General features: G+C 45.5%; 3 protein-coding genes and 1 pseudogene across 10 annotated transcripts in view; 2 read left to right on the top strand and 2 right to left on the bottom strand.

Annotated features, from left to right (window-relative positions):
• Positions 1–34120, bottom strand: part of ACSL5 (acyl-CoA synthetase long chain family member 5) — a 45494-nt gene extending 11374 nt beyond the window's left edge. Inside the window, exons 1-12 of one of the 3 annotated variants that reach the window (XM_059398576.1) lie at positions 33987–34120; positions 15521–15705; positions 12685–12793; positions 8388–8452; positions 8175–8276; positions 6218–6317; positions 5063–5241; positions 4247–4279; positions 4104–4155; positions 3249–3322; positions 2546–2623; positions 1105–1239 (exon numbers count right to left, since the gene is read on the bottom strand). In XM_059398576.1, the coding sequence (XP_059254559.1) occupies positions 1105–1239; positions 2546–2623; positions 3249–3322; positions 4104–4155; positions 4247–4279; positions 5063–5241; positions 6218–6317; positions 8175–8276; positions 8388–8452; positions 12685–12793; positions 15521–15676 (1083 nt within the window). In that variant the 5' untranslated portion in view covers positions 15677–15705; positions 33987–34120. Of the gene's footprint in view, positions 1–1104; positions 1240–2545; positions 2624–3248; positions 3323–4103; positions 4156–4246; positions 4280–5062; positions 5242–6217; positions 6318–8174; positions 8277–8387; positions 8453–12684; positions 12794–15520; positions 15706–31594; positions 32005–33986 lie in introns of those variants that run through there. The other 2 variants (XM_059398574.1, XM_059398577.1) reach the window with 2 other exon arrangements.
• A 10351-nt stretch (positions 34121–44471) lies between these two features.
• On the top strand, positions 44472–79849 carry LOC132016481 (guanylate cyclase 2G-like; annotated as a pseudogene).
• Positions 79850–85476: 5627 nt separating this feature from the next.
• Positions 85477–103883, bottom strand: TECTB (tectorin beta). Its single transcript, XM_059398573.1, has 10 exons — positions 103722–103883; positions 102589–102779; positions 101190–101332; positions 101012–101084; positions 95190–95293; positions 94967–95050; positions 91215–91377; positions 89533–89605; positions 88332–88364; positions 85477–87225 (listed from the first exon to the last, which is right to left on the bottom strand). The coding sequence occupies exons 1-10, from the start codon at positions 103795–103797 to the stop codon at positions 87176–87178; spliced, it is 990 nt and encodes a 329-aa protein (XP_059254556.1). The 5' UTR covers positions 103798–103883; the 3' UTR covers positions 85477–87175.
• GPAM (glycerol-3-phosphate acyltransferase, mitochondrial) lies at positions 99392–202702 on the top strand. 6 transcript variants are annotated; one of them, XM_059398572.1, is made up of 21 exons: positions 99392–99457; positions 170411–170541; positions 171694–171816; positions 175423–175496; positions 177751–177864; positions 179605–179751; positions 180894–180990; positions 181615–181751; positions 184333–184432; positions 184779–184991; positions 186865–186978; positions 188252–188337; positions 189063–189178; positions 190975–191045; positions 192082–192346; positions 192909–193051; positions 194427–194504; positions 195123–195263; positions 196501–196690; positions 198107–198165; positions 198836–202702. In XM_059398572.1, exons 2-21 carry the CDS (start codon positions 170440–170442, stop codon positions 198950–198952), a joined length of 2487 nt encoding a protein of 828 aa, XP_059254555.1. In that variant the 5' UTR covers positions 99392–99457; positions 170411–170439; the 3' UTR covers positions 198953–202702. The 6 variants fall into 6 exon arrangements, with proteins under 6 accessions (XP_059254555.1, XP_059254554.1, XP_059254552.1 ...); XM_059398571.1 differs by lacking the exon at positions 99392–99457 and adding an exon at positions 144273–144574; XM_059398569.1 differs by lacking the exon at positions 99392–99457 and adding an exon at positions 144273–144583.
• Positions 202703–252190: the final 49488 nt, after the last annotated feature.

The raw sequence follows: 252190 nt of genomic DNA, 5'->3' as shown, positions 1-252190 counted from the left end.
ACTCAGTGGGTTAAAGCCTCTGCCTTCTGCTCAGGTCATGATCCCAGGGTCCTGGGATCGAGCCCCTCATGGGGCTCTCTGCGCGGCAGGGAGCCTGCTTCCCTTCCTCTCTCTCTGCCTGCCTCTCTGCCTACTTGTAGTCTCTGTCTGTCAAATAAATAAATAAAATCTTAAAAAAAGAAAAAAAGATAACCTGGGGACATGTTATATCACAAAGCAGGGAAGCTGTAAGAAACTACTGGGGTTAGGTCAACAGCTTGATGGGGCTCCCAGCTTCCACGGTGGGCCAATTTGGACATCAGGAAGAACGAAGTGCATTAAGTGTACAACTATGCAAATCACGAGTTCATAATATTATAAAGCAAAAAATCTGGGTCATTTCCGAAGACCACTGAGGCACCAGTTCATTATTCTGAAGACTGATAAGTAAAGGGAAAGAATATTTGATGTCGTTATGGAAAAATCTCAGCTAAGGAACACAAGGGAAGCAACTGAATTAATCGAATTAGAAAAATCACTACGTTGTAAACTCTTTAAAGAAAAACAGAGCAGGGATCAATGGCAAGGAACGACTTTGTGACAATAGGATTGTGGCCCAACCCCTCATTGGATAGACTCTGGTTAAGCTTTTTGTTTGTTTGTTTGTTTGTTTAACCTCTGAGGCTCAGTCTCCTCAGCTGTAATTTGGAAATGGTAAGTCTAGATGTGATTTCCTGTGATTTTATGAGGTTTGGATAATGGAATGCATTTGAAATGTTGACTGCGGGACCCGTGCCTCAGCAGGAAGCTCCGTAGCAACAGGTGTTAACAAATGAGAGTGACAACTCCTTAGTAAGTCAGCTTAAATTTGAGGGGCTCCCCAAGTCTCTGAATTGAGCTCTTTCTCCAGATCTGGTCTACGTTATCCTATCCAGATGAAGGGGTTTCATTTATTAGGGTGTTTCACAGTCGCCTATGTGGCCATAGGCGGGTGCTTGTAGGCAGGAGAAAGTGAACGTGGAAAAAAATGTCTTAGCAACACAGAGTCCCTGACAGCTCAGTCAGACCTCAGCCACAGACATGTCCTTCACCTCAGGGCCAGCCCAGCAGAAGCGAGGTTAGTACCTTATCATAGATCCTGTTGAGTAGTCGAGGCACGACGGGAAACACTGTGGGCTTCAGAGTTTTCATGTCATCAGGCAGCAACCGGATATCTCCTTGGAAGAAACCAACTCTGGCACCACAGGAGTACACAACAGCCTAAAAGCAAAACCAGAGATCGGGGCTCAGAGCCAAAGGCCCCCTTTGGGTAGGGACTGTCTTAGACAGAATCGGGGAACCAAGGTGACAGCCATGGACACTGTCCACTGTATAGCCCCCTCCCCACACGTTTCAGATACCCAGAATTCTGCGAGCCTGCCCCCAGGACAGGTTGGAAACTCTTTGCTGCTGAGGTGGCAGCAGAGGTGAGACAGACCGTGAGACTGAGGGCCCACCCTGTTCCACCCAGAGCTCTGAGGGACAGTCTGAGACACTGTCCTTTGTCAGAGACTGTTCGTTCACTCCATAGCACTAAGGAAAACACTGCCACTTAGGCCAGAACATGCTTATAGCTGCAAGACATTCTCAGTTTCAGAGACATTAAAACGTGAAAAAGTATCCTTATTAAAATTGATATTGTATTAATCAGATGTCAATACCTCAGCCCAAGGAGATGAACTGTTCATTTTGGCACTTCACCCATCAACAGATAAGCTGGCTGAAGAGGGATTTATGCAGGAAGCAGAGAGGGGATTTTCTGTCCAACCAAACGGGTTTTGGGAAGCCAGCACTGCTTTCAGTTCTCAAATCCACCCCAGAATTTCCTGAAAAGCCTGCAGTCCGCTCACAGAAAGGCAGCTCTCTGGCACACACACACGCTGAACATCTCACTGGATCAAATGCTCTTTCTCTGCCCTTCCAGGAGCTAACTTTCCTCTTGCTAACCTGAGATTTTTTTTTTTTTTTTAAGATTTATTTATTTGACAGGGAGAGACAGTGAGAGGGGGAACACTAGTAGGGGGAATGTGAGAGGGAGAAGCAGACTCCTTGCTGAGCAGAGAGCCTGATGCAGGGCTCCATCCCAGGACTCTGGGATCATGACCTAAGCCGAAGGCAGGCGCTTAACAACAGAGCCACGCAGGCGCCCTGGTCTAACCCAAGATTAAAAAAAAAAAAAAAATTCTAACCAACACAAAATGTAAAAGAGCAACTAATGTTTCCTCTCCCAGCTCAGAGTCAAGAGCAGATAGTCAGCTCCTGGCTTGGACTTCAGGACTCACAGGCACACTGTGTGAAGGCAGAAGCGACCATCAGCCCCACTGGACAGACCCAGACCCTGCTAGAAAGGCTTCGCAGCAAGTGAGGAGTAAGGCCGGGCTCAGGGCTCAGCTGCACCTGCTCCCTCCCTGTACGTTCCCATCAGAGAAAGGACTGGAAACGCTGTGTAGCTGCCTTTGGGAAAAACACAGAACTAGCAAGTCAGGACTGTCTTTTCACATATCTGCTGGGAATACAGGACACTCACCTGTACAACCCTCTCAAACATATGAGCCAAGGGGAGGTAGGATATGGTCACATCATCAGGGGTGGGCTTGAAAACATGCTATCGTTCAGAACAAGAAGGAGACATTAGGTTAATGCCAGCTTTCTCTTCCAAAGGAGATTTAAAACAAGCTATTATTAGTTATAGTTAATAATTTATAATACTGTATTGTATATCTGAAAATTGTTAACTAGATCTTAATAGTTCTCAAGAAAAAAAACTAACTGCGTGTGGTGATGGATGTTAGATTTATTGTGGGGACCATTTTGTAACATATATACGTATATACATACACACACACACATGAATCATTATGTTGTACATCTGGAATTAACACAATGTTATATCAATTATATCTCAATAAAATTTTTTTCTTTGATTTTAAAGAACACTCCTTCCTAGGACTGTCACACACAGTTGTACAGGTAGTACACTGTATAAGTCTGAGAGGTTGTCCCTTAATTTCACTGAGTGTAGAGATGTACAGTCTTAAAAGACCAAGGCTTGAAAATGCACAGACCTCTGGACCAAAATGCACCATTATTTGTCCACATTCAGGCCTGTAACATGATTTTTGTTTGTTTCTGGTTTGTTTTGTTTGTCTCTGCCTCCTCTGCCATCAAGATTAAAATCTTAAGACAGATTTACATTTTAATGAGGATCTCTTTTTCAATGGACCACTGACCTCCATACACTTGAGGAAAGAAGAAACATTTGAAACAATATTTTGATGGGTCAACATGGCTCCTTTAGGGTCACCTATAGGAAACAGGACATGGAGAGAAAAAACCTTTAAATAACTAATAGGCAGCCTTTGGCTATGAAAGAAGTTGCATTCACTTGGTTCTGTTCCAGAGAGCCAAGAGCTTCTCCTGTCACTGTGTCCTCTTATGAACGGTATGGGACACCATCTATGAACAATTAATGCACCCAGAGACACCACCACTGACAATACTGTTAGCCTTCTACTACCACAGAGGGTACAGTCACAATTTCAGATTGTAACCGTCAAAAGCAAAAATCCAAGTAACCCCACCTTGTGCTGTTTTTATATTTAGGGACCTAACTTTATTACTTAACACATTACAAACTGGCTCAGTGGACAGGAGAATATGACTATAGGTCATCATGGGCCATATCAAAAGCTATTAGGAGTTCTAATAGGATAAGTCACTGTAGGGGTGGGGGAAGACACATGCTGATCTGCATGGAACTCTCTCTGGGTCACCTTGATTGAGCAAAACTATTCTGACGATGTCAAGTTGAGAGAGTGGCGGTTGGGGAAGAAAGTTGACTTTGTGATGCCATCTGAAAGGCTCCTGAAATCCATAGCATGGAAACCCTTCCCAGTGTGTTCAATGAAATGTATTTGCTTATACCTGTTTTTCCACTGGGGCATACATATTCAAAAGCTTCGGGGTATAAGACCCTAAGGATAGTCCTCATTATAGGGAATATTTACCAGCCCACCCATGCTCAGTGACTCAAGCCATGTTTTTGGCCAACCAGGGGCCTCTGGGATAGCTTCATGCACACTGACCTGTGGTCCCACTAGTGAAGCAGATGATACTCAGGTCTTCTGGTTTAGGCGGCTAGAGGGGGAAGCACAAGAGATTAACCTACCAAGAACTTTGGGAATTGAACTTTTGGGCAAGACTCAAATTTGAACAGAAGAAAACTTACCACAGGTTTTCTGAAGTTCTCTTTGCCTAGATTCTACATGAACAGAAAGCCAAGAAAGGAAGTCTAGTTAGTTAAGATGGGACTAATGACAAATACAACCCTCTCTTTCTCTTTTCCATGCAAACACGCCCCTTTTCTGTGAGAGTAGAACCAAAATTGTAACCCAAATCAGGCCCAGAAGCCAACATTCAGGCACAGTGAAAGGCCCAGGGATAGAGCATAGCGTTTCTCTAGGACTCCAGCCTCCAGAGGGCAGATTCCAGATGTCCAAATTTCCCATTCTACTCTTGAGGTCCAGTCATCTAGGACCATTACTAAACCTTTTTGAGTAACAGGAATCCCTGACATTCAGGGCTTACTACATCGCAGGCACTGTTCCGAACACTTTCTATAGATTAACTCAGGCAACTCTTTACAATCGCTCTGTGAGGTGGGAACTATGTCAGCCTCATCTTACAGAGGGGAGAAGGGAGATGCGAAGAATCTTACTAAGATCACCCAACTCATGGATGTGGCGCTGGAACGTGAATCCTGCCATTGGACTCCAGGACCCCTATATTTAGCTACCACTGAACTCCGTATTGATAAGTCCTCTACTTAGAAGTCTGTGCCTACTGGCCACAGACCATTCTCCTCTGACACAGTCCCTGAGTTGTTCAAGGGAAATTCTCCCCAAAGCCTCACAGCAGGAGTCTCATGGACTCCTCCCCTTCCACTGCTGGCTGACAGCAGCCTGTGCTCTCCTGTCGATATCCTCCTCATCGTGCCTGGTGGCAGAGCAGGCTTCGAGCTATTAGTTCAATTTAAGGCACATACCTCAGCATCAAACAGGGATAAGAGCTCAATTCCACTTTTCTCTGCTCTTTGCTTCATGTCATCCTCAAAGGGATCCATGAGAATGATCACTTTCAGACCCGGGGTGAGGCCCTTCTCCACATTCTCTATCAGCATCGATGCCTTTTGGGGCGTATCACAGATCACTGTAGTGATATCAGCTGAAAGCAGAAACAGAGCCGGAGGTCACCTTCCTGCTCTGCCCGGTACCTGATTGCTTTGCAAGGAGGAAGACGTTTCTGAAAATTTCAAAGCTAGTGGGTACCCGGATGAGATTACATCTGCAAATCAGATTTAGAGTGCATAAAACCTGAAGCATTCCATCAATAATAAATGAGCATAATGGAAACAGAAGCACATAATTTTCATGCAAGTTGCCCAGACAGTTTACAGTTTCTAGAGTCACAAAACTCCTTCTGCTTAAGAATACAGACAACAAACATGGATCCCTCAGGTGTGGTTCTGTCAGTGTGTTTTATTTTGGGGAGGGGAGTAGGGAATAGAAGGGAAAAGAAGGGACAAATGGCATTTTAGCAGATAAACAGTTTATGATTCTACATGTTAGCATTACATGTTAGTTGCATACACAACGTGCAATTGTGTCTATAGTCCAAACGGGTCTAGTCACTTAACTACCTAGTTCTGGGACAGAAAGTTAGATCTTAGATATGTGAATGGGTTGTTAGTGAGCCACTGAACTTGTACTTACTTCTCGAATAATGATAATTTTTTCTACAAATGGATGTACCATTGGTACATGCTGACTAACTGTACTGACTTGGATTTACGACGATAGGAAATGAAATCAGTGGTTTCATAGTGATTTAGTCAATTAAGTGACTTAGTGACTCACTCTATGACCTTTTATCCAGAAGGGCCAACGTAAGTAGTCTTATCTCTAAACTCTATTGTTACACTCTGCCACCTGGAACATTTCCTTGAACCTTCTATGTAGAAGCCAACACCTGCTTGGGCTCTTTGTAATTTCCTTGTAAATTATATCCTCCGTATTACAGAACAGGAAAAGCTTCCCCAAATTCTGGCCATAGCATTCCAAGTTGGCTAACAAAAGCAGATATTGAGGAATTACTCAGCATTAAGATAGGATCAAGTTATAATTTAATAGCAAACTCTTACCCCTGTTGACAATGTATACGATGGCTTCTGCTCCCAAGGTATCATACAGAGGAACGGCTACCATGGAGTACGTGTAGCAAGCCAACTCAGAGATGATCCACTATATGGAAAAAAGCTGAAGTAAGAACTAGAGAACACTTTGAAGAGGAAGAGTATGAAAATAAATAAAAAATAAATTTAAAAAAAAGAAAAGGAAGAGTATTACTTCAGTCATTCAGCCAATCAATGCTTATTTGATGCCTTTGTGTTAAAATAAATCACCTGGGGGCCCTACAGACTTCCAATGCTAATGCTATAAAGTTAAAGAAGAGATAAGCTAGCACAGACAACTACAATACAAGAGGACCAAAATACAGAGGTAGAGTATGGTAAGCTCCATTGATAAAGGGTACAGAAACCACTGGTTTTAAGGGATATATATATATTTTTAGGTGGGAGGTAGGAGGGGGTAGCCCAGGGAGAGGTAATTCCAAGCAGACTTCCCACTGAGCGTGGAGTCTGACGTGGGACTTGATCTCAAGACCCTGAGATCATGGACTGAGCTGAAACCAAGAGTTAGATGCTCAGTTGACCAAGCCTCCCAGGTGCCCCAGTTTTAAGGAGCTTTAAGGAGGGAGAAATCACTTTAGGGTTGGGGTAAAGGCCATCTGGAACTGCTTTGGGGAAAGTGATGGAAATTGGGCAGGGTTTTGAAAAACTGGTAAGATTTAGTTATGGAGCTGGAATCAGGGCAGGCATTCAGGGAAGAAGGAAGTGGATGTGCAAAGATAAGATAGCACAATATCTCTGTGTGTACATCAAACAGCATGAAGAACAATACGAAATGAATTAGAAAGGTGGGTCAGAATCTGCTAATGGTGGGCTTTGAACACCAGTCTAGGTGCTATGTACTGAATTGTGTCCCCCCCCCCCACCCTAAATTCATGTTGAAACCCTAACCCCCATTGGGACTGCGTTTGGAGATAGAGGCTTTAAAGAGGTAATTAAGGCTAAATAAGGTCATAAGGGTAGGGTCCTGAGCCCATATGACTGGTGTCCTTGTAAGAAGAGGAAAAGGTACTGGGGATGACAGAGGGAGGACCGTGTGAGGACTGACTTTGAAGGCGGCCACCTGCAAGCCAAGAACAGAGCCCTCAGTAGAAACCAAACCTGCTGACACCTTGATCTTGGACTTCCAGGCTCCAGAGCCATGAGAAAGGAAATTTCTATTGTCTAAGCTCCTCCTGTCTGCGGTATTTTGTTATGACAGCCCAAGCCATCGAATATACGTGGCTGGGCACTAAGTTCCTAAATAAAGACTCAAGGACATCTCTTCTTATTGAGGCTGATTGAGAGTGTCACCAAGGTGGATTATGTAGAATCACCTCAACGTGCAGCCAGTGCCCTCCCAGGGTTTTGGTTAAGCAGCCGGCTCTAGGGAGCATAGGACATCCAACCATTCTGCAGCAGAAAAAGGCTTTCTCTGAGGATATTGGTCTAAGACTTAACTAAAGCTTAATTCCAATCATCTTAACATCTACCATCTGCTTTCAATCACTGAGGAAATATGGGTACAGTCTCTCTCGGTAGCACTGGGTACCTTATTTGACAAGTTCAAGTATAACATGCAAGTTCCAATTCTAATAAAATACCTCCCCCTTTCTACAATGTCCCCAAGCTCTTACTTGCCAGCCCCACATAGCTTCCTTATATTCTTCATACAACAAAGAGATGGACTTAAAGTGAATCATCATGAGCTACTAAATAAGAGAAATCCAGGTACTAACTTAGATCCCTAGGCATTCAACCAGGAATTAAGGGAGCACTGAACTGTAACTCTTTACTGGGGGGGGGGAACAAGTTTTATAGAATAAGAGAGCTTTAAAAAATTTTGGTAAATCATCAGCAAGTGTCAGAGTGCTGGTTTGGGGCCAGGTTTTAAGTCTTTAGTTTCTGAAGTTAACTTGAGCATGGTTACCTCTGGCCTATTTTGAGCAAAGATGCCAATAAATTGGTCTTGTGATGGCTTATGTCCTTTATGCAAGAGACAGGAACCCAGGTACTCTGCACGATCAGACACCTACAAGAGAGATGGGGAGCAGAGGGAGGGGACAAGACCCCAAAGAGAGAAAATTAGCTAGAATGCCACATTAACAAAAGAGTCTACCCCAAAACAATGGGCAAGACTTACCTGCTTGTAGGATAGCCATCTGTAGGGCTGGTTTGGTTTTCTATATCCCAAGCAAGGCCCATTGTCTAAAAACATGACATTTAAAGAAAATCAGCACCACCTGCAAATCCTTTGGATCATAGAAGGTAAAAGAGGATTAGGGAGAGATAAGACACAAAGGAGGAGAAATCCAGTAAGGACATGAGCTTCTGTGTCAAGGAAAGTCAAAGGCAGTAAGTACTCAAAGTTCTCAAAGGCAGAGACAGTCTTACAAACTACATCTGAAACATTTAGGAAATGTATTGAAACATTCAGCATGGTTTGGTTTGGTGTTGGAATATGTGACCTCTGTGGTAACAGGCATTTGGAGAAAATGTTCACATGATGTGAACAAGTAAAAGCCCATAAGTAAACACAAACAGCCCACCTCTATCAGACAGTCTTGGATTGAGCTTCCTTATCATAAAAGAAATGCTCACAAAAATATAGAAAAAAAAACAAAATATGAACTGTCAATGATTTCACCACCTATAACACTGATACTGATTTTCAAAGTTCCTTTGTATAGGTTTACAGGGTTATTTTCAATCCACAGATATGTTTTGGATCCTACTTCCATCCCCCATCTGATGTGAAAATTCCTGTTATTATTTCTTCTTTGCAGAGATTTCAGTGGACTTTTATGGCCAACTGAGGAAGGGCTCTGTGGCAGTGACTTTTTCTCATGGGGGGGGGGTGTTTGGGTCATTTCCAAGTTTGACACCTGAAATAATGCTCTGATAAATATTTCCAAATTGCTAATGTCAAATTCAGAACATTTCGTAGAATAGAGTCTCTGAAATGAAACAACGTGGTTGGTGTGTGTGTGTTGGGGGAGATCTCGGGGGTTGTGGTGGACAAACAGCTCATGTTTTTGATCCCCTGAACCACATTGCTTAGCAGAGAAGTTGTAGGAAAGGATTTTTCTCCCACCAGTGACACACCAAGTTGTAGACCCCCAATAGTATCTCTTCCATATCCTTCTGGTTTGCTAGGTTTAAAAAGTTAGCACTTTAACAGCTCTTAAAGTGCGACCTTGTGCTTTGTTTCATTTACTCTCTCAAATCATCTGTTAATGTACTTTTCCCATTTCTATGAGAACGTCTCCTGAGATACCAAGGCTCATAGGAACTACAGGAACACATACACACCTGCACGCACACAGGTACACACTTGTCTGTACACATGTACATCTGCCTTCAATATCTTTACAATTGTGTTGTACACTTGACCGTAGAAGAATGAAACGTCTGAAGAGCTCAAGAACTCTGCTTACTAGAATAACCAGTCCTGTCAGCCATGCGAGCCATGGCACAGTGCTGTTGGGTGAGAAAGCCACGCTAACTAACCAAGACGTCCTGACATCTAAGCCAGAGGGAGAGAGAGTTACTGAGAAAAAAGTAGAAGGTGGGAAATTTTACCTAGAGGTTCTAGTCAGATTGCTGAGAGGCACTCAGTTCTTGCCAAAAGGAAGTGGTCAGAGACAGAGTGACTAAGAATTCAGAGACAAAGCAGTGACCCTGCAATCTAAGTGACAGAAGGAAAGGGAAAGAAACCTGGAAAGACAGAACCGTTCTGATGAAAGAGATATTTAAGGAATGAACAAGGAGCCTGTCCACAGGAAACATGAGGACTTTTTCTCTCCACTAGAAGAGCTGCACGACAGCTCAAGATGTAAGGGCTCATGCTATTGCTTTCCCAGAGGCAAGGCAAGTCCCAGTCCTGAGGTGTTCACAGCCACCACATCCCAGAGAATGTGCCTCAGACAGTCTACTGTCTTAATATTCCATATCCCATATTCCATGTTCTCTGTGCACATTACCTAACTATTGTTATCCCTAAAGTATGAAGCATCATGGAGGACTGGGGCAGTGTCTTCAAGCTCACCCAGTAAGAAATGGCAGCAAATGTGGGAAAACCATACGTCACTTCCCTAATGATGAAAATTCTAGCAGAGACCCATGGCCAAGGAGTACGTCAAATAATTGGCCCTTAGGGCACCAACTGAAGTCTCATTAAACTCTGGCCCCAATCAACTTCAGCCTATTTAGCTAAAGTCCCGACCAGGCAACAGCTTAGCCTTTGATTCACATATTCAACCCAGACATCCATCTGTTCTAATGGTAGGGTCATCTACAAAGACCCCACCAGTTAACTTCTTGGCCAAGTTGCCGCCCTCAGCTGGGCAGAGTTGAAACTGTGGCATGCAGAACCCCTGAGAAGCTTTGTTCAAGATTCAGATTCTTAGGTCTTCCTGTGTGGAAATCTGGTCCTCTGCAACAAGGTGGTGCTAGGGGAGCTGTATTTGAGCAGATTCTCAATATAGACCATCTACTGGATAGGAATTAGAAGTGTAGGTCAGGGCAGGGGCGACTGGGTGGCTCAGTTGGTTAAGCATCTGACTCTTGATTTTGGCTCAGGTCATGATCTCAGCATCTTGAGATCAAGCCCTACATCAGGCTCCACACTCAGCCTGAATTCTGGAGAGTCTCTGTCTCCCTCTCCCTCTGCCCCACCGCCTCTGTCACCCTCTCTGAAAGAGAGAAAAAAAGACAGACAGAAAGAAAGAGTGTATGTTAAAGCTGATGTATTCATCTCCACTTGGGACCAGACATCATGTTTCTATTTCTCATAACTGCTTAAAGGAGAAGCCATTTTAACTTTATCTGTTACGTTTTGATTCAGTATTGAAGAAGATATTCTAAATAAAGGATCTTATATGCCACATAACATGTGGATTGTTTCTAAATGGATTGTTTCTAGTTATAGTAACGACACAAGAAAGAAAACTCAATGAAGGAAATTTTGAAAAATAGAAAATTCCAAAGGCAAGTTTGTTATATTAGCCATATAGTGTCTTAGGTTGCCGAACAGGAAAGAAACTAATGGATGGTTTGGGTATTGCTTGTAATTTGTATGGAAGTCTAAATAAGCACTGATTTAGAGTCAGAAATACCAAGTATGGTCCCACTTGGAGCCTTCATATAGAAGTTTTCTTTACAATAAACCTTTCTTTGTCTGGAGGAACAAATACTTTTATAAAACACTTCAGAGCTGACTGAAAATAGAACAATCTAGTTAGATAGATTTCAATATCAACTACAACATTTTCTAGTTCTGTTGCCTTTGGAATGTTCCTGAACCTCTGAGTGTCTGTTTCCTCATTTTTTAAAAGTAGAGGCAATAACAGCTAATCCTTAAGGTTTAGGGGAGGCTAAGCAGCTGGGATGTGTGTAGTGCTTGATGCATTGGTACTTGACAGGAGTTGGCTGGTAAATATCGTCAGAGTGAAAAGCAGAAGGCAACAAGGGAGAAATCACACAGGCAAAAGCACCTGGGTGGCTGAGTTTGTTAAGCATCTGCCCTCAGCTCAGGTCATGATCCCAGGGTCCTAGGATGGAGTCCTACATCAGGTTCCTTGCTCTGCAGGGAGCCTGCTTCTCCCTCTCCCTCTGCCCCTCCCCCCTGGCTCATGCTCTCTCTCACTTACTCTCAAATAAGTAAATAAAATCTTTTTTAAAAAGTCACACAGGCAAACCTATGTTTGGACAGAATATATATGTGTGTATACACACACACACACACACACACACACATACATACATAGATATAGATATATAAAGAAGGTACAGGGAGAAGTATAAGCTGGTTGATTTTGAAAGGAAACTAGCGCACCTCACGTTGTGTTCAGTAATACAGGTATAAGTATTGAGCCTTGATAAGTTCCAAATGAACTTTCCAAAGTCCACATAGTCACCTTTCTAAGGAAGTCCAAAACATCATTGCTTTCTGCGGTCCTAAAGAGTATGGGCATGGACCAGCATTAGTGTCAAGGACAAGGTAAGAAGTCAGGAGCCCTGAGTGCTAATTCTGGCTTGGATTCTACATCTATAAATGTAAGGAACTGCATTTATATTAAGCCCTGTTTCTGAACAAATATAAGGTACCAGTGAGTTAATCAAAACACCTTCCTCCACATTATTATCAGATCTTTACCAATGTGACAGGGAAGTCTTCCTTGTATTAAGGGACAGATCCAGAGGGGCAAAGTGATTTTGCACCAGGTCACACACCTGGAAATGGAAGAGCTGGGGTTCTAATGCAAGTCTGTTCTACACTGTTTCCGACACCCGTGCTGATACTCTGCTACATCCCCTACCTTTCATACATCAGCCTTCAGACTACCACTGGGGTTTAAGAAGTGAGACAGGAGAGAAGTGTAAGCTATGAGATCCCCACCTCCGTCTTCTTGCAGTCGAGGTTAGACTGCCAGGCTTACCAGACACAGCAAGTCCTCTTTGGAAAACTTCATACATTGTCTTGACATCTGAGTAGTAGTAAGATAGTGGTTCATTGCTCTTCTGGCTAGCGGCCTTCCGTGCCCCACCCTAGGATACAAGACCAAGTTGAGGCCAAGCCTGACTCTCTTCCACCCTTTCCAAACCCTTATATTGAATTGAAGAGATCATAAATCCTGAACATTGAGCTCTTTATTATTCAATTAATTTTTAAATCCCCAAATTGTAGTATCCTTACATTGTAGAAACCCAGTGACTGTCACAGTTATGTTTTTGGCAATCTCCCCCAACCCCTAGAGGCAAACATACATACACATGTGGAGAGAGGAGAGATAATAGTATGGTTTTACGTTGTAAAGATCATACCCAGTTTAAACATCTACCAAGCACATACTATGTGCCAACACAGTGCAACAAATACTATAGACACAAAGTGAGTTATGACCAAATCTTTGTCCATCAACATCTCATGAGTGAGAGACTTTGGAATGGAGGTGGGGTGAAAAGGACAAACACACAACTAAAATATTGTGATGTACATGCTGTAATGAAGGCGTACATTCTGGGAGCTGGTCATGCTACCCATTCTGTATTAAGTACAAAGGTGGCAAAGAAATAATACTTCATGGGGACTTAGAAGATAACTAAGCATTTACTGGAAAGTTATGGTTTGGTAGAGGGGAGGGAAAGAAGAACAATTCAGAATGAAGGAGCAACCTGAATAAAGACACAGAGACGAAAAGACACATTGCAGAGTCTGGTGGGTGGCCTCTGACAGTCCTGTAGAGAGCAGGGTATCAGAGGAAGAGGCAGTAGTTACAGATGTGCCTAGATAAATCAGCTGGAACTACAGGATCGGGCCCTGATGAGGATCCTGGGGAAGCAAGATGAGCTACAACATGGTCTAACCCTCGTGCAAGTTAGTCTAGAGAGAACTAGGCATCCGTGAAATAAATATTCAAAAATGTAACTTACTACTGAGATCCTTATCTAAAGAAGGACAGGGTAACATAACACAGTGAGAGCTTCGTCTAGCGCATCAGGGAAGATTTCTAGATGTCACATTAAGTCAAGGTGTCAACAATGGAGTTCCCTATCTAGTAAAGGAAGATAGCGTCTTACTGTTTGTTTACGTAGATGGGCTGAGGAAGAAAGAAGGAAAGATGATTCAGACTCAATGAGAAGAGATGCATTTAACTGAGATAGAGCAGGAGGGGAAATAGGAAAGGTGTGTGTGTGTGTGTGTAAGACATCCAATAAAGAGACTTGTTGAGCTTGAGTGCCACTGAGATAGTCTGGTACTGGAGAGAGATCAGAACTAGAAATTCAGATTTGGGTGCTGTAACATTTTAGGTACAATTCTAAGCCATGAGAGAGGAGGGATTTTTTTCAGCTCGGAGGAGTTCACAGGGATTGGCAGACTATCATCTAGGGCCAGAGCTTCCTTGTCACCTGCTTTTACAAATAAAGATTTATCAGAACACAGTGTGCTCATTCATTTATGTATTGTCTGCTGCTTTCAACAGCATGGAACATACTGTCTTCATGTTACAACAATAGAGTTGAGTAGTTGCAAGAGAGTCCACATGGTCTGCAAAACCTGAATAATTCACTGTCTGGTCAGCACAGGTTTGCCAAACCCTGCCTCAGGGAATTGAGAAAGTGAGAATGAAACTCTAGATGAGGGGAGAAAAGAAGCTGAGTGACAAAGACCACTTTGGAATTAGGAAGAAACCTCATTGAAAGATAGTTTGAAAGGAGTTTTAAGAGAAGAATTCTCAAGTCAAGTAAGAAGGCTGAAGGAGAAATCATTGAAATTCAAAGTTAGGTCATGAGTGACCCAGAGGAGTTTGGGGGGATGGTCAGAGTAAAGGTCAGATCTCAGTGGGCTGAAGTTCAGGAAAGGAAATCAACAGGTTACTCTTAAAGAAAAAAGGAAGATTGAAAGGAGGTGGTACTGAAGGAGCAGGATCAACGCAAAGGAAGAGGCCAACCAAAACCATGAAAACCACCTCCCAAAAAAGTGTTGGTGGTGGAGAGTGGATACAACTTGGAGTAAGATTCCGGGGTAGAGGAAGGAACTTCCTGAAAAGATCAGAAGAGGTGAGCCTTATAAAGGAACAGAAATGCTCTCTTCTCTGCAAAGGACTGGACATGAAAGATGATAAAAGAACGTTCTGGAAGCTTTCCCTTTGCTTGAAGTTGTAGGAAGCTGATTTCCTGAAAGTCAGGGAATTGAGGGGGAAAATACCACTTCAACTTCCACCAGTTTTAAGACTGGATATTAACTCAAAGCCAGAATTTAACTCAAGGAAATAACTTCTTTATCCTCCTCAGATATTGGGTATTTTAATGAAAACGTTCTCCTACCCCCAAAGCACTGGCTCTATCATCTAGATCATGGGTCAGCAAAATTTCTCTGTAAAGGGCTAGACAGGAAAAACTTCGGGCTCTGTGGAACACACATAAACTGCTTTTCTTTTTTGTTTTTGTTTTTTTTTTTTAATGTATCTTTATAAAAATGTGAAAACCATTCTTCGTTGGCTAGTTGCTCATAAAAAGGTGGATTTTGCCCATGGGCTATAGTTTACCAACCTTGATCTTGATTATTGGCTTCATAAAACCTACCTGTGCTTTCATTTTTATTACAAAGCAAAGTACGCCAGTAACTGAAGTCCAAATTCGTAGATCTTCTGGTGATTGCTAACCTAAATGGCTTACTTTCTCACCCTAGATCCCTTCCTCTTCCCAAGTTATCCCAAGGTCTTGAATTACACTTCGTGCTTGAGCAAACTCAAAAGAAGATTGGCAAGTTACCTCAATTCCCACTGACTGGTTGTTCAAATCCACAAGAGGCAAGACTGGCTGAGGTCTACTGACCAGCCACAGGAAGATGGCAACTCCGAAGGTGAGAATGCAGACCAGTGCCGGGGTTGGAAGTGGGGAAAACAAGAAGTTAAAGATAAAAAGCATCTTTGTGGATAGCAGCAGGAAGTTCAAGCCTTAAAAAAAAGAAAAAAAAAAAAAAGAGGAAAGAAAGTTAGAGGAAATGGCTGAAATTTTTACTCGATAGCTGTGTTTATAAAGGGGACCCCCCCCCCCACACACACACAGACACATACACAGACCTCTAACCCTCCAAGAAAACAGGGCTGGCCTTCTCTAGCAAAAGAATTTCTATTACTGTTTGCTTTAGCAATGTTGGAAATCATAGAATGCATTCTCTACTCCTGTGACTTGACTGACCTCCCACAAGGACAAAGGAAGGATCAAAGGAAACAAGTTAATCGTTTGCTCAACAATTTTATGAAATGACTGCCCTTCTGGGGCACGTGGGTGGTTCCGTCATCAAGCGTCTACCTTTGGCTCAGGTCATGATCCCAAGGTCCTGGGATCATGTCCTAGGTCAGACTCTTTTCTCAGGGGGAAGCCTGCTTCTCCCTCTCCCACTCACCTTACTCGTGTTCTCTCTCTGTCTCTCTTTCTCTGTCAAATAAACAAAATCTTACAAAAAGAGAGAGAGAGAAGAAATTACTGCCCTTTTATTTTTGGCCCATGGGGCCTAGAAGAAACCCTTCTGGATCCAGGCTAAGCTGGTAGTCAGATCTAGGCTAAGCTAGGCACTCTAGAGACCCTCCCCTGCCCAGGCCAACTGAGCATCAGGAAGGACTGTTCCGCCTGGATTTCTCTAGTATAAAGCAGAAAAGGGAACATCTGTAGAGGTGACTCAACAGAGTTTAAAAATCAAGCGTTCTGCATGAAGGACATTTCCTGCTGCTCAGATGTGCCTTGCTCATTGCTTTCTTTTTTGAAGCACTGGGAGAGTCTCAGTGAGGAACATCCTGTCAGCTTGCTTTGTTTGTCCAATGTCATCTCCTCCAGAGAAACCATTTTTACTGGAGGCAACGTTGGCCAGGTTCACAGGAAGAGTATTGGAGAATGGACCTGACCCATGGTAGCAAGTGAACATTGAAGGTATAGGCCAGGAAGAGAGGTCAAGGAACTGACACCACAAAGGTTTTCCCCAACCCAGATTTTCTTGTAGTTTCCAGCAAAGTTCAGCTTCAAACTGCTCTAGTAGCAGGAACTAGTATCCGGGCAGGTCCTAGGAACTTCCTCTGGCGGAGGCCATCTCTTCCAACTCTTGCTCCAAACTGCTTTCAGAGTGGGCTGTGTGCATGGATCATGGAATTTAAATCCAACCAATGTCACGAAGTAGAATTTTAGAGATGAGAAAAATTGAAGCTCCCAGGGGTAATGCAACTTGTCCGTTTTCCCACTGTTGCTTCCCCCACTGAAAGCTACAAAAATCACAGCTCCTCTTTCCTCACGAGGCTAGCTACAGAGTTCAAGGAGACTGAACCTGTCTGGAACCTTATAGATAACAGCAAAGGAAATTCAGAAGTTGTGTTTTTCAAAGTTCATCACAGTGCCCTATAGAAAAATATCTCAGAGAGGAGGCCAAACATTCCTACTTAAAACCTAGAGAGCAAAGCATGCCTGATAAAGAGCTTGATAAGAACAAGATCATAGCTGCCTGAGAACTTTGGGGCAACTGCCATTAGCCGGCATCTCGAACTTTCTCCATGAAGACACCTACTTCCCTCTACCCTAACAAAGGCTAGTGGGGGGACCTGGGAAATGTGTGTGGGAACTGGAACGGGTCTGTCAGTCATCTTAGCATTCTTCCGCTCCGTGACAGGTTATTACCTGAACTTGGAGCCGTCCCTTTCCATTTTATGGAGGAAAGCTGAACTTCCACAGACTGGGATGACTGTCCCCCATTCCTTGGTTTCTTCCACATTGTGTTTAGGAGAAGAAAAAGAAGACACAACAAAAACAAAAGCGAGGCCCCATAAGGGCTAGGTTACCTAATAATAGGAGCTACTGTGACCACCTGCCAGGATTCTGAACTGGGAATTTTGGAATCCAGCCTCACCTGGATTAGTGTGGTGAAGTGGCACGTCCAGGAGACAGAATGTGTTCAAGAGCCAGCCGTGTAGGACTTTGTTGTTCGCCAGGTGGGGAACAGGGCGGCCCCAGGGGAAATTGTGAAATTGAGAGTGGGTAGCAGGCGCTCAAAGGAGGAGAAAGCTGCTTGGCACTGCCCACCCTACACACCCAGCCCTTTCCCTCCGCCTGGCAGTATCTTCTGATCTGGGAGTCTCTCCTCTGTCCTAATCACACCTTCAAATTAAGAGATTCTTACCTTCACTACCCTTCTGGTCTGTGGGAACAAATTGTCACACTAAGGACTTTTGCTGTCTTCTTGCAGATTTACATTTTAATAAAGGACTTTGTGGGTGCCTGGGTGGCTCAATGGGTTAAGCCTCTGCCTTTGGCTCAGGTCATGATCTCAGGGTCCTGCGATCAAGCCTCACATCATGCTCTCTGCTCAGCAGGAAGCCTGCTTCCCTTCCTCTCTCTCTGCCTGCCTCTCTGCCTGCCTCTCTGTCTGTCTGTCAGATAAATAAATCTGTCAATAAATAAATAAAATAAATAAATAAATGAAATATCTTTCAAATAAATAAATAATAATAAAAAATAAGGGACTTTGCAAACAATGTCTTCCAAAGAAGGTCTCAAGGTGAAACTGGTGTTTGAGGGGGGCCGTAAGGAGGAGAGGGGTTGAGGAGCCCAGCAGGGAGCAGGAAGGGAAGGGAAGCCGGGGAGAGAACCCATGACCAGTCTAAAGGCAGCACCTGCTATCACCCCCACTGACTGTTACCGCTCGGTAATGGGAGCCCAGGATCACCAGACCATCAGATTTTTTTCTTCCTGGAAAATCTAGAACACTGAATTTTTGTGAAACCTCAGTTTTAACTATTGGCTCAGTTAGTAAGTCTGGTATGAGACAGACAGAAAGACATCCGGCTTACTCTGGACCATGGTCTGTCAGTTCTTGTGCCCTCCCTTTTAGACCTGTTACAGTACACTACCCACAAGAGTGATGAGAGGGCCTACTCTGTAACAGACAAGGGAGATACTTACAAATGTCAGGTGGGCAGTTTCAGGAGAATGAAATACCTTGCTTACACTGGCAAGGGGATTTTATTAGCAGAAGACTCTGAAGGATGTGTCTACTTGACAACTAAAATAGCAATTTGCAATGGCAAATTAAGTAGTCAGTTCAAATACGATCATGTACAGAATTTCAGATGGTTCCTTTCTGCTTCCCCATATTTTTTTTTTTAATTGAGGTGAAATCCACAGAGGTAGAATTAACCATTTTTAAAATGTACAATTCCGTAGCATTTAGTACATTCATGATGTTGTACAACCATTGCCTCTAGTTAGGTCCCAAACAGTTTCATCCCGAAAAGGAAACCAAGGACCAATTAAGTAATTGCTCTCTCCTCCCTACAGCCCCTGGCAACCATGAGCTTTGTTTCTATCTGAATAATTTCTGACAAATTCTTAATATTTCATATACATGGCATCATGCAATATGTGACTTTCTGGGTCTGACTTTTCTCACTAAGCATAACATTTTCAAGGTTTATCCATGTTATAGCATATGTCAGTGCTTCATTTCTTAGGGCTGAGTGAACATTCCGCTGTGTGGAAAGACATTTTACTGATTTGTTCATTGACTGATAGATATTGGGGGTGTTTTCCCCTTTTGGCTATGGTGACCAGTGCAATGAACATTTGTGTGCAGATTTTGTTCTGAATACCTATTATCAGTTCCTTAAGGTAAATATATAGGTATGGAATTACTGGGTCACATGGTAATTTTACATTGAACCTTTTGAAGAACCACCAAACTGTTTTCCACAGCGGTTGTACCTTTTTACATTCCCAAGAAAAACACAGAGGATTCTGGTTTCTTAGTACCCCACATCAAAACCTGCTATTTTCTGGGGTTTTGCTACTATTATTACTAGCAATAGCTATCCTAGTAAGTATGAAATGGCATCTTGCTGTGGTTTTGATTTGTATTTCCCTAATGACTAATGATGTCAAGCAACTTTTCATGGGCTTGTTGATCATTTTTATTTCTTCTGTGAAGAAAGGTCTGTTACAGCCCTTTGCTCATGTTTAAGTTGGGAGGTTTGTCTTTTGGTCTCTTTATATATTCTGAATACTAGTCCCTTATCAGATACATAATCTGCAAATATTTTCTCCCATTCTATAGTGATTTTTTTACTACCTTGATAGGCTTTTTAACACATACATATATTTTGAACCTTTTGATGCAAGAGTCAGAAAGGGTTTGCAACCAGGCATCAGGTCACTCTCTCACTGCTCAGTTGGGAGAAGCTGAGGGCCCAAGAGTTGGTACAACCTTTGGGCTCCACCACGACTGGATTTAGGAAGCTCTGGTTAGCATTCTAAACTCTAGACTCTATTAACACTTCTGGATGCACTCAAGTAAATGAGAAGAAAAGCCACCATCTCTTTTGTCACGTGTCTTATGAACCTCAGCTACAGTTCTGGTTTGGGCATTTCACAGAGCCTCCAGAAAACAATTGATGTGGTGGCTTTTCCTCCTCCCGCCATGTTGTTATTTGGGAAAGAATGGGGTAGGGGAAAGTGCAATGGTGGTAAAGCTGTGTTACACTGTACATGGGAGCTCCTGTTCCAGGTCATCTAAGGATGGCTGTACAGGCCACACTGCACATCACGATGGCCCCAGGTGGAAAACCTCCTCTGCTTTTGAATATGATGATAGAGACATGCCATTGCCCCTATACACCAGGATGTCCCTTTGTCCCAGTCCTTCCCGTGGAAGGATGCAGTCAGTCATCTCCTAGGCCCCAACACATTTAATTCCCAAGCTGGCTGAAGGATACCTTCTGCCTTAACCCCTGCTTGCCGGCTCCCAGGACCAGCCTCAGTGTCTAGGTTTGGATCACTCCATATTCAGCTCTGAGGATCTGGGCCACCATTTCTTCATTAAGTCTCATTTTCTTTGAATGAAGTCCTTACATGGACCCTTCTACTACTCTAGTTTTTGGTCAACTATGTTTATTGCTCTGAAGCTTTCAGGCTATCCCTTTAGCCTGCAAAAAATGCTTGTCTTGTAGTCACTTTCCTTAGAAAGATTTTATTTCTCCTACATGTATTCAGCTCTCTAACCATAAGTCAATTCCCTTTGAGCCTCTGTGTTTGCTCTTCCCTTTGTCTGAAACTCTGTTCCCAGATCTGAAATGGTTGTGTGTTACAGGTTGGGTCTCAACTGAAATGTCACTTCTTCAGAGACTCTCTCAGATCACCTTATTTGATATGGCCCTTTCCACTCCAATCACTATCACAGAATCTTCTTTTCTCTTGTCCACGACACTGTTCGCTCTCTGAAATACACCAGCTCCCTTATCATCTGTTGCCTCTACTGAACCGATGTTCTAATCAGAACAGGGATTTTGTTTTGTTCACCTGTGTCTCCAATGCCTACACCATGCCAGGCACATAGTTTGCTTTCAATCAGCAATTGTTGAAGAAAAATCACCAGTTTTCTGATTCAGAATTGTCTGTCTTAAATACTCTGTTCATCTCTTAGTTATTCCCTTAGTAAAGCTCCCATTCCTAAGCTCCCAAACCTTATATCATCCAAAGTCACTCTAGCCAATCTTGAGATGGGCACTCCCAAATCGATATTTACCACAGCACTGGGTTAGGGAAGGAAGAGGGTGAAAAGGATGTATTTCTAACACAGATCAAGGACTACTCAGGAGGAGGATAATCCTCTGAGCTTGAAAGAAAATACAGGATCAATCTTATCGAATGAAGCCATTTACAATAGTGAGCGGGAAATCCAGCCTAGAAATAAATAATTATGGTTACCCTAGGCTTCTGGAATTCAAAGAACCATAAGGCAAATTATCTTCATTTTTAGGCCTGAAGCATTCATTGTTTTCTGTGCAAAAATGAGATATAAATTTCGTTTATGAGCTTTCGGAGGGAAAAAAATCTACCTTCTAGTTATCCTAATTTGGATTTAATTGGTTTCTTTGTTCCCTTGCATGTATGGGCTCAGTCTGTGGTGATAGAGAGCTCATTAAAAGAGAGATTAGAGTCCCCAGGTTCTTATACTCAGCTGGCTAACACGTTCTTCTGTACCGAATGATGTGCTTTCTCTTAGAGACTAGCTTTCAAGGCTTCATAACTCATAATGACTCCAAAGGGGCCTGTGTGTGATTTAGAAGGCTGTATATGAAAGTCTGGCCTTCTTAATTGGGTCCTAAATCACCAACCCAGCCCCCTAAATTCCTGCTGCCCTCAACTTAGGAAGCCTCCATTTCAGATCTTAACCACATCACCAATATCTCTAGAAAAATTCCAAAGTAATGGGAAAAGATCCAAAGAACATTACAAACTGGCAGCCTTATGAAAATAGCCTTTTCCTTAATGAGTGCAACAAACATGAAACAGATAGACCTTCCATTGTAAGACCCTTCACCCAATTTCCTCAGACCCTGGGACTAAGGACTTTTGACTTTTTCTTGCACCAGTTTACTCTTCTGCATCAAATATAGTTTCCTTCTATTAAGAAATAAAAGATAACATAATTTGAAATGATTATCCATTTCACAAAGCTTTAACAGAGAAAACCTGGATATGGAAAAGCATCGACTCCTAAAAAAAAAAAAAAAAAAAAAAAAGGCAAGTCTTAACTCCTCGTGCCATTTAAAATGATGCAGCCACTCTGGAAAACAGTATAGAAGTTTCTTAAAAAGTTGAAGATAGAGCAACCCTATGACCCAGGAATTGAACTACTGGGTATTTACCCTAAAGATACAAATGTAGTTATCTGAAGGGGCATGTGTACCCAAATGTTCATAGCAGCAATGTCTACAGTAGCCAAACTATGGAAAGTACCTAGATGTCCATCAACATGGACAAGGAAGGTGTGGTATACATATGCAATGGAATACTATGCAGCCATCAAAAAACCAAAATCTTGTTATTTGCAGTGACTGTGGTTGGAACTAGAGGGTATTATGCTGAGTGAAATAAGCCAATCAGAGAAAGATGATCTCTCTGATATGAGGAATTTGAGAGGCGGGGCAGGGGTGGGGGGAAGGGAAGGAAAAAATGAAACAAGATGGGACTGGGGAGGAAGACAAACCATAAGAGACTCTTAATCTCAGGAAATAAACTGAGGTTTGGTGGGGTTCAAGGGGGAGGGATAGGGTGGTTGGGTGATAGACACTGGGGAGAGTATGTGCTATGGTGAGTGCTGTAAATTGTGTAAGACTGATGATTCACAGACTTGTACCCTTGAAGCAAAAATACATTATGTGTTAATAAAAAATAAATAAAATAAAATAAAATTATCCAAAGTTCAAAAGGGTCAGCAGTTAGTTCTATCCAAAATAAAATATGTTGTCATATTTCCAATTTAAAAAAAACAGCTGAGAGGGAAATCCTAAAAACCCTCTAAGGAAAGAAGAGGCAATTAGAAGCCATGAAATAACCAGTAAGGTGACCAGTTAACAAATCAGTAGCCACAAAGTCAATAGCTTTCCTTGATTTCATGCAAATAATGAATTCAAAAATAATGGGGGAAATGCCATTCACAGTAGCATATTAATAAATGTGTAGAGTTGTTTTAAAAAGTTCAGATCTAAGGGACATAATAAGCTTTGAAAATTGCAAATCATGCTCCAAATAGTCAAGGGGACCCCATATTCCTAAATATACCCAAACATTTAATACAACTTTAATAAGACCAAAGGGAATGATTTAGGATTTAAAAAGTTAATTCTAAGGTTCACCCAGAAAAACAAAGCTCATTATAAAGAGTCAGAAAATTTTTGAAAAATAATAGGAATTGGAGGACAGAGTTAAACATTACCAAATTTGCTTCCATAGAGCTAGAGAAGTTTTCCATTGGTTGTGATAGACAAAACTATGTAACAAAATAAACCTGAAACTCCCAGTGGATATATTATCATATACTAGATTGCATTTCCAATAAGGACAGATTTTTTTTTTTCACTTAAATAAAAGTGTCAAGACAACTGGCTAGCCATTCAGAGAGAAGACATAAAGCCGATTACTACCGTCTTATTCCTACAATAAAAATAAGTTCGGGATGGATCAAAGACTTAAATATAAAACAAGGACAACCCTAAGAGTATTTGGGGAAATTTTTTTTATAATCCTGACGTGAGGAAGATTCAAGACAGGCACAAAACCTAGGAGCAATAAATGGAAACCCTGGCAAGTTTGAGCCATAAAATTTTTAAAAAAATATTTGCCCTGCAGGAAAAATACCAAAGATAAACTGGGGCAAGTATCAAATCCTTTGCCTGTCTAAAGAGCTCATTTCCTCAATAGGGAAAACTCCGAAGTCAATGAAAACCAAAACACAACACAATAAAAAAAAACCAAAGGTCATGACTAGAGCATTCACAGCGAAAACAGATTGTGGCTGGAGACGCTCTCGGTGGTGACCGGAAGGACAAGAGGAGGCAGAGGAAAGCTACACTCCTCCCCCCATTTCTTTCTTGAGTGCCTTTCAAGGGCTGCTCTGGCATATGGAGGTGGCCCTTGGAGCCCCACAGCAGGATTTCAGCCTGTGTCAAAGTCCCATTCCCTCATCTTTGCGAGTAGTTTTAAAAGTTGCAAATTTAAAGAAAAGGTCTTCTCCCCACCCAATGAGAAAATCGTGTAAAATGCACTCTTAATCAGGGAAACGTAAATTTGGTGCAGCCCATTAGACATGCGCCCATTGCCTTCTACCACTATTTAAAATGTGTGCCCTTTGGCTTAATGACCTTTGAGTAACTTTTCCTGTAGAAAAACATCAGTTCAGGGGTGCCTGGGTGGCTCAGTCAGTTAAGCAGCTGCCTTCACCTTAGGTCATGGTCCCAGGGTCCTGGGATCGAGTCCTGCATCGGGCTCCCTGCTCAGTGGAGAGAGCCTGAGTCTCTCTCTCCCTCTGCCTGCTGCCCTGCCTATTTGTGCTCTCTCTCTCTGTCAAATAAAAAAATAAATAAATACATCTTAAAAAACAAAAATCAAAACAAACAAACAAAAAAATCAGTGAATATTTTAGTATTCAGTAAAATACATCCCAAATGGCTGTGTAAGATATTGGTTCAGGGTGGGGCTCTGAGTCAGAGTACTTGGGTTCATACCCTGTGTGATCAGCTTCTTTGTGACCTGGGTTAGATGACCTCTATGTGGTTTCTTGTTTGCAGACTCACAATAATAATATCTTCCTCAGGACTAAATGAGTTAATGTGCCTGTAAAGTACTTAGAAGAGCGCCTGGTGTATAGGCCCAGACAATTGGTCTTACGTTCATCGTCATTACCTCTATAGGATTGCTTATAATGCCGGAGACCAGGAAAGCCTCCCTTCGTAGACTAGCCATAAATTATAGCATGTCTACATGGTAGCACTCTTGGCAGGCAGTAAGAATAAAGCAGACCTGCTTTATTATCAGTGTGTACCGATGTGGAAAGAGCTCTATGATAAATCTCCAAATAGAAAGAAAACAAAAAAACCACTTGGACAAATGTGTATGTTTTTGTATTTCTGGAAGTATATTCCTCATAGGAAAAGACAGATGGAAGAGGAGAAATCATTAATGGATTTTCTAGAAAGTTTTGAATATTCAATAATTCACCCAAAGATATTTAAGGGCTTGACTGTATATTGGCATCATTCCAGGTGCTGGGGATCTCCCAATGAAACCCACCTCCCCTTGGGTGTCTGTATTTTATTGGCGAGTTTGATAACAAGTCTGAACAATTATGAGCTTATATAGTATACGGAAGTTTAAAAAAATAGAATCAGGAAAGAGGATTGTGGCTAGCAGGGGGATAAGGTTTCAAGTAGGTCTCATTGAGAAGATAACTTAAGAGTATACACGGTTTAATCTGAAATATGCATGCTTCAAAAAAAAATGAACATAAAAACCAACTCCAAATCACCCTACCTCTGACCGAGGCAGCTGACTTAGAAAGTTTCGTCACCTTGGTTGGCAGCATTTCGTGTGAATGCACCCAAGAACACAGCCTCAGCTCCATTTCTGCAAGTGCAGCCTTCCCACCACCAAAGCCACACTCAACACATGTGGCCTTTTCAAGTGCTCACATTGTGTGCAATGCTTTCAGCCACAGAGCAAGCTGGTTTGGACAGCAGCTCTGGCGGTAGGTTTTCATTCATTTCTTCAGCAGTTAAAGAGCTAGAGCAAAGGTAAATGTTGGCTCACCGGGGCAAACAGGGCCTCAAAGGTCATCTTTCGACACTTACTGCAAGGAACCGAGAAGAGAGGCTGTCATAAGAGGGCACCCTAGGTGCTCAGACAGGCCACTGCCTATAATAGCCTTCTCCAGCAAAGCAGTGTTAAGCTACTGGGCACAGCACCATCTCTGTCCATCTGGGGACTGGCACCCAGGACACTCTGTGGTATACACACTAGGCAATGTCCCCAGGCAGATCAGAAAGGACCCCTTTATCTCCACAGGATCATGCAGGACAGGGCAGGAAGATGGCATTACCGAAGGAGATCTCTTAAAACCCAGAGGGTTCCATGAGTGCTTAATAAAACAAGAAAGCATTCTCAAGATCACACATCTTGCTCTCCCAGCCCAACGGCTAGGCCATACCCCAAAACTCCAATTTGTAAGGCAGCTGGCAGGGAAACGGGAAAGGGCTAGGCTTGAAACAGGATTCCTGGCCCGCAGGCAAGCATACCATAAAACATGAGGTCTTTGGTGCATACGCATCAGTAAGATCTTTGTTGCTGAACCCCATGGGGAAATCTCCAGGAACCGGAGTTCAGGAGGGCTGTATAAATCAGAGCAGGATCAGTTCTATCCTTGGGTTTGGGAAGCTTCCTGTGACTCCATGGACACCTTGGCCATGGGGGTTCCCAGGCAGAGGCTGCCTCTTAGCCTTCAAATTCTACTGCACCCAACATGGTGCCTGAGGTACAGTGGGAAATCCACTGGGTGCCAGTGAGTCACTTTCCCTGTTCATTCACCAGTGGCACAAGCTCAGAGAAGGGAAGTGGAGAGAGGTATCTGTTGAAGGAAACAGGCTGCGGAATTCAGTCTAGTGGTGACATGATGTGCTCCTATCCACAGGGGGGGCATAGGTGGCTGACCCCTCCACAGAAATGCCACTGCCAGAAGCTTCGTGCCCTGGCATGGGCAACACTATATAGCTCGACCTGAATGAGCTCAAGGGCCACCGATTCTGCAAGCATTAGCAATATACTACGTACCAGGCTCATATACCACACTCAGACTTCATAGTCTACTAAAGAGCTAAAGCCAATTCCCCAGCTAGTAAACAAATGCACCATGTCATATACCCCAGACTTGGGAGCATCTGGTGGACCGGAGAAGTATGTGTGACAAGAGATATATTGACTCTCTGTACTTTATTTATAATTTTACATATTTTAATAAGGCAAACAAAGGTCTTAGACCATCTGTGTGCCCAGCATTCTGCCATGTACAGAGGGACAAACACTTAGAAGATATTCCTCTTGTTCTCTGGGGACTTATGGGTCTGTTGAACACTGAGAACAATTCTAGAAGGATTCAGCAACTGGGGCTAGCTAATAAATCTGAAGGAGGGAGAGCCTAGAGTCGACTGGAGTAGATGAAGGGGGCTGTATGGAACACTAGACTCTCAAGGATGTGTGGGTTTTGATCCTGACTTTATTGCCAACAGTTTCATTTCCAAGGTCAGTTAAGGAGGGTGACCCCACCAATTAAACCAATGGCTGTTAAGTCTCCAACTCTGATTCTAACCAGAGTCTCTGTCACCAAACCTTCTTTTTCAACTGTTGCCTGCAACTCTCCATCCTTTTTTTTTTTTTTTTTTAATGGAGAGACAAGTTACCACAGTAGGCCAGATAAACTTAAGTGGAAGGTGGGGGGGAGGGCAACCACGAGATATGGGGGGAGAGGTAGAGTGTGCCTTGAGTCACTAACATGAGACAATCATCCTATTTGGGAAAGGGAAACAGTGAAGGGCTGTTTCTGATGGAGGTTGAGAATCCATCTCTGGTTGAAAGGGTGTGGGGGAGGAAAAGCCTCCAAGAAGGCTGGGGGAGACAGTACCCAGGGCTGGTGGAGACACTCTTTGATGGAAGTCATTTCAGCTCACCAAAACCAGCAAGGCTTGTGGTGCCAGGCCTTGCAGTTGAGCTAAGTGGTATTTAAGAAAAAACCCTTATTACATCAAATATGGAAAGCCTCTTAACTCAGTTTGTGAAGATAGCATAGGACAGCTGAGCCACCCATAGCCTGGTGGCTGGCAGTGACAAATCCCACCAGATCTCAGATCGACACAGTCCCCCTGGATCTACCATGGGGCTTCCAGAAAACCACAGCCCAGCAGCCCTACTCTAAGGAAAACTTTGACTCAGGAAGCACCCCAAAGGTTTCCCAAGCTTGTTGCTGAGGGAGTAGATGATGGGACAAGTGGGGTCAGGAGAATCAGTCCCAGAAGTCCACTGGACTTGATAAGAGAGCTTGTAAAGAGATAGTGTGGACAAAGTGCTAGGCCCCTGTCACCCACGCAGGCTAAAAGCCCTGATGTGCAATGTTGTGAGAGAAGCCTTCCTGCTTCGGCTACTGCAGAGTCAGCCCTCCTGCCACCTGGTCTGCCAGTGGTCAGGGGTCACTGGAGTCAAAGTGCAAACAATTAGCTTTATTGCCAACGGTCTCATTTCCAGCAGCCAACTTTCAAGGCCATTGCCTGTTCTGGCGCTGGAACAATGTTCCACCACTCATGTGGCGCAGGGAATAGTTACATAATGTCACTGAGCGCCCATTTCCCTCAACTGTACACAAGAAGAGACAGGTGACAGTTCCTACTTAAAAGGAATGCTGTACACTCTCCCCTCGAGTGCACTGCTGGGTACATGGGATGTCCTCGGGAAGACTGGTTCCCTCCGCCCCCACTTTCCCCAGTATCTGACTCCTTGTTAAGTATCAGATGTTTCATCCTGAGGCTTCCTGAAAGAGAAGTGATGATCATGACCTTCATTCTGTAACTGCCCTCCAGCTTACAAGCAAAGGTCTTAACAACTTCTCATTTCTATTTAAACAGAGGATGTCTTGTTGGAGAGGGCACCGCATAGCCCTTAATTCTGACCCAGCTCTCTCCTCCAACCCTAGCCCACCCCTGTATCCTGTCCTGCAGGGACTCACAAACTTGCACCTCATAGGGCAGACTGACCCACGGAGACCCCAAGATCAGCTACCAGCTCCCCCGAAGAGGGACAAAACCATGACCTGGTCTCAGCTGTACAAGGCTGCTTGACTTTCCAAACTCCAAGACTCATGGATTTATTCAAAAGACATGAATTAAGAGCTTAAGACATGTCAGGCCCTAGGTTTCCAGGGGAAGAGTGAGTGAGAGAGTCCTCTTTTGACTCAGATGCCTGGTTGCCCTGGGGAGAGAAAGCCCTTCATGCATTTACAGCAGAGTGGGACAAGAACAATGCTGGCTGACTCGGGGCTGCTGGGGACAGGTCATCATGCCTGAAAATCACCTCGGGTTGCACACCCAGTGAGGGTCAGTGCACCTGCTGGCCAACAATAGGAGACCGGCGGGAGCACAACCCTCATTCCTGGTTTCTCACTGGCTGCCGGGTCCTGGCCCAAGATCACCTGCCTGGAGGTAGGAAGATTTTGCCCCCGCAGGTGCGATTCATATAACATCATTTAAAGTGAACAATTCCGTGGCATTTAGTATATTCACACTGTTGTGCAACCACCACTTCTGTCTAGTCCCCAAACACTTCAGTCACCCCCAAAGGAAAGCCTGTGCCCATTAAGCACTCACTCTGCATTCCTCTCCCGACCCTGGCACCACCCGTCTGCTTGCTTTCTCTAAGGATTTGAAATGGGAGGGTTCTTAAAAAAGGTTTCTTCCGGTTTCTAGTTCTTTCGTCAAGGCACGAAACTAGACTCACCTGGATATTTTTTTCTTTTCTTTTTTCTTTTTTTAGGATTTATTTATTTATTTGTATGTGTGTCAGTGAGAGAGAGAGAGCACAAGCTGGGGGAGGGGAAGGGGAGGAGCAGACTGGACGCAGGGCTCCAGCCCACAACCTTGAGATCATGACCTGAGCTGAAACAAGAGCGGGACCCTCAGGTGACCGAGCCACCCAGGCACCTCTAGACTCATCTGGAATGGAGACAAATTTGCCTCCGTCACCACAGAAGCCAAAGTTCAAATCCCAGTTTCAACCTTTTCAGAGCATGTCCAGTTTCTTTACAGCTAAGACTCAGTTTTCCCATCTGTGAAACAACGAACCCGCTTTGCAGGACTGTTTAGAAGATTCAAAGATAAACTCAACCCCCCAACCCCCACCTCCAAAAAAGTCCTAGCACTGCCCCACAGAAAATAGTGAATGAATGTAAGGGGTCAAATTTGCAGCTCTAGAAAAATGTCCCCATCTGTAAGTACTAATACGAAAGTGAACTCAGTATCTTCCCAGGTCCCCACGTAGGAAAATCTTTGTCCAAATACGATTTTCTAGGAAATCTGAAGAAAGACTAACTCCTCACAGGAGTGGATGCAGCCTGGTTTCCAGTAGCACATGGACTACACCTTGGATCTCTGTCTGACCTTGGAAAGGTCCTTCGCTTCTCTGAGCCTCCTCAGCTGTTAACATGGTGAAACCATCCACGTCATAAGCTTGTCTTAAGGAAATGTTAAGAGCAGCTCTTAGGAGCTGGTGCTGACCATGGCTCCATCTTCCATCTTTTCTTTCCTTCTCGGACCCCGAGCCTCCCTATAGAATCTGTGGCCCCCACTGTGTGTTTAGCACTTAAGCATTCGATGATACTCTGATGCTCTAGTCAGTGCTTTTGCCCTCGAGGAGTTAGAATATAGCCTGGGGGAGAAGACTACTTTAGGTCAGGACCTAGAGAAATACCTGGCGGAAACATTCTGTTTGGACTGGAGTGTGTGTGTGTGTGTGTGTGTGTGTGTGTTTAAATTAACTTGGAATGTGTTTACCTGGGGGTACACCTACCTTGCATTTTGCTAGAACCCCCACCTTGCACCTTATTGCATATCATCTATTTAACTCTTTAATCTGCCTGTTTTATAAGCATTTGTGGCCTTTGTTTTTTGTTCTCTTCATGGTGCCAAGCACACAAATGATGCCTACAAGAATTTTTACCCTGCCTCTTCCAAGACTATTCTGTGTTCATCTCAAATACTTATCCATTGGAGGGGACCCCGACAGAGTTACTCTCATGCTGGAATAGAAAGGGAGGGGTCAAGTGAAATCAATTATTCCATTAATTTTTTTTTTTTTTTACTAAATCAATCTTTTTCAAAATTAAATGTCACTACTTTTAAGACTCTGTGGCTGATGGAAAGGACGAGTCACCTACATGTTAGAGCTCCAGATTCAATCTGCCTTTTCAAACCACGCAGCAGATTAATACCCACCCAAGGTAATAAGCCCCAACCAGGGAGGTCCTTCCTCCAGCTCACTCTTTGAGGGTCCTTGAAGTCCGTCTGAGATTCAACTTGTGGCTCTACCCATGAAACAGAGCTAAGTTCATCCAGAAACTGTCTATCCTCCACTCATTCATTACCTCTCTCCATAGAAGGAGCCAATGTTCACAATGAAAATTGAAGAGGTCTCTCGTGTAGTCCTCCTCCCCCAAGAGAGGCAGGAGAAGGAAAAAAATCCAATCCACCCCCCCCCCCCCCACTTCTTCCTTCCCTTTGTGCCTTCTGGTAAAGAAGGTTTAAAGGTGTCCCTTAGAGATCTGAGAGAAAGAGAGGGAGAGAGACACAGAGAGAGAGAGAGGGAGCACTGACACGTGCCAGGGACCCGGCAGGCTCTAGATGGGCTGAAGCTGGGGGTGAGGGTGCCCCTTCAGCCTCTGCCCCATGCTCACCAGACCCCTTGCTAAATACCCCCCGCCCCCGACATTCCCCTTACCCTGTGAGAGGGGTGCATTTCTCAGAGCTTCCTCCGAACGGAGTTTCCTGGCTCCGGGTTCTTCCTGGCACAGAATCTCTGGCCCTCTTCCCTCAGCCCCGGTTCCTCCAGGGACCGGCTGGCTTCAGAGCATCCCGGCAGGCAGGTGGTCACGGCTCCGAGTGTCCCCCACAGTGCCCTGCCTGAGCTGTCCCGAGTCAGGCCATGGCCGGGCTTTCTAACGTGCTCAGGGACCTCACTTCCTGGTTTTTCTCTCACAACTGAAAGTGGAAGCTGTTCTGGCCAGGAGGAGAACAGCCGCCCAGGCTGCCCTGGCTCCTTTTCAAAGCCTTAACCCCTAGCCCTAGGGCTGAAACAAGAGCCTGCCGGGAGCCCACAATCACCTTTTGCCTCCAGGGTCTGACTACCGTGAAACCAAGACAGAGCAAGCAAACAAACTGCAGGAGCCCCAAGCAGAGGGCCTGTGCCAGGAAGGGGACACCACCACCCCCCTCAACTCCCAGGGCAGGGAGTTCAGCCCTCGCATCCCTCCCGATGCTGGGGCACCTGGCACGGGGTCACCCTCCTCCAACCCCTGTGCCTCCCCACCCCCACCTGCCTCTGTCCCCAGGCACTTCCAATAAAGTCAACAAAACAAGCAAGTCAGGAAACACCAGACACAGACCCAGAGGCTGTGTTCTTTTCCTCAGACCTATAAGCTCATCCCTCTCATACCTTAAAACATAAACCACAAATCTAGTCTGCTGCCTCTCTCACCTCCCCAAATTAAAAACTGGGACCTTCTGAAAGGAAGGCGACAAGCATGTACACCATGCCCTGTCTGATTGGTCCCGTGTCTTGCAGCTTCTGGAAAACCCACTGTACCCGCGTGAGCCGGTAACAGAAAAAGGCAAATCGCTTCTTAGTGTTATTGTGAAAATTGTTCTGAATGTGTAGACCCCCTGGAAGTGTTCTGGAGATTCGTCTGCAGGAGATCAGGACCTGCAGGAGTCTCACTGGACTTGCCTAAGGCTGGGACCACAGAAGGGCACGAGAGCTTCCTAAATTTGGAGGCCGAAATCATGAGTTCTCTTGCTCCCACCTGCCCCCACAACCAACACCCCAGAATGAAGCAACTTTCTCCAGCCTTAGTCACTTCAAAAAGGCTTATGTTAAGTCCTGGCCCTTTAGCAGAGCTAGGTTAGGACTCGTACTCTCTACAGGTAGGAAGTCCTAAACACCTCCAAACTAGGGGAGGAAAAAAAAGCCAGGGTGAGCTATGTTGCAATCTCAGAGATGGCAGCTGATCCCTTGGCCTCACAGGAGCCCACTTTAGACATGGAAGAGAGACCAAGTGTGGGAAGAGGTGGTTAGCCCACCTTGCCAATCTATATCTCCTGGGTCATCTCACAGCTGGAGGAACCTTGGCTTTGTTTAGTTTCAGGAGCTCATTCCTTTAAGAAGCAGCTCCCTCCAGCCAGAGCGGACTAGGTGTCAAGTTTCAGCTATTCTAACACCCAGAGTGCTGGCTTCTTTTACCAGCTAAATGAAGAGCTTGGAGTGAGAGGAACTTTTCTGTTTGTTTGTTTGGGTTTTTTTTCCTGTCTTCCTTCAGGACTGGATGCCCAAGTTCAGAAGTACCTCGGTCATTTAAAAAGTCCAGCTGGAGTCGCATTCCTTTTCTATCCTAGGTGCACATAAGTGACACTCCCAAGATTTCAGGAGATAATGGAAGATTTTGGAAACAGACGAGAATTCCGCATCAGGCGGCAGCAGCCTAGAGGGACAGACTGATGGGACTCTAATCTCAGCCATATCGCCTCCTAGGTAGGTAGCCCTGGGCGTGCTGTGAACAGCCCCAAAGCCCCTTATTCACCTGTGATAAGGGAACAATACCACCTGCCTCACAGAAGGTGGCAGGTAGATGAGGAAACGCAGATCACACAGTCACACACCTAATATAGACTCCAGCACTCAAGACAGTGTCCACTAAGGGTTCTCTTCCCCTAGTCCCTTCCAAATGCGATTTGCTGCCATCAGCAGCTGGCAGATAGCCTTTGTAACCATTCTGACAGATAAAGTTTTGAATGAAAGATGTAGACAGGCAGCTTGGTTCAGTCTCTAACCCTTAGTTAAGGCTTTTAACTCTGTGTTAGTTTCCATTTAGTGAAATTAACAACTTTCTCTCCCAGACCTACCCCCTGCCAGCTTTCACATTTCCAACCACTTTACAACTGGTTTCTCCTTTGCCTCCACGCAGGTCAGCGGAGGTTACTACTTAACCAAGGGTAATCTCTCGTTGGAAAAGAGCCCTTAGACGGAGAAGAGACCTGCGTCTCACCTTCCCACTCCCCATCCTTAGCTGTCCCATAAATGTATAAACTTTAGAGTAGGGAGCATTACTGCAGCTTACCTTGTAAGAATACACTCACTTGCCGCGTCCAGATAATGCCCCCTCACGGCTGGTTGTACCGGTTCATTCAGACACCTCTGCCCCTTCCACAGCTCCTGCAACAAGGCCACATCTGAAGCCAATGCGTCCTGTCCCAAGAGTGACCCACAAGCTTCCCTGGAACCTTTGAACCTATTGCGATAGAAGTTCAAAGGTAGAAGTTACCTGTTCAAACACATTGGAGTAACCTCCAACAGCGACAAGCACAGAATTTGGTAAAAGGTTAAAACCGAGATCGTTATGCAAGGGTTGAGGAGGAAGAAGAAGAAAGACAGTCCTCTGCCCCGAAAGCTGATGTTTAACAAGCAAAACCTTTATAAAGCCCATGAGTTGAGGTTGAGAAGGACATGGGAAGGCACTTTGATTGATTCAAACTATAACTTTAAGAATTGGATAAGCAGAGGTCTGCATTTCAAGACCAGACTCCGGCTAGAAGGGGCCAGTGGCCCCTGCATAATTAGAACATTTCCAAGACAACGAAATAAGGTGAATCATTCTAACATCTAGACTGAGGGACAAGCCTACCTGGGCTGTATTTAGAATGCAGAATCTCGGGAAGAATTCACCTCCCACAGTTTAGCAAGGCGCTTGAAGAAGCACATTGCTAGTATATCAGGGTTCCACCTCTGCTCTCGCTTTCCATTTTTTTAAAAAGGTATTATTATTATTATTATTTTTATTTTAGAGAGAGAAAGTGAGTGGGAGGAGGAGCTGAGGAAGGGGGAAAGAATCTCCAACTGATTCCATGCTGAGCGCAGATCTGAACGCGGGGTTCCAGCTCATGACCCCGAGATCACGACCTGAGCCAAAACTGAGAGTCAGACGCTTAGCCAACTGAGCCATCCAGGTGTCCCTCACTCTTTGCATGCTGAGGTCACTAGTCACCATTTCTGGTTCTAAAATCTTCAAGACTGCAGGGCACCACTACTCAAAAGAAAGTTTTGAGTTTCTGTGTTATAGGTGAGGGCCAAGGCCCTTCAGGTGAAGGAAATCACCCAGAATTATACAACTAGTTCGTTATGAAAGCGACACCTGATCTTGGCCCCACACAGTCACCCCAGTGCCTTTGCCTGGCTAGGATTCTGCTTCATTGACCCGTGTTCATTTAACCACCAGCAGACTTCAGACACTCGACCGCTTTCTGGATCCTGGGCTGCCAGAAATAGGTGGTCATACTGCACTGGGTTTCTTCAACTGTGTTCAGTCAGTCAACCAATGACATCAAAGTCAGAAGCCAATATCTCATCTTGCAGACTCCTGTGTGAAGGAGGGGTTGTCAGTCGGCCAGATTCTCATCCGGGTCTGAGGTGCATTAACCCTTTAAAGTCATTTCATGGCACACAGCCCTAGTCCAGCCTCAGCACCTGAAGAAAGAGGGCTTTGTGAGTGGTAACCGAAGAACATGTTCCATGAGAACCGGGGACGCCAGCTGGACTCATCTGGCTGGACCCCTGCCCAGCTGTGTTCATTAGCAACCTACTAATGCCAGACCTGGTAGAGGAAGACGCTCCAAACCAGGAGTTTGTAGACTTTAGCGAACAACACGGGCCCCTGGAGAGCTTATTACAATACCAACTTATGGGCTGGTGCCCGAGCTTAGGATTCCCTAGGCCTGGGTGAGGGCCTGAGAATATGAATTTCTAACAATTCCAGGTGACAGACACGCTGCTGGTCTGGGAAACCCATTAGGAGCAACGCTGTACCAAGCCACCCCTGGCCTCTCGCGAGCCCCACTATTGGAACGCCACAAGGGACTGTGGGTAGCCCCACAGTGCATTTCTACAGCTTCTCCCAGTTTAGAAGACGTTTCCACTATTATCTAACAAACCTGTGAGGTATATGTGGGGACAGCACCTTCAGCACCCAAACCTTGGGTATCTGTTGGGGCCTGAGACAAGAACATCTTTTGGCCCTCGAAGTAGACCTGCCAGATGGTTATGATTTGTGGTATGGGGAACACTTCCTTAGGCAGGATTTTAGCCAGTTTTGACTGCTAATTCAAGTCTTTAGAAGTAGGGCAATGTGACGGAAGGAGAAAGAGCAGAGCCCTGGGGCTATAGGCGGAGTCTACTCAGGTTAACAGGACTACAGGCGGAGCCTACTCAGGTTAACATATTCACGGTGGCTTGGAGAGGATGGGTGCGAGACGCCCCACCCTAGAAGGGCTGTATGGCAGGACAGACATCGTGATGGCACGTGGACACAAATAAGTCTGCAGGGGACTGACCTTTAGCTTCCCACATGGCAGAGCTGACTTTGAAGTTTAACCTTCTACTGAAATATGAAAAGGAAAGGGCAAAGTTCCTTAAACTCTTAACAAGCGTGCCTTAATTGGCCATTCCAATTATCAGGATTCCAAACCCACCCTTCCCTTGGTTATCTGACATTTCAAAAGCCTTATGGCACTCAAAGTACACCTTTTCAGGTAGCAAGCTATGGTTCTCATGGCAGCTCCTTTCTGAAGGCCTTCAAGGGGGTCAGGAACATTACTGAGCATGTCCCACATGACGGCGCTGTTCTGAGAGCTTCGTCTGCAGTATCTCATTTAATCTCACCACGCGGAAGTTATTATTCCGCAGAAGAAAGTCTAAGAGAGGCCAATTAACTTGCCCAAGGCATGGGGCTTATAGCTGGTGGAGTCTCAGAGTCAGATTTTGAGTTGAAGGACCTTTGAGCCCAGTGCTTACGTGTGTACCTGGGACTATAATCCATTCTACGAACCCCTTGCCAGCATGCATATATATACATATATACGTATACATACATATATGTATATGTACATGTATATATGTATGTATACGTATATATGTATGTATACGTGTGTATGTATACGTGCATATGTATGTATATATATGTATATATACATATACGCATGTATACATACATATATACACACACATACATATACATTCATGTATATATGCATTTATCTTGGGATCTTTCACTGGCCTCTCAAAGAAAATGAAGAATTGTTGTCTTAGAGGAAGCAGGACCCAATGCCAGCCATAAGCGTCTGATGCCAAGGGTGGAATGACAGCTACTTTTCCTCCTCATAAGGGCTTTCCATTTGCCTCGATATCCTTCCTGCCGCTGAGATCATTTCCCACACGGAGCCTCACTTCACTCATCTAGAAGGGGCCACCGCACCCTAGATCCAGCTGTGTGACCCTCAGGGGGTCTGCTCGGTGGTGTGCTGTGCTGCGAGTGCCCACGGCTCCATGCTGGGCCCCGCTGTCCATCCTGCCCCACAGGACGTCACCACACGCCTGCAGGAAGCTGGCCCCCAGCTCCGGGCTAGAGCAGCTCACTTTTCCTTAGCTTAGGTCGTGGACAGTCACGGCTTGGGGCACCCAGGCTCTTGAGGCCACTTGGTCATTCTCTGTGGGAAGGAAGTGTTACTCAAGTACGAGCACTTGGGGAACCATAAAAGTGTTTGTACAGATTTGCAATACGAAGTTTTCCTTCTCTCCTGATATGCCAGCTTCCTCGTGCCCCCACTCCCATACACACACAGCAACTGCCTAGTAGACTTAGATCAGAGCGGTAAGCCACAGCACACGGATGGGCCACGACGTACTGACCCTCAGCCTTCGCCGTGGCTGGGTCCCAAGCTTGTGACCAGCCTCGATGTGGGCATTGGTGGGTACACCTGCTCTCAGGTGTCTCATGACGTCTCATGACGTCAGCAAGGCTGTCACACAGTGACACAGACAACTTGCTTCTTTGTCAGCAAGTGGTTTCCTAGAGTGTTTAAGAATCAGATGGAAGGTGGAAAGATCCCTGACAGAGGTGTCGGCTCTAAATTCCCAGAGCCCTCAACAACCCCATAAATATCATCACTATTTCCCAGCAGGTTAGACAGGGCGTTCAGAGAGAAGCTTAAGGTCTGTGCTGCCTGCTTCTCTCACCAGGAGCGGCGTACGGCTCCTGAGCACTGGAAGGGGGGATAAGTCCACATTTAGATGTGTGCAAAACACACACCAAAGTCTGGAGACTTAGCATGAAGAAAACTGTGTCACACCTCCATTTTTTTAGCATACTGATCACACGGTGAAGTGATAAAATCCAGCATACGCTAGATAAGTAATTCTCCTTGCTTCTTTTCCTCTTACAACGAAGTCTGCTGAGGATTTTTAAGCTACGTGTTTCACTTGCATTGTATCTTTCTCGGGCAACACCGATTTAGACCAAAGGTCCTCGGCCTTAATGCCTTTAGAATAGAAACACAAGTGGTGTCTCCCAGTGGCAGCCACGAACATGTCACAGAGGCTCCGGAGGAACTTGAAGACAGCAAGGTCTTTTACCTGAACCTCTCCTTTCTGTAGCCCCCATTCGACAGAGGTCATGACCTTGACTGAGGCAACAGTCCCGTATTACAAACCTGCTGTCACTCCCTGGCTGGTTCCACGCCAGGCACCACCCTCTGTGTCCTGCGTCCCTCTGTTGCTTCATCTAATCCTCACGTGAGCTCATTAGGGTATTTAAAAATAAGGAAACCTGTGGCTTAGACAATCCCTGACGTGTCCAAGGCAGTTTAAATCTCCTTCGAGACCAGTGGTCCCAGCCATCTTCCTGCACGACCTCCTCCAGGACAGCGAGTCAGGAACCACACACAGTCCTCACTGCCCAGGAATCAACACAATGGGGGCGTCAATTCCTTGGGGGGAGGGGGAGAAGGTAGGTCAACACCTCCTCCCTCACCGAGCCTTTAAGGATATAGTCCTCTGCCCTGCAGTCTTGGCCCCCTGGGCTCACAGCACAGAGAGCATAGCCCTGAGTGCCTGGCTAAAGAGTTATTTGGGAACTTTTCACACGAGGAGTGGAGCGGAAATACCAGGAAGTGGGAGGGGTTCTGGTCTCTCCTGACAAGAAGCTGAAGAGGGTGGAGGAGGCAGAAGGGACATCCTGCCTGGCTTTCGATAGCTACAGGCTGGAGAGGAGCTGCTCAGACGACAAGCCTAGGGCCACACAGGCCCCTGATCGGATGGAGAAGCAGATCATGCTTATGGGTTCAAAGTGTACCCTCGCCAGAGAAAGACGTATTAAGTCAAGGACACTTTGTTTGCTCAGTGTTTGAGACACTGTAGCCATGAGGGTGTTCTTGGAAAACATAGAACATTATTGGGTGCCTGGGTGGCTCAGTGGGTTAAGCTTCTGCCTTCAGCTCAGGTCATGATCCCAGGGTCCTGGGATCGAGCCCCGCATCGGGCTCTCTGCTCAGCAGGGAGCCAGCTTCTCCCTCTCTCTGGCTGCCTCTCTGCCTACTTGTGATCTTTCTCTCTCTCGGTCAAATAATAAATAAAATATTAAAAAAAAAAAAAAAGAAAACGTAGAACATTCTTGAAATTGGCTTGGGAAGTAAACCTCACTGTTACTCATCTAGTATCTTTGATTAGTGGGCAGACAGCTGCCCCTCCCCACCCTCCACTTTCTGGATGTTTTTGTTCTTGCTAAGACTTTGTAGGGGGTTGGGAGTGGTAATCTGGGAGACAGGGTCAAAGACCACAAAATAAATATTCAAATCAGAAATACGGGGGTTCAGGCTCAACCAACCTGCTAGATTTGAGCTTATACGCAGCGCCAGAAGAAAACTTCAAAGTATGGTGAAGGATCCCTACACGGTGAGAGGCCCCATTCAGGGGGCAACGACTCATTCCTGGTGGAAACAGGTGTGAGAAAGAACAACACGTCAAAGCCAGCGGGGAGGAGTCTTTACCCTCCCAGGATAAATATCAGGTGCTGAAGAACATAAAAGGTCATGTCGCCGTGAAAGGAGATTGTTGGCCCCTCACGTAAACATTTTCAGAAACGAGCATCGTGTTATCGTCAGGAAGCCAAGGTCAGTGCCCCCTCCTTGGCTTCTAGGACTGGCGTCTGCATGATCACCTAAAGGAGTGGCTTTTGGATCCAAGGAACTTGCTTTGTTTCCGCTCTAGGAAACAGTCTCCCCCCTTTATACAAGTTCAACCTTTACTCCACTGTCCTGTGACTCTTCAAACATTTACTATCTTTTTGACTATGTATTCGCTGACAGCATCACCACTATTTGCAAGAGTGGAGAACACAGCAGGAAGTTTGCAGTGGACACCTGGACAGGTACTAGCTGACTTTTACTTGCTCATACTTGGGAGGGCTAGTACGAGGTGTGCTAGATCTTCAGGGACGCTCCCTTGGCAAACCTGTAAGCAGACCTGAAAGGAACATGCTACCATATCCCAGCATGGGATACTTGGTTAATTATAAGCCTACCAGAGCCCTAGGGTTTTAGAACAAGGAACAGGAAAGGTCAAAGGGCTCTTCCCCCGGCATTTTTCCACTTTGTCAGTAAGAAAACAGAGGCTCAAATCCAGTCTTATTTACTTGGCAAAACCTGAGGTTGGTTGATGCCTTTTCCCAAAACACCCAAGGAGATGTGAGAGAGCTTGTGAGGACAGGGGGAGGGTTGCCTCTCCCGCTCCGTCTTTCCGTCAGGGGGATTATGGGCTCATCTTGTACTTCCACGCCTTTATCTGCTTCTGGACAAGTTCAAATTCACACATTCCAAACCTTTACCTTTTCTCTAAACATGAGTAAGGCACAGATTTACAAGCTGAAGAGAGGCAGCTGGGGTGGAGGGAGCAGGAGGAAAGGGAAGGCAGCTAGAGAGAAGCCAGAGATCCCACTAAAACTCTCCCACCCTGGATCAGCTCATCCTATCTGATCGTGGATGTTGAGCAGCTGGCTTGTCTGGTTTACGGCACAGGCTGGCCAGGATTGAGGAAACCATAAACCAGGCAGAAAGAACCCTCCCTCCATAATAATCTCTTCAGAAAGCAGAGATGGGCTAAAGTTGCTGGCTCCATTTTGGCTCTGGTCATGATCTCAGGGTCATGAGATCAGAGCCCCGTGTTGAGTCTGAGCACCACCCCCACTGACATAAGAAACCAAACTCTGCACCTCTGCTGGGCGTGCAGCCACGTGGCCTCCCCCATCAACCACTCCAGCTCCTAGAAGGGAGGAGGCCTGGAGAAGCAGAGTGCGGAACAGTGTGGCCCCTCTCAGCGACCACAGTCCCTTCAGAAACTCCCCCACCCCCACCCCAAGCTGCTTTTAACCTCAGGATTTTCCACTCCAGCCAATCAAGCACTTCACACAAAGTAGGTGGGTCTGTAACTATGGCAACTGTTTTCCTGGTGGTGATCTTGCACCTCTGATGCTCTCCCCTTCTGAAGGCCATGGAGAATGGAAGGGACTGAGCTCAACAGGGAATACCTAGAGCCCACGGAGGGAAGCCAGGTGCCTAAGTGGTGTGAGGACCCAGACCTCTGTGAGGTTCTCCTGATCTGAGAATTCAGACAGCAGGAGTGAAAGCCCGTACTTTTACTCCACAAATGCAAGTCTATAGAGTGTACTATTATTTAAAACTTTCACTTTTCTTCTTCGTTGCAGACATTAGGACAAAACACATGAAAATTAAATGAGAAGAAACCACCCAATATGATTTCTATCATTCAGAGAGAACAACTTGGAGTGGTTTGGTGTATGTGATCTTTGCTATGCTGCCTGTGTGCCTTTTTAAGAAATAAAAATGGAATACTGTACATGTCTCTTAAAAAAAATATCTATGTATTTATTTGAGAGAGAGAGAGACAGAGAGAGTGGGGCTGGGGGACGGGGGACAGAGGGAGAGAGAATCTTAACTCTGTGCTTAGTGCAGAGTCCAACACGGGGCTCTGATCTCATGACCCTGAGATCATGACCAGAGCCAAAATTGAGTCAGATGCTTGGCTGACTGCGCCACCCAGGGACACCTGCACATGTCGTTTTTACAGTGTGCTTCCTTACTTAAAACATGGTGACTGTTTTTCCAAGTCAATAAATGTACATTTAAAATATCATTTTGAATGACTGTGTCATCCTCAATCGTATGGATTCATGCCAGGTTATTTATCCAGGCCCCTTCTGTTGGATAGAAAGTTTGTGTTTAATTTTTTTAATTAAGATTTTAATTCTAACTCCAGCATAGTTACCATAGAGGGTTATGTTCGTTTCAGGTATACAGTTTGTGTCTGATTTTTGACTGTAGTTAAATTTTATCATATGATCTTTATTCAGGTCAAATATCCCAAATTGGAATTTCTCAGTCAAAAATGTGTATATTCTAAGACTTGGATGCATATGGAAAAACTGCTATCAATTAACATTCCTATCAGCAGTGTATGTCTGTTGATTAAACAAACTCTCACCAACACCGAATCTCACTGTTATCTTCTTCTGATTTTGACCATATCAACGTGTAAGCACATTACAAAGAGTACTGGGGCACCTGGGTGGCTCACTTGGTTAAGTGGCTGCTCTTGGCTTAGGTCATGGTCTCATGGTCCTGGGATTGCAAATCTCGTTGGGGGTGGAGGGGGGGGGGTCCCTGCTCAGTGGGGAGTCTGTTTCTACCTCTCCTTCTCCCTCTGCCCCTTCCTCTGCTTGTGCTCTCTCTGTCTCTCAAATAAGTAAATAAAATCTTTTAAAAAATATAAGAATACAAAAATTACTCAAAATATAAATATATTAAAAAATATAAGAATACAAAAATTACTTTAAAAATTACTTTAAAGGCCCAACAGTGTGCTGGATCTGAGGATACAAGGAGGGACCCACACACTCACCTTGGCCTCAGAGTTTCTCAGAGAAAGACTATCTGTAAATGTAAAGAATCTAAAATTATCTAGAGTAGGGGTGTAAGTTTTAAGAAGTTTGTGTGGGAGGGGGAGAGGGGATGCAGAGCATGTAATAAGACATTGTTTCTAGAATCCTTGCTTTGACATTATGACCGGTTCAATGACATCGCCATCAAGGATGCTCCTATATTGAGTTCCTGCTAAATGGGAAGCAGCTTGCTAAGGAATTACATAATCTCACAATATCTTTACAACATCCTTCTGAGAGGGCTGTTGTCATGTCATTTTGAAATTGAGGAAATTAGGGCAGAGATGTAACTGACTTATTCAGGGCCACATATATCTGGTAACCATCTGAGTCAAAAAGGTCCATGGAACCCTAACTATGGTTAGAGCATGGGAGTCTAGACTCAGATGATTTGCCAGTTTGACCCTGAGCTGTCCTAGTAGAGGAGAAAGAGAATCTGTAGCTGGGTGAAGAACCAGTTTTGAGGAGTTTGGTTTGGAGAAAAGCTAACCCCTCTAGTCCACAGGTTTGGAAACAGCCCTATGAGGTTGGCAAGACCTAAGACTCAGTAATCCCATGGCAGGGAGGGAAGCTTGCTACTGAAGGAACATAACCAGAGGATGGATAGTCATTGGCTACCCCCCCCACTTCAAACTGTCTCAAAGTTTTTTAAGCCTTAGTGTACATAGGGATACATGAGGGCCTGTTAAATGCAGATTTCCAGGGTCAACTCAAGACAACCCTCTGGTTCAGAGGGTCTGCAGTGGGGCCCTTGAACCTATCCATCTGGTCATCAGGAGACACTGATGTAGGTGGTCCTTAGATCAAGCCCTGAGAACCATAGCAAGTCTACTAATCCTGAGGTGACTAGGAGATGCCAGCTCCTTCCCTGCCAGTGGAATATGGAAGAAAGCCCATGGTAGGAGGAAACTGAATCTTTTCTACTGATGAGCAATTGCCCAGCTGGTGGCTAGGCCGTCTCACCTGGGGATAGCGATGGCTTTCTAAGGGGCCTGCTATCCTATATTACTTCATGGGAAGTAATAGTTCATATGTAAATGATTACCTATGTAATACTTCATATGTAATTAATCAACAGAGAACTGATGATGTTGATATCATCAACATCATCAGTCATCACTATCATCATCGTTACCCCCACGGTCGTCTAATGTGTATGAAATAGTTCTTCGCCCAGCCACTGTCAGGCACTGGGTTGCTTTCAATCCTCACCACGTCATTTGGGTGAAGGTCCCTTTACAGTTTTACCCCCATTTTAGGGATCAGGAAATGAAGGCATAGAGAGGGGAAGTAATATGTCACAGGTCACACAATTTGTGGTGGAATTAGAACTCCAGCCTAGGCCATCTGCTTACATTAGAGTGGTTCTCTTGATTTTTCCCTTACTAGTGAGGAGAGATTTGGGTGTTAGGAGGATGGGGGGATGGGACTGTGACCCTCCCAGGACCATGAAGTTTGTCAGTGGTGTCACTTGGATCCATTTCCAGGGTTTTGCTGACTCCCTGCCCCAGCCTCTTTCTCCAAGATTGCAGCTTCTAGAGGTGTTAGGACAGACTCTGAAAAGGGAAGGTTTTGATTAACCAATGGCATTGAACATAAAGCAAGCTGTGGTTCTCAGGGAACTCTGCACTACCATTTAAGCTCCAGCCATGAGTGGTCAGGAGGCTGAACATCTGAGTTCGGCAGTGATACAGGTGTTAGATGCCATCCATGGCTCCCTGGTTAGGAGCTGAAGCTTCACTCAGGTCTGGGCTCTGTTTGGGGATGGAAGGTCATGCTCTCTACCCAACACTAGCTCTGACACTCTTCACCAGTATACTGGTGATGTGGCTTGAGGCTGCCAACCTCACTGTGGGCTTCCAGGCCCCCTGGAACATCTCCCGTTCATTCAGTGTGCAAAGGCTGGGTGCAGCCCTCTAGACTGCCATGGACAAGATTAACCTAGTGACAGTGGACCTCAGAAACTTCAGCTGGAAACTCACTTACACCAACTCAACTTGCAGCATTAAGGAGTCTGTTGCTATTCTCACCAATCAGGTCCAGAGACAACTGATTTCTGCCCTGTTTGGACCAGCATGTCCAGTAGCAACAGAAGTAGAGGATAGCCTTCTAAAAACTTTGGCTGTTTGTCTTTAGAAGGGATGGTTTTAAAGGTGATGGGATACACTTGAAGAATCTCTTGGCAGGGATGACATTATTATAGATAATAACTCTGTAGGGTTTGGGTACCATTTCTTTGATATGTAATTAGACCATGTAATTAGAATGGTTAACATTCTCTTGAAAGTAAGTTTGTCAAATCAGTACTCGTTAGGCAGAGGTTCGCTAACAAACTTGTCGATTATTTGGACATGGTGCTGTTGTGTATAGACTCGTACCATTCCCTCCAATGTTGTCAGCCACAGGGCTCAGGAAAATTAAGTAGAAAAATGAATGTTCTGTTTCAAGCAGAAAAACATCATTTGTTTCTGTAGGTTTCCCTTTCGTGTGTGTAGTAAACTATTCAGTGACGTTAACGGTCAGTGGGAAAGAGTGAAGTATGACAGATTGCAATAAGCTGGGACAAGCAGAGAAGACAAACAAATGACTTGTTTCTGTTTAGTAAATGGGATTAGCTTTGTGGAAGTCTTTGGTATCTTGCACTCAGAGAGGTGTGGATGCAAAGGCAGACTAGGAAGGAGCATCTTAGCCCTTACTCTCAAAAATACTGCAGAACCGTCATGAGTGGCGGGTGTCAGATGAAGTTCACGTTTGAACTTGGATCTTGGTCTCTTCTGAAATTTTTCTTTTGATACATTTCCAGCTGTCCAGAGCTTGCCCATTCTTCAAAGTCAAGTTCAAATGCCCTGGAATCTTTGTTCACTTCTCCACCCTCACCCTTCATACCCCTAATTCCCCAATCAGAAGGAACTTCTTAACCCCTATAAGTCTATAGCCTATGAATATTGAAAGGTATATTTAACTCTGAAACTATTTGTTTGTATCTTAGTTCCTCTAATAATTGATCATAAGCCCCTTTAAGAGCAAGGTCTCCAAAGTTGGTTGTAAATAATGGGCTCCTGATGAAAAGTATTGAAAAGTGAATAAGGAATGAATCAGTCAATAAATGCTTCTTGTGGTTATTCTTGTCCTTTGAGGTATTGCATCCTCAAGATGGATCCAAGACACTGTCATCAATATCCCAAAAGAGAGGGTCCAGTATGACCCATAGACTTACAGAAGCCAAAGATTATACAGATACCTTATCATGGGGTTTGAGTGTAGCATAAACTGAATTATGGAAAGACATCCTTTTGGTTCCTTTCAAGGTTATTGGCTTGCTGGGCTTAGAGTGGAATATCCCTGTGTTTGACCTTGTTAAACTGCAAAACTGGAGGACAACTACTTATATGACACCTGTGTGACACTTGTGCCACCCAGGCACAAAATTGGTGATGTGTTCTAGAGAAGGCTCTGGTATCTGGGATGGAAACATATTTGAATGTTGGAGGTCACTCTGGGACTTCCTCCTGGGATGGAGTGGATGAACTGGAAGGTTGTAGAGAATGGACTCAAATCCCAGTTCATTGTCACTGTCAGTGTGAAATATACCAACAATGACTGAGCCTTCCTTCAAGAGACTCTTAGAGGCTGTCCCTGGCTACCAGAAGTAAGTAGGAAAGAGTCTTCTGTTGCTTATGTTTAGAGAGACAAATGAGCAAAGCAGATTATTTGAGAAAAACAACAACAAAGAACTCTTCATCTTTCTATGGATGTAAGAAGCAGAAAGAAACAGGGTGTAAAATTAATGATGTATAAAAGCATCACCAACAACAAAGTCATTTTTTTTTTTCAAATCTAAAGTGAAATCGCGGATGTTATAGTGTTATGAGGCACAGAGAAGGTTCTGGAAGCATCTTCCAGGTGGGCTGGCTCCTTCGTTTGGGTTATTGTTTAGAGAATGGGCTCTGGAGATAGACAGCCCTGGGTTTGAAAGCAGCCTCTGACACTTTCTAGCGGTGTGCTCTTGAGCAAGTGCATTAACCTGTCTCTGCCTCAGGTACCTTCCCTGTGGAATGGAGACAGTCATAACATTGACATAACATATGACATCCACCTCATAGAATGGTGAGGATTAACTGAAGTCATGCCTGTAGAGTGCCAAACAACATAACGGGTCGGCGTAAGAGAGCAATCACTCTTACTGGGATACTTAAGAGGCTCTCCTTTCTAGCATGCATCAGTAACATGATTAGTAACTCCTTTCTGTACTTCAAATAAATTAAGCCCTTTACAGTCTTCATGGCCTTGGGACTTGGGGACTTGCTGATCCCTTGGCCTGGAGTGCTACCTGCCATTCCACAAGCCCCGCCCCCAGCACTCTTCCTGTGGCGAGCTCCCTCTTAGGCTTCCAGACTCAGCCCAGAGCCCACCTTGTCCGAGGGGCCTTTTCTGACTGCCTGATGGGGAGAAGCACCTCCCCACCCCCGAACACACATTAGTATCAGAGCATCCTTCCCCCTCACTAACTAGAATCTTACATGCTCTCTTTAATGTGTTTGCGTGTATGTTGTGTGACTGTCGGCTTCCCGAGGGCACGGGTCTTCTCTCTGGCCAGGCACTGTATCCTGTGCTTAGTGCCGTGCCTGACACACAATTGGGACCCAAATAAGCAGGCTCTCATTTACCGCATTTAGAAAACAAGTCACTGCTTCATTTGGGTGTCCTCAAAATGCATGCTGATGTGTTTTGAGGGGAGAAAAGCATGATGGCCTCTTCCTCCTCCCCACCCCCACCCAGACTCAGAAGGTCTGAACGCTCCTGATTCTGAGTCATCGGTGAACCCCTCCTAACTGCCCAGTGGCTGATGAGCCACAAGCCAGACCTGTTGCTCTGAGTGAGTTAAATGAAGAAACTGAGCACAAAAGCGGGAAACCAATTTTGCTGGCTCACACTGTGAGAGAGACCCATGGCGAGGATTTGGGGGTGCAGGGCCAAAGCTGCCTGTCTGGGGGTACCTGGGTGGCCCAGTGGGTTAAAGCCTCTGCCTTCAGCTCAGGTCATGATCCCAGGGTCCTTGGGATCGAGCCCTGCGTCAGGATCTCTGCTCAGTGGGAAGCCTGCTTCCTTCTCTCTCTCTGCCTGCCTCTCTGACTGCTTGTGATCTCTGTCTGTCAAATAAATAAATAAAATCTTAAAAAAGAAAAAAAAAAGCTGCCTGTCTGTGGGCTGCGGACGTGTCTCAGGAAGTGTCCACGCTGGGGATAGGTTAAGCATCCCAATTTCCTCAAGCATGCTCAAGGAAAGAGAAAGTACACATCTCATTTGCTCACTGAGAGCGGCTTTAGGCCACACTTTAAAAAGCGCGCGCGCGTGTGTGTGTGTATGTGTGTGAGCACGAGCATGTGTGATGGACTGATTTTGTTTTCTCTTCTCAGTTATCATCCTAACCTGAAGCTCAGAGGATACAAACTTTTTCTGCTGGCTGTGGAGAACCTGGGACCCAGGGCAGGAGAATCTGTCTCCATTATTTTGCGGTGGTCAGAGGTGGGTGCTGGTAAGCTCGCTGGGACCCCCACAGTAAGAAGTAACAAGTCGGGGTGCCTGAGTGGCTCGGTCAGTGGAGAGTATGACTCTTAGTTTTGGCTCAGGTCATGACTTGGGGTCATGGGATCGAGTCCCACACAGGGCTCTGTGCTCAGTGGGAAGTCTGCCTGAGACTCTCTCTCTCCCTCTGCCCCTCCCCCGCTTGCTATGTGTCAGGTGTATTAGCTCACTGAGTACTCATTACTACTCTTTGAGCCAGGTAACCCATGTCCTCGTTTTATGATTGGGACACTGAAATGGAGCAGAAAGAACTTACCCAGAGTTCTTCTGCACCGTGGGTGAGAGGTCTCTGTTGGAGCCCCAGCAAAGGCCTGGAGAGACCAGCATACTGGTCCCATACTGGTCTTAGGTGGTTTGGTTTATGTGGTGATGATCGGGACGGCTAAGTGTACCATGTCCTTCCTCTAAGTTCCTCTATGTGCATGTACTCCGTGTCCTATTGCGCTCAGTACCCCAAGAGCCCCGTGAGGCAGATATGCCAGCCCTGATTTGCACCATCGTGGCTCTCATTTCTGACAGGCTTGGAAGGTAGATGTTATTACGGTTCCAGACAAAGAACCCGGGGCTCAGATAACTGAAATACCTCACGCAAGAGCTCGGAGCTCCCAGGGGGCATAGCTGCTGCTCCAGACTGGGTCTTTTGGACCCTGGGACTGCGCCCTTTGCCCCAGGAACTCTGCCTTATGGAGTGTCGACTGGGTACCAGACCCCACCGTGAGCGCCTGATATATGGAAACCCATTTCAGCTCACACCACCCCATGGGGAGACACTTCTTATTGTCCTCATTTTAAAGATGAGGAAACTGAGTCCCTGAGGGCTGAAATGACTTGCCCAAGGCCACACGACTAGGAGCAGGGAGAGCTGGTATTCAAACCCGAGCAGGCTGGCCCCAGCGTCATCCCACTCGCAGGCTTCTAAAAAACACCGAGCACTTTTAGCTATGGACATGCTGTATTTTTTTTTTTTTTTACAGGAGTTTTACCCTTCTTAAAGTAAACTTGGTTTGTTTTACTTTATTTATTTTTTTTAAGATTTATTTATTTGGGAGAGAGAGAGCACGAGTGAGGAGAGGAGCAGCAGGAGAGACTCTTTAAGCAGATTCCCCACTGAGCGCGGCTTCATCCCACCACCCATGAGATGGTGACCTGGGCTGAAACCAAGAGTCTGATGCTTCACGCGAACTGAGCCACCCAGGTGCGCCATGAAGTAAGCTTGTTTTCTATAATCATGAGCCGAAACAGAGCAAGAGGGAGTAAAGAAAAATATATAACAATGGTCTGGAATTCTTTTATCTTTTTATCAAGAAGTATTTCTCTGGACAGCAATTGGAATTCTAAGCAAATGGCAGACTTCCCAGAACATTCCCCCTGCCTCCCCGTGTTACTGCTGGCCACTCCTTTCTCTTCACTTGTATCACTTCTGCCTGCGGCCACGGGAAGAGAGGCTGGGATGGGTCCTAGTACTGGTGGGGAAGCCTTCAGCCCCCTTGTTGCTTTCTCCCCAAGCCTTCCTGATCACAGTCCCACTGAATTGCAGTGGCAGAAGCTTATAGAAATAAAAATATACCACACAACGTCCATGCAATTGAACTCACCCAGCTTTAAAAAAAGAAAATTCTATATACAAACAAATATAAATTTAAATATATAAATATTCATATTTATATTTATATATTTATATATTTATATTTAAAATATAAATATAAATATAAATTCTATTTATATTCTATAAAATATCCCCAATATAGGCGTAGGTGGGGAAAAAATATCCAGGGCAGAACAGCATTTTAGTACGATGCTATTTATGTAAAATGTACATGCATGCACGCCCACACTCCTTTGTACAGGTCTAGAATGGTTGGATACATCTCGGAACAGACAGAAGGGGGCCGTAGGGAAATTGGGGAAGGCCGGCTGTACCTCACGTATGCATACATAGAGCGAGTGGACATTAATTTCATAATAGTAATAATACGGATAATAACGATCCTAGCAAACCACGGAAGCCACAAGCAGAAAATTGAGAATCAACAGCCCTCAATTTTTCAAGTTTTTGTCACCCATTGCTAGAATGTAAACTTTCTGCATCATAGCTGCTTGACACCCCAGCTAAGCCTTTATTTATTATTCTTTCTGGGCTTCCCTCCCACTGCTTATGGGCTGGCTCGAAAATATGGACCTGGGGTGGGGGCAGGTCTTCCAGAGCCATTGTTTTTCCGAGGATTATGATGAAGAGTTTCAAATTTAACATCATTTTTAGGCAGTTCCATGGAATGGGGGTGTTTCCTACAAATGGCGACATTGATTTCATTGTGTTTTAAGACAGCTTTTGGAAGGAAGTGTTGGCAAATAAGGTGACACACTTCCCCCGCGGTCTACGAGTCAGTGTTTCTCATAGCCCCGGACTCCTATGGAGAAAGCCCCGGAGATGAAGGCTTCTGGAAACAAGTCTACCGAAGGGTGAGGGGCCGCCCTCCTTCAGCTCCATCTCCACGGAGGAGTAGGACGGGTGTGGGGCTTTCCTGCATGGGCCCCCTGCCCCCTTCTTGGAGGATATTTGTGTTTGGCTCTGATAGTCTCCCTCTATTTCCCCTCAACAGCCCTAACACACACACACACACACACACACACACACACACACACACCTACATACATATGCAACACACTCATGCACTTTCTCATCTTCCAAAGTCTACAATAAATAATAGTCTGATGCTGTCTTGTAAAATCTGCACCCCAGCATTGCAAGGAAGGACCGAAGTTGCTAGGTGAAGTGTCAGTGACCTTTGGAGTTAGAGACCTGGGCTCCCATCCCAGTTCTGTTATTTACTAACTGTGGGCCTTGAGGGGGAATTGTTTAACCTCCGTGTACATCTGTTTCTTTACCTGAAAAATGAGACTCCTGAGAACATCTGCCTCTGAGCTGTGGTTTTGAGTATCTAGTAACCCAGTGCACGGAAGTAGCGGAAGAGATAGCATTGAGCTCGGACCACGCCAGTTCCCTTTCGCCAGTTCCCTTTCTTGGCAGGAGGCCAGAATCAGGCCCCAGAATGGAGGGATCAGAGATGTGGCACTAGGACAGGTCAAGGCCAGCAGATGGTCGGGCACAGGGGGAAGAGAGGAGAGAAACCATCAGCCCGTGGTGATCCCTGCCTGTAGGGGATGATGGGACACAGGGGTTCCCATAGAGAATTCTTTCTAAGGTTTTATTTATTTACTTGACACACAGAGAGAGCACAGGCAGGGGGAGCAGAAGGCAGAGGGAGAAGCAGGCTCCCCACTGAGCAAGGAGCCCAATGTGGGACTCGATCCCAGGACTCTTGAGATCATGACCTGAGCCAAAGGCAGATAATTAACCGACTGAGCCACCCAGGCACCCCTCCCACAGAAAACTTTTTACAGAGACACCATTGCCAGAGCTGGAGCTACTCCCAGCATGGGACTGAGCTGACTTGGAACATGACGTCAGGTCACTGATGACAAGGGTTCCGTTATGACCAAGGTGGCCCATTGTGGGTCCTTCTACCAGAAGGTCATTACTTTCTACCAGAAGGTAAGCGGGTACTGGGAAAGACAGTTCTCTGCATTTACATGGTGCTACAGGAAGGGACCCGGAAGGGGAGAGTGGTCTGGGGGTCCTGCTGTTAGCCTGGGTTGGGATCCAGCTTCTGGAACCCACCCACAACAAGGTTGTCTGGAGCTCTCTGAACTCATGAAGATCAACTTTGGGCCTTTAAAATAATCTTGACCTTGACGCTGGGTGTGGCTCAGCCACTTCCAGTTCCAGTTGAGAACATCGCAACCTTATCCTCCCCACCCCACCTGCCCCCAGCACCAAGTGCACCTCCAGTGGGACCTGGGCCTCCTCTCATGCAGCCAGGCAGGTCCCACTGGCCTGTGACCTCAGGGAGAGGCCCTGGCCTAGGGGTGATGGGACACAGTCCCCCCTGCAGTGTTGAGTCCCCAGCCAGCCAAACTTACTCCCAGGCACCCTGGTTCCCAAACCAAGAGCTTTGTGGATACCAAGACCTGCCTGCTGTCCTGGGTTCCTGAGCCCAGGAATCCCTAGAAAAATCCATTTTTTTCTCTCAGCTCTTAATCAATGAGAAAACTGAAAGGAAACTTAAAACTGAATTGAATTTCTACTTGCCCCCACCATCACCACCCCTAATCCAGATTTGATTTGACACTTTTTCCCTCCCTACTCTCATGGAATTTTAATGTGCCAAAGTAATTTAGCCCAGGAAATGCAATAACCATGGAAAATAGATCCTCAGCGTGGTAGGAATGGTCATTCTCCACGTGGGGGGAGATGTTTTGGTCTGTGAAATGGAAAGGTGCTCCGTAACAAGATTTGTCTCTATTAGACCTGGGAGAAAATGCCAGCAGCACCAAAGGGTTAGGACATTGTTTTTAAATCAAAAGTGACCAGATTTAAATCAAAAGCTTAAGTCAGCTCTTTGACCCAACAGAAAGCTATTGCCCTTCGATGAATTAGATTATCTGCAGGTGAATTTGAAGAGTCTAGGTGAGGTGCAGAAATTTGGACAGGGCACCCAATGTTTCGATTAAGAGACCAAGGTTAGCCTGTTGCAAATTTATTTTAAAGACATGCATGTATAAGTTGTTGCTCCTATGCCTAAGGTAGAGACAGAATAAATCAAGTGGGCCCTGCCTTTTAAATTTTTTTTTTAAGACCCATGAGGAATTTCTCCATGCTTTGTTGGCCCTGTGACTCCCTCCCTGAACACAGACCCCACTGCAGATTTTATAATGAGCCTGTGATCCCACACCTGCTTCTACAGGTCAGCGCAGGTTCTCAGAGAAGGGGGCTCTCCATAGGAGGGTGTCTCAATGGCAGTGGCATTATTGACATTTTGGGCAGGCTGCTTTTTGTGTGGGGACGCGTCCTGTGCACTGTACAATGCTTAGCAGCGGCCGGGGCCCCCCACCCCATACACGCCAGAAGCACCCTCTATTTGCAGCAAACCCCCTACATCTCCAACATCACCTGCCTCCCCTGTAGAGAACCATGGCTCTAGAGAAACCTGGCTCTAGAGGGATGTGAGTCTCAGGGACTTTGTTTCTAAGGTGTTAGAGAGAGTCTGAACAAGGGAGTGTGGTCCTGTGGTTCAGAGACCAGCCCTGAAGTTAGACAGATCGTAGCTAAGAATGACTCTAAGGAGAACACACAGTAAAGGTTCAGTAGAAGTGGTAGTCATCACCGTTGTCTACAATGGAAGTTTCTATACAATGGTGGGAGGGGAGTGTAGTTGCCACGGAAATCGGAGGGGAGGTCAGAAAAGAAACCTTGGAAGAGACAAGTCTCAGTGGACCCAGTTTATCCTAGTGGGGGCCCCTGCCTTTAAGGCATCTGCTTGGCAGGACCAGCCCGGACCCCGGATGTGCTCAGTGTGGTTCTCCAGCAGACTGTAGTAATGATAGGTCTCTGTCCCCCACGTGGGACTGCTGTGACCCTCCTGATTACTGTCTTGAGAATGGTGATCAAAGGTCTGATTTTAAGGATGCAGAGTGGAAAATTGCAAAAGCAAAATAAAGGCATTTGGTGGCAGATCAATTATAATGACGTCACCATTCTGGCCCAGAACAAGGTGAGGCCACACCTGACCCAGATATCTATTTCCTGCTCACTGCTAGTGATCTGTGGAAGGGACCTCATCTAGGAGTTTCTGAAAGCTGAGGGCAACTTTTTTTTATAAAGTGGGTGCTTAACAGAGTCTTGAGCCCCACATTTTGCTTCTGGGTCCCAGACTTCTTCCTTGATGAATATCTTTGGGGGGATATCATTTCTGGGCTTCAGTTTCTCAATACTTAAGAATGATCAGTTGGCCTTGAAGGTTCCCTTCAGTCCTCTTACCCTGTGGGCATAAGAACCCATACATCCTGTTCAAACACTAAAGCTGTCTCCTGGGCAGCATATAGATATTTTCAAAACCACATTAACTCCTTTGATCTATTGATGATGAAGACAGTTAGGATTCATTTACTCAACACACACACATGAGACAGGGACTGAAGGCCAAAGAGTGGGGGTGTAGCAACATGTCCCAAATGATGTCTTCTGAGGGAGGCAAGTGGTCCAAGAGGCGTTTGTCTACATGGAGAGATGAAAGCCCCACAAATGGGAATAAAGTTCTCAGCATCATGAAGGCTTCAGAAAGGAGGTGATATTTGGGAAGAGTGGTTTACTAGTGGTGAGCAGGAGAGAAGTAACACAGGGTTGCCCAGGTGTGGGGTACTCGAGGCTGAGAGGTTTGGCACACATTTAATAAGCATAACATTATTTGATAAGTATATAACATTTACATAATTTCAAAAATACCACTATGACCATCTCTTATGACTTAGCATATTTTCTCTTGGAATTCTGAAGTGTCTTTTCTTTCTTTCCTTTTTTCTTTTTCTCTTTGTTATTCATAGTCACCAGTGCAATCTTTGCAAGTGTATACTAATCACTCTGGAGCACGTATTGCCCTGTGGAAAATGTTAGTGAGAAATGATCTTTAGAGTAGAAAGATAGACTTGGGTTTCTGTAGTTTAAGAAGAGCGCCTTGTTCCTGGGAGGAGGGAGTAGAAAGGGGGTCAATTTTACCTTCATCTCAATTTATTAAAAACCTGCAAGTGCAATGAATTTTATTTTAAAAGATCAGTGAGTTTAGAATTTCAGATAGTACTTGCCCAGGGGCACATGCTACTCAAGGTAGTAAGAGAATACAAGAATCTATGTACTGGAACAGATGTATGACTCTTAAATGGTTAAAGCAAAAGAAAAGGTTCTCGAACCTTGTTGCTTGTTAAGAAACAAACGGCACTGAAAGTAGACAAAGTATACAGGTTTGTTCTAACAGACATTTAGGTTGGCTGTAAAGATGAGGAGTACATTATGGGTCAAAATCAGACTTTGCTGTGTTATGTATATGTCATTCCTGTTATATTGGTTTTATTTTCAAAACTGTCCTTTGTGGTAGTCATTTCTTCTTATTGGTATCCTTACATACACTAGTCATTCAATAAGTGAGTTAGGACTTTCCAAAAAAAGCTGACGTGGAGGAACCAAAGTCAAGGAGGCTCCAACATGGGAAGACCAGATCGGGATTCATTAGCAAGTCATTTTCAAAATGTCCCTGGGGATCCTGGGGCTCGCTGGTCTGGTCAGGGGGTGAACGACAGAGGGAGGGTGAAGGTGTGATGGAGAAGAGTCCTGAGCCTCCTCCTTTCCTCTTCAACCAAAACAGCTCTGCTCTGTCCCACCTGGTGTCTGCATTAGGGTTCCAGGTAAGAGTATCCCTGAAAAACAGGGTTCCTCTGTGTTAAACACATTCTCTAGGTGTTGGGGAGGCACTGGGAGTATGAAATAGAGGGGTCACGTGCTTAGATGCTCATAGAAAGAGGACTCTGGCCTCAGGTGACACAAGTGACACATCCTGATAAATGCCAGAGCCAGTATTTGGGCAGCACTGGCTTGAGCTCAGTGCCTGAGTCACGGCACTGTCTGGAGGTAGTGTGGACACAAGAGGGACATGTCACAGAGAAGCACTCACACTTTGGGTCAGAGGATCAGGATCCAAGCCCTGACTCTCCTAGTTATTAACGGTGTGACCTTGGCACTCATTTTCCTCACCTCTAAAATGCACCATCTCTTCAGGACTTGGTCATGGTGCTGAGAACAATGGAATTACTTCCTGTCTTACAACCATCCCAGAGAGGCAGACCTGTGTCAAGATGCAACAACAGTCATGCAACAACAGATTTCTGGGGATGCCAGTTCTTTTGTCAAGAGCCATCAGGGGGATGAGCTCTTTTATGCTCCAGTAGGACTTTGCCAGGTACTCCTGAGGGCACAGTGGCTGCCTGTAGGTCAGAGCATGTGTCTCTGTCCCATTCTCCGCATGTCCTTTCTGTCAGGCAGGATATTGGGACTAGGGGAACACTCCAGATAAAAGCCAGGGTAGTCCTGTTGCTCTAGACTAGTGCTTCTCAACCTTGAACTTCTAAAAAAGCCATAACGGTCTAGGGTGTGGGGGAGAGGCTGAGAAAGACAGGCAGGGGTTCTGCTGCAGGCTTCAGCAACTGCCAGTCCACATACCACAGCAACACCATTATCCATCCGATTCCTCAGCTTGGAAGTACCAAGGATGCAGTAATCCAAGCTCTAGGACATCAGTGTCCAATAAGGTAGCCGTTCGCCACACCAGGCTAAATAAATATAAATAAACTAAAATGATATAAAATTTAAAGTTAGTTTCCCAGCACCTTCATGTTTCATAGTCTTCACTTCTTTAGAAGTTCAAGTCCCCTCGGTGAAAAATATGATAGGAAAGAAAACCCGTGTATTTATTCTCCAAAATGGAAGTCCTGGAGAGTAGGGAACAAAAGCTCCAAGCAAGGGGAGACTTGTTCTTTGCCCTAAGCTGGATTTAGCAAAGATTGGAGCCAAAGCTTTCCTTATGCAACTGCACTTATCTTTCCAAATGTTTACTTGGGTTTTCCAACTACAAGAAACCATCTTGGTTATCATCACCCATCAAACCCTAAGGACCTTTATTCATACAAATCTGTATTTTTTGGAAGATTTTATTTCTTGATAGAGACAGAGAGAGAGAGAGAAAGAGAGCAAGCGCATGCATGCACAATGGGAAGTAGCAGAAGGAGAGGGAGAAACAGACATCCTGCTGAACAGGGAACCCAATGAAGGGCTCAATCCCAGGACCCTGGGATCATGACTGGAGCCAAAGGCAGATGCTTAACCAACTGAGCCACCCAGGTGCCCCACAAAACTGTATATTATGGTCAAGTAACCATTTAGAGATGGCAACCAACAATGCATAGCATATCTGTATTGGTGAAGCCTCCTGAAATGTTTGCCCTCGTCCCCCTCCAGTGCCGTCACTGGGCTCCCCACCTCTGTTGCCCGTACAGTAGTGTCCAAACTCTTCAACACAGGCTCAAGGCTCTCTACTGCCTAGTCCCAAGCTACTTTCAGAACAATTGTTTTTCTTGGCTTAAACCCTGTGCTCATCCAATGGGTCTTGGTGCTTATGCCATGTGTCTTTTACCCTCAGACAATGCCATGCCTGGTGTCCCTACACCACTCCATCTGGAACCTTCTTGCCCTTCGGGGTTCAGCTTAAGCTTTACCTCTTCCAAGGATCCTCTCCTCCATCCCACAGAGGTCCCTGCCTCCATGCAAGCCCCATCACATTCCTGAGTCTTTTGCAATTAACCCAATACTAAAAGTGGCAGGTCTTGGCTGACATTTAAATCATGCCAAGGCTTACCCATCTCTCATATCCAGATGCTCTGTCCTCTTCTACACCGATTTTTCCAGGTGGGCCTATGATTTGTGGTGAGTGATGGACTCTCTAAAAGCAAACTTGATAGATGATGACAGACAAAAGGACAGGCAAGTGACTGAAACCTTCACAGGTGCCCAGCTTCGAGTTAGCAGTGTTACATATTTTAACTGACTGAACCCCCATAAGAACAGTATAAGTAAGTTTTATTTTTAGTCTCCGTGGTACAGATGAGGAAATGGAAGCTTGGAGAAGCAAAATCCCTTGTCCAAGCTTATGTAGGCAGTAAAGAGTAGAAATGGGCTTGAACTAGGTTTTGGATTCCAGACTTACACTTAAGACCTCAGCTCACTATTCCTCTTAAAGAAAATGAGACATTACTGTATAACAGAAGGAGAGCAGTCTTCAAGTCAGATGTTCAACTTCTGGCTGTACTACCTACAAATGTGTGACCTTGGACAAGTCACTTAACCTCAGTGATCTCATCTGGAAACAGGCTAATCACAACCCCCTCCTCCCCCTGCCGGCAGGACGTGTTGTCTGTTAAATGAGATCTCAGGGGTTGATCAACTAGCTGAGAGCCCCTCTTCGAGTCAGATGTTCAACTTCTGGCTGTACTACCTACAAATGTGTAACCTTGGACAAGTCACTTAACCTCAGTGATCTCATCTGGAAACAGGCTAATCACAACCCCCCCCCCCCCGCCCCCGCAGGACTGTGTTGTCTGTTAAATGAGATCTCAGGGGTTGATCAACTAGCTGAGAGCCCGCGTGAAGCACAGCAGTGCCCTAGGGCTGATGTGGAAAGTGAGGAGCTTGGTGGTGTTCCCTTTCGTAGATGTTTCTTGCCAGTTTTCCTGCTTCCCTTCCTAGTCTTTTCTGAGTGGAGCTTTTTTTCTGGATCATCCTAGATTAAGAACATCCCACTTTGTCTCTGGTTCCAGGGAAACCATGTGGCTGTCTGCTGTGTTGGTGACCAAGCAAAAGCCCAGGTCAGGAAGCCATCTGTGCTGCAGGAAATCCGGCTGGTGAGGCCCCTCCCCTTGGAAGAGAGAAAGCAGTGTCGGTCTCTGGCTCTCTGCTGCCCACTCCTGGTTCCCATCTGGGAATGCTGCCATCCAAAGGATCAATGACGGGAAGCTGCTTCCCTTTCCTTGGCCCACTATCCCTATCCCCTGACAGCCCAGACCTTAGGCTTCAGATCCTTTAGCCTGGCCCAGACACTTGAAAGCTGGGACCCCTTCTAGCCTTGCTCTTTCTCCTTAATTCTATCTCCTTAATTCACCTCCCTTGAACCTAGTCCTTGGATGGAGTCAGATTCATGGGGTCTGGTTTTTTGCTCGAGATCTGTGAGCCAGCATGGCCTCCACACACTGGCATTTATATCCAAGAACATTTGAAAGCAGGGCCAGTTCCGTTTACTGTGATGTGGTTTTAGGTTAGACTTTGATCATTCCTCTGGTTTATTTGTTAGAGGCACACTGCTTGGATAAACCTCCCAGGTCCGCCACTAATAAGCTCTATGATCTTCAACACAATATTTTACTGTTTGAGCCTCAGTTTCTTTATCTGTAAAATGGGAGCAGTCATAGTTCTCTTCTCACTTTTCTCTGTGTGAGAATTAGCTGCAAGTATGCCAAGTGCAGAATGAGTTCCTAGAACAGAAAACATACTGTAATCATCAGGAACTACTGTTATTTTCAGGTATATGAATTAAGCCATGAAAGCATTGTCCCCTTCTATGGTATCTTCACAGAACCACCCAACATCTGCATTGTCGTCCAGTATGGCAAGAAAGGGAGTCTTAAGGTAAGCAAACTAGTACAGCTTATATCAGCTTTGATTAACAGCAGATAATAAAGAAACTTATCAATGTTTTGCCCTTCATCCAAGAACGGTTCCTCTCCAGTCTAATTCCAAGATATGAATTACCTTGTTGGGCCGCCTGCAGTGGCAATGATTAGCAGTGGAATTGCTAATAGTCTGGTTTCCTTTGCTCTGGGTGGAAATTATCTGAGCCTGTCATCAGCTCTCAAGACCTTAGAGCCACTTCCCAGTTATGTTTCTGGGCTTATCCTACCCATGGTATGTGACCATCGGCTATACATTAGGAACAAGGAAGTATTTAAAAGACTCCAGACTGGGTGACTTTCTCAACATTGAATCAACTTATATCTCCTGGGAAATTTCCAGTACTGGCTGTAGAGTACTCTGCCTTGGGTGGTAGTAGTTCTGGTCAAAGTGTTCCAGCGTATCAGAATCAAATCCATTCAACACACGAAGCTCCCTGGGCTTCCAGTGAAGCCGCTGGTGATAATTTGAATAACTGTTTTTTGAGGATGTTTTGAGAAACTCAGATAATGATATGGAATGGATATTCAAACTCTCCTTTGCATATGACATAGTCAATGTAAGTATCATTTAAACTTATTTAAAGAACAACTACCACTGTTTTTGAGTTGTTATGTGTCTTGAGTTAAACTGAACCGAAGACTTCATAATCTTTGTAACTGATTACAATTTTTTACATTGACTTTATTACAAAATTATACAAAATACAATTTTTATTACTAGAAAAGACTTTGTAATACTTTGTAGTCGTTCCTGAAAATTCTGATCTTCTGCAGATCTCAAACAAAATGATCCCACTTCTCATTTTTTAAAAAGTTTTATTTAGTTACTTGACAGAGAGAGAGAGAGAGAGAGAGAGAGAGTGCACAAGCTGGTGGAGTAGCAGGCAGAGGTAGAGGGAAGAAGCAGGCTCCCTCCTGAGTAAGGAGCCTGACATAGGGTTCAATCCCAGCACCCTGGGATTTTGACCTGAGCCAAAGGCAGTTGCTTAACCAACGGAGTCATCCAGGTGCCCCAAAATGATTCCACTTCTAAAATTCACTGCTTCAATCAGATTTTCCAACCTTTTCTCCCTCCCTGATCTCAGTAATTAGCGAGAACTGGGCCACCACTGTTGGTTAGTATTTCAGTAAGACTTCACTGAGCATCTCTTAAGGGTTTGCCTTACTCTGGGCATTTGCATAGGAAGACAAAGACTTTCTTTTATCTCTGAATGGATTAAAATCTAGCTACAGGGAAAAAAAGGTCAGGAAATACACATGTAAAATTAAGTGGTGGGATCGTTAAAAATTAGGAAGATCTGATCCGACATCTTCTCCCACCCTGGGCTGCTCCTTCCTTCCCTTCACTGACTTTCCCATCCCTCCCCACCACACCCAGGGAAGCACTTTAGACTCTGGAGATCAGTCTCCTGCCACTGATATCATCCATCTATCTATCTATCAATCACTTATCGGCTCTGGAGAGAAAACTAGTAAGATCTCCCCAGGTAAGGTAGGGATAGCTAACAGATATAGCTTTTTCTGTTAGCATTTGATTTTCAAGAGGTATTAACCCCAAAGTTTCTCTGAAGAAATTCTAGGGTGGGTGAGAATGGCACTCTGAAAGGGAAGTCTCCCTGGTGGTCTTCAGTCACCTCAGGTCACTGAGTCTATCCCCCGCCTCATGCCAGGGGAGCTGAAGATCACCTGACGCCTTGCTTTAGAAGGATTGGTGTCTTCTGAAATAGAGTATGTACATAATGGGATGGTGTAAGGAAGTCAGAGTGAGTTAGGTCAAGGCACATTTAGGCCCTTTAAGGCATTTCTCTGCCAGAATTCCTTCAAAGGGGACTAAGAATAACAAAAGTTCACTACAGCTTCTCAAGTCTTCCCCATTGGTGACTTTGACATGAACCCAAGCACTGGCCATGCTCTGTGGCTCACATTGTGCTTCTGGCCATCCCATAACAATCATAAAAACAGTTCTTCTCTGTTGGACCGGAACATTCTCTATACCAGGTACCAGAGAGATTCTGAGATGCCATAGACTTTTCAAGTAAACAAATGGATGTTGATTGAGCACCTCATTTGGCTCAGACCCAATTCTGGCATGGAGGGCACAGAGGAATAGGCTCATTACCCTGTCCCTAAAGAGTTCAGCCCAGTGGAGCCAGCCTGGGAAGGAGCTTTGGAGATTATAATATTCTTCTTGAGTGAGGGATGGACCTTCAGAGGAGTCATGATGCGTTAAGAGGAGGAAGGCAGTTATCATAGAAATTGTCTTGGGGTTTGAACCCTGGCTCTCCACTACTGGCCAGGTGCTCTTACCTACCCTGAGCCTCAGTTTCCCTGTGTATCATCTAAAGATGACAGCAGTGCCCACCCAATATAGTTGTTAGGAGAAGTAAGTATGTTTAGCACCATGCCCTCCTATAACAGGCGCCAGGAAATAAATGCTCATTGTTAGTAGGAGCGGTAGTATTACTATTATCAGAGATAACTTCATTACTAGGACTAACTAGTAATAAAAACATGTACATTTAAAAAGTTTCATTCCCATGGGACTCCTGGGTGGTTCAGTCCAGTTAAGTGTCCGACTTGATTTCGGCTCAGGTCATGATCTCAGGGTGATGGGATTGAGCCCCACCTTGGGCTCCCAGTTGGATGTGAAGAGTCTGCTCGAGATTCTCTCCCTCCTTCCTCTGCTCCCCAGCCCACTCACTCACGTTCTCTCTCTCTCTCAAATAAATAAATAAATCTTAAAAAAGAAATCTAATTCCTCCAACGATCCTCTGAGGTAAGCCAGCCCTATCCAAACAATACCAGCTGCATGGGACTATTGGCCAGAGGTAATGTGGGGAGCTTAAAGTGAAGTGTGCTCGAGTGTAAAATTCACACCAGATCCAAAGACTCAGAAAAACAAACAAACAAACAACCCCCCCCAAAAAAACCCAGAATGTAAAATAACTCATAATTTTTATGTCAAAATAAGATTTTCTAAATACATTGGGTTAAACAAAATATATTATTAAAGTTAATTTCACCTCTTTACCTGAAAAATTGAAAATTATACCTGTCCTTCTCTTGGACATTGCTCTTAATAACTAACAATTAACTCCATCTTTCTTTCTTTTTTTGTTTAAAGAGAGGTGAGGAGGGACAGAAAGAGAGGGAGAAAGAGAATCTTAAAGCAGGCTCCGCGCCCAGCAGGACTGGATCTCACAACCCTGATATCATGTCCTATTTGGTCTGTGACAATATACATGAAATCATACATTTCCACCAAGACAGGAAAAGAAAGCAAACCCTGAAGATATGTGTGCCATCTCTAGGTGGGGTCTACATTCCTAGGCTTTCGAGCATCCCTCAACATCTTCTTTATGTTCTAATGGAGTGAACTCTGCTAATAAACCTGGATATAAGGGTAATCAGTGATGACCGAACAAAATGTCTCTTGCCTGGGGTGGGCTTGGCACTAGCAGGGGCAGAGGAGTGGAGAGCTTCAGGGACAGCCCTGGTGCGTGGGGAGGTCTCCAAATAAGAGGGAATTCCGGATTGGATATAGGTCTCCCCAGATTTCGAGCCCAGACCTTGGCTCAGCCAGGCCTCTCCAGGTTTGTGTGAGTGGATTGCAGTTTCTAAAATGTAATTTAACTGTATTATCTCAAAAAACAAAAATTGCATTTTGGGGTGGGAGCAGGAGTAGTGTGTCCACAGTCCTGCTTTTGGCCTTAGCCTGCACTTCCAGTATTGACTTGGGGCTTTTGCTAAAGCAGGACGGTGATTCAGACCAAGATCCCTGCTGGAGCAGAGTGAGTCCCTGTACTGGTGATCATGAGGCCCAGGGCACCCTCCTTGGGGGCAGAGTCCATTCAGGGCCTCCTCGTATTCCTCCTCGCTGGAACACTGAGTGCCGTCACTGCCTCCTGCTACCACACCCATGGGTGACCTCACCCCCCTCCTCAGCTGGGCTTGGGAGACGTTCAAACCTGGCTGTTCCCGTACAGGTGTCAGGAGAATGGGTGTGTTTGATCCGCCCTCCTCCTCCAGTACAATCAATCATGAGGGCACCGGAAACAGGAAAATCTAATGATTTAGGAGCGGCTGTTTTGAAGGCAACCCAACCTGGGTTTATCTTCTAGCTCTGCCCTCGCTATCGGGGAGCAATTTAAAACTGTGAGTTTAATCAATGGAAAACAGAGAATGAGAATATTAACCTACCTTCCGGAAAGACAGAATGTGATCTTATGTATAAAGAAAGCAAAGTGCATAGTACCAAGTACGCAAAGAAAGCTTTGTTGTGATTTATTTGCTTATCAGGGATCCAGACCACCCTTGTGAATTTTCACGGACCCTTGTGGCTTCAATGCAATGCTCAGAGTCATCTCTCATCTTGGACCTTCAGAGCTTTCTTCCGTCAGCCACCGGGCATTTGGCATTTGGGCAACTGGTCAAGGGCGGGGATGTGGGAATGGGACTGCGGCCATCCCAGTCCTGCTCCACCCCAGGCCAGCCCTGTGGCCTGGCACAGGTGAAATTTTTTGTTTCTCCCTTTCTTTAGTTCCTTATTTGTAAGAGGAGGTTAGCGATAATACCACCTGTGTCATCTACAGGGTCGCTGGGGGACTTACACGAGTTGGTTCAAATAACGAACTTCGGTCGATACCACATAAGGCTAGCACTATAAACTTAAACCAGAAAAAGATCCAGTAAGACCCTTGAGAGTGACATGGTCAGGTTTGCTCTTGTCCAGAACCTCTGGGGTGAGGTGGGTGTGAGGAGGGGCCTGGGCTTCCCAGGCTGATGCAGGTAAAACGGCTCCACGACAGCTCCATACCTGCAGCATCCTGAGGCTGCTGCCTTTCTGCCAGCTCCCATGCTAGGTAGTTGGCAAATGGCTCAGAGATTTGGATCAAGGTATGGGGAGGCTTTATGTCTGTACTTTAAATCCAAGAAGCTGGAAATATTGAGTATACCTTATGGAAGGTCTTATGGTGACACCATCAAGGAAGGTAAGAAAATAAAGACCCCAGGATCACCCACAGTGGGGACCCCCTGTGTCCCTGCGCTACTGAGGTTACTTCTGAGATGCAGTCTGCCTTGTCCCCTTAGCCTTTGTTCCACTGCTGCTAGCCTGCCCTGGGAAATCTCAGTGAAATACCAGTATCCGTCCATCTAATCCTGCTTCAAATGTGACGGCTCTCCTTTTCGAATTTATCTCTTCTCTGTCCTCCTGCCATCATTGTTTCCTTCCTCATTCTAGGTCTTTCTGCAAGCCCTTCCCTGCCTATGGAAAGATCTGTATGCTCTGCCCTCCTCTCCCTTCCAAATGAGGCCGCACTCTGCCTTGGTGACTCACCCTGAGCTAGGTCTTCCCACTGGCACTCTTTTCCCCTTTTGGATCCTTCTCTTGATTTGGGCTTCTTAGCAGCAGTTGGTGGCATGTACCTCATGTGATCTGTAACTAATACAGGCTCTTGTGTTTAGGTCTAAGCATTGGCTTTTTCTTTCTAAGCTCACCAGGGGACTTTAATGGGCAGCCAAGGTGCGGACCAATAAAGGAGGGCAGGTGTTCTCAAGCTGTGGGCACACGAATCTCCTAGATCAGGTTAAAATACACAGTCTGATTAAGTACATCTGGGCAGGGCCCAAGACTCTGCATTTCTGCCAAGCTCCCAGGAGATGCTGGTGCTGCTGGTCCCTGGGCCATCTTTCAAGTAGTGGGGATCTAGGCCCATCTTAGAGATGGTCAAATAGGGGCCCAGTGGGATGGAGTGCCTTGCTTGAAGAGACTGAGTGGTCAAAAGAAGATGTGAATGCATGCCCTCGGAGTTTAGTGTTCTTCCTAGGCCTTTTCATAAGTAATGGTACTTTATTATTACATTATAACAATAGATATAAACCCTTAAGAACACAGGGGATGAAATGCGAATTTTTCAACATCCTTCATTTTAGTGCCTTTCTCTTGCAAAGTGCTCAAACAGGACCCTTAAGTGCATATAACAGAATGTAATAATCTATTATTATAGGATCATTATATGTAGGTAGGAATAGAATATAATATAGAATATAGAATATAATTTGGAACACGTAGGTAATAAGAGAATTGTCTTAATTATATGGTGTTGTTTCCATATTGTTGGTGTCCCTTAGCATATTTATTCATGTTTTTCATGACAATTTATGGTGGGGATGGGCTTCGTGTCACGCACCATGTCACATGTCTCATGAATATTATGCCATGAACCCGCCACGGCCATCTTGGGAGGTAGGGATTATTGTCACCTCCATTTTGTTGAGAAAAGTGAGGCTTACAGGGCAGAGTAACTTATTCTCTGTTAAGTGTTAGAGCTGGGGTTTCAATTAAGGAGACTGACCACTCAGTCAGACTCTATTGTATTTAGCTTATTATTATTATTAGCTTATTTGTTTTAGGCTGGCCTTGCCTTGTGGCTTCACACCAGGGGCCCAGAACTAGTCTTCCCCTACTTTAGGGTACCCCTACCCAGGTTGGCTCATGGGCAGGGGGCTATGTTAGTGGCTCTAGGACCAAATGAACTTAGAGATGGGCATGTCCCCCTCCCCTGAGTCTGTGTTTCTGTCCATCTGTTTCTGTCCATCTATTTCTTCCAGCAGGGGCCAGTGTTACCTACTCTAAAGCCTTTGCTTATTTTCACCCTTCCAGGGCATGCTGTTCTTCCATGGGAGCCCCCTGGGGTCCCACGGCAACCAGAAGCTTTCCACCTGCCTGGTGGACAGCTGGATGCAGGTGAAGATCATGGGTTTGGGGCGGGACCTACAGAACATCCATCGAGGGACCGACAAAGCAATTGGTAACCACTGGGAGATCTTGCACCCACTACTACTAGCACAGTGACCACAGGGCCCTTGACCACAACCTCTGCTTTCTGAAGCTCACTGGCTCAGGGACCCGCCCGGGACCTGCCTCTGGAGCTGACCATGTGTGGCTGTTCTAGCCACCCAAGGGTGGGAGAGAAAAATAACCTCCAGGGCAGTGAGTCTGTGGTGTGAGGTCCGAGGTAGGAGGCTGGGTCTCATCCTGGCCAAGCTGGGCAGCCGGAAGCAAATCACTGCCCTTCTCTTCAGGCCTCGGTATCCCACCGCGTCTTCATCCCACATCCTCAGAGGGCATCATCGGCAGGCACCCTAAACATGATCAGCTCCAGTGTCTCTTGAGAAGCTTGAAAAAATACACGTAGGTGGCCAGGTCCCATCCTACATCAACTGAACCAGACTATCTGAAGATGGAATCTGGGCCTGGGCATCCATGTGTTTTTTGTTTTTTGTTTTTTTTGAAGATTTTATTTATTTATTTGACAGAGATCACAAGTAGGCAGAGAGGCAGGCAGAGAGAGAGGGGGAAGCAGGCTCCCTGCTGAGCAGAGAGCCCAATGTGGGGCTCGATCCCAGAACTCTGGGATCATGACCTGAGCCGAAGGCAGAGGCTTTAACCCACTGAGCCACCCAGGCCCTCTCCCCCGCCCTGCGTGGTTTTTAAAAAAGCTCTCTAATGATTCTCGCGCACATCTCAGGACAAGACCTTCTGCCTGGAGCCCAAACCTCCCATCCCCTTTTGCACATGCGCAAACAGAGGCTCGGTTACCTGAGCCTACTCCTCCACCATAAACTGAGCACCCTTGAGTCTCACCTCCCGCGCGTGTCCGGGGCCCTGACCACCCCTTCCTGGAGCAGCACCTTGCCAGCAGCCTGGCTGTGTGCACGTGGGGAGTTTCTGTCATATGGGACAGCATGATGCCTTACAGAAAAAGACAAAGGGGGAAATTCTCTACACCTGCTAGTGGCCACTCTATTCCCCATCTCCATATATATACACACACATATATGGGTGCATGTGCCTGTATACACCACACACACACACACACACACACACACACACATATATATATATATATATACATACATACATATACATTTATTGATTGTAACCTACAGTGAAATAAACCTATAAAACTCACAGCAAACAGTAAATGTAGATTATACAAAATATCTGGAACACAGAGATCTTTAAAAACAGAATGCAGGTTGGTGGTTGCCCGGGGCCAGGGGTTGGAGGAGGGAGAAGCTGTTTGTTGGAACAAGATTTTACTTTGAGGTCATGGACATGTTTTGGGACTTCTTTGGGTCGTTGATTGTTTAATTCTGCAAAGGTACTACATGCCACTGAATTGTTTGCTTTCATGGTTAATTTTATGTTCTATGAATTGTACTTTAATAAATTAGTTTTTAAAATGTAGACAAGACAGAAAGGGGGAAGAAAAGGGAAGAGCCCTTCTAACCACACAGGCAGGTGTTGGGCACAGAAAAGATGTTAGTGCACGACCCTGATTTCTCTGTAGGCACATACCCACAGACTCTGATTTGCTCTTTAAGTCGGGCAACACTACAGCACATTTCTCAGGGACTGGCTCCCTTCAATTCTTCCGTGCTTCCCTGAGAAAGAGAGGTGGCTTTCGCCTTTCTGCCTGCCCCTTTCCCACTGCATGCTTCCCTCACCAAAACTACTGCTTTGCAGAGCTCTCTACTGGACAGTCCCCGAGCTGTTGGGGCTCCCAGAGGCGCCGTGGTCGGGCACCCCAAAGGGAGATGTTTACAGCTTTGCCTTCCTGATGATGGAGCTAATCCAACCTCCAGGACCACGGGCCTTTTGATGGCCTCGACAAGGTACCAGATGGTAAAGCTCAGAGTCTCTTTGTCAAGCGTTGGTCATGTGGGCTAGCTTTCAAATGTTTGCTTTTTAATTCAATGTTTATTAATTTAGGATTTATCTCATTGTTTTTCTTTTTTAAAGTTTATGTTCTTTTCTAAATTAAAAATCTAGTTACAGTTTGCCTATAAGAATAATCCAGGAACTCGGGATTACACACTTTATTCTATGATAGCAGCCAGGGCGATCCTGTTGGAAAGTGACTTTGGTCATGTCACTTCTGTTCACAGTGTCCTCCCCGGGCTTCCTATTTAGGGAATGAAAGCTAAGCCCTACCAGTGGTCTGCAAGATCACTAAAGCCCTCTCACCTGACCTTTGGGGCCTTCTTTATTAGTGTCCTGTGGCTACCATAATAAGTTAACCACAAACCTGCTAGAATTCAGTGACAGAAGTTTATTTACTTACAGTTCTAGAAGGCAGAAGTTCAAAATTAAGGTTCAGCAGGGCCGTGTTCTCCCTAGAAGCTTTAGGGAAGATTTATTCTTTGCCTTGTTTAGCATTTGGTGGCTGCCCGGGACTTCAAGGGCTTGTGGCCAAATCACTCCAATCTCTGCCCTCACCTTAACATTGCTTCCTCTTCTGTAGACCTCTCTTCCTTCAGTATCTTCTAAAGACACTTGTCATTGAATTAGAGCTTACCTGGAAATCTGAAATGATCCCCTCAACCCAAGATGCTTAAGTTTATCTGCAAAGAACTTTTCTTTAAATAAGGTCACATTCATAGGTTCTGGGGACTAACACATGGGCAAATCTTGTTGGGTACCACCATTCAGCTCTGTATACCTTCCTAATTCCATCCCTCATAGTTTGCTCCTTTCAGTCATGCTGGTCACCTCTTTGTGCCTCCCTCATGCCAGACACATTCCTACCCCAGGGCCTTTGCACACACTGTCACTTCTGCTTGGGCATCTCTCATCTCATATTTGTATATAAAAATTGGTTTTATTCTTTCTTAAGGACTACACAATTTTTCATTGTGAGGCTATGCCATGTATTATTGATGGATACACCTTCTGGTTGTTTTTATTTCTTGTTATTATAGTTGCTGCAGTGAGCATCCTTGTATCTTTGTGGACATAAAATTGAAGAGATAAATGTATTTTAAGCGTATTTAATTTTTTTGATAAATGCTGCCTAACTGTCTTTATAGGATTTATTCAAGCTTATTTTTTACTGAGTTGTTTCTTTTTTTTTTTAAAGATTTTATTTATTTATTTATTTATTTATTTTAATTTTTTATTTTTTATAAACATATATTTTTATCCCCAGGGGTACAGGTCTGTGAATCACCAGGTTTACACACTTCACAGCACATAAGATTTTATTTATTCATTTGACAGATAGAGATCACAAGTAGGCAGAGAGGCAGGCAGAGAGAGAGGAAGGGAAACAGACTCCCTGCTGAGCAGAGAGCCCAATGTGGGGCTCCATCCGAGGATCCTGGGATCATGACCTGAACTGAAGGCAGAGGCTTTAACCCACTGAGCCACCCAGGCACCCCCTAAGTTTTTCTTAACACACATCCTATCATGGAATTAAGGGCAGAAGTGGTGGGAGATAAAGCAAAATTTGATCCAGATTGATTTAAAAAAAAAAAAAAAGCATAGTGGGCGTAACCTCCAGCGCTGTTATTTTCTACTTTGACCGTGCACTAGAACTTCCCAAGGAACTTTAAAAACTGCTACTGCCTGGGTTTTAGCCAAGGAGACTCTAATGTCCTATACCATGATCTGGGCATCAGGGTTTGTGGGTGATTCCCACGTGCAGCCCAACCTGAGAGCCGCGATCTCAGAGCGAGCCCAGGGAGGTGTGCGTGTGTCAGTTTCTGAAGTTTCTCCTTTGATTTTTTTTTTTTTTAATCCCTTTGCTTACAATTACTAGCCCTTTCCCAGGGGTCAGCCTCAAGTCTCATCTCTAGATCATCATGCATTCCCTGGAGACCTTTTTTCAAGTCGGGAGCCTTTCTGAATATAAGTAGTTGCTTTAAAAGCAGATTCCTGGGGCACCTGGGTGGCTCAGTCAATTAAGCGTCTGCCTTCAGCTCAGGTATGATCCCAGATCCTGGAATCGAGGCCCACATCGGGCTCTCTGCTCAGTGGAGAGTCTTCCTATCCCTTTCTCTCTGCCCCTCCCTGCCAGCTCAGGCTCTCTCCTGCTTGCAATCTCTCTCAAATAAATAAATAAATAAATAAAATCTTTAAAAAATAAAGGTGGATTCCAGTTTCTAATCTATGGTCAGGAGAAATAGAGGGGAGACTCATTCAAAGAGGTTCATCCCAAATCCAAGTGCAACTGACCTTGGAACCGAGCAGCTACATAGGTCTTCCCAGATGGAGCCCAGGAAGGAGCCCATCTACATTCGCCAAGCTCAGCTACCACGGGATTGCACCAACTTTGGTGGAGGTAAGGGGGAGGAGGGAACAGTGGAGGTGGGGAGACTGTATACAGTTGGTATGTTTGCCCTTCACTGTAGTCCTATGCCCACAGGGTTAAATAAGAGCTGGCCATATGGGACTATGTATACACAGGCCTGCAACCAGGAAAAGTACAAGGTACACCTAATTTATGGACAAACACAATTCTTCTATTAACTTCTCGTATTTCCCTGCAAACAGTCCTGGTGCTGGGAACTGGCTAGATATCGGTTCTCTGCACACACTAGACCAGTGCTTTTCAAATTTTAGTGGGCATTGGGATTACCTGCAGGGCTTGTTAAAACACAGACTCACCGGGTCCCACGCTCAGGGTCTCTGACTTAGTGGATCCGGGGTGAGGGCCAAGAATTTACATTTTTTTTTAAATTTTAAAAGATTTTATTTACTTATTTGACAGACAGAGATCACAAGCAGGCAGAGAGGCAGCAGAGAGAGAGGAGGAAGCAGGCTCCCTGCTGAGCAGAGAGCCCCATGCGGGACTCGATCCCAGGACCCTGGGATCATGACCTGAGCCAAAGGCAGAGGCTTTAACCCATTGAGCCACCCAGGCGCCCCCAAGAATTTACATTTTTATCATGTTCCCAGAGGATGTTGAAGTCCCACAGTCTGAGAAGCCCCGGCCTAGTGTGACGCTGGACCAGCAGCAACAGCATCCCCTCGCGTACTTGTTAGAAATGCAGATTTTCAGGCCCAACCCCAGGCTTTCAGAATTGGAAATTGGGGGGGTAGGCCCAGAAACTGTGTTTTACCAAGCTCCCCATCCCCCTTCCCAATACACCGAAGAAGAACAGAATGGCCGCACATGACCAGCTCCGGAACATGTGTAATCCGAGCGGCAGAACCACAATTTGAATTTGAACCCGTGGGTCAAAGTTTTATGTCATTGTATCGATTCTTTCATGGCAGTTCTCCGAGCTGAATACAGAAAAGCAGGCGATGCGGCAATGATGATCCTCCGATCACCTCCGTGAAACCGCTGTGGTCCCACGTCTCAGGTGATACTTCATTTGGGACATGAAACACAATTAGCCATAGTATATCCTTTGTTAGAATGTACTTTCTTTCAGATTATTTTGGTGCATTAAAAATGCACTTAAACACGACTATGTACCCTGACAAAAACAAGAGAGTATTTTACACGGTTTTAGAACTTGTATTATTATTATGAAGTAAAGGCCATACTCTGTTCAGATTTCCTTGGGCTTTTTTGTTTATGTTTGTTTGTTTGTTTGTTTGTTTAAGAGGAGAAGGAAGGGCAGAGGGAGAAGGAGAGAGAGAATCTCAAGCAGGCTCTAATCCAGCACGGAGCCCGACACAGGGCACGATCTCACAACCCTGAGATCATGACCTGAACCAAAATCAAGAGCCGGATGCTTAACCAACTGAGCCACATAGGTGCTCCCCAGTGTCCTTAGTCTTTAACCTGGTGTCTTTCCTACCCCAGCTTCCCATCCAGGACACCGCAGTGCATTTGGCCATCATGTCTACTCCGTGTTCCTCAGGACTATTTCTCGGAGGCTGTCCTTAATTTTCAGACATTGTGCTTTTGAGGAGCATTGGCTGGGTATTCTGTATGATGTTTCCCATTTGTCTGATTATTTTTTCCCTCATGACTAGACTGGGCTTCTGCTTCTTGGGAGGAAGCCCACAGAGGTCAATTGTCATGTTCGTCTCATCATATCAAGGATACACAAACCCTGGTTCTTCTTACTGGAGAATTATATTGGAAACCAAGACCTAGATGCTGGGTGTGTTCATGGCTGCTCCGGTGCTGTTGCCTCTAGGCCCTCCCTGTGGCATGTGTGTACAATACCCTCCGTGTACACACCTTTCCACATCCATATCTACCTAGCTGTGTCTATATAAACTAAACATGACTTCATACTGACATTTCCAACATCATTGCCACATGGTTCATTTATTCTAGTCTCCCTATCACTTATCCAAACCTCCCTTTCCAACCGTGAGACCCTGCTGCCACCATCTGCCATCCATTTATTACTTATCCAATCCCAGAGTATGTGTGTGGTGCTGTCAGAGTCCTTATTCTGTCCCCTCATGAGATGCAATCCTGCCAACTAGAAGATAGGGATTGTGAACGGGTCCTGTGTTTAGACGTAAGGGTCTCACGTCATTCTTTGGTCATGGTCTGCATCTCCCCTGGGATTGTCCAATAGCCTAATAGACATTGTTAAGAATTTGTGTCCTTTGAGGTTTACTCTCTATGCTATAAAGTTCGATGGATTTTGGCAAATACACAGTAACATGTATCCACTTCTACAGTATTATGGAACATAGTCTGATTACCCGAAACAAACTCCGTGCCTCACCTGTTCAACGCTTTCTCCTCCCCAAACTAGTGGCAGCCTTTCATCTGTTTTCTGTCTCTATAATTATGCCTTTTCTGGGATGTCATATAAACCGAACCCTCCATCGTGTAGCCTTTTCAGACTACGTTTTTATACTTAGTAATATGCACTTAAGATTCGTTCATGTTGGGCACCTGGGTGGCTCAGTTGGTGAAATATCTGCCTTTGGATCATGTCCTGATCCCAGGGTCTTGGGATCAAGTCCCCCATCAGGCTCCCTGCTCAGTGGGGAGTCTGCTTCTCCCTCTGCTCTCCCCACATTCAGGATATCTCTCTCATGCTCTCTCTCTCTTAAATAAAAAAATAAAATAAATAAAAAAGATTCATTTATATTGTTACACCCATTGTATTTTTATACCAAAACATGTATACATTGTTCTCAAATTATTATTTCCTTTACAAAACTTGGATAAGCAGAGTGTTTAATAAATGTCAGTAGAAGTCAAGGCCGAAGTGAAAGAAAGTAAGTTTACAAAGTTGGGCCTGGAGGCAGGACGTGGTAACATCTATTATTTGCTAAAATAACTTTTATGTGACATTGCATATGGAATACAAATTGCATAACGTGCACCCCAAATTCTTATAGACTCCTGAAGTCACATAGATGTATATATGCTTTACTTCAAGAAAAGTTCTATTAGAAAAAAAAAACCTAATCTAAAAACAGATTCATTAAAAGGTGCTTATATGTTTTACAGTAGGGTTCTGCATTTTCCAGGAGGTTCCGAAGTATTTCTCATAAAATATTCAGATTTCTCTGACATTCCTATCTATTCAATTTATTTAAAACTCAATTTACAAATTGAAGAGCACATATGTGTAACGTGTCCTTAATGGCACACAGTTTTCAGTCATTTGGCCGTCTCCACCCCACGTGAGTTTCAGAAATCATCAGCCGCATCAAAGACCCCACGTCAGTTCCACTTCGACCTCCCCTGTTGGAGGAGAAGGGGAACCAGAAGACTGTGGTCACGGTGAGGGAGTGTGGGGATGATCTCCAGAGAAAAGGCTCACTTTCTCTTCCGTCAAGAAAATTTTACGAGAAGCCAGTTCCAAAGGGTGAGTGAGATACGGCACATTTTCTCCTAATCATGTAACCATTAGAATTTAGAAACTCTGTGGCTGTGATGGCTCCCGTGTGGCTCAGTCCATTCATTCGTCCATTCCTCCACTCATTCATTCATTCACTCACTCCTTCATTCATTCATCATCTACCCACTAGACGACTGCCACGTGCAAGACACTGTGTTACACGCTGGCTAAGTAGAGTGAAAAATTCTCCCTTTGTTTCACAAGTGATACAAAATGTATCAGACGTCCGCTCTTCACTGCCCTCCTTTGTTCATTCCAGAAACTACTAGTCAGTCGAGGCACTCTTTCCTCGGAAGTTCTGACATGGCCCCAGAATGTTTTCCGAATCAACATTCCAAGGGTCAGGACTCATCCATTGGGGTCGGACGATGGGATAAAAAACTATTCACCGACCTTAGAGTAAGGGATTAAATTATTCACGCTGCCCAAGCAACTTTGTCAATAGTCGCTTCCTTCACGTTAGGATGATAGTGTCTTCTTTTGGCACATTGAGCACCTGCGGGCACGGCCACGCTAGAAGCAGCTGGAGTTGATAGAAGGGCCCTGGGCTGGAAGTCTGGTACCTGCTCCTAACTTGGCCATTCTGTTGTGCATTCTTAACACAACAGTCCAGAATTCTGCATTTTCCACATCAAAATTGTTCTAAATGATACGTCTCAGGTCAATCATGACTTTTACTCAGAAAATCTGCTCTCTTATGTTAAGGTAAGTCTACCTCCTATATGAGCCTCAGTCTTCTCATCTGAAAAATGGGGAATTTAAACAATTTTTCTGAAGACACTTCTAAACCGAGAGCCTATGGGATCTAGAAGTGCCCCTTATATCTTTATCTGAAAGAAAACAGCTGGTGTTGTTCAGAAAAGAACAACAACACAACAACAACAACAACCCAAAAACCTGTCCTGAAATCTACGTTTTCGACTGACCATGACGGCGACCTGGAGAATGTTGGGAAGTGGGGGAGGGTACTGTTTGCTAAATGCTTGCTGAGTGCCAGATGCAGCTTTAGACACCGCGTGACCATTCTCTCCCTGGACCCTCAGAACAGCCCTGGGAAGTATGTGTTATTATCCTCATTTTCCAGATGAAGAAACTGAGGCTCAGGGAGATGAAGGGGGCAGGTCGAGGTCACAGAACTGGTCGAAGGCAGCCTCTGTCCTGCCGTGTGGCCTCATTGCCATGGTCATTTCACTTCTGTCTATGGGCAGCCCTGAAGTAGGGAACCTGAAGGGCAAGACATGTTTTCTTTTCTCAGGATGTAAGGCTGGAAGTTGTGCTCCATTCTGGCCCTAAAGTTCTTGGGAAAAGATGTTCATATGGGGGTGGTTTTAAAGCCACGTGAACATCCTAGACCGTGTGGTGAGCCAGCTGGAGGTGTGTGTCCAACACCTGGAGGCTGTGGTGGAAGAGAGGACCAACCAGCTGATGGCAGAGAAGAGGAAGGTGGATAGGCTTCTGTCCTCAAGGCTGCCTAGGTATCCCAGCACGGGGTGGGGACGGAGCTTTACAAAGGACCCAGGAAAAAAATAGCGTCACTATCTAAGAGGCGCCACATAGAGAGAATATTTATTTTGTTCCTTTAATAAGAGGAAGTCAGGTTCTTCTGAAATGGGTGAAGCATTTTGTAGGCAATCTGGTACACCCAAATTATAAAAGGGGATAGACCCTTCAAAGGACTAGAGAATGTCTTACGGAAAAGATGATGGCTGCAGCAACAGCAGAGCGACCACTAGATGGCGCTCTGCCCGCACGAGTTTGGTTCATTGCTGGCGCCCCAGTATTTTGGATTGTACTCCAAAACCTTTCTTTGCGCAATGCAATATGCGCCCATGACTTCAGATTAAAAACTCGCTTCATTTTTGGCTGTAATCGCATCTGTACTCTCTCTAAACACTTGGCAGGAGCATCTGCTGTTAAAATTTCTTGTGTGTCTTGACAAAGAAGCAGAATCGGGATTTGAAGGTATTGGTATAAGATTGGTGGACTAGGGCAAAAATATTGGTTTGTGGATTGGCGTCTGCTTCTTTTTCCTCCCGCATTTGCAGATTGACTCTTTACCATCAAACTCTATAGCCAACAGGGGAAAATGAGATGCCCTCCGGGAGAAAATCCTTATGGTAAAGGCATTCCTGTAACCTACTCTGCCCTCCTCCAATTTATACCCACCAAGGAAAGTATCTCTTTGGAGAAAATGCAGGTGGAGAAATGGGAGTCAGAAGAATCCCTTTAGGTGATGGAATTTTTGTTCACCAAAAACCTAATCCACTGAAGCCAGAGGGTCTATAAGCATGACTCTGCCAGGGTCTGTAGGAGGCGAGATGAGTAAGAGAGTCTGTTCAAAGCCAGTCCCTATTCTCTGGTTTCAGCTTTGTTGGAGAACAGTGCACAGCTGGAAGGTCTGTGGAACCGGAACATTTTGAATCCATGACAATCTTTTTCTCTGACATTGCTGGATTCACAGATCTGAGTTCTCTCTGGTCCCCTTGCAAGTTGTGATGCTCCTTAATGACCTGCACAATTTATTTGATGACATCATTAAAACATATGATGTGTGTGAGGTGAGACACTTGGCTCCTGGGCTATGAGGGGACACGCTCTCCTTGTCGCTGACTCTGGGGCTGGAGTGAGGGTGGACGCCGCCCTCGCTGTCAGCCAGGGAAGACTCTATTTCAGGCTGGCATTCTATCCCGGTGCATGGCAGAAACTCAATATTTTATTCTTGTTTGTTTTCTTGGGAAAGGGCTTAATTAATCACAGATGTATGCGCTTGTCAAGAATCACTAGTTGCTCCTTGTTTCCTTCCATTATTTTATCTCGTAGTAAACACATTTCTAAAGAGGCATTGGCCTTCTACTGACTAATTCCTCCAGCTCGCTCCTGATGTTTTCTTCGTATTCAGAGAGGCTCACATTTACTGTCCTTTAAAGGTTGTCTTTGGACCCTATGTGAGTCTCACTTCCGTTCCTGTGATCCTAAGCAGTGTGGTTGAAGATGGGCCCCCAAGGGTAGCTATCAGACTTGTATCTAAAATGAGAAACAATGGTCTGCCTCGTACCACTCAGGGATGTATGAATATGGTTACCCAGAGTTAAAAAAAAAAAAAAAAAAGTTTGTTCAGGGGAGGATAGCAAAAATGAATAATTTGGATTCATTCAATGATGGATGCTTTGGGTGTTTTCTGAGTTTTCTGATGGGGCCGGATCCTGCAGGCAGGTGCCCAAGCTCATGCATGCCTGGGGCAACCACAGGTTTCCAGCTCTGACCTTGGTTGCAGGGCTCTGCCTGTGGCCCTGGGTCCAGGGAGATTTGGGGGGAGAGTGTGGTCAGGTCCACAAGGACATATCCTTAATGATTATCCCCCAGTGTTCCCCACAGATATGCCTCTGTTCAAGGGTGAAAGCAAAGATGGTGAGGATACTCACAAAGGTAGGTCACACGTACCCCCAAATGGAAGCTATTCTGCTCAGAAGGGCATCCTCTGGGATTTCCTCTTGGTGTTATCTTCCCTGTTATGTTTTGCATGAGTTAATACTAAATCAGAGTCAGTGTCTAAAGGGTGTATGTACCCGTGATGGGGACAGGTAGCCTAGAAGCAATCAGACTTGTGTATGGGTTGATTTTGTAAAATTTGGGGGTGACCAGTAGACAGAGGTGCTTTTCCTGCCTGGCTAAAGCCAGAAATTCCACCTTTACTGCATCATCTTTGGATTCTGCTAAAATGCATGTGTATCTGGAAAGAGTTGTACCTTTCAAGTTTACACTAGTCATTTATTCTCTATTGGGAATGCAGAATCTGAAAGGTAATTTTATAGGGATTTATCAGGGGAGAGAAGAGGACAAATCAGGCAGATACATGCATTTGTACATAAGTAGAAGCATACGTTGTGTCTAATGCATACCTATGTATAAAGGTATCTAAGAGCCCTTGTATGGGGTGAAGCTCTCGTATGTACCTTCAGGTTGGGTAAGATGAAGTCCTCTTGATGGATACATGCGATTCTTCAAGATTTACCCCATTTGTGCATTGCTTCCTGCTTAACTGGTTTTGAACTTGAATAGAGGAAATACAGTCCCCACCGCTCTCAGAGTTCAGAGGAGGAAACAGTGAATGTGTGCATGAGGGCTTGGGGAAGGAAGGCTTTCTGGAAGAAGCAGGACAAGGGCAGAAACTCCCAGAAATGTTGGGACATGGAAGGAGTGGAAGTCAGGGGGTGTGGCTCTTCAAAGTTGGGGGCCTCAGAGCAATGCCACTTTGTTGCTTTATTTTCAGGTGGAAATCACTGGAGATGCATACATGGTGGCCAGCGGACTTCCCACTTGGGATGGAATCCATCACGTGCATGAGATTGCCACGATGTCCTTGCACTTCCTCAGCACCATCGTCTACTTTGCGATTGGGCACGTGCTTGAGGAGCAGCTCGGGCTCCGGACTGGCATCCACACAGTAGACAGCCCTTGGCCTTAGGACCCATGGATAGCAGCAGGTGGTTCTGGATTCAAGTCCTAGGTCTGAGGTTTTTAGGACCCTGAAGTTGAATGGTAAACATTAAAGGGAAACAAAATGTTGAATTGTCTCTGTAAATGTGTTTCCAGCTAGCCAGATTACTTGGGAAGAGAGAAGACACGCAGAGACTCCAAGGTGTTGAACCAAAAGTTAGGAGGAGACCAAGAAGCAGGACAGTTAAATGGGGCTGTTATTTCCTGTGACTCTTTGATCTGGTCTGTTTTGGGTCAAACTCATGGGCATGTGACCTGTGCGGAAGCAACCATCACTTGGTTTAATGCTCTTCTTAGTTTAAGTATTAATGTATTTTTTTAAAAAATTATTAATATAATTATCACTATAATATTTTACAATATTAATAATAATTGTTAATTTTCTTAATTTCTTAATAAGTTTGGAATGAAGAGTTCCTTATTTTCATTGTAGACCAGGCCCTGTAAGCTATGTAGCTAGACCTGCTCCTACCTGTCCTCCGAGGCTTGACTAAAATAAAACCTGGCCCATAATCAGAATTAATTACTCCCACATTTGTGCCACAATTGCTTTGCTCACATCTCTAGTGCATGAATAACATCATCATTAATTTCTGTCTTAGCTTGGTTGTTATAACAAAATACTGTAGACTGGGTGGCTTAAACAACAGACGTTTATTTTCTCACAGTTCCGGAGGCAGGAAAGTCTGAGATCAGGGTTTCATTGTGGTCGGTTCCCATGAGAACCCTCTTCCTATCTCACCAAAGGCTGGCTGCCTTCTTTTCGTCACCTAGCAAAGAAAGAGAGTTCTGGTGTCTCCTCTTGGTATATGGGCACTAATCCCATCATGAGGGTCCTATCCCCAGGACCTCATCTAAACCTAAGTATCTTGCAAAGGCCCTGCTTGCTAATACTGTCATCTTGAGAGTTCGGGCTTTTGCAAGTGAATGAGTGGGGCTTACCATCGTTCAGCTTATCGTTATTGATTATGTTGTTTTCCACCGAAGCCAAGGATTCTGTCGGTTGCCTCTTTGTAAATGCAAAGAAGTGCTGCCAACCTCTGCCTGAAGAGGGCGCTTCAATATTTGTTGAATTGCATTCACGGACCTCGTGTGCTGGCGCAGGCCAGCCCTTGGGAAATGCAGATGGCCTGTGCCCTCCTGCTCTCCTTCTTGCAGGGTCCTGTGGGGCCGGTGTGGCGGGTATCCCCATGCCCAGGTACCATCTGTTCCGAGACACCGTGAACAGGGCCTCCAGAATGGAAAGCAGCGATCTGCGTGGGTATCATTGACCGTACTTTGCAAACACAATTGTCACTGCCCCCTCGCCCTCGGGCGTTTCACCGGAGGGTGTTTTAGCAGAGCCATTTTCATTTTGTCTACTGTTTTCCATTTGGAGGATAAGATCATTCTCCACTTCAGACAACATTGATCACAAAATTTGTAGATAGGGTTTTGCCCCGTGTCTTCTGTGTAAATACACACGACTTCTTCTTTCCAGGATTTTCAATTCTAAACAGTCAGGTACACCTAATAAGGTGATTAAAAGGAAAAGCAGGAGTCAGCAAGCTTTTTCTGTTCAGGGCCAGACAGTGAATATTTTGGGCTTCATGAGCCATAGTCTCTGCTACTTAACTACTGTTTTAGTGTGAAAGCAGCCATTTATAATATATGAGTGATAAGTGTGGCCATGTTCCAATAAAACTTTATTTGTGAGCACCAGCAGTGGGCTGGATTTGACTGGTGGGTGGTAATTTGCCCATCCCGGATGCAGAGTATAGTTTTGGTGATGTGGAATTAATCTGTGGGCAGGAACTCCAGGGAATATCATATTCTAGTGCTTTACAGTAATTTTATTGCATTAATTGTTGCTAGACTATATATGCTATTTATTGGCTGAGATCTTTATCAGCTAGAAAAAAATTACTTAGGGGATTTAAGTTTCAAAATGTTTAGGTTGACATCCTTTAGAATTTCTATATTTTCCACAATATATAAAAACATGCAAAAATATTTTTTTTTTCTCTTGGGGCGCCTGGATGGCTCACTGGGTTATAGCCTCTGCCTTCAGCTTAGGTCATGATCCCAGGGTCCTGGGATCAAGCCCCTCATTGGGCTCTCTGCTCTGCAGGGAGCCTGCTTCCCCCTCTCTCTCTCTGCCTGCCTCTCTGCCCGCTTGTGATCTCTGTCTGTCAAGTAAATAAACAAAAAATCTTAAAAAAAAATTCTTTTTTCTCCTGATTACTTCATTGTTTGAGTTAATCGGCCAAGCCTCAAACATGGATTGCAACTTCTCTTTTAACTTGTGAATCAAGATTTTTAAGGGTAAGTCTTGAAAATGGGACTGCTGATGGAGGTTCCAAGCCTGTTTCTGGAGGCAATGCTGGTTGTGACCCACATTTTCAGTGATATGTCCCAGCTCTGGGACCATCCCAGGAAGCCCAAGGAGCCCAGTGGACCTCTATCCACAGGGAGTACCAGCTTGCATACAGTTAGTTCTGTCTAGTGTTTCTAAACTGAACATATTAAAGTTTCAGCAATATCGGTCGCATTTGAAGAATATCTGGATGGTTGAGGGGTCTCAGAGAGGTTGTCTGTGGGTTAACTTTAATGAGAGATGCTGGTAGCTCAAGAGTTTGAGCAGCGGAGGCTTCCCTCTCCACAGCAGCCCCTGCCCACTGGCCCCCAAGTCACAACCAAGTCAGTAACTAGGCAAGAACTGGTTTATGGCAGCTCTCCACCTTGGGGGTACCTCTCTTCTCCTAGCTGTAAATGGTCTCCTGGCTTCTACTTAAACACCCCAGTCTAGTCTTTCACAAGGCAACAGCAAGCACAAGGCCAGTAATTATAATGCCCATATTTCCTCTACGGAGTACCTTCTTCTGGGTCTAAAGTGCCAGGGAGAGGAGACAGAAGCCCATTGGCTTGGGGGGCATGAGGACCTCATCTCAATTCATCTAAATTTCTTTTCCTTTCCTCTCTGCCTTCTTCTCCATCTAGCCCATCTGAAACACACCATGATGCATTCTCATCTTTTTGATAGCCATCGGCCTTTGGTGGGGCAGGGGAATGGATGTTCTCAAGAACATCTTGGAGATGGTCACGGAGGAAGTGGTGAGTGGTTTCTATGATGTTAGGTGTTTGGGTGGGTATGGGGATTCATGGAAAGAAGTGAAAGAGAAGGGAATGGCATCAACTCCTCAGAGTGCTTAGCCTGGCCCTCGAGTTACTATATCTCATCAACAGACTTCAGGTGAGGGAAAGATTTTTCTAGAAGCCATCAGTATAGACCTAGCTTTGAATTTTACTGGCTGTCTGATTTTGGGGCCTGTTTTTTTTTTTTTTTTCACTAGTAAAATGGGAATGGTGATGATATTACCTTCAAAGGGTAGATGGGGGGATTAAATGTGAACATGTATATGAGGTGCTTCACCGGGTGCCCTACTGATCCGAAGAGCTCATAGATTTTATTATTATTTTTGAAAGATTGCCTTTTAGCAAAATTCAGCCTTGATGGGCTCTCACTCCTGAGGCCAGGGCTAACTAGTCTTTGAAGCTTATCAGCAAAGCCCAAGGAAATCAACATTTCATCTGTAATGAGGCCTTTCCTTCCCTGAGGCTTCTCCTGCTTACTTGCGCCTTGGCCAAGAACAACATTTTCAGTCAACAAGCAAGGGAGACCCAGTTGTCTGTTCAGAGGGCACACTCCCTTCAGGGGCAGCCTTTCCTCCTCTGTGACTTCCCTTTGCCTCCCACAGGGCAAAGGAAAACCAACAACCTTCTGGTTGAATCACTCTTCCAATCCCTGAATTTACTGAGGAAAAAGCTAAAGTCCTGGAGAGCTTCTGAGAGAGCTTTCTTTTTTCTTTTTTTTTTTTTTTTCAAAAAAAATTTTTTTTTTTTAAGATTTTATTTATTTGTCAGAGAGAGAGAGGGAGAGCGAGCAAGCACAGGCAGAGACAGAGGGAGAGAAGCAGGCTCCCCACTGAGCAAGGAGCCCGATGTGGGACTCGATCCCAGGACGCTGGAATCATGACCTGAGCCGAAGGCAGCTGCTTAACCAACTGAGCCACCCAGGCGTCCCTGAGGTGTTTTCTTTAAAGGTGCTTGTGGGGTCCCATGAAAATCTGAGGACCGTTGGGTTAGACACATTAAATATGCCATTCGGGGGATGTAGATCTGGGGTACTGAGTTAATCTACCAGTAGGGAGAGCTATCTAGCAGGCCTCCTCTTCCTGCCCCAGAGCTCTGTGGAGTTGGGATGAGCAAATAGGGTGAACTCATTTCTGGGGGACCAGGGCTAGGCTGTTGCTCCCAGACCTGCCAGTGAACTTGCCTAGCTGCCAGATATTTCCGGCCCATTAGCTTGTGAATTTGTGGTGAACCCAATTTCATTCTGGGAGAGAGAAAAGCTGGAGAACAAAAGCTGGGGCTGCTGGGCAACCCCCTGCCGCCCCCCCCACCCCCGTCTGCTTTACCCAGGTCCTGCTCCCTAACCTTTAGTTATCAGAAGGCATCTCAGGAATGTTTATAAAGCGCTGTGGAAGGTGTGAGCAGTCCGCGTGGTCCAACAGGATCAGGCCGTTCCTGATCAGGTAGACCGGTTGGGGCAGCCCGTCTCTGCAAGGCTGGGTCCTGAGCTCTGACTTCCTGTGAGCGCTGCAGTTTCCAAAAGGAAATGTTTCACTCTCGATTTGTTGCTTAATTTCTTTCCTATCCAAAGCAGAGGAACAAAGATAGGCTTTGCTTTCAATCAAGTTTAAGTGGAATATTTCATTGATATATGAAGGGCTTAATTTTTTCCAGCCTCCAGCAGATGAAGAGGAACCCATCCATTCTGCTATGAACATCTCCCCCTTCACACAGAGAATAGGGTGCCGCCATGTCAATCAGTGGTTCTTGTAGCAGACTGACTAAACCACTAAACCACTAATGCACTTTGCACTATTTTTTTTTAATCCCTTGCAACTCCTTACATCCCGATTATCTTCCCGATCATCTTCCTCGTGGCGGCTCCTGAATATGGGAGAGCAGCTTGGACGATGTATGGTGTTTGAGACCCTTTCCTGGTGAATTTCCCAAGACTGAAGGAGTGAAAACCAATGAGATCAGGGATGTTTTCTTTTTCTTTTTTTTTTTACTTGACCTGTGACCTGCCTTTGTAGAAATATTTTTGAACTCTGTAGAGGAAAATAATTTTGGTGAGTTGAGAGCCTTTAATATCCAATCTTACGAAAGGTTTGGTGGAATCCTTGCCTTTCTTCAGGAAGAGGGCCACTAAATAGGGGGCTGAGGGGTGTGCTGTCCAGACAGCCCCGTCTCCGCGGAGCTACTGTGTGTTTCCACTCGCAACAGTTTTGTTCTGCCCAGAGGTTGCCCAACTGAACTCAAGGACTTTCACAGACTCCGTTTTCTGTTGACATGATTCCATTTTTATTGCGGTAGTTCTCTGCTCCCCCCATAGGCCTTTAGCCTCAAGGCTTGACAGTGTTAGTCAAAAGAAGGCATTTACCTGAGAGGGACAGGGGAGCTTCTGCTGCCACCTCAGCATGGAGACAATCGGACAACACTTAACTTTTTATACTTCAGAACTTCTTCTCTTGTTTGGGAGTAGAGTGCCTGGATTCCAAACACTTTGTTCTCCCATGGAAGGGAACAGAACAACCTCTGCTCTGAGGCCTTTCAGAGAGATAGACCATACCCTATCCATCCACCTAACCACCCATCCATCCCTCCATCCGTATGACAGTTCATTAATTCAAAGAGCAATTACTGAGCACGTACGCTGAGCCAGGTACCACACCAGGGAAATGAGAATATGAAACGTTCCCTGTTGGTTAGTTCTCAGATTAGTTGAAGAGAAGTAGCAAACCAATAGTACTGCCATATGTTAAGGGCTTATAGAGGTGTACACAAAAGTATGGAGGTAACAAAGCAGTCCAACGTTGTTGCATCTAAAAGGCATTAGACAATGGTACGCGGATGTAGGGACGGGTGGGATATAGTGATTGTCTATTATCATCTGTGCATCAGTATGGAGTGTGTGTGTTTGTTCCCCGTCAGCTCTAGCTCACATGCTTCTAGAAGTTAGATAATAAAGACTTTGTTACTTCTGCCTTCTTCATTGGACATAATAAACACTTGGCATCAATACACACATAAACTCATAAAACATACCCACATTTGTGCATACACGTCCATTCACATGTGAATAATATATACACGTATATGTATCTACATGCATATACACACAGAGAAATCTCTGTGTCTAAATACATATCTATTGATTGATAGATCAATAGGTAGAGACTTAGATGGGTATTTATACTCAGGAAACATGCATGTCTGTATATTTTTTTCTTTATATTACTCAAGTTTTAAGAGAGGGAGTCTTTAAGGATCATAAGCAGGAATTTGATAAGATTAACTTCCTAAAATCTATGTCTGGTGTTTTTTTCTATGTCAGCCAAGGATACCTAAGGGACTTATCCACTCTTCCTTGTTCTCCAAACAAGGAAATGTTTTATGTGTAAGACTCATGAGAAATTATAACAGAGATTATTTTGAGTGTTTTCTCTTAATTCCTTGATAGAGAAACTAGAAGATGTGAAGAGGCTTTATCTCACCTGAGGTTGAAACACATTTGATTGCTGGTGGCTGGTGTTAGGGTGTTAGAGATAGGGAGATCATACGGATGGCATTGTCTCCTTGTGTCAGAAAGCGAATGCTGGAAGTCTTGGAAAGTAAATGTCGGGTAGAATGATGGAAGGTCTGTAGTACGTGTGTGAGTTGAAGAAGTTCTAGCCATAGGAACCCATGGGAGGGTAGAGGAATCGGCTCTTAATATGATAGAGTAGCACCGTAAGCTGTAATCACAGGTTATCTATTTTAAGGTATTTTATTTATCCTAAAGCACCAATTGAAGATACAAGAGCATTAAACAATATGATAAAATAAAGCAAAACTAATACAACATTGTTTTACTCGGATGGCCAAAGATTTGATCATGGCTCTAAGTAGGCTATTTAAGAGTTTTTGACTAGAACCAATAAAATGTCTTCTGCCCTTCCTTGTTATAAAAATTCTGAATTTATAAAAAGAAGAAATCCCAAACCGGCTGAAGCTCCAGCTTTGAGAACAGTTTAGACACCGCTGAGTCATTTGAATCTAGTCTGTTGCTAAACAAACGTGTACTCCATGTTTCCAGAAATTTGGGAACTTGCTGGATTTCTGAGTTCCTCAGCACAGTTCTAAAAGACTCACCCAACTACACATCTCAAAACCTCTCAAATACATTAGCCACAGAGAGACACACTGATGGGTTTTCAAAGTAAAAGCCCACTCATTAAGTCTGTACAGGACTAAGAAAAAAAGTGAGAGCTCTGGCTTTTCCTGTCCCATTCTAGCTCTGGTGTTGACAGTGCATTCTTGGGACTTGCCCAGGGGTCTATGAGGGTTGGCTCTTCAGGTTTTTTTTTTTTTTTTTTTTTTGGTTGTTGTTGGCCCTGTAAATCATTAACATCCATGCATTCTTAATCCCTGGGCTGGGGCTGGCCTCAGGGTGTGGTGCTCTGTGATGCCACTGGCCATTTTTGCAGTTGTGTTTCTGATTTTTTTGGTAGGTTCCATTCTAAGTCATAAGTCAAGGAGACAAAAACAGAGAGATACATGCTTGACTGTTAAAGACTACATGAGGTCAGACCATTCTGCACAGATGAAGATTTCTTAGATCAAATAGAAAAAAAAATTGCGAGAGCATTGCGCATCACAAGATGTAGAGTAGGATTGGGTTGACAAATTTCAGAGGACCTGTCACAGATGTCACTCCAGTGTCCTGTGCCAGCAGTGGTTTCATTTAGGCAATGCCACATCATGATGTCAAATTTCTGTTAATGTGGGTTTTATTCTTCTTAGTCCTATTTAATTGTTCATTTTCTTTTGATTTTTGAAATTTCTATCAGTTCTAAAAACAAGTTAATATCTATATGATGTTTACACTTATTTAAGAAACACTATACTAAAAACAAATTGGGTTAGCCCTGGTGGCCTCTCAAGAGTTGTTTTCCTTTCTAACACTCAGATTTGAGTATTATATTCCAGTCTGATTCCTGCATTATCATTTGAAAGATCAGAACCCCCCCTGCCTGGTGGCTCAGCCCTGGTTCTTAAATAAGCATCGCAGGGCATCAATGACAAAGGCCCCCCTTGGCAAAGTTGGCTATTCCTGTTCATTCTGTACTTAGCACTGACTTTGCGGTTATGCCCTACATTCTCCTCAATGCTCAGCTGCAATTGGTTGGGTGTGCTAGACTTTTAAAATTAGAATCGCTTTCAAATGAGTCCTCTGCAGCCCTGCCTTGAGCTTGGGGGAAAAGAGACTTCTCCATCAGCCGCAGGAGAGGAACTGCAGGATCTCGGAGCCGCGGGAAGTCCCAGGAGGAAGTGGGGCACCAAAGGCAATCACTGAAATTCATAAAAATCTCTGGAACACGTAATTGGCAAAGCTTCCCAACAGTATGCTCTTCTGTTGGTTCTTGCTGGTGGCACGATAAAAGTTCATCACGGACACAGGAGGTGATGTTGGGTGGAGGAGATGCTGCTGGCTGCCTGGTGATTTCCTACAACACGACGCAAATCCCCAGCATGACGATGAGGTGATAGAGGACATCTGTGAATCAGACAGGAGAGCAGACAGAAACACTTGACGTGGAGCAAGGACAAGGCAACAAAGGGTTAACTGGACACAAGAGTCAACCAGAAGCATTACGTGGGTTTCCATAAAACTGCACATTTTATATAAAATCCATTTATCTTTTGGGGTTTCTGCCCCTCGGTTTTGTCAGTTCCTTGCCCTCTTCCTCGTCTAAATATGGGCAACACAGTGATGGCACGTTTTACCTTAAGGCTTTCACTACGGGACTTCTTTAGAAATGAAGATCTGGGATTAGAGTCTTAAAAAGTTGGTTTACGTGATTTCCTGTAACTGTGAGAGCAAAGTCTACATCTCTGAGTTTATTAATAAATAGAACTGTCTTACCCCATCTCCTCCCATAGTTTGTTCTCCTCATCACTTGGTAAGGTCTTGGGTCTTAGCTGAAATGTTTCTTCTTGTGAGAGGCTTCCCTGGCCACTATGTAAATCATTCCTCTACCCCCACTCCAACAGTTTAACTACAGGGAAGGGCAGAGGCCTTGACTATCTCCCTCTGTAGGAGCTCCAGTGCCTAGAAGAGTAATGATGGCTGTTCTTACTGATATTTGCTGTATGCAGGGCATTCTTTGGTGCCCTTGGTTGTAACATTTAATCCATAGAGCAGGCATGTATGATAGGAGCCATTATTCGCCCAATTTCTTAGAGGAGACTGGGGAGTGGAAGGGTGAGTTCATTGCCCAAGGTCATTTAGTGAATGAGGGGCAGAGTCATAGCAAGGACTCCGAGAAATTTGTTGAAAAAAATGTATCACTGAAAATCACATTCTCTTAATGCAGGAACCCAAGCAAAGCCCCCTGATGATGTTTTTTGCTGAGAGGTGGGACCCAATTCTGCTTCGTCCAATCTGTCTCCAGATGCACCCTTCCTGCAGAGCTCAGGGACTGGCTGGAGAGACATCAGTCTACCTCTAACCCCTTCTGTCCCACTCAGGTGTGCTTTAAAGAGCAGCTTTCAATTCCTCAAGGTTTTGCTGGGGCCAAAGCTAAGCTTCTTTTAAAACACACATGTACCTTTTAAAGGCATTGCCCCATGACCCTTTGGGGAGGTGCCTCTTTTCCTTACCTGAGAAGCTATAGAGACGGAAGGATCCCCTGCCTGTAAAGAGTAAAGAGAGAGAAAGCTGAAGGTTTAAGGAAAGATCAAGGAAGGAGCCTCAGGTCTGTGTTTCCAAAATACAGACCTGACCACGTGCTCTCCCAATTAAACCAATAGCCCCCCCATTGACTTTAAGACAAAGTTTATAGCAGGGTTCACCAAAGCTTCTTTGAAAGAAGAAGAAAACCATTTTCTCCTTGGCTTTCTAAGGCAGGGGTTTGTAAACTTTCTGGAAGGGGCCAGATAATAAGCATTTCCGCTGTGGGCCCTATGGCCCCTATTGGAACCACTTGACGCTGTCTCCATAGGGTGAAAACATCCGGAGAGAGCACCTTGTGTGAACACGCGTGGCTGTGTTCCAATAAAACTTTATAGAAAACTGAAATTTGATTTCATATCATTTTTATGATATACCATAAAATATGAACTATTATTCTTTTGATTTTTTTTTTCCACCACATAAGAAGGTAAAAATTGTTCTTAGTTAGTAAAAATTGTGTAGCTACTAAAGGCCCCAGCCTTCTTCCCACAGGCCCTGCACACCCTTCATGTCATACCATTCAGGTCACACTGCAAGATTACTGACGCGAGTCTTCCCTAGGCCCTGGACTAGGGTGAATCCCCTTGCCGTGAACTCCCGTAGCGCCCTACGTCCTGCGCCCCCACTGATCGTCCCCTCCCTTGCCCTTGGCATTTAGCGGCTCTCTCCTTGCTAGGTGATGAGTTCTTGAAGACAAGGGCCATGTGGTCTCCTTTAATTCTGAAGCCCAGGGTCCAGCCCAGCCCAGGGCCAGCACTGGATGCTCTATGGAGTTTTGTTGACTTGCACTGCACATTCCCAGTACATTTTGTTGTCCGCTATTACAGTTGGCTGCCTGCTCTGCCGGGAAGCTCAGCACTTCCTAATTCCTTGGGGGCACTGGAATTTAGGCTGCAGACAGAGAGTTTCAGGGTAGTGAACAAACCTCAACTTCTTGGTTTGGCCTGAGCTATGGCTTCCCCCTCGCCCGCTCCCTCCTCATCAGGTGGGAAACCTTGAGTCGCAGGTGAAGAAGGTAGTGTCTACAAGCACAACTGGTTTGGCAATTCAGTTAAAATGCTCCGACCTGCTGTGCCTGTAAACGCAGCCCCGCAGGAACTCAGGCTTTCGGAAAACAGAGAAGCTTACTACGGAGGGAGAGCTCCACCACCAGGACGCCCCCTGTCTGGTCCCGGAGGAGACGCTTCCTCTTGTCACAGGTCTGAAGAACCCCCGCCGTGGGGGAGGGGCGGGGATGGGGGGAAGAGTGGGGGAGGGGTACGAGAAATGCACACAGGAGAGAAAAGAGAGAAAAGCGAGAGGTTAAAAAAAGAAGTCGCACACTTGATAGAGTCAAAATTCCTCAGTCAACAGATCTTGGTTACCTTACTTGTCTCTTTCTATTTATTTGTGTATTATCCAGAGCTCTGGCTTGATTCCCTCTCTAACTTGGGAGAAGGACAAAGCTTTACTCTAGGAACTCTTTACACTGGAAGAAATCCTGGGGGCGGGGTGGGGTGGGGTGAGGTGGAGAGAGGTTGGATGTGGGAGGGATTGGCCCGGTTTCTTCTGATAAAAAGTGAGGCTTTTGCCTGCCCTTAATCTCCTGACAGTGGTTTGAGAAACGGACACTTGCGAAGTGTGCTCTGGCTCATTTTCTTTTCTCTTTAAAATGTAGGGCCGCTAATTATCCTTTCATCACCTGTAAGATATCTCTGTCTGCTCCCTCCCCCTTTTTTCGTGCTTCTGTGTGACCATTTTCTGGCTAAAACAAATGAGTAGAAAGAGAGATTATAATCGTTATCTTTTTGGGGGGTTGGTTACCACAGGCTACGTGAGCAGGTGTCCTCTTGAGAAACACCGCGTTCCTGCTCTCTGGGGGTCTCTAACCCAGACAGATCAGAGCAGGCAGCCATTTGTGATTTATCACTGTTCCGTGAAGGCAGTGGTTCTCAAGCCTGAGCGTGCCTCAGAATCACCTGGAGGGGCTGTTACAGCACAGATTTCTGGGCCCACCCAGCATTTCTGAATCAGGCGGTCTGGGGGGCCTGAGAATTTGCATCCCTAACAAGTATCCAGGTGATGCTGAAGCTGTTGGGGACCACGCTGTGGCACCACTGTCCTAAGGACCGGGTTCACGCCTGGCTGTCGTGGAAACCTGTCTCCCACCTGGGATTCGCTCTGCATGTCCATGGATGGATTCTGTAGCAGCTTCTCGGTGTTGGGGGGTGCAGAGGGGAAGCTGGCCCCTGGCCTGGGCTGCACTGAACTTGGCTGTGAACCTGGGGCCCTGCTGCCCAGCGCTTCCTCTCAGAAAGTTCAGCAGTAACGGGTGTTGGGAATTTCTGTGGCATCTCTCTGGCTCGTTTCAAGTCACAGGGATGGACCCTTAAGCTGGCTGGGCAAGAGCTAAAAGTATCCATCTTTTGACTCCATCCAGTACCTATTGCTCCTACCGCCATTTTGAATTTTCCTTGTGCTTTTAAACTTTTCAAAGCATTTCCATGCCTGTTACTGTTCTCATTTTACCTAATAGGGCTCTCTGCAAAGAGAAGGGCCACGGTGACTTATCACATCACCACTGTCTTTAGAGATGAGGAAACCAGGCTCCAGAGAGTAAGCGACATGTGCCAGACCCTGTAGCTTGTTGGTGGCAGGAAGAACAGGCCCCGAATGTCTGCCCCTACACCCAGTGACCTTTCTTCCAGAATGCCCTCAGCGCACATGTACACTGGTCTGGTTACGATTCCAAGCTAAAAATACATCTTCTCAAATACCACCCCCCACCCCCACCTCGGGTCACATTCTCATTCTGGAGAGAGGAGGCTCACCACTGGGCAGGAAAGCTTCTCACTGTCACAGATGAATGTCTCACAGTGTAACCAAACCTTGGAGAGTTTGGGGATGTTCTGGAACCGGAAAGCGTTGAATTGGAAGGTGGCCCTGTGATCTTTCCCATTCTCGTGTACGAGGACAGTTTCATCGGTGGGGCAGCTGGAGCAGATGGGGCAGGGAGGAGGGAGAATTACTTCGTGAACTCTAGCAAAATCTGAGGTAGATTGGCAGGCAACAGCAACACGGCCCTGGGCTTCTATACAGCACGTTATCCTTACAAAGCACTTTGACTGGCAGCACCTTGCTTATCTTCAGGATATGAGGTCAAGTTGAGGAGCTGTGGGGTGGTGTGCTGGTTCTCATTCTATAGACACGGCACAGTGGGGTGGTGGGGGAGACTCAGGAGAAGCGGCACACTCCGTAAATCACCACACCTCGATCTCAAAGAAAGGAAATTCCTGAGAGACAAGTCATCTGAAGCACGGGGACAGGGACTGACTCCCAGTATAGACACTGGTGCTGAGAACAGCACTTCCCAGAGTGCCACCATAGCCACCTGAGCCAAGTCCTACCTTCCGCCCTTCTCTGTGTATATTGTGAGGGCTTACCGCTGGGAAATTTGAAATTACATTGTGCTATTTAAATTCTATATTGTATAGTTACCTTTGTAAAAATTTGGTCATGTTTTTAATATAGGCACAGAAAAAAAATGACCAGAGGGATACCATCTAAATGTTAATACTGGCTACTATGGAGTGGTGGAATTATGGACGGTTTCTGCTTTCTTCTTATATCTTTATATATTTTCCGAATTCTCTATGAGAATGTAGCATTTGGAAAATTCCAAAGTCCCAAAGGTAATAACTTAGGATGTTATAATGTTTTTCATTTACCAAACACACGCTCATTCCCTACCGAAGTGGCAGACATTCAGCGAGGTGTTGGGAGCAGACATGAATGTACAGCAAGGCCCACATATACTTTGGGGAGTATTGTCTGCAGGTGGCAAGGATCAGCAGATTCAGTCCTTCGTGGAAGAAAGTCTATGGGTCCAAAAGCTTAAGACCGGGGACAGCACCACAGAGGACCCCCAAATTAATGTTCCTCCAAGAGTGTCTCTCTGACTCCATTGTCAATCCAACCCAGTATACACACACCAGAGAGCCACCCCCACTATATGAGAGCCCGTGAGATGTGCCCTCCTCCACACACCCATCAGAACCAGACATCAGGGGGGCAGATTAGAGGTAGGACTGAAGGAATGTCAACTCCATGAGTTAGTGACTAAAATGAGAAGTGAACGGTATACCTTATTCTGGACCAAAGGTCAGAAGACTGGCCATGGTTGTGGTGACCTCTGAGCAACGACAGAGCTGGAGGCATTTTCCGAGTTGTGAAACAAGACCTTGGAGGCTCATTTGGTGAGTAAACCTGAGAGCCTTGTATGAACTCAGGACTTAAAATAGCTCCTTGCAGCTGGAGTGTCCAAGGCATGGTGTCAGCCAATGGAAAGCAATGTAAACGGAGCTTTGTTGGGGGCGGGAGGAGGCAAGTCCTGGGTGGGCTTATTAGATGTCTTGGCTCTGCTGCCTCTTGGCACTGGCTGTGGCACTTGCCCCTCTGTGACAGACAACTTGGGATGGTGGAATACCCAAGGGAGACTCTTACAACATCATCACAGGAGCCTTCTTCCTGACATAAGATCAAAATTCCTAATAATACATCTCTTCTAACCCCTCTGTATGCTCTTGGAAACTGGATTTTCCTCCAAAAGGGCCCAGTGTGAACCCAAAGCATCTGGGAGATTAAGGGAGTGGACTATCTCATTGCTCTCTTTTCACTGGTTTTTGTGCAAGTATCTCCAACCTCAAGGGGACATTTTAGCTAGGCAGAATATGAAACTAGATGAGGACTTCTTTAATTTGGCTCTGCTTCAACATAGGTTCTCAGGGTTTGCCCAGGAACCCTTTGATGGGGTAGGTCAGCTGTGTGTCTGCATGTGTAACAGATACCCTAGGAAATTCCTATATGCACTAGAGTCTGGGGACTGCCTCTGTAGACTACCACAAAGCCACAAGCGTTCCTTTGTCTACCATCTTACACATCTGCCAGTTGGAAGCAGCAGTACCAGAGCAATTTGCAGGGAGAGGTTTCCATGGTATGGCAGAGCCTTTGTCCTATGTAGCCATTGTCTGAGAGCTTCCCAGAGCCTGATCATAATTTCAGGTCCCTATAGGTCACGAATTTATTTCACAATCTCCCCGAAGTCATTTGATTGCACCATTGTCAAGAGAACCTAAAGGAATCCTTCTGTAATAGGTATGACGTCCAAATGAAGCTACCATCTCTGCAGGAAGCTTTGCTGGGTTACTTAGATGTGGTTCTGCTGGCCTGTCCTACCGACATCTCTCAGGAAATAAAGCTGCCTGAGTTGAGTCCCAAATCGTCCATCCCCTGACTAGCTCTAGACTTTGGGCAAGTTTCTAAGCCTGTTTACACCTCAGATTTCTACTGCTAAAGTACTACCTACTTTCTAGGGGTTTGATGAAATTAGTATTTGTAAGGCACTGACCTAGAACACGCTGGTATGTTGTAAGTGCTGTTAAGTGTTTGCTAAGTAAAAATAAATAGTTAAAGGTCCAAGGTGGCTCTGCCTTTGTTATCTAATCATTTTTGTCCCCAGCCCCAATATTTACTTAGCTCTGAAGGCTTCTGGTGGCAGCACGGGCACACCGGTCCATTTGGGTTTGGGGAATGGTCTCTTTTGCATTTACTGTTCATTGTGTGTCTGATGCCCACATCTCTAATCTAGCTCAACCTGTCCTCTCTTTTCCAAAAGTACAGTTCTAGGTGTTTTCCAGAAAACTGTCCTCTCAAGCTCAACATGTCATCCCTGAACTCAAGGAGACTCCAAACCCTTATCCAGAATCTTCTTCCCTAATGCCCAACACCAAACAGTTCCTCACCTCTACAACCCATAACTGTGATGGCACATATTTCTCAGGCTCCTTGCCCGTCCTTCTCTCCACCCCATATCTGATTGGTTGTTAAATTTTGATCACCTCTCCGTCCCTTGGATGACCTTCCCATTCACTTGGCTACACCTCAGTTCAGGCCATGGCCTCTAATCTGGTCTTTCCACGCACCACCTCCCCGCCCCTGCCATGCACTGCTTCTAATCCGTGCCATGGATGACTTCCAGAGTTGTCTTTCTATTATAGAATCCCAATACTTTTGTCCTCTACTCAGAAATTTTAAGAACTCCCCATTATTCCATTATCTACTGAATCAGTAACAAAAAACAGTGATATTAAGATGACTGGATACTGACTAGGTACTACATGCTTAGCTTTTTATACAGACTGTCTGATTTAGGTCTTAACCAGGGTTCTGGTGTCAGATTAATTGGGTTTGAACTCACTTCCCCACAAATACACACACTAAGTAAGTGACATTACTTAGCCCCCCCTGTGCCTCAGTTTCCTCACCTCAAAAATAGGGATGGTAGTCATAATGGCTGCCTCTTGTAAGGCAAAAGAGTTAATAAATGGTGAAGCTCTCAGAAGAGTACCTGGTACCAGAAAGCTCTGTATAAATATTTGCTGGTATCAGTGCTCAGTCCGGAGGCACAGAGGGTGTCACAGATGTGACCCTGAGGCTTCACCTCTTCTTCCCAAGCCATCCCAAGCCAAAGGGTCCCCAGACCTACCCCACTTCTCAGCACTGTGCTCTGGAGGGTGATACTTACCCCTTGTTGATTAGCTGCCATTGAAGGGGGTACATAAAATCGGCTGATGGGGTGGCCCAACAGCTGTTCAAAACCACTTTAAACCTGGAAATGCAATAAAATGCATCACCTTGAGCCAGAAAGTTGTATGCCTAGAAACATCTGGTAATTAAAAAGTCTCTTGGCTGATCTTTTTTTCTCTTTTTTGGCTTTAAAAATATAAACAGGGAGGAAACATACTTACCTGACACTCAACCCTTTGGCTTCTACTCCTGCAAACAGATCTGAACCGATTTCGGATGTCTCCAAGACAAAAGGGGCTTCCTTCTTCGTAGAGAACTTGGCATTCTTTGGGAGGAAATTGACACTGGACATTACAACCTCTCAGACTGAGCAGCTGGGTGTGATAGGAGCAGATGGTCTGGGGTGGGGACACATCCAAGGGCACAGGTATATGCGAGACCACAGAGAGACCCTCAGGGACTAGAGAAGCTGTACTTCTTAGGATGCTGGTGCCATCTTGGAAGGGATGAGGGTATCCCATCTCTGGATTTGCTGGTCACAATGAGACACATACTGTATGTCCCATCTCTGCAGCCAGGAGCAAGATTTGGCTTATAGAAAAAAGCAGAATCCAAGAATGCTGAGTCACTGGGCTTTACTTAATCACCCATGGGGATAGGGATAAAACACAGACAACCCCGCTTAGCTCTTGCTCACTTCCACTGTTTGCCCGAGCAGATTCCAGCCTGGGTCAGAGAGTGTATGATCTCATTCCAGTACAGTTACCAACAAAGGCAACAGCAATAACTAACTGATCACCTACTGTGTGTCAGGCACCACTCAGACTATATTGGGATAGTCTCTGTGTCAGGATATCCAGTATTTGGAGATATAGCTGGGAACAAAGCAAAGATCTCTGTCTCTAAGCACCTGACATTCCAGCAAGGGATGCAGACCATAGACAGTAGACAAGTGAATTATACAATATGTTGCAAGAGAATACAGTACATGGCATAGAAAAACTGTAACAGGGGCACCTGGGTGGCTCAGTGGGTTAAGCCGCTGCCTTTGGCTCAGGTCATGATCTCAGGGTCCTGGGATCGAGCCCCACATCAGGCTGTTTGCTCAGCGGGGGGAGCCTGCTTCTCTCTCTCTCCCTCTCTCTGTCTGCCTCTCTGCCTACTTGTGATCTCTCTGTGTCAAATAAATAAATAAAATCTTTTTTTAAAGAAAGGAAAATAAAAACTAACAAATGTAGAGGAGGGGAGGGTAAATTGGAAGTGTAAGGAAGGCAAGCTGCAAGTTTAAATACAGTTGTAGTTAAGGAGCTCTCATCAAGGTTGTGACATTTGAGCCAAGACTTGAAGGAAGCAAGGAAGCCTGTGTTTCCAGGCTAAGTACTGATACAAAGAAATGCTTCTGTAGTGCCTGTAGTGCACACAGGCATCTGGGGAAGAATGTTCCAGCTAAGGCAAAAGCCCCAGGTGACAGTGTAGTTAGCAGGACAGCAAGGAGGCCAATATGCTGAAGCTTGAGTGAGCAGAGGGGGTTGGGGAAAGGTAGGAAGTGAGGGGGGGTAGGCGGTGAAGTGGGAGAGGCTATGGGAATGGATCCAGAAGACTGTGGTCGCCTCTCTAAGTGCCAAGGGAGTATGGCCCTGATTGAAACACAGGAGCAACAGCCATTGATCCCTGGTGCGGTGTGTGCGGTCTTCACTTGGTATCTTCATCAGGCAGTTCTGGGGGAGTTATTATAATATAGTAGTATGTCCAGTGGACCTGCCCAAGGAGGCTGATTTTTCCATTCATTGTCTTAGTTTCACTCAACTTTAGTAACAACATTTCACTACTCTCTGATTTGAGCCTCCAGAGACAACAGCATCAAGACAGAAGGACAAGGTCGCTGGGCTAATCCTAGCTCCCACCACCAACTTACAGGCAAGTCAGACGTTTGGGTCTCAGTTCCCCATCTGCAAAATGGAAGTAATCTTTGCCTTCACCAACCTTGCAGAGATGTTTTTATGATGGTGATTTTACGTAATAGAAGCACAAAGCTTAAACCAGGATGCTAGTTAAAAGATTGAGTTTCTTGGACTTAGAGATTTGCAGAACCACAATGAGTAAACAGAGTCAGCAAGGATATCTAGTTGCGATGGACTTTAGCCCCTGACCATCTAATTTAGGGCATTTGCTGAGAGGCCTCAGAATCACCTTCTAGTGGCTCTTATATTTTTTCCTGATTGTGGGTCCAGCTAGGGCTCCCTAAGTCAGTCACTCAGAAGTCAGTTCTTTTCTTCCTGTCGGCCGACCTCTGTACCCCTTAAATGGTTGCAATAATTAAACAATAATGTTCTTAACCATCAGTGATTTACTAGCTTACCATACAGTGAAAGTTGCAGATTTACAATGGTTGTTACTGTTTATGATTACTTTCTGAGACTTGTCGTATTTCCCAAGACTGTTAACAAATGTGGGACCTAACCTGGGGACCACAGTGCAGTCCCCCAACCTAGCCACAGGTGCTTCTCCCAGCCCCATCTCCCAGGAATCAGCCCATGGGGTAGCAGAATATTGGAATAATGCTTCTACGTGTGATTCTCTTACAAAGTGGAGAGGAGAATCTGTTAATTCTCCTCTGAAATTCCATTTCTGAAACAAACACTTTTAATGGTCGGTTTCTCCACTTGTCACCTTATAGCTAAGGCAATCCTCTTCTCAGCATGATCTCCTCCTACTTTCTTTATAACATGGTTAGGGGCCTATTTCCAGATATCTTTATCCTATAATACCTGTATCATTTGTTTTGGCATTACTGGAAACATAGAAACACCACATAAACTACACATTTGTGGAACAGGAGGGAAGAACACCTTGAAAAATCAAGCCTTCCAGTCCCTTTACTTGATGGAAAGACTGAATCACAATGGTCCATTGACATGGATAGGATGAGTACATCTGTTTTAACAGCGGTTCATGTGGGCAAGATCTGGGAGCTGTTGTTGCTTATAAGCGCAATGTGAGATAGAAATGAAAGAGAGCAGCACAAAGCTAATATAATTCTGGAACATGTTCCTAGAGTCTTTTAAAACTAAGAAGGTCACCCCTGACCCACTGTGCCCTGCAGATGTCTGACAGGGTCTAGAATATAACATTTCAGGTCTGGGCTTTGCTTTGAAGTGGGGCAGTGGCCAACTGGATAGTCCCCAGAGAGGAGGGAATAGGATGATGGAACACCAGTGGTGGGAGATGTTGGGTAAGATAAGCTCAAGAAAGTTGAAGGCCCATCAGCAACATCATGACTCAGTATTATTTCAGAAGACAGAACAATGACTAATGGGCTATGGTTCAGGATATCAGATTTCATATGCTGATTGAAAATGGGAAAGGTCAACTTGCCCTTGTCCTTGGGAAAGGTAGGGAGCCCACTCTTTAGCAATCTTGCAGAAGAGCTTTGGACATTGGGTGGAAGGTCAAGGTTGATCACCTCTGAAGATTGTTCTGACTTTGGAAGCCTATGAATTTGGACTCTAATGCTTGCATTTTTTCTATCCCAAGTCTTTCCCCGGGTCTCAGTCTAACTAAGAAGAATGGTCAATACTATTTTGATTGCATAGAAGTCAACCCAATCCCACACTGACATTGATGGTGTAAAGGTAACAACACTATTATGGTAGCTGCTGGTGCCAGGAACTCTCAGAGTTTTCACTTTATATGGGGCCAAAGGCTGTGACCATGAGTTTGGCAACTTTGCAGGCACATACCTTGTACCAGGTAGTATGGTAAATGCTTCATAAAAATAGTTTTACTTAATCCTCATAATAAACATATGGGATAAGTGCTATTATTATTTTTATTTAACAAATTAATAGATGAAGGCCCCAAGGGGTTAACTAACTTACCACGATCACACAACTAGTAAATGGCAAAACTAGACCTTAAACCAGTGGGCCAACGGCAGACTATTTTCTTAAGCACACTGCTAGTCCACTTCTGCAAGCTGACTACCTTCCTTTATTTTGGATTAGGGGCCAAAATAAAGTCAATTCCCGACTTCTTGCCAGGAATATCAACTATGGGCTGTTGGCAGGACTGAGTGGGAGGGGGTAGAGGGAGAAAAGAGGAAGCACGTTGAGTAGAACTAGTGGTTTTGGAGCCCAACACTCGGAGCTCTTGGAATCCTAAGCAATTAGCTGTGCATTGATTTCTTTGTCCCATCGAGGGCACAGCTCTGTCTCTGGTAATTTGATGGAAATGTATGCAGGGGGCAGCTGTTGCTTCAGAGACACACAAGAATGCTCTCAGAGCGGAAGAAGGGAGGAGAAGAAAAATACCAGCCGCGCGGGTCAGGCCTAGGAAACCAAGCCCATGGTAGGAATATTAATCAGTACAAAAGTTTCTGTTGCAACATCAGACCCCCTCTTTGTTGAGACCTGTTTGTCCTGTAAGGGTCTTGATGGGCCCCAGGGGACGCCTTAGCCTCATTTCTAGAACAGCTCAAGAAAGTGTCCTGGTAAGTCTGTCTCTCCAGCCCAGAGGATGATCTGGGAGGTGATGAGGCTACACCTCTTTTTGTTTGTTTGTCTTCTTAAAAAAGAACAGATTCCTTCCAGCGCTAAGATGTGATATATATTTCTGAAACTTAGCCCAACATGGCAGATGGTGGGTGATAATTTTTGAGAACCCTCATGCCTCTCTATTGCCAGCTGTCATAAAATCTTCATAGGATCGTATCTGTGATTTTATCTGGTTAAGATAACAATCGTGCATATCTGGACAGGGGCTCAGTAGTAAAGACTGGCCATTGCCGTGATGTCCCCTGAGACTGTTGTTGATGAGTGAGTCCATTTTTCTCTCTGGACAACCTTCAGCAGTTATGATGTTGTCATCTTTTAATCCCCCTGCTGGTCCATACTACATTTAACCTCCTGATTATAGGCCCAGGAGTTCTAAGGGATTCCTTTTCTCTGGAATTAACCACTAGCCATGTGTGGTCAGGGTCCAACCTAGGTTCTTTGGGACCTTAACTCTTCTATGACTTACAGTCCTTTAAAAAAAAAAAAAGAATCAAAATTTTGAATATGAAATTAAACACAGAGCCTTGAATGAGGCCAGTGCAAAAGAGGGATCATGAAACCCAAGCTCCATCCCCTTCATAGGAAGTAAGGCTCAGAGAGCAGTGCTAAGAGATCCGTATGTTAGACTGGGCACTGCTCCACACTATCTGTGGGGTCATGGGCACACCATTTCCTCCTTCTGTGCTGTAGATCCTTGACTGCAAAATGGACCTGGTGACTCTGGGATTCCTTCTAGAGGATTTCTCACCTTCCGAGTTCACCTGGATTGGTAGCTTCTAGGCAGCAGGGAAAGCAAGTTCAAAGAGTTCAAGGCCAGTTGAATTCTAGGTAATAGAGTCCTTTCTTTTGTGAAATGAATGCGTTGGGCACGATGGCTTCTAAGGATATCTCCCAGTTCTAACATTCTTTGTAAAAGTTTCTATTTCTGCCTGCATCTTCCTCTAGCCAGCTGGAGTGTCACTGTAAGTATGCTTCTTCGTTGGAACCTGCAGGTTTAAAAAACCCAACACCCCTTCTAGACAGGAGGGCAGCTGGACTAATGGCTGTGGCTTATTTAGTTTTATTTTGAGAGACCAAATGGTGCCTTCAACTTCAATGACGCTTTAACAGGAGCTAGATTCTAATACCACTCTCTGGAGCGGGTTGCAATGGAAACTAAGACGGTTTAAGAGTTAGACACTGGCTGTCTTACTGCCTCTTGACTTCTGATGACTCAGAGGATTGCCCTTGCCTCAGTTTTATCATAAGATGGGAACGTGCACTTTCTATCTCTGTGGCCCTTTTATGGCTCCTCTACCCAGTCTATGACTCAACCTTCCTGTGGCATCTATTCTTTGAAGAGGTTTAAAACTAGACCGAAGCTTATGTCTTAATTTGAATTCAAGAATGGGGCTCTGCAGAGAGCTTAGGGAAGAGCAAACCCCAAGGAAGCCTCCCGTCATCTCCTGAAAAGACCACAGGACACTAATGAGATCCTGGAGACCACTTACAGTATAGAAGTTGAGAGACAACTGGCTTTCAAATGTGCCCATGCTCCCATTCTTCACGTGAACAGTGGCCACTCTGAAAAGGGGAGAGAATTTTGCATAAGGACTGAAACATGCCTGATTGACAGGGACTGCAGAACACACACAAGGCAGCCAACCCTCCACTCTCAGAGCAACTTACCTTTGGTCAAAGGCAGCCTGGTTCACCAAGTAGGTGGAGTGATAGGTGCAGGAGAAGGAGTAGTTCACGGGCTGATTCTTTACAATCACTGTGCTGTCATTGGAAACGATGTGGCTATAGAAGTGGTAGATGGGGGGCTTGTACTGGAGAGAGGAAGAAGGCAGTTAGGGTGGCCCTGGACCCCATGATGAGAAGGAGGGTCCCGGGAAAAGTGACCAAAGATGGTCAGACCTATGGGGAGACGTCAATGGTGAGCTGTGAATTTCCACAAAGAGTTCTTGAGTATGTTTGACTAAGATTGTTTAAAATAATATGGGTTGAATGTTGCACACTTACAAGAGATCTGTATTGGGCTTCTACCCAAAAAGAACAGGCTAAAGAATCTCTGTTTCCCAGCATCAACTTTTTATCCACTTCCCCCATCCAAATAATCTTACATGACTACCTTTGCCCATCTCCCATGTCTAGAACATGTCATTATTTGTTCTTTCCCTCTCCCAATAATGAACACTACTTCTGTGGCTTTTTCCTCTGGCTTGTTGAACTCCTAGATCACAGAATATTGGAGTTGTAAGGGATCTTGAACATTTATGGGAGAGGTGACCTGCCTAGGACCACACGGATGATTTCTAGTTCACTCTTCCAGGATACTCAAAGACATGCTGTTTCTATGAATCATGTCCATAACTCTCTAAATCACTGAGTCCTCATGGGGCCTTTAGGAAGAGAAGGTGGCCTTGGGACCGTCTCCTGTCATTTTCTGAGACCTCACGTCTTCTGTAATCAAGGTAGTAGGAATGCTAAAGGTCAGCAGTGGAAAAGACTCCCTTTGTGACTATACCTCTACTGGTCCTGTGGTCCCCAACTTTGACTTAATTGGAAGGTCTCCGACGTCTCCTCTGACCTATAAGGATATTCGGCAAGAGGTTGCATGTGGTTCCTTCTAATTCTGATTATCTGTCTCAGGTACTTCACAAGACTCAATTATAAATTATATTATACTTTGGTTACTCCTGTAAAGTACATTTCCAACTACTTCAAAGTCTTGAGCCAAGGATGTCCCACCATCCAACCCGGAAGGATGGTAGCTTGTGAGCACACGCTTAGAACTCAGAGCAAGGTAGAGGTGGGAAATGTGTATTGTTCTACTCACCAAAGGTGGCTTAGTTCACTCAGGCAACAAATTAGGAGAATAAAATTCAAATCCAAAGAGTCACTTAAACGAGGCAGAGAAGAAGAATTTAAATAACACTAACATTCCAGGAAATAAGAGTCAGGATTGGCTCTTAAAAGGAAATTGGTGAATTCTGAATCCTTTTAAGGGTGGGCAGCAGACATCTTATTTTGGGGCCCCAATTGCATGATCCTAACAACTCTTCATTGTGTGGCTTAGACTTACCTCGGACTGGGTTCCACAATAAGACTTGTTTTTAGGTGACAAATCCGGGATCACAAATTGATAGTAACCCCCTTCATGGACCCCGTTGTAACACAGCCCCCCGAGGGCCAGCTGATGTACTTCCCAGCCATAGGGACACTCGGGGATTTTGGTGATGATGGTTTTGGGATAACAAAACACAAGAATGACATCTAGGAAAAGGATACACATGGTTTGAAATCAGGTATGGTAATCATATTAATATTCATAAAGGACAGTGGGTTCTAGCCACACCTGAACATGCAAAGCAGTTGGATAAAAACACTTTCCTTTCTATTCTTCATGAACCGTGATGACTGTTCTACCTAAACCCCAGTCTCTGAAGTTTTCTAGTTTTTGCTACATCTTGTGATATCTGCATGATACTTACTATGTACTCAAAATTGGTCCACTTTTCAGCTTTAATCTATTTTAAGGAATATATTTGTTAAACCAGATTGAATGGATTAGAAATACAGATAAATTTGGGGACATCTGGGTGGCTCAGTGGGTTAAAGCCTCTGCCTTCGGCTCAGGTCATGGTCTCAGGGTCCTGGAATAGAGCCCCTTCATCAGGCTCTCTGCACAGCAGGTAGCCTGCTTCCCCCTCTCTCTCTGCCTGACTTCCTGCCTCCTTGTGATCTCTGTCTGTCAAATAAATAAATAAAATCTTAAAAAGAAAAGAAATCTAGATAAATTTAGAAATAGATACAAATTTCTGTGCTTATGGAAGTGAGCAAATAATTTAAATTTTTTTAAATGTCCATTTCATGCACAGAACATAGATTCAATAAGTCAAAAACGAAATAGATTATGTATTTATTAAATTGTTGTAATATATTGTTTATTTGTTAAAAATAAATATTTTCATATCTATTTATGTATCTATCTATCCATTCATCTATCTAGGATTTTATAATTTTAGAAGTCTCAAGTTTCTCCAATACACTGTTATTTCCCACGGGAAAAGTCTGGTTGGCACTGCGTGCTTAACTGCATCTACTTGGTTAGGGTACTGATACTGCATTTTGATAGCAAGAGAAGCACAGAGCTTTGCAAAGAGAGTCTTCTGGAAACTTCCCTTTAGGGAAAGATGGGCTAGCCCCAGGGCATACCTGCTTTATTCGGAGTGCAAGATCTCGCAGAGGCTTCCACAAAGACAGCCAACAGGACAAAGGCCCTCATCACCATCGCTTCTCAGAACTTGCTCTTTGCCAGTTGGCCTTGAAACCAAGCTGGCCAAATCTTCACAATCCTGCTGGAGAGCCCGAGCCTGGGTCATTCTAGGTCAGAAACAGGAGCGAAAAGTTAAAAATCTAGGATGAAAACAAAGCAGCACACCATAATCTTGGGGGAAATTTTCAAGGGAGATCCATAATTCTGTTCCTTGTCCGCACCGAGAGGCAAAAAGTGGTGTTCCTACCACTGGGAACGTCAGTGACACAGGCCGTTGCTCATGTTTCTGACTGTTTCATTCTCTCCGGATTGTAGAGGCTGCCTTCCCAGATGCTCCCTAAATCTCCGGCCTCAGTCCTAGCTCGACTTTATATCAGCTGAGGGTGTAAAAGAAACCAGCTCCAGATAAATCACAATGGACATGCATTGCCCACTGTGGGAGGAAATAAAGGGAAACCTGGCGTAGTAATCCGATGGGACGCTCAGGTTCAGCCACTTGAATCTAGTTCCTCTTACTTCACGGAGTTGGAAAAACCATTTTGTTTTGTTTTGTTTTGTTTTGTTTTTAACTGCTTCAAACAGGATTGGAATAAGAAGCTGAATTTTTCCCCCCCTTACAAAAAATAACTTCGATTGGAGGCCAACTAATTTCTGCACAGTTCTAGAGGACGATTTTCCTTTTTTATGTCTTGGTTTCTTGGCTTTAATTCTTGCATTCTTAGTTTTTTATGGAGGCTATCTAAACTTTAAATGAAAGAAGACCCAAGTTGGACAGTGTTACAATTGCTACTCAAACAAAAAATAGGTTGTTTGTATTAATGCAAACATGTTAAGGGATCCCCCCCCCAACCCCGCCAACACATATTTTTTTAGTAAACCCTGAACTAGAATGTCATCCTGGCATTTCTTTAAAACATCATCCCGAACCCAACTTTATATTTTAGATCTCCCGGCTTTTGAAGCTTTGTTAGTCCCCCAGAGCAGTGATATTGCAAGAAGGAACTTAGAAAGGTAATCTTATGATTCAGTCCTCAGTCACCAAACAAGATCTCCCTAAAAACAACAGATAAAACTGAGAAGTTCCCGAATATATTACCTGAGGGTTTTTTGTTTTTAATCACCCAGAAATTTAAGAATGAAGAATCAGTGTTTGTTTTAATTTTTGTTTTTGGAGGAAACAGACTCTTTTATCAATCAATGGAAGACACTGTGTAAAACCCTTCGAGAGCCATTGTAAAGAGTACTGGAAAATGCCCTCCTTTTTGGCAAGGCTTTATAATGTAGCTGAGAAACTAAGTCACCAATACACAGTGGTTCAGAGTTAGAATACTGGGTTAAAGCATTGTTTTGCTACTTACTACATTTCCTTAGTTTTAAGATACCCATTCCTCCTTCTGAGCTCACATAATTTAGTGTTGTGGAAACACGGGGATGTGTTTATTAGCAGTGCGCATACCTAACATGGTAGCAATTCCTTGTTTCCTAAAAATCTAATGGTAAGTTGCTGGTATGTCTTACAATGATGGTGTCAAAAAACCGAAGAAGTAACCCTGTGGCAAGTCCTTAAAAATTTCCATGACTCAGTTTCCTTCTCTCTAAATGGAGGCATAACCCTGGGCTTACCTTACAGAGTAGAATAGCAATGAAATGCAGGCTCCTACAAGCTACGAAGTAGTCAATAAATAACAGAGTACATGAAAAGACAGCCAACAGTTTTATATAAGTGTGTATGTCCTTGAGTTTTTTCCCCCCTCACAGAGAAGGACCATGTGTTTCCTCATAGATTCATTTAACAGGAGACATATCTATATTGTATAAAGTGATATTGCAAGAAGGAACTTATGTACGTATTTTCTGGATAAAGACATGCATATTGTACAACAGACATGCATGTATAATGGACACGCATGTATTTTATGGATAAAGACTAAATGGACTGAAGAAGGGAGGGCATAGAACACATTAATTTTTTTTATATAGACACTTGGATCAAATTCTGTGTGGCTTGTATATACCGATCTTCACAGTTCATTATAGGCATTACTTTCTGAGCACAAAAAAGGCACTTGACTCTAACAAGTATGTGTGAATTCTCTGAGTTTCTCTTTCCTAGGGCTTAGCACTAACTTTGTGTTTCTTCCTTTGTCCTTTTTCTTAAACATCTATTGAGCTCCGATAGTATACTGTGCACTGGGAAGACACGGGCAAGTCAGTGGTGTCAAGGAACTGGGGGGTGGGGTGGGTGGGGGAGGCACAGAGTGATAGATTATGGGAAAGAGAGGAGGGGAAAGGGAAAAATTAAGATGCTTGACAAAGGAATGAAAAAGAAAGCGAGGTCACAGAGGGCCAAAGCAGCCAAGCCTCTAGAGAATGGCCCTCTGATTTGACATAATGATTGTTCATCACTGATAACCACTATTGTTATTTTCTATAGGTTGGGATTCTTGTTTCTATTCCAAGATTTTTTTTAAAAGGAATTGCATTTTTTATTAATTATTTTTATTGACATATAATGTATTATTAGCCCCAGAGGTACAGGTCTGTGAATCACCAGGTTTACATACTTCACAGCACTCACCATAGCACATACCCTCCCCAATGTCCATAACCCAACCACCCACTCCCTACCCCCCACCCCGCAGCAACCCTCAGTTTGTTTTGTAAGAATAAGAGTCTTTTATGGTTTGTATCCCTCCCAATCCCATCTTGTTTCATTTTTTCCTTCCCTATCCCCCAAGCCCCCCATCCTGCCTCTCAAATTCCTCATATCAGGGAGATCATATGATAATTATCTTTCTCTGATTGACTTATTTCACTCAGCATAATATCCTCTAGTTCCATCCACATCGTTGCAAATGGCAAGATTTCATTTCTTTTGATGGCTGCATGGTATTCCATTGTATGTATGTGTGTGTGTGTGTGTGTGTGTGTGTGTGTGTGTGTGTATGCCATATCTTCTTTATCTGTTAATCTGTTGATGGACATCTAGGTTCTTTCCATGGTTTGGCTATTGTCCAAGAGGATTCTTTTCACACATCTTCAGGTATGGACTTCTTTTCAACCAACTTTGGCCCAAGCAGGTCAACAGGATCATCTAGTCTCTGACCTGGAAGGACAGAGTTCCCTCAAGGAAAGTGAAGCAGTGGAAATTAAAACCTTTCTTGTCTTGCAGTGGAAATGTCTGATAAACACCTACAAGATGCTGTGAGGAAGTGTAGGGTCAGTTTGGGCAGACAGACCCTGCTGTTGGCCTGAGATCAGAAGCCCACCCCTAGCACTTACTAGCTGTGGGTTCTTGGGCAAATTACTTAGTTTCCATGAGCCTTAATTTCCTCTTATCTTAAAAGGATATGATGGCATCTATGACATAGTGTTAGAGTATTAAATAAGATATAAACTGTTTTGTAAAGACACAGTTTATTTTCCTCTATAAGGGTCAGGGCATCAGGGAAGACTTGTTTTATGCTTCGTTCTACTTGGGAAATCCAAAGAGGAGAGTGTGTTAAGAGTGGGTCATCACTGGCTAGTGTATATATTATTGCCATCAAGGATGAATTATGTCATAAATAGCAAAGAGCACAGGTTCTGAATCAGAGACTGTCCCTGTCACATTTCCGGCTGTGTGATCTTGTCAAATAACGTGATCTCTCCAAGCCTTCAGTTTCTAAAGCTGTAGAACGGGGCTCCCTATCCCCAGTGGCTGTTGTGAGAGCCTAATGAAATGATACATGTAAATTGCTTAGCACAAGGCCTGGTACGCAGTAAATGCTCAGTAAAGATTTACTGCCATTAAGTTTATTCACCTGAGATTGGTATCCTCAGGCTGAGAACGTGTCAGTAGTGTTCCCGTATGAACTCTGGGCATTTTCTAATGGGAATAAATCTCTCTTTAGAAGCCCACCTTCACAAAGAGCAGGTGCTTTTGATTTCCAGAAAAGCCTGATAATGATAAGATCTCGCCTACAGTTTCTTGGATGTGGGGGCCTACCTAACAATCAGGGATATGATACTCCTTTCAAGGGCAAGTTGAATGAAGTTGGGGAAGCGGAGTCAACTTTTGTGGCAGGCTGCTCCCTAGATGTTGAATTTGCATAAGAAACAGAACAGGACACAATGTACTTGGGCAGAACAGTATTTGATACTTGTTCTGATAAAAGGTAGGAGGCTCCTATTTTTTCATGGTCATTACCCACTGTTCTGCTACCCCACCCCATCCCCTCTCTGCTTTTTCCAACACCCTTCTCCCTTTTAGAGAGGACGCTGGCCACAGAGGGATGCCACTGGGGGATGGATCCCAAAGCAAAGTCTCCCACTGAGACTCATTGCTATTTCTCTATCAAACACACGAACAAAACTGATGGGAAGATTTGAACACTTCCAGGATTTTTAAAAGAATCCAGTAAAGGGGGTTTTAGGGCAGACTCATCTGAAAGGTGAGCTTGTTTCTCCTTTGTCTTTCTTTTGCGAATTGTCAGGCAATAGAACTCTATTTGAAGGTCTTGCATGAGTTGTGAAAGCTGACCCAGACATCGAAGGATTGCCATTTGCAAAATTCCAATCAACATTTTCATTCGTCACTCAGAAATCATATAGGTGATGAATCACGATGATAAATAAACCAGGAAACCCTTACTAGGATAACAGATGGGACTTTAGAAATAAAGCTAATAAGCATGCGTGAAAGTTTAAAAGGCTACTTTATTAACTTATTTTTTTTAAAGCACACTGTTTTGAGTTCATTAAATGTTGGCTTTGTTCAATAGACTCCATTGTTTCCTTTAAGCCCTGAATCAAGCCTTCTTCTACTTTGTGGGAGACTCTTTTGCCAAATTGCAAATGAGGGGGTGTTCCCATGCAGGCTTCTCAATGGCTTACTCCTTGGGAATTAATAGTTCTCTGGAGAAAGTGGTGTTCGCCTCAGAGAAAATACACTTCATAAAGGAGAATTGAGAAGTGAGAAAACCATCTGTGCTTGATGGTGCATCAGAAATTCAGAGCAAGAAGCTCGGCCCCTCTCCTCCCTCCCCAGACCCGGCAGCCACCAGCTTCAGGCAACCAGATTACCCCAGGCAGAAGGAAAGCTTTAGGTCTGGCTAATCTCTAAGCAAGGGGGTGGCGGGAAATAAAGCCTGACTTTTTTCTCAGAAGAGTAGGACTCATTGGGCCCTCCCTGGCCTGTCTCTCCACCACCCTCCTCACCTCCAAGACTAAAGAATAAAAAACAGTTCCTCTTCAGATGAAGATTAGGGATCTCATTGCTGGTCGAAAACATTCAAGATGAGTGATTTTTTCCGTTCTTAAAACTTCCCAAGGTATCATTCTTTTATTCCTTCATTCATTTACGCATTCATCCATTCATTCACCAAATATGTAATGAATGTCTGTTAGGTACCAGGTAGTAGTCAAATACAAAGACATAAATATGTACACAGATGGTCCTTGACATGGCAGTGGTTTGGCTTAAGATATTTTTTGACTTCACGAGGGTGCGAACGTGATGAGTTCAGGATAAACCATACTTCAAATTTGAGTTTGGATTTTTTTTCCCTGGGCTAGCAATGCACAGTACAACACTCTTTTGTGATGCCAGGCAGCCCCCTCATAAGCTGAGTAAGATCTGTGGATCTTCTACTTGCGGCAAATGTAAAGAAATTGAGCAAGGACACAAATAGGTTATAAAGAGTAGCAGGACAGAGAAGACGCATCTAATTTCAACGATCTGGTCAAGACAGGGCCTCAAGAATGACAGAGCTGGGGTGTGTGTTGATGGGATTTGTTCACAGGGGCACACGTGTGTGTGTCATTGTCTATGTAAGGACAGGATATTCTAGGCAGAGGGTATGCATGTAAGGAGATTCCGATTTGGAAAATATTGGCTGAAGTTGTCCTTTGAGAGGAAGAAGCCAAAGAACTTTCAAACTGCCCTCAAGCGCAGAAGGGTATTACTCCGTATTTCTTCGTGAAGTCAGTTATATCTTGGCTAGTTAGTTAGCCAAAAGAGACCTGGTCAGACTCCTTCTGAAGTCCTGAAAATGCGCATCTCTGGTTTGCTGGCACGAATTCTCAATACCTCCTTCTGCTTCCTGCCACTCGTAGGCACGCTTGTTGAAGTGTTTCTGAGGACAGGGCCATTTCCATATCGCCTCAAAGGGGTTTCTGTGTAACTGAGGTGCCTGCAGCTGTCAAGGTTGCCCCCATGCTCTGAGAACCAAATTGCTTCCTGGGGCTAGGGAGGCAGTGTTTTCCAAATCTTTCAGCTTTGGAAAAAAAAAAAAAAATCTTGCAACTCTGTTGGCACTCCCCTGGCAAAATGTACGCTCTGCGCTGTGGCTCACAGAGCTCATGTACAAATTCTGAGTATTCCTATTTTTCTGTTTTTCTGACCCAGCACAGGCAGGTCTTATCTATTTATTAAACTGGTAGGATGCTGTGTGACATTTTAAAGTCTGCTTTGCCTCTCAGTGCATACGTTGTGCGTTTCTGAACCTGGAGAGTGACAACACCTGTGTTAAACATTTGGGGAAGACTGGAAATTTAGGAACGTATAAATTTGTTTCTATTATCCATATGAAGTAGACACCCCAATTGATTTTAAAGACTCAAGGGTGATAGTTTTTGAGTAGAGAAAGTTATAAATCATGACAATATTTTCATCATAACATCTATAATTCATTGTTTGGTTGAAGGAATTTAGAGCAGGAAGTTTATGTTGTAAACTTTTTTTTACATGGTAATGATTAAAATAGAAAACCCTTTCATGGGACTGATTTGTCTTTTTGATTTTTAAAGTGAAGTTTTTTGCTTGTATGGCCGGGGGAAATGGTAATTAAAATGGATAGATTGATCGCTAGCTACAAGGAGCAAGGCAAAATGCTGGGGCAATAGACATGCATAATTAGATGTTACTTACCAGCCATTTTCTTAGAGCCATAAACCCAGGGCTGTGATGGACCCAAGGGGGGTAGAACACTAAAACTTCTGAATCTGGAGGTCTTTTCTTTCTTGAGCCAAGGGTTCTGGGGATGGTAAGTAGGTGTTAGGTGATTTTAGAAGGTTGCAGATGGCTGAAGGCCATTGCATGGAAAGCAGGACCAAACCACCTTGGACATCATTGACAAAAGACATGAACAATGAAGAAATATTGGGTATAAGCTGAAGTGTTCTATAGGCCACGGGGGTAGAAACTGGATGATGAGGAGTTTCTTGTTGATGTTTCTAAATGTTGGTGAATGAATGGACTCTCCATGATCTAGACAATCGTAATCATTCTTGAAAGACAAGCTCAAATCTACATGCTGTGACGATGTCTCAGATCTCGCTACCTCTGGGGACTTTGAACTGTTTGAATTTCTACTGTCTGCATCATGTTTATAGCATCTAGTATGTGCTGCAATGTATCTGCTTTGTCTCCTGAAATTGAGAACTTGTAGGTCTCTGTATTGACTATAACACCAAAAAATGTTTGTTTGCTGAGGGATTGGTTATATGGCCAATTCTGTATAAGAATAGAATAGAGGGGCACCTGGGTGGCTCAGTGGGTTAAGCCTCTGCCTTCGGCTCCGGTCATGATCTCAGGGTCCTGGGATTGAGCCCTGCATCGGGCTCTCTGCTCAGTGGAGAGCCTGCTTCCTCCTCTCTCTCTCTCTCTGCCTGCCTCTCTGCCTACTTGTGATCTCCATCTGTCAAATAAATAAATAAAATCTTAAAAAAAAAAAAAAAAGAATAGAATAGAAGTTTCTTTCTCACTCATGTGATGTTTCAAACACCAGTCGGTGATAGTCTTCCTGTGATTATCCAGGGAAATGAGCTTGGCTCTGTTCCCCTCAAAATCCTGAGGGGTCTCTGTACTGAGCAAGGAGACAGAGAGGAGTATGGAGGGTCTCTGACGGGGAACTGGAAAGCACTAGGCCTGAAAGTGACACACAACATTCCTACTCACAGTTCACTGGCTAAAACTCAGTCATGTGGCAGCGTTTAGCTTCAGCCGTGCACCCAGAGAGAAGAAAAAATGGGTTTTGGTGAACAGATAGCAATCAGATATGGGTAGCTACCTTTAGGGAGATTGGGTGCCTATCTATCATCTATCAAGGGTGGGTTTTATTATTCCCATTTTACAGATAAGAACACTGAAATGGGAACATAAGATCATTTGCTGGGGAGAGGGCTGGTGCTTGAATGTAACCCACGATTGTCTCTTTCTAAAGCCACCACATTGTATTTGCATATTAACCTGATTTCTTACGCTACTCCGTTATTTTCTCTTTCCCCTGTCACTGTTCTTATTCCAGCCTCATAACACCCAAACTCAACTGCTATGATAGCCTCAAGCTGTGTTTCCATATGTCAGTCAACCAGGCAAATGATTGATAGATCAGTCTTCTTAAAGGACAGTTCCAAACTTACCAAGTCACAGCCTGAAAATCTTTCATAAATGCTCAGTAAATATATGTTAATTCCCTAGTGAATGGAAGGCAAAAACCATGACCTGGACTCACCGCCCCAGATTAGGGAATTCTTTTTTTTTTTTTTTTTAAGATTTTATTTATTTACTTAACAGACAGAGATCACAAGTAGGCAGAGAGGCAGGCAGAGAGAGAGGAGGAAGCAGGCTCCCTGCTGAGCAGAGGGCCCGATGCGGGGCTCGATCCCAGGACCCTGGGATCATGACCTGAGCTGAAGGCAGAGGCTTTAACCCACTGAGCCACCCAGGCACCCCCCTCCAGATTAGGGAATTCTATGGAAACAATCTGAGAGCAGACCCTGGGTCCCTGAGAGTCCTAACATTCTATGGGTAAGCCGTGCTCAGAAACACTGATTCTGGGTTGTTAAACAATGACTTCTATGGGAGCCAGGGTGGCTCAGTTGGTTGAGCTTCTGCCTTTGGCTTGGGTCATGATCTAGGGGTCCTGGGATCGTTGGCATTGTGGGGCTCCCAGCTCAGAGGGGAGTCTGCTTCTCCCTCTCCCGTTGCTCCTCACCCTGCTTGTATGCTCTCTTGCTCTTGCTTGCTCTCTCAAATAAATTCATAATGTATAAATATATAATAATATAATATATTATAATACATAATAAATTTATATAAATATATTTATTATATTATTAATAGTTATATGGAAGAATGATTTCTTTCCTGACCTTGTTCTAGGAAGGATTAGGTATCTTATTCCCTGAAAATCTTTAGGTTTAACTACACAGGCCCCTGTCCTCAGCAGAAGAGAGAGAAGAAACTGCCATTGGCTCTGCCACACAGCTCCTGTGTCCACTCCTGGGCACACAGTCAGTGACTATCCACCTCTCCTCTGACTGGCCAGGGAAAGGGTCACAGAAAGCTCCTGAGCCCCTGCAGGGCTCTGTTGAATTAATCCTGTGATTCATCTGGAAAAACTAGTTTATGCACAATGGCAATAGCAGATTTCCTCTAAAGAAGGGATTTAAGGTAGCATTCTCATTGAAAAGATGGGATGTCTCAGTGATTAAGGGTACCTTACACAAGACAAACTCTCAACTGTTCCCATTAAAGACCGATATGGTTGATGTGAATTATAGGGAGAAGGAGGTCCCCCAACCCCCTCTACCACCAGGACCACACTGCCGCCAGGGGAAGCTTCGTGCGTCTGCTGAGGGTCTCTGTCTTTCTTCACTGCCCAGTGCTCCCACCTCCGTGTCCTCCAGCAACATTGCTAGGCTGGGCCTGTCGATCCCAGCTCCATTAGGAGCGCCCACCAATGGCCATCTCCTGGGCCCTGGCCCACTAGAAGAATCACAGACTGTGTGGTGCTTACTTGGATGGCAACTGTGTGGGGAAAAGCATCAAATAAACACAAACAGAAAGGGGCTGGTTCTTCCTTTAGTGACCTCCACTGCTGAGACTGGAAGAGCAAATCCTACAGAAATAATGGGGATAGGGTTCAGTGTAAAGACCTGACCCACATTGGAGGGGCCAGGGCCCAAGCCCAGGTGGCAGGCTCCTGCCTTGGTGCGGGCTAGGTGGGCAGAAGAACTTGGGGTCCTGGACCAGACATGTCAATGGCTCAGAGCTAGCAGGGACGCTATTGACTGGCCAGAAGAGTAAATCTTGGCACATTGCTACTGTATCTTCTTCTCATACCCAAGGCCCACCATCCATCTCTTGCTGAGTTAGTTTCTAGATCACTGGTCAGTCACAAGAGAGGATCTTCTTGGTCAGTTAGTACCTTATTGGCAGAGCTCTTTGATCAGGCCAGCTATCTCCATGGCTGCTGCCCAGCCTACAGAGGGACCAACCCTGGTCCAATCAGTTGAGATTCAAGTTCAAGTTGGTTGAAGTACATGATCGGGTTTAAGAAAAATTTGGCCTCTCTCTGGTTCAGAGTGGAGTTGTAAGTGGGTAGCCCTTAGACTATAATGTCCTCCTACATCGACAGTGAGAAAGACAAGCTGTGTGTCTTGGAATAAGTTACTTAACCTCTCTCTCCCTGACTTTCCTCATTTTGAAGAAGGTGGTAATGCCAATACCTGCCTCCCAGGATTGTTGTGAGACTAAATGTGATAAGGCAGATAGGGTACTTGGCACCCAGTAAGGGCTCAATAACTAGTACCTGTTGCCATCACCTTAATACCATTTCTCAAAGTCCCAGGAGGGCAGTTTTATCTGGCTCTTTCTTCGACGGGGTTCAGTTCCCTTCATGTAAAGGATGTTTTTCATCTGAGCCCTTTGGGCTGCTGCTGGATAGACTGAGGGACTCATGTGTGTGCGGGGCTGGGGACCCACCTTTTCAACTGCTAGCCATGCCTTCAAGAGTCTGGGAGCTTCAAGGTTCCAGGCGCTTCTTACTCTCAATGAAGTTTTTCTGAAACCAACTTTGCTTTCAATCACATCCTACGGAACCATTCATCCATGGACTGTCTTATCAGCCCATGTCTGCTCATGCGCTGGGAGATGAGGTCAAAGCCGAGGACCATGCAGGGTCAGAGCTTATTGGAGAAATTTAGGTCAACCCCCTACCGTCTTCCACCTGCCGGATTGGGACACGGGTGTGGTGTCGTTCTGGTTTCATTCCCATTTGCTTTTATCCTCATCGTCCATCTTTACAGAGGCCATTGGTTTAGTGATTCTGTGCTCACTGGACATTTGCTCTGTTTGACAATGACCGTCAAAGTGACCCAGTGAGCCAACAGGTGGGTCCAAACAAAGATGCAGGGACCCTCCACTTTCCAAAGTTTGCGTTCTGCCACTTCACTTTTGCAAGAGATCGACATGAGTACTTGTCCTCAATGACCACAAGAAATCCAAGGAGAATTTTGGCTTCTACCAAAAAAAAAAAAAAAAAAAAAAGCCAAAAAAGCAAGAATAGCCTGCAGCCTTTGTTTGCAGGGAGCAGTTACAGAGGCAGGGCGTGTCCCCAGCAGGGAGGGCAGCCCTGCCAGCCTCCTTCCCCCAGAACGCCACTCAGCATCTCAGCAAGAAGCCTCCCGAGCTCTGAACTGTGTCGTTGAGCACCCGGGCCTCATCTCCATTTATTTCGTGCATCCGTTAGCAAGATGAGTCCTAAGGTATCAGAGAAGCCTAAGAGAGATGATTTTGTGGGTCTGGGAGGGCTCGAAAATTTTCTCACGTAAATTAATAGTAATGCTTTCTTTGCCTTATGCTTTTTCAGCTTATTACAGCTTTCAAAGGAATGCTCTGTTTTCAGATAGTGGGGGAACCTGTGCTGATATTCCAGGACCATCCAGAATGCACACACAGCTTGAGATCTTTATGGGAGAATTTAGTGCAGTGATTCTCCATCCACCCCCCCCCTTTTTTTGGAAAAAAACAAAGAGTAGCCCAGTATGTTGAATTTGAGCAATTTGGAAACAACATAGTCAGGCCTGCAATTTTGTTCAAGTATTGCAATTGCTGGGTAATTCTGCTGGCTTTGTGCCCCGACCTTTGTGCCCTATGACCTTTCCTGGTTATCTCAGGCCATTTACACTGCTTTAGTTTCTGGTTTGAAACCAGCTCTGCTCTCTTACAGATGGATTAAAAAGCTATGGAAATCAATCCTTCCCAGTGGACTTAAAAGATGGTTAGATTTGATAGGAAATACATTTACAGCTCCGAGCACCCTCCAAGATGGCCACGGCACAATGCAGCCTTCCTCGGGGAGCAGAAGCTTGGGCTTGGGAAACACTTCGATCCCCTTACCCTAACCCTTGCCCCCATTCTGCTTCTGCCCTTAACTCCCTGTGGAACCTTGGGCAAATGTCTCCACTTCTTTGGCCATTCATTTCCACCAAGCTCCTTAAAAGGTTCTGGTGAAGATCAGAGGAGAGATAGTCAAAAATGTTTTGAGAATTAGAAGTTGTATATTGAAGTCAATACTCAAAGGTCACATGCAAAGTCCTACTAGAAACAGCCATGTCTAACAGCGAGGCTGGTCTGGTGACTGCCGGTGCTTTTAGGTGGAGGAAAGGCTGCCAGTCAGACCGCTGAGCTGACTACAGCTTATTGGCTGTGCAGGACCTTGTGTGGCGGTCCTGAGCCTGGGGCTTGCAGGACCGGGGGCGGCTGAGACATTTCTGCAGCCTCTACCAGCCTCTTCCTGTCATTTCCCCTACCTCATCTTCCTTTTTCAAATTTTTTTTATTTTTTTTAACTAGAGAAGTAATTCTTGCTCATTGCAAATTACCTAGAAACTTTAAAAAATATGAAAGAAACAGAGAAAAATACATAAATCTATCCCCCGGAGGCAAGCCCTGTTAAGATGGCGACTTATTTCCTTTCTTTCATTGTTGTTGTTACTGTTTTTTAAACTGTGCATTTTAAAAACATCATTGGGAGCCTAGGGTTTAGGACATTTTGGTATTTTGCCCACCTCTGTTTCTGATGGCAGAACAGGAGAACCTCGATGATCTCTAGGGGTGGATCTCGGGAACTTCATGAATCTCCCTATTTGCTAACACTGGTGTACAATATCCTTTCCCCAATAAGAGTTCTCTTCCCATTTTCCCTACGGCTGACTCTCTGTTCAGGGTTACTTCCACAACCTTGCAGAACTAGTACATCTATGATACCAACTGCATTGCACGGTGGCCTGTGACTGGCCTCCATCACTAACTCTGGAACCGGGTCCCATAACCCATTTCTCTACTCCTTGAAACTCTTTCTGCTCATGCGAGCAGAACAAGGGACTCCGTGTCTTGGACTTTCAGGATCACGTGTGAATAGTTTAAACCTCAAATATTCAGCTGTGGCTTCCAAGGGTGTCCTCATCCCTGCCTGCACCACTGAGTCTGAAGAAGGGCCGTTCAGGATGCTCTTTCTCATCCATCTTCCCTGACCTCCTCCCAGCTGGAGTCTGGAGACTTGGAGCCTTGGAGCATTGGAGAATCACCTCACTTAGCCTCATCGCCATGCAGGGAGGGGCGACCTACACCACAAATCTTTTATTTTCCAGCTGGTGAAAGGGATGGCGGTGGGGATAAAGCAACATGACTGCAAGCTGCCCCCCCCCCCCCCCCCCCCCCCCCCCCGCCCCCCGAATCTCTCATCTGGGCCCAGGAGAGGTTTCCTATCAAATGGCCACTGGAAAAATGCAAATGTCGACCTCTCCCCTCCGCACTTGAGCTTATCCTGCATGGAATCAGAATGCTCTCCTCCACATAACTCAAGCCCATGACTTCACGCCAGGGCCTCCTTTTGTGAACAAACTGAAACCATTATCCGACCCCGCAAGCCCTGTTTTTCTGCACTGGGGATTTCAAGGGAGCTGATAACGCCATCCTCCATGGAGCCAGCCTCATTGTCACAGGCCTTTCGGAACCCATATTGAGTAACTTTGAGGTGGCCCGTTAGAGGCGGCTCACACATCACAAGGGAGAGAATGACAAGAAAGTGGCTTCAGGAGAAAAGAATAAAACCAAGCCAGTGAGTTGTGAAGCTGATTTGGGCACAGGTTTCAGCTGTCCCAGTACCACAAAAGGGCTGCAGCCCTCCAACGCGCATCCTTTGATGGCGGCCCGCTGCTTTCATCAAAGGGAGGGAGATGGCGCCACACTTCAGAAGAGATTCTAGGGAGGCAGGGGTTTTGTAAAATCTTTCTGCAGACAAGTGTCAGTCACTTTTTTGCTCATGTGCGTTTCGCGGCTCCTTATGATTTCCAGGATAAAATCAAATCCCCAGGGATCACTACTTGGATTGGTCCCTCGATGATCTCCTTTAATTTGTGCTTCCAGGTTTTATACCTTTTTCTCCACCCTATTTCATAGATTCTCGGTGGTCTCTCCATCGTGTTCCATTGATTAACAAGTCCCATCTTTGGCTCAATCATTTCTACTCTGCTGGTAATGGCTCCTTACCTCTGTCTACACTTTCTTTTTCGGTCATTTCTCACTACTTACTTAACAATTAACTATTTTTTTAAAAAAGAATTATTATTTATTGATTTGAGAGAGAGAGAGAAAGAAAGAGTGAGTGGGCAGAGGGGCAGAGGAAGAGAATCTTCAAGCAGACTCCCTGCCCATCGTGGGGCTTGATCCCACAACCCATGAGAATATGCCTGAGCTGAGACCCAGAGTTGGACGCTTAACCGACTGAGGCCGCCCCCTCCACCCCTGCCCCTGACACAAAACTATTTACAAAGGAGGATTTCCTTAGATTAGAGGTTAGAAAGAGGCCACAGGCTTGTTCAACCAGGGGACAATGTGACTTGTTTGGCCTGCAAAGTGTTTTATGAATTTGAGGCAGCGCTTAAAAATTGGGAGATTTCACATAACCTTGGATGTTCATCTTTAATTTAATCTGAAGAATAACGTGCTCTGGCAATACTGTGCCACATTTCTGCACGCTGGTAGTGCTGGTCGCAGCCTAGGTCCTGCATGCGGCTGACAGGCCACAAGCTCTCTAGCTGTCATGGTCCCTACATTCCTGGACAGTTTCTATATGTGTTTCCACTTGCTTCTGCTTCTCCTGTTCATATACCAACTGGACTCTGTGGGCCTTTGTGTTCGCAACTCCTACCTTAAGTAAAACAACAATAATTTTAAAATAATAAGTAATGAAAGCACACACAGGGAGTCTTCTAAAGCATGGTTAAGACAAATTAAAGTGCTGCCGAGAACACATCATTGCAGAGTGGGAGGGGCTATCTGGGTTGTGACCTTCTGAGGAAAGCCGAAATCTCCCCATCCTGGTTGGTCTCATCAGCACTTATGTGGGCAGGCAGGGAGCCACAGGGCAAGGGCCACAGAAGGCAGAGAAGACTCAAGGGTGGTACCCAGCTTTTCACTCTGAAATTAGGAAAATGGAGTTTCCATTGACCGATGGGGGAAAGACTGTGAGAAAAATAGATTGCAAGGAAAATTCAGAGCTTGATTTTGAGCCTGTTAGATTTGATGTCCCCATTAGACATCTTTCATGAGTTGAATTGTGTTCCCCCAAAAGATCTATTGATGTGCTAACACCCAGTACTTCAGAATGTAACCTTATTTGGAAATAAGATGTAATTAGTTAAGATAAGGTCATACGGGGGTGGTGTGAAACCTTAAGCCAGTCTGACTGGGATCCTTACACTAGAAAAAGACAAAACACACAGGGAGATGATGGCCATGTGAAGACAGAAGCAGAGATGGGAGTGCTGCCTCGATAAACCCAGGAGCTGGAAGGATCACCAGCAGAGACTCAAAGAGGCAAGAAAAGATGCTTCCTTATAGGTTTCAGAGGGGACATGACCTTATTGACCCCTTGATTTTGGATTTCGAGCCTTCAGAATTATAAGCAAATAAAATTCTGCTGTGTTTAGCCACCCCACTGGTGATACTTTGTTATGGCAGCTCTAGGAAGCAAATAACACCACCAATTGCAACTGTTGACCACGCGGTAGGATACGCCGATCTCGAACTCAGTTACATTATTTTAATCTTCACTGTAGCCCTGAATCTTTTATGACCATGTGGGTCAGTCAGGAGCTCTGAAGGAACATGAATAGTTTAGAGAGAGATTGTTTCCTTTAGGAGTATTTTCTCAGGTGTGGTTGGGATGTAGGAAAACTTCAGGGAACAGAGAAGGACACTGAGATGAGTAACTGTGGGGCTGAATAAAGAGAAAGTGCGAGGAAGGGAACTTGGAGACAACCTGGCAGAGGAGAGAAACACCCAGCTAAGAGGGGCGCTGGGGTGGGATGGAAGGGACAGGCCAAAGGGAGGAGTACGTATACCAACCTTCTCGTCTCACCAGTCCTCTGCTTGTCTCTCCAACGGAAAATCCCAGGGGAAGCCAGAGGATGAAGGAGCTCATTGAAATAGTTCACAGAGGTCACACACTTGGGGCAGAGAATAGGGTGGAAATAAAACTAGGAGGACAAAGAGATTTCCAGCTCATCCATTTAACACATATAGAAACTGAGCTCATGAGAGATGAAGTGATTTGCCCAATGTCACATGGCTAAAGGGTCAGCCTGAGTGGCTTCCAAGATTGGACTCAACCACTTCATAGTGGGGCATTCCCTGAAGGCTCACAGGTCTCTGGGACGCAGGGAATGTCTTTCTAACCATGGAAGCCAGACACTGAGAGAAGTTGGGGGAGGAGCGAGATCTTTGTCTGAGTCCATCTTAAAACTGATGTACTTATAAAGATGACAGAGGTTCTAGCCAGACTCCCTCTGTGGGACCACTACTGCAGGTAAGCCAAAACAGTCAAGATTTGCCCAGCCTGGGTTGAGAACTCATGGAGGGTCCGAGGTCCCACACTTTGTTGTAACATAGGAAAAGTTACTTCACTAAGAGAGGCATTGGGAATTAGTGGAAAGTGACTGTTATACCATTTCCTGGAGAGTAAGACATCAAGATGATGATCGAGGGCCTCTAGAAGGGAAGAAACTGGGCAAGGGGCTCCCTTGTCTTTCCATTGCTCTTGGCAAGTGCCATCATGGTGTACAGGTTTCTTCTCTTGTGCCAGCTCTGACTGATTGCTAGTGGCTGTCTCGAAAGCTGTGTTGAGAAAGATTTTCAGATCAGTGCATCACCATTTGGATAAAATGCTGTGCTTGATTAGTGATGCCTGCTATGAGCATTGAATTGGGAATAAGAAAATGCACGAGAGACATTTGCCTCTTCAGTTGGATGTATATGGTTGTCAACAAAGCATTTCATGATCTCTATGGAAACCATGACATTTTGGTATAGGATGTTAGTCTGTATTTTTTTGGAATTCTTTCTTTTTTGTTTTTCCTTAGGTTTTTGTTGTTTTCTTTTTAAGTGAAAATGCTCCTTGTTTTAGCCATGCTGAAAGGACTAAAGAGGGTCCTTTTTTTTTTTTTTTAAGATTTTATTTATTTATTTGACAGAGATCCACAAGTAGGCAGAGAGGCAGGCAGAGAGAGAGAGGGAAGCAGGCTCCCCACCAAGCAGAGAGCCTGATGTGGGGCTCGATCCCAGGACCCTGAGATCATGACCTGAGCTGAAGGCAGAGGCTTTAACCCACTGAGCCACCCAGGAGCCCCAAGAGGGTCCTTTTTTGGCCCTCCTGGGCCTTGTGTTTGAAGGGGAAGATGGACCCTGGAGCTGGGGTGGGGCCGACACAGGAACTGGAAACCTAGGTGAGGATCAGGATTCCTTTCTCACTTTCGCTCAAGCCAGGGGGCATCTGGTTTTCACTGCAGGGAGGGTGTTTTCTTCTTTTATGTCCCATCCAACGCGGGGGGGGGGGGGGGCGGGTGTCTCCTGCCTGCACTTCCCTCTGCTTCCTCTCCCCATCCCAACTTCATGGGAGTTCAAACCCAAAGGCTCCAGGGCTCAGTGTCTCAGCGTCAGCCCTGGCTGAGAGGCCTGGCGGATGCATCTCGCTTGTTCCCTTGTTCGCAGGCTGGAGGTATCTTAGGCTGTGACTTGGCTGAGTGTAACCAGCTAAGGGGTGTGACAGCCTTCAGAAGGTCTCAGGAACACATCTTCTCAGTCCTTCTCCCGGGCCACGTCACCAATGGTTTTGTCCACACGAAATCTTCCGAGAGCACCAGGGGAGGGGGCGTGGAGAGCAGAAGCAAGGGGCTGGGGGCGGGGCTCGCTGACTCTCACTTAACAGCATCTTTGGAGGAGGAAGTTTTATGTACCCGCACCATGTTGGGGAACTTTCTCTCCCAACACAGGTAGGTTCAGAAGGAACGTGGTAGGGGATATGGGAAAGCCTGCTTACTTCAAAAGAGTCCCTCTAGCCTCTACCCAACATGTTCACAGTATGACTGGCGCAGCCCCACTAGCCTTGCTTCCTAATTTTTTTCTCTCTCTCTTTCTCTTTATCTTGGGAGCCTGGAATTTTTACCTGAGAGCCGTTGCTTAGCCATAATTCAAGCTATTTATTTTATTTTATTTATTTATTATTTTTTTAAGATTTTATTTATTTATTTGACAGAGAGAAATCACAAGTAGATGGAGAGGCAGGCAGAGAGAGAGAGAGAGGGAAGCAGGCTCCCCGCTGAGCAGAGAGCCCGATGCGGGACTCGATCTCAGGACCCCGAGATCATGACCTGAGCCGAAGGCAGCGGCTTAACCCACTGAGCCACCCAGGCGCCCCCAAGCTATTTATTTTAAAGGGTTCCTTACCCTTCGAAAGATCTCAGAGTCCATGGTGCAGGTGTTCTACTCACAAGCAGTGGGGACAGCGCCGATGCAGGACGGCCTCCCGCTGATTCGAGTCCTTCCCTTGCGGGTCACTTGCCTCATCTGTGCCATGGGAGAAGCGGGTCACTTGCCTCATCTGTGCCATGGGAGAACAGGATTCCGTGATCCTGAGACCTCGTTTTCCTTCCTCTCCGTGTAGAATTAATTCTGAAGCCCCGCCCACTCAGGGCAACTAGGGGAAATCCGTGTACCTTCTGCAGCTGTAGGTCAGTGAGAGAATCATGTGCAGTCTCTCGAAAGGGAGAAATGTCACCGAAAGTCACCACGTGGCCCCAGTGGGTGGTGAATGTGAATGTTTGGGGACCGGGGGCGGATGTCTGAGATTTGAGCTGGGGGTCTGGGGAGGCGATTCCAAGCAAGGCTGTGGTCGGCGATGTAGAGACCCTAAGCCCGAAATACTTACGTCTCCCACTCTCTCCTCCTTGTTATTCAAAATATAAATACCACGTGGCAATAAATAAATAAATAAATAAACCAAGAATATGACGACACAGTTTTGAATTTTTAGTGCTCTTTTGGAAATACAAAATAACAAATTCTTTAAAAACACTCACTCTGTCTCTGCGGGTGGTGGAGGGTGTGGGGGAGGCTTGTGCTTTCCTGAGGTCCTTGTCACAGCGCTGGCCTCGTCAACAGTCAGTGAGGAGCCACCTCCCTTGTCTGGTGTCCGCGTTTCACCTGGTGCAAGTCATGTTCCCTGGAGCAAGACTCAGGGGTCTCAGGCTCCTGAAAAACAGGAGTTTGGCAGGAATCTCTATAAAGATACTTCACAGAGTCGATGTTTGATTACTTTACAAATAGGGCAAACATTTGCCTGTCCATAAATCAGCCCTGTAGCAAACAGCAAGCAGAAACTATCAAACAACAAATGCAAAACACACCAAACAACTGTAGCGTTTTACATGGTAAACACGTTCTCTGCAAGCCCCAACTACCCATTCTGTTCGGGTTTGGTAGACTGAGGACAGCAAGTGTGGCATTGTTTTTCGTTCTCTTTTTGTTGTTTTTTGTTTTTTGTTTGTGTTTTTTTCTCCTTCAAGTGGGAAGGAGGGGTGTGTGAGAACATATGGAACATTCCATTCTGGTATCATCTGGCTCCTGTCCTAATGTCATTAGAGGGATCTTGTAACAGAGCATTGTTCCAAGAGACGATTTGTCGCTTTCTTCTGTCTTCCGAAAAGTCCTCTTTTACTCTCCAAAGGTGGTGGTAGAGAGGAAGGGTCCTCAGGGACATGTTGACAGGTGTGGCTTGTTCCCTTGTCTCCCTTCAGCCAACCCCTCTCCCCTCTTTCTTGAGGCCAAAATGGAGAAGGGTCTGCGTTAGCTTCGGGCAGAAAAGCTCTTTTCAGAGGTGGGTGGGAGGCAGGCCATTTTCCAACTTCTGAAACAGACTCCTCTGTTGGAAGAAAACATGAGAAACTGGAAGCAAGAAAAATGGGATGTTTATCAGATTTGTAAAAGCAATAGGAGGTGGGCATGGTGGAGAAGCTGAGGCCACCATCCAGTCTCCTCTGGCGTTAGAACCTCCTGCAATACCGGCTGCTTCTGCATTTCCAGGTAGGTTTGGGGTGATTGCCAGAAGCAGGGCATTGGTGAGTTGGTTCAGCAACAGGTGTGTGGTCCTCTGGGAGCCTCCACTGGATGCTGAGAATGACGTCTTATCATTTCTTACAGATGATACTGTTCTGAGGCACCGGGTCAAAACCCTGCCTGCCTAGGGTTTCCCTGGGATTGTGACTTTCTTTATTTCTCTTCTGAGTTAGAAATAAAACCAAATTAAAGCTTCTTTTTTTTTTTTTGAAATGCAGACTATCGCTGGGTAGTTCTAGAGACCTTCAAGAAGGCATAGGTCATGCTTGGTGCCTGCTGGTCCCCTAGCCACATGTCTCTGGCCAGGGGCTCCTTGCCCCACTGGGACCCTCTGCAAGGACTTCATCCTGGGGATCATACTGGTTAAGAGACTGCCTGGGTCTACATTCTGGCTGTATCTCTTACTAGCTCTGTGACTTTGGGTAAATTATTTATTTCTCTCTGCCTCTATATCCTATCTGTACAATGGGGATGATAGCAATATCCACCACATGGCATTATGGTGAGACTTAATAAAATAATCATTAGAAAGCATTTAACATGGTAAAAATTACCTATTTTTGCTACTATTTTAATATTTTAATAATAGTATTTTAACAATACTCTTCAGTAAATCATAAATGCCTAGATACGTATATTTAAACATTTTCATAACTGTGCAGCTGAAAAATAGATATATTTCATCTAACCTACACAGATGGTCCCCAACTATGTTGCTTTGACTTACGATTTTTTGACTTTACAACACTGTAAAAAGTAAGATGCATGGAGTAGAGACTAAACCTTGAATTTTGAATTTTGATCTTTTCCCGGGTTAGTGATAGGCAGGATGCTACTCTCTTGTGACACTGGGCAGTGACAGCAGCCACAGATCCCAATCAGCCACGTGACCATGAGCGTAAGCAACCCACAGGCTTCCAGCCATTGTGTTCATTACTTCTAGTGCCGTCTGCAGTAAATTACATGAGACATTTAACACTTCTTTATAAAACAGAGTTTGAGATCAATGATTTTGCCCAACTGGAGGCTAACGTAAGTGTTCTGAGCACAGTCAGGGTAGGCGAGGCTAAGTTATGAGCTTGGGGAGGTCAGACGTATTAAATACATTTCAACTTACGACATTTTCAACTTACAATGGGTTTCTCAAGATGTGACCCCAATGTAATGGAGGAAACTCTATGTGTATTAAATATATATAACATATATATATATATATATATATATATATATATATATAATACAATGCAATGCAATGAAACTAATGGAAACCATAATTTTACAGAATAATTACAAGGAAATATGCTTATAATTCAATGTCTAGTGAAAAAATAGGTTGCAAAACATAGTTCGTGGTACAATTCCAAATTTAAATAACACAAACACACTTCTATAAAAAGCTATACAAAAATGCTAACAGTTATTCAATTATTATCTCTGGGAGAGCAGATATCATGAGATGAATGTTTTCGTGTTCTCAAAACTATGTTGAAATCGTAACCCCCACTGTGATGGTATTAGGAGGTGAGGTCTTTGGGAGGAGATTAGGTCATGAAAGTAGAGCCCGCGTGAATGGGACTGGTGCCCAGTGAATGGGACTGGTGACCAGAGAGCTCCCTTGCCCTTCCATTGTTGGTGATTCAGTAAGAAGACGGCCATCTGCAAACTGGGAAGCAGCTCATCATCGAATTGTCATTGAATCTTCTGCCATCTTGCTCACGGACTTCCCAGGCTCTAGAACTGTTAGAAAAAAATTCTGTCATTGCAGCCCAAACTGAAGAAGACAGGGATTATGGGTAATTCTTACTTCCGGCTTATACTTTCCTGCAATTCCTAAATTTTATATAATAAAATGAATTGCTTTCAAAATGTAAGCAGTGCCCAGAAATGGTAAGAATTTTGTTCTTCTTGAGCTTTAGTTGATTTGTGAGGTTTTTGTTTTTGTTTTTTTTACATGGGAAGCATTTATGGCTTTGGGGTTTCCTTTTGCACCTAGTACGAATGGCCGGCTCATTCCCCTTTAACATCGGGATGCCTTTAACATCATAGGGGGAACTGCCTCAGCCCCTGGCATGTCTACGAGTGCTTTTCCACCTGCGCACAAAATGGAAATGTTTCACCCGGGATCATGCAGCCCTGCAGCCTTAGTCCATTGGCTGTCCCTGGCTTGCTTGCTTTTGAAGCTAATTCTGTTCCAGGTGAACTCGAATTTTCTCCCCCAATTTTATATTTTAATTAATTTATTTGTTTTTGCCAGGCTGTGGCCATCTGAGGCAGGTCTGGAGCTGACAGAAATATACAACACGTGAGATTTGAGGGAGATCATCCTGTCTCAAGATTCTCAAACCCTTTTCCCTCACCGTAGAGGATGGGACTAGGTTGTGCCCCCTCCCCCATCTTCAAAATTCATAAAAGCCTTGTGACACCGTCGTATTTCTGTGTTTGTTTTAATAAAAGGGAAAATAAGTTTTCACATCACACTTGAAAAACTTAGCAAGAAAAAGAAAAATTAAATTAAAAAATAAATTGGGAGGAAAGTGTTCTCTCGGGAAGGTGAGCCAGGCCCCCTCTGTCTATGAGCATCTCCAGCTCTGCTGCATTCCTGCAAGGATACCAGTCCTTGAATTTGAGAAGCACGGATATTCCACCTAATTCTGCAGCATGTAGAAAGCCTGGACAGGTGCTCCCTTCAGTTTTCCCTTGGTGGTTGCTAGAGAGATGAAGGCAGACCTTTCCTGTCCTTCAGAGAGAGGCAGTTGCAAACAAGTTTTTCTTGATGATATTAGCCAATTCTTATGTTGCAAATCTTTGATGCATTACTTGACTAACAGGGTTTCTTTCTTTTTTTCTTCATCTTAATAAAGATTTCTTCCCAAGGTAACTGGGAGCTGTACTGAAGGCAGGAAGTGAGGAGAGCCAGATAGGGCCTTCTAATACAGATCTAATCTGATCTTCTCTTCCTGATGACTATGAACTTGAGGTACAGAAGGGGAATTAGAAGGAGACCGACATTAACATTACCATGGGCTGAGCACAGGGCTACATAGCCCTTTCCACCTTGTTAATTCCCACAACCTTCTGAAGAAGGGGTATCCTCTCTATTTTTCGGTTGAAGAAATAGAGTCTCAGAGAAGTCATTAAACCTCCTAGAGTCACACAGCATAAGCAGAGTTAAGATTTGCTTTCCAATTGACTTGATCTCTCCACCTACACTGTGGTCCTTGACCTCAATATGCTTACAATTTGCCTGGAGATATGTCATAGGAGTTTGTAATACATTCGTCAGAGAGCTCACGTCTGGAAACAATTAACTTCTAAATTTAATTAGGAGGAATTACTGTTGCTTACTTGCTTATGTACTTTCTTGGGTGGAAATTAAAGGGGGCCATAAATGGAGGAGTGTAGGGGCAAGGAGGGATGGGGTTGTGTGGTGTTATAAAGAGTGTTCTGGAATATTCTGTTAATATATGCACAGTGTTTATGCGTTATTGCCGTATTTTACTTTTCCACACATTAAAAAACCCTTTGTTTTCTTATGGAAAAGTCAGCTGTCATTTGGTTGTGACAGAACACAGTTTAAGAACTGCCACAAAGCACCTTGCTTTCAGGGACTTGCGCAAGGCCACCCCGGCCGGTCAGAACAGCTTGAATCAGAATTTAGGTCCCTAAGTTTCCAGTCCAAAACTTGTGTAACACTGCTGCTTGTTACGATTTGGCCTGTGAGTGTTGATTTAAGGGAAACTCTAACCGAGAGGAAGGTTTACCAGCCAGGAGGACTCCAAAGACTTTACCTAAGACCAGTGAAATAAATAGACCCAACCTTAAAGGTCTGCACCCAGAGTATTCCTTCTCCTTAGTTCATTAATCCATATAGCAAATGGTTGTTGAGCAAGTGCTTGGTCAACACTCGTTAGATGAGTATGAGTCAGAATTTCCTATGTACTTAGGGAATGGGTCTTCACCAATTGGAAGAAAGCATTGGGTCCTCGGGGCCCAGAAATGAAATCCTGAAAAATATTTACATACCTTTTAGGGGGTTACTGGACCTACTGAAGTCTGTCCACTGAGGTCATGGATCCCAGGTGAAGAGCCTTTGATCTAACTGTTTAACCTGGAGTCCGACAGTTTCTGTTCCCATGTCATTCAACTTAGTTGCTTACAACTTAACCTTGAATTTCACATCCCATTCCACTTAAGGATTGATAAGTATGCTCTGGTAACGAAGTAAAATGTGCTTTCATTACCATTTTCATGGCATCAAGAGGAAATTAATTTATTCTCAAGCTCTTATAAGGAAGGCTTGATGCCAGGTGTCATGGGAGACACAAAGACCTATCCCACACAGATTCTACCCTCAAGGTGTCTTTGTCCACTAGGAAGTATAGTCAGTGATACCAAAATATAGCCAAATAAAGCAATTTCAAGGTCCAATGGGTGGGACAGCTAATGAAGATCATGGGCGTTTAGAACAGGCAGGGCCCCTGGTGGGATCCGGAGGGGCTCAGGTGAGAGAGGGGAAGCTGAGGCCAAATTCCTGCTGTTGGTTCCTGTGACAGAGACTCGAATCAGGAGCCCATGCAGGGTAAGTGCTCAGATAATGCTGCCTATTCAATCTCACCCTGGGGGGCCAATATCCCATATTACTGGAAATAATTTTGTAGGGAGGAGGGACCTGGGTGGAAACCCTGGCTCCACACTCATGGCTTGGGTATCCTCCTAGGCCAGTTCCTTCATTACTCAGAACCCCATAGGGTTGGAAAAATTAGTGTAGGAAAGTGAGAGTCAGCAGGTTGGATGGAACTTCCTCAGCCAGGAGCTATTGAGAAGAATCTATCTGAGCCTGTTTGGGCACTGGCCTGTCTTCACTTGGTTCCCTGGAAGTTAGAGGATTCCTGGGATTTAGGGTAGGACCTGAGCAGTATCAGTTGAGTTGGAAGTGGTGGCCTCATACTTGGTGTGTTTTGAAGTCTGCTCATCTGGCACTCGAGATGGGTTAGGGAGTGGCCCGACTTAATTTGTTCAGGGCCCGAGCATCGAGGGGTCTAACACATAGGAACTGTTTGGCTCTAAATCTCTACTCACCTCCAACTTGCTGTGCGGCCTTGAATAACATTCCCAGCCTCTCTGAGCCTTTGGATTACCCACTGCAAAGATGGGACACCAACAAACGGGAAGATCAAGTAGTTTTCAAAGGTTGGGCTAAGGCTCCCTGCCATTACAAGTGAGAGGCTCTGGATGGAAAAGCCTTTATATTCAACTTGTCTGAGCCCTGAGACAGAAGTGAGGGACAGGTGCGCGTCTGGGATGTCAAGTTGTCTGGGAAGACATAGATGTCTTTTGGCAAAGTTTCAGGTATTGATGGCTTCCTGTGGATATTCTGGATCTAAATGCACAGCTCAGCTGAGCTTGTCAGTTTCCAGCTCTGTAGAAACATCTCCCCAGTAGGGGCATTGTAGAAGCATCTCCCCAGTAGGGGCATCTGGGAACTCAAGTGAGGAAGAGGACTCTCTCTTTGGCTCCCTTTTCTATCCCCTCTTCAGATCACCAGTTTTGAGCAATTGCATGTCCTATCTGCTTCCAAGCCACCCACCCATCTCCATTCTCCTGGATAGCACCCAAGTGCAGTCCTTCGGGTTCCTGCAACAGCCTCCTAGGCTTCCCCTAATCCTAAATTCTCCCAGCACCCTCCGTGATAATCTTGCCTGCCCTTTATTTTTTATTTATTTATTTGACAGACAGAGATCACAAGTAGGCAGAGAGGCAGGCAAAGAGAGAGGGAGAAGCAGTCTCCCTGCTGAGCAGAGAGCCTGATGCGGGGCTCGATCCCAGGACCCAGAGATCATAACCTGAGCTGAAGGCGGAGACTTAACCCACTGAGCCACTCAGGTGCCCCTTGCCTGCCCTTTATAATTCTGTCCACCCAGAGTCACTTGCTCCATGCTGTGTGCCACCAGCCATTGTCTCCTGCTCTTCTTGTGGCCGGAAACACTCCGTTGGCAGATTCCCTTGGGTGACTCCCAACTGATCTTTAGGCCTCTCTATGTGGGAGGCATTTTTTCCTGCTGATTTCCTTGCCCTCGGTTTCTGCCATGGATTTGTCCTCCTGTGCTACCTCTGATTATCTAAAGGCATCTTCCTGGGATGCTAGTTTGGGGGTTTTGAGACCAAGGTTTGTGGGACAGAGAGGTTTGAGATGTTTGTAGTAGGAGGAGTGAGCGTGTGGGGGGTGGGAAAGCTCAGCCATCCTGGTACACCCCTTCCCCTCTCCTGGGTCAGGTCTATTCCTCCCCCATGGAAGCCTCTGACTGCTTCAGCCCCAGTGACCTTGCCTTCCCCAGACACCTTTGTATATAATCAGTGCCCCAACACTTAGCCCTGATTTCTTCCCTAATTGTGTTAGTTATTGTTTCTGGTTCTGGTCCTGGTCCTGGACTGGAAGCTCCCAGGAAATAAGAAGCTTTTCATCAAAACCTCTGTGTTCCTGTCCAGCAGGACTGGAACGTAATGGCTGATGGCTAGGTAGCTGCTTACAACCCGTTGTTCTGGCTTGCTGGTAGCCTGATGGTGGCCATCTGTCCCCTTCCCTATGGCTTCTGAGAGGCCCTGCTTCTACTGCTCCCATCCTCGGCAGCTGCCTCCCTATATCACACTTGAGCTTCTCACGGCTCCCTCCTGCCTGACATTCTGGTCTCCCCCCAGATGTCACCTCCTGCAAGACCCTTTCCTCATTACCCACCCTGTTCCTTGGTGACTCTCTAGAACCGCACTCTGCTTCATGTTCTCTAGATCATGTGTCCACTTTCTCGAAGTATCCAGTGATGTGTTTCCTTTTTTCTTATTTTCTGTCTACCCTCCCCCATGTCCCCCAGATACAAGCTCCCTGAAGGCCGTGTTTAATCTGTCTTGTTCTCACTATCCCCTCGGGCAGACACTCTTGCCAAATGGATGGATGGATGAGCTAGTGAATGCCTAAGGAATGGGCTGTCTCTGAGGTTGATCCAGTAGGAGAACCCTTTTACCAGATGATTAATTTTTTTTTAAAGATTTTATTTATTTATTTGACAGAGAGAGACCACAAGTAGGCAGAGAGAGAGAGGAGGAAGCAGGCTCTCTGCTGAGCAGACAGCCCGATGTGGGACTCGATCCCAGGACCCCGAGATCATGACCCAAGCCGAAGGCAGTGGCTTAACCCACTGAGCCACCCAGGTGCCCCAGATGATTAATTTTTGATCTCTGGGATTATGGCCTCTTGCTCTGCAAAGTCAGGAGACTTCTAGATGACCTCTTGTTTTCTGGGAGAAAGCAGACTGGTTACTAGAAAGAAAAACAGCAACTCAACGGAGAGAGAATGACTACTGGGTTGCGGACCCGGTCATCTGAAAGGCTGAGGACGGTCGGCCATCTTTCTGCTCCCAGCTTCTCCAGCCTCCTGGGAAGAACAGAGGCCATGAAAGGGCCCTTCCTGTGGCCATATTTGCTGGAAAACAATGAGGCACGTTTCCCAGCTGACTCACCAGGAAGGAACAAATACCCCTCTGTGGGTCTCTGAGCCTCACACTTGAGAATCCCCTGAAGAATGTTAAGGGGGTTTAATGTTTCTCAGCAGAAAGTGCTTTAGGAGAAGGGAATTAGGGACAGAGGGAGGCATTTTCCTGTATCCTTTTTGGACTTAACAAACAAGGCCTGTTCCTCAGGAGAATGTCTTGTTCTTTTTTTCTTTTTCTTTCTTTCTTTTTTTTTTTTTTTGGCTGAAATTTTCATGCTCAAAGCCTATTGTTCGGTGTGTCAGCGTATGCCCAAGGGTGCCTCTCCTCCAGGCCAGGTGGAGAAACTCTTGCCCATGGTTGCTGTGTGTTCTGAAGAGTCCTTAATGGGATCCACTTGGAAAAGACCCCAAAACAGAAGGGAAAAAATGAAAACAATTTCTATTTCTGACATTCCGAGGCAACTCTCCAGGTTTTTGCTTCTCTCATGTGTATATATATTATGTTTTACTTGTATGTATTTATGAAAATTGGGACCAGATCTATACTATTTTTTCCTTTGATAGCATATCATAAGCAATCATCAAGTTTCTTTAAGAAAACTTTTTTGTTTCCTGATTGCAATATAATATACTTTTGTTACAGAAAACTCAAAAATAAAATGAAATTAAAAAAAAAAATCAGCACATTGGGGTGCCTGAGTGGCTCGGTCGTTAAGTGTCTGCCTTTGGCTCAGGTCATGATCCCAGCATCCTGGGATCGAGCCCCACATCACGCTTCCAGGAAGCCTGCTTCTCCCTCTCCCCTTCCCTCTGCTTGTGTTCCCCCTCTCACTGTGTCTCTCTCTGTCAAATAAATAAATAAAATCTTTAAAAAAAAACCACAGGAAATAAATTTTTTAAAATCTATAATTTCATTATTTCGGGATAATTACTATAAAGTGTTTACCTAACTATTCTTTAAAAACATATTCTTAAAAACATAGTTGCTTTTAAAAGCCTACTCTAAAAAAGATGAAAATGGGGCTTTATTGTACATTCAGTGAGATCAGGGACATCGTCTATTATAATATGACTATTTAAAATCAAGGATAGTTCATACATTATAGGTTCCGTGAAACCTATTGAAACCACCTTCTCCCTGTGTCTCTCTGCTATGAAGCCTCGTTGCAGCTACGAGTGGCCATATGAGTTGTTCTGCTCCATGATATGAAGGCAGATGCCCAAGGAAGGCTTCTCTTCCCAAATGAAAAATGATTAACTTAAAAAGAGAGGATTTGAAAAAAGAAGACTTTGCCATTTATACTTCCTTCTTTTTTTCTTCTTGGAAAGTGGATATGATGTTTGGGGCAGGGCGGCCATTTTGAAAACATGAGGATAGAATCCACAAAAGACAGTAGAGCAAGGAAATAATAGAAACTGTTGATGATTTTCATGACAACTTCTCCAGCTCTGAGCCGTCTACCTTTGGAATTCTTACTTAGTGAGGAAATACACGCCCCACACTAGTCTAAACCACTATGTGTGAGTTTTCTGTTACGTGTAGCTGAATGCCTTTTTAACTGATTTGAGATGCATATGAAATCCAGCATTACTAATGTTTGTCCTTTATCTTTGCTCCATGTAAAATTACCAACTCTCACATCAGAGCTTGGTGGGTCCGTTTTGACAATAATATGCCTAATCCAACCATGGACTTGTTTCAGGTGTTCGTTTCAGTGTGAGTTCGTAACACTGGCTATTTTCACATTATCGTTTTTTTAAAAGATTATATTTATTATTTTAGAGAGGGAGAGAAAGAAGATGAGGCAGGGAGAGGCAGAAGGAGGAGAGAATCTCAAGCAGATTGCACACTGAGCGTGGAGCCTGATATGGGGCTTGATCTCACAACCCAGAGATCATGACCTGAGCCAAAATCAAGAGCCACCAGACATTTAACTGACTGAGCCACCCAGGTGCCCCCTCGCTCCATCATTTTTATGTAGGTTTGTAACTTTGCTGTTCCCCAAACCTCTTCAGTGACCAACTCACATCCACAAGTCAAGGTCTGAACTCTCTATTTCAACATAGCTCTGTATATCAACATAACACAGTATTATGTGAGTGATAGATACTCAATAAATATAAAGGTTTTATTGTTTGATTTTAACTCTGATTTCTTGATTACAGAACATGTAAACAATTCTGAGACTATTGATTTAGACATCTTTATGGGACCCACAAACACAAAATGATGCTTTTTTCTTAAAATGCTAGGCAGAATAGTCAACACGATACTGTCATACTGCTTTGTTTATGGAGTATTTTCAGCTGCCCATCACTCTTCATTTGCTTATTGTTACCAACACCTTATCTCTGGCCAGTGGTAAGATCCCTTTTGAAAGAGAGGATGTATTTCAAAAGACTTGAAAATGATTAGTGAGAAGGCTTTGATACTGTTCCTATCATCTCATGATTGCAAAGGGAATGTGGTTAATTAGTTGCCCTATGCTCGGGGTACTCAGACCCTTGACGGGCTGGTGTTCTTGCCTGTTGGAGCAGGTGGAGCGTCAGCAGGGAGCCTCATGGCCGGGCAGACAAAGAGGGAAGAGAACAGTATGGTTGCCCAATGAGCCTTTGAAACAAATCGATTCAGACTGTTTGTGGTTCCAAATGCCCCTGGGTACTTGGCATGCAGTTCACCTTAGTATGCAATTGGTCAGTGGTTCGGGTGGGGGCAGGAACCTTGACCTCTGCTTGACCACTGCAACAGCAGATTGAGAACCAATTGCTTAATGAGTGTCTTCAGCTTGTCTTCATTTACCTGCTTCAGCCATGGGGACCCACACAATGAAGAAAAAGTCACTTGAGACCATAGCTTTGTTGGCTTCTCCCCAGTGGGAGGCCAGAGGGCCAGAAGCCAAGGCCTTGGTGAGTGCAGGAGTCTACTAGGCCTTGGCCTCACAGCCAATCCGATGAATCACTTGAGGAAGAGAAGAACCAGAACATCCAGTGGCTGAGCTTCAGGATGGAGAGGTGCCAGAGGAGAAGGTGGGGCAGGAGAGCGAGCTCTGGGTTCGTTGGAGAGAGTAGAGGAGAGAAATCACTGACCTCTTTTATTCTCCTTCATTCTCCAAACTCATTTTCCTTAAGAAGAAAACGTTCAGGTTTAATGGACCCTCCCTTATGCAAAGGTCACATTTATGAAAACACTGTTAGGTCATTTTTCTATAAGGAGACATTAGAAAAGGGTCCACAGGAAGTGAAGGAGGAAGAAAGGATAATAGATGTTTGCACATAAAGAGGTTTGGAGATTGTTTGGGCCACCACTTGCCTTTACTGATGTGAAAAAGCCGGGAGAAGAGTGGCATACCCAAGGTCACATGGTTCAGGGGGTAAGCTGGCTTCTTTTCACCAGCTCTGGTGATCTTGTCCTATATCCCCTCTGAGCCTCTTTTTTCATTTCCAATGGGAAATGGCTGCCCACTCCCCTTCAGCCTCTGGGTCCTGACTTCTGTGCTCTGCAAGGCCCTTCTCAGTTCCTCTCCCGTCACCTGCCCATTGATGACCCTCTGCCCAGGGCCAGGCCCCATGGTTGCAGAAGAGCACGTAACACGAGACTGGGAGTGTGCTAGTGTACAGCAGGTTCAGCCTTCTCTCTTCTTCAGCATCCTCTTGCTCCTTGGGGAGAAAAAAAATACCAGGAAGCAACTGGAAACCCAATCTGGATGTTTTGTATGTATTAAACGATGTTGCAAACTGTTTGACGGCAAGGACTTTCATTAGTCTCTCCTGTAAATCGAGGGCCCTAGAGGACCTGGCACGCCATGGGTGCTCGTTATGAACTTCTTGGAAAAAATGAATGAATGTCTGTAAGAAGAATGGTGTGATTCTCAGAGTAGTTAGAGGAGGGTCCCAGAGAAGGTAGAGCCTAAGGCAGGCTCCAAAAACATGGCTACCAGTAATGCCTTTATTTATTTCTCAAATGTATTTACTGAATTATTTATCAGGCCAGGAATTCTTCTAGGTGGGGAGGAAGTTGCCACTGTTTACACAGAGGTCAGCGAAGGCTTCACTTATGAAGCGAGGAGTCTTATCTGTTCTATGAGCGATCGCAGCGCCAGGGGAGTCCTACTCAGGACCCTTCCGCCCCCAACCCATCGCTTCCTAGAACATTCTTTTTCCTTCACTTCTGCACATAGACATCCCAGTGTGAATCGGGCTGGCTGGCTGACAGCGCTGGGAAAGTGAAACAGTGGAGTGCAAATGTATGTCAGTGACACCTGGGCCAGGTGACTCAGTGTCCTGAAGCTTTGAAAGTCAGGCCCCGACTTTCCCTGGAGTCTCTTCCCCAAGAGCCAGTGGCCTCCAGATGGCTTATCCAACATGGGGCTCTCTTCCAGGATGAAGAAGTTGTGGACACATCTGTGCTTGCGTGCGGTGGGAATCTGGAGAGTGCCAGCACATTCTGCATTCTAGATTAGAAGCTGACATCTGTTCCAGGGCAACCTCTGCCTGGTCTGGGAGGGATCCCTGGGCACTACTCTGTCAGGCAGCTGTGAGGCTGGCAGCCACACAAGATCCCAATGGGATCTCTCCATCAGGGAGGTCTGAAACAGGCAAAGTCATCCTGAGGCATGTGCCCCAACCTGAGCTGGGGAATGTTCTGCTTAATGACGCAGAGGACTCTTTGTGTTCTGTGGAAATGATTATGTTATTAATGAGTTTGGGGCTATACTTTGGATATACATAAAGAGGTGATCCTGGAGGCTGGGGAAGTTGAGGTGACTACTGTACATGTGTCTTTCCTATGGAGGAGGTCCATGGCTGTCATCAGATTCCAAAAAGGGTAGCTGATCCCAAACGTGGAGTCCATCGTTCACTGTGTGTAAGGGAACTTGGCTTCTCAGGGGCAGGTGTCCAGATGGGCCCTGCTTTGAACGGACCCTTGCTGGGAGGGAATCTAAGAGAGCTTGCAACCCTGTTCCAGCATCTGTGTGGTAAGCAGGGGAAAGATCAAGACCTGTCTCCTGGCTCCAGCCCAGGGCCCGGGGAGCCCAACCTGTTTCCTGTCAGTGGAAAAAACAGCAGACTTTTATCTTTACAAACTAAGATGGTGAATTCCTACTTTCCATGAGATAGGAATAGGGCAATAGAAAATTCCAACCCAATCATTCCAGCTTTGGAAAATCATGATCATTTTGTATGTAATGATTTAACTTATTATTACTTAAATATTATCGTAAGTGGCTGTTTTTTAGCCCCATATAGGTGCATTTTGCAGTAGAGATGATGGTACATATTTTAAAACACTTCTATATGCATTGTCATTGAATCACTGGCCTCACTTTTCTCCTTTAGGAGTTGTGGGGACTGAACAAATTCAGGAGGAATGATAGACATCACTTTATATACCAGCCCCACTTGATCTACAACCCTGTGTTGAGAAGGATTCTGAGGCCTCCAGTAAGCACTGTAGGAAGAGGCTTCCTGATTGGGACACTCTGTCAGGAATATAGGAAGAAGGTTGTTGGTACCCTCACAATGTTTATTCTCTTTTCCAACCATAAGATTCCATGACTGTAGGGCAAGGGTCAGCAAATTACAGCCCTTGGACCCAAGGCAGTCCCCTACAAGTTTTTCTTTAAATAAAGTTTTATTAAAACACAACCCCATTGTTTTTATTTTTTTTAATTATTTTTTATTTTTTTATTATTTTTTTCTCCATTTTAATTTCTTTAATTAATTAATTTATTTTCAGCATAGCAGTATTCATTACTTTTTCACCACACCCAATGCTCCATGCAATCCGTGCCCTCTATAATACCCACCACCTGGTACCCCAACCTCCCACCCCCCCACCACTTCAAACCCCTCAGATTGTTTTTCAGAGTCCATAGTCTCCCATTGCTTTTACATTTTATCGTGGCAGCTTTTGCCTACATGGCTGTTGAGTAACTGTGACCGACACCGTAAGACCCATAAAGCCTAAAATATTTTCTATTTAGCTCTTTATAGAAAAAGGGTGTCAATTTTGTTTTAGGGCACTCAAGACATGTTTTTTAAATGTATACATCCAGGGAGGTAAGTGTTAACAATGATTGAGTGAGACAGTTCCATGGATACAAACAGCATTGGTTTAACGTTTCATGGAGCAGGCAGTCTCTGTTCCCATGGGGCCAGAGAATGGCACGATGGGATAAACGGATAGACTAAGGCATAAGGTATAAGGCAGAGACAAATAGAAAATGAATAAGGGACAAGAAAGTAAGTCTGAGCCCAGAGTTAATTCACACTTGGTTCAGGGGATATATTATGTTCATTTACAGGGAAATAAATACCACCTAAGATTGTGTTTGCCGAGGTGGCACCTTGGACAGGAATATCTCCATCCCGGGCCTAGAAATGTCTTTCAACCTCTGGAAGACTTATTAGCCTTATTAAGCAAACGAGGCAGCCCGAAGGAGAGGTCCTTGCTCAAGATCACATGCCATGTTCAGCCACCTCGTTCTCCCATGGCCCCCAGTTTGTCCCACTGCCACTCCCGGCTTCACAGAAGAGAACATCTTAGTCGAGGGCAGAATTCCCTTCATTGGTTCTAAGGTAAGAATTTCACACCACGTTTTTGAATGTAAACTGGTAGGCCAATGGATTTTTTTTGTTTTTTTCATGTGCAAGAAAAGGAGTGTGGAAGTCCCCAGCTGCGGGTAGAGTTCAGACACTTTGACTGTTCAACCGTTGGAGCATTTCTCCAAAAAGCAGGTGCTGAAACAGGAGTAGACATGCAGGGGATTTGTTAGGGGGAAACGCTTTTGGAGGATACAGAAGGAGGGAGCGGAAGTAGGTTGGCCTTGGATGGCGATGCTGGTCTGTGCCCTGTGAGGGGAGAGAGGGAAGGAAGGAAGAGCTTCAGACCACAGTGCAGTTCTGAGAACCTCACGGCTGGGCTGATGGGGCCATGTCGCAGGGGCAGAAAAGGACTGGCTCTAGTCTGCTGTCATACCCAGCCACGGACAGGCAGCAGCCTACTGAAATGCGGCCTCTGCTGATACGTGTCATGGATCCAAAATGGCAGCATCCAGAGGACGTTCATCAGCTACACCCCTGCAGCAGGTTCTCTTGAAAGGGAAGCTGAGTGACACATCTCTGTGCTGGTATGACACGCATTGCTTGCCCGCACATCCTTGCCAAGTGCTGTTCCAGGCCTGGCAACTACTGGGATCTGAGGAACATTTTTCCCATGGCCAGGGAACTCATGGTCTAGCCAGGAAGAGTAATCTGCCCACCTGGACGAGGGAAAGTGCATTAAATCATGGAAAGATAATAAAGGAGAGCGACGGAACAGTCTGAGGTTGCCAGGAACAGTGTGTGGTGGTGGTTCAAAGAAGCATCCTTGGAGGAGAGCTTGGAATGTTCTCATTAGGCATGATGAGGATAGGCGTGTGTACTGGGTGTTCGGCCTCCGTTCAGCCCTGCCCGTGCCCACGTGTCTCCGCCGCCTACTCAACATTTATTGAGTATCCACCAAGTACCAGGCCCCGTGCCAGGGGCTGGGATTGTGTGGGTCCCTGGCCACAAACAAGCTGAGGACACTGAGGGGCCGTAGAGACACAGATGAGTCATTTAGAAACAACATCTACAGAAATACGTGTGGGTTTGTGTGGGACTCCTCATGACTGGAATCCTGCTGCTGTTTACAATGGGGCACCAACAGTGGGCAAATCCCGGTTTCTCTCCCTAGGATCCCTAGGGTGGTGTCTGGAGATCTGTGTGCTTAGTAAGTACCTGGAGACTTTTGATAAAAAGGTCCTCCAACAACGCTTTAATTACTCTAGGGAAGCAAGAAAGAGAAACCCACAAGCCACTTGGAGGATTGGCTCTTACAGTCTATTTAGAAACATTGGTCACTGTGAAAGTGGTAGTAAGTAAATGTATGTGAATGTGTATTTTGTCTACCTGATGGGGAAAACAAAGACAGCCCAATGGCTGAATTTATCTTGAAAATCTATGGGGACTTCTTGGCATGAGCTGTCACCCAATTTTAAAAAGTTTTGGGGATTTCACATTAAAGTTCATATTTCCATCCTCTCTTGAAGATAAAGAGATCTGACAACACAGCCTCCATTTCCCCATGCAATATTTGGCCAGAGATGGTAGATATTCTTAGATGGGATTATGTACACTCCATTTGACCTCGGTCCCCACCACTCCCTAGTAATTATGCCTAACTCATTTTTCTCATTTATATTACCTGTCTGGTGCTAAGATGCTTTTTGGATATATGAGATATTAGACCATCTCCCCAATTCAATTGACAATTGTGTGTATCTCTGTGTGTGTTCTGTCCTTAAGTAGTACAGATAGAGCCCAAATCAAAGAGGGTTTTTATTTGGCCATGACATAATCATCAATGGTATGTGTCATTAATTGGGCACTTGATTAATGGAAGTTTTACGGATCTCTGGGATGAAAGACCCTTCCCAGGACCAGCTACTCAGAAGATGGCTGCAGTAGGAAAATTTCCCTGGTCAAAGGAGTCATTTTCTCTACTGAAGAGCTGACATAAATAGAAAGACTGTCTATCAGCCAACTCTTTAAGGTCAAACTTTGACATAGCCTTGAGGAAATGAAAACTAAAGCTACCTGCACCCTTCTCTGAAGGCAACAGAACAGAGACAGCTAAAAGCAAGGAAGCACACACATGAATATGTGCCCAGATATGTCTTCCCACAGATATGTATGAATATGGATCTAGAGGCATATATGTTCTATGTCAACATATACACGGCTTTGGGAATGCTAGAAAAATCACTGAAGGGAAAATGGGAGTAAGTGACAGCTTGTAAGAGACAGAAAGGAAATGAATCTAAGAACTCTCTCTCTCTCTAAGATTTATTTATTTGGGGGAGAGAGAGAGGGAGAATGTACATGCTCGCGCTGGTCAGGGGAGGGACAGAGGGAGAGGATGTCAAGCAGACTCCCATGAAGCTCCCCATTTCAACATGGAGTTGGATCTCAGGACCCCCAAGATCACAACTGAATCTGAAACCAAGAGTCAGGCGCTCAACAGACTGAGCCACCCAGGTGGCCCCTAGGAACTCTCTTATGAGTGCTAATGTGAAATCACAGAAAGATCATTTGTGGGTTTTGGAGTCAGATGGCCTTAGGCTTAAGTCCCCACTTTACCACATATTAACTGTATGACCTCAAGCATTTTAGTTAACCTCTCTGAGCTCTACTATTTCATTCTCTGAAATGGGTGCACATATGGCTACCCTATAGGGTTTTCTAGGACCGGACCCATGGTAGGTGCCAATAGACACTGTTGAACTTGTTGAACTTGTTGATGGGTGCTTGCCTTGTTTTGCCTCCTGGTGCCCAGTACTCTCTGGCACTTTGAAGTGGGAGCAGATCTAAAATTACCCTTTCATGTTCTTTAAGTGGGTCTTGTAGACAGCTCAGAGATAGAAGGGACCTGGTACTAACTTGGGACTGTTTCATACTCTTAGAGAGTTTTCTTTTTAATTTTTTTTCTCTTAGAGAGTTTTCTAACCAACTCTTTTGGGCAGTGGTTTTCCTGGTGTGTACTATATTCTGCAAGTGATGGGTCCAAGCAAACCAAATGCAGTTTGCATGAACTTGGTGCAATGGGTCAAGAGCTAGGAGCCTTGAGAGAGCTGGCTGGTTCCAGACTTCCAGTACTTTCACACCCTTCTGTCCATCCCATGTTTCCTACTCCCAGGTGAGAAGCCCTTTGCAAGGAATCTCCACTTCAGAGTTGAGCTGTGGTCATGCCTATCACCTGTGCTCTCCTGGTCTGCCAGGCCTCCTTCTCCCCATGGGGATCCTGCTTTGCCCTCCTGCTTCTGGGAGGATCCCTCACGGGTGGTGTGCACCAGGTCTGTGCTCTTTGGTTGGGGCTGGACAGGTGATCAAAGCTGGGTGGATTCTGTAGCTCTGACCCCACTCTTGCTATCCCTGGTTCCTGTTTTTCCCATCCCATTCCACGGAACCTCTGTTTGCATTATTTATCAGACCTTAGGGGTTGGATGAAACGTTGCCGGCCACAGGACAAGCTGGGAACATGGTCAGCCTTTGAATAGGACTCTCCCCACAGTCTCTCTGTTATTTCCTGCTCTTCTTCTCTTCATAGTCATCTTTCCTCTCTATCTTCAGACTCGGGCATTCCTTACTCCCCTGCGAAGCATGGCATCTTCTTCCCTTGTCCCTCCCTTACGTGCAGTGCCTCCTCCAAGGTTACATGTTCTCCCACCTGAACTACTGGGACTTCAACGGCTCTCAGTTAAATGTTAACAAGAAAGTAAGCTGAGTTACCCCGTGTCTGGGAGTCACATATTTGCCTTTCAATTGTCAATGTGTGGCTTACTAGGTCTGTGTCTTTAGAAATGAATGTGCACATTTTTAAAATGCGTACGATAACATCTATTTTGTTGGGCTAGCTGTCGTTTTCTTTATAAATAATAAGGAAGTTCTTTTTTATTTCTTTATCTTTTTTTGTCTCTTTGAACTGCACATCCTAGAAGCCAAGACTGAGTATGTATGAAAGATTAAAGATCTGTTTTGTGTGTGTGAAGAGCCCGAGTAGAAAAAACATAGGACTTAATTCTGGCTTCAAATTTTGGATGGATGACTTTTGGCAAGTTACTGAAACTTTCTAATTTTTTATGGTATCATCTTTAAAATGACAATAAAAATAATATCTCCCTCATGCTTAGGATTGTGGAGACAATTACATACAAGGGAATGGGTGATGGTGCTTCTATACAGTAAAAATCTATGCAAATATCAGAGTCAGCTACTGCTGGGGTACTCTAACTTGTGGCCCTTCGAAGGCTCTCTGACCTGCTCTCTGACCTGCTTTGATGCCTTCTTTCTCTTCTACTATGTGGTTGTTAATTTGTGGGTAAAGGGAAGTGGAGGCATGTATATGATTCTCCATAGCAGCACTATTGCTAACAGCAAAAACGTGGAAACCTTCCAAATGTCCATCAAGCAATGAATGGATAAACAAATCATGACATATTTTTGCAATGGAATATTATTTACCTAAAAAGGAATGGAATGAACCTTGAAAGCATTATGCTAAGTAGAAGAAGTCAGTACAAAAGGCCACATAGTATATTATTCTATTTACATGAAACGTTCAGGATAGGCAAATCCGTGGGAGACACCAAGTAAACCAGTGGCTGCCTAGAGCTGGTAGAGGTGGGCATGGGGGATGGTAGGCAGAATGACTGCTAATGGGGAGGCGTTTTCTTTCTGGGAGGATAAAATGTTTTAAAATTGACTCTGTTGCTGGCCACACAACTGTGCGATTACGCTAGAAGTTGTTGAATTAAATAATTTAAATGGGTGAATTGTACAGTATGCAAATTATATCTTAAGGAGGCTGTTATATATATATATTTTTTAAATGGGGCACCTGGGTGGCTCAGTCGGCTAAGCACCTACCTTCAGCTCAGGTCATGATCCCAGGGGCCTGGGATCGAGCCCTGCATCAGGCTCCCGGCTCAGTGGGAGCCTGCTTCTCCCTCTCCCTCTGCCTGCCATTCTGCCTTCTTGTGGACTCACTTGAGCTCTCTCTTAAATAAATAAAATCTAAATTAAAAAAAAAAAATTGGAGATACAATCTTGCTTTTCCTCTTTTTTTCTCCATAGTTGGAGCCCTGCAGGGGGCCCACTGACTTGGGTCCACTTCCTGTTCATCACTGCTGGTTTCCCCCTGCCTGCTTTGGACGGGTCCAAACTCTCTGTAACAAGCTGCCTTGACTGGCCCCTTCCTTTGGTTTGACTGCACTGAAGACTAATATCAAACTCCTGCCTTCTGTGCTGTGAGTGTTTCGTGAGGTCAGGGGACTCAACCTGGTGATAAAGTAGATACTAAATCCATCTCTATTGCATAAAGTGTTGATGGAGAAGGTTGGGTGGAGGTAAGGGGAAGTGACTGCTAATGGGAAGGGTTTTCTGTCTGAGGTCCCTTGAAATGTCTTAAAATGGATTCTGCTGGTGCCTATGTGTTATTTGCATAACAAAGGAATACTGAAGTTCCTTCACAGAAGGGTTTCTTTACTATCCTTAGGGCATGTAGAAACTTACAGGGACCTGGAAGAGTTCTCCCACTGAATCCTTGGCAGCCGCTGAGCCGAGAAGGGGCTGAGGGACATGTTCAAAGTCAGAGGGCTACAAGGCTGCCTAGCGGCCAACACCCACCCTCCTCGTGATGCCTCTGTGACCCCACAGAGCACAGACAGCATGTGGGGAAGGATGAAGACTATGGAAGCTCTAAGTCACTGCCAAGGAAATGCATGCGGAGCATCTCCAACACGTGATAGCAAGTCCCTAGAGACTCCATGGCCTCTTCGGGGACACAGCCAACAAGCTGCTCCTCTGGTGCCAAATACACTTACCACCTCCCCCACCCCCACGGTGACCCAGCCCTGCTCAGCCCCACTCAGGCTTGGTTTCTTAGCAGCAGCGAGAACTCTCTTGGCCTTGGCAACATGGAAACATCCAGGCTGGGAGCTGAGCGCCCCACGTGATAGCTCAGGATACTCAGCTGCAGGGCTACCCCTCCCCCCGCCCCCCCAGCCCCTCCTGTCCCCCCTCCCCCCGCCCCTCCCCCTTCTGCCAGGTCAGGCTCCTCCACCGAGAATGAGCCTCTGAGCTCCCTACTTAGAAAATCCCCACCAGGCAAAGCCAAGAAGACACCACTTACAGCATCATTAAATTATAAGGAGCCCTGAAACTCACTCCAAAAGCCCGGGTCTGTTTGCCCTTGCGGTCTGAAAGAAGCAGGCGATTGGTTGGCCCTGTTCGGCCTCGTAAGCCTTATCTCAGGCTGGTTATTATTTGATTAAAGAGGCTTCCTCCTCCTCTGGTGTTTCAAAACTGTGCTGGGAGGGTTTGCTGCAGCCTGGGGACTTTTTCTGAGGTTACTCTCGAGCACTCAAAGTCCTTCGGCCTCCAGCAGTACAAACAGACAGCCAGACGCCGCCACACACGGGGGCGGTCTTCCGAAAAGTTTCCATCAGCTTTGCACATCAGCTGGTTGAACATAATTCTTCAAACACTACAGAGTCAAGGATACAGGTATTAAAGGTAATTTTTTTTGGCGGGGTGGGGGGGTGCCTAATTTCCTAGGATGCCATGACACTCAAAATGGGGATACGGTTGGAGCTCTGGGGCTCAGAGTAGAAAGCAGGGGAGGTAGAGAAAGTAGAAAAAGGAAGTGCAAGAAAAAAACCTCAGAATCTTGGAATTCTACAGAAAGGCAAGGCCAAGGGGGGAGTTATTTGCAGCTGGAGAGAGCTGTGAGCGCGATCACCAGGTCTCATTGACATCCAAGCGCTTTTGCTCCCATGAAGCCCTTCCTGAGGTCTGTCCCCTTGGCATGCCCGTCATGCACTGGCTCAGAACTCCAAAGTCCTGACAGGGTTTTGGACGCTGTGTGAGCAATCCAGTTGCTTTAGCTTGAAACCTATCCGATCTGGTTTGCCAATGGGATGTGGCCCTCAGAGGGTCTACTTGGCGCGCCAGTCCTCATGATGCTGACCGCAGAGAGGGGCAGAGTGGGGCCGAGCCCCGCATTTATGAGAATTTCTTTCCCACCTTGCAAAGATCTCTGTGTGCTGTGCACGGCCTGTTCTCATCCACGCCATGCCCCCGCCTCAGTTGGGCGGGTAGGGGACAAGTCTGAGGACTTCCCCTGATATCCATGCAGGCTGGGCTCCGTGGGGTGCCGGCAGGGGTTTAGAGACCTAGGACGAGGACAAGGACGGGAGCATCCTCTCTCCTGGTGAGGTTTGGCTGGAGCTGGCCAAGGAGGGGAGGAGACGATGCAAAACAAGAAAAACATTTTATTTTGCCATTAAATAGAAAAAAAAAAAGGCTTTTAGGGTAAATTGGTATTAAAACTGGTCTTTCCCTCCACATGTTAGATGACTGCGTCCCCTCTCTTTAGTCTTGGCGGTTCTTTTAACCGCCGGAGGCTTCCATTCGGGATGTGTTAATTCTGAACTGGCTGGATCCAGGTTGTTTGTGCTTTGCTGGCTTCCACGGGATGGAATGTTGGCATCTCTTTGCCCCCAAAGCTTCTCCAGGAGGTGGAGAGCCCTTCTTCCTGCTGAGGACTCTGCCAACCCCCAGGAATTTTCTCTGCCCAGGCCCCTCACTGGATTTCCTGCCACTCTTCAGAGTAATGGTCAGAGGAGTTCATCAGAGTAAATCCTGCTTCCCTCTCAAAATTTTAAGGGAAATGACGAGGGGGAACAAGCTCAGAGCAGGGGGGCTGTACCTCTTGGACCTGATTTCTTTCCTGCTCCTTTGGGAACACCTCCGCCCTTTGCCATCGTCTGGATGGCGTGGGTCTTCCCCTCTCCCCTTCTCCCTCCCTGTCCCACCACATGGGGACTCGTTCTTCATACCCGTCATGGTGTTCTTATTTCATGCTCTCCTTTCCGCGTGGCACACTTTCCCCCCTCCCCTGCCCCTTGCTCTGGCCAGGTCAACACGTGAGTTGGGTCTTTGAGTAAAGGCTCTTCCTCTGGTACTAGGTTAGGGTTCCCTGCACTTTGCCTCACCGGCCCCCTAATCGCATTGTCTTATGATCGTTTGTGTTCCTCGTCCATGGCCTCCGCTACACCGGCAGCTCTGTGAAGCCAGGGGTTTTACACTTGTTGACTCAGTTCTCATAACACGCCTGTGGGGTGACTGTCAACCCATTTCACAGATGGGAGAGCTGGATTAAGAAACAAGTTCACCGGGTAAATGGTGGGCTTCAGAACCCGCGCTTCCACGCCTGTGCCGCATGCCAGTCTGGTTCTGAGTCCATGAGAAACAAATGCCTAGTGTCAGGGGAATGAGCAGAGCACGAGGCAAGGCTCCCATCAGCTCCGCTGAACCGTTCCCTCCACTGAGAGGACAGCACAGGAACCACAGCGCAGGCTGTGGGCAAGGCTTTGAGGATGTGGGGGTAGGTGGGCACAGACCCTGACCAGGAGCTCTGTCCTCTCTGTCAGGATCGGCTTTCCCCGTCAGTCTCTTGCCTACCTTTGTAGCCACGTTTAACCCCTTCTGGCTTCCATCCTGGAGCTGAGAGGGGCTCCAGATCAGGAATTTGGCCAGCCTTGAAGGGGGTTCTTCAGGAAACCATCATGGCCGGACGCTCGGAGTCCATCAGATGTTGTCCTGAGGGTTCTCCCTGCCAGATCTCATTCATGAGGGAGGGGGTCAGGATCATCCTGTGTCTTCGAGGAACAGACTAAGGCTGGGAGAACCAGCTTGCCCAAGCTGGTAAGTGCGAGAGCTGAAACTCAATTCTGGGTGTATCTGGCCTCAAAGCCGGTGCCCTTCCCACACACCAGGGGCTTTCACAAGCACTTAGCTTTGAACTCACTGGATCCCCTCTGAAATTCCCGTCAGGCAGATAGTCCTGCTCCACTGTCTGCCTTCCCAATTGCTGAGTGCGGATCCCCTCACTGCGGTGTGGTCCTCAGCATCGTCTTCCCTGCCTGGACCACGGTCAAACATGGGGCTTGACAAGACCAGGGACTGGTTTGGGGGCATCTGGTCCAAGAATATCACAGCCAAAAAAGCCTCAACCAATGTCCCCAGCCTAGGCGGATCTACAAAGTCTGAAAACCTTTGTTAGAAGAGTAGTAAAGCATTGGGAGTGCCATTTACTGCTGAATTTCGCTTTTTCCACTTGTTATTTGTGTTGTCTAAGTTCTAGTCTTCCTCACCTGGAAAATGGGTGTTAATGTGTCTCTCTTGGAGTTACTTGGAGAGTAGAGATTCTGTGTTCATTGAAGGTGGGTGTGTGCCTGCCAGCTGTGAGACACTGGGATACAGTAGAGAATCAGGCAGAAGCAGCTCCCTTCCCTTGTGGAAGTTACAGTTGGATTGGGGGCAATAGGCATTAAAAAAAAATCACACAAATAATTAGTTCCCGTTGTGGTGAGAAAAAGAACAAAGGACCTCATTTAGATGGGGGTGGCGAGCTAGTCACGAAAGACTTCTCTGATGGATCAGTAGCATATGAGCACCTCTCATACCTCCAGAATGTAGTAGGTGCTCAGTATGTGTGGCCCTGGCCAACTTCCGGCAAGTCTCTGGGACTCAGAGGCTGTGAGTCTCAAGTGTGTGTGATGGGGGGTGGACTGAATGATTCCTCAGGCCGAGTGGCCCCTATCCAGTATTTAAAATTCCCTTGATCCACAGTAAGATAGAGTCAGATTAAAAGAAACTCTCTTAACTCCCTGTCCAGTGCTCTTCTACCTAGCCATCTCCTTGGATGGAGAGAGTCTGAGTCTAAACTCAAGGAGGCCAGGAGGAAGACTTGGTTGATTCTGTCTCCTGGAAGTCTCTTTCTCTAGCACCTCCTTCCACTCCCCAGCTACGACTCAACGTCCTTGCTCCCTGGGGGTCACTCCTTCTAGATAGAAATCCCTCAGCCCCTTCCCAGGGACAGAAAACAGGTTCTCTGTGTCTTTGCCCTCCAGGTTCCTACATGTCCAGCTTGGATGATTAAGCCTCCTGCGGCCATCCTCTCTGATGGTGAGATCACAACCACAGGCAGGCTGGGAGGGGGAGCTGTGAGTTGAGGATTTGGGGAGGGGCCCATCATCTTCCTTGGCTGCCTATGAGTGCTCCCAAGGCGGCCCCCTTCCCCCACCCACACAGCCTACCCCCAGGAGCACCATGTTCCTTTTGCATTGCACATAGTGTCATTTGTAAGCTCTCCGGCCAGGGTTTTAGTGACAGCCCTTGTGAGGAGCTGGTTAGCATTTTTTCCAGACAAAGCCAGAAACTGGGAGGTGATGGAAAGTCTAAGCTTGCCAAGCATGATGAGAGGAAATGATCAGTTTCAGGCTCCTGAAAGAATGTTCTTTAATTCTCTCCCACCTTCCCCTTGGAGGACCCTGTCCCCTTGTTCTCCAGGGGCATATCAACTTTCTATCTCCTCTTCCTTACCAGGGGCCATACTCTTGCCTTCAGCTGTCTGTTAGCCAATCCCTACCAACTGTATGCTGGTCATAATGCATAGTAGGACCTCCCAAGGACATCAGTGTTTTAGCCAGTGATGCCTAAGGGAGCAATAATGGCGGGAAGACAGGCTATAGGATTGATCCTTCAAAGCATACCACTGTCTTCAAATGAACTCAGGATTTGAAAACCTTTCTTTGGTGGTGGTGGGGTTGGTCAGAGAGGATTGGATGGATATTGAGAAAGGAACAAAAATGCTGTACAATAAATGATACATTACCCCAAGAGCATTTCCAAAGAGACTGTGTAGCAAGTTGTACCCTGAGGCAAATCCTCCCCAGTGGTCATAAAAGGAAAGTGGCAGCATATTTGCAATGGAAAGCACACCCTGCCCATTCAGTTCCCAGAACCTGCAGCCTTGCTGATCTCACCAAGGTGAAGCTGGGTTCTCTGGCCATGAGCAGCACTTCAGATGTATAATGGGGCTCCAAGCTGCCATGCTGAGCCAGTGGTAGTGAAAATCCTCCATGACTCCTGAGCCCTCAAGCAGGAGCCCTCTCCCCTCCCCAGCTCCCCAGCTCCCCATACTCTCCTTGCCTCAATGTACTTGCTTCATGAGCTTTGCATTTGACCTCCAACCCGCCCTATGGGTCTGGCAGGAAGTTTAGCTGCGGCTGGCTCTGTGCATTGAGCTTTAACCTCTTGCCAGAAATCAAATCGGCTAAAAAAACAATAATAATAATAAATAACAAGAACAACAACAAAAAACAAGGACCCAAAATGAGTTTTCAAAGAAAGCAACATCATTTTTCCGTGACTACTTCTGCGGAGAGGAGTGGTTGCTGTGGAATTTAACCAGAGGGCTGCTTGGTAACAGTGCAGATGATGTTTGCTTTTTGTCAATTCCAAATTATAAGTGACTGTGGGGAACAGGGACCTGGGAAAATGGAAAGCCTTGGGACTGAAAGCTCTTCTCTGATTTGGCAATGGGAAAACCAGGGGGATCAAGCAGCAGGTGGGCAGGAGATTGGCTGCTCCACACCCAGACCCAGTCTGGCTCAGACAGTTCAGGGACACAAGAGAGGTGCTGAGCCTTCACTCTTCGGTCCCCTGGCATCTCCCCGGGGCGGTAGCAGTCCTAACCCCCATTGCACTCCCCTTGGGGCTCATTTTAATGATCTTGTGGGATGATGCCCAGGGTGAGCCTGCTGGGTAGGATGGAGGTGGGGCTCTCCATCCATTGCACCAGCCAGAAACAGCATGCATGGTTAGACGATAGAAAATGTGCCCTCTAATCGTCACATTGTCTAAGTTCACGAAGCAGCACTCTGTGTTCCTAGTGCTTTGCCATTGCTCCTTGGAATGCCCTTTTCCTACACCATCACCCCTTCCCCACAACTAATTAGCTCCGTGACTCAGGGTAACGAGGCACAACCCCTGCTCTCAAGGAACTCAAAGCCCAGTGGAAGAGATGGGTAATTAAACAAATAATTTAGGGTAGCATTACCACGTGGAGATTGCTATCATAGAGCAGAGAGGCTTATTCTAGGGGCAAGTTCTATCCCTGCAACCCTACCCCTCACCTCTTCTTGTCCTTGTCCTGCAATACCTTCCCTGTTCAATCTGGGTCTCAAACCTAATTCTTCTCCCAGCAACTCCAGTGGCTACTCGCAGTAGCCATATTCCAGACTGCAGACCAGTGCTGTTTTATGATGTTTTTCTAAGAACTAAGGACAAAGTAGCCAGTCTTTAATACAGCTGTGTGTATTTCCTTGGAGGAACCTGCTTTCCTTCTGAGAGTCTATCCCTCCTGTTTGTTGAGATATTGAGACATTCTTTCTTATGAGATGATGATGTTTGTAGGTTATCAATTTATGTTGCATTTAATTTTCATATTATGACTGGACAGAAAAAATAGCATCCATTGTTTACTGCACAGTGAGAGTTCAAAGTCTGGGAAGCATTGCCCAACAAACTGCTTGTCATCAAGGTTAACACCTATGTCCAAACCCAAGTGGGAGCCCCTGGCATGTCTTTCTTCGTGTCTGATTTCTCAGTCTGTAGCCAACTGGCCAAGCTGATGTATTCAAATTCTACTCATTTCCCGGAGACACTTAGCTGGCCGTGGTGGCCAGATCCTTAAGTAGACACTCCTGTTTATTTGGCGTCACAGGCTGCTGTATGTTTAATGCCTTGAGTATCCAATTTCTGGGCCAAACTCATGAAAATCTAAAGGGGAATTATCCGTCTCAGAAAGCAATTGCAATGGAAATAAAAGCAATTCGTACTCAGTGTTATCAGGGTGTTTAATTTTTCATTGAAATCGCAAGATAAAAGTTGATCTTGTGTTAACCCAGATCTCCAGCTTCCACTGAGCTGCAGCTTAGAAACTGCTAGAAAAGATACAAGTACCCTGACCCAGAACAGCCTTTCAGGGTCATGGTCAGCCTTTCTATCTCATGAGGTTAGGAAATCTTGAGGTCGAATGGTCTTGTCTAGCTAAATGAAGTTCCATACTGCCTCTGGTTATCCCACCGTTGAAGATATGGTCCAGGGCATTGGAAGTCCCCACAAAAGCTTGGTGGATAGAGGAAAATGCCCATCAGGCAAACCAAATCCCAATAACATATGTGGTAAAGTCCAAATTCTTGGGCCATGGTTGAATGTTTCTATATTAAAAGTTATTTAAGGGACACCGAGGTGGCACCAACCTTGGTTGGACACCACCTCTTGGTTTTGGCTCAGGTCATGACCTCAGGGTCCTGAGACTGAGCCTCGTGTTGGGCTCTGTGCTGAGCGTGGAGTCTGCTTGAGATTCTCTTTCCCTCTTCCTTTAGCCCTCCTGTTTGTGCACTCTGTCTCTCTCTCAAGTAAATAAATAGATCTTTAAAAAAAGATTATTTAATATAAGCAATTCATGCCGGGCTTAAATAATTTAGCTATAAGGAGGGTTTTCTTTTACCACTCTGCAATGTTGGTTTTGCTCTGCGATGGCCAATACAAAGGGAGACTCTCATGTTTGGACTGAGTCCTTCTTGAGGTCAAGGATGTGTCTTGTGCGTGTTATTGGTGAACACGCTCTTCTCCTTCTGCCGCGGTCTCCTGGGACCTACCCCATCTCTTGGCAGGTAAGATGCCAAAAAATTATTGTTGGTGGAAACAATAATACAAATGACTCTTATCTTTTGGAAAGAATCAGTTTCTGGCAGTCTCTACCTTGACCTAATGTGACCACTTAATCACTCATATTTTTCACTTGCCTATTTAATTATTAGAAGAAAAAATTTTTTTGACTTGATAATTATGTTTTGGTTTGCAACCCTAAGAAGAGGAAAAAGAGGGAGCAAAACTGATGGGCAACTAAGGCCTCTAGTGAGCACTCTGCCCTCTCAGCCTTGGTCCCAAGTTTTCTGGAACCTTCCCCGGCTGCTTATTCAGGGTGTCATCCAGACTTGGGAGCAACAGGCTTGGTCCACTTACTTGTATTTGGTTTGCCTGGACTCTTTGGCCAACACAGTCCTTTCCACTGAACTCCTCCCACTTGTAACGGGCAGCCCTCTTGTTGGTCAGCAGCTTGAGGTCTGGCAAGAACAATGTAGAAGGCTTAAGGGTGTTTCTCATCATGGCTTTGCCATCAATCCATTGTGTGGTCCTGGGCAGGTCATCCTTCTCTCTGGGTCATGGTTTCCTCATCTGTAAAACACGTTGGATTAGATCAGAATTTCTCAGCTTGACCCTATTGACATTATGGGCCAGATCATTTTTGTTGTGGGGCTGGCTGTCCTCTGCATTGTAGGATGCTTAGCAGCATCCTCCAGTAGTACTCTTCCCCTCTTTTGTGATGACCGAAAGTATCTCTAGACATTTCCAAATGTCTTCCTGGGGGCAGAATTATCCCCAGTTGAGAACTATTGGATTAGATTGACCCAATTGGATTGGGTTTGAGAAACCACATTGAGTTGTTAATCTCTCCTGTTTTATTGAGCACCTACTGTATACTAGGCACTATATTTGGTTTTGTAGCTTAAATATTTTTTTACAGATATTCCATTGAGTAAGTGCCGTCTACTTCACAAAAATCTGAGTAAGAGCTAGGCATTGAGATAGAATGAAAAAAGAGAATCTCTCTTTGGATTCTTACTAGCCTCATCTCTAAAACATCAACTTTACACACGGTTGTCAGGACCTAATGCTTAGTGTATATAAAGGACCTTAGATCATAGTAGACATCCAATAATTAAATTCATTCTCCTTTCTTACCCACCCCTTAGAGAATCAGATCTGCACAAAACATTAACTTTATCAGCCTTGCTCTGCCGTCTCTAGACATCTACCCTTCACCGACCACGTGCTGCCTTCCCTCTCCCCAGTCAGTCCAGTACTGATATGTCTTCTTTAAAAATCTCAAACTGGGGGGCACCTGGGTGGCTCAGTGGGTTAAAGCCTCTGCCTTCGGCTTAGGTCATGATCCCAGGGTCCTGGGATCGAGCCCTGCATTGGGCTCTCAGCCCTGCACTCGGCTTTCAGTTCAGAGGAGGGAGCCTGCTTCCTCCTCTCTCTCTCTGCCTGCTTCTCTGCCTACCAGTGATCTCTGTCTGTCAGATAAATAAATAAAATCTTAAAAAAAATCTCCAACTGTTTGTTTCAAGGAGAGCCCCCTCACTGCAGTCTCTTCTATCACCAGATTATTAACTTGGTCCATTTTTGAAGGAGTTGCCTCTCTCTAGGGAAGAAAAATAGTCTTCAGAGTCTGGAGAATCACCAAGATTTGCAGAGGCCATTGTTTCATGTTTGCTTTGCCTGATGACAATAAGGATCCAAGGAAGAGGGAGCTCCTGCTCTATGAATTATCAGCACTGCCTCTCTGGGGCCATTGGTTTGGCCATGGGTTTTAGCATGGGTTCTGAGTGTCTCGAGGGCAAAGACCATGCATTGTCTTCTGTGGGAGCTCCCGCACCATCTCCTCCAGGGAAAACATGTTGGTGTTCGGTAGCCTGACATGGCGAGAGGCATCATGGTGCGGTGATAAGGATTTCAGGGCAATGGAGTTGGAATCTGTATTTTCCTTTCCAGTCAGATCCTGACCAGGGGCTCTGGGGAACATGCAGACAGTGTAATTCTTGGGGAAAAGAAATGGTTCATGCTCAAAGCCCAGCTCTGTCGCTTCCTCTCTGTTTCACCTTGGGACGTTTATGTTATTACTTGGAACCTCAGCTGTTGTATCTGAGAAGTCTGCAATCACAGGGGTCCCTTTTCACAGGGAGGTTGTGAGAATGAAATGCTAGAAGATGTGGACAGTATACGGTACAGTCCTGGTAAATATTAAGTGCTCAATAGAAATCCACTTTGATTGAAAATAGATATCATCTTAAATAGTAACTATAAACAATAATAACTAGGACAGGTATTAGACAACAAAAAGAGGGATTTGGGTGGTTGAAAACGTAGATATGAGATTGACTTGTTCCATTGCTCATGAGAAAACAGGCTCAGAAGGGGAAGCGAAGGGAAGAGCGCCCAGGTTACTGGCAGAGCTGGGGGAGGTCTTGCATCTCTAGATTCTCCTTCACATGCTGGTTCTGCCACGCTGGGGCTGCTTTCCTGTGTTAAAGAAACGAAATACTCACTGACACCTGTAAACATGGTCAGGCAGACTCTTCAGGACTCCCCAGAGGCATGGGGACCATCACGATGGGGCTTTTTACAGTGGGTAGGACAGACTGGGCTGATCTCCAAATACAGCACTGGCAGGGAGGGGGGAGGGGTCAGCAGATGGAAAAGTACTAAGCGGCAACAGCAAGGGTAAGGGGGACTCTGACTCAACCGACCTAACCGGATTCTTCACCGAAGACAGGCCGGGGTGGTCAGGCAAGACCTGTAGGCTGCTGGAGGGTGCCGAGCCTGATCAGATAGGAAAGTCAGGGACCTGGTGAAACTGATGTAGCAGTGTTCTTGCTAACACTGGGTTTTACTAGAACGTGCACAGAGGGTCTTAGGAGAAGGTCCAGGAGACCACCTAAAGTTTGAATTTTTGTGGCCTGCCCAACTATTTAAAGCCCATGTTTGGAAAATTACATACAGATTGGGGAAAATGTGCCTGTTGGTTTAAGCACTATGTGCTGTTCCCGGAGGGAAACTTTTTTCTAGGTAAGAGAGAATGAATATTTGTCTAATGGGTTTGTGATGACCTAGGGTTGCCCGAGAGAAAAGCAGAGTGTGAGAGGAGGCTTAGCACCCCCAAAACTCCCTGGCCACACCAGCCTGTCCTTCTGTAGAGCCCACCACTACAGGAACTACGGCCTTTGCCCCTCCTCCACCTTCTCAAAGGTCAGCCCTTACCACCCAGCCCAGGCCCAAGGCACTGGTGGGCTGATCTTTTCCTTTAATGGGGACATTCAGTCTCAAGAGCTGCTATGAATGACCGTAATATAACTGGGCACAAATTGTGTTCCCCTTCCCAGTAAAGTACAAGAGATTGCCCTGGCCTGGCTCCGAGCTGTGATTCATAGCGTATCTTTCACCTCTTGCCAATAACTGTAAGCTTGCTTGAGAAGGAAAGACTGAAGGTTTTAGTCTCACTGTTGAAAGAGGATGAATTTTAACAGAGTGGCTTTCTACACTTGGTCCTTCAATATTGACCATTTGGGGGCTTGCTTGCAGTGGGAGGTTATGTGGTTCTGTTCAGACACTGGCATCACATCTAATTCATGTGATGCAAAATCAGGTATAACTACATGTGAATGGAACCTTGGTAAAAATGGAATAACTTAATTGAATTAGTTTGTACTGTACTCTTAAATGATGGTCATAGTTCAGTTAAGAGGTTGAATTAGTAGAGTCCGATTTCCTATCAGAACTGTATCTCTTACTCTATCTTTTTCTATGTAAGTTAAAACTTACCTGAAAATGGCCATCTTTCTTATCTAAAGAGCTATCAGCGGCACAGAGCACATATTTTAATGTTTGCCTTTTATTCCCCTCCTCTTTTGTTTAACCCCCTTCTGGCATAGCGTATCATCAAATTATGAATTAAATGAGGGATCTGGGGCACCTGGGTGGCTCCGTGGGTGAAAGCCTCTGCCTTCAGCTCAGGTCATGGTCCCAGAGTCCTGGGATCGAGCCCCGCATCAGGCTCTCTACTCAGCAGGGAGCCTGCTTCCCTTCCTCTCTCTCTGGCTGCCTCTCTGCCTACCTGTGATCTCTGTCTGTCAAATAAATAAATAAAATCTTAAAAAAAAAAAAAAGGAGGGATCTGGGCCAAATCCTGCCAACCATTTGTTTTGCAAATAAAGTTTTATTGGCACACAGCCACATCCATTTGTTTATGTACTGTCTATATCTGTTCTCATGCTACTATGGGATTGTGAGTTGCATAGTTGTGACAGGGACCACATGGCCCCCAAAGCCTTAAGCATTTACTAGCTGGCCCTTTATAGAAAGAGTGTCTGATTCCTGATTTAGAGTAAGAGTGTTGGAGTCAAACATGCCTAGGTTCAAATCAGGTCTTGGTTACTTGCTAGCTTGTAACAAGCTAGTTTTAACATTGGAAACACTGGCAGAACCTCTCCAAAACCTAATATGTACCATAGGGATAATTGATAAATACCTACCATGGAGGGGTGGTGTGAGAATTCAGTGAGAAAAGCATTTGTGTCTGGCACAGAGCAAATGTTATCCCTGAGCATTCATTTGGCCCACAAATGTTTATCTAGTGGTTTCTGTGGGCTAAACTGGCGTTGGGGGGCAGGGGGAGGGGGAGGGCAGGGTAGGAGGGTGGGGTGGGGGGGCATGGCCATGGCAGAGATTGACTTAGAAGGTCCGGGCTCTACTAGAGCTTACATTCTAATGGGGGAAGAGAGGTAACATAAAGAAAATGAATCACAGATTATTATCAGATAGTGATAAATGCTATAAACAAAATAAAATAGGATGGCACAGAAGAAAGTGACGAGGCAGGGAACACAAAGTTGCTAGCCAAGACAAGACCTGCACATAAGAATGAGTCAGCCATGTACAGATCCAGAAAAAGAATGCTCCTGATAGCAGGAACAAGTAAGGAATCCCTGAGCCAGGGATGATTCAGGATGGTTTAAGAAGAGGGATGGCCTTGGGGACCAGGGCTGTAGGGGAGAAGAGGATGGCGGAGGTCAGCAGGGGTAAGAGCATGCTGACACTTGTGGGCCTTGAGAAGATTTTAGAAGCAGAGGTGCAATCTGAGACCATAATGGAGCAGAAATGAGGTCCTTGGCCTCATTCTCTGACCTTTGTTGTAAATATATTATTCTTCCTCTTTGGTGTCTGGCATGGGACACTGTTAGAAACCGGAGACAGAAAGGGGTTAGGGAGTCCTCATCAAATGGGAAGCTTTTGGTTGTGGCAAGCCCATCCCACCACCCTGGCTGATCCCAGTCGCCCCACTTGGGCTCGTCTCCTTACAGTACCCCTGACTCACCCAAAGATCTATTGGCCGATGCCATTACCTCTTTGAAATTTTTCTTATCAGGAGGCTTTAATGCCTCTCCAGGCAGAGCACTTAAGGTGAAAACCAGTTAATGTAATCTTAAAACACTCTAAAAAATTTCCAGCAATATAAGACCACCAGATAATCATTTTGTCCCTAGGGTCACTCAGAATTCACAGCTCAGTTCCCATAATTAGCATTTCTTTTGTGTCTGAATCACTGAACAGGCGTGAAGAGCCCCAGTGATAATATTTTGCCTGCTGGACGTTTTAAAGAGAGCAGAGCCATAGATACAATCAGTTACCCAAAATGCCTCTGGAGTTGCTGATAATAATAGCCATGTGGCGTTTCCCAGGTTCAAAGCTGTGCTGCAAACCTAGCTTCCTTAAATTAAAAATCTACCTTTAGTTTACCTACCTTTATTGGCTTTGGAAGACTCTTCCTCTTCATCCTCCTTCTTCTTCATCCTCTTCCTCATCACCAAAATCCTTTATTGGAAAGTACTTATCTGACTAATAGTAATTAGACTTCCTTTACAATGTACCAATACGTGTTTCTGTCTCATCTTGCCTTTAGACATTGTTCAAAGAACAAGATTCCGAATGGGGCTGTCTTCCAACCCATGCTTTCAAACACTGATTCTTAATCTGGAATCCATGAATGACCTTGGGCAGGGCAGGGGGCATGGAGAGTGGGTGACGAACCTCCTGAAATCAAATGTGAACTTCTATATGTACCTCCCCCCCCCCCCGGGAGAGGGTCTAGAGTTTCATCAGATTCTCAAAGTGTTCCCCTGACTCTAAAAAGTGGAGTCTTTAAGACTTTAGTGACACAACCCCATAGCATAGTCACCGAAGGAAAACTCTGTGCAAATGTGTAAGTGGAAAAGGGAAGTTGTTGGGGTTGGAGCTGGGGAAGCCCGTGATTCTGAACTACCACACTGATTGATTATGAACCTAGATCCTATGAAGCCTCCCAGACTAGATATTTTCCCAGAAACTCTTAAGATAATTGCGAACATTATATATTGGCCACTATTAACCAGGTGCTGTCTAGCAGGATCTTCCATATTTTAACTTTTAGTCTTCACAGCCACCCTACAAAGCAGATACTATGACTAGTCTTGCTGTACAGATAAGGGAAATGAGGCACAGAGAGATTAAAACCATAGATTGAGTTTGCATTTAACATTCCAGGACCCTCCATAGTCCTGGATAATGTATCTTGTCAATCTGTAATTAATGTCTAGAGTAATTACTATTTCGGACATGTCTGAATGGTAGCCATGTTGTAATCTTCAAACACATGCCTAATTAATAATAGGATTCCTGTAGGGGCGTCCTCCAGTTTTGTGGATAGAAGAGATTGCAGGTCATGTGCAGAGGAGAGCCAGCTGACTACTCTTATAATTAAAATTTGTCTAAGAGCGTCGCTGTGGTTTATAAAATGGGGTTACTGAGTATGTAGATAATTTTACTGTAACTATTATCACCATTCAAAAATTCCTGCCATGTACCTAAGGCATGCCATGACACTGTAGAGCTTAAAGCTAACTAAGCCTTCTCTCTGAGAGGTTACAATTTCCTTCATTCCAGGAGGGGATCAGTTTATGGGGCTTTCGATATAATTCATGATATATTTTTCAACAGTTAATGAGCAGGTGACCTAGAAGTTTAGGGACTATCCTCTAAAAACATCATTTATAATTAACCTAGAGAAAACCAACATTGTGGATATGAAGGTTTACTTAATCCCATCTATAACCTACAGTGGTTACTAGGAATTCTACAATTCATGGATGAATGCTAAATTTATGTATGTGTGCCAGTGATTTAGGTTGGAAACCTGGACCAAAACTGACAGCTTTTGGAAAAAGTAACTATAAAATAAGTTGATCAAGGGGAATACTGTTTTGCCATCTCCTAAGCAGAACTGGATGTACAAGAGGAATGCGGGAGGTGTACGTCACCCAGTGAAGGGTCAGCCTCAGTGACCTGTGCAATCAGCGGTATAACCAAGTGGGACTACAGGAGGGGATTGTACCCTGTGACTCAGGATTATGGAAAGCCTATCATACAATATCTTACTTTCATGTCAGAGATCATCCTTGTAATCCATCTCAAATATTCTATGGGATAATATGATGACAACCATCAGAAAAGATTTGGCAAAAATCACAGCCAGTTGTATTATTTTGCTTTTTCAGGTTTTGCTTTCTATCAGGTAATTTAGAAAATTGGAAACTGTTGATAACACTCTTTGGAAACCTTTTATTTTAGGAAATGTGTAAGTAAAAAGCTAAAGATGGTTATAAGGGGTACGTTCGGAACACCCAACATTTTCTAAAAGAAAATCTTGGAGCTTCTGTGTCCCCACAAGTAATAAAACTAGATGTCTTTAAAAATATTCTAACTGGAGATTTAGTTAAACTTTGTGGATCTTCCTGATTAGATTTAATAAGTGAAGTTCTAGCTTACTTTTCTCTCATTAGAAAATGAATAATTTAAATGCAAAGTAGTTTTGCTTCTCCTTGTCCTCTTCATGAAAACTTTTTTCCTTTTTGACAAAAACTGATTCTAAGGAGGAAGTAGAAATAAGTCTCTCTCCAGCCATTTCTAACTTCCAAGTATTTTCAAATTCCTCCCTTCAAGTGTCCTGGGCACATACCTGTTTGCCTCTCAGCCTCTGCTTTGCCTTGTTCTCCATTGCGGATCCTTACCCATGGAAGACCACCACCCTGGTGTGGCTGGTCACCACTGGAGACCTGGGCCCCTATTCACCCTGGTGTTTATGTTGTTCCCTCTCCTCTGACCCAGGAAGGGGGAGGATGGGTAATCTGCTTCCTATCTCTCTACCAAGCTTGAATACATGTTTCTCTAAGACCCATAGAGTCCTGAGCCCCTAAGACTCTTTGGTTCGTTATTGCTCCTGGAATATTTCTGTTCTCAAAGTTATACTTGTCCACAACTATTAATAGCTGTAATAGCCACTCACACTCTCCTTTATTAAATAAGTAATTACATCTTGTACTTAGACATTCAACGCACTGTTGGGTGCTAGGAAATTGAGAAGGGAATGGAATTTAAGAGGGACAGGCAGATGTTAAATGGCTAATTCTACAGCCAAGTCTTCAATTAAAATTGTGATAAGTCCCATGTGGGAGAAGCATCTGACAAGGGGTCTGACTTAGTCTGGGGGTCAGTGAGGGAGCTGGGAACTGAGCTGTGTTATGAGGCATGGATTGTAGAGAAAAGAGGGGCTTGTGGTGGGGACCACTGCCAGCAGACGAAGCCGTATGTGCAGGAGAAGGGCAGAGCCATCTTACTGAAGGACTGAAAACAAACCAGGGTGGCCCAAGTCAGAGACAAAGAGCAAGTGGGAGCAGAGGAGGGTGGGAAGATTAGCAGGCCAGGTCTGAGACTTTTCCTAAAAGTCTCTGTCGTAAAAGTCCTAACAACTGCAACAACAGCAGAACGGATTTTAATCACTTGCAGTGGGGATCAGGCAAAGAAATGGGAGTGTTTGAAATGCTCAGTGTTGCATTTTCAAAGGTCCATTCTGGCTGCTGTGTGGGATGTCTGCATGGGAAGCAGACATGAGAAGCCTTGGTAGGAAGTTTTGTGTTTCCCAGGGAGGATGGTAATGGCCTGCATTAGGATAGTGCAGGTGGAGAGGAGGAAATGGGTGGTGGGTTGAAAGCTGTTTAGAAGGTTACATTGCTGGAAGTTGGTGTTGGATTGGATCTAGGAAGAAATTAAGAATGACTCCTGAGTTGCTGATCTGCTGAGAGAATAGGGAGTAAGAATGAAGGACGACCTTGAGTCAGCAAACGTTGCCAAGGAAAAAACACCCAGGTAGGGAGAAGGAAGTCCAGGAGAGCATGGGGTTGTGAAAGCCAAGGAAAGGCCTTGCCCCTTCCACTAGAACTTGAACTTGCTCAGCAAGTCATCAGGATCTGACAACCTGATGTCATGCAGATGGTAGTATAAAAGCAGAAGGGCTCTGGGTAAGTCTGGGCACTCACCATCTAGTCCACATGAGGATCCCTCTTCCAGAAGACAAGAGGCTTCATGTCCAGCTAACATCTCAACTCCATAAACCACCAAGACAATATCTTCCAGAAACCGAGGGCGATTTTCAGAGAGGTGACCTAAAGCAGTTTTTAGGAACAAAACTACAAGTTGTCTTCAGAAACACAACAAAAGCACAACAAAGGCAAGCTTTTATGAGGTCATATAGGGTGGTCTGGCCTGTTAAAAGCTCCCAAATCTCTTCATTCCAGATTGGGGATTTTGGTTTATCCATCCCAACCAGAAGGTTCACTGAGATTGTTCTGATAATCATTAGAGTTATTTGTTAATGTTTGGGTATCTTGTTTCGGACACATGGTAGGATGACATTTTCTCACCTACTTGCTTCATACAGAGCTCCAGCTAATGAAATTGGAACTCAAGCCCTGTATGGATTAAGAGCCAGTGGGTGCTTTATACTCTCTGCTCTTGACCTCAGCACATAAAGAAGTATGTGTCAACATGGAGCCTCCCCAGTGACCTTCGGGAGCAGAGCTTCTATAATAACCTGCCCTTTACATGTAGCATACACAAGAAATAAACTTTGTTGTCTTAAGACTCTGAGACATTTGTTACTGTATCATAACTTAGTCCATTCTGACTGATACAGAGACACTTTTTTCCAGAACAAAGTAACCTTAAGAGTTCCTATGAGTTCCAAAGATTTTTAGGACAAATTCTTTGCCAAGGTTTAAACTCAAAGAATTAAGATCTCTCTTTTGTTTCCAAAGTCTCTGCAATAGGAGACCTACTGACAATGATAGTAATAGCTACTATTTAGTAAATCTTAACCATGCAGCAGGTGCTATGTTAATTATCTTGCATACATTATTCCATTTAATCTCAAAATAACCCAATAAGGAAGTGGACATGAGCAAATCCACTTTAAAAATGAGAGAACTGAGGCTCAGAGAGCTTAAATAACTTGCCCAGGGTTACGCAGCTGGTAAATGGCAGAACCAAGATCGGAATCCAGGGTGTCTGGCTCCAAAGTCCTTGAAGTATTCTCAGACATTCTGCTAGAAGGATTCAGAGTTGTTTTCCACTGATGTCCTCACTCACAGTTCAGTTCTAATGCCAACCCCATCTGAATATCTTTGTGGAGTGGGGTTTAACATAAAGATATGCTTTTCAGACCTGGGACTCGACTACCCTAACTGCTAGGCCCCCACCGAAGCTGGTTGAAAATGTTTGTTTTGTGTTTGTGCTCTAGAATCAGATAAATCTGAATTCAAATGGTGGTTCTACCAGGTCCTGGAGTCACTTAACCTCTCCGTATACCTCAGTTTCTCCATCTGAAAAATGTGGGTAATAATTGTTCCTGGCTCATGGGGCTGTGGGAAGGATGGGCCCCTTCTTTTTCTGTTTGCTCTTAGATCCATTCCCCTCCTTTCCTGCTCTATTTTATGTCCGGGAGGGGAGTGGTCCCTGCAAACTCATTCCTTAGGCTTCTATGCAGTTTGTTTCAGCCCGTAGGAGGGGCTTGCAGGTGGGGGGAGGCAGAAAGGGGGGAAGCCAGGGAGGGGGACCCTCCCTTTTCAGGTGGCATCTCCAGCCGTGGCAGCCTTGTGGGTTGGGGGACCCAACCCTTTGGGGTCCTCCTAGGTAACCCCCCCCCCCCCCCGCCCTCCTTGGTCCTTGGTCCTAGATGTTGCTTAGGTGGCTCTGGCTCCTGGTTCTGTCAATATTTTACTTTGTTGCTCCAGCCCTAGGGTACTGATCTGTTGTTGCTAATCTCTGGGCTGCCTCAGGGTTCCCTTTTGTTCTTTCAGCTCTTCCAAGACCTTCCTAAGATGGATTCTGTGTGAAAATTACACTTTCAGTGGTCTGGCCTGGCTTGTTTTCCAGGTTGTGCCACGATTGATACAGAGGATTGCTTCAGATAATGCCTCCAAAGTACTTAGAATACTGCTTGGCACATTAGAAGTGCTCAACCAATGGTAGCTTACAAAGTGCGCCTGCTTTCCTCTTACCTAGATTCTCTGTGGCCTGTTGGCCCCAGGCAGGCCCTTGCCCACATCATAGCTCCTGAGTCACTGCCTTCTCCTTCCAGGTTGGCCAGGTCCCAGGACCTGGGCTTCTGTTTTGATTCATCCTCCTCTAATATTTATAGAGTAAAGGGCCTGTGAATTCCTCCATGACATTATTGACACGTCACAATGTTATGTTTAATTTTTGAGATTTCTTATGGTGTCTTGAAAATCCCGGCTTTACCTGGCCCCTCTGGCTTCCCAACACCTCCCTCTGCCACTTTCCTACTTATTCCCCCCCTGTCCACGCCGCTCACTTCTGTCTCCCAGCCCCATCCTCCCACAGGGTTTTGCCATGTGGACTTCCTGCTCCTTGGAAAGGTCTTCTGTGAGCTCCTGTCAGACATGGTCCTTCTCACACCACAGTCTTGGCTTGGCTGCTCCTTCCTTAGAGAGGCCCTCCCTGACCGCCTTCTCTAATGCTGGTTACCTCTGTTGTCCTCTGTGACAGAGGCTGTTTGGAACTTCACTGTACTTTTCCATAGCATGTCTCCCTCCTGACCTGCCAGAGGCCATCAGACTCTTAACACCACCGGGGCAGATCCGTGTGACATCCCCATATCGCCATCTTGTATCCTCAGGTGCTAAAAAGATGGGCCCCAAAGGGGCTCTCAGTCAGTATGTCAGGAAAGAATGGATATCAAAGTAAGTGCATGTCAAGGTCCATGGAAGTCCAATAGTGATCATTCTTGGGATTTGCCTCTTCTCCCTTATGGGCACCTGTGTTGTGCAGAACGCCTGTCAGCCAGTTTCCTTCGCCACTGTTGCTTGCCCAGGCCCTGCATGGTATGTGGGCCCCATTCCCTCCACAACACAGTTGGCCACTGGGATCTTCACTGAGGCTCCCAAGACTCTAGCCTTCTGGTCCTCTGAGTCCTCCCATGGTCACCCTCCTTCTGCAGACTGACCACCTCCACTGGCCCTGCATGAGGCACTCTCGAGTGGAATCCAGAACCAGCTCCCTCAACGCTTAGCCCCTTCTCAGTGCTTGGGCCATGTGGGTCCCTGCCTGCTTCTCAGACAAGGTCTTCTTGCACAACCCACAGGATTGTGTCTTCTTACACAACTCACAGGATTCCACAGGAAAAACAAAAGGCTCATTCAGGGTTTGTCTTCTTGGTGAACAACCTGATCAATAGTTTATCATTTTTTGACTTTCAGTAACAAAAAGGCAGATACTTGCAATCAGGCTCCCTTAAGGGCTTGGGGAATCTTGAGATTTGAACCCAAGAGTCTGGCTGGATGCCTTGGGAAAAGGGGAAAAAGTAACTTCCATTTCTTAACCATGAACTTAATAGTTGTAAAAAAAAAAAAAATCAACTTGCAAGCTAATTTCTTAATTACCCTGCTTCACTAGTTCTCTGATCCTATGCCTCAGATGCTCTCTGGAAATAGTGCCCTGCCCTGAGGCACAGCTGATGGCTGAAAGAAAGTCTGGAACCCTGCCTAGTTCCTGCAGGATTTCCTTCTTGGCCGTAGAGGTGTGGGGGGTTGAGTCCTGTCAGGTAGCCCATCCTGTAGGAGGTCCTGGCTGAGCAGCCAACCCCAGGACCCCTGGATCTTTAACCTGAGCCCAAAGCAGCTGCTTAACTGACTGAGCCACCCAGATACCCTCTTTGAATACTTTAAAGATGCCACTTCCCTGATTTCCTGTTTGCAAATTTCTGATAAGAAATCTGTCCTCATTTTATCTTTGCTCCTTTGTATAGTGATTTTTTTTTCACTATGATTTTAAGATTTTCAATTTACCACTGGTTTTAAGCAATTTAATTGTGATGTTCCTTAGTATAACTTTCTTTATAGTTGGGCTTCTTGGATTTGTGAGTTTATAGTTTTTATCAAATTTGGGAAGTTTTCAGCTACTATTTCTTCAACTATTTTTTTCTGTCTCCCCTGACCCCTCCTCATTCCCATATTTCTCCTGTCCTTCAGGGACTCTAGTTATGTGTATGTTAAGCTCACTGATACTCTGTATATTCAGGCTTTTTATTCCTCTGTATTTCACTTTGGATAGTTTCTATTGCAGAGTTTTCAGGTTCTTTAACCCCCCCCCCCCCCCCCCGCCTTCTCCTTCCAGGTTGGCCAGGTCCCAGGACCTGGGCTTCTGTTTTGAGTCATTCTCCTCTAATCTTTATAGGGTAAAGGGCCTGTGAGACCCAGTAATGTTAATCCGCTATTAGTCCCACAGAAGTGTAGGGATGTGTGTGTTAAAAATCTCAGACAATGTTTTTATGATTTCTAGGTATTTGCTTTGGGTCTTTTTAAAGATTTCCCATATCTCTATTTCTTTGGCCATATAGAATATAGTTACAATTTTTTTAAATGTCCTAGTTTACTAATTCTATAATTTCTGTGACTCTTTCAAGTTTGGATTGTTTTAAAAGGCCACCTCTGCATTTTGAGATGGACTTAGAAGTAAAAAGTTCAAGAAAAGGAATTCTTGTTTTTCTTCCTGCTCCTTTTTTTTAAAGAAAAAAAGGTTTTTTTAGAGGTCTATTTATTTATTTGACAAACAGAGATCACAAGTAGGCAGAGAGGCAGGCAGAGAGCAGAGAGCCTGGTGTGGGGCTCAACCCCAGGACTCTGAGATCATGATCTGAGCTGAAGGCAGAGGCTTAACCCACTGAGCCACGCAGGAGCCCCCAAGAAAATTTTTATTTATTTATTTGAAAGACAGGGAGAGAACATGAGTAGGACAAACTACAAAGGGAGAGAGATAAGCAGATATCCCACTGAGCAGGGAACCTGATGTGATGAGGGGGATCAATCCCAGGACTCCAGGGTCATGACCTGAGCTGAAGGCAGATGCTTAACCAACTGAACCACCCAGGTGCCCCTCCTTTACCCTTTCAATTGATTGATTTTTCTCCTTATATGGGCTATTTTTCCCTACGTGTTTTTTTGTTTTGTTTTGTTTTTTGTTTTGTTTTGTATGCCTGATCATTTTTGATTGGATGCCAGAATTTTGTGAATTTTATCTTGTTGGGTGCTGGATATTTCTGATTTTCTATAATGCTGTTGTACTGGTTTGGGGACACTTTGTTCTTGGAAATGGTTTGATTCTTTTGGTTCTGGCTTTTAAGATTTCTTTGGTAGGACCAGAACAGTATTTACTCTATGATCATTTTTACCCCACTACTAAGACAAGACCTATTGAATCATGAATTATGAGGTTTCTGATCTGAGTGCCAAGATCGGGTCCTATTCCTGGTCCTATATAATCATTGGGTATCTTTCCACTCTGATTTGTGGGAACAGAACTATTCCTTGCGCTGTGCAAGCTTTGGTGATTGTTCTCGCCCTCTGTCTGGGTGGCTTTTCCCCTGGCCACGGGTGGCTTCCTCACACTCACACACTTAATCAGCTGAAGATGAACAAGGCCTTCTGTAGGTCTCCAGAGCTCCTTTCACTCTATAGTTCTCTTCTCTCCGGCACCCAACCCCCAGCTCCCACTGTTTTGCCTTTCCCGGTCTCCCAGTTCTATTTCCTCAACTCAGGTGTCTGTTTAGCTCTTCCTTGATTCTCTGCACTGCTTCCTGGCCACTCTCTCAGGCGGTAAGCAGAGGCAATCAGAGTGCTCACCTCATTCATCTGCTCTCCCTTATGCACCACTGTTGCATTTCTGCCTATTTATTTACTTTATTTACTTGTTTTAGTAAGAGCGTAAATTCAGTCAATGCTGTTCCATCTCGGCTGGCTAGACTGGATTACTATAAATGATCGTTATTCTGTTGATAAAACAGATTGCTGTGTCAACTGTTTCCAAAACAGTTCCCATTAGGTAACCTGAAACATCTTGCACAGCAATCCGCATCTCCTGCAAGTACAGTACATCCTTGTGCAATGTGTGTTACAGAAGAGTTGCCTACAAATAAGGTCTGTGTAAGATAATCTGATTTTTCCCTCTGCCTTCCATTTGCATTCCTGCAGTACTCTCTCTACATCATTTCTCATCACTTTTTCTTTAGCTGTGACTTCAAGCTCTGAGACTTTCCTTTGTCCCCCGCCCCCCCCCCTTTTTTTTCTTTTTCGTTAAGGACCAGTAATCTATACACAAAATGTCATGATGTTGGGGGATTAGAATTCGTTGCATTCTTGTCAACACAGTCCTTGAGTACTCAGTGCTTAACTCAGAGTTAAGGTCTGTGTGGGGTAGAATAGAGGCAGGCTTCAACTTCAAACCAGCTCAGTCTTTTTTTCCCCCCATATGAATAGCTACTTCTGCAGTTTTGGATTGTTTTAAAAGGCCACCTCTGCATTTTGAGATGGACTTAGATGTAGAAAGTTCAAGAAAAGGAATTCTTGTTTTCCTTCCTGCTCCTCAGTTTCAGCAATATTTATTGTTTATTACAACAGTGCTATTGTATTAGCTAAGAGACTGAGACAAGTCACTGACATTGTTGATGAGTTCATAACGTTATGGAAGAATGACATACATTGATAAAGACCCAAGGTGTGGCACTGCAGTAAATCTGTGAGATTTCACAGAAGGGTGTGATTACTGAGGGCTGGAGAGATTAGGGTAGGTAGGCTTGGAGACCTAGTTCAGGAGGGAACTATGGAATTTAGGAAAACGTGGTGAGCACAATTAGGAGTATGGGAGCCCATGGTTTGACGAGGGACAACCAGAGAGGTTGGAGTAGGAGCTTCTACTGGAGAACAGTGGGGAAAGTAGAGGAGGTCTTATGTGCCAGGCTTGGGCATTTGGGCTGTGAGAGCTCTGGATGGTTTTCGAAGGGAGGACATGGAAGCTATGTTTCCATGAGAGGGTTAGGGTTAATGTGTGCAGAGCTGATGAAGACTGGTGGCAGGGGTATAAGCATTTGTTTATGACTTAATCATCTTTGTATTCCCATGTGCTGGTTCAAACTTAATGCTTGTTGCTAAGGTGCGTGTAAAAGGTGATCCTTTGCATTCCAAATTACTAATATTCTTGATAATCACTGGCCTCATCAATGGCATGACGAGTATTGTGAAAGAACTTCGTGCCCCATGTAGAATTAAAGGTAGGCAAATTTGGACTCAGGCTCTTTCAAGCCTTGTTTCTCTTTGAACTCATTCTGTTCCAAGGCACTCAGTCATTGTTACAGAAATTACACAACAGGGTCGCTCCCAATCCCCACCTCCCCCAACCCTAACAATTTCGGCATATTCTTACAAATCTCCTATGACAGACCACACATGCACACGGGAACCAAAGAGCCCAAGCGAACTTTCCCAAAAGAGCCTGAGGCCGGGACAGACTTCCAGATGGGCAGAATCGACACAATGTAGCCCGAGGCGCGCGTGCACGAGCGCGCAGCGTGCGCGCGCACAACACCTGCACGTGACTCAGCACCGAGGCTGAGTAACCGATTAGGCGCTCACTCTCCATTTTTGGCCCCACCGGGCCCTGGCGTGCACGGGTTCCACGCCGATCCGCACGCGGAGCTCGGGAGCGCCCCCTCGGCCCCCCCACCCCCGCCCCGCCACCATTCCGGCGCCCAGCCCGGGGCCGGCGGACTCGCCGAGGCTCCGCTCACTGGCGGGCGCCGGTTGCGTCATCGGGACGCGACTTTGCAGCGGCACCGGTGGAGACTTGAAGTGCCGGCAGCTGCAGGGGCGGAAGCCGGAGCTGGCGGAGCTGCAGGTGCGGACCGCGAGGGCGAGAGCGGCTGCGGGACGCTGCTCGGGCCCAGAGCGCCGCGACAGGTGCGTCGTCGCCCTCTCCGCTGGACCCGGCGCCACGCCAGCAGGTTGTCCATCTCCCCGGAGCTGCAGGACTCCCCCTGAGAAATGGGCCCGGCTCGTGGGGATGGGGGTCGGGCTGCGGCATGGGTTCCCCTGGGCGGGACGGAGGTTCCTGTGGACTGAGTAGCGGACGCACCTGAAGGCATCGTGGGGGCATTGGCTTTCAGGCAGCTGGGGCTTGTGCTGGGGACAGTCCCATGACACTTAACAGTGACTGGCCTGAGCGCACGCCGTGTGCCAGACGCTGTGTTAGGCGCGTTATAGGTACTGTCCAGCCCTCCCAGCAACCCCAGGAGGTAAGATCTATCATAATATGCCCATGTTCCAGATGGGGAAACCAAGGCGTAGAAGTTAACCAACTTGTTCAAAGTCAGCACAGACGGTCAGCAGTGGGGGATTCGAACTTGTGGATGTTTGGCCCAAGAGCTGATCCCCATATCTCTGTTCCTTTAAAAGTTGGTTCCCCTCAGCTAATAGTCTGGCGCGTCCAGATTTCGTTTTAGTTCTCGACCTTGGATAAACGCTGTAGGGAGGGAGGAGCGAACCGTGACTTCCTATTGGCACCCGACTCTCCCTCCACTACTCCCATGGCTGGGGCCAGCAGCGACTTCTTTTTCTCAGGCAGCAATGGAGCTCCCCCTGTTGTAGCTACATTCTGCTTGTGAAACTGATAGCTGATTTATTTCATAATAGTGAAGAGCTTTCAGGCCAGGTGCATTGCTTTGCTATCGTCTCAACTGGCCTATTAGGTTAGGTTGATGTCATGTTAATTTGTTAAGGATGTACTCTATGGTTGTGCTGAGAATAGTAGTTACCGCAGCAAACCCATATGGGAAGTAACGCTGTTACCCCGGACGTGACCTTTCAGAGTTTTAAAGGAATAATTTAAGGCAGGGTGAGAAGTAGTCAAAAGCTAAAGCAATTTGAGAATTATGTTAGGGAGTTTTTGTATTTTAGGTTAATCTCTGCTTTCTTTAACAGATCACTGTTAATGAACATTTTCCATTAGGGTACGAAAAGCCTTATTGAAAATGATGAAAACTTTTAAATCAGATATTTCAAGACGGTGTGGTTTTGATTTAGAACTTCGTAGGTGTATTAAAAGTGCAAATATCATTGCACTTAAGGTATCACAAGAAATCTGAGAGTTTAATTCACTTTAAGTGGGAAACTCTAAAGGTCCCCTCTTTGCCTTCACCATTTTTACACTGCATATTATGTATGACCAGGAATTCCCAGCACATAATTTTAAAAAATTATCTCTTTGTGCACATATATGTAACTTCTACTTAATTAAACACATACCTTCATCCTCCCAGGAACCTCCCAGTTGTTAATGCAAATGAAATAATTCTTTGTCACCTACCTCAAATAAGTTGTTATTTACCCTTGCACGTTCATGGCTATTTTGCTCAGGAAATATAAAGTTACACATTTTGATTAAAAAAAAAAATCAGAATGGTCTACCAGAGTTGCTGAGTTTAAATACATCAAAGTCTGCTTTTACACGTTGACTAAACATGGTACACATCCACCAGTAGTTCATTTGACATCCTGTGATGGATCAAAATAATGTTGAGGTCAGAATTTTGAGTTTTGGTCTTTACTCTCTGTATTAGTCATTAATTTAAATGGCGTATATTTTTTATAGCACATGATTTGGGAGTTACCTTTTGTGACATGGATGAATCTGCACTGACGCTCGGCACAATAGATGTTTCTTATCTGCCAAATTCATCAGAATACAGTGTTGGTCGATGTAAGCATGCAAATGAGGAATGGGTAAGTTTCATACAGGTTAGAAGCATTCAACCTAAAGATGTTTGTTTCAGTGTTGTTTATGAAGGTAGCTGGAAGCGACATAATATCAAATAGAGGTTAATAGTGAAAGAGACTGCCTCCAGCTGTTAGAAGATATGTTTATGGAGCCTAATATTTAAACATTCTTAAGATTTTTTGTTAATTGGGAAGAAGAAATTGGGTGAGACATTTAAGCACAGTGATTGTGTTAAAAAGCAAAATACTTTGCAAAGAAAAAAGAACCTACTAGGAGTTGTTTTGGGTAGTGTCTTATAAAGATACTTTCTGTGTCTATTTTCTGTAATAAGTATGAATCTTGTAATGGAAATAAGGGCTTTTAAAAAATAAAAATAGGAAATTTAGTATGAAAATCAATTCAAAGGACTTGCATTTTGTATTTTTTTTCTATTTTGACATAGTATGGCATGTTTAAAATATTTCTTGAACACTATCTACTTTATATAAAAAATGATGTGAAGTTTTGGGATTTTTTTTTTACTTATTTTTGAGAATGTTGTTTTCAGTGGGATATGAGCAACTGATGAGCAAGTTATTATACGCAGCTTAAAATATTTTACTTTGAATAAAAATAAGGTAAACTTATATAACATTCCTTTAGCCTGACAACAGAGTTTAAAGTTTAAATCATAGAGTTTAAATCCTAGCTCAAATTCTGCTCCTCTGTTCTAAACATTTTGCTCATCGAGTTCATTAGCTGTTCATATCCCAAAGCTAAGGCTTTGTACTACTTTTGTGGGAGTCTGTGGTTGAAGAGGAACAAGATGAACTGTTAGCATATGGATCCAGGAGTCTGGTTTTATTCATCCTGCTGCTTTCACGGGCTTTTTAACCTTGCTCAACTGGTTTTGAATCTCTGAGTGTGCAGTAGTCCTTGCTGGCTACTACTGTTCTTAGGTTCTCAATTTTTGCTTATGTTCCAAGTTTTGTTTCAAGTGTTGATGATGCAGGGGAGTAGTACCATGAAGGAAAATCTCTCTTGAGAAACTTATTACCAAACAAAACCTAAGTCTAGGTTTCTCTTATATCTGAAATAATCTTGGTTTTCAAGATCAGGTGGACAAATACGGTCCTCTTGCCATTCAGGCACTTTTTTCCCCCATTAACATTTTTTAGGGTGAGTGTGGTTTCAGACCTACTGTCTTCAGATCTGCAACCTTAAAATGGAAAGAAAGCCTAATGAGCCGGAAAAGACCATTTGTCGGAAGATGTTGTTATTCCTGTACTCCTCAGAGCTGGGTAAGAATGTTACTGCTTGTTGACCTTTAATACACAGAGTGAAATTCCAACTTTGTGTGAATTTTATTGTTGGATAGTCTTAATGAACTTAATTCATTTTGTTTATAAACCAAATATTCCAAGTAGTGATGGTGACTCACTTTTTCTTTCCATTCATTGACTCAGTATATAGTGGTCAAACAGTTGGTGCTAAGTAATAATTTGGTTCTTTTTTAGTTTAGTTTGTTTTTTTAAGATTTTATTTATTTGAGAGAGAGAACGGGAACACACTTGAAGGAGGGAGAGAGGACAAGGAGGGAGAAAGCAGGGGGAGAAGCAGACTCCCTGCTGAGCAGGGAGGCCAACAACACACTGGTTTGTTGTTGTTGTTGTTGTTGTTGTTTTCAGTTTAGTATGTCTTCAGAAGAGCAGATCTTACTTTTAGATCAGTCTTCTTTTTTCATTTTTTATTTTTAAGTTCAATTAGCCAATACGTAGTGCATCATTTGTTTTTGGTGTGTGTGTGTGCAGTGATTCATTAGGTGCTTAACATCCAGTGCTCATCAATCGCATGACTTCCTTAATTATAAAGAGTTGGTGGGAACCTTCGTATAACTCCTAGATGTTGAACTATTTTTTTTCTTTTTAAAGATTTTATTTATTTATTTGACAGATCACAAGCAGGCAGAGAGGCAGGCAGAGAGAGAGGGGGGAGCAATTCCCCGCTGAGCAGAGAGCCCCAGGCGGAGCTCGTTCCCAGCGTCGATCTGGGATCATGACCTGAGCTGAAGGCAGAGGCTTTAACCCACTGAGCCACCCAGCTGCCCCTAGACGTTGAACTTTTGACTCATGGTTAAAATCCTAGTGAGATGAGCAAGAAATAGCAGGACAGAGTGAAGTTTTAAAGCTGTGACTTTGCCCCACTCTCCTTTTTCTAAGTTTCTGTTGGGATGGGTAGGGAGGGTGGGTGTCTATTGACTGTGATAGTGAGGGTGGCTTACTAAAATCTTAGGATGGGGGTGCCTGGCTGGCTCAGTCAGATAGGTATCTGACTCCTGATTTCTGCTCAGGTCATGATCTCAGGGTTATGAGATGGAGCTGTGCATGGAAGGGGCTCTGTGCTCGGCATGGAGTCTGTGGGGTGTGCTTGAGATTCTCTCTTACTCTCTTCTCCCCACTCAAACTAAATCAAATATTTTTAAAAGATAAAATAAGCAGTGCCTGGATGGCTGAGTCCGTTAAGCATCTGCCTTTTGCTCAGGTCATGATCTCAGGGTCCTGGCATCGAGTCCCATGTTGAATCTGCTTCTCCCTCTCCCTCTGCCCCTCCCCCCTGCTCGTACTTGCTCAAACACACACACGCTTTCTCTCTCTCTCTCTCAAATAAAATCTTTTAAAAGTAAAGTGTTAGGATGAAGATTTTAAATAGAACATGTATAGATTTGTTTGTATTTTGGTGAAATAAACACACGTCATGCAAAATCTTCCACATTACACTGTCGTATTTGAGAAGAGTCAGTTGGATGGAAGCCAAGCCTCTGCTGGTAATTTGCTAGGGGGACGAGTTAGCCGAGGAATGTAGACTCGAATTTTGCTGTGTTCTTGGGCAGTAGAGTTACCTTTTAAAAGGTATACCTGGATGTTAACGCTTTCTCTGGGATGGGCCAGTTATCAGGACAGAAATTCTGTCATTTGAGTGCCTTTCATTTACAGACATTACTTATGACCTGTGTGGATAGCTAACCATGCTGTGTGAATTTTCTACTCAGGGTCGGCTTGGCAGGAGGTAGAATTCTGAGTGCTATAAAGGGATTCACTAACTTGGGAAAGATTTGTGTGGGACCCAAGCAATTTATGTTAAATATTCTGGTCTGCTCAAGAATGTCTAAATTATAAATATTGTTCCTTTTAAATCACAAGTGCTTTGTTGTGGGAATTTGGTAGAATTGAATGAACATGATATTTCTAGTCTAAGAATAAGGCCAGTTCAGATTAGTAGGCCAGTAGAAATACAATTTTTTTTTTTAAAGATTTTATTTATTTGACACACGAGAGAGATCACAAGTAGGTGGGGGGGGGGTGGGGTGCAGGCTCCCTGCCAAGCAGAGAGCCGGATGTGGGGCTCGATCCCAGGACCCTTAGATCATGACCGGAGCTGAAGGCAGAGGCTCAACCTGCTGAGCCACCGAGGTGCCCCAGAAATACAAATTTAAATAAATGATCATGTGGCTTTTCTTTTTAGACTGGCATCTTATCTAATTCTAATTTCAAATGGTTAAAAGATCAAAATAATACCTTGACTTTAATGTGTTCTTTTTTTAAAAGAAGATTTATTTATTTTAGAGAGAGAGCACACATGCATACATGTGTGAGCATGGGGGAGGAGCAGGAGGAGAGGGAGAGAAATTCCCAAGCAGATTCTGTGCTGAGCACAGGGCCCAACGAGGCTTCATCCCAGGACACTGCGATCATGACCTGAGCCAAAACCAAGAGTATGAAGCTCAACCAACTGATCCATCCAGGCAGGGGAGAGTATAGGAAATTATCTGGTGGTGGTAGTGGTGGCAGGGGTGTTTTAGGGTGGGCATAGAGGAGTTGTACAATAAATAATTGATTTTTTGTTTAAATACAGTACCTGATGGGGTTGAACTTGATCTTAAAGTTCTTTCATGACATGTTTATTTATAATAATTTTAAACAGTGCTTTCCTAGTAATTTTTGGATATTTGCTACCCTTTCCCTTTCTCTAATATCCTGTTTCCTCGTCTTTAAAGAGATTCCACATAAATATTTCTATAGCTTCTATTGAAGGTACATTATGTTTTCCCAGGATTTATTTGTGGAATGTTCACCTTTTTGTCCACACTGATAAAACTACAGACTTTCTCTTTCCAGAAGAGCTATCTCTGAGTTATCCTTTACGGTTTCCTGTAAAGAGTATGACCTTTAGCCATACATTTTCCAATTAAGTAAACAGTCGTTTTAGAGAAATAAAGACCGTACTTTTTCAACCAAGATGTAAATTTGAAACTGCCCTCAGCCTCAATTTTCCTGTCTGTAAAATGGGGATGATAATTATTGTGTCAGGATTATTGCCATATTAAGTAACCTAATGATAACCACATGGTACTTAGCATGCGCTTTTTGCATTTGGAGAGCCATGAAAACTCCAGTATTCCCATCAATGATTTAATAAACTCTCAGTAGCTTCAGCTCTTTTGGGTTAGAGGTAGGGAATAAGTCAGGAAAGGGAGGCAAAATTTCCTTTGCAAGGTGGTAAGCCTTATTTCTGAATGTTTGACCTTCTTTGAAGACTAAAAAATACTTTTCAATAAAACATAATTTTTCTCCATCTCTTAGTTTATTTTTGAAGCAATCCTTAACGTTTTACTTAATAAAAGTTATCCAGTAATGTGAGCAAATTTGCTTTGCAAGGTGGTAAGCCTTATTTGACCTTCTTTGAAGACTAAAAAATACTTTTCAGTAAAACATAATTTTTCTTCATCTCTTAGTTTATTTTTGAAGCAGTCCTTAACGTTTTACTTAATCAAAGTTATCCAGTAATGTGAGCTTTTCACCAGCCATCCGGTCACATACTCATGTCTACATTTATTTTGTTTCATGTAGGATAAATTTTTCAACTCCAGTATCCCATCTTTGGGTTTGCGGAATGTTATTTATATCAATGAAACTCACACAAGGTAAAAAGAAATTTCTTTTGTTTCTAATACATCACAAAAGAATAACTATAATAATCAATGGCTATACTCTAAGAGGAATTTCTTCATCTTTTTGAGAATTAATAGAACTGAGTTTCTGACACAAGAGGTGTTATCTAAAAATCAGAAGCAGCACAGCCCCCTGAGAGATCAGTTACTATTACTACTATGTAATTATATAGTAACTATTTCATGAGAGTATAGATATCACTTATAGCTTTCTCTTTTTATTTGCATATTGATTTTATATCTGAAGTGTGCCAAAACGTGATAAAGATTTATCTGAGGAAAGGGTAAGTTCAAATGTCTTATGATCTATTATTATTATTTTATGCTTAAAAATTGAAATCAGCCTAATCTATGGAGTTTTAGAAGATGTGTCCTTGTAGTGAGTAAATGTGTTTTCATTTTATTAACTAGCTTAAGGCTTTCTTTAGAATTCTTCCAGACATCAGGCACTTGGGAATGGGCTGTTAGGCATCCCAGTGAGAGAAAAGAGGCTTTGTTTTATGTGAATCTAGGCTAAGGGATAAGGGATGGGGGAGGGGAGGTTATATGAATGTCTGTGAGGCAGGAGAGAATGACAGCCAAAAATACTGCCTGTTCGTATAATTAATTCTAAGAGTGAATGCCTGGAAAAGGTCAGCGGTAGGTTCAGGTGATGAGACATGCTTGAAATTTTGTGAAAATTGATCCAAGAAGTCAAATACTTAAATTTGAAGGCTTTCTGCTATTACTGCTCATATTTTGGTGATGAGATCGTAAGTGAGCCTGACAATACCTGCATATAACAGGGTTTTTTTTTTTTTTTTTTTTTAATAGAACCAAAGTCAAAGGACTTATTTTTTCCTATTCCCATGCTACCCTTCTCTCTCTGTCTTAAATTTAAAGGAGTGAAGAGAAATTCTAGCCCCCTGATTTTTTTCCCCCTTTTTGACTTAACCTAAGAAAAGGGATCTCATAGAGTCTCTTCTTGTTTATGTAAGTAGCCATTTTATGTATGAAGCCACAGGGTCCATTTGTTGTCGGTAGTTGAAGGCAGCTAGGAAAACAAAGCCTGCACTGTATGGTCTAGGTGATCTGAAACCAGTCTGTGTGTCGAGCTGCCCTGTGTAGCTGAGCTGGCTACTTCACTTCTGTGTGTGTCAAATGAAGCAAAGCCTGGATACTTTGCTACACACGTACATAGCTTTCAATCCATTGCAAATGGATTTCATCGAGAGCTGGGACTTCACACATTCCAGTAACTATTGTGAAAGTGTTCACTCAAGGAAGAATTTAGAATTAAACATTTAACATAGTGTGTCAAGTTTGCAGATAATTGAGACAAGGGAAAGGAGGTAGAAAAAGAGAATGTCAGGAAAAGAGATGAAGGAACTAGTGATTCATCAATAGTTCTTCCCCCGGTTACTTTTCCTTAACTGGAGGCTTTTCAGAATTCATGAATTTATATTTGAAATCTGTCCATTTGAATGTCTTTATGGGTGAAATGATAATGAGGCATTATGTAATCATTATAAATGTTTTCAAATCATTGCATATGAAGGTTCATGACATTGTTATTCTGAGGTTTCTGTCCCCAAGCCCCCATATAAATAAAAGTTATCAAAACCAATGGAGTAGGTCATATCCCTTAGATATGTCAAATGTTCGGGGGAGGAATGTAAGAACTTCTGGCTTCATAAGCCCAGTGTGCAAATGTTTAGCCCATGCTTTAGTTATCCTCTCACCTAACCAGCTTTGTCAGTTCAATGTGAGAGTCAGTGAGGACCTTAGATTAAAAAAGAAAATTACCTTTAATAAAAAAAAAACTGGTCCTTCATTAGGAAAGACTTCTGAATGCTCTCTTTATAGTTCATAGCTCTAAGTTAATATAGCTTATGTATATAGCATTCAGCATACTTGCTTTTAAAAAAAGTATTAATAAAATAAGACATTTTTCTTTCTTTTGCTTTTATGTTTGGTTAATTATTTGGCAGAGTAACATCTTTCAAACATTTCAGTACACAGATTCCAAGTTTAAATTTTAGTTGAGAGTACATGAAAGATACAAGGAATGCAATTATCTGCATAGATCATCCTGAACTACTAAGGAGAATTTGCTATAGAAGAACACCAAATTTCAGGAATAGATGAAACAAGGCTTTGCTTTTACAGCAGGGAAACTGCTGAACAAGTCAGTCAATTTGTTTTAGGTCTTCCTAGACTACTCTGCTAAATCTTTTTCACGTTGTAGGCACCGAGGATGGCTTGCAAGACGTCTTTCCTACGTGCTTTTTGTTCAAGAGCGAGATGTCCATAAAGGCATGTTTGCCACCAATGTGGCTGAAAATGTACTGAACAGCACTAGGTAAGGGTGGGGATACTGTTATAAAGGGAAGAAGCAGGGATGGGGGGGGCAGGAGAGGGAGTAGGGTAGGCACTGCCTTCCTTTGTTAACCTTTAGTTTCTCTGGGACTCTGTTTCAAGAGGATTCCCATTTCCAAATGTTAAATGTTAAACTTCAAAGGAAAGCAAGGAAAGGTAGGAGAACAGATGGTTTTGGGAAAAGCAATCTTGTTTTATGCATTAGCGATTGAATGGATTAGTCATATGTGAAGGTGAGTTGGAATTCAGAGATGCACATATTTCCAGTTCTCTGTTAAGTTTTCTGTAATATGAACGTTTGGGACATTATGTTTCCTGTCATGACAGCCAAAAGAGAAACATTTGATATTTCTGTCAAATAGTTATTGAGTACCTAGGCACAAATTCTTGTGCTAGGAAGTCCTTACTAGACATTTTAAGAGAATAAGATTCTGTCCTTGCTCGCAGATGAGCTTGCTTACAAGCAGGAGAGTATCCCACTTGAACTCATGTGGAGTGGGGAAATAAATCATTCTCAAGTTTAGGCGTTAGACTCTGGGAGTTGGCATGAAGATCAGTCTCTGATCTGCCTCATTAGTGTTGCCGTGGTAGATGTCTACCTGGATTTGGGGAGCCAGAGGCCGGAGTGGTTTGAAAGACTGCTTAGAAATGGAGGCCCTGTAGTGTGGTTGTTGAGGTCCGAACAGTGGTGGCATATAGTAGGTACTCAATAAATGTTTATTGAATGAATGAATAAATAGTCGATAATGGAGATTTAATAATCTTTTCAATTACTTGTAAAAAATTCCTGTCCAGATTGAAATAAAGGTATTAAAAGAATAAGCCTAGGGTGCATCAGTGCCCAGTAGAATAGTCTGTTGTATTAATGACTTCGGGAGCTATGTAGGATTTTGCTGTGGGCTGTTCTAAAATCAGTAGCAACAGAGGGAGAAAACGTAATTATTTGAAACCCTTTGGGTTATAGTATATTCTATTTTCTAGGTAAAAACCTCCAACTATGTTTCATTCCATCCAGATGGTTTGACTAATAACTAGGATATTCAATGATTTAAGGAGGTTTAACCTCATGTGTTCTTCCCTAAGTCACATGGAAAATTTACACAACTGGATTAAATCTTACCTCTTACTTCACTGCTTATAGCTCTGTGTTGTTTTGTCTTGAGATGTGCCTTTCTTAAATTACAGGGTTGCTGTGGAAAAACACGTGTAAATATTTCTGCCCCTCTTTGATCCTTTCTAGAGAGGCTGACATATCATTCTATTAATAAAGTCACCGTAAATGAGTAATACAGTAAGTCTTAAAAGAAAAATCACACCTTACTTTGGCAGTGGATTTTGGTTAGATACCTCTCAGTTATATACCTAAAGGGGTAACTTCATTCTCTCCCCTCTGCCAGAGTGTAACTTTGTATCTCCTGCAGAATATCTGAAACATTCAAATTCATGTAGCCTTTACCCAGTGAATTTGAGTTAAGTTCTTTTTTTTTTTTTTTTTTTCTTAAAGCTGCCTTCCAGATTCCTCAGGGATTCACTGATTTAGGAATATAGTGTCCTTAATCTTTATCAGGCAACCAAACAAAACATATCTAACTTGAGCTTATTTTCATGTTAATCACATATTAAGAAAACATTTCATTTTGTGGTTTATAGCTATGATTTAGAAAATACTGAATGCAGAATGTAGCATAGAGCCAGTTACATTGTCTTTCTGTTTTCCAATCAGAGTACAAGAGGCAATTGCAGAAGTGGCTGCTGAACTAAACCCTGATGGTTCTGCTCAGCAGCAATCAAAAGCCATCAGTAAAGTGAGAAAGAAAGCCAAAAGGATCCTTCAAGAAATGGTTGCCACTGTCTCACCAACGATGATCAGGTATTCAAAGGCAAAGCAAAAAGCTTTCAGTGATAACCATCCTGTTTTGAGCAAACAGGGACTGAACCATTGGACTTCCCCAGCACGATGGTTTTGGTCCAAAGGAAGTTTGGACATATTCTGATGTTAACATTCCTTTTTATTTTATTTCTTTAAAAAATTTTTTTTTTAATTATTTTTTTTAATTATTATTTTTTTAAGATTTTATTTATTTATTTGACAGAGAGAGATCACAACTAGGCAGAGAGGCAGGCAGAGAGAGAGAGGAGGAAGCAGGCTCTCTGCTGAGCAGAGAGCCCGATGCGGGACTCGATCCCAGGACCCTGAGATCATGACCTGAGCCGAAGGCAGCGGCTTAACCCACTGAGCCACCCAGGCGCCCTCTTTTTAAAATTTTTAAGAAGATTTTATTTATGAGAGAGGGAGAGAGAGATCATGAGAAGTGGGGAAGGGTAGAGGGAGAAGCAGACTCCCCGCTGAGCAGGGAGCCAGCCCAATGTGGGACTTGATCCCATGCGGGACTGGATCCCATGCAGGACTCCATCCCAGAACCCTGAGCTGAAGGCAGACACTGAGCTGAAGCTGAAGGCAAACATTTAACCGACCGAGGCACCCGAGTGCCCCAAATTCCTTTTTATATTCTTGTTCAGCTTCTGTGGGAAGTAGCCCTATGGTAGGCTTTAAGGTGCCTTAATCTTTCTTAATTGATAGCAGCCATTGTATGACTGCTGATCTCTCTAGACGTGTGAGCTAGGCTTCACATATCCATATCTTAAACGGAGTGGTTTTATACTGCTTTCTGCTTGCCTAAATACTCGGTTGATGATGGTTGATGATGTACTTCTGAAGTCTAAAGTGTGCTGTTTGAGTGAAAGGTAAGATTTTAGTTTGTAATAAATAGGTAAATAGAAATATAAGATTTTAACCTGTAATAAATACATATATCTATAAGGATGCATGTAAAAGTCAGCTCTTTAATCCAATAGTTCAGGTACGCAGACATACACACACACTAAGTTACTTATAAGCGCTCTTAGGTTGAAGGTTCAGAAACTTAAGTAGACAAAAGTCAGCTCTCTTTAAATGTATGTATGTACATTTAATTTCTTTTTCTTTTTCATTTTTTTTTTTTAACTTTTTAGATTGACGGGATGGGTGTTACTCAAGCTGTTCAACAGCTTCTTTTGGAATATTCAGATTCACAAAGGCCAACTGGAGATGGTTAAAGCTGCAACTGAGGCAAGAATTTGTGTGATCTGTCATTCTGTTGTTCCCACGTTTCTGGAGTGAATTTAGAGTTCTTTTGTATGGAAGTGTTCTCTTGTGCCCTGTGTGCGTCCATCCTATTTGGAAGATTTCCCCCTATGACAGGAGCACAGTAGCTGGGCATTTGGGGAAGGGTGGACCCAGCAGGAGTGTGCCCGATGCCTTTTGTAAGTTACCTTGCAACAACTCTGAAATTAACCAGAACAGTCGTATTCACAAATGAAGAAGGAAAAGCACAGATAGGTTAAGCTTTCCCAGTCATGGCTAGTGAGTTACAGCCCAGGATTTCAAGCCAGATCAAGCTTGACTTTAAACCCTCTGCCCTTTTGATGTGATCAGGGCCATCCCTTAAAAGATACATAAAAACTACTTCAATTCTCGGTTCCCCAGCTCTTTTTTTTTTCTCTTTATTGTGGTGGTGGTTGTTTTTAGTGAGGGCAGTATTAAATTGGAAGGAGTTCATATTACTGGAAAATGTTTTTAAAGAATGAGTCATCGATCAGCCAGTGTTTGAGAGATTCTAACCAAATAGGAAGTTGCAAAGTGTGATTGAAGTTCACATTTGAATTTTAAATTTGGCATTTTTTCTTTTACTAGATGAATTTGCCACTTATATTTCTACCAGTTCACAGATCACATATTGACTATCTCCTGCTGACTTTCATTCTCTTCTGCCATAACATCAAAGCACCGTATATTGCTTCAGGCAACAATCTTAACATCCCCATCTTCAGGTAAGGCCAGTTTATTTGGAAATTTAAGGTATGGAAAAGATTATATTTTGAATTTTTGGTGTTTTCATTATACATTTTGAAACATAGTAAAGATGTCATTAGCTTTTTTTGTTTTCATTGTAAAAGTAATGTTCATTGTGAAAAATCTGAAAGGTACCAAAGGCATCAAGACTATCTCCATTATTTTTATATTTTATGAGGGTTACTTGGTGAACTGTGAATACCTCAACTTCGTGGGCAATATTTATCCAATGGCTTAAATGCAGTCAGAAAGATAAGATAGCAAATTACTGTGTCAGGTGTGGCAGTAGGGAAGGTGAGGGTTGGGTATGGGTCACTGTGGTGGCAAAGAGTAAGTAAGAACAACCATACTGTTAGCTCCGACCTAATAATTGAGTAGCACTAGAAACATGTCACCATTATAACATGACACCAAAAAAGTGTATTTCAGAGGTTTTCAGGAGAATGCAGTGCATTCCTTTCAGAGGAAATAGTAGGTAGAGAGGCCGAGAGATTCAAATGCATGGTATGGTCAGGAAACAGCAGATGATTCCGTAGGGTTAGAATGCAGGATGCAGTGGGAAGAGTCAGAGGCCAGAAGTGCTTATTGCATAGGGACTGAGAGCTGGATCAGAACAGTTTTTAAGCCAAGAGTTTAGAGTGTATCCCATCATTGAAAAATGGTCAGATTTGCATTTTGAAAAATCATTCTGCATTGGAGAGTGTTAGAGAAATTCTGACTCTATTATAGTAGCTGAGGCAAAAGATAATGAAGGCTTAGATTAAAATCTGTAGTGATGCTCCTGGTGAGGAAGGCGTAGAGTGGGAAAGTGTTTAGTAAGTTGAGTTTATAAGACGAAACGCTAGTCCAGAGACGGGGGGATGCGGGAGGAAGGGAGCTGGGTAGATAGAGGGGCTGGTCACCAGCGGGGTGGGGGTGAGGCATAGACTGAGGTGGTTGGGGACATCGAAGGTTCAAATTCCAAAGAACAGAGCAGCCGTGACATCAGCTCTGAGCAGTAGGGAGTACGAGGAGGATGGATTTACAGTAACTGGAGGGCAGGTGGGCTGGAGGGATGTGCACGTAAGGTCTTGCAAAGTGGCCATGATGACTTGTGTGTGCCGTGAAGTCTGAGCCTCAGCCTCATAGTCCAGGGAGCTCCTTCCTAACCCACTGGCTCAGAGCTTTTGTGGATACCTGGATTCACAGGGATGGCTGAAGGGAAGCCACTGGTTCATGTAGTTAGCTGATACTTACCCTGCTGTGCTTCAGGCGAGAGTGAAGAAGTTACATAGTCCTTGCCTTCAGCCAGTTTGTAATCTACTGGGGACTTATAGACAAACAGCTATAATGCAATGCGATAACACCCCTATGGGGCAGACATGCTTCTCTAGGGACGGGAATAACTGTGTTTACTCTCCTGGGGGCCTCTTCCCAGTACTGGGGAAACTGGGAAGTTGCATAAGAAAGTCACCAGACAGTTGGTAGCAGGCATAGACTTAGAGCCAAGAGGATCGTTCGGGCTTTAGGGAGGTCTTGCCCCATAATATAATAGCTTGCCTTTCCTGTCATCAGAATGACTCCTGTACCCATTCCCTCCAGGTTCTCAGCTTACAATGCTTCTGGAGGGATCACTTTGAAATGGGTTTTAAAAATCGATAATTTCTCATAACCTGCCTCCCCTTCTCATGAGCTCTGTGCCAGTCGGTGCTTAGCTCATCCGTCCTTCAGACGCGACAGGTGATGACCTGGCCTGTTTGTTGGCAGCTGTCTTTTCAACCCACTTTTCAGTTTCTGTGGAAGGTTCATCTCATTCATTATGAACTTTTCTGTAGTTCTGCTCTCAGAGAGTGATAGAAGATACTGAAATTATATAGCAATATGATATTAATACCACTCTATGTGAAAAGCACAAGAGGAGGCTTTGAGTTTGGAAAGGTTGCCTTAACTATTATAATTTCACCTCAATATCAAAACCCATCACTGTCATAGAAAGAACCATGGGATTGCAAAAAATCATTTTATCCCTGTGTACACACACATTGAAGCACATTTTTGTTTCATGTTTTGGGGAAATGGTTATGCTTGGTTTTGGTTGTTAAAATTATCCTTGTCTCAGGGACACTGTCTAAGGGTGCGTTCTTGAGAAAATTTCCCCAAAGGACCTTTTGTAACATCACATTCAATTTGTAGTAAATGCGAAAGGCAGATTTCAGGATGTCTTATAATCAGTGTCCTGAGATCCTGGACAGTTTTAAAATTTAGCAGTATTTCATCATCCTCTTAAAATCTCGAACCCCACCTTTGCAGGGTGATATATTGTACAGACTTCTTTCAGTTTGGAACAGACATTAGTAGAGCTTCAGTGCACGAGGTGATGTTCTAAAGGCTGATGAATGTTGCAAATGATGGAAACATGTCAGTAACATGGAGAATGGAGAAATGGTGACATTTTCACGGTCAGCAACTCAAACAACACACGTGGTTTATATTCCTATGGCTTATGTTTTGAAGTTACTTGGAATTTGAGTATTCTTACATTTTTCTTTATTAATAAATGATGCATTCTTCAATTTATAGTACCTTGATCCATAAGCTTGGGGGGTTTTTCATACGACGGAGGCTGGATGAAACGCCAGATGGACGGAAGGACATTCTCTACAGAGCTTTGCTCCATGGGGTATGTACGGTCTTTCGTCATCCTTAAAGCCATTATAGTAGTTATGATAATAGAAAGAAAAACAGACTTGACTGAGATTTAAAAAAGAAATAAACCTTATTGTCTATGTAATTATTGTTTGGGTAGGAAGTTGATGATTATTTCCTTTATCACCAAAACATAGCATTGGAGTGGCTGGCTTGCTATTATTCACATGGGTAAAATATTTTGTCAGTGGTGAAGTTAAAAGGTTTATGTTTAAGATTTAACTTTGCTGAGCTTATTCCAAGGAGGGAGGTCTTGCATTCCAGCTTATGCTAAGTTGGGCAGTCTCGAATTCATGGTTTACATTCTCCTTATACTCCAGCATATAGTTGAACTACTTCGACAGCAGCAGTTCTTGGAGATTTTTCTGGAAGGCACGCGTTCTAGGAGTGGAAAAACCTCCTGTGCTCGGGCAGGACTTTTGTCAGTCGTGGTAGATACTCTGTCTACTAATACCATCCCAGACATCTTGATAATACCTGTTGGAATCTCCTATGATCGTATTATTGAAGGTCACTACAATGGCGAACAGCTGGTAAGAGCACTACCTTCCCAAACATCTTCTCCACTTTCAAGTTGTTTTGCTTTTAGAATTTGCTTTTGGAATCAACGAGGCATTTTTTTGCTACAATATAAAGCGCTGTAGGAAGCATGGCAGAGTGGGTGTGGTGAGTAGCTTCTGTCTCTTGTGTCCATCTGATTGGTAGTGCTGATGTGGCGTTCTCCTGCGCATCTTCTGTATCCATTCATCTGTCGGTAGCTACGTGGGCTGCTTCCATACTTCGGCTGGTGTAAATAATGCTGCAGCAAACACGGGGTGCATGTAACCCTTTGAACTAGTGTTTTTGTATTTTGGGGGTAAATACCCAGTAGTGTGATTATGGGATTGTAGGGTAGTTGTGTTTAATTTTTTGAGGAACCTCCGTGCTGTGTTCCACATTGGCTGCACTAGTTTGCATTCCCACTAGCGGTGCAAGAGGGGTCCTTTTCCTCCCCATCTTTGAAAGACTTGTTTCTTGTGTTTTTGATGCTAGACATTCCGACAGGTGTGGTATCTCGTAGTAGTTTTGATTCGCATTTCCCTGATGACATGTCCGTGGGCATCTGTATGTCTTTTATGGAAAACTATCTATTCATGTCTTCTGCCCATTTTTTAAAAAGATTTATTTATTAATTTATTTGAGAGTGAGAAGATGCATGGAGGGGTTTGGGGAGGGAAAGAAGAAGAAGGAGAATCTCAAGCCGACTCTGCACTGAACATGGACACTGATGTGGGGCTTGATCTTATGACCCCAAGATCATGACCTGATCCGAAACCAAGCGCCGGATGCCTAACTGACCGCAGCACCCAGGGACCCCTGCCCATTTTTAATTGGATTATTTGTTTCTTTGGGGTTGAGTTAAGTTCTTTATGCTTCACCTGCTAACACTTTATTCTTTTTGTTGTGTATGTAGTTTGCAGATATCTTCTCCCATGCAGTAGGTTGTCTTTTAGTTTGGTTGAATGTTTCCTTTGCTATGCAGAAACTTTTTATTTTCATGTAGACTTAATAGTTTATTTTTGCTTTTATTTCCCTTGTCTTGAGACATATCTAGAAAAATGTTGCTGTGTAGTGTCAGAGAAATTACTGCCTGTGCTCCTGTAAAGGACTTTTTATGGTTTCGGGTCTCATATTTAGGTCTTTAATCCATTTTAAGTTTATTTTTGTGTATGGTGTAAGAAAGTGGTACAGTTTAGTTCTTTTGCATATAGCTGTCCAGTTTTACCTTCACCATTTGTTGAAGAGAGTCTTTTAACCATCGCACATTCTTGCCTCCTTTGTTGAAGAGTAATTGACCAAATAATTGTGGGTTTATTTCTGACTTTCTGTTCCATTGATCTGGGATTCTGTTTTTGTGCCAGTATCATAGTTTGCAGTGATTTTTTGTGAATGGCATAAACTGTGTACTAAGTGAATTAATGTAAAGTGTTCTGGTTTTCATTGACCAAACTGCCTCTCCCAATAAGAAGATTACATCTTTTAACATTTTTGCACGCTAAACATTTTATGACAGTCAATGAATATTTTTCTCCTTTATTTAGCGTTTTTCTTTACACAAACCTCCAGCTTCCATTAAAAAAATAAATGGCCGGTGCCTGGGTGGCTCAGTCAGTTAAGCATCTGGGTCTTGGTTTTGGCTTGGGTCATGATCTCAAGGTGGTGAAATTGAGCCCTGCATCAGGCTCTGCACTGGCTGGGGAGGCCGCTGGAGATTCTGTCTCCTTTCCTCCGTGTGTCTTCCCCACACATGCCCTTTCTCAAATAAATAAATCAAATAAATCAATAAATAAATGAATTTTTTTTGGATAACAGAATACCTGTTAGCTGTATTTCTTACCATGCTATTCTTTCAAAATTGGAATTTAGGGAAAGCCTAAGAAGAATGAGAGCCTTTGGAGTGTAGCTAGAGGAGTTATCAGAATGTTACGAAAAAACTATGGCTGTGTCAGAGTGGATTTTGCACAACCATTTTCCTTAAAGGTGAGTATCTGTTGGAAGGAAGCGGTGTTAAAGCGTTGGCAAGCTCTGGTTGGAAGATGTGGGCTCTGTTCCTGCCTCTGCTGCCTCCTCTCCGTGTGACCTCGGTTTCTTCTCTGAAGACTATGTCAAGAATAGCATTTCCTAAATTTTCCTACCAAAGTATGCTTATTGACAGAGGATAGTATATGTCTGTCTTTGGGGGCAGCCAGGGTTAGCATTTGTTGCTGTCGTTTCTTTTTTAGTTGATGAGAGTTCTGCATATTGCTTTATGCTGTATGTCGGTATTTTATATTATATTTTAAAATTCCCTTTAGAGAAAATTGTGTAAAACCTACCCCTAAAATCTGGGTAAAATTGACCGTCTAGGATGATGTTCTCCTGAGTGGAATCCACACGCACACATTCAAAGGGAGAGTGCCATTCTTGTGCAGAAGCCTGGCGCTGGGGGTCCCCTGAGGTCCTGGTGGTTTTGAATTCCTAAGATTTTCAAATTTGTGAAGGAGAAGGATGAGCAAGGGAATCGGGAGCCTGTGATAAGGCGCAGACGTCCTACTTCTGCTTTCGTTCCATTCTTAGTTTTACTTCTAAGATCCTAACTGCCGTGCTGCATGCTTTCTGGTCTTCCATGCTTTCCACTTCGAGGAGCCTTGTCGTTTCTTTCCACTTCATCTTTTTCAAAACTACTGCACAACTTCTCTATATTGTTACGATTTGCTTTTGGATTGAGGTTCTTTTGAATATTATGTGACCCTCAGGTCGTCAGAGTTCCTTTGAAAATCATGGTTGTGTTGCTTATTACTATATTGGGAATGTCAGATAATTTTGTGTAGATGTGAGAAAAGTTAAGTGTTTTCCTTTAACTTTTAAATAATTTTGTTTAAGGGATGCCTGACTGTCTCAGTTGGTAGAGCACGCGGCTCTTGATATTGGGGTTGTGAGTTCAAGCCCCACATTGCGTGTGGAGCCTGCTTAAAAAAGAAAAATTTAAAACTTAAAAGAATTTAAAAAATACACAATTTTGCTTAAGCATCATTGTCTCATCCTTTGTGTCATCCTCAGTCCTTAGATTTCATGCTTGCCCAGATTCCAGGAGTCGTCCTGCACTTCTGAAGGTAGTTTAGGATGTAGAAAGTACTCCTGCTCTGTAGCATGGCTCATTCTATAAAGCGCTCCCTTTTTACTGTTTGAAGATTGAATTACATTTAATATACGTAAGCAAAACAGGGAGAGTTAATGACTGTGTTGTGTTCCCCCTCCCCTCCGCCCTCCCCAGGAGTATTTAGAAAGCCAAAGTCAGAAACCTGTGTCTGCTCCGCTCTCTCTGGAGCAAGCCTTGTTACCAGCTATAATTCCTTTAAGGTAAGATCTGTGGAAATTTTTTATACTAACGACACTGTCAGATACCTGTTATTTCTGGCTTCGCAGAGAAAACTAGGTTAAGTTTACAAAGAGTGGGCTCCTTCTTTCTCATCTGCACTTCCTCACTTTGGGTAACTTTTCTCTTGGTCTGATAGAGGACAGTGGAGTGACAACATTTTCATATCAGTCTGGAGGTTTTTGATTATTTGCGTTATAACATCTTTTTGATTGTATGAATCAGGAGTTCTTATTCGATTTATGCTTTTGGTTGTTGGAACCAAATACTTTCTGGTCGTAGCTTAGGTTATGCATATTGTACGTAAGTGTAGCGTATAAAAACGTGTACGTTTCCCAGAATTCGAGTTAAATTGTAACTTAGAGAAGTTAAATATTAAGCCCCTCCCCTAATGTGTTCAGGTGTCAAATTTTTAGATATGTTTTAAAATGAGGTATCTTGCTTCATGCAGTTTTTTTGGCTGGTGGCTTTTTGGATGTGATGTACCAATAGATTATTTGGTCCTAACTCAATCAAATCTTTTGGTCAGGAGAGTGTATTAAATATAATAATGCATATCATGGAGGAAAATAATGCATTGAAATAATCTGTTTGCGGTTTACATTCGGAATATGTAGTAATTAGACATTTATACCTTAGTTCTAGATAGTTTGCTTCTAAAAGAGTGTGGTTGTAGAGTCTTTTTTCTGAAAAGAAAAAATCTTTTCAGACCCGGTGACGCTGCAGACAAAGATGCAGACACATCCACGAACGAGTCCAGAAATGTAACAGATGAACCCTTCCGAAGAAGACTGATTGCAAATCTGGCCGAGCACATCCTCTTCAGTGAGTACAATACCAAACCCTTTAGTTCTGCAGCCCAGATCCAGCATGGTGCGGGGCACACGCCCTGGGATTGGAATCTGCTGGAGTTCGCTTCTGCTGCTTCTCCTCCTACTACGCAGGTGGCCATGGGAGGGTGTTAGAGGGTGATGCCGGCGGGGGTGGGGGTTTGAAGTAAGCAAGTGAAACATCACACATGATGACTGAGAACTCATAGCCGCTCTTACACTTTTTAAAAAAATAGTCCTGTCAGAATGATTTATTGCCTCTGCTGTTCATGAATTTGTTCCTTTGAACTAATGAGTAGTGTGGCATCTAGGTTTATAGTTGTGTGTCCATTTTCCTGCTGACCCCACGATTATTTTTATCCAGCACATATCGAGAGGCTGTTATGTATGTGTAAAGGGGGAAAGCTTCGTTTCAGTCGTGGGGACTACCCAGGGGAGACCTGGCCGTTCCGCCTGAGCTCACGCTCGTCTGGGTGGCGTAGCTGGGCACAGGGAATTCAAGCGGAAGTGAGCCAGAGCAGAGCAAGGTGCGTGAAGAATTAGCTTTCTCTGAGCCCCAAGTGCCAACACGTGTCCTGTTGTAGAATGTGCTTCACAGTCGCGTGGCAGAGGCTGGCACCTTGGTGCACAGCCCAGGTGGGCTGTGCCTCGCTCCCAGGCTGGCCAAACTCTCCGCACCTGCTGGGGTCCCCATCGTGGGGACATCTCCCCTCCTCTGGCTCCTGCCCCTCCAGCTGCTCCTGCTCCCGCTTCACGGGAGGTCAGAGTGTTCTTTCTTAAAAGCACCTCTGTTTGTTTCTCTCTACCCAGGTAACAGGAATGTGGCTGTCTGGTCTCTAGAAAATTTTTTTTGTGGTTTTGGGATGCACTGTTTTCCATTTATAACACAAACATTCATTCATGTTTTTAAAAAATTATAAGAATTCTTTTTAATGGCTATGAATATGGTACTTGGTACTGTTTTTCATTTTTTTAAACCCTGGAGACAATACTCAATGTGAGTGAAATATTCATGAATTCATTGTAATCTCAGAAAATTCACACGTGGTGTGTTTATTTCAGATTATTCCTTAGATGTTCTCGTATTTGATTTATATGATTATGATTTTCTATAAATTCCGAGTATTGGGTTATGGACTACAGTACTTCTCAAATGTGTTTCTGTCCTCCCCCTCCATCCCTCCCCCCGGTGAACGACACAGCATCTTCATCTTACCAGTGAGGAAGCTGCGGCATGGGGTTGAAGTCATTTCCCTCAAGTTATGAAATTAGGCCACGTAGAAATCAGATGTGAGCCCACATTTTCTGCCATCAGATCAGCTAGCCCTTCTCCCACTGTGCCTCTGTCCTCGGGTGACAGGGACTCTGTCCACAGGAGAGAGCAGTCGGAGTGAAGCCAGAGCCTGGAGCCAGGAGCGAGCCCAGGAACACAGAACTGGGAGAAGTGGGAGACCCCGTAGAAATGCCAGAACAGGCTTCTGTGTTGGGTCTTGGTATTTCCAGGAAAGTGTCTGTTGGCCATTGAGTGACTAAATTCCACTGGCCTTTTTGGAAAGTGGAGCGTCTTAGGCTGGATACTGGTACACGACGCTGATGATCTCTGATGAGGATCTGTTGGCCAGAACGTGGGATACTGTTGTTGTTTCCCTTCCGTAAATTCTAGTTACAGGAAATGTGGCAGAAGTAGAGGTATTTATAGTTGTAAATACTCCCATTTCAGATTTAGGTACTTTTGGAGACTTTCCACTGTATTAAAAAAAGGGAACCTAAATTTCTGTGCTTGCCTTCTAGCTGCTAGCAAGTCCTGTGCCATTATGTCCACACACATCGTGGCCTGTCTGCTCCTCTACAGACACCGGCAGGTACGTCATTGTGTCCCTGCGGTCATGGGGGAGGTGTGCGAATGCCATGTCAGCCGGTCAGCTCCTTGGTCGCAAATGGACATGGTCCTGTCCTGGCTTCTGCTTTAGAGATAAGCAGTAAAGGAAGCCAGGTACCCTGCCCACGGGGGCTTACAGATCTGATGGAGGAATCTACATGAAAAAAATTCCAAGACTGCGTCACATAGACGACAGTAGGACATTCTTGGAGTCATACAGGTCACGTAAATAAGGCCTATTGCATTGATGTGCAGTGAGTGTTCTGACAGCTGATGACAGCTCTTGGATTTGTATTTCAGGCCATATGCCCTTCATGAACTTGACTAAGTACTGGGATTGAAAATACTGTATCTGTGCCATCCATAGTCATGTTCTCAATAACAAACATAGTGTCTATGTGTGTGTACACACGTATGTATACATATACATACATGTTACATATGCACACATATATTACATATATGCATAGGCACGATGTGAGTAGTTGTCAGATCAATATTTAAAATGAGGGAAATCAGCACACCTGGGTGGCTCAGTCAGTTAAGTGTCTGCTTTAGGCTCAGGTCGTGATCTCAGGGTCCTGGGGTCAAGCCCTACATCAGGCTCCTTGCTCAGCAGGAAGCCTACTTCTCCCTTTTCCTGCTTGTCCCATTTCTCTCTCTCTCTTCTCTCTCAAATAAAATCATTAAAAAATATATAAAATGAGGGGAATTACTGCTAAAACATAAACATTTCTAACTTTTAGATGGCTTCTTCTGCCCTGTGTAATCTGAGATGCTCCTGTCACATGTTGTGACCAAAGCATTCTTTGGACATGAATATCTTAACTTTCTGAGGACCAGCTTTTTCACCAGTTTTCTGACATCCTGTGCCCTAATACTCTGGCCTTTTTACTCTCTGTGCCAATAGCAGGCTGCTGGAAAGCCACGGCAGGAAATAAAATCCTCGGAATGGCCTCTTGGCCTCTTGGGAGGCAGGTTTTCCACTGTCATGAGACCATTTCTGTGTGTTTCTCCAGGGCATTGATCTCTCCACATTGGTGGAGGACTTCTTTGTGATAAAGGAGGAGGTCCTGGCGCGTGATTTTGACCTGGGCTTCTCCGGGAACTCAGAAGATGTCGTCATGCACGCCATACAGCTGCTGGGAAATTGTGTCACCATCACCCACACCAGCAGGAGTGATGAGTTTTTTATTACCCCCAGCACAACTGTCCCGTCGGTCTTTGAACTCAACTTCTACAGCAATGGCGTGCTCCACGTCTTCATCATGGAGGCCATCATAGGTACGGGCTGCCCTGCAGCAGCTTCACGGGAGGGAGAAGGGCCTAAAGCACATGGGAGCGTCTGTTGACTGCGATGATAGCCCCTCGTGGGAAGGGGATGTGTTGCTGTAGTTTTCGTTTTCAAATGCAAGTGTAATCTGCTGTATCGCTCTAGCTTATTTTTTATACTTACTCGTCAAGAGTGGGTACTGAATTACCGTTGGCCTAGCATTACACTTAGTCCGAGGCGGGGAGGGAAGGTGTTTGGCCGTCAGGAGCTGGGAGTCTGAGCGAGACGACAAAGCGCTCATGGTAGTGAAGTGAGTGTAGGGGGTGAAGAGGGAGCAGGGGAGGCAGAGAGCGTGGGACCGAAGCCCCTGAGGAAGGGGTCAGAGGGAGCTGGGATCCCATGGAATCCTGACGATTGAATCCTGAAGGGATGTACTGACATTTTTCTCCAGTAAATGCAGATAATTCTCTTTGATGTATTCACGATCTATTAAGGTAATCCACGTTTTCTCAATCAGCTGAAGTTCTCTTGGAGGAAAGGCTGTGGGCTTCACTGATGTTTTTCTCTCCTTAGCCTGCAGCCTTTATGCCGTTCTGAATAAGAGGGGCTCAGCGGGACCTGCGGGGCCATCCCCCAGCTTGATCAGCCAGGAGCAGCTGGTGCGGAAGGCCGCCAGCCTGTGCTACCTCCTCTCTAACGAAGGCACCATATCACTTGTAAGTGAAGGCTCCTTCACTTACGAAGGAGTGTGACCTCTTGTCTTTTTCTTGAGAATTTCTACGAAATTTTCATGAAAACACAAGCCACCTGTGTTTTTCTCTCAGATAGCATTTGGTCTGTTACTGAGGCTGTACCTTCTACTCCTGAGTCTCAGTGACTCTCGGGCCAATATCTTGTTTGCTCTCTTTGTTTGCTGCTGGGGTCACTGCTCCAGTGAACCCTTCATGTGGTGGTGAGGCGCAACAGGACAGATTGCTCAACATTCGTCATGAGTCAAATCCAAAGTGACTGTACTCTTACTGTACGGAAGGCACTGGGTCAGAGGCCTGCAAATAGTTAACATGCCCAGAAGACAGGAGCCAGAAAACAGTCTTAAAAATCATCTGTCCAACTCCTTGTCACTTGACAAATGGGAAAACTAAGGCCCAGCAGGACCGATTAGTGTTTATTTGTACTGAAGCACTTTTAGACATTCGTAATGAGGCATATGTATTAAGCAATAGATTCTTTTCCCTCAAAATCATCAACAAATAGTATTCATATTCTACTTAAAGTGTAATACTCTCTCCCACTTACCTGAATGTCTCCAGGGACATTTGTGCATAATTGTATTGTGAGGATGGCCCTCCACAGCATTCTTTGCATGTGGCATATTGTCGCCGTGCTGGGGAATCTGTTTTGCATGAGCCTTGGGGGGCAGGGCAGGATGGGGTGGGTGGATAGAGCTCCCAAGATTGACCTTGTCCTTTCTCTGGGTCATTTTTAAGTTATCTGAATATTTGTTTCCTCCTTCACCACCGCTACACAGTGTTTATGGTGAGGCAGCATTTGCAGAGAAATTGTCTTGTGGAGGAAGAGAAGTCAGCGGCAGCAGGGCCCGGTGAGCGGTCCTTCTGAGGACTCCCGGCAGGGGGAGACTGAGCTCGGGGCGCCCGTGCAGGTGGAGCCACACTGGGTGCTCTGCCAGACACAGAATGTGGGCTCTTCTTGGGCATTGCCTTTGACCATGCATTCACCAAGAGGGTGGGAATCTTAGGACTTAACCAGTCGAACGAGGAAGCTGATATGGAAGCATTTGGCAGTTACCTTGTACAGCGTTTTCTGTCTATAAAAAGGTCTGTGATGGGGCGCCTGGGTGGCTCAGTCCATTAAGCACCTGCCTTTGGCTCAGGTCATGATCCCAGCGTCCTGGGATTGAGCCCTGTGTTGGGCTCCCTGCTCAGCAGGGGGGCCTGCTTCTCCCTCTGTCTCTGCCCCTCCCTGCACCCACTGGTGCTGTTTTTTCTCTCTCAAATAAATAAAATCTTAAAATAAGTAAGTAAATAAATAAAAGGTCAGGGACACTTATATTTAAATGCCCTTTCTTTCCAGCCCTGCCAGACATTTCACCAGATGTGCCATGAAACAGTAGGAAGGTTTATCCAGTACGGCATTCTCATCGTGGCGGAGGTAAGAGGACCGGCTTTCCTTCATTCGCCTTTATTCGCTTTGCTCTTCCTTATCTTTTCTACCAATTATTCTGACCAGTGTTACAACCGACTATTTTAGCCAATAATTACATTTGGTGCATAGTCAAGTCCACATGAAGAGAAAAGAAAAGCAAGACTAGGGAGAGTAAACACCTCTGGGGATTATTGGCAGTATTCTGGTTACTCTTGTATAACTGGTATTGTCTAGAACATATCTTAACTGACACCTGAAAGTTTTCATTCCAGGAAATGTTTTACATATCCATGTGCTTGTAGCTTACATACACACAGTTTTCTCTTTTGAGATTTTAATTTTTATCGATTTAGTGTAGTAAGAATGGCGTGGGAAAGTAGATCTCGGCTTAGAGAATATCTTTATTTGCCCTGATGGCAGCTCCCCTCGCCACCCCTTCCATTCCTCCTTTCCTTCCCCACTCTCTCGAGTGACTCTGAGTTTGGAGGCAAAGGTGGGTTGATACCGTGAATGGCTAACAGAGAGCAGGGAGGCAGGGGGAGGGGCTGCTGGCCTGACGTCAGCCTCGCGAATGTTCGTGTGCCCACTCATGTTTATTTCCTATTCGCCATCTCTTTGGCACAGCAAGATGACCAGGAAGACATTAGTCCTGGTCTTGCCGAGCAGCAGTGGGACAAGAAGCTTCCCGAGCCTTTGTCTTGGAGAAGCGACGAAGAAGACGAAGACAGTGATTTTGGTGAGGAGCAGCGAGATTGCTACCTGAAGGTACTTCGGTGAAGGGCTCTGGTGGGCGTTGTAGGGAGGAGTTGAGTTTTTTGTTGTCCCTTAGTTGACAAGGTTCTTAGAAACTGAGCCTCTGCCGACTTCCTCACATTCCTGGCCCCCACGAACCGGCCGGGTTAATAATAAAGACACTCAAATGTTTGAGGTGAGTGAGTGCGCCCGTTGCTCAGCTTGGGTGCAGGTAATGGAATAGGACACAGAAGTGCGAATTCGGGAAGGGGAACCTCATGAGACACCCTTCCCGACCCTCCCAACCCTCTCCTCGCCGGCCCCGGGTGCAGACCTGTTGCCCACACCTACGCTCCCTCCCGAAGAGGCAGGACTGTTCAGTCCTCACTGAGCCCAGGCAGCAGCTGCGGGGGAAGGGGGTTAGAGCAGAAGGGGAAGGGGAGGGCTCCCTCCGTCCCTCGGCGGCCGCAGCCCATGGCTCTTTCCGAGTCCTGCTCAGTCTTGCCGGCCCTCCCCAGATGGCATATGTTGAGCCATTCGCCTTCAGTTAAAACAAATCTCATCACAGGAGAAACTTTAGATTTTTTAAAAGATGGATTGTCCTTGATTTGTCATTTTACAGGTTAATAATGACTCATTTTTTTCTGAATACCTTAAGTGGATTACTCTGTAACACCCCTGATTTGCGCACACACACACACACACACACACACACACACACGCACGCACTCAGGAGGTGTCACTTCTGGAGAGTCCACCTGGCCTTTTTGGGTATGACCGGCTGTGAGTTGGGGCAGTAGCCTTGCTGCCGTCCCGCAGAGGGCCTGATCCGAGCGTGCCTGTTTTGGGTGGGGGCAGTGAGAGCCCCTCTGCCACCCGGCACACCCCACTGTGCCAGGAAGTGGGCCAAAGGCCAGGCGGGGTGACGGCAAGTGAGTTCTGGGGAAGACTGAGGTGACCTCAGTGGTCTTGCCACGTGTCTTCTTTCACACTCGAGTGAAACCTGGGAGGGTCCGGCCTGGGGACCCGCCGTGTTCAGTGATGACAGTGTGTCATTCAAGTGTGCCAGTTTCTTCTGGGCAGCCGTTCAGTGACTGCAAACCTCAAGCGCTGTCGAAAACAGTGCCTCCCATAAAGAACCCGTAGCACAGCCAGGGGCCTTTCCGGCAGAGGGTCCGTGGCCGCGGCGCCGTGGGCTGCGTGCGGAGGGTGCTGCGTCAGCAGGCTTGTTTCTCCTCTGTGACCTCGCGCCCCGGCCTTGCACCCCCAGGTGAGCCAGTCCAAGGAGCACCAGCAGTTCATCACCTTCTTGCAGAGGCTCCTCGGGCCCTTGCTGGAGGCCTACAGCTCCGCCGCCATCTTCATCCACAACTTCAGCGGGCCGGTCCCCGAGCCCGAGTACCTGCAGAGGCTGCACAAGTACCTGGTGGCCAGGACGGAAAGGCGCGTCGCCGTGTATGGTAGGCCTGTCCCCGCTCCGGCCCCTTGGAAGAGCTGAGCCTTTCTGGATGACAGGAATCTGCTTGTGTAGGCCACTGGGAAAAAGTGCGAAATTAGCCCGACCGCTAACTTCATAGGCTCCCGTGCTTGTCTGTTTCAGGATGTTCTAGAAATGGAATGATGCAGCTCTATACTCTTGGGTGTGGCTTTTTTCACTTAACATGATAAGTGGAGTCCTGCGTGTCCGTGCGTGTGCTTGTGTGTGTACTCCTGTTGCTTTAGAATGTTCCCCCATATCACTGTGTTTTTTTTTTTTTTTTTTTAAAGATTTTTTTTTTTATTTATTTATTTGACAGAGAGACATCACAAGTAGGCAGAGAGGCAGGCAGAGAGAGAGAGGAGGAAGCAGGCTCCCTGCTGAGCAGAGAGCCCGATGCGGGACTTGATCCCAGGACCCTGAGATCATGACCTGAGCCGAAGGCAGTGGCTTAACCCACTGAGCCACCCAGGCGCCCCCCCATATCACTGTTTACGGCATCCGACGTGTGACCCTCGTTAACGGCTGGGGGGTCGGGGTGCCTGCACTCAAGAGCCGCAGTGGCTGGTGCAGCCGTGAGCGTGCTTGAACGCGCTCGCACGACCCTGTGCCCTCTGCGCTGGGCCGCGTGTAGGAGTAGCGGCCTGTGAGCGCCTGTGTGGGGCCCACGGGGGGCTCCTGGAAGGTGCCAATCTGTACCCCGGCAGCGGCGTGTTTCCGGGGCTCCGCGTCCGGCTCGTGCTCGGTCGTGTCTGCGTGATGAGAGGTGCGACCGGGGTGGGAGCAGTGTCTCTGTGCAGTGACGGCTTAGCACTGAAGCTGCTTGGAATCAAGACATTTTAGGGCCAGAAGGGATCTCGAGATAATTTCTCTCTAGACATCTCTCCATATCCACATAGGCCCCTATAGTTCTGGATTTCTCTCTAGATACTGTCGTAGCTCCAACAGCTAGCGAATGGGCACACCCGGCTGCAGGGCTTCTTCTCTGACCTCTAGTCTGTGCTCTCTCCGGCTCCGCTGACTAAGGCCTCCTCCTTGTCCACGCTGCTCTGCGCGGCCGAACAGAATTTCTGCCCACGGTCTTGTTCGCGCCCCTCAAAAGCCGTTCACGGCGGGCGTTGTAGGGTTTCTCCTTCTCTTCCTTTCTCGCATTTCCTCCCTCCTTCTCTCTCTCTTTTCTTCTTGCTCTTTTTGTCTTAAAAGATGACAGAATAAGTTTAAAGAAACAGCAGAGCCTTTGAGACCTCCCAGGTTGCCAGTGGTGGGGGCGCGCTGGACCCCAGTCTGCCGCCTGGCTCAGCCCCTCTCCAGGGCCTCCCACACTTTCTCACTGTGGATGTTGGGGGTTTCGTGTTTGCCAGGCCTCAGCTTTTCACAGGGTCTCATCCTTTCTCCGCAGCTGAGAGTGCCACTTACTGCCTTGTGAAGAATGCTGTGAAAATGTTTAAGGATATCGGGGTGAGTTCCCACTGCTTATGGTAGGAAGGCACGTGTTAACTTCTCTTTCTGCTCAGACCTGGTCTGTTTTAGCCACCTGCATTTGGGGTGGGCCCTGAAAAAGCAGTTTCTGCTGGACCGATCGTGACCACATTTCTGGGGATTGGGAGGGGGACAGGCTTATAGAAAGTGGGACACAACAGTACAGATTTATTTGAATGTTCCAGAATTTTCCTGGTTTTCACCTTCATCCCCAAGCTGTTTACATATAACAAGTGGCAGTGCATTTCAACACGCTACTACAATTTTTGGCAGGGATGTTATGTCCTATGATTTTCAGTTACTCTGTTTCTACTGGTATTGCTGGAAGTTTCCTCTGGTGTACTGTACTCCATGTGTCATACGGGACAGGAGTTCCGTGGAGGTACTAATGGCCTTTGTAAGGAACTCTTTGTGACTTTATTCTAACACAGATTTTAAAGTATAGTATGCTGATTGGACTCTACCCAAAAGAAACCCATCACACCTGCATCCACAACCCTACTCATGAACCCCCACACGTCCATTTATTTAAAACCAGGATACAGTGTTATGTGCCTTGACTGCTTTTTGGGTCTAGAACAAAGGTCAGGGTTGGTGACAGAAATATCTTCTTATTTTGGTTTGTCTTTAATTTCAACTTTCTCTCTAGGTTTTTAAAGAGACCAAACAAAAGAGAGTGTCCATTTTAGAACTCAGCAGCACGTTTCTACCTCAGTGTAACCGGCAAAAACTCCTAGAGTACATTCTGAGTTTCGTGGTGCTGTAGGTTACTGCTGGCACCTCTGGCAAGTGGAGGGTATCAGACGAGTCCCTCACAGGCTCCAGCCTCTGGCTCGAGAGCTGAAGGTGCCGACGTGTGGGCAGGCCTGCCCTGTCCTGCTGTGACGCGCTGGAAGACAAGTGCCTTCCCTCCACGGGGCTGTGCTTCCCCCCTACTCCGAGACGACACAGCAGCCTCCGTGGGATGCTCGGATCCCCCAGCCTCCACTTGCAACTCATCATCAATAGGTGACACAATGAAATCTCAAAAAATTATTTTGGAATTTATTAAAGATTTCCCTTTTAAGTATCACCGTTAAGGACTAAATTACTGTGATGGGCACAAAAATGTAAATTCATTCTAGAACCGAATCTTACATAGCATACTTAATACTGTCGGATAATTTGTCGTAATATTTTCTGATTAATGGTTAATGCTTCCTTTAAACATAATTGAGTCATCCATTCACTGGTTTTCTTTTTTCTTTTCTTTTTTTTTTTTTTTTTCAGTTTTATCTTCATCAATAGTAGCTAATTTTAAAGGGGACACCTTTCATCCAAAGTGCTTTACAAATGAATGGGCTGATCTAGATCACACCCAGGTATCACTGTGCTGTCCTTTGCAGTCAGATTTAGAAAGTGTTTGACAAGCTACACGAATACACAATATTGGTTTAGGTCAGAAATAGAGTTAATGTGATCAGACAGTTCACATCAGGAGGTAGATTTGGCTGGCAGAATTCAAGGTAAACTTGGCCAGAACACTGACTTTGAACTTTTGCTCATATAAAAAAGTGCCATTGAGTTTTAAATGACCAGCAAGTATTTAGGAACGACACCTGTTTGATGTCCAGACCCCTTCCCACCCCTCAGGTGGCACCTGCCTCTCCTGGATACAGCTGTTTCTTGGAGATTCTCCAACCAAACAGCAACTGTCCTAACTTGACTAGCCTGATAGACTGTGTGAGCGGAAAGTGCTGTGGCTAGAGGCTGCTGACCCAGGGCTTTCATGTACTGTGTATAGGTTGTGCACTACATCCAGTCCGCGTGACTGGTGCCCACTCAAGTTGTGTGGTGCGCAACCTGTGCCATGTGTGTGGTAGCCCAATTGACTGCTCCGTGGTTGGAGGCAGTTACAGATTTTTAGCTGTGAGGAAAAACCATGTTTTTTTAAAAAATGTATATGGTTATATGCCTAAACCCTAATGCCACATGGTGGCAAATTATGATGAAAAATTGTCTGTGCATAATGGGTAGGTGCCTTCTTAGGAGCAGGGAGCATTACTGTTCATTGTGGTAACTATGGTGATTTCATAAAGATCATGTGATATTAAAACATTTTCTGACAGCTTACTGTTTCTTTTCTCCAATGGTATTATGGAATTAGGAATTTTTCCTGGTGAATATTGCATATAGTCTTTGAATTGGAAGTACTGAGAATTAAGTTTGTACTTTCATAAGCTTGGACTCAAAACACTAATAGCGCCTCAGGAGTATCCCCTGTGTGTTGGGAGAAGGAAGGGGACTGACCGGTACTTCACGTCGTATGAAAGATCTCATCTGAAACTCCTAGCAATAATGCTGTGTTGTCGTGAGCTTTTTCTAGTCTTCTCAGATTCTGTGTTTAAAATCTGTTTGTTCTTTGTAGGAATTCATGTACCCTTAGCCATTGTCAGTGTTGTTGCGGCTCTGGTGTGGAGCAGGGTCCCCGCCTGGTAGTGCTCTGTTGTACTAACAGGGACGGAGGAACACTTCTTCTGTTGGCTGGAGCCGTGCATGTGGGGGACACCCAGGGAGACTTACTTATCCCCATGGTATTCTTTTTCTGGGCGGCAGTCACTGCACTAGTCTCTCTCATTCTCCCTCTAAATTATAGATCAAGGATTGCTCAAGCTCTCTCTGAGTTACCTGGGAAGTCAAGGCTGGGACTGATTTCAAGTGGACTCTGCTGCCCGGCCTGTGACTTCTGCTAAGGGCTGCTGTGCTAGCCTGAGCAGGGAACAATGGCTTCTCTGGCTTCATTTTTCCTTTCAGTTGGTTTGTTTCTAGAAATGTAATCAGATGCTTTGGAGATGCAATATATGATTTGCTAGCTCTCTCGCAACTTAACTCACTGTGAGAATAAATATGCATGCTTTTTGTAATTAACTGGTGCTTTGAAAACCTTTTTTAAGGAAGAAAAAATCTCAACCAAAGTTATGCTCATCCCGACAAGCTGACCCTGAGTTAATTTTAGCACAACTCATTCTTCAGTGCCTCATTACTGAAAAAAAAACATACATCATCACAGTAAGGCTTCCAGATAGCACTGTTTTGCTTAAAGATTTATTCTCACTGTTTTCCAAAAGCGAATGGCTTCCATGTAAGATTATACAAACTAGGTGCTTGTAAATAATTTATTACAGTTTACTCTACTGCATTTCTCTAAAACTGAAATGCATGCCCTCCAGGGGAAGACTGTGAGTAAAAAAAAAAAAAAAAAATCCAATAATAAGCAATATGAATCTGCACGCTTTCCAACTGAGGATGTCCTAAGTGATTTCAGAAAAGAGGAAGGATTTTTTTGTTCCCTTAAATTTCAAGAAAAGCAAAGGGAAGGAACTTGTGTGAGACGTGTAGAACTAGTAGCACAGAACTAGTAACTCCTTAGTCTGCCTTCTCAGATCTGTTCAGTCTCTCGAAGTCATGAGGATAAGTAGAGAAAATACATCAGGGATTTCCATGAATGTAAACTTAGATTATGGAACTTCCAGGCACCTGAAGGGGAAAAGCATTTCCCATGGTTCTCCATGTAATCTGAGTGCTCTGTGAGATGTTCGTGGGTGTTTCGTGGATGTGTTGCTGGTAAAATAAATGTGTACGTGGATCCCCTTGTTTTAGAAGCTCACAGTGCGCTCTAGCACAGTGTGGGCTCAGGCTGTGCCCGGTCCCAGGCCTGTTTTTGCAGCATTTCCAAACTGTTGTGATGCCAGGACCTCTTTCCTCCTTGGTATCCCTATGAACCTCTCACTAGTATGCCACGGAAAACAATTTGGGAAACACTACGTTAGATAGTTCTCTAAGGGGACAAACCAGTCAGTGCAGGATGCTAGGGAGGCAGAATTTGCATGCATTTTGTACAATCAACTGTTAGAGTTAGTTGGATGTATGTTCTCCCCCTGGAGATGATAAGCACAGAAAACTGTAATACAGGCGGTCAGGTTCTTTCCGTTGATGGAGAGATCAGCCGTTCATGATCCTGGGTTTTTCCCTGAAAGTAATAAATTTAACACAAGGATTAACTGGGGTAAATAATTAAGATTTTAATTCAGATCTAGAAGAAAATATTGCACAACTGAATGCAGATTTTTATCCACAGATAGTTCTAGTGTTTAGATATGATTAAGACCTATCATTGAAGTTTATAAGACTTAATTTGGATGTAATCTGTTTTTTAAAACGCTCTTTTTAGGAACTTGAGACTTGGCATCTGGTGTTCTAGTTTAATACAAACTAATGATTGCATTTGAAAGAATTTTGACTTTATTTCTAAACATCTAGAGCTCTGAAATGCCTTGATGGAAGGTGTTATTTTCCTGTTGTACAAAGAAATGTTAAATTGTTGTAAAAAGAATTACTATAAAGTACTGTGAAATAATACTGCGTGATTTTGTGAGCGAAACTTATTTGGAAACGTTGTTTGATTTTTATGCCTGTTAATGTATTGTAAGAAGCACAGAAGTGTAGTTTTGTTTTAATAAACCAAAAAATGAATATATTCTTGATGTCTTGCATTTGTAATTAAAAGTTCCCAACAAAATACATTAGATAAACAATTGTTCCTGTTTGATTTTACATAAAACTTCATTAAAACGCTTACAGGAGATAATCTTACATAAATGTATGAGCCTGCCGTGCATGGTGTTATTACTGATCTGTAGCTCTCCAAATTTGATCAAGCATTTGCTCGACTTAGTCCATATTCTCATTACAGAGATATACTTTGAGTTTCTGTTAAGAGTCCTTTAAACTTGGTGCTTCTGTCTTATTCTTATGTACTGAAGTGTTGGGTTATTTTCCACTAGTTCATAATAGTTGCTCAAAAAATATTAGTTGACTTTTTTTTTGACAAGTAAGGCAAGTATTTTCTTACAGCACTATTTTCTGTGGATCCTTCAAAAATCACTCAGTGCAGCCTTCTCAAGAGCATGCCCTCTGCCGTCCATGTCCTTTGGGTACGTAACATGGCTGTGAACCTGACATTCAAGACCATCCCATCTGTTCTCCACCAGACCCTCTGTCTGAACTTTGTACTCTCTCCCTCTGGTTTGCGCTGGAAGACGATTGCCAGGATTCCGTCCTTGCCCTTCGGTGCATTCATTTCTTTCTTTGCATTAGCAACTCCCTTGCTGTGGCCAAATGTGACCTTCCCTTTATCATATCCAATTCCACTTTTTACAACCACTCACTCTAAGTGGATGTTCATCTTGCAGGCTAATCTCTTAATGTTCAGTTCGGTGCCCACTCATTGTAGTCTTGTTTGTTCCTTTTTTTAACACCTTGCAGTCTGTCTCCTACACACATAGCTAGTAAAATTCTTATGTCCCTCCTTGACAAATACCAAGGGGTTTTTCTAATTGTTGCCCGTAGCACCTGCGATGTCCATACCGCAGCTTGGCCTCTCAGTGAGATGCTGCTTCTGTCCTTCTAGTTTCCTTGGCTCTCCGGTATTCTGTCTCCTTCAGGACTCCACCTTCTCCAGCTCTTTTTTTTTTGCCTCCCACTCTTTATCAGATGGTCCTGGTATTGTTGTTGGAGACTCTGAGTTAAAAAAGTCAATTCTGTCTGAAATCTGTTTTTTATATGAAAGTACCCAACTTTTACAACAAACAATGTGATCACGTACAATGGCTTGCTGGGCCATTTCTGGCTTGTCAGTGGCCAGTTCATGCCTTCTGGCCTGGGAGAAAACAGCTATGAAAGCACCAGTTCTAGATGTCCCTTCCAGCAGTCAGAGCACAGTCCACTGTTGGGAGGTTGACCTTGTTCAGTTGAGGGAAGCAGGGATGAAGTCTCAAAGCAAAGCTTTGCTGATGACCCCTGGGTAATGTTTAACCAGGCAGGCAACGGGCATCCATGTCAACCTTTGATGTCTGGCTCATTGCTGTGGCCACATCAAGGAAAGGGTATGTCAAAACAAGCCAGGGCCACTGTTGGTGGCCTTGGTGCTAGTGACAAAGCTACCTCTGGCAGGAAATGATGACAATAAGTGCACAATAAGTGCACAAGCTCAATTTCCAGCCTTCTGGGAAAACGTCCTGCCACCTTCACATTACAGGTCAGTTGAAAATTAGAAGAGACCCCTGCAAACACCGGTTGAAATTCCTTAAGTCACCTAGCGAAGATAGAGAAATTAGTAGAAGTGACGTGCCTACGTTAGGCAAGAGCAGACGTGGGTTTCCCCTTGGTTCCTTTTGGTTTCTTTACCGGTGGGCTGATCCTATACCTAGACACCCATTTGCCTGCCATGGTCTCTTTGTAACTTTAATAATGCCCTTTTTGATTCTCAGGAGCATCTAGGTGCAGATAATAGAGTACATGGTCACCGTATCCAGCGGGCATGCACCTGCCGGTCAGTGACAAAAACCATCCTGCTAGAGTTGAGAAAGAAGCTACCTTTTGGGGATACCATTAGCTTTTTATAGAAGAGAGACATGGAAATTATTTACGTGATAAAAGATTTCACAACTTCATTGGAATGGGCAGCTTCACTGGGTGCCATTTCGATAATGATTTATTTCAGTCTACGTGCTTTCTGATAATGTCACCATTTCGAAAGAAGAAATAATCTGTGTCCTGCAGAACGACTTTGGTGTCTCTGTATTCTGGGAGGAGAAATTTACCTCCACCTTTGCTGCTCACTGGTTGAATCTCTCCAGTCTTTAGAGTCTGATCCAACAGCAATGACTGTTGCTTGCAATATTTTTCCTTGAGATTTTTCTGGAAGCATAATATGTCCTTTGGTTACATTTGGTTTCAGCTATACTCCTTTAGGGAAGGAGCTTTCTAACTGCCTGTCCTGCCAGGACTTTGGCCACTGTAGTTCATCCTCTACTACACTGGTTTGTTTGTTTGTTTTTTTTTTTTTTTAAACATACTCAGGGATTTACCACCTGAGAACTTTAACCATCTTCGAATTTACTTTTAAGGAAATGTTTATAAACATCTAGCTTCTGCTTCTTGATCCAATCTGAGCACTTAACGGGGAGATGGCAGGGAAAGAGTCTAGACAGTCTCCAAGTAACCTCTCGGTTTCCCAGAATCCCACTAAGCCCATCTCCCGTAGTACTTCTGGAGCATTTGAGGCCAAATGAATATGCTTTGTTATTTCTCTATGGTTCAAATAGCAAAATATCACTGCTTCTATTTGTATGATTCTAGGCATGCATGGTGGGGCAGAGAGCTACCTGTCTCCCTTCACTTAATAAGGAAAAACCAGAACAACGTGGGACCCATGACAAGGATGTCAGGGAGGGGTTGAATATGTCCTCTCTCTACTGGTCAGTGGTTCTCAAGAAGGATCTCCAGACAAATAGCATTAGCACCACTTGTTGGAAAAACAAATACTTCAGGCCCCACCCCAAGTGCCCAGCAATCTGTTTTAACCAACCCTCAGGGACTCAATAGAGTTTGAGAACCCCTGTTCTAGTTATACTGCCTTGGCAAAAATTGGAGTTCCACATTGAACTCAGGAAGTGAAAACGAGGCACGAAGGTGAGTTGATAAGCACCCTGTCCAAAGCGGCTTCTTCTCAGGAAAGTATGAAAGCCCCAAGTGAACTTGATAGCACTGGGCTAAGGGATAATGGCCTTGGACCCTCTGTGCCTGTCGGGGTGCACCTGTATTGGGCCATGGTAATACTGAGCCTTGTCATTGCTCAGCCGTCTCTGTAGGTAAGGGCAGGCGTACCCTCAGCCTCGTGTGACTTGTCATCTGGATGGTTCTCAGCACTCAGTTTATCAGAAGGAAGGCTTGCCTAAGTTTTGTTCTGTGTATGAATTTTATATGGCCCTTCCAATCCTTTTTTTAAAAAAATGTTTAGTAAAGGGGCGCCTGGGTGGCTCAGTGGGTTAAGCCTCTGCCTTCAGCTCAGGTCATGATCTCAGGGTCCTGGGATCAAGCCCCGCATCAGGCTCTCTGCTCAGCAGGGAGCCTGCTTCCCCCTCTCTCTGCCTGCCTTTCTGCCTGCTTGTGATCTCTCTCTCTGTCAAATAAATAAATAAAATCTTAAAAAAAAATGTTTAGTGAAAAGTCTTATACATTGTTTTCCTGGAGCCAGTTAACGTTCTTCTAGTTTCACATGATCATGTAATTTCCCACGTTCTACGCTAAATGCAGGAATTATCTGGACATCACGGCTTGGGAGTTTGCTCATGTTGTTTGCTGGTTTGCATCCCGTTTGGCTGGTGGTCCGATGATGCTTCTGTTCCAGGTTCTTTCCTCCACTTCCTGTGTGAGCACGGGCAATTTCCTCCTCTGTAAAACCTGGGGGCTGAATGCTGGTGACTCCTCATTTCCCTTTCAGAGCTAAACTTTAAGGAAATAGAGAAAAGCCAATTCCGTCCAGTTGCAACATTTCAAATTTACAAAACACTTCCACATTCATCCCACCTTATTTCTTCTTCAAGAACGCATTGCGGGGTGCCTGGGTGGCTCAGTCAGGTAAATGCGTGCCTTCGGCTCTGGTCATGATTCCAGAGTCCTGGGATCGAACCCCGCATTGGACTGTCTGCTCAGAGGGGAGTCTGCTTTACCTCGTCCCTTTGCCCCAACCCCCTGCTCCTGCTCTTATTTTTCTCTCTCTCAAATAAGTAAATGAATAAAATCTTAAAAAAAAAAAAAAAAGAAAAAAAAAGAAGAATGCATTGTGAGGATGTCCCTTACAAAGAGGGACTCGCTGGGAGGATTTTGCAGACGCCCTCTTCGACCGTGGTGCTCACACAGAGTTGAGCAGGAGCAGACCCTCCCGGGTTGAGGATGGCTCAAACTGGCTGCCATTTGTTGTGCATCTTTTATGGCACAGAGCCAAAACTCAGCAGGGATTGCTATAACCGTTGGATGACGTCATGGAGAGAACGTGACCTCCCATTGACCCGCAGGCTGGACCAGGGCGATGGGAAGCTCCTTACCCCTCCCCTGTACATTTCACTTGGAATGTACATTTCACTCAAGATTCCTACCCTAGTGGCCACTAGGCTATCTCAAGGAGGTAGCACTGAGAGTTCAGATCATCTAGAGGGCTTCCGTGACAGAACCCAGGGAAGGGCTCTCTGTGAACTTACAAGATTCCGGTGTGGAGATACAGTCTTGCCGCGGCCCAGGACAAGCCTGGTAGGTGAGTTCCCTTGCTTGCTTCAGTTTGCTGCCTACCCATCCGGAGTGGTCGGCCTCTCTCTTTGGAGTCTCTTTGCCCTTGGTGTCCAAGGGCCAGTTCGTGAAGCTTCTTGGGATAGTATCTTTAGTATCTCGTGGGACAAACACCATGCACATCACTTGGTGGTGGTCCTCCAGACCCTCAGAGGAAACCGAAGTGAGCAATTAGGCAAGGTCACATTGCTAGCAGGCTGTGACCCTCAGCACTGTGTTTTAGAAAGGCTCAAGGGCGGCACTCAGCCTCCCTGAGGGGTCCACATCTGGAAGAGAGAAGGAATAACACGGACAGAATCTGCAGGGGGCATCGTATGGGAGGTCTTTTGAGCGCCAGGCAGGCTTTGTTTGGGCTCACGCCGAGGTCTTCCTCTGTGTTCCCTGGGTTGGAAAAGTCACGGTCTCTCAGGTGGAGGGAAGATGTGAGATTCTACCCTGTCCTCCCCCAGGGCAGCCTGTAGTCCTGGCCCCTCCGTCTGGGGTCCGGAGATCTCTCCTCCCCTACAAAGCACTGAATAAGTCACTTCTAATCTGCATTCCGGGGACAGTGATGGTACAGGGTAATGCTCTAAGGCTGGAAACTGCCAAGTCATCTTTTTATGGAAAGTTTATTTCTATCTCTGGATTCTGAAGTTTTGCAGAATCTGCTTTGTAGGAGCCTTCCAGCCTCATTAACTTTTCCCCACTGAAGTTCCCGCTCATGGTAGGCACAAAGCAGGCGAATTAATTTGGAAAGAATGTTTCAGACGGGCAGTGGAACACAGCCATTGTTTTTGATCAGCTCGAAACTTAATTTTTATTGGCAACAGCCTTCCACTGAGGTCATTCCTGATGAAAATTCGTTGTGCTCTCTAATCTGTTGTACCAGGAGCATCGGTGTAAATGGCATGTCCATGGTTGCTGTTCTCATTCAATTTTATTAACAATAAAATCTTGCCAGTGCCCAGGAAACAGTTTCACATAAATAAAGGTGAAATGTACAAGTTGAAAGAGTACTTGTCAGAAAGGGCATTCCGACCTCACGACACTGGAAGGAACCAAAATGTGGCAGACACTGAATTTCTGTAGACATCGGTTTCTCTAGCAGAGATGTGACCCTCAGATGCACAAAGACAGAGGCACCAGGAACCAGTCAAATTTCCTGAAAAGATGTGAGAAAATCAGCTTTAAAAATTAGAATATAATTTGAAAGGAGGAGATGATTTGCTATGTGTAAAGTAGCGCCCTGGCAAAGTCTTCAGTGATATAAAGTTCAGCTAATCTACAAATTGGAGTTAGTAACTGTTTCTATCGATCTGGGCAAACACTTGATGTCTCTCACTTGTAAATTACAGCAGAGTCAGAGTCCTATGCCTATCCTGGGGAACCAAGATGCGCCAGCGGGCAATGCTTTGCAAGTATAATTCATTCTCTCAGTGTCAGGGAACTGGGTCTTCTGGAGGCAGAGTTCTTGCAGGAGATTCTGTAGGACTCTGTCTATACCCTCTAAACCATCTGGGGGTCACCCAAGGACCCAAGGACGTTCTGGCCCCTCTTGTCTGCCTGGATCTCCCCGCTGAGGGCAGTCTCTGACTGGGAAGCATGAGGGACCCACAGGGCAGGCCAGAAGTGCTGGGATATTAACATCCCAAGAATGACCCTCAGCCAAGGAGGGGGTGGGAGCCAGAAGATACATAGTTGGCTTTTTGACCCCTCATTGGGACAATTCAGAGGATCCCCAGTGGAATTAAGCTCCACAGGCCATGGCAGTGACCCACTCGTTAGAGTTTTTTTCTTGGCTTTCCCTCTTCCCTGTCTCCCTTTCCGTGTCACTTATTGGGGCTTCCTGGCATCAGCTCAGACATAAATGACTTGTAGACAATTCTCGTCTCAGAAGCTGCCTTTAGTGGAACCCAAACCAAGACAGTCATCCTGACTATTCGCTGGCTAGACGCTGAGTTACAAAGTGATGTTAAGGGTGTTTCTAAAGCCTGCTGCTGCGTTGGACTTACCAATGCACTGTCGTGCCTGCTAGCAGAGCAGTTAGAGAGAGGGGGAGAGAACCTGACACTTCTAATTCCCAATTTGCCATCCATGTTCAGAGTTGGTGATGAGGAAGGATCTATGAGGGTTGTCCTTGCTTCTTTTGCTGGTTGCCCGTGCAGAAGATCAACACGGGGCTTGGAGAGACTAGAATTCAGGTGGTAAATGTTCCGGGAGTCTTATTGCTATTGGTTGCCAACACTGACAGAGATTAACAGGCGGGAGGGATAGGATACAAAGTATAAAGTGAGCAGCTCCCGCCTCCTTGGAGACACAGGACTTTTCCCAAGAAAAGTTACCTGGAGGCAAATACAGGACCTGCTGTGGGCGATCTGGGGCGGAGAGGTGACTGCGGGGGGTGCATGGCCGTCTGTCTTCAGCTGGGTCTGGAAGAGTGAGAATCAGGCGGCGGGAACAGGAATCCTTGCACGATCCTTAAGTAAATTTCTCAGAACCATTAAGTTGCGCATGGGTCACCTGTGGGCTTCATTCAGACCGCAGACTTGCCTCCTTTGGTGACTTCGGCCCAAGAAATGGAGTCGATGTGCGAGCTATCAAAAGATTTCTAAGTTCTAAAATCCTAGCTTTTCTTAAGATTGCTAGAAGATCTGGCAGCACTGGGTCTGTATTCTCCCCGGAACAATGGCTTCAGATGAGGCCTGTGGCTTCTGGTTTGCTGCAGTTCCTCCCCCTTCCCCCTCCCCCCACCTGATTGTTTCCTGTTCCTGAAGCCAAGGGTCAAGAGGTCACTGAATCACCACGCTTGCAGATTTTCCATTTTTTCCCCTGAATACTGAGCAATGTCTCTAAATGCATGCGTTTACTTAAAATGACAAAAAAGAAAGCCATCTGAGTGTGCAGATGGGAAATGTATTTTCTTCAAGGGAGAATAAAATGGTACATATTGAGCATGAACTAATTGCTGGTGGCTGAGCTAACAGCTTTCCAGGCACAGCCAGCCAGCCGCTCCCCATTTTACAGATGAAGACGTGGAGGCGGGAACATCTCACAGAAAGGCCCCAAGCTTCTTTAAGGTTCCAGCACCAGCCAGCCTGGTGCTGGAACCTTTGCTCTTTCCACCAAGCCCCAGGGCTTCCTTGACCTTGAGCTTCTCCTCCAGTGCTCGAATGTCATGATCTGGGTGTGGTAAGTCCCCACAGTCGCCACATGTAGGGGGAGGGTGGATGGGTTAGGGGTGAGGGTTGTGGGAGGGAGAGCCCGGAGACGCACCGGAAATACGGACGTACGGTCACCCCCATGACTTGAAGCCCGCCTCCCAGGACCCACAAGTCTGTTTCAGGACTTACACCAGCCCCAGGACAGGGACAGAGAGGGGTTTCAGGAGGGGAAGTGAGGGCTGGTGTTGAGGGTGCAGGATGGACAAATCCCAAGTCTGGATAAGGAAATGCAGGCCATGACCAGGAAATCACGGGTGACTCCGTGTTCACCACTTTCTTCAGGTACAGAGCCCTGAACCACCAACCTACTTTTGAACACGCAGGGCCCCACGCAGGAGTCTGGGGGCTTCTGGGTAAACTGTCTTCTGGACATGACTGCTGCTGACGTGTCCGTAGCTCTGTGATTCCATCAGTGTCTGGAATCTGCCCAGGCTCCCAGGCTTCGAGTCCCAGCTCCCTCCTGACCAGCCCAGAGACCTTTCAGCTGTTTCTTGATTACCTGCCTCCACCCATAGGGGATACAATGAAATAACGAATGTTCAGGAAGCATTTAGTACCAAGCCTGGCGCATAGGAAATGCTTTATAAATGTTTAGCTCTGTCCAGGGTCTGTCCCTTTCCAGATGGCTCAGAAACTTTCCCCAGGACCTTCTGCTTTTTCTCCTTCCAATTGCCCGCTCTCTCCCTTAGCCAGAGATCTCTGGAACACTCCGGCAAAACCTACGGCAGCCACATGACAGGGGCAGTGTGCTTCCCTAGCCTCCCCAGCCTTCCTGAGTCTATGAAGTCTCAGACGCTGGTTTGCCTGGGTCTGTTCCCACCTACAGGGATGCAGGGTGTGGCCACGTGGCGCATTCCAGCTCTTTCCACTAGGTGGTGCTAGCATTTCACCGAGGGCTCCGGGACCCAGGGCTGAAAAGAAGGCCCGCCGGCTCCCAGATCCTGGGACTAGAATGTGGGCTTCCCTGGGTGCGCTTTGAGAAGCTCCTCCGGCTCCTTAGCAAGGGCAGCCACAGATGAGACCTCAGGTTGGATCTTCTAAGTGGAGGAAAGGGGAAGGAGGAGACAGGACTGGGAAGGGGTGGGGTAGAAAGGGCAGGGGTAGGTGTGGTTCCCGTAGTCCTAGGTCCCCTGTCTGCCGTCCCCAGTGGAACAAGGGTGGCAGCGGGTGAGGCCCGCGGGAGCCCTGTCATCTCCGCCTTGGGCTTCTGTCTGGGGATGTGTCTCTGCCCATTCCCTATGTTAACTCAGCCTCTGGCCACTCTGTCACTCTCTCCGGTACCCTTGCCCCCTGTCCCCTCTGCCTCGCTGTCCACCTTCCAGAAGCCTTTCCTCTCCTCTGCTAATACCTTCCAGAACCCTCCAAGACCACGTCCTCTCTCCTTGTTCTCACTGCTCACTAGAGTCAAGCCCGGAACCACTTGAGCTTTCCTTAGACCCGGCCCTCCTCTGCAGCTTTGTCCCCACTTCCGCACGTTCCAATCTTATCTTCTCCCCCTTGGGTCACCTGAAAGTGACTGCTCCTTCTTCTGAACCCTTGTTCCATTTCTCCTGTGACCCTGGACACCTTCATCCATTCCACTGAGCCGCTCCTATGTGCAGCAAGGGACTGGACAGCGGTGAACCACACTGACTTCCCTCCCTCGGGGAGCTTTCATTCCAGGTGCTGAGCTCCGTCTCGGAGGAGTGAGCGGGCGAGTAAATAAAGCAGAGACGAGGAAGTGTGCCATGAACGAAGCTAACGGGGTCCTGTGAGAGAGAGCGCACCTGTGGGATGTGGCCTGGGGGAGTCTGCTCTCAGCAAGCTGACAGTTAAGCCGGGAGCCTAAAGGCTGACAAAGAGCCATCTTTGCAAGGGGGCTCTGGAGTGGGGCTGCTCCTGTCCGGGACACAGCATGAGTGGGACCCTGGGGCTAGGATGGGAAGGTACTGGGCCGTAGAGAAGCTGGGAGAAGGCTGGAACCCAGCACCAGAGCACAGAGTAGGCACCTCGCGAAGGGAAATCAGCAAGGCTTAAGCCCGCCCTCTAAACATACCGTTGCTGCTTGGTGTGCGGTGGCCTGGGGGGAAGGGGAAGAAAGGAAACCACAATGCACAGAAGATGATGGCGTCCAGGACCGGGTGGGGAGGAGCTGGGGAAGTGGGCCCATTGGGGTATGCTCTGGAGATCGACGGGTGGCTCTTCCCTATCACAAAGGGATGGGGTCTCGTGTCAAGCGGACCGCTTGGGTTGGGGTGGAGGGGTCATTGCCTCCTAGGGTACTGGCAGGGACGGGTTCTGAGGCCATTGTCTGAGATGCCAAGGGTGAGATGATGGAGCATCGAGCTCTGGGGTGGGCGCAGGAGGGGCTCAGTGACCTGGACAGTTGATTTGACATTTGAGTCATAGCCTCAGAACTTCCAGAGGGCAAGGGATGGTGGTGGCCTTCCTTGGGCAAAATGAGCATCAGGATTTGATACTGTTGCGGGTCCAGGTGCCAACAGGGCTGGAGCCGGGTCCCCTCGGCTGCCTGCCACGGGCCCTGTGAGGAGCCCTCGCTGGGGCCGCAGACAGGGAGGGGCCAGGCTGAGCGGTCCCTTTTCCCCCTTTGCCCTGTGCCCACGGGGTTCTAGGCCCCTGGCTCTCATTGCTCTTGCTTAAGCACTGAGCTCCAGATCCCTCGTATTTTCCCTTTGGTGGCGGCGCCTGCGTGCTTCTAAACCTGTGGAAAGTGGAGTGCTTTAGAGTTCCGTAGTCCAGATGGCCTTGCAGAAGGGGACCGTGGGCGCCTCCCACGCCGCCCAGAAACACATCCCGGATGCCTGAATCAGATCCGAACTTCACTGCTAACAAAGATTCTGCTGGCTGTGAACTGCCTTCCTCCCGAGAAGGCTGCCCGAGGAGGCCTCGTTTACAGTGTAAATTTTGCACCTTACTAAAGCTGAGATCCACAGAGCAAGCTGGGGGTGGGTGGTGGGAGCGAGGTAGTGGCGCTATTCGTCTGGGATCTGCGATTCGATGGCAAACGCTGAGGAGGGACCGAGGGAGGGACTGGAAGCCGACAGGCCAGTGTCCTGCGCTGCGCGAATTTTGCTCTGGCCCTGCCCCTCTGGGAACGCGAGCCGCCCTCCCACCGCAGGGCCGAAGCTCCAGAAGCTAGAGAGCCCCGCGGTCTGGGAGGGCCGTGTGCACTCCCGCCGCTAGAGGGCGCCGGCACCCTACAGTGCGGCCGGGAGTGGAAGAGCCGCACAGAGCGGCTCCGGATGCACGTACTATAAGGGCTTGAACTGCGGTCTGGCATCCCCTGCACCCGCCCCCCCCCCCCCCCCGGCAGTTCCAGCTCCGGGGCTCACGTGTGGCTGCTGCTTCCTTGGGTCTTTCGCCAAGCATCTCTGGCCCGGCTATTGGCCACGTGAGCCGTAGAGTGGGGACCTCCCGCCAGAGCCCCCACCCCGGTGGTGAACATTAGAAGGGCTCCCCGAAATGGCTCCCGTGAGTGTAGTCGGGTCTGCCTGTCCAGGATCCTGTGGGTGCCTCTGGCCTCCCTACAGGGTGAATTTCCTGGGGGAGCCCCTGTCTTTGGCCCCTGTTCCCCTCTGCCCGTCAGGCCTAGCTAGGTGCACTCAGTAGGAGCTCATCAGATGCACTAGACCCGGGTGTCTCCTGGAGGCAGACTCCGGAGCATTGCAGGCTGGGGTGGTGGCAAGGCCTTGGCAGACAATGAGTGGGCGGGAAGGTGGTGTGGCCCCAGTTCAGCTGGTCCTGCGGGGGGAGGCTCAGAAGCCAGAAGGGCTGGGGACCCCAAGCGAGGGAGGAGGGCCCAGCAGGGAGGAGGGGGTGGAGGGACCCCAGCACCTAGAGGAGGAAGAGGAGCAGGAGGAGGCAGCGGAGGGCAGTAAGCTGTTCTGGGAAGTACGGAGGATTCAGACAGGCAGGGAGGATCTACGCCACCAGAAGTTTTGGCCAGTGGCCACCCTGGCTTGCCTCTGTCCGAGAACCGACCCATGGAGTCGGCTCTGCTTCCCACTTCCAAAGCTGTTTCCTCCAGGCTGCTCTGGGCCAGTGAAACAAGCAGGGGGATGTTTCCCTTATTCTGCCCTGGACTTTAACCGTGGGGCCAGCTCTCTGGAGGACACAGGGAGAGCCACCATCCCCGGCTGCTAGGGCCTGTGTGCCCTATGGGGTCCTCAGAGGTCCTGACAGCTACGGCTCAGGCATCATGCTTCAACTGGTGTGGCTTTCACCACCAGCACCTCTGAACGTGGGCAACCTTGGGGTGGGTCTGCTTCAAGGTCTCGGATCCCCCGCCTCACCATGTGGGCTGTGGGTGCCCTGGGAAGGCTGCATTTTCTTCTTCCAGAGGACATAGCTTCTGTCCCGACAGCTGGAGGACGATGCTTATGGGCTAACCTCCAGCCACCGTTTCTCAGGTCTGACGATAAAACCTCACTGTGTATAGGGCTTGTCTGAAATGTTAATATATATGATTTTTCAGTGTCGTTGGCAGAGGGTCATCATCATAAAGAGAGCCTTAGCGATGGACATTGTCCAGAGCCTGTGGACTCACGCAGAGTCTGTGTGGAACACGAGGGAGTCCAATGAATGGAAGGCCCGTGGGTAGGAGGTAGCAGCCATGCTTCTGAAGGCCAGGCTGGTTAGAGGAGGTGCTGTGCCTATGCAGCCCCAGCAGACACCAGGAGGTAGTGGGCCACGGCCAGCTTTCTATTCATTTCTGCACTGCAGTATGATAGTAAGTGTGACTATTTGGGAGGAGAGGCTCAGAGAGGTTTAGATTCTTGCCCAGGGCCACACAGCAAAGCAGAGACAGAGCAAGGCTCGGGACACAGATTCCTGCCTTTAGATCTTCAGAGTTCTTTCGTCAAAGTAGTTATCCACTTGGTCCAATCATCTTCACTGCATGCTTACTGCGTGCTAGGTGCCGAGGACAGCTTGGGGTCTGATGGGAGATGCTGACAAGGTGACAGGCTAGGACCACATAAGGATGATGGGTACACAAGGTAACAAGCCCAGGCAGGACATCAGCGGGGCTCAGAGGAGGAACGCACCTTGGCTGAGTTGGGTAGCAAGCAGGACTTCCTAGAGGAAGTAAAAAGTAGTTAAGCTTTGATGGAAGAGAATCCAATAATGTGATACCCCATTGAGAATGTCCCAGCAGAAACAGAGTAAACACTAACGAAAGGACAGGTAAGTAGCCGAAGTCACTGACATCTTGGAGCTCTCACTAGACTGTAGTCTCTGGGAGCAGGAATCTGTAGCCCAAGGTGACTGGCTCTGGGGGAATGGGGAGTGGCCAGGGACCTCCGGCTGGTTGGTGGTGGGGCTGAGATTCTGCTGGTCTGAGGCCTCTTGCTTTCCTTTGTAAAAAAAATTCCTGCTCATCATGGGAAATTTCAAACATGTGCGACAGTGGAGAGACGAGTGTGACAAAGCCGTACGCTTGCATCAGCCGGCTTCAACAATCGCCAACTTCGGGCCAATTGTGTTTTGTCTGTTTCCTCCCTGCTCCCCCACCTCCGGATTTTTTCAGAGCAAATCCCTGACATCGGATCATTTTATCTGTAAATATTTCAGCAGGAAGCTCTAAAGGATAGTGAAACTTTAAAAAAACATAATCGCAATAGCATGATCACACCTAAAAACAGCAGTCATTCTAGTCGGTGTTCAACGTTCAATTGCTAAAAAAAAATTTTTTTTTAACAGTTGGTTTGTTCAAGTCAGGATCCCAGCAAGAGCCACACGTTGCAAGCAGTTAGGTCTTTCAAGCTTCTCTGGAGCTGTATTTTTTCCCTCTCCTGTCCCTCTGCCTTGCAGGGTATTTGTCAAGACAGCTGGTGGTTTCCCACACCTGCCGTTGGCATCCTCAAGGTCCTGGGTGACCTGTTCCTCTGTCCCCTGTACTTCCTGTAATCTGCAAGTCTGGAACTTGGATCTGGAGCCTGGATCCCATTCAGGTGCAGTTTTGGTATCTCTGGCATTCTTAAAGCCCAAAAGCAAAAGGCCACCTGCTGAGCACCGTGCGCGTGTGTGTGCGTGTGTGTGTGCGTGTGTGTGCGTGTTGGCCGGTGTGTCCACATATGTGTGCATGTGCCTGTGGGCTACTTTCTGCCCTCTTTGGCCACTTCCCGGCAGCCACTGCTTTCCACTGTTCATAGAACTCCTCTCAAGGTTGTAAAACTCCTTCAAGACTACTTGCCAAACAAAGAGAAGGCCAGGAAACCGTACAAGTATCTTGTTTCTTGAAGTCAGTCCCTGCGATGCTGCCACATGAAAGAAAGCCTTCGTCAGCGCGTACAGCATTCTTTGCGACGTCTGTATGTGAGTTTCCTCCTGCGGCCTCCCTCCACGGCTCATCTTTTGACCCAGGGTCCTGAGGATCCAGACTTCTCCCCTGCTCCCTCCCATCATTCTGTGCCAGCTCTTTGCCAAAGCTGAGAAGTCAGATGTGAACCTCTGGTTCTGGCCCTAGGGTCCTGGGGGCTGAAGTGACAGCAGTCCCCCTGAGTGCCCTGGAAACAGGAGAAGGGCCGACAGAAGATCGGGGAGCACAGGGCTGCTCTCTGCCTCTCCCGATGAATGGGGAACCCCACGCAAGCCAGTGACAGAGCATGAAGGGGACCGCCGCGCGTGGAGAAAGAGGCCTCGAGCTCGCCTTCTGGGCTTCCTGTTCTGGCTGCAGACCTGTGTGCTCTGTGAGCCATTCCCCGACCCGCGGGATCAGGGAAGAAATACCCGTGGGGAGGACAGTGGCATTTCAGACCCTCACAGTGTGTCTGGGTCCACGACGCAACCACTGGGAGGCATCCTTGATCCCTCTCTTTGGTCCCTAACATCCCTTCCGTGGCCAACGGTGCCGACTCCGCTTCCCACACAGATTTAGAATTTGTCCCCACGTGTCCATCTCCGCTAGCCCAGCCCCCACCCGCCATCCCCTCCCCACGGCTCCTCCCACCCTTGCTTACCCTCCTTCTCACCCTAACCCAGCCCTTACCTCCAGCTGGAGTCATAGTTTTCGAAACATAAATCCTAACCAACCCATCCCCTGCCTAAAAATCCTATGGTAGGTGGACTGGTTTCCCCAAAACTCATGTCCACCCAGGACTCAGAATGCGACCTTATTTGGAAGTAGATCCTCCTGGATGAAGTTGGGCCGCAAGCCCAGTGACTGGTGTCCTTCTAAGCAGAGGAGAGGACGGGGAGAAGTAGGTCCTGTGAGGACAGGCCGATTGGAGTGATGCCTACCAGCATCTGGAAACCGCCCGGCATCTGGAAACCGCCCGGCATCTGGAGGAAGGCCCAGATGGCTGGTAGCTTCTAGAAGCTGGGAGAAAGCATGGAAGGATTCTTCCCTAGAGACTTCAGAGGGAGCATGGCCCTGCCAGCACCTCCAGTTTGGATTGTGCCCTCCAGAACTGTGAGAGAATGAATGTGCATTGGTGGGACTTTGTGATGTCAGCCCCAGAAAACGACACAGACCCTTAATAAAGGCCATTTGAAATTGTACTCAGAATCAGGTGGCCCATCGTGCTCTGGCCACGCCCCCTGTTCCACCTGTCCTGCCGGCCGCCCCACAGGCTCTCCTCCCAAGGCCAGTTCCCAGGGCGGCCCCCGCAGCGGGTGCTGACCAGCGTCAGACCCGTCCGTGTCCCTCTGTCACCCCGTTGTAACTTCCTTCATGGCACCTATTCCGGATTGTCATCTGAAGTAGGCTGTGATCTTGTCTGCTTGCCGGCTCGGCGGCAGGCTTGTCCTTTTGTCCTGTGTCCCCTGGCTCCTCAGACTGGGTCTGGCACACAGTAGGTGCTTTCTTTAACATTTGCTGAATAAACGAGCCCAACCTACGCACGTGGCAATGTTTCACAGGGTGAGGCGGGGCAGCGGGTCAGTCAGGGAGGCACGGGCAGGAGGGGAGGTTGGAAACGACCCAATCCATGGTCCCCGCGTAGGGCACGCTGATGAAGGTAGGTCAGGGTCAGCAGCTCTGTTTCACTGCGGCCTCGGGGTGCCACGTGCTCACCACTATGAGCTGGATTCCTCGGCTCTGCCCGCCTGGGAGTCATACCCGGCATCTGAGCAGGAAGGGCCTCCCGGGCTCTCTGTGCTGTGATGTTTGGGTCCCAGACAGAGGGCAGGGGATCCTGATTTACACGAGCCACAGACCTTTGGGGCAGCGGCTGTGCTGAATGATATCACCCGACAGGAGATTTACGGCCCCGGCAAGATGCTAGAGCCTCCAGGAGTGGCTGCTCCAACTCCGGGTTTACAGATGGGCCCGCAGAGCCTGTGACTTGCTCAGGGTCAGACTCGGGCATCCTCCCCTGGGGTGGGGCTGGGCTGGAATCTGGGGGTCCCCTCGGACTCTTCTGGACCCCCCAAGGACATTCCTCAGGAAAGCAGTCAGAGCCAAGCAGATAACATTCTCCGTGTCCACACCCCCCATGCTTGAGGGGAGGCCTGGCTTTTACTTAAAGATACTAAAGGTGACAGTTCGATTTTATTTAAAAGTTAAGCTTTTGAAAACCTCCCCGTTTTCCCACCGACAGAGCCAGTGCGGAGAGGTTGGTGCTGTCCTCCTCCCGCCCCCGCTGTCCTTCTGGTTCTTTGGTGTCAGGGAACCTGAGCCTGACAGGGGTGAACGGGAGCTGAGGGGCCGGCACAGAAGAGGCCTGCGACCTCCTTCACCTGTCCTGATTACTCATGCGACTGCCCGCCGCATCCAAGTGGGACCTAAAGCCCTGGCTTTGTGCCGGGCCCGCGGCCCAGCCTCGTGAGGGCGATGGATGCAAGGGACAGCCAGCGACAGCTGCAGAACCGGCAGCTCGGATACCCCTTTCTGTGATTCGCGCCACCACCTGCCTCGGCGCCGAGAGCCCGCCCAGGCCCCCCTGCTCAGGTCAGAAACCTCTTCATCATCCTTGACTCTGAGCTCCCTGGCCCAGGCCATCCAGAGGCAAGTGCTGTGGACTTGATGTCTACGGTGTGTCTCCAGCCCCCCCTCTGCTCTCTACCACCATGGTCACCGCCGCAGCACAGCACCCCCTGGCCGCCGAGCTCCCCTTTCCCCAGGGCCCTGCTGCCACTCCAGGCTCTGCCAGAGCTCCCCTTCCCACGCGGCTGGTGCGAGGGGCCATGCTTGTAAGAGGGCACACACTCCAATCATGGAAACTCGCTGCTTAAATCTGCCCATGGCTTTCTGCAGCACTTGGAGTAAAGTTCTGACTCCTTAGACTGCCCACAGGGAAGGTCTGCCCATGCAGGGACCCCCGCCGGGGCTGACAACCCCTTGAGCACCCCACCGGCACTGCCTTCTCGGCTCCCAGCCCACCCTGGCCCTGGGGTTCCCTCTGCTGGGAGGTTCTCTCCTCTTGCTTTCTGGGGCTGGCTTCTGCCCACTCTCCCAGCCTTAGCCGACCTGTTACCTTCTTAGGGACGCACCCTCTGCCTCTTTACTCTGCACGCCTTGTGCCCAGGGGTCACCAGCCTGCGTGGGCTCATTTCATAATGAGGCTTTACTGGAACATAGTCATACCTGTTCCATTGCCTTTGGGTTAGAGAGACAGAGCCAAGAGGTTGAGACACAGGCCGGAAGGTCCGCAAAACAGAAAATAGGTACCATCTGGCCCTTTTTAGAAAACAAAAACAAAAACAAAAACAAAAGCCAACTTGTTGACTCCTGTTCTAGCTCAGACTTTTGCTTGCTTTTTTATTGTCTTTTTTCACATACAAGACTCAATTTTTGTTTTGGCCTTTCTTCCCATAAAAATGTGAATTCCTTGAGCGTAGGGCATTTATGAGAGGGATGGCACCTGTACACCCAGTCTGAGTGTGGGGATGGGCATATATACCCGGCATTCAATTATTGACCAAAACAAAAAAGAACTACAATGTTATCCAATATTTTTTAGGACTAATCAAGTAATTAACTATTGATCAGATTAGTATTTTTGGATTATGTTGAGCCTACTTGCTCTAAACACACGTACATACCCCCTGGGTGGGACAGATGAATGTTGAGTGTGTATGAATGTCACTGTAGCTCAGTTGTCACAGCTGAGCACGGACTCTTCTGTTTCTCTCCCAACCTGATTGGCCTCCCAGATAATCTTTGAGAATGAATTGTTTATAAAGGGTAAAAAAAAAAAAATGAGGAAAACATTTCCCTTGCCAGGAGCAAACAGGATGGACAATGGAGAATGGGTTGGTTTCTGCAAGAGGGAAACTGAGCCCAGGACCATGTTCTGGACACCTTGATGCCATGAACTTGTTACACAAATGGCCTCCTTTTCTTTAGAAGAAGGTGGATTATAAAGTATAGCTAACCAAGTAGGAGAGCTGGTTTTCCCTCTGGGCCATAGTGTCTTTATCTGGAAAATGGTTTCTGAAGCGTACAGATTACTGTTTAATTTCCTGGGGCTCTTAGGTGAGAGTCAGAGTCCCTGTGTGTGACCAGGTTATTCTGACTCGTAGTCAGACCCACTGGATTAAAAAGGGTGTGGATTTTCTCCCATATCTCCTATCATTATTATTATTTTTTAAGATTTTATTTATTTGAGAGAGAGAGAAAGCACTAGTGGGGAGGAGGGGCAGAGGGAGAGGGACAAGCAGATTCCCCGTTGACCTGGGAGCTGGACTGGGACTCGATCTCAGGACTCATAGAATCATATCATATTAACTGATTGTTATTTCTTTTTCCTTCTTGTCTTTTCCTTCTGTCCATCAGTGGGAGTCCTGTCTTTCTCCATAGGCCTCCCTGTGAGAGCAGAAAGAAGGGAAAACTCTCTCTTCCTGGTTTTTGAATTTCAAAAGCCTAGAAAGGATTCATATCAGAGGAAATAAGACATGTGAGATTAAGACCTTCTTCCCGTCCCTGCCTCTGATCAGAAAAAGACTCTCAGGCTGCACGCAGGGAGGCAGCTTGATGGGGATGAAGGTAAGGAGTAGACTTGGAAAGATCCCACGAGGGCTTGGCTTTCCGCTCCCCAGGCCGAGCCCTGGGGAAGGAGCCACCTTGGCCGAGATACCTGAGGGCAGAAGAGACTTGAGTCTGTCATCCGCAGACGCAGCAGGACCTCAGGGGAAAAACTGTATCCTAATGAGTCTTGATGAAGAACTCCCTGATTGCCTCAGTTTATCCCCAACCTAAAATGAAAAAGTAACAGATTATTCCAGAAGGGTCATGAGGCCGGCAGGGGCCTCAGGGGCGGGAATGGGGATGAGAGTAGAGACCTACAAGAGCAGAAGACATCCAGACCCTCCCCCCACCACCCCACAGTATTCCATGGGCCTTCTGGAAACTTGCATATGACTTCACGGCAAAAGGCGGGTGGGCTGGCATTAGATGGGGTTATTCCACTGCCCTAATCAAACAAAAATGAATAGTTTCACTCCCGGCTGATACAAATTTGAGGTTGGGATCGAAAATGGGGACAAAATGGCATATGGGGTTATAAACCCATGAGAAGCTTGGCTTGGAATAAAAATGCAGAGAGGGAGCAGGGGAGAGAGGCAGGGAGAGAAATTGCAAAATCAGTCCCCCAGCCGCCAGCAGCCCAGCTGGTAGGCAGCAGATGGGAAGGCGATGATGTGCAGATCAGGTGGTGTTAACAAGGCTGAGAGCAACCATGAGAAGCCACCTGCAGCCGGCTTTGCGGAAAATCTGGCTCCCGAGCAAGGGGCTTTGAGTAATCCATCTCGGGAACCACTGAGCCATGAACTTGTTAAGTGGTATCCGCTGGAGGTCTGATCATCTTACACTCAGCTGTAAGCGGTCATGGAATCTCTGGCCCCGGAAACCCAGATGGTGCCAACGGCGCTGGTGGTCGCACGGTCCTGTTGCAGCGAGCACGCACTGCAGCAGATGCCTGGGTTGGCAGCTCCCGGGTCAGCCGAATGCATGATGCTGGCACTCCCAAGAGCTCTGGAGAGGTGCGTCTGCTCGCTGGACGAATGCCGCTTGCCTCCTGCCCATGTCTGCTCTCCGCGGACCAGCCTCTGCCTCTCTGCTCCCGTGGAGCCTGGTGCTTCTGCTTGCTTCCCTCTGGAAGGGCCAGGCCGGTCCTGATGAGCACTGTAAGCAGAAGGGATGGAGGGCAGAGCAGAGTGGATGCCAGAACTCTGGGCTCACATGAACTTGGACCTGGGTCTGGCTCCGTCCCGATTGGTGGACTCTGGGCAAGCAACTCAAAGCCCTTTAAACCTCATTTTCTTCCCTTATCAAAGAGGGTACCTACCTGATGGGCTAGATACAGGGATAAAATGGAAGTCATGTGAACAGAGTACTTAGGTCAGTACCTGCTACCTAGTACCTACCCAGTAAGGATAACTGGAAAACCACCACTAGCGACAGCCATGCAGGGCTTGCGCCACCCGAGACACAGGAACAGCCCCTGGGACACTGGCACAGCTGAGTCCCCACAGCAGAGCGGCCAGGGCTCACTTTCCTTGTGGGACCGTTACACTCCTCAGTGACCTTGCCTCTTTTCCCCACTCCTTCTGGAATGTGCTCACCTTCCTCCTCCCAGGACAGGCCTTGCGAGAGTCCCAGCTGCACGCGACGGCGGGAGCGAACTCTTCCCAGGCAGAATTGCATTAGGGGGCTTCGTTTCCTGCAACTCTGCCCCTCAGAGATCGCCTGTTTCCAATTACCGCACCTACCCCTAATTAGATGAGGACACACTAAAAAACTGGCTTTTGGGTGCACCACTGGCACTGGACTGGCTTCAAAGCTGTCAGCCTCATTAAGAATAATTAACATTTTGGGGATGAACTTTTGACCAGGCACTCGTCAAACGCCCATTCCTCAGGAGCTCCCTTCCCTGGATAGGCGATGTGTGTGCGGGGAAGGGACTGCCCTTGAAATCGGAGTTCAAGTCCTTGGTTGTGCTTGAAAACTCAGTTCCTCTCTCAGGGACGCGGTTTCCTCATCCGTAACGTGAGAGGGTTAGACCGGATGACCTCTGGGGGAAAACTGCTTTCTTGAGCTTCAACACTTACAGGAAAGACACCACCAAGATTCAGAGTAAGGAGCTCAGAGTGGCTGTGGCTGACCAGTGCCCTTTGGTTTTTTAAAATTACTTCTTTGGGAATCAGCTTTGGTGAGTGGTGATGCTCTGGGACCCTTTAGGAGGCAAAGGTTAGGAAATGACCTTGGGTGGACATAGTTTTCATGAGAATAACTTTTTATTCCAAGAATGCTCTGGATGGGATGAATCATGTCTCAGTAGTTCTTGACCTTGGCTTTTCATTAGAGTCATCTCAAAATTTCAATGCCCAGACCACACCTTAGAACAATTACAACAGAGTCTCTGGGAGTGGGATGAGGCCTCTGTCCTTTGTAGAAACTGCCTGTGTGATTTCACTGTGTGTTTGAGGTTGAGAGTCACGGGGCAACAACAGGCTATCTTCAACTTTCATGCGGACCTGAATCACTGGGGGTTTTGCTAAAATGCAGATTTGGATTCAGTAGGGTCGCAGTAGGACCTGGAGTCTAACAAGCTCCCAGGTGAGAAGTGCTGTTGGTTTTAGGACCATAGTCCAAAGACTTGGGAGGCTTGGAGGCCTGACTCTGCTGCCAGAAACTGTGAGTTCCTGAGAAGCCAAGGTTGCAGGCAGCCGTCTGGCAAACTTCTCACCCCACCCATCAGCAGAATGAGACTGGAGAGTGTGGGTGCCCTCATCAGGCTAATAATTTGTCGGTTCTTCAAACGGAGAGCCTTTAAATATTTGTTCAACATTTTTTTTTTTAAATTGGGGATAGCATTGGTATTGATAAGGGTTTTTAAAAATTGTGTCTTGAATATTCCGTCTGCCCCCAGGAGTGTGGGCCATTTCTTACTTTTAGAGCTGGATGGCATCTAATGCTTCTTTTTGTGCTTTGGAAACGCTCCATGGTGCATCTCACTAGGGGCAACCCTTCTGCTGTTCTTGGAAACTGGCGAAGCAGCCCGAGGAAGACTGGGGCCTTAGCTTGGAAAATTGGATAATTGGGGGCTTCAGCCTGAGACTTCAACTCAAGCAAGGTTGTTGTCTCAAAGACGCAGTTGGAGCTGCCTAATGAGAGTGAGTGTACCCAGATCTGGTGTGGTGGTGATAGCCATGGTGACCCGTTTTCTGCAGTAGGAACAGTTGTTGCAAACCCCCTGACTGGGGTTTGCCCTGGGCTGGGATACTGGCCATCCAGGGTCACTTGGTTCCAGGTATCCCAGTGCTCTGGTGAGCTACTCCATACCCTTTCGATAAATGTATTTTCTGCTTAAATCACCTTGCTTTCTATTGTGTGGACTCAGATTCCTGACTGATACGGAGGGTTGTTGCTGGATTAAATGAGACAATCCATGCAGAGAGCTAACGGTTCTACCCAATACCTAGGAAACAACCAGTGAGTGTTAGTCATGTTGATGGAGAAGAAAAAGAAGCAGAGGGTCTGGGGGAGGAGGAGGAGAAAACAGGCAGAGAAAGCCGAGAGGGACAATATGGAGGGGACTTGCTCTCATCAGAGTGGTCAGGAAGACCCCTCCGAGAACATGACATAGAAATTCAGACCTAAACAAAGAAAAGACAGCCCTTGGGCAAAATTAAGACACATGTGATTTGTCTTGGGGGTGCAGTGTCCACCTTCTTGAATGGGTTCGCCTTGTACAGGCTCAAATGCTCACTCCGTTCATCTGTCCGGCTGTGGAAGTCTTCTCAGAAGACAGTCCTATTTGTCACTATGAGATAGGCTCTGCTTTGCCGACCCATTATCCCTGAATCTCAGAGACTTAACACACTCGATGGGAGTCTAACAGCTCTGCGGGACAACCTCTCTCCTGCGGTAACTCAGCGATTCTGGCTGCTTTGATCTCATGGTGCCATCAGCTCTTCATAAGGCTCCTTGGTCACCATGACAAGAGATAAGAGGTGAAGCGTCAAACACCAGCTCTTGTCTGTCCTATGCAGGCTGCCAGCCAGGACTGCCCATACAGCCTCACTTAGACTGAGGGGGCTGGGAGCACGGGGAGTGTCGGAGAGCACACGCAGTCCTCCCAAAGCTCTCATCAAATGCAGCAGAGTTTCTTTGCTTGGGAGAAACTAGTGTTAAAGGCCAATGCATTATACTTGTTGCTAGATCTTAATTAAACCTCACCATGACCATGTGAGACTAAAAACTGGTATCATCTCCACTATCACAGAAGAAACAGAGGCTTGGAGAGTGTAATACTGGGGCTTGTGGTGGTGAATGTTAAAGATCCAGGTCCAGTTGGGATAGGCAGATAGAGAGGAATTTATTTCTGTCAGTAGAGATTCTAAGGCTTCAGGCATAGCTGGATCTAGGGTCTTCATGATGTCATCAGCACTCAGGTATTCTCTTGGCTGTGGTTTTTGCCATGTTGGTGGGCTTTCTTGGTGTGGCGGCCCCAGCAGCTTCACATGGGTGCCTTCTCAGTTTCAGATATAGTTTCAAAAACAGGAGCAGGGGAGATTTTCCTTCTCAGAGGTTCCAACTTGGAATCCCAGGGTTGAGTGTCTTTGGTGTAACCAGGGTCAATGGGCCATGCTCATTCGACTGCTGTGGCTAAAGGGATGGTCTGTGCTCCTGAAATTCTGGGCTATGTGTCCACCTCTAGAGCCAGGGACAGAGTAGTTCACTACCATCAGCCGCAAGGAAAATCATGGCTCTGTTACCCGGAGAAGAAATTTGGTGCTGTACAGGGAAACCAAGAAACCAAGAAAGGAGGCATCTAATTCAGTGAATTTCAATCCTGTGCACGAGTTTTTATAGCTGTTCAGTGGCAGCCAAAATTTGCACGAAGGCCCATGGTCCTTCCAGTTGCTCTAGCGCTGTGTGACTGCCGTAGGACCTCCTGGGCTCATAGGCAACCAGGGGGAGCATGGTCCCACCAGCGGCACGAGACTTTTTCCTGCTGATCTGTCTATGCCACCTTTATAGGGTGCCCACATGGAGTGAAATGTGCTTTCTGCTTGATTGGGGGAACACACATCAGTCCAAATTTTCCCTTCCCTGGGAATGACTGCAGGGTAATCCTGGCTCTAGACATGGCATGCAAGGAAGGCCCCCCATTGAGGGACCTGTGGAGATCATTGTTGGGTGGGGTCGAGGATGTGGGTATTCTTGGGGCCCTGAGATGTACAGCATGTCAGTGTCTCCTGCCCGCGCCTGGGACTTGAAAGTCCATGACTCGCCTGAAGTCCAGACTGGGATCAGGAAGGCTGCTCGAGGCAGGGAGGAATGAACAGAAACAGAGAGAGGTCCTCCATCCCCCTACACGCCCCCGCAACCCGACAGCACCGTATCTGACTTTGAGTCCCGCGGCTCTGTCCACAGGTATGTGGGTGCACCTGTGCCCTCCCCATGCAGGCTCCTCTCCTATCTTCCCAGATTTAAAAATCTCTTGAGGGGAGGGGCTGTGGTTTCTATTTCCAGCAAGCTATGGGTGGCTTCAGAGATGCCGTTTCTGAAAGCTCCCTGAGCCAATAGGCTGGAGGAGGAAAAAAGCAGGTGTTGGGCCCTGTCTGTGCTGTCACTCCCAGGACGGCGTGGGTGTGAAAGTGTCTCTGTCTTTCTGTGTGTGTGTGTGTGTGTGTGTGTGTGTGTGTATGTATGTGTGTCTCTGTGTGCATGTGTGTGTCTGTGTTCTATATATGTCAGATTCTCATGTGTATGTTTGTGTATGTGTGCACTCAAGTGTGGGTGATTCTTTGTGGGGGGCTCTTCTGTGCCCTGCAGGATAGTGAGGGACCATGCCCTGTAGGATGGTAAGGTAAGGGACCCCCAGATCTCACTTCACACGGTCAAAAATGTCTCCAGACATGATCAGTGTCTCCTGGAGTAAAATGGCCCTTGCGTGAACGGCTGCTGTAGGCACTGTTTCCACGGGGCACCTGCGGTCACACACCCTGATCAGTACAAGACATTGTTAGAAGACAGGGAGTCACATCACCACCGAGGCCAAGACGCCTCTCCATGAAGCACCCCCCACCCATGTGGTGGTGAGGGGGGTCTTTTGATCCTGGCAGTAGCCTGAGAGAGAGGCACGTCTTCTCTGGGGCCCTCCTTGAGGGTGGGGGCCCGCCACAGCGGCGCCTAGCTCACACCCCCGTGGGGCAGGGAGGTCCACCGCCTTCCCCTGGCTCCCGAGAGGCTGCCTGGGCATCTCGAGCAGGAGGATCCCCTCAGCTTCTCTGTCATGTTGGAAAGTCCACGTCCCAATAATGAATATGCATCAAGCACTGGCTTTATGCCATGATCATTTTTGACTTTCCTGGAAACCTCGTGATGTGGCTTCTGTTATTATCCCTACGAAACGACTGAGAAAAGTGTGTGTTACATCAGGTTCCGAATGGTTGAGGTGGGATTTAGACACGGATAGTGTGAGTCCAGAGTCCGCATTGTGAACCACCGGGCTGCGTATATACGCATGTCTCTCCCCATTTCCTGAAAAACACACCCCAGTCCTGCCCCAATGCCGGGGAAACACGATTTGAGGTGAAAACAAGTTACATTAAGCTTTAAGCATCAGGGGGTGCTTCATGAACAAATTTCAGTAAATGTTACCAGATACTTTTTTTTTTTTAAGATTATTTATTTATTTATTTGACAGACAGAGATCACTAGTAGGCAGAGAGGCAGGCAGAGAGAGAGGAGGAAGCAGGCTCCCTGCTGAACAGAGAGCCCGATGTGGGGCTCAATCCCCAAGGATTGAGTTCTTGGGGCTCAATCCCCAAGGACCCTGGGATAATGACCTGAGCTGAAGGAAGAAGCTTTAACCCACTGAGCCACCCAGGTGCCCCACCAGATACTTTTTGAGCTAAGCCTCCAGATGGTTGACCAGCATTTTGCTCCCTGGGAAGAAGCCTAGGCGTGAAGTACCCTCCGGGATGTGTGGCCAGGCACTTTCTTTGTCCATGTTCCTGCCTGTTTGAAAAGTTGTGGAGTGCTGGGGAGGGCAGAGGGGCGGTGGGCGAGGAGGGGGTGAAGCTGAGGGCCAGAGGATACAGAGTAGGGCTTAGACATGGATCCACCTCACCACTGGGAGGTTTCGGGCAAAGTTCTTTGTGAATTTTTACAAATGTCATCAGCAAGCCCCCTGAGATAACAGGAGCTTTGGGTTGGAAGGTGCTGGAAGGATTGCCACTGGACCTGGCTTTATTCCCTGAAGATGAGCAAGTAGGGGTAAAGCAAAGGCATCCTTTAGATTGGTTTTGCTTTTGCTAATGAACACATGGCTAGAGTAGTTAAAAACCTGTTAGTTTAGATGTGGATTGGGAATAGAGAAAAGCAAGAAGTAGAGCAGGAGGTCAGTGTACCTGCAGAGCACCTGTGAGCTGGGGACGCCTGGAGATGCTGCCGAACTCTGGTCCGCGGGTCAAGGTCATTGTCTGGTAGTGAAGATATTGGGTAGATCGTGTTACAGGAGCAGGATGGTGAGTCGAGTGGGTCCTGTGCTAAGGTGGGACAGGTTGAAAATTATCACGAGAGAGGAAAGAGGCATCCGTCCGTAAGGACAGGTCAGTGGAGAAGACAGTTGGCATGTTTAGTGGAACCTGAAAAGGATTTGCCGTATCTGCACATGAGGAGAGTGTGGTCAAGGCACAAGCAGGTGTGTTTGGGTAGTAGCCCCCACCCCCACCCCCAGGCTGAAGCAGGTCCATGCACCTAGGATGGTGGTTGAGGAAAAAAAATTCTAAGTCATGTGCCTTTTGGGACTTTGGTTCGCAAGTAACAGAAACTCAATTTAAGCTAATTTAAGCAAAACTCACAACAAAGCAGAAAACGAGTGAAGTGTGTGTGTGTGTGTGTGTGTGTGTGTATGTGTGTGTAGCGGAAGGTCATTAACCTAACGGAAATGACCTAAAGGTCATTTAACCTAATGGAAAGTTCTGGAGGCAATTCATTTTTGGCACAGAGTATCAAGAAACTCAAAGGATATCTATCAACAGTGCTCTGTTTCTCTTTATCTTTTGACAATACTTACCTCTGTTGGCCGCTCCCTTTCCTTCTAGTCCTTGGAGTGAGAAGTCTTCCCTTTCTCATTGGTCCAAGTTGATGTTCTGATTTTAGTCTTAGTGGCCAGTCCTGGGTTCTGGGCTTCCTTCAGTTGGGGGTTTTAGACCAGGCCCACTGAAACTGCATGGCCTGGAAGTAAGGGAGGGGCCTCGCTGGAAGTAGGGGTGTGGGGGGGGGAATCATGGTCTCTGGATGGATGCAGATGTACAACTTTCATTCCACATGGAACACTGAGCCACAGACACAAGCTTGCTTGTCATGTGGGGGTCACACAAAATATTCCTGCCCCCAGTTTCCTATCTGTTCAATGGTGAGCTTTGCTGGCGATCTGATTTCAGTGATAGTCACATCCTAACTGGTGATTTTTGATTAAAAAAAAAAAAACCCCAACAGTCAACTCCAGGGGTTAATTGAGAAATACCCCCATGAAGTCAGAGAGATGAACATAAAATATCACTTTCTTTCTTTTTTAATGTCTAAGCTTCTCAAAGTGAGACCAGGTCTTCGCATGTCTTCTACACCTTCCATCACCCGACCCGGTGGCTCCTTGATTTCCGGTGCTACAAGCTGCCTCCTGCAAACCTCAGGCCGAGAGCCCTGGCTTGGCCTCTGCCTCATGCTTTGTGGTGCTTCCTTCCCTGCAGTGAGGCTACCAGCGAGAGAAGGGGAAGGAGGGGCGCTCACTACCGTTTCATATAAGAGTTTCCGGCTGCAAGGCTCAGGGCAGCCTTCCCACTCTGGGGTTTACATCCTTGGACTCACTTCTTATGGTCCAGTCATTGCTCCAAAGCCCCCTTAGGATCAGAGCAAAGTCCTACAGAGGCTTTGTGCCAGCCCCTCTCAAAGTCCAACCAGATCATACCATGAGGCAAGTCAATGAGACCATGTGCTGCTCGGCCTCAAATTCTCATTTTTTTAAAAATCAGGATATGACATTTTTCCTTGTGAGATCATCCACACAAGGGCATGGCTAGAGCAGCAGGGCTGGTGCCCACTTAGCCAAGCCTCAGCAGGAGCCTCCCTGCTCGCTGAAACTTGAATGGGTCCCTTGACTCTCTTCTCTCTGGAAGCCCAAGAACACGATTTTCCATCCACAGTTCAGCTTGACTACATTTTCCAGCGTCTCCCCTGGAACCAGTAATGGTGTTTTCAGGTTCTATTGATATTATGGGGACTTTATAGGTTCCTTGGTTTTGTAGTCTTCTTTACGTCCTCAAAAGGCAGTTTTTATTTTGATGTACAAGGGAAAAAAAGTCTGAATCACATTCTGGAATTTTAAGCTTCAAAAAGCCATGGACATCGTTAGCCATGCGGGGAATATAAATCAGGACCCAGAAGCCACTTACTAATCCCTGGAATGGAAAAGATGGACAGTAGTATCAAGTGGGGTCAGGACGTAGAGAAGGTGGAACCCTCAAACACTTCTAGTGGGAATTTAGAACAGCACAATGATCCGGAAAATAGTACTGTTCTTCCTTGAAAGGTAAAACATAGGGTTACCATGTGGCTGAGCAATTCTGCTCTGAGATATGTCTATTTCAGAGAAATAAAGATACATATATTTGTATGTGATTGTTCATAGCAACTTTATTCATACTGGGAAAAAATGGAAACAGCCCAAATATCTATCAACTAGAAATGGATAAGCGAAATGTGAATGAACCTTAAAAACATTATGCTGGGGTGCCTGGGTGGCTCAATGGGTTAGAGCCTCTGTCTTTGGCTCTGGTCATGATCCTGGGATCGAGCCCTGCATTGGGCTCTCTGCTCGGCGGGGAGCCTGCTTCCTCCTCTCGCTCTCTGCCTGCCTCTCTGCCTACTTGTGATCTCTATCTGTCAAGTAAATAAATCTAAAAAAAAAAAAAAAACCCCATTATGCTAAGTGAGAAAAGCTTGTCACAAAAGACTATATATGGTATAATTTCCTTCCTGTGGAGTTTCTTTGTAGGGTGATGAAATGTTCTGGTATTAGATGGTGACTGTGGCTGTACAACTCAGTGAATATACCAAAAACCATTGACTTGTCCATTTTAAATTTAAAATTAAATAAATATTTATATTATATATAATTTATATATTTATATTTATTTACAAATACAAATATACATTTATTTATATAATATAAATACATAAATTTAATATATTTATATTTTATATATAAACATATTTAAAAAATATAAATGTAAATGTACTTAAATTTAATATACAAATATATTTATATTATTTATATATAAATACATATAAATATAAATATGTTTGTGTATATATATGTTTGTCTATCTATCTATCTGTCTGTCTATCCAGAGAGAGATTCTCTGATAGGAGTACAAAGTAGCAAAAGAAAATATTCAGTGGTAAAGTTACTTCATAAGTAAAAATGGTAGAATGTCCTGCCCTCCCCCACCCCGGCCAAGTAATCACTTCTGATCATGTGTTAGGTCGCTAATTCCTTATGCTAATTCATGGCGATCCTTGTTAGTGAGCAGAAAGATGGAAACTTCTCAATTTCAAGGACAACTATGTAAATCTTAACTTTGATGGGGTCGCTGCACGAACCCATGTCTGCTGTGGGACGTGGGCGAGGCCCTCTGATTGCGGAGTCCTGGGGAAGCCCCATCGCAGCTCCAAGAAAAAGGGAACAAATGAGACTCTTGGAGCAAGTCCAGTTTCTCGCTCACTTAAGAATGGAAAACGTTATATTTATAAGAGCAAGTGCAGCGTGTTTTGTGGATCTCAGGTCTCCCCTAGTGCGGTGACTTAGAGCGGCTCTGTTCCCCCCACGCTGGGCTGTCTGTGCATGTAGCGTCTGGGCCAGGCATAGAGGCTGGTCGGTCCAGGGACACCGGGGGCGTTTCTTTTCAACAGAGGCAGAATCCATGTCCTGAGCTGAGCCAGAGGACGACGTGGGGCCGCGGCGGGCTGTAAGCCGCTCCGTGTCGGACGCGGGGTCCCGGCCAGCTGGCATCCTGGGGACCCAGCACGGCAGCTGACACAGAGCAGGCGTTTCATAGTATCTTCTCGACCGCGGCATGCTACCTGGGGTACCGTGGGCAGCGCAGACCCGGGCCCTTACGGGAATAGTAAGGGGCATACTGACCAAGTAGTCCCGGACAGATGCGGTTATCAACCGCGAGGCAGCTTGAGGGGAGGCACGCAGGGGCATGCAGAAGGACCGATGACCCAGGGGCCACCCGACACCCCTGTGAGCCTCGCCTCTGGCTCGCTTTCCGTCTCTCTCGGCGGACGTGTTCCGGCAGAGGAGAAAGGAGTTCACCTCAGCTGTCATCGGGGCTCAGACGGTCAGGACTAATTTGCTCAAAGGAAAACTGTGTAGGCCAGCCCGCCCGCCTCCTGGTTGAAGAGGGCAGAGCGCGCGGACAGGGCCTCCCTGGGAACCGGCTTGCCGGATGACATCCGTATCCGGGGCCACCAATCAGGAGCGAACACCTCCGGGAAGCCGGACAGCCAGGGTACCGGCGAGGAGGAGGCTCTGTGCTGCCCTCGTGTGGTGGAAGTGGAGAGCGCTCCTCTGCGTCTCTTCTGTGGTTACCGTTCAGAGCACCGTCTACACCCGCCCATCAGAGACCTCAGGGCGTCCTTCCCTGTTGCTTATGACCTTTATGGTTCTGAGATGTGCTTGCTGGAAGGAGTTCTTGATGTTACATCTATCAGCCTATTGGATATGGCTCTACTTAGAAGACCCGTAGAACCCTGGTATTTAAAATATCTGAAAATGAACTTATTGCCTCTCTCCTATACTCTCTGAGCTGGTAAACTGCATCATTCAGTCCCTTCATCTCCCTCTGCCCAGGACTAAGCAATCACAAACCTATTCGCCACGTGTCTATGTATTTTACTAAATTTATCCTCTCTTTCCCCTCTCCAATGATGTTATGTCAGTGACTAAGTTGCTTGTTCAGGAAACATATAGGCTTATTATTATTATTATTATTATTTATTTGTCAGAGAGAGAGAGAGAGGGAGAACACAAGCAGGCAGAGCAGCTGGTAGAGGCAGAGAGAGAAGCAGGCTCCCTGCTGAGCAAGGAGCCTGATGCGGGACTTTATCCCAGGATTCTGGGATCATGACCTGAGCCAATGGCAGCGGCTTAACCAACTGAGCCACCCAGGTGTCCCATAGGCTTGTTATTTTATTCAGAGGTTATTGTTTGATTTGGTGTTTGTTGGGGTCATTGTTCTTGTCCAGAGCAAAAGCTTTCCTGAATATAAGGGACATCGTCCTATTTGGTTGGACATAGGCCCCTTCTAGGAACATTACCAGTTCTTTGCTTCATTTAGCTGTAAATAAAATATAAACAAAACGACCCCACCATCTATTCATCTTCTGATGGAGTTGTAAATTTAATCAGAAAAAGACAAAAGACTTCATTGTCTGGAAATAATGGTGTGTACCTTCTGTAAACGCCATCTGCCTCTATCTTTGAGTTCGGAGGAATGCGTTTTAGAGGTAAATCAAACAGTGCCAATGCACATCTTGCAGAAATCCATGATTAAATGAAGTTTTCCTGATCAGTGCTTTAGGTCACAATTCGCCACATAAATCCCAAATGCTTTGTGTACCACTCACTATTAATCAATTGATTGGTTCAAAAAAAAATTATAGAGAAGAAATTCTTAAGAAATATTCAATGTTTTTTTTCTTGCCTGGAGAAAATTCTGTTACTCAGTTTGTGACATTGTAATCTATAATCCTAACAGTGATTTGACCCTTTTTCATTCTCAAGTGTATGTCATCTGAACGGAAAAGATGGGCAGTGCAGTTCATTTCGCTAGAGGTGTTTGGCCTCTGAGAGGCTATATAGATCACTGGATCACTAAAGACTTCCTGCTGTTTTGATTTTACAAACAGTTGGAATTAAAGAATAAGAATCAGTCCTTCTTTTGGAGAAAATATTTCAAGTTTCTTAGTGTCTCCATTGCCAGGGTCTTATCCGTTGCTCTGTTTGTTTCCATTACTCTTAAATATCTGGGGTTGTAGAATCATAAAATGTTAGCTCAGCATACTACTTTGAGATCACCCTCAAATAGAAGCTTCTGGAAAGATTCACAGTCTCCTTTTATCTTCCATGTACGAAGTTGGAGATTCTTGGGCCTGATTTTTGTCCTTGCTCCACCTTTCCTCACTAAGCAATACCAAAGGGATTATCGGTCACCTTTCACTCATTCTGCTGGCGGCCTTGACAAGGAACAAAGGTCATGAATTCTACTGAGAATTCTACTCTAGTTCCCAGGTGTCGCTAGTAAATAGCGCCCCCTGTGTGGTAAACCAAAGTAAATGAATTATCTGCTGACACAAAGTTGATGGCAGGGAATTAGTTTGGTTTTATTGAATGATCTGTCTTGTTTGGCATAAGAAGTTGTTTTGAAATTCTTCCCACTTTCCAGTCTTTTTTAGTGTAAAATGTGTAGGTTTTGATGAGGGTGGTGCTTAGCCCAGTTGATAAAATATGATGTGCCAATGAACGTGCTCACGTTCATTCATGTGTAAGCACCTATTTTGGTCCATAATGGGGTGAGTCAGCAGAAGACCATGCCCTTTATCTGGGAGTCCTATGTTAAGTAATTTCGCATTAACTTTCTAAATTATATGTAACTCCAGGCAACATTGAAACTGCAAACTTCAGAAACGAACCCTATTCCTGTTCTGCTTGAAATTACTTGAAAAGCTAGCATCTCTCCACAGGACCAGAGTCTGCTGTTTGGTTCAATTTTTCTTTTTCCTTCTTCTACTATTGCTTTGCTATGTCATGTAAATCTGATTTCTGCCTTAGCATTTCCATCCACTAATTACTGCAGATCCTTGGCTTTTGCAGATTTCCAAACTCATGGGATTGACTGTCCTCTAGAGGTCCTGAATTATTTGTAGTTTTACAGAAGTAAGAATTAGAATTGTATCTGGCATAGGCTGGTAAGCTAGAGAGAGATCCTTTGCTAATAAATACACTCGACTGACCCCAAACCTTGGTGTGGGGTCATTCCTCCATCGTGGAAGGTTCCAGCTGCCTCTGGGTAGCTTAGTCTTTAATCATCCTACATTAGAGATTTATGGACTAAAATTACATACAGGTATATGTGGATTTGCAGTTTGTGACGGTTTAGGAAACTGTTTCTCAAGCATTTAAATAATTGCTGGTTCCTGGGAAACATCCCTAGAAATTCTGATTCATCGTTCCGAGGTAGGGCCTGAAGATGTGTATTTTTTTTAGACGATTTTATTTATTTATTTGACACAGAGAGAGATCACAAGTAGGCAGACAGGAAAGCTGCTGGGGTGGGGGGGGGGCAGGAAGCAGGCTCCCTGCTGAGCAGAGAGTCTGATGTGGGGCTCGATCCCAGGATCCTGAGATCATGACCTGAGTCAAAGGCAGAGGCTTAACCCACTGAGCCATCCAGGCACCCCTGAAGATGTGTATTTTTAAAAAGCTCCCCAGGCAAGTCTCATGTGCAAACCCAATGGACTAGGAGATACTTTGATCCTTCACAAACCTCAAGCTCTAGCTTAAAAGAATGGTTTCCCACTGCCATCAAGGGAAAGACCCAACATCGTCAGTGTCTCCTAAACCGACATTTGTTGGGAACCACCCTCTAGTTCTTCCCCCAGCCTCTTCTGGTGCCACTCCCATCTTCTTTGTACATCTCTCAGCCTCTGGTATGGACCCTAGTCTTCCCTTCCATGGCTTTCAGTTGCACTCTTGCCTTTGCTGGAAAGCTCTTTTCACCTCCCCTGCCCTAGTGAACTCCTATGCACCCCGTGCAGGTCTCAGCCTTGCTGCATTTCCCAGTGAAGCCCCTACTGACTCGTTTTCCCCACCACTGCTCACTCCCTCTCTTCCTTATAGCACTTACAGCTGTGATTGGGGTGATTCTTTGCCTCCTGCCCATCTCCCCAACAATGCCGTGAGCTCCACGAGGGCAGGACCATGTCTTCTTGGCTCTAGGTCCCTCTTCCCAGCATGATGCTTGTACAGAGTTGGAGTGTAGGACATCACTGAGTGATGAATAGAAGGTTGGCAGCGTCCTTCATCTGTCCCATTGACTGTTCCACCATCAAGATGGAAGTGGATTCATTCATTTAGAACTAAACAAAATCCATTAATTGCTGATTCAGTACTGTTCTGAACATTGTTTTTAGCCACGGGTTCCCAGTCTGGGCACTCTTGACATTTTGGGTTGGATGATTTGTTGTGGGGGCTGTCCTGTGCATGGAGGACTTTGAGCAACAGGCCTGACCTCTACCCACTCGATAACCTTCCCTGAGTTGTGCCAAACATGAATGTCCACCGACATGACAGATGTCCCCTAGGGTCCAAAATCAACTTTCGCCATTCTAGGCAGAGAGACCAGAGCCACAAGTTACCATGACTCCCTATGGTGGTAGACCTCAGCGCATTATCTGCTGTTCTCTGAACTTCTGGGGAAGGAGGAACTTGGTCATTGCTCAAGTTCATCATGTACTAATAACTGAAAAAAAAAAAAAAGAAAGAAAGAGAAAAAAAAAGTTTGAAAATATTGAGTCCTACTGGAGGGCTTTCTTCTGAGTGGCCCTGACGATTCTGGCTTTACGGTAAAGAAAAATATGGATGATGGGAACAGATAATGACTCATTCTTGGGGCCACCTAGGTCCTTGTGACGAAGTCTGGGGCAGCAGAATGTGTGTGAGGGAGGTGCGTCCCTCACAGTCCTTTGCAGACACGATCCTTGCTTCTCTTTTTGACAATGTCTGGTCCCTCCAAGCTTTTCTGCTTAACTGATTTCCAAACTTGGCTAATCACCAAAATGAGAGGAGAGCCTTCTAGAAGTCGACACGCCTACCCCTCTTTGATGGAACTTCGGGGTCAGGACAGCAATCTGAACCTGTGAGGGGCTCCTTTGGTGGTGTTGATGGCCCTCTGCTCTTGGAAGATGCCTCCCCGGGGCCCCAGGAGCTGCATCTGAGCCTCACAGCTAACCCCGCTAGCTTACGTGCGTATCGGGGAGTCGAACTCTAGGCTGAAGAGTCAGCATTTGGGGTGTATGTGTGGGGGGCTCCCTGAAGGCTGTGGCATGGGCCAGCATTCTGTAAAAAGGCACGGTGGAAGGGCACGAGGGGTGGGTCCATGTAACCAGGAGCCCATGGCCTGCCTGAAACAGGGAAGGGCTGAAGGGAATATTTAGGTCAGGAACAGTGTCCATAGCACCAGAGAACTCAAATCCTTTATGACTGAGACCCATGTGGCTGCCAACAGGGGCTCTCCTCTTCAGTCTTCCTCCCTCCTTCCCTTTTTCTCTCTCAGTGAAATAAAGCTTCCAGCACTTTCTTAATATTTTTATTGAGGGGAAAGAGAAAGATGATCTAAGTGTTTTTCTACAGGCAAAATCTCCCTCTATTTTGAAAACTTTGAGAAGCCTGGGAACTGCTCACCAGAGAGCGTTCTGCTGGGACTGGACCCCTCTGGGCAGTGATACCGGGCCTGGGGGCGAGTGCAGGGGCTCTTGGGTGTTCTCACTTTATCCAGAAATTTTCATATGGTTCAAGAGGGGGGAGGGCAGGGTGGAGGCGAGAGTTGGTGTTCTCAGTGAGCAGTTGGGTTTATGCAGTAGGGATTTCTTTACACCTTCCAAGTGGCACTTACAGACTGTGTAACAAGTTCAATCTGTAAGAATCTATTTATGTCGACACACGCGTCCAAAAACCAAAGCAAACCAAACCCCAACCGTATTCTCTCAGGGAAGAAGTTAGTCATGTTTCTTATTGCAATTTGGAGGAATGGGCTTTGGGTTCCAGGACATGAGTACAAGGCTAATATAGTTGTTTGGAAGTAATTTGAAGAGAAATGAAGTGTGCTTGTCCTGGGAGTTCAAGGACATCAAACAGTCTTTATATGATAGAGTTTTGGGTGAAAGCTCTCTTGGAAATTACAGTCTGGGTCCTGAGCTGTCCATCCAGGGACTGGGTCCTTCCTCGTGGGTGGACTCCCAGATCTCCAAGGGGAAAGCAGCTCTTCTAAAAATTCTTTGCCGTTAGGAGTCCTTTCTTGCAATTCTATGTAAGTGGGCACTTTATTTCTTGGCATTTTATTTTACCGCAGCTCATAATCCCAGGACGTGGTTTGTCATATTGTTGGTGTTCGAGGTCTCCCCATGACCGTGTTTTGTTAGGCGGAACTGAGACAGGCTTCAAAACAATTTACATATTACCCCCTTCTGTTAGCTTCAGTTTTGGGGATGGCTGACAAAGGTGTAAATTATTGCTTATTGATGTGGCATTGAACATATGTTTGTATAATGAGTGAGAAGTTTAACTTGGAAGGAAAATACTCTCGGAGCTCAAACCAGAACCACAGAATCTGGATATCTGAGAGTGTGAGCAGCTCCTTGATTATGTGGTGGTTCGAGTTCAAGGTCCAAGTCCACACCGCCTGGCCTCCAATCCAGTCCCAGCACTTCTAGCTGCGGTAGATTAATGGCTTCCCCACATCCATACCCTCCGCCGTGTGTCGTGGGTCCTCCCACCAAGATGTAGAGTCTATTTCCCATCCCAGGAATCTGGGCCAGGCTGTGACCTGCTCCAGGCAACAGAACGCAGGGAAAATGATATTGTGCCAACTTCAAGGCTCAGCCTGAAGAGTCCTTACACATGTATGTTCCATGTTGGATGGTGGTAGTCCTGGCAAATCTGGCTCTCTCGGCTTCAACAGACACAAACATAGACAGGACCCAGTTAGGCACACCCGGTGGCTCCGTTGTTTAAGTCGCTGCCTTTGGCTCAGGTCATGGCTCCAGGGTCCTGGGATTGAGTCCAGTGTTAGGCTCCCAGTTCTGCTTCGCCCTCCCCTCTGCTCTCATGCTCTCTTTCTCTCTCTCTCAAATAAATAAATATAATCTTAAAAAATCTATTAAAAGAGAAAAAGAAAGGACCTGGTCAGACCCGACCTGGATAGCTGCCCAGGCGGGGTTAAGTGCGAGCGGTGGGCTCTGATGGCACAAAAAAGCCAGGTGAGCAGCAGGAAGTGAAGGACACAGAGAGCCCCAGAGGCCACGGACATTGAACGGAGGGCCGCTCCTGACCCCTGTTTCCCAAGGCCCCTGCTACCAGTCACAACTAATCTCCTTCCAAGATGCAGCCCAGTTTTTCCTCCGTGAGGAGACGTACTTCTGGAGAGATGAGCCCGTGTTACCTGCTTTATAGATTATTATTTTCCAATTATGGAACAGCCTGTTTACACACCAGGCCTTATGTTTGTTTGCTGCTTACAGGACATCAAAGATCAGAAAGATGTAGTTCCTATCCTCGGGAAGGTTAAACTCCCTTGGGAGGTCTGTCACTCTGACTGAATGTTAGAATCGTCTGAGAGCTTACACAAAGCCGTGTCTGGGCTCCACCACAGCCGGATTAAGCCAGAACCTCAGGGCGTGGAATGGGGGCATTGCAATGTTTCAAATGTGCCCCATCCTGTTCTGCTCGGCAGCTGGAGTTGACAGTAGCCGGCTTGAAAGGCAGGTGGTTTTAACATATCAAATGATAAAAAGGAGTGGTTGCAGAGTTGGTTAATTTATGGAACCCATGTTATTTTCTCATTTCTTCTCTGTTGTCTTCACCAGGCTGACTTTTGCCTCAGCTTTGTGGTTGCAAAATGGCAGCCATGGTGCCATGCATTTCATACATCTCCCTCATTGCGTCTTGAGACAAAAGGGATGGCTTACACAAACACGCGCGCGCACACACCCCCACACACACATCTATTGTCTATTTTTCTATCTACCTACCTACCTATTTATGAGTGAATAAAGCCTTTCTCAGAATTTCTGGACATTTCCCTTATAACTCCTGGTCCAGAATATGGTCGCATGCCCAAGCCTAAATCAATCTCTGGCAAGGCAAATAAAACCATTGTAATCTGCTGAGATCAATTGATGACTCACCCTCCTGGGGCTGGAGAGGTAGCCCCTTACTCTGAGCCTGTGGTAAGGTGAAGAGTGAACCACAAACCATGTTGGGACTTTGCCAGGATGGAATGAGGGAGTAGGAGTGGCTGGTGGATAGTATCTGGCAGGATAGGATGGGCTGTCCTATGGGGACAGCTCAACCCCGGCATCCCAGTGCCTTAGGACAACAAACATTGACTTCACAGTGGTAAAGTCTGGCACTGGTTAGGTGGAGCTCCCCATGTGGTGACTTGGATCTATGCTCCCTTGTTCCTCCATCTCACCAAGGTTGCTACCACAACAAAAAGAGTACTAGCAGAGGCCATTTATTTGAACTCCCTCGACCTGGAAGTGATACTCTATGCTTCTGCACCCGGAAATGATACACTGTGCTTCTGCTCTTTGTCTATTGACCAGAAGTGCTCAGTGGGCCCTGACCGGTTCTAAAGGAGTCTGGGAGTTGTTGGGGGAACACATGGGAAATTTCATGAGCACAAACTGTCTTTGCCGGAGCTGGCAAGTAAGCCAGAAGTAGAGGCAGGAAATGTAAGCTGAGTTCGGAGGCAAAAGGGTGTTGGGTCAAGCATGCATGTTGGTTACACATCCAGCTTGGTTTCTCATCTTATTGGACTCCCATCATCTCTCCTACACAATTGCCACTTGCATGGGTGCCTCAGTGAGGTTTTTCCTTATTGCTTTAAAAGAAATTTGTAAAGAGGTTCTGGGTATCTCAGAGGCAGGAGATACACAAATATTTGGTGTCATTACCATGGTGCTTGAAGCTCCAGTCATAACTCAGCTGTGTGTCTGCATCCACGTGGCAAAAGGTGATAATACCTACACTTAGAAAGAAAAATGTTGCTCTTTAGCCTGGGTTGGCTTCCTCATGTCTTGGTTCAGTAACCCCATAGACCCCTTTCTCAACACAATGGGTCATTTTCCCCTAAGTCCTTGAATTATTTTTTCAGAGATCCACTACCCTAATTCATCTGCTTTTCTAGGAAAAGGTGGGTCATGTTTGTTTATGATATAAACATCTCATCATTAAAAGAGACTATAAACTTTCCTAGAGCAAAAAAGACAACTTATCATCTTCATAGTATCTAGTATGGTCCTGCGTATACAAGATGAGCTCTGCAAATCTCACTTAGTAGGAAATAGATGGACTGTCTTATTTTAGGGTGGGAATGTGCTCAATTCCTAGAGGATTTTTGGTAATATAAAAAAAAGTCCACTTTATTTTTTCAGCATGTGGATTATCTGGATTTCTGGTCTCTTTTAGGCAAAGTATTTATCTCAGGATGGCTTCTTTCTGCGAGGCTGACATCACACCATAGCAGTTTACAGATGCTCAGAAAATGCTAAGTATTTTATTTTATTTTTATTTATTTATTTATTTATTTATTTATTTATTTATTTAATTTATTTGACAGACAGAGATCACAGGTAGGCAGAGAGAGAGGAAGGAAAGCAGGCCCCCCGCCGAGCAGAGAGCCTGATGCAGGGCTCAATCCCAGGACCCTGGGATCATGACCCGAGCTGAAAGCAGAGGCTTTAACCCACTGAACCACCCAGGTGCCCCAAAATGCTAAGTATTTTAAAACAATGTTGCAACATTTAGCTGAAGGTCAAGGATCTGGCAACATCAACCATTAAAACATAGCTAAGACCTGGGAAGTGAACAATCTTCTATCTCCGGAGCAGATAGAAGGTGTAAGACAACTCTGGCGTTCAATTTCCTCACATCAGAGTTCCTTAGATTCTTACTCATGGTCCAGTGATTACTGTTGTACCTGAAGTTCTGAAAGAAATAATCAGCTGGTTTCCTAAATGTGATAGTGGAAGTCAATACAGGCCTGGTTAAAGAAGTCCTGATTTCCATGTAGTGGAAAATAGTCTTTTATAGTAATATAGCTCTATCTTGATTAGCACAGAATTATGTCCACTATCTACTGAGGAGGAGCAAGGCAGTTAACAGAACAGCAGGTAAAGTTGTCCTTTGACTAAAGCGATCGTAGGTGTGTATTGGACACTTATTATAGTGGTGAATTATGAAGATCTGGCCCCTCCCCCGGGCAGCTTACAATTGTGGGAGAAAAAGAAGAGTCAATAGTGATTTCATTATTACAGGGTAAACAATACTGTGATTGGTGCTATGACAGCACAAGGGAGAGCCAACTACCCCAGCCTTGGGGAGTCAGGGAGGCCTTCCTGGAGGAAATTACATCCTATAATTCCTAAATTATCGTGTGTTATGTTGCAGTGTACTTACTGTATTTTATTGCACGACATCACATCATCCATAACATCATGAATTCACCATTGTAATGAGGGGCACCTGGGTGGCTTAGTCGGTGAGGTGTTCAACTCTTGGTTTCAGCTCAGGTCATGATGGCAGGGTTGTGGGATCAAATCCCACACCTGGCTCTGAGCTCAGTAGGGAGTCTGCTTGAGAATCTCTCTCTTCCTCTCCCTTTGAGGGACGAGAAAATTCTTTCAGATGAAGGGACTGTTTGTGGATGGTCTTGAGAGAGGCCTGATTGGAGGATGTGAGCCTGTTTTGCAGTTTTAAAAATGGTAAACTAGTACTTTTGAGTGTTGAAATTTTAAGTTTTATTTACTTCTTTATGCATCCTTTATGTTTTTTTGAATATGCATAATGAGCACATTTTATTTTCCAACGGGAAAAGTGCTATAAATTTATTTTTGTTTTGAAAAGTTAAAAAAAAAAACATTTTTGTTATTTGGACCATCTATCAGGTGGCTCAGGGCTTGTGTTCTGTGAATGGCACGTAAATCTTCCTGAGGCACTGTGAATTGAATATAATGAGGAAATTATTAAATTATCCATGGCTTTATTTAGATTACCAGGGAAAGATGATTCTCTGCCTCGTGTGTTATTTTGAATTGTCCATAAGAATCCTCCATTTTAATATCAAGAAGAACCCTGGGGAGGACTGCTTGCCTGGATTCATCTTGCCTTTTCCCTTTTGTGAAAATACAAGATATAAATTGTTCTTCAAAGACCTTTTTTCCTCCCTTGGTGCAAGCAGATGAGTTCTAGAGGTTCATGGGGGAGTTTCTGGGTCCTGAGCCCTTAAGGGACAAGTGTTACTGAAAATCCCTTTCACGTCTCCCCAACAGTGGGACAGATCCAGGCCCTCGGTCCCTGAAGACCCACCAGGCTGGTCGCGTCCTACCAGAATAAAGGTGAGGTGGGGAGTCAGGTGAGCTGGGGACATGGACGGAAAGTGCCTTTGTGTGGCCTGTTGCGTGGGAAGCCATTTTGGATGCAGCCGAAAGAACCAGAGAAGAAGAAGAATGTTCTCTGGAGACTGTGGGATCTGCACATTATGTTTGAGCCCCATTCACCTGCATTGACTTCTCCTGTCTTCTTGCTCTGCCATCTGTTCTACCATCCACGGAACATGAGCAGATCCAATATGGTATGACTGAGTGTCAGTATTGGGGAATGATGAGGTGCTCTGGGAGGCTCTGGGAGGGGAAACCTAAGCCAAATCAGTGTGGTCAGGGAAGGTTCCTTCCTGGGGGAGCGGAGGGCCAGGAGGAGATGTGAAGCTGAATAAGGGTGAGCCAGGTAAAGAGGCCTGGAGAAAGGCTGGTGGGGGTAGATTCAAGGAACTGCAGGTGGCTGGCTAGGATCCAGCCTGTGCCACAGAGAGAGGGTGCTAAGCAGAAAACCAGTGAGATGAGAAGAGGTCAGCTCACGAAGCAGCTTTTATACTCTGTTCAAAAATTTGGATTCTTCCTAAGGCCAGTGGGGAATTGGAAAGAGCACAGCCCAATTGGGGATTCAGAATTCCCATTCTGATTCCAGGAGGACAGCAGACCAGAAGAGGCAGGGGCTCCTGACTGGGAGTGATCATGCGGCCTGACCCTAGAGGTGAAGGTTCCAGTCATTCCAAAAAAAAAAAAAAAAAAAAAGGACAAAGCCAACCTTCATTTGTTTTTTCCTTTCTCCCAAGGAATTGCAATTAGTTCAAATAAAACTCGGTTTATTTTTCCAGAGGGTGTGGTGATGGTTGAGCAGCCCTAGTGCTCGGGATGGTGGTGGATGCAGGATCATTGAGACAGTTTCATGCAAAGAAGAACAGGCAGGAAACAGCTCTGAGGTCCCATCACCCTGCTCCCCAGTTCCTCTGGGGCTGACAGTGACTGCAGGGGCCCTGGGATCCACTGATGCCTCCGGCATCACCCCTAAGCTGAGTAAATACCTGTTTAGTACACAGATCCTCATCTTCAGATTTGTGTGATAAGTACCATACAAGTTCAATTATAAGTGTAATACATTCAGAGTCATTTCCTTTGTGGCTGTTTTCGATCTGACAAAGCTCAAAGCATGATGACCTTCAGATGGGGTTCTGAGAAGTATTTTGTCATTAACAACATCCTCATCAGTAAAGGCTGCGAAGCCCTGTTGCCCAGGGAGGGATGGACACCATCTCCACCCCCATGGATCTCCTGGCCCTGACTGATCACTTGCTCCAGATTTGGGTCCAACCCCAGTAGATGGTTGTGAGTGACTGCCATGAAGGACAGGAACATGGCGGGTGGGTTTAACCAAGGTTCAAACAACTTAATTCATTTTGGTTCTTCCTGCCTCTCCTTTTCTTGTTTAAGTATTGCAGTTTCCACTCCTTGCAGACTGTGGTCCTTACGGGTAGCATCTGGTGACTTTACCTAACTAGGTCTTCAGCTAGAATGGCAGACAGGCGGATACAATTTCACAGCAAGCCCTGAAAATCTCCTGATTTGATTTGATGATGATATTAACAACCGTAACTAACACAAAAACACTGTGAATAACAAGAAGCTTGACATTTATGGATCCTTTGAACATGAACCTTGGCCAACCCCCGCCGGTCTCTCCTGGAGGGGTTGAGCGTGCAGATTAAGTGCAGACGGAGCTGCCCGGGTTCCGGGAAGCAAGGCAAGTGGGGGGGGGGGGGTAGAAAGCAAACACAGCACTGTCTCGGAGCCAAACTGCAGGACTTTGCACACCCCCCAAGGCCGTGCTTCTCCGTAGTAGCTGACTGTTAGATTCAGTTTGGGAATTTTGAAAATAGAGATGCCCAGGCCACAGGGAAGCCAAACCCAATCAGAATCTCTGGAGTGGGGACTGAACATCTGAGTTTTTCAAGGCTCCCATGCAGTTACCTTAATGGGCATCCATGCTCCTGGAGGGCTTATGAAAACACAGATGGCATGGCCCCACTCCTAGAGTATCTGATCCAGGAAGTCTGGGTGGTGCCTGAGAATAAGCATTTCTAAAAAGTTTGGGGTGATGTTGTTGCTGCTGTTTTCACACTACTCTGAGCTCTTAGGACATTGGTGCCTGAGTTTGAGCCTAGGACCCTCATTCTGGGGGAAGGGGGCCGGAGGGGCAGTCTTAAGTCTTCCCTTCCATGGTATCAGGAAGAACTTTGAAGATAGATCAAATTAGTAGTATGTTTTCCTTGGCTAGCCCTAGCTCCAGCAACAATGTTAAGTCACAAATGGTTCGATGTACAAGGGATGTACAATCCATCATTGCTTATGTTGGATGATGTGACAAGGTTGTTGTAATTATATTCCTACCTGAACTCCACAGCGTTTTTGTGGGCAAGTGCAAGTGTAGCTCTCGTGCTGGGCTGGCTCTCACTTGACCTTGGGGGTTTCTGTCCTTTCATTCTTTAAAGGCTAGGGTTGTGGGACTGTTTCTTAGAATCATAGCTGGCACAGTGCCCACCACTTCATTGAGCCGTGGGGTCAGGCTGGGACCAGTCTAGATCTGCTCCCCCAGGAGGGACATGTCAGTAAACGAGAGGTGGCTTTGCTCATGGTCAACACCAGAGAGGGCCATTCCAGAGTGTTGGGATGGAGCAAGGTGATGGGCAACTAAAGAAGGAGGTGATGTTTGGAGACCTACACAGATGGCCCCAGAGAAGGTAGGGATGGGGTTCTCTGTCACTGGGCAGGGACCTCTAGCAGGACTCAGAAGATGGGTAAGTTTAGGGTTGAACTTCCATCCTTTGAGGATAGAGATCCAAGGCAGGAACTGAGGCCTGGAACTGGAGCACAAGACAAGGTTCTATGAATGAGAAACTGGGTTTTAAGAACAAGACAGAGGCCTGGTTTCTCAAACTGGGTTCACAAAGTGGGTAAATATGATGCTCCAGTTACCCAAGTGCCTTTAGCATTTTTTTTCAACAGGCTTGTTTCAAGAGAACAGGCATGGGGGGACCTTCAACAGAGGCCAGCTGGCCTCCACTCTGTGGAGTGGAGGTGTTTTATAGAGGTTTGAAATCAGCAAGGTATGCCACAGTAGGGTAAACCCTTCCACAATGGAGCCTTCTATGATTTCTCTTCCCTGAGCTCCAGTCAGTTAAGCTGCATAAAAATGTTTGTATGAAACCTTATGTCACTGGCTGAATGTTCTTCAGTGGATCGTGCTAGAATAGGCTTGCACGGGTGGTGGGCATGCATTTCTGGTCTCATGTGCTACAGTGAGGGGGGAGGGCCCTGCACAGAGGGAGTGGATCATACTTGAGGGTGCTCACACGGAGATGGGTCTGGTAGGTGAGAACAGTTACTCTATTTTTGTTTACATAAAAGGTTCCCCAGATGACTTTCTCCAGAATCGTGCTTTGTCATTATGGCCAGAGGGTCGGCCTGGGAAGGAGGCATGGCTATAACCAACCATGATTAATCTGAGGGATGACCAGGTAACCATTGACCAATAGAGTCTTTCTCTGCAACTGACTTACAAACACAAAGAAGAAACTTATCTCTCCTTCTGCTGGGTTGGCTAAGTTGACTTTGCTGACAGCCATGCTCCCATTGTGTAGAAATGGCCTTCCAGAGACAAAAGGACCGAGCTGATATGTAAGACGGTATGGGAAAGAATGGGGAGAGGAAAAAGATGCACAGAGCCTGCACGTGCCCAGTGGTGTGGAACATCTGGGTCAGGTTCTTTCATCTTTTTCTTCCATTTTTTGAGTGTTGTTTTGGATGATGAAGGCAAAGAAATTCTCCCCTATATTTGATTGAGCCTCTTTAATAACAGATCCTAGATTAATAGTGTGTAGACTGGGGATCTCAGAGGATGGAGAAGGAACTCAAGGAACTAAAGGCAAAAATCCAGAAAAGTTGCCAAAGAGCTCTCTGGAGGGATAAGCCAGTGAGAAGGCACCTGCTGGAGGAAGGCACCACCCATGATGCTGAATGTGAGACCTAGAGAACAGAATCCTGGTCCTGCTTAGCCATGGGCTGGTTATGTGACCTGCAGATTCTTCTTCTGTAAATAGAGGGGATCAGAGAGCTAGATTTTTTTTTTAAAGATTTTATTTATTTATTTGAGAGAGAGAGAGCGAGCAAGAGCATGCATGAATTGAGGTGAGGGGCAGAGGTAGACGAAGGAGCAGACTCCAAACTGAGCAGGCAGCCTGATGCAGGACCTGATCCCAGGACCCTGGGATCCTGGCCTGGGCCAAAGGCAGAGGCTTAACCGCCTGAGCCACCCAAGGGCCTAGAAGAGCTAAATTCCATCCATTCCAGGTCTGGCTAACAAAGCTATTTACAGTCCTGAGAGGGTCCCCATCAAAACACCCCAATCCTGATGCTGAATGCTTCTCCCACAGGAGTCCTCTCCAAAGCATGACGTGATTGGAGTGAACTCTCCTTAAGAATGCTAATATTTTTGGCTCGTTTAACCTCACGTGGGTCAGTGACATTTTTGAAACCCATCAAACCTTGGAAAGTTCAGCATGTTGAAATGAAGTGATTTAATTAGCCTTTAGAGGCCAATAGAACACGTTCTGGTGACACAGCTTATCTTCTGGAGATACGGCTAGATGAGGACACGGAGTGGGGTGAAGAGTGATTTGTTCCAGAAGCCTCCATGCTTGGAGATACATCAGAAGAGAAAACAGGGACAGCACTGAACATGGTGACATGCTGCGTGTGTTTTAGCCAGGACTCTGCTGGGAGCACTTGTATTTGCCCTGAAATTAAGCCCTTAGATTGCTGAAACCAGAGGCTCGATATCCTGGAAATGTGTGGTTTTGGGGCTTGTGAGAGGGTGGGGTGGGCAGGCATGTGTCTCAGCCACTAGGGTTGTGCCGCGGGCTTCCCATCTGAGCCATGCTCAGATGCTCCCAGCTGTTCCAGACCCCTGAATTTTGATGTGGGTATTGTGAGCTCGTCCCACCACCACAAAAGGGAGCATGAGTGAGACACATTTTCCTGTCTACTGCATATGTCTTCATTATGAAGATGAGAGCTGGGTGTCCAAGTGTGAGAGCACAGGTGCATACCCCTCACATCTATCACCCTTGCCTCCTTCGACCATGTCTACCCTTTATCCTAATCAAGCCCCCTGCTCCCCAGAAGAATTGATCCACATAGTAGGGCAGAATCTCTGTGTTTGCTTTCCATGTTGGGACTCCCAAGGGCTGCCACATTGTGAAGTGGAGACAGCCTAGAGAGACAAGGAGTGAGATTAAGGAGGTCTGTGAACCTGCAGTGGGCAGAGGGAATGAGGATGAGGGGCCAGTGAGGATACAGGCAAGAGGCTGTCAGCTAGGAAGACAAGCCAGGCTATTTCTAACTTGGCAAAGCCAACAACCGAGGGCTTTAAGACGCAGTTGTTCCTGTTTTCCATCATTAAACAATGTACTACAGAGAAATTTCCATTTAAAATACAATTAGCCGGGACATGAACCTATTTTGGTCCTGTAAATGCTCCTGACTTAGCGATGGTCAAGGAAATTCCACAGGGTCCCTTTGAGGCTCGAGGGTGGAAAGAGATGGGAAAGGAAAATTTTGATTCCTTATTTCCAACGTGTAGTTTAACTTTCTTAATTAGTTCAAGTCTCCCTCACTAAGCACCTCACCAGCCTGCTTTACTTCCTTTTATGACAAAACCTATCTCAAACCTCCGCTCACACAGGAACCTGGGGAAACTGACACTTGTACATAATTACATGGGAGCCCAGCCGGCCTCCAGTACTCATCTTGGATATGTAATCTTGTCCCTGGCCATGAATGGGGGAAAGCGAGAGACTTCCTCCCTAAAGGATGAGGCTGGAGCGTTTCTATTAAAACATGAGGGATTCGTGTAGGACATGGGGAATTCACTTAACTCATTTTACAAAATAGAAATCCTGCAAATCCAATTAGGAACTCAGGAAACAGGATTAGCTCATTTCACTTTTTCTCTAAGATTTATAACAAAAGAGGCAGTCCTGTGTCTCATTCCTGTCTACCTCTGACCTTCACTCCTAGAGGCAGCTTCAATTAGTTCTTTTCTGGTTTCTCCCTCCAATTATTTTCACATTTCTAAAAATCATACAAATGTTCTGTTATTATTGATTGTTCAGTGTTGAATATTATCTGCTGACTTCCTACTGTTGAAGATAATTATTGACTCTCTTATTATGCCATTTTTCCTCTACTCGTTCAACAGTCAATAGTCAACTTTTTGGTTAATTCAATGTCCAGTGTTCACCTTTTTGTGAATATATATAAGCCAACTGATAAGCCATATATACATGTGTATGTATGTGTCCCATCTTTTTCTTTTTTTAAGATTTTATTTATTTATTTGACAGAGAGAGATCACTAGTAGGCATAGAGGCAGGCAGAGAGAGAGAAAGGGAAGCAGGCTCCCTGCTGAGCAGAGAGCCCAATGTAGGACTCAATCCCAGGACCCTGAGATCATGACCTGAGCTGAACGTAGCGGTTTAACCCAATGAGCCACCCAGGCGCCCTATGTGTCCCATCTTTTAGGAGTTTCTCTCCACCATTTCAGTGGTTTCCTTGATCTGTCTTCCATATTGGATCCCCCATTTCGCAGTCCTCATGGGTTTCCACCTGTTTCATTTTAGTTTGGGTGAGGATTTTTCTTGGGTGGCTTCCTAAGGAAGGATACATGGTAACTATATCTTTGAAAACATGCATGACTGAAAATGTATAATTCTATATTCACATTTGATCAATTGTTTGACTTGGTATGAAATCCTGATAGCAGGTGGTACTACATTGGTAGTAAATAATTACCCTCATGATTTTAAAGACTTTTCCTTACCCCTTCATTGTCATCATTGAGAAATGCAATTCAATTCTGATTCCAAATCCTGTGGTTACCTACTTTTTCTCTCTGGAAGCATGGAGTCTACACTTTTTTTTTTTTTTTTTTTTTAATTTCTTTTCAGCGTAACAGTATTCATTGTTTTTGCACCCCACCCAGTGCTCCATGCAATCCGTGCCCTCACCAATACCCACCACCTGGCTCCCCCATCCTCCTACCCCCGTCGCTTCAAAACCCTCAGATTGTTTTTCAGAGTCCATAGTCTCTCATGGTTCACCTCTCCTTCCAATTTCCCTCAACTCCCTTCTTCTCTCCATCTCCCCTTGTCCTCCATGCTATTTGTTATGCTCCACAAATAAGTGAAACCATATGATAGTTGACTCTCTCTGCTTGACTTATTTCACTCAGCAGAATCTCTTCCAGTCCCATCTACACTTTGTTCACAATGTTGTAAAATGTGATGATGAGGAGTCTTGGTGTGAGTCATTTTTCTTTTTTGAACTATATTTGCTGTGTCTTTTTAGCCTGGAACTCAAACCCTCTGGTTCTAGGACATTTTTTAAATTATTTTTTTGGTAATTTCCTTTCTTCCTGTGTTTCTGCTTTTTCTTTCTGAAGCCATAAGAATTGGTTTTCCTAGATCTATATGCTGATTTTCTTATCTTTCTTTCTTTCTTTCTTTTTTTTTTTTTTTAATTTTACTTATGTGACAGAGAGAGAGAGAGAGAGAGGGATCACAAGCAGGGAGAGTCATAGGCAGAGGCGGAGGGGGAAGCAGCCTCCCTCTTGAGCAGGGAGCCCCATGTGGAACTCCATCCCAGGACCCTGGGATCATGATCTGAGCCAAGGGCAGACGCTTAACTGACTGAGCCACCCAGTCACTGCAATTTTCTTATCTTTTCTTCCCCTCTCATTTCCCACTTTTTTGGGTTTTACTTTATAAGAGATTTCCTCAGCTTCATTTCCTAGACTGTCACTGAATTTTTCATTTCCAGTATCACATTTAAAATTTTTCAATAATTTTTTCATATCTTCATGTTTCTTTGAGAAAATAACATCTTATTTCATGGTTACAATGTCCTTTTCTATTATCACTCTGAGAACATCAATTATAGCTTTCTTTGGATTTTCTCTCTGTTCCCTACACACTCAATTTTCTCTTGAGTTTCTTTTTTTCTGTTATGTTGTTTTTTATCCTTTAGTAGACACTTTTCTTAAATGTGTCTACAAATCTGTCTTGGCTCCCTGCTCAGTTTTGTTGTTGTTGTTTGTTTGTTTTTAACTGAAGCAGACAGGAGGGATTGGGAGCAGTGTACATTGTTGGACTTGCCAATGGTGGGCTTCACTTTGGTGACTGTGGAAGGCCAGTTCAATGGGGAGCTTCCAAAGGTTTGAATATCCATTGGTCATTTTCTTGGGTCTTTAATCTTTCCCAGAAAAAAGTATTCCAGCTTTCTGTCTGGAGAATCTAAAACTGACGGAGCCTTATGGAAAAAAGTGGGGAAAGGGGCCTTAAGCCCATCACCATGGGCTATGGACCTAGACTTTCTTTTTCTTTCTTTCTTTCTTTCTTTCTTTCTTTCTTTCTTTCTTTCTTTCTTTCTTTCTTTCTTTCTTTCT

This window comes from Mustela nigripes, chromosome 4, assembly GCF_022355385.1.
Source record: "Mustela nigripes isolate SB6536 chromosome 4, MUSNIG.SB6536, whole genome shotgun sequence".
NCBI classification, from domain to species: Eukaryota; Metazoa; Chordata; class Mammalia; order Carnivora; family Mustelidae; genus Mustela; species Mustela nigripes.
Note: the sequence above shows the minus strand (reverse complement) of the source record. Positions and strands in the feature narration are given on the sequence as shown.

Coding starts and splice junctions, on each gene's coding strand:
- TECTB (XM_059398573.1), bottom strand. CDS start 103,797: ATGGTGATGAGGGCCTTTGTCCTGTTGGCTGTCTTTGTGGAAGCCTCT. Junction 101,333..102,588: donor ATTGTGGAACCCAGTCCGAG/GTAAGTCTAAGC, acceptor TCCTCTCTCCAG/TACAAGCCCCCCATCTACCA. Junction 91,378..94,966: donor TGGCAGCTAATCAACAAGGG/GTAAGTATCACC, acceptor CATCTGCTCCAG/CTGCCCCACCGATGAAACTG.
- GPAM (XM_059398572.1), top strand. CDS start 170,440: ATGGATGAATCTGCACTGACGCTCGGCACAATAGATGTTTCTTATCTG. Junction 177,865..179,604: donor AATGTACTGAACAGCACTAG/GTAAGGGTGGGG, acceptor TTTTCCAATCAG/AGTACAAGAGGCAATTGCAG. Junction 193,052..194,426: donor ACGAAGGCACCATATCACTT/GTAAGTGAAGGC, acceptor CTTTCTTTCCAG/CCCTGCCAGACATTTCACCA.